Here is a 288,358-nt window from a genome sequence, read left to right as displayed (position 1 = left end):
CAACCCACCCCAAACCAAAAAACAACAACAAAAATGCCCATTTACAAAAAAAAAATAGCAATAACTAAAATTTAAAAAAAAATATTTTCATTCAGTTTGAAAGCATTTAATTCAGAATATCTGCATCTGCGTTCATCAGTGATATTGATCTACAGTGTTGTTTTGTGGTTGTACTTGTTGTGTCCTTCTCTGGTTTTGGTATCAGGATCAGGCTGGCTTCTGAGAATGCGTTTATCAGTGTCCCTTCCCTTAGTGTAGTCTGAGGAGCATTTGTGTTAATTCTTTAAAAGTCTGTGGGATTCAGCTGTCAATCTGTCTGGTCCTGGCCTCTCTCTGTTGAGAGACTATAACTGCTAATTCACTGCTCGGTATAGACCTGTTTAAACTGCTGCCCTCATCTTGGTCTAGTACCGGTGGCTAGAGATTACCTCAAAGGGTTTTTAAATGATGTCCAATGATGTGCTGGGGTTTATCTGTGTCTGTCGAAGTAGACTGCTTTCATCTCTCTCTCTCTCTCTCTCCTCCTTTTTGCTGGCTTGCCTATGTGTGATTAGTGATGTTACTCATCTTTCCAAGGAATCCACTCTCCATTTCATCGATTCATTCAAGACACTCTCTCACAGACATGGCCACACACCGGTCTGATCCGGGCAATGCCATCATTGGCTTTCCCTCTTCTGAGGTGACAGTCTCAAGCTGAACTGTTAAATAGGATGTAGCCTATAGCCAACTGCTTCTTACTGTCGTGTCTAATTCCGGCTCCGGCTACATTGCTTTTCTCTCAGTCTTCACCGTCTTCAGCAAGGGCCGGGTTACTTGCCGCCGCATGACTGTTTTTCTTCCACTCTCTCACTGAAGCCAATCTCAGCAGTGCCCGTCCTTTTGCTCCTGCCTCCTTCCCCCTTTGGCTGCCACGTTTTCTTCTTAGACAATTTCCTTAAGGAAAACAACACCCCGAATGCATTTCTATTTCTGCTTCTACTCTCAATGCAGACATCTTGCTGCTCCCTTGGACTTCTTACCATCCAACTAACCCGCCTCAAACAAGTTCACCCCAAATCTTCTTTCCTGGCCGGCTCCTGCCTGTTACATGCCTGAGAAGCTCCCGTTAACTCAAGCCTGAAGGGACATGATCGTTTTCTTTGTTCCCCAGCCTTTTTTTCCCCCATAAAACCAAACACTTCCTTTTGTCTCTCTCCAGAACATGTTTTCCATGTACCCTCCCGTCATTGTTACCCACTCTTAAAGAAACATTTATTTATACTTTTTAATGTATCTGTATGTGTACATCTGTGTGTGAATGCACAGGCACACATGGATGTGAGAGTATCCGCAGAGGCTAGAAGAGGGGGGGTCAGATCCCCCTGAAACTGGAATTACAAGTATGTGTTGGTGCTGGGAATTGAACTTGGGTCCTATGCAGGCGTGTGTCTAACACTCTTAACCATGGCACTATCTTGCTGAGCTCCCTCCCGCTACCACCGTTAAAGCTACTGCTTCTGCCATGGTTCCTGTGTGTGTGTGTGTGTGTGTGTGTGTGTGTGTGTGTGTGTGTGTGTGTCCGTGTGTGCATGTTCAGATCATAAAGTATGTGTGGAGCTCAGAAGATTACTTCTAGGAGTCAGATCTTCCCTTTACCACATATAGCCTGTCACCAATAGGCTAACTGTGAGGCACTTTCACCTACTTTATCATCTTGTTGGTCCTTGGTTCTTATCTCTACATGTTTTCATTTCTTTGCCTCACTGCCACCAGGCTAACATTGCTTGTATGTATCCAATGAAGGACTAGGCTAGTTTTAATAATGCTACCTGCCGGTTACTTTGAGATTGTCGACTATGAAATTCAGTGCTCTTTACTGAACTGAAATCCTTTGAATCTGGCTTGAGAATCGGGGCTCTCCAGCTCTTAATTCATTTCCACACCCTGGGTCTCAGTTACACACACTGCCTGCCTGGCTTTTTTTCAAGCTGTGTCCTGTAACACAATAGTGACCTTCAGGAAGTGAATGCTGTCTCTTGATAAAAATGTTCTGTGCTGATTGAATTTAACCAAAGGCAAGCAGTTTTCTTGCACAACTTCTCAAAGCCTTTACTATTCTGTGTATATATATATTGAGCCTTCAATTGAGAGGAAAATTATATGCTATTTCTCAACACTGTTTGAACATGAATCCCATTTAAGGGGCCACTACTTATCTCACAAGATGCCACTGTTCCAAGGAACACATTTCAAATGAGCAAACACAGGCACCTCTTTATTCCCCAAACACTCACATTCTCACACAGTCTTCTCAGATCAGGGCAGTGTCTCTCCATTAAGGTTGCCCCCCAGGGGACATTTAGCAACCACTCTGGCTAGTGCAGTGGGGAGCACTACCTACTGTGTGGGAGCCAGGGTTGTGGCTACACAGTCTAGGACATGCAGGCCAGGTCCCCACAGCCAAGAACTCTCTCGCTAAATACCAGCACTCTGAGGTGGAACCATGTGATGTAGGCCATGCCCCTTGCACTTCTCTTTGTCCCCAAAGCTGGATCCGTGACTTCAAGCCCAGGGCCAGCATTTCCTCAGCTGCAAAGGCGTGGCTCCTGCTACTTCCGCTGTCTCCTCTAATGTCTGAGCTAAGTGGCCTGTGCCAAATTCTTTCCCATATTACACATATTCACATACATTTATAACCTTTCATCCTGGGCTGTCACGTGACTTTGAGGGGACAACATTGTGATCTTCCTCCTGATCTTTCTAAAAAGCCATCGTAGTGCTAACAAGACCTTGCCACTGAACTCTCTTCGCCCTTGAAGCTGTGGAGCCCACATGCTCTGGTCAGTACCTCCACGAGTTCCCTGCATCTTTCCTTTTTTTTTTTTTCTTTCTGTGTCTGTAGCTTTGCCACTGTTCACTGAGTGGCTCCGGGTGGTAGCACCATCTGGAAGAAAAGAAAATGGTACCTTGCAGAGAGCTGCACCCTGACTTGCCACAGGCCTCAGTTTGACCTCTGGTGCCCCCTTCCTACTCCCCAGACAGAAGACTTCTCTTCCTGCCAACTGATGGGCTTCACAACAATGTGGAGGCCTTCCTTTGTGTTGCCTCTTGGGGTTTTGGAAGGATTAAGGTAGCTATATGAGGTGCCTGAATCATTGTGGATGCTCAGTGATCAGCTCCAGGGTGTAACTCAGCGATACAATACATGCTTAGTATACCAAGGCCCTCAGTTCAGTCTTCAGCAAGTACAAACATGCATGTACTAACCGTAATGTCTGAAGGATCTCCTCAGCCCCAGTCTTGGCTCTGTAGCCTTTTCTTTAGTCCTGCATTAATCACAAAACTCTAAACATTGGAACTAATTGCCACGAAACTCTACACACTGGAACTCATTGCCACAAGGCTCTACCCACTGGAACTCATTGCCACAAAACTCTACACACTGGAACTCATTGCCACAAGGCTCTACACACTGGAACTCATTGCCACAAAACTCTACACACTGGAACTCAACGCCACAAGGCTCTACACACTGGAACTCATTGCCACAAAACTCTACACACTGGAACTCATTGCCACAAAACTCTACACACTGGAACTCATTGCCACAAGGCTCTACACACTGGAACTCATTGCCACAAAACTCTACACACTGGCGCTCATTGCCACAAGGCTCTACACACTAGAACTCATTGCCACAAGGCTCTACACACTGGAACTCATTGCCACAAAACTCAGCACACTGGAACTCATTGCCACAAAACTCTACACACTGGCGCTCATTGCCACAAGGCTCTACCCACTGGAACTCATTGCCACAAAACTCTACACACTGGAACTCATTGCCACAAAACTCTACACACTGGCGCTCATTGCCACAGGCTCTACACACTGGAACTCATTGCACAGTGTTTATTTCCAATTTACCCAGGGACACCTACTTGTACTTCTTCCAAAACTCCCTAAGCAGGCTGAGGATCACCATCTCCATCTTCTGGTTCATAGTTTCCCTCCCTCTTAAAAAAATATCTCTTCCCTTAGCTGCAAATCCTACCTACATTCATCAGCTTCCTGTGATTATGATAAAACAAAACAAAACAAAACAAATGAGCAACACAAAAAACAAAACCAAAAAACAAACCAAAAACCCACCCAACCAACAAAACTCAAGATATCCAACTTGTCAGGAGACTGGCATAGTTGGCTTAGTTTCCCAGGTCCCATCCTGGTTGCACAGCCCTGTTGCCTTGGGCCTGTAGTAGCACAGTACATTATGGCTGGACAGAGGAACAGCAAGGGTCTGGAGCCCACTGTCTCTTTCGGTGCACACCTCCAGTGGCCAGACCTCCTTCCTCAGAGGTCCCAGTTCCCAATGGTTCTACCATGGGTGTCGACTTCTCAACACATGGGCCTCTGGGAGGCGCTCCATCTCTACCCAGGAGACCTACCCTCAGCCCTTTCCTCAATAAAGTCCCCACAGTGTGCTCTGTCCTCAGGGACCCTTCCTGTGCAAACAGGTGAGGCCTTATATCCAGTTCCACCAACTAACAGTGTTCACTGCATGGTGGCATATTTTTTTTTTATGTGCAACTATGAAAATGCACTTTCTGGGATTGTGTAACATTTTCTGGTGTTTTTGTTTTGGATGATACAGAAGCCATAGCTTATATTCTGTCAAAGCTACTTTGCACGTATTAGAAATATTCAGAAATATTTAGTCCAAATGTTATCCAATGTCACATTTCTTTTCTCGAGTCTTGGGCCCACCTTGGAGGGCTCCTCAGGGCCAGGAAGAATGCAAGCGATGCCAGAGTCCTGGCTCTCTCCTGAGTTAGCTAGGGCAGAGCGAGGAGGTGCCCACACCAGGCCCTGGGAGAACTCTTATAAACAGGAGAACAGCAATGGGACATTAACATTTTAATTAACAACTTTAATGGCTTACCCCAAATAATCCCCCTGATTTGGAAGGATTAAATTTCGTTTGACAAAACCATTGATGCATGTGGCAAGAGGGTTCATGTGCTGCGCCAGGGCTTGGAGAGGCCAGGGGGCCCTCAAGGTACACAGCTGGTGAAGACTGCTGTTCCCAGGCCAGTGAAAATGGTCTTGCACCAGAGGCCAGGTTCTTAAAAACAACAAAAATGGGGAGTCACATCAGACCCACTTAGTCCAGGGAAGGGAAAACAGTCTCTACAATTAGCTTCTGGCTCCATTTCCTCATGTGTCTTCCTGCCCATTTCTCTCTTTTCCTCTCTTGATTCCCCCCCCTACACCCCCCCCTCACACCGCACGCCATTAGAGATTTAGTATATTAAGCTGTTCCCAATTTATAATCCAAATATTGCTGAGAGGAATTAAAGGAGATACAGTAGGAAGGTTTTTCCTGTTGAAACTTTATATTGTTGAAAGGGTTACTATTATTAAAATGTCCAATACTACACAAAATAATCTAAAAGCTTAGTGTCCTTGCTGCCAAAAATCTTTACTGTCATGGCTTTAAAGTGATGTTTTTTATTTTTTTTATTTAATTTTTTTAAGAGCATTAATCCTATGTAGGTGTGTGCCTCTACATGGGGATATATGAATGTGACTACAAAGGCCAGAGGCTTTGAGTCCCCTGGAGCTGGCGTAATAGACAGTTGGAAACCACCTGATGTTGAATCAAAGAGCTAAACTTGGGTCCTCTGGATGAGCAGCAAATGCTCTTAGCCGCTGAGCCACCTCTCCAGGCTCTAGTTTTCATTACTTAAAAATCTAGCTTAATTAAGAATATTTTGGGTGTGTATGTGTTCATATGCACGTGTGAGGGGGCATCTGCTTGCTCCAGCTTGTGTAAAGGTCAGAGGGCAACTTTCAGGAGTCAGTTCTTGCCTTCTGCCTTGTTTGTGCAACTGCACTTGCTGCTTTCGGCTCGCCAGCTCACCGTAGCAGCGCTGGGATTACAGATGTGTGCTACTGAATCCAGCTTTTACCCATAGGTTCTGGGGGTACAAAGCTTTCACTCATTGAGCAGTCTTTCTGTCCCCACAGTTTTCAGCAATGATTTCCCACACACTTACTAGCTGGTGCACCCCTGTTTCTCTGTCAGTGAAACCTTTTCTTCTCTTCTGTTTGCTACACATTCTTAATTTACCTCTTTTTTTTTTTTTTTTTTTTTTTTTTTTTTTTTTGGTATGGACTCATAGAATCTTTTTTTTTTTTTAATTGTGAAACAAACATTTCTTGGAATTTTTCAAGTGCAACTAATTCATGGTAAATAAGATCCAGACAGATTTTATACTGTTTCTTGAGTTTTTCGATGACTTCAGACTCTTCAGGCTCTTCAAATTTAAAGGTACGGAACATATTCTTGTCTGCTTTGCCAACCATTTGGGTGAGGCGAACGTGATAACTGCCACACTACGGAAGCCAGCTTGCCAGCCGTTTGTTTAAGCTTCAAAAGCTCTGCTCAGCCCTTGCTTCTACTCCGGGTCCATAGCAGCAGATCCCTCAGAAGCCTGTGGCTTGATTTATACTCCCTTACTCTGTCCATGTAGAGTTTCTTTACAGGATCAAGTTCATTATTAAAAGCCACTGCAGTCACGCCAATGTTTCTCTTCACTTGCTGAGAGACCGCCCACCAAAGGACAGGGGCGAGCCCTCAGGGCCTCGGATGACGGTGCTGTCCATGTTACTTGCACCTAGTCCTGAGCTGCCACACGTGCCACCACCATAATTCTAGACTTTGTTTTTTAGTGGTTTATAATTCACTCCTCTCTCCGTTTTGGTGCTTGAGTTGTTCCAGGATTGGCTAAATGGAGCCGCCTGCTCTGTCCCCTGTCCTTGCTCCCTACCATGTTTAGAGCACTGGCTCACTTTATGGTAGAACAAAACACTTAGCAGAAAGGAAAGGAAGAAAAGAGAAAGCCATGGGGGAGGAAGAGAGCAACCAGGAGGGTCCATGTGAGGAGACTTAGCACAGGGGCAGACCTACGGGCCTCTGTGGGAAGTGGCCCATCTTCCTGGAAATAAAGACCAGAGTGCTGCATATGATCAACCAGGGGGGCTCCTTGCTCTGGGACCCTTCTTGACAGTAACAAATGATGGAGGCTCAACCCAAGGGGGGCTGGGGAGTGGAGAGGGGTCTGTTCCTCAATTTTTGGCATCTGCCCAAGTGTCCAGACACAACTTCATCTGCAATGATTCCATATTTTAATTGTATATACATGTGCGCATATACTATATACATAAAATATATGTATATATTATACATATCATATATATAGTTGCTCAGCTGTATATTTCCATTGTTTGCATACCCCCAGCTCTGCTACTCTTTATTTTTGTTTTGGTCAGTCTCTTCTCCCAAGGGGCAGGAGTACCTCCTGGGCTATTCTAGATTAACCATGCTATTTTAACAACTCCAACAAAAAGGAAACCTCTTTTCCCGTGGCTGGGACAAGAATCCTACAAGTGTCTCTGCCTGCCCTAGGCCTGAGCCTATCCCTGTGCCTGATTGGATAGCACTCTCTCACCAGCCAGGCCTGGCCTAAGAACTCTCCTGTAGAACAGGAAGTGTGAGTGAAGCATGCCAAAACACACAGGCTAGGAGCGCAGTGATGCCTCAGTCACCCAAGAGCTCTGGAGTGCACTTAGCAAAATGAGAAAGGAAAATCTGGAAAGCTGACGGGAACAGGGGCGTGATGGCTGTGAGATGGGCATGACGAACCAAGGGGCTGCCATTTTGTCAGGACAACCTTTCTTTCTTCTACACAAGCCTTCTCTCTACATGAGAGAAGGCCTGAAGCTCCCTTGGAGACTGAGGCGTCTGTCCATCTGTCCTTGGTGCTGGTCTGGGAACAGGCGACAGAGCTGCCCCGGGAGCACCGAGGACAAAAAGGCCGAGCCCTTCCTAAGGAGGCCTTCTATCAAGACAGGCTCCTGTTTCATCATCTCCCTAGGCCTGGCAGGTCCAACAGGGACATGTCTGTCATAGTGGTGTGTTACGTCATGCTAGATGGCAATCGAAGGTGCTGTTAACTTAAGCTGACAGGAGAGCTGTGGCAATCGCTTATCTGGATGCCACCCTCGCTGAGTAAAGAGCCATTATCAGAATTATTCACACAGTGTTACAGCAATTGGAAGCCTGAAGATTGCTCATTACATCACCCTCGCTTTAGTCACTCAGCACAGATGGGACCTCAAAGGAGACTACCCTCCCCCCCTCCCCCCATGAGAGGCCACCCTTCCCCTTACACTCCCAACAGGAGTGTAATGTCACGTTAGGTCAGCCTTCGGTGTGGCTTTTCTGTGCCCATAATCTGCCTTCTGTGCTCCTTCCACGGGTGTGGGCAGTCACGCATGAAATCCCTGTTGAGACGTCTCCCGGTTTAGACCCTTTCTTGGGATGGTTCTGCCGACACTGACGTCCAGTGGTCCAGAGCTATTCGACTTCTGACCTATAAACTTCAGATGTGTTTTCTACAACTGCTGCTCGTATCCCGCAAGGACTGCGAAGGAGAAAACACGGTATTCGTAGGCCAAGGTCCGCTTCAGGAGTCTGTAGACCCTCCCCAGCTTGCTCACCCGAAGCCAACCATGATCTCCACCCTGGACACACCCCTCCTACGCCTCCTCCTCCAACAAGCCTCCACCTGCAAGGCAAACAACACACTCCGAGTTCACCCGACACACACGCACATCCCCATGCAAACCCGACAAAAATGGATGGCAGAAACTGTGGGAAAGAGGGCAGGAAGAGAGACTGTGGTTAGCAAGGTGGGTTCAGAGGCGTGGGCTTCTTCATTGCTGCCGTCCAATAATAACACGAAAGAATAACACGGACTGAATTTGAAGGCAAGCAGGGCAGGAGGAAGATCAGAGATTAGGGGGGGGGAAGGTAGAAAGTCTCTTTCATCTGTTTACTGACTTAGTCTGGAGCTGTGTTTCAAAGTGTAGCTATTTCCGACATTAAACAATGCTTTAGAAACCGAGTAGCAACTCTCACTCCTCTGGGCTCAGCTACTCCAGAAAACAGTGCTGGGAAGGTGTCTTCTCAAGGCCTCTGATTTGTCCCAGACCTCCCTCGCTGGCTCAGGGAGGGACATCTTTATGTTCATGTGGAATTCTCCTGTGCGTGTCTCCGTGTCTTAACTTTCCCTTTTGGTAAAGAGACCAATCTTAGCTGATTAGGGCATACCCTAATGACCTCATTTTGACTGGATTACATCTGCAAAGATCAGATGTCCGAATAAACTCACTTTCTGAGGTCCTGAGGCACAGTAGACACCAATCCAGACAGAGGGGGTGCGGGTATGTTACCCATGATGCTCTGGTTGGCCAGCCTCTCATCCTATATGTTTCTGCTCCCAAGGCAGTGTGCTGGTACCAGCACATCATCATTTGCCCTTCAAGCCTTTTCAGTGGCTGAGTACATCTGACAGGCTCTGCCATCTACAGGTTATGGGAAGATCTTGAAATTGGAGGCATCATGAGGTGAGAGACCTGGGCCTTCTCTCCCTCAAGATCTCGATGTTATTGGTTAAAGGATGTGGGAAGGAACTCTGAGTCCCTCCAAGGTTACGGAGTATCCCTTAAGGTTGTGGAGTGCTCTAGGCTGTAGAGGGTCTTCCTCCTCCAGGTCTCCTCAGCCCAACTCTGACAGTAGCTATGACAACTGTCTCCCACAAGGATGCTTGTATCAGCAGCTTTCTGTCACTGTGACAAAATACCCCCAAATAAGCAGCTTGCAGGAGGAAGGTTTATTTGGCTTGGGGATTCAACCTACAGTCCCTTGGCACCATGTTTTTGGTCCTGTGGCCAGGCAGAATGTCATCGTGAATGGCAGCTGGTCCAGGAGGCTGTTCATGATGTGGGACTGGAAGCAGAGGGGAAAGGCAGGAAGTAGCCCCAGGGTCCTAACATCCCCCCCAAGGGTGTGTCTTTGATGACCTACCTTTCTTCTACTAGGTCCCATAGAAGAAGTTCCACTGTCTGCTGGGAGCTCCATCGGCTGGGACCAAGGCTCTAGCACATGGAACTCAGGGAACATTCCAGCTCTGAAGCACAGCACAGCTGTTAAGACTTGAAGTATCCGTGAGCATGACTCTCCTTTGGATGTTTCCTGCCTACTGTAGTTAAAAAGAGAGTAATTGCCTGCTAACTAGAGCACAGCTGACTTCCACCTTCAGAAACAGTGAGCTGCTATGCCTTTCTGTGGACTTTGTGACTGGTGTATGCGGGTGACCCTGCTTGCTTTAATTACACCCCTCAAACAAGAGAGTGGCGGAGAGTTTCTCCCCTCCCCCCCCTTTTCTAGTCCCAAACAAGGAAAACCAAGTCGATCTGTGCCTTTTCTCTGCTCCACTGCACCTTACTCCCTAACTGCCTGCCATGAGTGAACAGCTTTCGAGCTGGTTCCTGTTTCATCTTCTTCCTGTTAATTAACACCAAGTACCCCGTTGCTGAGAAGTGCCCAGGTATTTAGTTCAGAACAGACAAGTCTAAACATAGGCCTACCAACTACAGGCGAAGAAAGAAGTAGGAAAAAAAAAAGGCTCGGCTAGTGGGCAACAGGGGTTCCAACACCCGGAAGAAATGGGATGTGGGTTTATAGGGCAGAGAGCTCAGGGTCTAAGTAGCCCCTCCTTGTAGGGCAGAGAATTAGAGGCTCTCTGTGGGCTGAAGGGCTTCTAGAAGCATCACTCACTCACAGTCACTTGTCCTAGCTTTCTATTCTCTTCCTGAATCGTGTTCATGTAGGTTTTATGGACCGGTCACCCTCACAGCATTTTTTCTCCTTGTGAGCAGGACTTTCCCGAGTCAGCGTTTGCATTTCACACCTTGTAAGGACACAGGAACTGTATGGAGCTGCAAAGGAGTGGGCAGGGGGATGGGTCATGCAGCTGGGACGAAGGGACAAAGGGACTTCCAGAGGAGGACTTCACTTGCTTGGGAACTCTGCCCCCGAGGACAGCCTTGCTCTGTGGCTCCGCATCAAAAAATGTCAACTTGAGGTCGCTTTAGTCGCTGCCATCTGCCAAAGAGGACAAAGAGGCCAGTCTGTGGTCAGGGAGCCCAAGGCAAGGGGCTGGGTATAGAGAAGGCTAAGTCTGTGATGTGCTGCTCTCATTAAAAAAAAAAAAAAAAAAGAGGTCTTCAGTGAGTAAAGCGGGCCTTCCGTGGGGGAGAGGGAACCTGATGCACAGGACCTAAGTATCTTCTCTGTTTCTCTACAAGACATTGAAGGAAAGAAAAATGTGTTTAGATCAGAATTTCTCGGGTGCATTTGTCTTCTAAGAGTCCTCACAACTGGAGGGTGCCACTTGGCAATCCAAAAGAGACATTGCTTCATGCCTAGAAAGTCCCACTCAGGGGAATTGCCTCAGGGCTTCCTGGTTCAGATATGGATATAAAATTAGGGGTAGAAGGGGGTTGGGGGATTCTGTGGTAGAGACTGTAGCATACCCAAGGCCCTGGATTCAAATAAACGGCACCCCCAAAATGAAATAAATGTGTACTTTAACTCAGCTAATAGTAAGGTGCCCCCAGAAACCTGCCTGTTCTGAGGCTTGCCCAGGTTCAGGTCCCTGGTCACAACAGCCTGGTTCCTACAAATCCCACAAAGCCAGTTTGCTTTGTGCAAGAGAAGATTTATAGGAGATGGCCACCAGATGGTGCCTTGGGTCTCCTCAAGCAGATTTCTGCTTGCTTTGTTCTTTTGCAGAGAGCTGACTTTGTGACATTTCTTTGGGATGAATAGAAAATTCCGGGGGAGATGGTGGGACCCGAAGGGCCACACGTTATCATTTTATTTGATCAGTCTGACAAGACTCTAGGCTCATAAACACAGGAAAGCCACAGTCTTTGACCAGGGGTTAATGGAAGCGCAGATTTCTTCACTCCATGGGACGTATCCATTAAAGCCCTATCAGCTCCAGACACGCAGTCCTGACTCAGGGCTGATTGTGCCCCGCTGGCATGTCGATGCTGGATTCAGAGCGATTCCCAGCTCTGAGTCTGGGTAAAGCCACTGAAAGGCTCAATCTTAAATCAACCTCAATGGCTTTCCAGATATGTTTATTTTCTTTCTTCCCTTTTCCTCTAAGGCAGAGTTATACTGTGTAGTCTATGCTAGACTTGAACTCCCAGCAGTTCCCCTGCCTCAGCCTCCCAAGTATTGGGTTTATAGGCATGTGACACAATGCCCAAATTAATCATCTCGATTCTTAAAAGTCACTTTTCAACAGCTGACAGGACCTGTTTCTCTTTCAGCATAAAATGTGAATTTAAGTTGGAGAGCTGTTACAGAAAGCTTGGTGACCGGCACGGTGTACTTCTAGCTGGTGAGCAATTTACGGCTTTCCTTAAAGGCAAAAGTTAGCCCACATTCCTACTCTGTGTTTGGGTGAGGGGGAGAAGGAGGCGTCGTGTTACTGTGACCGGATCCGCTCCGGGATGCTCCCATATGAGGATGAGTTTACAGTGCAGAGGTGCCGAGGACCTCGCAGTTTCAGATTTGGTCCGCTCATGAAACAGTTCCATTTGCCTTCTGAAGTTTTTCTTTCTCTCCTTGGAAGACAGTGGAGCAGGGTGATGCGGCAGGCACATTAGTGTGACGTACATGCCTCTTATAGGTAAGACCCACTCACGGAGAACAATTCTGTGACTTCTGAAAGCCCCAGCATTTCCTGGTATGCACTTGTGAGGCCATCTGTACTCTCTGATTGGTTTTCAAAAGACTCAAAACATCTGTAGGAAGCCAGGGGTCACAATTACCTATCTGGGTAAGCCCTGCCCAGTTTATTTCCAAACACGGCCATGGGGCTGTCTCTCCTAGGCTTCCCCAGAGTCTTAGAAAATAGGTTTGAATTGCTGACAACAACTGTTTCTTTCATTCATTAGGAACACCGTGCTGGTGTGGCAAGCATCTACTTCTTAATTCTTTTGGAATTTTGCAAGGAGATGACAGGAGCCATTGAGGGGGACCCCCAGGGTATTCTGTCAATTGAGCAGCAGCTACGGCAAATAAGTACTGTGCCCTTAGGAGTTAGACCTGCTCGCTAAGCTCTCGGCTCTACCACGTGGAAGTTGTGTGGGTTTGCACCATTTACCACTGGGAACACATTTCCATTTCATTCCCACGCCAGTCAGGCAAGGCTGAGGGGAAACTGGGCTTCCCCCTGGAGCGCCTATAAGTTGATTTTACAACCGGTTGTGCGCCACCTGCTGGTAATCGGAGGTAAACCCGATTCTTCAGGAGTCGTTGGGCAGCTTTAGGGCAACACGGACTTTTCACAGATTGCATCTTGCCCTCTGGTTTTCAGTGTAGGAAATTCAGGGTTAAAGGGGATGACAGATTTGACGGAGTTCTCACAGTGGCGGAGCCTGGCGGTTAGGAGCAAGCATCCTGGCGTCTTCGAGTCTAAATCCCGCCTTGGCAGTCAAGAATGAGTGTAACCTTGGGCAAATTTCGAAACTTCTCAGTAATCAGTTTCTTATCTATCCAATGAAGAGCGTAATGCTCGCTACCTCAGACTTTTAAAGCAGATTAAATTCGGCAGTGCATGTGGAAGTGCTTAGCACTGTGTCTGACCCCCTCTCCCCCAAGTGAGGCAAATGGTCAGAGCGTTCTTTATCCTGCAGCTGTTGATTTGTAGTGACATTTTTTTCTAAGAGATGACATGTTTCAAATGAGTTGTTTAGGTCTTAGAATAAGGGAGTGAGGCATGGCAGATAGCATGGGAAAAGAAGAGCAGGGAGACAGTGTTTGGCTTTAATGAAAGGGCTTTTGAGAGCCATCATGGGCCAAATTTGTTGCCATGGACTAGAGTGAGAGAGGGTAAAGGACCTGAATATGGGGCTTGTATCCCAGAATAAAGAGGGAGGGGAGAAAAGTGTCACTTGACACCATCTGCGCGTGTCCCAAGAGACCCACTGTCACCTCCACAAGTCCAGACTCTTCCTTGGCTTCTTCTGCTTTTGAAAGACCAGTTTCTCCGTTCTAGAAAGGCCATGTTTCTTAAGGAAGCTTGGCTCTTCCCAGGCCTCTGGGATCTGGCTAGAATGTTCTATTGGCCTGAAATCTGAAAGTGGACACACTGCTTCTCCTCCCCTTCTCCAGCTCACTACCAGTTGTTCTGTGCGCCTGGCCCAAGCCAAGGAGTAAAGAGCGCAAGGCAAGCATCCATAGATGCCAGTCTCACATGACACCGAGCAGGGCAGCAATGACCTGAGGGACAAAGAGAGACAAGCGTGCGGATTGGATAGTGCCACATGTGCATGCAGGGAGGGCGGATGACTCAAACATCTGTACTCCGTTTTGAAGATGCTCTTTATAATCTCAGGCGATACTTTGATTTTACTGGTACCATTTTCTTTTTTGTTTGTTTGTTCTGTGCTTTTGAGATGGGGCTGCGTGTAGCACAAGCTGGTCTTAATTGTTACATAGCCTAGGTTAATTTTAAACTTCTGACCCCAGAGTGCTGGGGATTTATTGGTATTACCACCATACCCAATTTGGCAGTGTTTTTTTGTTTGGTTGGTTTTTGTTTTTGTTTTTGTTTTTTTTGTTTGTTTTTTGAGACAAGGTTTCTCTGTGTAGTCTTGGCTGTCCTGGACTCACTTTGTAGACCAGGTTGGCCTCCAACTCACAGCGATCCTGCAGTATTTTTTTTTTAATAGTGATTCCCCCCCCCACCCCCGCCCCAAACATCCACTTTCTTTCTTTCCTTTTTTTTTTTAATCTTTCTTTCTGCTCTTAGAGTACGTCCTCACACAGTATCCAATGTGACCAGAGTTTTAGACACTTGGGTGGAAGCGGACAGAGAAATAAACAAGTGAGCCTTTGAGAACATTCCTCCTTCTCCCACAGCACTGTGTTCTTCTTCGGCAGAAGCCCTTCCCTGCGGGAGCCTGTAGAACACTGAGGAAGAAGAGAAGAAAATGAAAGTAAAATGGGCTTTCAGAGAGGGCGAGAAGACAGCTCCATGGCCTACAGCGGCAGCGTGGGTAGTTTTCTCACTCCTTTTTTCCTAGGCCGTGGAGCTGCTCACTTAATCCATCAGTATTTGTCAAGCCCACCGTTTGTACCAGGCACCATGCCAAGTGCTGACAAATAGCTCATGGGCTTGCCTAAGATACCCCGCAGCCTGCACCATCCTGGGACTTTCTACACCAAGCAGTTCACACCCAACAGTGACACCAGCCTTCTGGCAGAGGCTCATCTGGGGCACAGAGAGAGTCCAAAGCAAGGTCCTGCGAAGTTAAGGATGCTTCTGCAGTGACTGATTCAGAAACATAGTCAGAAGACAAGATAGAGCCGAGGAGGGAGGTGAGACCCGGCCAAAGGGTATCTTGGGAAAGGCTTGAAACATAGGAGGATCCGGGCGCTGATTCTGGGAGACAAGGCATGTATAGAAGGCTGGGAGGAGCAGGCAGTACCACATCAGGAAGGATACATGGGCTGATAGCAGCTCTTTAGTTTTTTCCTAAGAGTGCAGGGCAGTGTCAAGTCTTTCCATGAAGAAATGGCCTAAAAACCAGGAAATTTTAAAAAAGATGTATTTGTTTTATTTTTATGTATATGAGAGTTTTGCCTGCATGTATATGCTCCGTGTGCACATCTGATGCCCGCCGAGTTCCAAAGAGGGTTCCAGATTCCCAGGAACTGGAGTTGTGGGTGATTGTGAGCCACCATGCGGATGCTGAGAGTCAAACCTGGGTCTTCTACAAAAGCAGCAAGTGCTGTTGACCACTGAGCCATCTCTCCATCTCCAGGCATCAGCAGTTTTGAGAGCAGTCATGGCTTGGACCAGTCATAGTGGCAGGAATATAAACTAGCTGGCGGCCGAGACAAGAAGTAGAGGCTTCTTGTGGTAAACTTCAAGAATCGGTACCAAAGGCCTAGCTTGGTGTCAGTAACAGATGAGGAAGAGGCATGCTCCAGCCTCGGAAGAGAGGCCCAGGGGAGACGGCATCCAGGAGTGTCACTCTCAGCATCTGCCCCAAGTCACCTGGCCCGAGGCTGACTCAGGCAGGGCAGGCAGGGCAAGAACGCCCTCTCCGTGGGCACTCGCTCCAGAACGTGGGGCCTTCTCTTCTTTGTGTACAAACTTATCACTGATATCAGAGAGTCCCTGTGGCTTTGGAGGCCTTGCTCTCGGCCACACTAAATACCATTGGGATGTATTGGAACAGATCGTAGCAGCAGCACCCTGGGAAGATGTGTCCCAGAACCTAAGGTGGGATCTGCAAGATGGCTCAGTAAGGTATTCCACACACCCAGGTGCCTTTTCTTTATTCATTATACTGGGGATTGAATTTAGGGCCTCCTGCATTCTGGGGTGGCGCTATAAAAAACAAAACAACAATAACAACAAAACAAAATAGAAAAATAATTTGATTTGAGACAAGCTCTTTCTGAGTTGCCCAGGCCCGCCTTGAACTTACAATCCTCCTGCCTCAGGCTCCGCAGTTGCTACTGCTGCCGGCAGCATGCACCACTGTACCAGGCTCCTGAGGCTTTTTCAGTGTGCGCGCCTATGCTGACTGTTGCCTTATTGGGGCAGAGGGGCCTGTGGCTGCATTGTTTCTCCACCTCCCACCTTTGCTTAGATGACCTCCTTTGTTACATTGTTCCTGGGAGCCGCTGTGGAACAGGGAAAAGGAAAACACGCCCCACAAACCTACTCAGCAAGCTCATCTGGTTTCCTCCCAACCTGTTGCCTGTCAAGTTGCTTAGTTGCGCTTGAGACGCAACGGTGGCAGGACCTCCTCCTCCTCCTTAGATAAATGATTGTGGTTGCTGATCATTTCCTATTGGAAATTCTCCCGTGACTTATGGGGTAGCTACAGGCTGGATTCTGGAGGGTTCCTCCAACCTGCAGCCAGAAAAGCTATGTAAAGACTGGCCAGCCTCTCAACCTGCAAATGCAGTTACCAACGGTAAGATCAAAGTATCTAGCTGAGACTCTGATGGTGTCTAGTTCTTAAAACCAGACAACAAATCAGCTTCAAATGCAATGCAAATTTCCTTGCAGGAAGTGGAAAGCTTCTAAAAGCATTGAAGGAGGAATTGGAAGACTGAACATCACAACAGTCCGTCTTTCTTAAATACTCCTAACTGTGCAAGTGGAGTGCCATTTTAGAGTGATTTAACAGCCGTTACCGGATGATCATAATGAAAGCGATTCAAGGTTAGTGCTTTGGAAGTGAGCATTTCCGGCTTTTTAAAAGAACGCCTTTGGAGCTTGTGGAACTTTATATAGGAAAGGGTCCATGGCGAAGAAGTGGGGGTCTCAGCGTGATACACTCTGCCGCCCACTGACGATTTGCAAGTCAAGACTCATTTACATTTTCTTCTCAGAATACAAGTCACAATGGATTACTTCGAGGTGAAAAATTCTAAAGGCGCTCAGAAATCTCTCTCATTTCATGGGGACAAAGAAAACAAAGCAAGGAAATAAAGTGGGACTTAAAACTAAGCCTGCCATGTGAACGTGCAGGGGATTGCCACATCCACAGGATTCTAGTGAAGGACCATCATGCCTTGCGTCCTTTGTGGCTGCTCTAGTTTGATTCAAGATGCCAGTGGCATGTTAGATGGGCTCATTTCAGACCTGGTCCCTAGGTCCTAGCTAACTCACGCAGCTGGGGATATAAGGCTGTGACACAAAGATTGGTACACACCTTCAACACTGGTGCTGGGGAGGCTGAGGCAGGAGGATTAAGCTGGAACAATCTGTGTCTCTAAAAGGAAAAGAAAAAGGACAGGCACACAAGTAAACATACAACTGTGGATGGATGATGCGGTTTTCACCTCACTGTTTTCACGACTATTGCAAATGACCCCTCCGTTACAGCTGGGTTCCAGCTAGCAGGAGATGAGGATGTGCCCGGGACACGCCCCACACTTTGACGTTGCATTTCCACTGAATCCCTTAAGCCAGAAACGCAGTGACCTGGTCTCATCTAGTTACAAGAAGTGTTAGGAAACGTGGCCTCTCTTCTGGTCAATGTGGCTTGAAAAGCTTCCACAAACACCCGAATCTCCATAAATATATACCTAAGCCCAACCATGGCCCCAAAACAGAACAAATGATGGCGTTGGCCTCCCTTGGGAATCTGCAAGCTGTTTCGACCTTTGCATTAGAAACAGCCGGCTTGAGATTTCAGGAGCTGTGATTCCCGGAAAGGCAGAACATCACTGAGGTGGTGATTCCTCTCCCAATACAGTCCCAGCTGAGGGGGACAAATGAGCCTGTGGTTGGAGAGAGTGACACAGCTCTGGCTCCTCCAAGTGGAGACAGGAGAGCATGCCAGTGTCCGCTGGGGTCTCCTGTGGGGCCTGGCTGACTTGGAGGCCGGGAGCCCCAATCCTCTTTCTCCTCACACCCACACCCATCGTCCCTTCCAGTTTCCCTCTCCCTAAATTGCCTGTTGAGTTGCACAATCTGACCTCTGTTGTTGTTGTTGTTGTTTGTTGCTGTTGTTGTTTGGTAAGGGTTTGGGTTTTTTTGTTTGTTTGTTTGGTTTTTGAGACAGGATTTCTCTGTGTAGCCCTGGCTATCCTGGAACTCACTATATGGACCAGGCTGGCCTTGAACTCACAGAGATCCACCTGTCTCTGTCTCCCAAGTGCTGGGATTAGAAGTGTGTGCCATCACTGCCTTGCAAACAAACAAACAAACATCTTGCAACGTTAAAAAAAAAAAGTATTTTTTCTTCTTGAGTCAGGGTTTTACTACGTATCTAAGACTAACCTTGAATTCCCGTGCTCACCTGATCCCCTGCCTCGGGCTTTCTAGGACCAGGGTTACCAGCATGCTACCGTACCTGATGTCTCAGTTCCGGTTTCTATCAGTGTGCTGAAATACCTTGACCAGTAGCGGCTTGGAGAGGAAAATGTTTATTTTTCCTACACTTCTACATCACAGTCCACTGAGAAAAACCAAGGCAGGAGTTCAAACAGGGCAGGAACCTGAAGGCAGGAGCTGACACAGAGGCCACGGATGGGTGGCACTTGCTGCCTTGCTCCTCTTGGCTTGTTTCGCCTGCTTTCTTATAGCACCCAGGACCGCCTGCTCAGGGGTTGGCGCCGCTCACGATGGGCTGTGCCCTCTGCTCCAGTCCTCAAGAGTGATTAGCTGGGCCTGTCCTTATCTAAGTAGGAGAGTGGTGGCTCAGGTGCCATCTGAATGCCACCTGGTCCTAACCACAAGGACCAGGCTTCTCAGAAGATTTCAGATGAATAATTCAACCTCATAAAGTGACTTCTCCACAGGGTCTCCCTGGACAGACACTTTCCCAAGGGCTGTGAGTTAAGGTAGGAAGAGGCACCCAGAACAGAAGGCTACTATAACAGACAGCGTGGGATCACCTGCCCAAATGGACAGTCCCTCTTGCTCAAATAGCCAGAGCAGGGCTGGGGTCAGAGCAGGATACTTTGAGTTCGTAGGGCATCTTCGAGTCTTTCTGGTGATGGGACCATCTTCCAGAAGATCTTGGTCTGATCACTAAGCAGGGCCCAGGTTACTTCAGGATCCCTGTGTCTGTGACAGGGGTCTCTGCATATGGCTTTCAGGCTCTCTCTCTCTCTCTCTCTCTCTCTCTCTCTCTCTCTCTCAGGTGGCCTCATGCTGCAGGTGCGAGGGTTGCCAGGCTTATTCCCCCCCCCCCCCCCCCCGCTACAACCCCACCCCCACCCCCCCCACCCCAGGCAAAGCTGTCACTCAGCCCTGTGGAGTGGAGATGCCGACTGGGTAAGGCCAGATTTTTCGAATTCTCCAGAAAAGCTGAGGATCCAGTTGACACTGTAACTCTCTAAGTTATAAACGCAGGCGACTGTTTCAAATATGGAGAGCATAGCATGAACCCTGGAAGGCAAAAGGTGAAGGAGCCAGGCCCCGCCCATCCTCTGGCTTGAGGGGGAAAAAAAAAACCAACCAAAAAAACACTGAAGCTCAAGTGGGTGGGACTGTGGGAAGACAAAGAAGGTAGGAGGGGAAGGCTTATGTCCTTGCCCTTCCCCTTTCTGTCCTCCCCTGGGCCTCCTATGAGCAGGGAGGCTGGGAAGATTAGAGTAAGGGGGGACGTGACACTCAGGCCTCTTCTCCAACAGCCCCAACTTCTAGTCTGGAAGGTCACATAGACTGACACGGGCACAGGGGGCCATCAGCCAGGCTTTGTGCCTGGCATCCTCAGCAGCCACTTCATTAGCTCAGTCTTGCTAACTAACCCTCATCTTACAGATAGTGAACTGAAGCACAGAGAGACAAATCACCTGCCCGGGTCGCAACAGCCAGTGGCAAAGCTGGGATTTATGCTCAGGAAATGTGACCCCAGATGTTACGTATGCTCCTTAGCACTAACCCTGAGGAAAACAGGACTCGCAGCTTCGAAGGTTAACTGTGGGGATCCTGGAGAAAGAGCAACCAGAAGGCGGGAGAGAGATGTAACACGTCCTGTTTTTTTAAGCAAAAAGTTTATACTAAAATATGTTAGTACAGGCCGGATGGTGGTGGCGCACGCCTTTAATCCCAGCACTCGGGAGGTGGAGACTGATGGATCACTGTGAGTTCGAGGCTAGCCTGGTCTATATAGTTATTTCCAGGACAGCCAGGGCTACACAGAGAATCCCTGTCTTGAAAAACAACAATAAAGCAAACAAAAATATATTTACATATGGCAATGCATAAATAGAGTCAATAATACAATGATTTGCTTGAGTACTCTCCACCTGACTTACTGAGGCCCGGAGTACGGCCTGTTTCCCTCTTCCTTTCCTCCTCACCTGCACAGACACATATACTCACATCCACGGCGTCCACAAGTACCATGTCATAGAGATGGGTGAGTTCTGAAACATTATACAAATGGCACTATGCTCTACGTGACCCGCAGAAACATCGACTGTTGTCTTTTGTTGTTGTTGTTGCTGTTTGTGAGTGTGTTTGTTTTGTTTTGTTTTTTGAAACAGAGTTTCCCTGTGTAGCTTCGGCTGTTCTAGAACTCTCTTTGTAGACCAGGCTGGCCTCGAACTCACAGAGATCTGCCTGCCTTTGCCTCCTGAGTGCTGGGATTAAAGGCGTGCGCTGCCGCCGCCACCACCACCCCACCACCGCGGCCCAGCTTGCTGTCGTCTTTTTAACCTTGCATCTCTGAGGCTGAGAATCTGATCTCTGCTGAAGCACATAGCTTTGTTTATCGTTCTGATTTTGTCTTTTGTTGTCGGCGAGTGCTATGTTTTTTGAGATGAGGGAGTCTCTGTGTGTTGCTCAGAATGCTCTCAAACTCCGGAGCACGAATGATCCACCGCAGCCTGGGCTTCCGGAGATCTGGCAGTGTGCACTGGCATACTCATGTCCTGCCTTCTGTTCATCATTTTATTTCCTTAGCACAAGGGCTGGAGCCCAGGGCCGTGCACAAGCATGCTTGGCAAGCATTCATCCACTGAGCTTCGTGCCCAGCCCTGCCTGTATTATTGATGCGTAATATCTAATCAAGAAGACCCCCCAAGATCTGCAAGTTACAGCTCAGGGGATTTATGGGGTGCTTACACGAGTATAACCATCTCACAGTCTAAGGACACTACCCTGGCTGGAGCTGTGGTCAGCTGCTAGGGCGCTTTCCTGGACTCCCAAAGCCCTAGGGTCAGTCCCCCAGCAGTGCACAAACTGGGAAGTCAACAGTGCGTGCCTGTAATCCCAGATCTCTGCAGGCAGAGGCAGTAGGATAGGAAGTTCAGTGTCCCCGTCCCCCCCCCCCCCCCCCAGGGACTAGGAGGTAGGTTCCCAGATAGGTAGACAGACTGGGGGAAGAGCCATGATGAGGAAGTAAAGGTGAGGGACTTCCAAGATGGCCGGCTTGTTCCTCAGCCTCCTGGCCTGAGACAAAAGCCTGACAGCTTAAAAGAGAGGACCGGGTGGGCTCTCCTCCCCAGCCTCTGCCTGTGGACAAAAGTATGTGTACCAAACGTTGGACGTATCAGCCTCCCTGTCTTTGTTTAAACTGGCCAAGACTAAGCTGGGAGAGAAAAAGCCATCAGGCCCCAGGCCCTCTAGGAGAGACCAGGCTTGGCTTCCCAGGTCCTCACTGTGTGCTACAGAAGGTCTTTCTCTGTGTGTGCCCTGCTGTGTGTGTGTGTTTTTCACCCCTGATGCAACTTTTTCTTCTCTGGCTGCCTCTGGTTGCTCTGTCTCAGATTTCCTTTACTGCTAATTTTCAGGCTGGAGGTTTTTTTTGGCTCTCCCCCCCCCCCCTTTTAATTCTTGAACTGGCAGAGAAAAGGAACCTCATCAAGGTCCATAGATGATAATAATCCTTAGCAAGTTGGAGGCCAACCTGGACTACATGAGACCCTGTCTAAAAACCAAAAACCAACCGACAAACTAACAAACAAACAACAAAGCGAAAGCCTAATAAATAAGTCTGAGCCTGATAATATTCGGAAACAACTTGTGGTTCTAATGAGATGGATGTTAGGCAGCAGACCAGCACCGGGATTTAGAAGCCCCCGGCACAGTCTACCTCATATTCACCCATTTTCATTGCAATCCCACCGCACAGGCACACTGCGATTTGTAATCACTTTACTTGCTGGTGAGCCTTTGAGCAGTTTGCACTTTCTTTACAGGGCTGCAGGGGGCGCACATCCTCTGAGGATAGGTTCGCCATCTCTAGCCCAGTGCAGCCTTACGCTGTGGCTCACCGGATCCTGGTTGTGCCTTCGTAGCAGTGAGAGTTGCTCTTCTCCACAGCCTCTTGGGCTTGGAATTGGAATGGCTCCTAATCCAAGCAGTGGGAAATAGTCTCTCCCCACCCAGGATTTAAATCTGCATGTCACTGATTACAAACGGGCTCACTATGGCTCACTATGGGCTTTTCTCAGTTCCTCTTTTCTGAATTGATTATTTGCGTCTCTGTCAGTTATTATTATTATTTTTCTATTGGGTTGTCTTCATGTCTACTGATTTTTAAAGCTTCTGTGTATACTAGATGCATTTCCCATATCAGTTTTTAAAATCAGGGCAGAGCACTTTGCTTTAATTTTCAAAAGAGGAAGGAAGATTCATGTTATGAAGGAGAGGCCACTGGCTATGACACGCATTTCTAGCGAGGTTCTGGGCCAGATCAGTAAGTGGATGTTTTGTGGCCACTGAGCGTGAAGTTTGTGGTCCTCAGGAGGAATCTGGATTAACAAAAAACAAGTCATGCCAGATCCTCCGGCTTGTCTTGGAAAGGCTTCAATTGTCAGCCACCACCACTTGGGTGACACGCATGAGTGGTGAGCTGCACAGTGCCGCACGTACAGCATTTCATGCAGCCTGGGAGACTGAGGTGGTCACCACCCTCACTGTGCTGAGCAAAAGAGTGCCCTGGGCTGCTGGCAGTGGCCGTGGAAGATCCCTGTGCTGCAGAGCAGGGTGAGCAGGGAGGGGCCTGTGGAGTTCTGTGAGGCCATAGCCCTGGCCTTGCCCTAGGGAAAAATGTTGAATTGTAGACATTAACTAAATCAGTTACTATTGTCTCCTATGAATCCCACAGGAATTTTCTGGAGATTCACACTAGGACCGCGTACCGACCCATGCCACAAGCTCACTGATTTCTCCAAAAGAAACAGAGGCAACATGCACAGCATATGTGTAAGTGCCCTCGAAGTGAATTTGGAGAATAACATTTGTAAGCTAAATTTAACCTAAACGCACATTTCTGGAGATGCATCCTAAGGGGTCCAATGCATCACCTTGTCTCCCGTTCCCCGTCACTAAAACCCCCAGTAGGGAGGAGGTGAGAGGGACAGGCAACCTTAAGAGGCTCAGGAGAGGCCGGAGCACCCTGCCAGGGTGAGATCGAACAATGGGAGGCAGAGAGTGATCAGGCCAGGTACAGGGCTCGAGGAGCATCTGTGGTCAAGGCCAACAGGTGGTGGGGAGCTGGAGGAGGGGCAAGGAGCCATTGGAAAGGGAGCTGGGCTGGTCACTGAACCCATGGAAGATGCCAAGACAGGTAATACCAAGACAGGCTTGTCCAGCAATCCCCTTATATGGGACAGAGCAGAGAACACTGACACGCCCAGGCGGGGCTAATGAACACTTCTGTAATTTTATCCCAATTCCTTCCACTACATGTCAGACAGTCAAAAGACGGGGTCGCAGAGGCACAAACTCACACAGGAGGCTGCTAAGGATGAGCACCAACAGGTGAGGCCGCAGCAAGGATCTTCCCACTTAACTCCGAGCCAAAGAAAGCCATGGAAATTTCCTAACTATTTCTCACACGGGGAGGGGGAAGGGAATGTTGGAAACGTTGTGTCGGAGCCAGTTTTTGTTCTCTTGCCTTCGAGTCACAAGAGCAAGAGCGGTGGCTGTCTGTTGTCATTTTTCCGAGTGTACGGTAAAGAAGAGAAAGAATAGAGATGCCCCATGGGTGCCCAGACGATGTGGGCGGTGCCTTGTGATCTGCTGTTTCGTGAATGCTTGTGTGATCCCTAAATCCACGCTGAACCCCAGCCACAAGGTGACAGACGCTATTGAAGTGCCCACTGGGAGCTCGGTGGGTCAGGAGGGTGGCACCCTCACATAGGGTTTGGTGCCCTGATTAAAAAAACAAGGAGTGATTTGCTTCTGCCACAGCTCACACGGGAGGAAGGTGACTGTCCAAACCGGAAAGTAGTGCTCAGGAGATACCGGATGTGGAGTCACCTTGACCTTGGACTTCTTCAGCTCCCAAAATGGCAAGCAATACATTTCAGTTGTTCAGAGGTCTCTCGGCCTGTGGTGCCTTCTTATAGTAGTTCGAGTGAGCCAAACAAACCGCTGTCTCTTGTGGAGATTCCCCCACATTCTTCAACCATATAAGGGGTAATGGCTGTGCAGCATTCCATTGCATGGCTGTTCCATAATTTATATAGCTGACCCCATATTCTTCAAAATGCATGAATATAAATCCTGAGAGATTCATCCTGGACACTATTCTAGACAAACAAGCGCCAGCACTTCAGCTCTGCCCTGAGGTACTGTGTCAGGAACCATAAAGCCAGCTGCATGCCGGAGCAGTCCCCAGGCGCTTAGAGCAGGTGTGCCAGGTGACGGCTTGCTCAGCTGTCAGAGGGAGCGGAGCGGTGCCCTGAAGCCATCGACAGTGAGGCTGTGTGCTGAGCTGCTCAACCCCTCAATTCTACTCGAATTTCCAGGCAGTTGTTCCCATCTTTAGATGGTACCTGTTCGTACCACTGCCCCAGTCCCTACAGTCCTCAGAAGAAAGCCTTGCCTCTGGTGTCTTTTCTGCATGTCACTTTCCTGTTTGTGTTAACAGACTGATGCCAGGACAGTGCTTGCCTGGGCATACTCCCCCCCCCAACTGCTGTTCCCAAATTCTTTTTTTTTTCTTCCTTTATTATTTCATTTTCTTATTTTTGGGAGCCAGGGCTGGAACCCAGGTCCCCCTACAGGCTAAACACATGCTTTACCACTTGGCTACCTCAGCCTTTCTCACCTCCCTGTCCCCCCAGGGGGGGACAAGCCTTCCATCTTTACCGACAGCTTGTCATTGTAGGGACCTTGAAGTCAGCTCCAGACACCCCAAGACCAAATTCTCAGCACCAAGGAGATACAGTTGCCCCAGAACACCAGAGGGCAGGGAATAAGAGGAAAAGACAGAAGATAGCGGATGAGTGAGAAGGGGAGGAGAGACAAAGGACCGCCTCTGGATAGAGAGGAGACAGATGTAGCCCACAGGTAAATGGCAGTTTGTAAAGGTAGGAGGGGAAACCCATGTTAGGATGTGATTTTAATTCTAATAGGACGTGTTAATTAGGTGAGCCAAAGGGGACTTTTGATTGCTGGACTTCAATACTTTGGTAGCTGGACCTTGGTAGTTAGCCTCAGCAGAAGAAAGTGGCCAAATAAGGGAATAGACCTTGGTAGCTAGCTTTAGGAATGTAATCTAACAGGTTTTTTTTTTTTTTTTTTTTTTTTTTTAGTCAAAGCAGAGGGAATGAGGAGAAAGACAAGGCCTGCTGGAGCCATGTTCACCATGCTCTGGCTAGCTAGAGTCCCATCAATCATCTCCTCCCTTATTAAAAACAAGCAAGCCTGGATCTTGCTGGTCTGGCTAACACATTTCTCATGTGAAGAGGCCAGTCCACACATAGCTTCCCTGTTCCTGCATTAGTTTCCTAGAGGCTACTATAAGAAATTCCTTCAAATTGGGCACCTTGAAAATCTGTCATGGCTGTATAGGCAGGAAGGCCAATGTCGAGACATGCGCAGTCTGGCTGGCCGCTCAGGGAGAATTCTGCATTTTGTCATAATTTAAGATTCTGATTTACAAGCTTTCCAACAGTTTCTGCTCACTGAGGAATACCTGCCTTCTCTTCGTCCTCTCGCCTTTTTATCCTGAGGGCTTTCATACACAACACGATGCTGTAATATTAACAGAAATAGAAGGAAGATGTCCTCAAGGCCAATCAAGGATACATGGTGATTCTGTGTCTCCAAATACTGAAGGTGTGCGGTGGGGACTGGGCTTGGGGTCAGATTTAGAACTGTTAGCTGGCTTTCTGTCACTGTGACATAATGCCTGAGATGGTCACCTGAAGGTGGGCGGGGCTACTGCTTTGGGCCTGTGGTGGAGGAAGCTTGTTCACATCAGGCAGCTGGGATGTGAAAGAGAGACAGTGAGAGAAAGGCATTGGGGTACCAGCATTCCCTTCCAGGGCACAACTCAGTGACCTAACTCACTTCCACCATACCCTGGGTTGATGCCACTGCCTTTGGCAAATCCATCTCCTCCTCTCTAGTCACTGCAGACTTCAGCCACTCTTTCTACCTGGTCTCTGCCTGGTGGAGAACCTTGCTTCTCGGTTCCTGAAGCCATAATCACTGATGGTCAAGCAACCACGCATACATAGTGAGACCCTGTCAAAAACCAAAACAACAACAACAAACCATTGTGTTAGAGGGACCAGAAAAAAGATGCTGTTGGCAAACTGCTTGCTTTGTAAGCATAAAGACCAATGTTCTGCCCCCAATAAAATACCTTTTTATTTGTTTGTTGTTTTTAAAGGCACCAGGGACATGGAGACAGGTAGATTCCTGCAACTTGCTGGAGCCAGGCTTGCCTAATTGGTGAATTCCAGGAGAGTGAGAGACCCTAGCTCAAGAAAACAAGGTAGGTAGAGAGACACCCAACATTGACTTCTAGCCTGTACATGTATGTGTATACATGTGTACCCTCCCTACACACACACACACACACACACACACACACACACACACACACACACAGCCATCCACACTGAAGAGTCAAAAAATGTTTTTAATGTAAAGGGCACATTTCTAATTTTCTCATAACTTAAGGCTCCAGTTTCCAAGCTCGTCAGCAGTTTCTGCTCACTGACAAAATGCCTGAGGTGAGGAACTTCAAAAGGTGCAGAGGTTGATTTTGACTTACGGCCTCCAGTTTTCAGCCCCTGGTCTCTTGGGCCACTGTTTATTGGGCCCTTGGGGGAGCAGTGATCCTGGGGAAAGTGCCTCTGGCTGCCTTGAGCGAACTGACCATGACAGGGAAAAGCCACACAGTTGGGTGAGTGGCTCCCCTTTAAGTTCATGACCACAAATCTCCAATAGATGTGACCTAGTCATGTGGGCATTTCCACTGTGAATCTCTTTTCTGGTCAGAGATTTTGTATCTTATCTTCCCATCCCCCACGATGATGACCGGCGTTCTGCTTCACACATGGCTGAGGAAATAGATGCCATGAAGGGACAGCTGTCCTCTCATCTGCACACCCACGTCTTTGCTTGTCCTGTCACACCACAGGCGTTCTGCTTCTTGAAGATGCATCCCTCAGAAGGACAGCCCAGGCGAGTGGTAACCACAACGGGGCCACTGATGCCATGGATTCATGGGCGTGAAGATGCCTGTTGAAGGGTTAGCATGAAATGTTTGCCAGGTGAACAACTTCCTCCTTCTGCTTAGGTATCTTTTTATCCCGCCATCAATGTCTTCTCCACAGGGTTATTGTTACTGAAGTATCAACACGTGGAAACTTCCATTTAAAACAGTCTGACTACGGTGCCCCAGCCCTGCACTCCTTCCCCCAAATTCCACACTGCTTCAGAGCAAAGGCCTCCAGACTAGTCCAGAGCATGCTGGCACTGCCCCTTCTGCACACATTTCATAGTCATCTGCTCTTTGTTCCACATCTGGCTTCTGGCTTCATCACTTCTCCAAAGCCCCTTTGTCATAGTTATCTGTGACCTCCGTGTTGTCAAACCTGATCTCATTCAAGGTAGCCATCTGTAAGGCGAAACACATCTGCCTGTCTTGCTGCTCCATCCATGGTCAACAAATGTCGTGGTTTCCCTCCTATCCCAGAAATCAGCCATCCTCACCTTCCCCAGATCTCCACACCAACCTATGCTCTTCCCTAGTCATTCATCCATTTGCTCATTCATTCATTCATTCATTCATTCATTCATTCATTCATTCATTCATTCATAGTCTATATTCCAAGCTTCAAAGGCCATCCATTTGCTGAAGACCCGTCAATCACTCCTTCGGTTGGATGTCTCTGACCTCCTGACTTTCAAAACATCCAAATGTGGGTTTGGTACCTTCACTGGATGTTTCAGAAGCATCTCAAACTTAACATTACTGTTACCCTTGCTCCTCACCCCTCAACTCCGCCCCCCCCCAAATAAACCTCCCTCTCTCAGGATGGTGCACCTCTCTCCAGTCGTATGTGTCTCAGGGCCACCGTGTGGCTTCATCTCATGGGAGTGTTTCTGGAGACGGTCTCCCAGAACAGGAAGCGCCTAGTCAGGGCCTTTGCTGCTTCTAAAGAGTGCAGGTGCCCTGCAGCATCTACTGAGGCTGAGTTCCAGGAACCAGTCTGACACCCAGCCCCACGGGTGTTCAGTCCTGTATATAACTGTTTTTATTTGCATAAGACCCATGCAACATTTTCACATACTTTAATCAGCTCTGAGTCATTTTCAGTGCTCGACAGCATGATAGAGGCTGTGTTGTGCTTGGGGAGTGATGTTTGCATTGTGTTGAGGAAACCATGACCGGAAAGTGTGTGTACATGTCGAATACAGGTGGGATTTCCTTTTTTTTCCAATACTTATAACCCACAGAGGTGCTGACGCTGGGGTGTAAAGGGTCACAGTCTATCAGTGTGTCTCCAGACCAAGCCGAAGGAGTCTTTGACGTTCCTGGCTTTATCAGCACCAAAGTTACAGTCAAGTTTCTTCTGAGTACGTGTTTGCCGTCACATGAACCTTTTCCTGTTCTGAGGCAGTGTGAGAGTCACCTGGGAATTCTCAAAAAGATCTGGGGCACCTGGGTGATTCAGGTACAAACACTGAAGAAAATAAGGCACCAGGAAGTTCATCCAGCTCACTGAGGCCAAAACTCAGCCCAAACCCTGCCCACTGCCTGCAACCGAGGAGTCCATCCACCCTAGACTCTTTGTAACAGGGCCACTGCCTGCCCACCGTCCTCCTTGGCCCTGGCTCTGTGTCCACTGAGCTTTAAAAACTGCTGGTCATCTTTCCGCTGCTATGGCAAAGCATCTGAGGAAGTCAGCTCAAGAGGAAGAGAGTTTTTTTTTTTTTCGTTGCACAACGTGAAAGGTTCATCGTGGTACCCTCATAATACATATTGCTATTCTCGGCCTTTATTCACCCTCTCCCTCCCCCCTCCCCCTTTCCCACCCTCCCCCCTTCCCTCCTGCAGGACCCCTTTCTCTCCCTCAAATAGTTTCCTCTTTGCTCTCGTGCCACATATATTCCAGTATACTTTCTTTTTCTTACGATTTTTTAGTTATGTGTATGTGTAGAGAGCAGCACACTCAGAATCCAGAAGAGGGTGGGGTCAGACGTCCTGTAGCCAGAGTCTCGGGAGGTTCCCAGCCGCCCACGTGGTGCTGCATGCTGCAAACCAACCACAAGAGGAACATGCCAACTTAATCTTTGACCATGTCTCCAGGCCCACCACCCTTCCTCCCTCCCTCCCTCCCTCCCTCCCTCCCTCCCTCCCTCCCTCTCCCCTCCCTCCCTCCCTCTCCCCTCCCTCCCTCCCTCCCTCCCTTCCTTGTGTTTTTTGTTTTGCGGTTGTTTGCTTTTTGAGCCAGGGTTTCTCTGTATAGCTCTGGCTGTCCTGGAACTCACTCTGTAGAGCAGGCTGACCTCGAGCTCATAGACATCCTCCTGCCTCTGCTCCCCATGTGCTGGGATTAAAGGATGCGCGCGCCATCCGCTGCCCAGCACCCCACTACTCTTTCTTTCCCCCTTCCCCATTTAGACTCCTCACCTCCCACAGTTCCTTTACTATTTTCATGTTCTATACACATATATGTACATGTATGTATATATACACATATCCACAAACATAAATAAAGCTCAATCAAGAGTCTGTATAAAGGAGAAAATGTGATATTTTTTCTTTGAATATGACTTACTTCACTTAGCATAGTGTAACTGTTACACTACGGCAAGAGAGAGAATACTTTCATTTTTTCCCCCTTTATCTTTATTTTATATGTGTTCTGGCTATTTTTATGTCAGCTATAGTCATCGGAGGGAGGGAATCTCACCTAAGAAATTGCCTACATAAGATCAGGCTGTAGCCAAGCCTATAGAGCAATTTCCTAATTAGTAACTGTTACACTACGGCAAGAGAGAGAATACTTTCATTTTTTTCCCTTTATCTTTATTTTATATGTGTTCTGGCTATTTTTATGTCAGCTATAGTCATCTGAGGGAGAGAATCTCACCTAAGAAATTGCCTACATAAGATCAGGCTGTAGCCAAGCCTATAGAGCAATTTCCTAATTAGTGATGTGAGAGGGCCCAGCCCATTGTAAGTGGTGCCACCACTGGGCTGGTGATCCTGGGTGCTATAAGAAAGCAGGCTGAGCAAGCCATGTTGTGCAAGCCACTGTGCAACGCCCCTCCATGGCCTCTGCATCATCTCCGGCTTCCAGGTCCCTGACCTGCTTGCGTTCCTGCCCTGACTTTTCTAAATGACAGACCATTACCTGGAAGTGTAGGCCAAATAAACTATTTCCTCCCCAAGTTGCTTTCAGTCATGGTGTTTCATCACAGTGACAATAACCCTGACTAAGATAACACATATGGGTGTTTTACTTACGTTTCTGTCTGCGTACCACATGAATGCAGTGCCCACAGAAGCCAGAAGAGGGCATCAGACCCTTTGGGACTGGAATTAGAGACTTTTGGGAGCCACCATGTGGGTGCTGAGAGTTGAACCCAGGTCCTGCGTCTGCAGATAAACAGCTAGGCTAGCTCCACAGCGTGGCTATTGTGAATAGAGCAGCATTAAACATGGATGCTCAGATATCTCCATGGTATATTGAGTTAGAATCACAGAGCTTATGGCAGTGGTATTTTCAGTCTTTTGGGGAACCCCAATACTGATCTCCAAAGGGGCTGTACCAATTTACAGTCCTGTATAAAGTCCAGTATATAAACGTCCCTCTATTTTCATATCATGGCCAGAATTTATTGTCATTGCTTTTTCTTCCTGATTGGCATTCTGACTGGGGTGAGGTGGAATTTTGATGCAGTTTTATTTTGACTGAGGAAGCTGAACAGTTTTCAAATACGTATTGGTCACTTGTATTTCCTTGTCAAAATGTATTTGTGTTCAGGTGCATGTCTATGTGTGGTGTATGTGCATGTGTACACATATGTGTGCAGCTGAGCACACGTGTGCGTGTGTGCTTGGGTGGAGGCCAGAAAAAAGTGTCTTTCATCATTGGCCACTGTATTCCCTTAAGGCAATCTCTCACTGGACTGATTCGTATTTCTTATTTTGAGAATCGTCCTTCGCACTCATTAGTCCATTTACTCATTGAGAAATTTATAGGTTTTTTGTTTGTTTGTTTTTGTTGTCTTGTTTGTCTGTTTGCTTGTTTGTTTAATTATTGGAGCCTCTTTTAGAATCCAGGTAGTAGCCTCTTTCTGATGTATAATTGGCAAAAAAAATTCCTGTTCTCTAAACTGTCTCTTCATCCACTGATGGTTTCCTTTGTGGTACAGATTTTTAATTTAATGTAATTCCTTTTGCCAATTGCCTCCTGTGCTGTTCAGAGGGCTTTCCAGAAAGTCATTACCCATTGATGCATGTAAAGGTGTCTTCCTTATCTCCTGTAGCAGGTCGGAGTTCAGGTCATACATGGTGTCTTTGGGTTCAGGTCTTACACCCAGGTCTTTGATCTCTTCGTTCTGCGCATGTGTAAACCAGCGTGGAGGTTCATTTTGCTGGCTCCAGAGGTTTCAATCTGTGTTGCATCCGCCCTGTTGCTTTAGCCCCGCCCCCAGTAGCGCACTTCCTCCAGCAAGGTCCCACCCTCCGGAAGGCTTCAGAACCTTCCTAAACAGCGCTAGCAGCAGGGGGCCGAGTGTTTAAATACACACGCCTGTGGAGGACAATTTGTAATCAAGTCACCACAGATATGGCACATGAGCAGACATGGAACATGACCTGAACATGGAGAAGCAGACTAAGGTTTAAGTATGTTAGTTCAGAGACTGGCGGTGAGTCTGTCCTGCTGTCTTTTTGTCTGTCCCGCTAGCAAGCTCTACGTTCTGTGTATTGATGACATCTTGACATTTGTGCTTGGGTTTTCTTTTAATGTTCTGATAATGAATTCCAGGTCAATATTTTTTGTCCTTTTTTTTTTTAGTCAGTCTTGAGAGTACACAGCAAACACCAGTAAGTGATAGGACATCACCATGCCATGCGGAAAAACAATCGGAAAGGTTCTCGGCTGGATTCTGCCCTGTTCCCTCCCTCTGCCCACCCTGGATCGGAGAGGGCCTGGCTCTTTTTCTTCACCAAGGGTTGCATTACCACTGCCACCCCTGGCCCCAACAGTGGAAACTCCCGCCGCCATCTCGACCTGCACAGGTACTCTGCTTTCAGTTTGGCAATTAGTCCGGTATTTCTTTCCACCGGCAGGTTGTGAGCCTTGTCCTGGTTTCCGTGGGCTCATGTTCGCCAGCTGAAGCCGGACCGCCTTTCCCCTGCTTTTCAGAGCAGTAGAAAGTAAGGCAGGTATTTAGTTAAAGCGGCGAGATGATGGCGCTGCTGTTCCAGGTGTTCTCTGCAGCTGCGCGTGCGCGCGCACATGGGCAGCTTCTCACGGGCACGCTAAAACAACTCCACCACCTCTCCCTCCCTTCTTCTCCGCCCACTGAATCAGCATCTCTAGCAGAAGAAGCAAGGAAAGAGCATTTCCACGAAGTCCCCGGGTGACACTGAGCCAGGCCCACTGTAGCCAGGGAACAAGGGCAGTAGTGAGAGTCCATGGTGCAGTTCTCGGTCTACACCCCTGCAGGGCAAGTGGCAAGGAACAGATGCAGTGGGCAGGGGCGTGCACCGAGGTGGCTGGGTTCCCGTCCTTTCCACAAGAGGTTGATGACTGCTATGTGCAAAATCCATGCCAGAAAACAGTTATGAAATTCTCAACCTAAACAGGTGCAAGGAATGAGAGACGGAGAGGGAAGGGAATATGGGAGGCAGGGAGGGGAAAGGGGGGAAGGGAGGGGAAGGGAGGGGAAGGGAGGGAGGAGGGAAGAATATATTAGCCCTACCATTATTTTTCTGTCTTCTAAAATAAGGACCATAAACAGATGAAAAGTTGAGCAATTTTTTTTCAGTTCCAATTTTCTGTAATTATGGGATGGTTTGATTCCCCCATTACTATTTTGCAGACTTTTTCAGACCCCCCCCCACACACACACATACACACTACTCCATCACTTGCCTTTTAGGATATTTTTCATAGTGTTTTCAAATATGTCTATGTGAACATATGCATACCTGCAGTCATTTTTATCTGCTGTATAGTATTCCAATATGTAAGCATTACCATAGTTACCTCACCTACTTACCGACTGACTGATCGACACTTTCCATTTCAGCTGATGTTATTTAGAAAATAATGAAGAGACTTTTACTTTTATTTAACTTTTAAAATGTGTATATATGTATGCCTGTATGTCGGTATGTGTATATGAGCTTAGTCCGTGGCCACAAAGGCTAGACAAAGGCATCAGATCCCCTGGAGCTGTAAATGTCTGTGAGCCACTTGATATGTATGTTGGGAAATGAACTCAGGCCCTCTGCAAGAACCACGTTTGTAATAATTTTAATTTGTTGGCTACTAATGATTTAGAATACAGTTCCATTAAAACTATTGCATTCTTATGTATAGATATATTTTTATTTATTTTGTGTGTGTAAGAGAGAGAGAAAGAGGTCTTTCTATGTAGCCCAAGTGGTGAGGACATGTGTGTACCACCACACCTAGTTCATGTTTTCATTTTTTAAAAGCCATACATCTTTCCACTTCTGGGGACTGTTAATTCCATTTTCTTTGCTTTCAGTGAGAAATCTATTCCTGGTATGTATTTTCTTGCTTCATCGGCTTTCCTCAAAACTTTTGGTGGCAACTTCTGTAATCCCGTAACTCTTGAGTTGTTCATTTCTGAAAAACCAGTACCACGTGGATGATGCCAAGTTCTGTTATCATCTCATGTAGTAGTCAGGCCTCTTGGACCGCAGCAGCCTCTGAGTGCCTGGGAAATGCAAATCAAACCAACGGAACAACACATCCTCTGGACAGCCCCTTTCCAGCAGGATACCTTACCCACACTCCTCCTCTTCAGGGTTAAGTCCTGGAGCCTTGGATGGGAGACACCTCACCACTCCCTGAGTGCCCTGAAGGCACTTTCCTACCACCCCAGTGCAAACTCCACTGGCTCTTTTTCATGTCACCAATCTCTTTAACAACTCCTGTTACTTTGTCTGCATCCACTCACTCAGTGCTTTAATGTGTCTGCTCTTCCTTTCCTGACCTTGTTGTAGGTCCTTTCCGGACCTCTCAACTCCTGTTCTGCTTGTTCGCTTCTAATTCTCACTGTAAACCTGGTTAAAAGCAGCCGTTGGTCACCATGCTACAACCCAAAGGCTAAGTTGCCTTCAAAGTCCCTCCACCAAATCCATTGCTTTTGAACCACAGGCTTCCAGCGACGTTTAGGGACGTGTGCAGAGCATACACGAACCCTTTGCCAGAGCGCAATACGGCTTCTATTCCCAGTTCTAACAGAGTCGCTGTTGCCATCACCGGTCTCATTAGCACAGTCCTTGCTGTCTACAAGTCTGCTGGCATTATGGTGTTCTGAAGTCTCACCAGAATGTCCCATTAAGTCATTAGTGATGGGGGCTGAAGAGATGGCTCAGTGGTTAAGAGCACTGACTGCTCTTCCAGAGGAGCCAGGTTCGATTCCTAGAACCCACACAGCTGACATCCTCACACAGACATACACGCAGGCAAAACACCAATGCACATGAAAAAGCAATAAGTAAATTATATAGAGAGAAAGACATTAATGACATCCCCAGGCTTCTCTAACATGCATCTGCAAACTCCTCCACATTCCTCCCACAGACCAGTACCAAACCCAAAGGACCAGGTAGTCTGATCTCGTCAAATCCCGCGTCTCTTATCACCAGTTCTGTGTGCTATTACCTCACTGTTGCACTGAGCACAATCCTGACCGATACAGTGTAGGGGAAGACAGTTTTATCTGGGCTGCTTTAGGGTGTCGTTGCTGTGAAGGGACACCATGACCTTGGCAACTCTTACAAAGAAAAACATTTCATTGGAACTGGCTTACAGTCCAGAGGTTTAGTCTACTATTGTCATGGCAGGAGCACGCTGCCCTGCAGGCAGACATGGTGCTGGAGAGGCAGCGGAGACGCCTACATCCAGATGGACAGACAGCAGGAAGAGAGAGTGACTGTGGGCCTGGCTTGAGCATCTGAAGCTTCAAAGCCCACGCCAGTGACGCACTTCCTACACCAAGGCCACGCCCACTCCCACAAGGCCACACCTCCCAGTAGGGCCACTCCCGATGAGCCTATGGGGGCCGTTTTCACTCAGATCCTCATATGAGCTTATGATTTCAGAGGGCTTCAGTCCATTGTAGGAAAGGCTTGGCCGAGAGGCTCGGTCCACAGTAACGAAATGTGTGACAGAGGACATGGAGCCTGTGCTGGCTAATTTTATGTCAGCTAACACAAGGTGGAGTAATTCTGGACGCAAGAATCTCAACTGGGAAAGTGCCCCTACCAGACTGGCCTGTGGGCAAGCCTGTAGTCCATTTTCTTGATTGTTGATTGGTGTGGGAGAGCCCAGTTCACAACGGAGGGCGCCACCCCTGGGCTGGGTGGTCCTGGGTGCCATAAGAAAGCAGTCTGAGCAAGCCAGGAGGAGCAAGCCAGTAAGCAGCATCCCTTCATTGCCTCCGCCTTCAGTTCCTGCCTCCAGGTTTCTGCCTTGAGTGTCTCTTCTGGCTTCCTGGATGAGAGACCACTAGCAGTACGATGAAATGAGCTCTTTCCTCCCCAAGTCACTTTCTGTCATGGTGTTTAATGACAGCCACAGAGGCCCAAAACAATGTACAACTAGAGACAGTTATAATCCTAAAAGGCCTGCCCTTAGTGGCCATTTCTGTGAGGTAGGTCCAATTCGGCAGCTGCCCAAAACAGCCCACCAGTTGGGGAGCAAGCATTCTTATCATGAATGCTGGGGTACACTTCAGAGTTAAACAGTAACATAGGTTATTGAACCAAACCTCTGTCTGACATCTTGTTTCTTTCCTTTGGCATGCATGCTGAACTTAACCATGTAACCCGTGTGTTTTCCAGAGCCACAGACAGGAGAGAACCCAGCCTGGAGATAGGGGTTTCTTATTCAGACCCTTGGAGTATGTATCCCCATGCCACCCCAGAAACAAAACCAGCACCAAGAACCTCTGACTTCCAACAGCCTTTGGCAACATCAGGAAAGGGGCTATCACAGTGTCTCAGTGGATTAACTTAGGCATAGAAAAAAAAATTGGTGAGTTTAGACCTTCCTTGGCAATCTATTGGATTTTATTTATTTATTTTTAAATCATTCTGGCCACATTTTAGTTTGTAATCTAAAAGTCAACAGTAGGCTAATTTTATGATAATTACAGAGGAATCCACTTTGCATTTCCCCCTGGCTTTCTGGGTTCAACTAGGAATTATTGACCAGAGAAAGTGGGCAGAGGGAGGGTTGTTGTTGTTTTTTTGCCACTGTGTTTATTTTTTTCTAATTTGTTGCCTGAAATGGGCCACTCTCACATGTCACTCTCCTAGAAAAGAAATGGCCCCAAATTCGAAGTGGCCTAGAACTTCACAATGCTAGAAAGCTTTAACTCATCAGATTTAAAGGTGAGGTCCTGGAAAGGCATGGTGGTTTTGACCCAGGAGTCTCTTTTATAGCAAAACAGAGATTGGAAGCTGCCATTGCGTCTCTCCAAGAAGCTATGAGTGAGACCTGGAGCCTGTAGGCTGTGAATTCCTTGAGTGCTTGGAACACACCCCAGCACATAGTCAGCACCCAATAAATGCTTCTAGAATGAAGGGACGGGAATAGACAAGCCCGGAGCACCAGCCAGGAGCCTTCCACCCAAGATCCCTCATGTGAACCCCCATTCTTGAGGAAGTGACTCAGAGTTGCTATCTGAGGGTGGATGAGAAAATATGTGTGTTCTATCAGCATGGTGCCTGGGTGAGTGGAGCTCATCGCTGGGAAACGGTGTGTGTGTCTTAATGAGGACAGAGTTGACTAGAGACACACTAGTCATTTGTCATCTTGGATGACGCTGGGCTGTCTTGGCATCTTGGCACCCAGGCCTTCCTTGAATTTCTCTGCTCAACCATGTGGAAACATGCAAGAAAAATCCAAGCTATGAACTTCATCTAGGAACAAAGCAATTTTTTGAGTGCCTACTGTGTGTACTAGGTGTGAAGAAAAATGAGGTGCTGGATTATGGGAATGGAAGACAGATTGAGAGGCAACACTTAGTGGTAACTGAGAACCCTGGGTTCTGGGACAAGCCACGTGTGCCAGGTACACAAAGTAGGTACATAGAACTCAAAGAAGAGACCAGGGAGAGCCTTCTAGAAGAGATGAAAAGCGAATTAGAGATTAGGAGGTTCAGATTTGCTAAGTTGTATGTTTGAAAACCTCTCCTCCTTCTCATGGCCCCACAGTCTTTGCTGGGCACAGGCATTGCAGGGTGTGGCAGTTGGCTCTGTGTGTCATCTTGGCTACACTGTGGTACACAGGGTGCCCAGTCCCTTGGTCAAATGCCAGGCCAGCCATTGCCCTGGAGGCAATGTTCAGATAGGATCCTCTTTTCTTTTCTTCTCTTTTGCTCCCGGTGCTGGGGACTGAATCCAGGCCATCATTCACACTAAGTATGTGCCCTGCCTCTGAGCTTTACTCCCACCCCCTAATTAACATTAAACCAGGAGGACCATGAGTAGAGGAGATTACACCATGAGATGGTGGCCCTCATCTAGTATGAGGAAGCCTGAAGAGAAAAAAAAATTGATGTACACCCAAGGTTGAGGGTGTGAATACGCTCCATCTCCCCTCTCCCAGATGACAGTGTCCAGCCAGGTCTGAGTGTCCAGCCACCCCTACACACTTCAGGCTTGCTAGCTCTACCCTGCAGTAGCATGGACCACCCGTCCCTGCCTCACAGGCACTCTACACATCTGTTGGCTATTGCTCTGTAGGCTCCTAATACAAAGGGCTTTTTATTTAACCAGGAGGCTTAGTGGGCCTCAATGCTAGCTGTGTGCCTTCAGAAAAGGACACGGACCTAGGCATGGTGGCACATGCCTTTAATTCCAGCACTCTGGAGGCAAGAGACAGACAGAGCTCTGTGAGGGCAGCCTGATTTACATATCAAGTTCCAGGCCAGTGCGCTCTCTCTCTCTCTCTCTCTCTCTCTCTCTCTCTCTCTCTCTCTCTCTCTCTCTCTCTCTCTCTCTCTCCTTGCTGTGCTGAGGCCCAGGACTTGTGCACACTAGAGCACGCTATCCACACTGAATTCCACACTGCCCTGCCTATGTCTTAATCCCAGCTTTCTTCATCTGTGCCTTTGTCCCTATTGGTCCATAAACTGTGGGGCATCGTCAGGGCCCAGGCTGTCCTGGCAGGTTTTGGAATATTCACTCCTCAGGTAACCTCCTCCTACCCCAACACCCAGGATTCTCACCCCCAGATCTTCTGAACCTCCAATCCAAGCAGTGATAACTCCTGCCAGTGCCGCCTCGTGGGTTGCCTGAGTCAGCAACACCTGCCTGAACACACTGAATCCCCTTGGTGGCCCCGTGCTCACTTGCCAGATGTGCCCAGAGTGCATGCAGTATTTTAATGGGATGGATTTGCATTTTCAGCCTCTAAAATTTTGGGACTAAGTGTTAGCACCCTCCAATTATCAAGAGCATTGGACTGATCACCAGCAAGATTTTTGGGTGTTCTTGTCCCCCACCCCCACCCCGCATCTTATGTGTGTGCCTGAGGAAACTAGAAGAGGGAGTCAGATCCCCCACACTAGATCTCCTGGTGGTTTTAATTCATCGTGCGAGTGCGGGCAACTGAACCAAGGTCCTCTGTAAGAGCAATGGGTGTTCTTCACTGCTGAGCTATCCATCCGCTCTCCAGCAAGCTTCTCATCACATATGTGTCTGATTTCAACCGTGCCTTCCCATCCCTGCTCCTGGCTGGAGGTTTTGAATCGCTATGTCCTTGGCACCTGGTGTGATGCGCTGACCACAGGAGTGGGTTAGCGACTGTGTGCAAGCCGGCCAGCGGCAAATCAGGGTGAGGGCACTGAGGATGGAAGCTTGGTCCGTCCTAGGCCTTGCTTTAGGCCATGGACCTTAGACAGCTCTCACACACACCCTCCTGTGCTCACCGCCATCTTGAGTGGCATGCCCACTGTTGCTCCTACTTTACAACAAAGGTCATTTTTACAGTCGTGCCCAGTGAGAACAAAGCCACTTTACACCTGTGCTCCCAAGCTCACCCCACCCCCCACCCCCACCCCACCCCCGCGAGCTGCTCAACAAATCCATGATGGATGGCAAAGGTCAGGTGGCTTCTTCTCAGTTTTCCCAGTGTTTCCAAGGTTGGAAGGGGAGACGAGATGGCTTCCTCATCTTCCGTATTCTGGAAAGAGCTCCAACTGAGTGTAGAGCCTCGGGGTTGGGCCCGGGACCTGCCCTGGGTGACTCTGAGTTTCACTTTTCTTATTTATAAAATAAAAGAGTTAAACTAAGTGACCAGTGACATCTCTCTGCCTGGCAGCTAAATGTCATGGGAGGTTCTGGGTGGTTCTTTTTGACCATTCTGTTTCTGCTCTTGAGTTTATTTTTGCAACCCCTCTGCCATGGTACCCACAATCCACTAGTTACTTCCGATCCTTCTGAGACACCAAAGGGAGTTAAGGGTTTCAGGAGTCAAAATGCTACACACACACACACCGAGACAGAGTTTCTCTGTGCAGCCTTAGCTGTCCTGGACTTGCTTTGTAGACCAGGCTGGTCTCCAACTCACAGAGATCCACCTGCCTCTGCCGCCCCAAGTGCTGGGATAACAGGCATGCTCCACCGCTCCCTGCTCCAAAATGCACCTTTTATCACTGCTTCTTTACATGACCTCAGTACCTCAGGTCCTACAGCCTGCCCATCTTATAAGGGCCCAGGATGAAAACTCATGAGCTACATTGTAACAAGAAGCAACTGAAGCAGTTGAACAGCGAGGCTCTGCCCTGTCCAGGTGTACTGGGGTCTGTGAGCCTCAGCCTAGACTCCTGGAGGAAACCAAGACAGCCCTGCTCCTCCAGGTAGCAAGTGTGAGAAGTGATACACATCACTGTGTCTCCCTCCTAATTTTTCTTGGGGTGGGGAACTCTTCTGGGAGAGGGGAGGCAGGAAGGAACACCCTTGCCTGAGCTACCTCTCCAGGGAAGGTGCTTGAAGCTGGTACCCAGATGCAGGTAGCCTTTTCCCAACGCCCTGGTGCCTTAAAGTGAATTTCACTTCATTCAATACTTTAGGTTCCTTAGGCCAAGAGATACCCGTGTAGATAAAACTCCAGGAACTCAAAAGCTCTTAAGGTAATTGCATCTAAAAATATCTCCTGGACAGGTGTGCTGAATTAGATGTAACACTATGAAAGCAACCCTAAGAAGGAAAACCCAGCAGCAAAGCCTCGGCAAACAAGGTGATGTGGTTGTTTTTCTCTGGTTCCGTGTCTTTGCTGTCCTCTGTAATGCATCACTGCAGCTTAGCAAAGGCACCGTCTTTTGCTTTGGTACACGGGGAGGGGGCCACTTAGCCCCACCTAAACTGCCTCTGGGGTGACGGAAGTGCTGCTGTTTGCTGCAAGAAAGAATGAACTAAGCCACTGTTGCTAGCAGAATCTTCAAACCCCGTAAGTAAACACAAGGCTTGAGTTCCCTGGCCTGAACGTGTTCCGGTTGGGAGATCTTGCTGTCATTGCGTTATTGGATGTTTGCTGTTTCTTAAAGATGGAGCGTGAAAGCCACCTGATTAGGTTGGGTAGGATTACTTGAGTGCATGAGGTGTGTCTTCCTTGGTAAACAAGAATAAACTGAAAAAGAGAAAGCTGGGCACTGCTGGGGAAAGCAAGGATGCTTTCTCCACCAAGCAGGATTTGTGTCAGGCTCTAGCTGGCTTTCTTCGAGTCATTCAGGGAAGAAATTCGTGCAAATCTTCAGGTGACGTCAGAGTGGAAGCATCACACAAGCCCAACAGTATCTTTGAAACAAGCAACCATATACTTTCAAGATTTTATTTCGTTTTATAGTTAACTTAGTTGCACATCGGCACGCGCGCTCGGGGATCGAATGATCTTTACTGCGCCATATTTAGCATGTCTGTGGCAAGTTGCAGCGGAGTCATTAAGGAGTAACAGGAGGCAGCCCCGAACATTGGGTTTCCTTTCCATAGGGACCACTGGGCTTTTGTTCTTGGTGGCTAAGCTGTGGCTCAGATGCTCCTCAGAGCACCCTGGAGAAGGAGTGCCCCCTTGTGGACAATGCACTAATTGCAGATTCAGGAAGTGGTCAGATTTCCTAAAAGGCCTTATATTCGAACGTTCTTGGAAGAGAATACAAAAGAAAACGCAGAGAACATACTTTATTGTTAAAAGAACGACTTGCTTTGGAACTTTGAAAGTGATTCTATGGGGCCAGGGAGTCAATTACTTAATGGTGTTTCCTAAGAAACTATTGCTTTTCTTTTTAACCCAAACTTCATTTTTAAAAGCTAATGATTGCCGAGGGTGAGGGTGAGGGTAATGGGGTGGTTTGGTGGTAAAACCCTTCTCTGGCATACAAGAAGCCCTGGAAGTTATTGCTGGCACACTTGCCCACTCGCCACACACACTGCACACATCACAACTTAAATAGCCTTGCCCTTTCCTGTTTACTTTAGAATTCTTTTCTTTTATGAAGTAGAAAGCCCGACAACAGTGGCACACATCTTTAATTCCAGGACTCAGGAGGAAGAGACAGGTAGAGAAACTTAGAGAAGTTTGAGGCCAGACTAGTTTACAGAGAGAATTCTGAGACAGCCAGAGAGCTACACAGAGAAACCCTGTCTCAAAAAACAATCAAAAACAAAAACAAAAAACAACCCCCCCCAAAAAAAAACAGAAAGAAAGAGATAGAGAGGAAGAGATGTCCATAAGATCTCTCATATCTCTTTAGAATCAGTTAGTGCTTATAAAAGCCAAGTCATATTACTGTTTTGTGCATTTGTGCTATGTCACAAAGTATCCAAGGCACTGTCCTTTACAGCCCTAATGGCTAATGGTCAACAATGAGGTCTGTCTCTCATAGTCTTTCCAGAATGTTCCATGTTAACTCTTTGACAGCTAGCAGGATGGCAGTAGGCTTTCTCTTTGCAATAGGCGAACCTTCTCAGCTTGTAGGTCATGAGCAAATATCAGTCCCACCAGTCACCAAGCTAAACCCTTGGCTAGATTCTAGAAGTGAGTAAGAGTGGTGGGAACCAACTGAGGTCACCTGAGTCTGATGCTGGGTACCATGTCTTACACTAAGTGATCAGTATGGGCTGGAGAGATGGCTCAGTGGTTAAGAACACTGTCTGCTCTCCCAGAGGTCCTGAGTTCAATTCCCAGCAATCACATGGTGGCTCACAACCATCTACACTGGGATCTGATGCCCTCTTCTGGCCTGCAGGTGCACATGCAGATAGAACACTCAAATACATAAAACACAGTCTTTTTTTTTTTTTTAAGAGTATTCAGTATCGCCCACCACCACCATGTGAATCTCTGCTCTCTGTGTTCCTTGTCTTTTTTGTTTTCACTGTAAGATACAACCTGGAACTCTCCCACTGTAGAATGCAGTGAGTAATTGCACACTGGATGCCGGTGTAACAAAGAGTAGCCATCGTTGATAAAGAGCTGGCAACCTCTCTACTGCGGTGGCCGACTTCACCCCGCCCCCGCCCCCTGACAGAGGTCTCCCCTGACCCTGGACTGCAGTCACTTCCTTGTTTCTCTATCATCTTGTCACCCACATAGGCAAGCTCTATAGTTTGGCTTGTGTTTGTTCATTTTCAGCCTCACCCTCCCACCTTTTTTTTTTTGTACTATGATTTGAACCCAGGGCTGCACACATGTTTGTCAAGTGCTCTACCACTGAGTCGTATCCTCAAGCTCCCTTTCAATTTGTATTTTGTAACAGGGTCTCTCCAAGTCTCCCAAGCAGGTCTTAGAAAGATTTCTTGCTTCAGCCTTCCCAAGTGCTAAGATCACAGGAATGTGTCACCATTTTATCTCTTGAGGAGCCCAGAGAACATCTCAGTGCCTGTGGGTCACTGGCCAGCTTCTGGTGGAATGGCCTTCGTGGGTACTTGGTCATTTCCTGCCCTCCGGGGGCTTGAAAGTACAGACTGAACCAGATACATGTTTTATCCCTATGTGAGCCACTAGATGGCGCTGTGTCCTTTTACTCCCAACACATTGTAGTGGTTGTCGCTGAAGTCATCAACCTTGATGCTCAAACGTTAGATTCCCTGAGGTCTTCAGAATGGTGATAATCTGAATTTTGCCATTGGAGGCTGAGGATATAGCTTGGTAGCGTATCGTTTATCTAGCATGTGTGAGGCCCTGGGGTTAAACCCCAGCACTAGAGGAAAAAATAAATAAATAAATAAATAAATAAATAAATAAATACTGACTTTACCATTTTAAAAAAATCCATTAGGTTAAAATTTTCAGTTGATATTGTAAAAACATTAAAATTGCACACCTCAGGATTCTGTGAGCTCCCACTCTTTATTTTTCATTACATTTTACAAAGAGTCACCCCTCGCATAGGATATGGTTTCATGGTGGTGTGGGTCTCTGAGAAAGCTTAGTCTTCAAGAAAATGGATTGATTCCTGTGGTGGTTTGGGGGCACCACCCACTGAATCTGTCTGCACATGACTGCTTCAAACAGCAGAGCACAGACAGATGATGGTGGGTGAAGTCCCATGCCTGTGTCCTGAGGAGACAGATTCTGCCTTGTGTCCCTAGAGGCAGAGCCAGGCGGCTACATGTGAGAAATTCTGTAACCTCGCTAGTTGCCACCTTAGAAAGCCCACACACGGGCAAGATGGTCACCAGTCCCAGGCGTGTGGGCTTGTGTCCCCCACAGTAGTCCAGATGTATTGTGGGGCAGCTGGGCACCGAGTCCAGTCCCGTCACAGGCACTGTGGTTATTCCCTGCGTGAAGCTCTGAAGTGTAGAATTCATAACCATTGCCATTGAATACAAAGTCTTGGGGGGAAACTGCTACAGACAACAGTTGGTTAGATATGTTCATGTCACCTGTAGAAAATGACCCATGAGGTTACTATGCCCTGAAGAACTCACATATTTCAGAACACTCTGTGAACTCGGTTGCTGGCAGTCACTCTGTTCGGCTAATGGAATCTCTGGAGGTCAGTTTCTGGGCCCTTTGATGTAACTTTGGTAGTCTTTTATAGCTCATGTGTATTTGGTGTGACAGGATGGTCCAGCAGCATCTTACATTGGGGGTTAGCCATTGGTCCAAGGATCTTTAGCGTCTTTTATGGAGAATGATGCTGCCTCTGCCTCTGCGATTGCTTCTAGCCTTCTCCATAGACTGACCATAGAGATAAACACCTTGTGAATTCACATTGAGAATTCCAGTTCAACCCAGACCTCACATTTGATTTAACCTTGTCTGTCTGTCTATCTGTCTGTCTGTTGTCTGTCTTTCTGTCTGCATTTCCCTGAACCCCGGCAATGGTTAACATTTCATTTCTCTGGTGTCCTTATAATCTCTATTGCATTACTTTTCTGTATTTATTTTTTCTCTCTTAAGAACTTTTCATGGAGTTTGACCCCTTACTATCCAATGATCCTCTGTTATGCAAAATTAGTTTCTTGTATCTTTTAGGAGTCACAGTCACTTTCTATCTTCTCAAAGCTCCCTGTGTCTCACCTCTCTCTCCCACCCCCATTTCCCGTCTCTCTGCCTGGTACCCCAACCCCTTGTTGAGCTTTGATTACTGCCTAATCCCTCTCTTGGCAGCTCTGCAACTGCAGCTGGGTCACTCTGACTTCTCCCTCCCCCCTCCTCCCCCCTCCTCCTCTCCACCCCCCTCCCCCCCTTGTTCTCTGGCTGAGCTGCTCTGGTTGCTTCTGAGCTCGTGGTGAACCTCCAGCCTGCGCCCATCACTGGACGCTCAGCCCCTCTGGGCTGCTCCCTCCACTTGCCAGGGAGCCCCTGATAGTTACTCTGAGATCTGCTCACACTGTGCTGAGAGACTTTGCTCTTGCTCACTTTTTAGCACAAGTGGCTTAACTTCCAAGCTTGTTGTAAAGGTACCCAAAAGGTTTTTGGTCTGCTTAGTTTCATTTGTTTGTTTGTTTTAATGTTGGGGGTGGAATCAAGGCTTCACACAAACAGAACAAATAGGTGCTTGACCACTGAGTTACATCTCAGGCCCGTTGTTTGTTTGTTTGTTTGTTTGTTTGTTGTTGTTTTTTCTGTTTCCGTGAGAGAATGGATTGATGAGAAGACTAAGCAGTCAGCAGGGCCGTCTGTGCAGAATCCTCCTCAGACCACTGACAGCACAACTCAGCTCACATCATCTGCTACCTGCCTTGACCGTTGTTGGCAAAGTGAAGCTTTGGCTTCAGATGCTTCCCTGGTCGCTCTTCCTGTCTCCCTGGGGCCTCCTCCCACTAGGTGACGGCTGTCCTCAAAGCTGAAGACCCCACAGGTCAAGGCTCTGACCTCAAGCTGAACCACATTACGTCACACATGGCCCCCTTTTCCAATGCGTTCTCACCTCTACAATACAAATGCTGACGGAATACATGTTCTGAGGACTTCAGGCACGCTTTTCAGATCCCAAGCTCTCCCTTGAAGTCCCCTGGGGATAGGATGCCATAGATTCTAAACCCTGCAAAAGTTCACTCTCCACAGAACAGGAGAAACCCCAGTAGGGGCCAATCTGCTCTGAGTACACCAAGTTATAGTAACTTATTCAGTGAGCATTTATCATGTACCACTGTATACCTGACACTGCTCTGGGTGCTAGAAAAGACTAAATATGACCTTCTCTCTCCCCTCTGGGTATAAGGGACATTGGCATTTAAATATTAATTGTGTTGCAGGGAAATCATCTTGAAAACTGAAACATGGATTATATGTTATTTGTGGGTGGGGCAAAGAAAGAGGCAACTGCCAACAGCAGGGGATCCTGTCATCTGAACATCAGACTGCATTCATTGCATGCGCTGCGACAGATGGGACAGGCCATCACTACACTAGTTTTTGAAATAGTGAACAAACAAATAGATGGTTTTTCCTCCGTTAAGATTTGTTTTATTGTAGTTAATGATAACTAACTTAATAATGGTATTATTCTCAGTATATATACACATGTGCATACATATATACATAGACACAAAAATATCCTTAGCATTCATATATATTTTTGTTTTTTGTTTATTTTTATTTTTTTAAATTTTATTGATTTATTCATGTTACATCTCAATTGTTATCCCATCCCTTGTATCCTCCCATTCCTCCCTCCCTCCCATTTTCCCTTTACTCCCCTCCCCTATGACTGTGACTGAGGGGGACTTCTTCCCCCTGTATATGCTCATAGGGTATCAAGTCTCTTCTTGGTAGCCTGCTATCCTTCCTCTGAGTGCCACCAGGTCTCCCCATCCAGGAGATGTGGTCAAATATGGGGCACCAGAGTTCCTGTGAAAGTGAGACCCCACTCTCCACTCAACTGTGGAAAATGTCCTGTCCATTGGCTAGATCTGGGTAGGGGTTGGAAGTTTACTGCACTTATTGTCCTTGGCTGGTGCCATAGTTTGAGCAGGACTCCTAGGTGCAGATCTGCCCATCATAATATTCTTCTTGTAGGTTTCTAGGACCCTCTGAATCCTTCTATTTTGCCATTCTCCCATGCTTCTTTCACCTAGAGTCCCAATAGGATGTCTTCCCCTCTATCCCAGTTTCCTGGTAAGTGAAGACTTTCATGGGACATGCCCCTTGGGCTAGTGTGCAGATATAAGTGAGTATATACCATTTGACTCTTTCTGCTTTTGGGTTAACTCACTCATTATGATCATTTCTAGTTCAGGAGAAATAACAACAGACACTGAAGAAATACAAAGAATCATAAGATCCTACTTCGAAGGCATATATGCCACAAAAATTGAAAATCTAAGGGAAATGGACGATTTTCTTGATCAATTTCACTTGCCAAAATTGAGTGAAGAACAGATAAACAAGCTAAATAGTCCCATTTCCCCTATAGAAATAGAAGCAATCATTGCTAGTCTCCCAACTAAAAATGGCCAGGGCTAGATAGTTTTAGTGCAGAATTCTACCAGACCTTCAAGGCTGCGCTAATACTGATACTCTTCAAACTACTCCAAAAGATAGAAATGAGTGGAACATTACCAAATTCATTCTATGAGGCCATAGTCACATCGATACCTAAACCTCACAAAGACCCAACAAAGAAAGAGAATTTCAGACCAATTTCTCTTATGAACATTGATGCGAAAATACTCAATAAAATACTTGCAAAACGAATACAAGAACACATCAAAGATATCATTCATTATGGCCAGGCAGGCTTCATTCCAGGCATGCAGGGATGGCTTAATAATATATAGCAATCCATCAATGTAATCCACCATATAAACAAACTGAGAATAAAAAAAACCACATGATCATCTCCTTAGATGCAGAGAAAGCATTTGATAAAATCCATATATATATATATTTGAAACAGGGTTTTCATCTGCGCCAAGGCTATCCTCAAACTGACAATCCTCCTGCCTCAGCAGCCTGTATGCTGAGGTTACATGTGTGCACCCAACCCCCCCCCCCCAAACACACCAAGCCTTAGATTTCTTGATATTTCTCCCTTTTGTTGAGTCCCAGGGATGAGTCCTGGGCTTGGTACATGTGCCCTCTTTTCACACTGAAACACAGTCCAGCTCCTCTCGCTGGACTTCCACAGGTGTCCTTAAGGCTCTGGCCCTGATGGGGCACTGACCTCTTCCCCTTAGCATATGTATTCTTTGGGAATTAGTGCAGGATTTCAAATGTGTGGAGGTCCTAGAACAACCTTGGGTGTCTGTCCTCAGCTTCCACCTCGCTTGAAATATTATTACAATTATTATTATTATCAGTATCATTATTGTCATTATTACTGTTAATTAGGATGTCCCTATGCAGCTTTGGCTAGCTTGGGACTCAATATGTGGGCCAGGCTGGAGCATAGGATCCACCTATGTCTGTCTCCTGAGTGCTGGGATTTAAAGGTGTACATCACCACACCACACCTGGCCCTCATCTGAAATTTTTAAAAGCGAAAAAACAAACAAACAAATAAACAAAGTAAGAAACACAGACCAGGATGAAGGAGAGATAAACCTGTTTTTTAGGATCCCAAGTGTGGGATCAGAGCGGCCTTGTGACAGAACAGGTGAGGTTAATCCACTAGAAGACCAACCACCTTATGTGAGAGCTTGATTGTTGCCAGCTGAAAAGATCCTGTGAACAGACTCTGGGAGGAGATATATAAAGGAGCCCAGAACTGGAGGCCAGGTTTTTTGGAGACTTGGGATAGTTTTGGCTGTTCATCACTCCACTTCAAGAAGCTCCTAGAAAGAACCACACTCAAGGGAAGGCTTCGGGGCTCTGGCTCCTGCTGAGGTTCCAGGTTCTGGTTACTCCGGGTTCCAGCAGAGGAAATCCTGCTGATTGTGCCAGGAGAATCGTTCATCAGAACTGATGTCCTTATGGTTTTGTTATTGTGTTCCTTAATCCTCCTTTCCTATTGGTTTGGTTAGTCGGGTTATAAGTAACTTACGTTTGGTGAATAAGTTGTTAATAAAATATATTGGTTAAGAAAATTGAGCCTCTGGGCCCTGGGGTCCTGCTCAAACTGTGGCACCAGCCAAGGACTATACGTGCAGTAAACTTCCAACCCCTACCCAGATCTAGCCAATGGACAGAACATTCTCCACAGTTGAGTGAAGAGTGGGGTCTGACTTTCACACGAACTCTGGTGCCCCATATTTGACCACGTCCTCTGGATGGGGAGGCCTGGTGGCACTCAGAAGAAGGATAGCAGGCTACCAAGAAGAGACTTGATACCCTATGAGGAGGTCCCCCTCAGTCACAGTCATAGGGGAGGGGAATAAGGGGAAAATGGAGGGAGGGAGGAATGGGAGGATACAAGGGATGGGATAACAATTGAGATGTAATATGAATAAATTAATAAAATATATTTTAAAAAAAGAAAAAGAAATTGAGCCTACACTAGGAAGGCTATCACAGTAAAAACACCAGACAGATGGTTTTAAATGAGAGCCTACAGAAGAGATACACCAAGCAGGTATTTCCAGAATCCTAGTGAGGTTTTGGGCATGCGCAGAAATGTCCTTACTGCCGGTGATGTACGTGGAAAGTGCAGCAGCTGAAGCCCTTTGCATCAGGGACTTAGTATAGAATTACCACAGAAGCCCACTGAGCCCCCACAGAGCCGCAGAGGGAAGGGCATTGGGTCTTTGCACAGATAGGGCTGTGTTTTGCAATAGCTAGCCCTGGTGTATTCTGGGAGTAGGCAGGAGAGCTGGAACTGCATAACAGAGCGACAGACATTCACCTTGAATCCTGATTAGCTAGGACATCAGAGGACCTGCTTCCTATGGTCAGCGTAGCGTCCAGGAGTTTCCATGAGCCAGCCCTTTCCACATCCAAATGCCTGGACCAGCTGTGTTGGGACTGGTGCTCCTCAACAGGGCGGGGCTACAAGTCACTCCCCTCCTTATGCAGCTGCGCCAGGTCTCAGTCTTAAATGGGGCTGGGGGGCGGGGGGGGGGAGGCGGTGGTTTAGTGGATAAAGCACTTGTCGTGCAAACACAAGGTCCTGAATTCATACCCCTAGAACCCACACAAAGCCACATGCAGAAGAACATGTCTGCAGTCCCAGCACAAAGCATAACACAGAGGCAAGATCCCCAGAAGCTCGTGGGCAAGCTAGCCTCATGGACACACAGATGAACAAAACATCCCCCTCTTAAACATGGCTGAAGAGGAGGAAAGACATGAGGTCACCACACACATGCCCACACTCACACACGTGAACATGCCTACATAGACATAAAGGTACACATGTCATATAGGTGCACACACACACACACACACACAGATTAAAAACATTAAACAGGCATGGTAGCATGTGCCTATAGTATCACTTTCCTGAGCTGCGGAGGCAGGAGGATTATCCAGGAGTTTGAGGGCAGCCTAGAAAACATATTGAGATCCTGACTCTTAATAAATGGAGAGAGAGAGAGAGAGAGAAAGAGAGAGAGAGAGAGAGAGAGAGAGAGAGAGAGAGAGAGAGAGAGAGAGAAAGAGAGAGAGGGGGGGGAGGAAGGAGGAAGGTTGGTCTGGACATCTTTGAGGTCTAGCCTTTTACAAATTCTGTTTCTCCCAGCTCCTGTTCCTTCCCCAAGGCCTAAATGCTAAGAAATTGTAGTACTGCCTGCTCTTCCAGAGGTCCTGAGTTCAATTCTCAGCACCACATGGTGGGTCACAACCTTCTGTAATGAGATTTGGTGCCCTCTTCTGGTATGCAGGTGTACATGCAGATAGAGCATTCATATACTTTAAAAAAATAAATAAATCTTTAAAAGAAAGAAAGAGAAAAGAAAAAAAGAAAGAAAGAAAGAAATTGCAGGTGACTCAAGATGTTAAGAACATGGCTAAATAAAGTGTTGTGTTAACGAGCCAAACTTGCCAAGTGACAGATTAAAACAAAGAAACAAACAAAAGTGCGGAGGGTCTGGTAATTAGAATCTTTCTAAATTGAATTCTGTGTAATATGTCCAAAGGGAGCTGTATAGCTTTGTACTCTTTCAACACAGGAGCGAGAGGAGAAGTCTCCGAGGGGAACGCGTCCCCTCCCTGCCTACCCCCTCGCTGCTATTGAGTTTTGGAGGAAGTGCTTTCTCCAAGATGGATTCAGTAGCACGGGAGAAAGTGACGTCAGAGATTTGGCTATCTGAGCCAGATGTGGTGCCAGCGCTAGGGGGGATGGGAAGGAGAAGTCGTGGGCTCGGATCCGGCGGGCTACAGAGTGAGTTCGAGGTTTGTGTGGGATACATAATGAGAGGCTGTTTCAAAAACAGTCACGGCTGTTTAAAAAAAAAAAAAAAAGAGGGGGTGGGGGGAGGGGGGAGGAAGAGGAAGGATGGAAGGAAGGGAGGGAGAGAGGGAGAAGGAGAGAAGAGGGGGACAAGGACAGGGAGAGGTTCTTTAGCTGGAGGTACTGGAGCAGATGTTGGGTGGGAAGATACGAATGACACTAAGAGCTCGAATGAGCAGGCCCGCTGGGCTGTTCTCTCTCGCTGAAGCCCCTGGAAAGTTCCCGAGGGAAGATTTTTCCAGATCAGCCATCATCAGTTCTAGCCCAGACTTTCTGGCTGTAAGCCTCTCCAGGTCCAGTGGGGACTGAAAGGGAGGAAGAGCCCACAGCTCCTTAGGTTGCCGTCCTTCTCTGTGCCCTAAGAATGGCTCCGGGTTGATGCTGTCCCTGCTCTGGGCATGCGCAGTCTTCACCTGCACCCTGGTCCTTGGTGGTTGATTGTCTAAAGTGGCAGCCGCTCAACGCCTCAAGGACTTTAAGGAAAAGCTGCTGGTGGTAGAAACGATTCTTTCTCTCTTATTTCCTGCAGGGCAAGAAGCATAGTGCGTATCTCTTTCACGAGCTAATATACCGTAGTGGGTCCTAGTTTGAGCAAGAAGTATGAAATTTGCTACCAAGGGTCTCGGGTGGGCTCCAAAAGCTCCATACTCCAAGTTGGAAAGCACAAATCTGAGCATTCAGAACGGAAGGGCGGTGGCACAATTGTTTTGGGTACCAGAGTCCTCTCTTCTGCTGCAAAGGGCTCATCAGAAACCTCATTTACACCTTTATGATCAAAGCAACCCCTTGGGAGCTCAGACAGGAGGCCACCCAAGCTCAGGCTTGCTTGGCATGTAAGACAAGCCACGGAATTGCTTTGTGCCACAGCGTTATGAAGACAGGCTTCTAAGATCAGGGAAACAAATAGTCCCTTGGGTGACACAGACAAGTGCTCAGTGAATGCCAGTCCAGCACTACCCAGCGTGCCTCCTGGAATCTGGTTGTCTTGACGTCCCAGTTCTCCACAAATGTGCACAAATGTGCATACGGGGCATTTTTCTCTGTTCTCACATTTGCCGGGTAAACATGGCTTCTGCCTACACCACTACGGTAACACCTAATGTTGTGCCCATTTGGAGTCAGTACCTGAACTCATCCAGTACGTGGTGAATACAAATGCAAGCATTTGAGTACAGATGTTTCTTGCGCTCTCTGGAGTGAAGGAAGAAAGTTGTGGCCATGAGCCACCTGAAGGGGGGGAGGGGTCAGTGTCTCCACTCCAGGAGCTCTGTTTCACGACAGCCCTTCCTCACACATCCACAGAAGACATAGGTTCTACCCACGTTCTATCTGCAAAGTGGCTGTACGCTGGAGACGGCGGTACCGCTGAGCGCTGCATCCTCATAGCCCAGTGATGCTCACTAGACTTTCACTTATACATTGAATAAAACCGCAAATGCAGCGTGAGCACCACCACACGGACTGGAGCCACAACTCGGTCCCATGACACATGTGCCTCCCCTTTCCCCACCTTCTGACCTACAGAGACAAAAGACCAAAACCAACAGCTGAACGGGCACACCTCAACATCACTAGCGTGATGATAACTTGGAGCCTGGTCCCAGCGACATAAGTCTTATGCGACCACTGGGAGCCTAGCTCCTAACAACCCATGCCATCCTACTCAAATGGCCAGGCGTAAGAAAGTCAGCTTAGGTCATAAAATTTACTACCAGGCAAGATTATGAGCCGCCTTCCTTCCTATTCAGATAAGGACCCCACACAAGGACGAATGAGATAAGCCCCATCAAGCAACTTCCGGTTGAATGTTAGAAAGGGACTCCCACTCCTTTCCAGTGGCGTAGTCTCCTCCCAAGGGACCCACCTACTGCCTCTCTTGCATTGCACTTCAATAAATTCTCTTTCATGTTCTTGGTAAACTCTTTGCACCCACCTGTGTCGCTGGCGTTTGTTCACGATCGCTCCTCCCACAAGCCCCCACCTCTAGAAGGTTCTGCCCCCTTCCCAGTAGCTGTATCAGGTTGGGAACAAGCCTAGAAAAAGCACCGGAGCCTTCTGGGGACAATCGAGAGCCAGGCCATCCATACCTGCGCACATGTGTGCTGGTAGCAGCTCTCAGGCAAACCGTCCAGAGGAGGAGGAGGAGGAAGAGGAAGAACTTTGGTTTCTTCAGAAGGATCTGGGCCCAGGTTTCAGACTAGGAATGCATGGGTTTGCGTGGGTTTTAACTGACGGGAGAGCGTGGTGTGGATGTGTTTCTGCTTTCTTCCCCCACTCAGACCCGTAGACGAGGAAAGGACCCTCGAGATAGGCAGACAGCAGGTCAGTTACTGAGGGAACTTTCTATGATCTCTGGTTGGATGGGGGGTGGGGGGTGGGGGCGAAGGTAAATGGGTGGATTCCTCTCCAGCTGTGTCACACTCCGGCTGCGTGACCTCTTTGCCTCTCAGAACTCCAGGCTCCTAGCCTATCCAATGGAATTGCGAGGTCCCGTGCTTCCTGAAAATGGGAGTGAGGCAAAGTTTGCCATAGTGCCCGACACAGAAGAGTAAATGCTCGTAGCCCACAGGGCACGTTCACTATGGTCATCTGAGACATGTGACATGCCACAGGGGAGGGCAGGGAAGGAGCTCTATTCCACTCATGGATGATGCTGGGTTTGCTGAACCACTACCTCATAAAAAGGGTCAAGGGATGAGCAGCACATCCCAGGCTGAGGACTTATCCTAGTTAGGCGTGAATGTGAGTGTCCCCACCACAGGCTTGTTCACTTGAACACTCTGTCCTTAGCTGGTGCCGCTGTCTCAGGAATTTGTGGCAACTTTAGGACATGGAGTCTAGCTGGCAGACACAGGACCTCGAGGCAGGGCTTAGGGCTGTACAGCTTAACCCTGGCTTCTGGTCAGCATCTCTCCTCCTCCCTCTGCCTTATATAGAAGAGGAAAAAATGCTTGCCCTCCCTCTCTCGTGTGTGTGTGTGTGTGTGTGTGTGTGTGTGTGTGTGTGTGTGTTGTGTGTGTGTGTGTGTGTGTTTCTGCTGAGAGATCATAATAAGCAGGAAGGATCTGGGCACTTGCTCCTGACCTGGAAGGGAAGAAAGTGTGGTGTTTGTAGATAAATAACTGAAGACCAAGTTCAAATAAACAATGAGCCTAATTGGTTCTTTGGGAGAGAAATGTCCAATGCCTTCTGACCTCATTCCTCTCTGAAGGTCCACAGCCTGCCTCCTGGGCGTTTTTTGTCTTCTCTTAACATCCATCCTGATCTCAAAGGGTTCTGTCCTTGATACACACTCTTAAAATGGTTGATTGAATCATGTGTGCTTTAAAAGGACTACCTGGACTCTCAGCCTTGAATGAAACAGCATCCTGAGTCTCCAGGGTCAGAGAAGACCGGAAGCAGAAGGAAATGAACCAGCCAGCAAAGCAGCTCAGAGACACATGCCCCTCCCCCAAGCTTCTCTGTGTCCACCCCCCAACACACATGGTGGCCCCCTGAGTCTGTACTGCACATCCAGCCCAGAGAAGAGCAGTTGGGACAAACAGTTCCTGTATTTTAATGGAGCAAAAATGGTTCCTAACCATCCAACTTTCAATCCTGGCTTAGAAAAGATTCTGATCATGGAATCAAAGATGAGCTGGAAAAAAAGACACATGGTCAGATTTTTCCAGGGTTCCTTATTGCTTTGGGGCAGAGTTTGTTTATTTAGCAAACATTTATCAGGGCTGAATATGTGCCCAGCCTTGGAATACAGTGATGACCACAAGCATGCACGGTACATCCATGATGTGCCTTGAGAGAGCTCTAGAACAGAGGGTCTAGGCAGCGACCAAATGGCTGTGCAACACCCATAACCATGCAGGCAGGGCCTGGGGGTGCAGCCTAGCACAGGGTGCTCGGCTAGCATATGCTGGGACCTAGCTTCCATCTACTAGCAGAAAGAAAGAATTAGAGTGGGTGGGGCATGGGGTGGGGGGGGGGAGGGAGAAAGAGACATATAGACAAATGTAGACACTGTTAGGAAATTTTTAGCTGGAGCTACAGCCAGAGCTCAGTGGTAGGGTGCCTGCCCACCATACCTAGATTCTATATTTAGCTTGGAGGTATGGAGGAGAAAGAAAAGGAAAGAAAGGTGGTGGAGGGCCGGATGTGGTGGCGCACGCCTGTAATCCCAGCACTCGGGAGGCAGAGGCAGGCAGATCACTGTGAGTTCGAGGCCAGCCTGGTCTGCAAAGTGACTCCAGGACAGCCAAGGCTAACACAGAGAGACCTTGTTTCAAAACACCAAAAAAAAAAAAAAAAAAAAAAAAAAAAAAAAAGGCGGTGGATTTAATTTTGTGGATTGTATGTGCAGAGAAACTCCTGCTATATGAATATGACAAATTAAATTGATGTATAGAATATATAAGAAAAAATTTTAGTCTGTTTTGTTAAGGTATGCTATAGACCAAAGATCCCCACTGCCTCAACTTGCTTTGATAAAATACCACAACCAAAGCAACTTGTAGAAGAAAGGATGTATTGGGGACACACAGTTTCAGAGGTTAGAATCCATGACCATCAGGGCAGGAAGCATGACAGCAGGTAGGAAGGCATGGCACTGGACCTGTAGGTGGGAGCTCACATCTGGATCCACAAACAGGAGGCAGAAAGATAACTGGGATTGGCATGGGCATTTGAAAGCTCAAAGCTCCCCCCCTCCCCCTCCCACCCCCACCCCCCACCCCCACCCCCCGACCCCTCGCACAAGGCCACACCCCTTAATCCTTCCCAAACAGTTCCACCAACTGGTGACCAAGTGTTCAAATATATGAGCCTCTGGGGGCTCATTCAAACCACCACTCCCTCCAAAACAGCTGTTGAAATTCATGGTAAGAGGCAGAGCCTTTAATGGGCGGTGAGGTTATGCCAGGGGGCCTTTAATTCATGGGTTAATTGGTTAATATGGAAATGGTGTCTCAAGAATGGGTCAGTCACAAAGCCAATTTGGTTCCGTCTCTCAGTGTGTCCCTTTTACAGTCTAATATCCTCTGTCCCCCTCCAAATCTGCAGAATCTATGCCACTAAGAAAAACCTCATCCAGTGCAGCCCTTGAGTGTTGGTCTTCTCAGCCTTTGGAACCCTAAGTTAAATAAACCTGCATTCTTTATAGATTACCCTGTCTCTAGTATTTGGCCATAGCAACAGAAAATGGTGTAAGACTCGAGGCTACAGTGAAATTGGCTGACTTTGGCTGTGCAATTCACTGACCGTCTGCAATGTTCAGAGTCATGTAACCAGCAGCACAGTCAGCACATAGCTTGGAACACCATGCTGTGCTGCACAGAATTTCCTCCTCCAGGCCCCAGCACCATCTGCTCTGCTTCCTGGCACTACAGTCTTGCCCTTTCCAGAGTTTCTTAGACTTTAATGCAGGCATCCCCTATGTAGCCTTCTGTGTCAGGGTCCAGTCACTAGGCCCAACGCCTAGCATCTCTCCATGTTTTGTGTATGTTGGCCAATGCCCCTCTCTGTTGCTGAGTGTACATGAACTGATGAAGGCACCACAGTGTGTTCTGTTGATCCATCACCAATGAGCATTTGAGCTCCTATTGGCTTTTAGTGACCATGAACAAAGTTGATATAAGTAACTGCCTACACATCTTTGAGTTGACATGTATGTATCATTTCATTTACTCAGGATAGTATGTAGGGAAAGAATGGCTGGGGTCATATGGTGTGATAAGCAGAGTTCTAAGAATGACTCTTAAAGACCCCAGCCTTTGGATAACTCTTGCCTTTAGAGTGAGGACAAACATGAGAGGACACACCCCTTCCACAGTCACAGTATCTCACAAGGCCAACGGGAGATGGTCTAAGGGGACCCAAGCTTGTGGTGCCTTAAAGACAAAAAGGAAGCCATATACAAACGAAGCACAGGTGTGTTGACCTGTTTTCTGTTGCTGTACCAATATACTTGAGGCTGAGTGCTTATAAAGCAAAGAAGTTTTCTTGGCTTAATAAATGCAATTAGCTTCACATGGCATGACAATCCAGCCTTCCAGTGTATGGACAGACATTGTTGGACTGCCTAGCCCATGTTACATAAGAAAATCCAATAAACCACCTCTGGAATATAGACACTCGTTCTGTCACTTCTATCTTTAGAGAATCCTGACTCATACAATGGTGATTTTCTGTCAGTACTGTGCAAATATCCCTCTGGTTTCTGCATCACTGTTGCATAGATTAGACATTTGAAAAATGTCAGCTGTCACCTCATTTTTGCATTTTTCTAAGTGTCTAATCTGTGGGCTTTGAATGTTTTGTTCCACATTATTTTTTTCCCCTTTATTCCATTGTCTTACTTGAAGCAGAACGTTGCAAACTCTCACTTGCTCTTCTGTACAGGTCATTCCGGCATTCCTAGCCAGCCTTTCAAGCCCAGGAAGTTGCTTTTCAGCTCATTCATTTTCATGGTGCCCTATTTCCTTAACAGAAGTGCCTGTCTGCGGCTTGATAAGTTTGAACTCCTTACTCAAATCTCAAGATGGTGCATGCACATTCAGGTTTTTCATAAATACGGTTAGGTTTCTTAGGCTTTCTCAAACAATGAATGAAGTTTGGGAGCCGTGTGTTCATCACAGCTGGAGTTCTCGAATGTCCGCACATGACGTCATCCGTGGTTAACCATTATCCTCAGGAGGGCTTCACTCTGTTTCCAACATACCTGTGGGAGCCAGTTCATGCTGAAAAAAATCCCTTTTAAACATCTTAAGCAGAACGAAAGAGACAGACTAAAAGAACTATGGAGTTTGTTTTACAGCCAAGTCCAAACTCACTTGGTGCAGAGGGGGTGGGGCGACACAGTGTCCCCAGACAGTGATGCCCACCGACCCTACCCAAGCTCCCTAGGCTCAGTCTGCATGCCCTAATATGGCTATTTTCTTATCCCCGCCCTACCAACCAGTCCCCCATAGAGCCTTGAATCCGTATTTACAGCAGCATCCATTGACATTTTTTCCTGGTACGCCCAGCGCTGGGTCGCTGTTGTCAGGGCAACAGCGTGTCTGCCGGGAGCACCAGCTCTCCAGGGTTTCCAAGGCAACCACTCAGTAGAGTGGAAGCAGGTGCAGCGCCTTGAGAAGAGGCCTGGGGAGGAGCCAGTTAGGGTGAGGACCCTTGGGGGACAGAGAGGCGTGGCCGCTAGGCTGCAGTGTGGTGTGCTCAGAAGATCGGCCTTTGTACTTGCTCTAAAACATTACTTTCGGTGGAATATTCGGCTTTGATGGTGAACTTGCAACACTGAACCCCGGATTCCTCCGAGCTTGGTGTATCCAGTTTGTCTCCGGGAACCACTTGCGCTTTGGAAATGGTCCAAGCGGATAAACTGCAGCGGAACGTCCCCACACAGTAAGGTCCCGGTGAAATGAGCCCTAGGAACAGACGAGGGAGTTGATGTGCGCCACTAAAACGTGAGGCTCAGTTGCATGGCCTTGTTGCGCATCGCGTGGTGCCCAGGACATCCCACCAAGGCCCAGGAGTCAAGTAGGAACCGGGCTGGAGGAGGCTGCATAAGGTCCTTTCCGTTTGAGATGCAGGTTAGCTCACCTGCACTGTACTCGTCCCGGGTTCGGTTCATTCGTCTTTGTTTTCTGAAAGAAATGCTGCTGGGAACCGATCAGATAGATTTATATTCCAAGTGAATAGGAAAGAAGCGAGGTTTCTGGAGGACTTTTTGGCTTATGAATCTTGGCGTAGTGGGTCCCTGTGCAATCTTTCCTGCGGCCGAGCCTGGGAGACTGCGGTGAAAGGCGCTGACTGAGTCCCCCGCCTGTCATCTGCGGCTCCTCGGAGGGAGGGGGGTTGGGGGGGGAGGGGGAAGGGCAGGCTGTCTGACACAGTTATTAAACCTGGCAGCTGCGTTGGCGGCACCGAGAAGCATTTTGGGGGAGCTCGCGGAAAATAAGGGGCTGCCAGATGGCCGTCTGCTAGTCCTTTCTTGCTGCCTGCAAAGCGGCCCTGCAGAGCTTCCTTGTAGTTCTGGTTGGTGACCAGAGTTCGGGCACTTTGGCAAACATTTGAAACGTGAGTATATGCCACCGCGGTAGGGGCAGGCGCCTGGCGACAGGATCGGAACACTTACGGCTTCGGTGACGGAAGCCTTAGACGGCGCCGGCGAGGGGACCAGCTGCTAAGGGTACCCGCATGCACATCTCCACGTCTGGTCGTCTGGAGGTGGCGCGAGCTGGCCGCACCCCTGGCGGCCTGGGGAGGGGCTTAGGCGTAGGTTGGTAGCGAGTAGTGTGAGGACGGACTCAACACAAAAGAACCCAGGGTCTAAGCAGCACAGTCCTGTCCAGCCACTAGGGAAAGGCGAGAAGTCACATTTTAGCGTTGACTCACAGCAGTGAGACATATCTTCTGTTTCCTCGTCCAGTGCATGATCTTTGTGCACTGATCAGGGACTAACTCAGTCCTCCTTGAAGCCACCTAGCTGGGCCACAGGCTCACTGCCCCTGGGTCTGGATGGCGGTAGGATTTCAGAATACTGAGTCTTCACGTCTCTCTGTAAGGCTTCAAGTTGGCTTCTTCCTTTTTCTCCACATGGTATTTGTTCTTACAGGGCAGGGTTTTCTTTCTTTCTTTCTTTCTTTCTTTCTTTCTTTCTTTCTTCCTTCCTTCCTTCCTTCCTTCCTTCCTTTCTTCTTCTCCTTCTTCACCTTCTTTCTCCTCCTCCTCCTCCTCCTCTTTCTTCAGACTAGAGACAAAAGAAAAGACTTCAGTTCCTTCCTTTCTTGCCAAATGAATGTTGTGAAAGGGTGTGATGGGTTTTGTTTGATGCCGACATTGCTTGCTACAGGAAACCTTGGCGTTAGATTTAGTTATATATATATAATTTTGGGCAAGACGTTCAACTTTACAAATGTGGCAACGTCAAGGCCTCTCTAGAGTCTGTATCTCTCTGGAGGAATCTGGTCAACACAGTCCAGTGGCTCCTGAACACCATGTTCAGAGACTGGGTTATCTTTTGATGTCCATCTGGCTCAGAAGTCTACTCTCTTGTCCCGGCCTTCTCCTCTACTCTCTGGGCAAGGCTTGCTTCCCTGTGATTTCTTTCTTTCTTTTTCTTTTTTTTTTTTTTTTGGTTTTTCGAGACAGGGTTTCTCTGTAGTAGCCTTGGCTGTCCTGGACTCACTTTGTAGACCAGGCTGGCCTCGAACTCACAGTATCCGCCTGCCTCTGCCTCCCGAGTGCTGGGATTAAAGGCGTGCGCCACCACTGCCCGGCTTTCCCTGTGATTTCTTGAGTCCTGCTTGCAGCATCTTGGCTGTGGGCCATGGAAGACGTGGCCTTCCCTAGAAAGTACTACACATCCAGGACTAGTGCAGGTTGGGAATGCTGGCCATAAACAAGTGCTAGAACTTTCTGGGTCTCTATCTCCTCAGGCATAACCAGGGCACAGCAAGCTATCTCCAGATCTGCTTAGGAGACATGCTAAGGTGTGGGCCAATCTTCCAATTCTATGTCTTGCCTGAGCATCTTTTACCAGCCTGACCTTTAAGGGTTGGTTTAATAAGAGCAAGCAGGATTTGAGGGGAAAGCACACAGAATGCTTTAATATTCAGAAAAGCCCCAACCAAATGCAGCTTAGAAACTCACGGATTATAAAGTAGTCTATAGGGAAGAAACTAAAGCTTAAATTTTACATAAATGATTATGGTCATGTCTCCAAAATGAGACTTGATATTTGGTACTCGAATTTGCACCACATATTGGTTTTCACACCACTGTGTAGTTTCTCAGTTCCTTGTTAATCGGAATCAGATTGCGACTACATTTAAGGTCTGTGAAGAGCAACCGATGTGGTTCTGAGATATTTATTAGGTATGACATAGAAACCAGAAACTACTGACTAAAATAAAGGGGTGCTGTTCCCAGGATCCCCTGATCTTGGAAGAAACTGTGGAAAAATTAGTTGAGTATGGAGAATGGGACGGCCAAAACAGTGACGGCAAAAACCAAGGCTGTTTTAGGAAGAAAAAGAGAAGTAACTTTGTTACTGCCAAGGAAATTTGTTAGATTGAATCTAACAGAAAGGTTCTAAAATGGTGTTGACCACCAAGGAACATCTAGAAGAAAGTAAGTTGCTGCCTACTTTTCCTGCCTTAGCCACTCTTAACCCTTTCAGGCCTGGCCACTCTTAGGCCTGGCTTCACACCTTGGACCTGTAAGACTCGAACACCCAGGTTATTTCCCAGGCTGGGATTTGAACTCATTTGGCCTGATCCCAGGGATGGATCTATTCTTACAGCTCTCAATGTACTAAAAAAAAATAATAAAAAAGATTGAGAGACACCTGTTCATGCCTCAGTTGGCCAGGTCTCTTGCTGCAGGGACAGGCAGGAAGGAGACGTGCTGAGAAGCCGTGTCCCTGATGGGGTTGACTGAGGAGGACAGCAAGCCGCCTACACCAAGGCTAGCCAGCTCTGCCAGAGGGAGCCAGGAGCCTAGCTTTCAATCTGTTAATGTGGAACCACCAGATCTTTAAAGGCTGGCAACTAATTAAAACATCTGAAAGTGCACTGTGCTTGCCAAACAAAACGCCCCTGCCAGAATGGTCTTACAGTCCAGATTGGGCAACCTCACCAGACCTTGCCTTCTCAGAAAAGGTCAGTGCAGGGTCACAGGGGGTGAAATCAAGTGGGCTATCTGCTGTCCTAGGACCTCTAGCTTTGGTCCTTGGGGTTTATTCTTTCTTTTTTTGAAACAAGAAATAAACTTTTTTTTTTTTTCCCACATTTTCTTCCTGGTGCTGCTGGTAGGACGCAGGGTTTGGCACAGGCTGACCTTAAGGCTTCCTTGGGAAGGCTCATTGTTTTCTGGCATGACATCTCTGGATTAATGAAATAAAGAAGCATTCTATAGCTTTCTAGGGGCTTCTCTGGCTGTGAATCAAAGGAAGGTGGTCTGCATAAACTGACAACATTTGTCTCCTCCCTGAATTGAACCCCACAGAGTTCCCTGGCAGCTCCTCCCCCCACCCCCGTGGAGGTGGGAATGAACATTGGGGCCTTGGAAATGAAGGAACAGTCTCAATGCTGTCTGTCTCCTGGGCTGGAAAGTGGGCTTATGGGCAGGGGGTAAGAAAACACGGGGTGCCTTTCATATATAAGTAGTACGGATGGTGACATAAGATCTATTCTCAGTTCACTATATCTTGAGTTTTCCTTTAAGCCACAGAAGCAATCGAAAGTGTTGTGTCTCCATTAGCCAGGAGGAAGCGTTTAATGCTACTCTGCACAGCTTGAAGTGTCCTTGTTGGGTGCAGAAATAATTCAAGAGACTGGAGTAGACTGTCTTGGCTGTATTCTCCATGCCTGGCCCTTGGGCCAAGGCTCTTGTATTTTGACTGGGTCCTGTGTTGGTTTTGTTTAGTTTGATTTGACATCTATTAACCATACATATTTATGGGGTACACTTTAATGTTTTATACATATTTATCTTGTGTAACAATCAAGCTGGGGTAATTAGCATATTATAATTTCAAGCTTTAGTAATTTCTCTGTGACAAGATCATTCGAAACCCTCCCTTCTGGTTATTTTAAAATGCAATACATCTTGTTAACCGAAGTCACCCTGCTGTGTGAACAGCAGGATTTATTTCTCCCATCTACATATTTTATGCCAGTAACAAAGCTCATCCTGCTGTCTCCCCTCCTCCCTCAGCCCCCAGGACCAAAGTCTGCTCTCTACTTCTGTGACGTCAGATCTTAGGTTCCTCATGAGTAAGGTCATCCAGTGCTCAGTATATTTCCTGAATGTGATGTCATCCAGGCCCAACACGCTACCAGTGACAGCATTCTGTTTTTTTGAGGAGTGTTGTACTGTTTTCCACCATAGTTACACTTACTTACATTCCCACCGATCACATACAGCAGTTCTGGTCTCTCCACAGCCTCACTGGCACGATGGCTTCTTGACTTTTGATTACAGACACTTGAGCCAGGCTGAGCTGATATATTCTTGCGGGTTTGATTTGTAGTCTCTGATAATCAGTGCAACTGATTTGGTTTTTTGTTTGTTTGCCTGTTTGTTTTTGTTTTTTCAATCATGCCTTGTATGTCACTGTGACCCGGCTTTACCTAGCCAGCCATCTTGGTAACTACCATTTTGCTTGCCAGGTAACCCTGGCACACATTCTAAACCCTGTAAGAACAACAAAGTCATTACAACAGTCAACTAAATGTTTTAGGCAGTGCCTAGACTGTTTGTTTTTATTTAACCAGTGTGGGTCATGTTGACAGGTGTTGAAGAAAGTCAGATTTATCCAGCTACTCTGTCTAGCTTAAGATCCCTCCTCCCTCAGGATCCCAGGACCCTCTGCTCTTGCTGATGCCTTAGCTTGTCTTCTTCTTAGGTCTCTGGTAAATTTTACCTTGTACAACTCTGGACACCCTCCACCCTTTTCCCCACTCCTTGACATCATTTTTTTTGCAACTAGTTCTTAGACATCTGGTCTCCTGAAATGTGCATCTTCTTCTGGGAAATGATTTTGGTCTATTTTAAGATGAGATTCTTTGTTTCTTGATATTGAGATGTTAGTTTCTTTGTGTGTTCTGGATGTTAACTCTGGCTCAGACGGGCAATCTGTATAGTGTCTCCTCCTCCGCAGTTGGTTCTCACGACACTGTGATGTCTATTGATGGTACAGAGTCTTTTAGATTGATGCAAACCCATCTACTTTGTTTTTACTTTTGCTTCTGTTTTAATAAGACTTCTGAAGTCTTATGAAAGAAAGAAAGAAAGAAAGAGAGAGAGAGAGAGAGAGAGAGAGAGAGAGAAAGAAATCCTCACCCAGGCAATCACTTGAAGTTCATCCCCTGTGTGGTTCTAGTCCTTTCGTAGTTTTGTGCCAAACTGTTAAGTCTAAAAAGACTAATGGACTTGTTTGGTTGGTTGCTTGGCTTTTGTTGCTGCTGTTGTTGCTGTTCAGTGTTCGGGGTCAAATCCAGGGCCCTGCACACAATAGGCAAGTGTTTACCATTAAGTCGTATTTCCATCCCCTTTAAGTCACTTAAGTTGAGTTTTGTAACTTGAAGGATGTGGGGGAGAGGTCAAGCTTCTCTCGCTCTTCTATACAAAGACATCAAGTTCCTCAGCATCATTGTCTTACTGTTCTGGTGCTGTGAACAGACATCATGATCATGGCAACTCTTAGAAAAGAAAACATTTACTTGGGGGCTTTTAGTCCATTAGCATTGTGGTGGGGAAGCATAGTGGCAGGCAGGTATGTTGCTGAAAAAGGAGTGAGAGGGAGAGAGGGAATGGGAGAAGAGAAAGACAGAGAGACAGAGACAGAGACAGAGACACACAGAGAGAGATACAGAGAGAGAGAGAGAGAGAGAGAGAGAGAGAGAGAGAGAGCGAGCTTGGTGTGGGCTTTTGAAACTTCCAAGCCCATATCCAATGACTCACCTCCTCCATCGGGCCACACCTCCTAGTTCATCTCAAACAGTTCCATTTGTTGCTGAGTAAGCGTTCAAATATATGAGTCTGTGGGGCCATTCTCACTCAAAGCACCATAACCGTGTATGAAAGAGATAGACCTTTCTCTGGTATGCTGGCACCTTTGATGAAAAGGCTGTTGAATTTTATTTGGATGTTTGCGGGCAGATACTAAGAGTATGGGCTGGGGGCATGGCTTTGTTGATGGAGAGCCGAACACCTGTTTCTTTCCAGTTATTTTCCCCACTGTGATGCCAAGACAGGGTGGTACACTACTCCCTCCCCAGCAATGACACCTTGAGAGCCATCTATGGTGACACTGAATGTCTGAGGAAAATGACAGAGCCTCTGTGCAGATGGCCTGAGCTCATACCCTAGTGCTGGCACTCAGAAGGCAGCTCTGTGTATCAACAGAGTCAGCAGTTTCTAGCACTTTCCGTTTCCACATTCTGTGGGCTCTGCTGTAAGCAGAGCCATAGAGATGAGAGACATAGGGGCCATGTTTCCTTCATTGGTGGAGAAAACTCCTCAAGTGTCTCAGTCCCATCCTGTCCCCCACCTCAGAACTCACGAAAGTCAAAAATTCACGAGTCACCACCCATCTGTTTGGCTGTTGTTGAAACAGGAGGGCATTCTGAAGCAAAAAGCAAGACGCTGAAAACTGGAAGCCTCCCATGGTGGAGGGAAGGAAGTGGACCCAAGTGTTTGGTTGGGTTCTTTGTGAGGAAACCCAGAAGTCTCTGTCTTAGAAGGACAGAGTCCACAGCATCCCTGACACTGAGGTGCCAAAGTCTCAGGCATGGCCAGGATGCCTTGGCCTTGCGTACCATCCTCTCTTGGTGACTGCATAAAAAAGAAAGAAAGAAAGCCTCCCCCTTTTCCTGGAGTTGTAGATTATTACATTCCACCCTGGCAGCCTCTGCTGCCAACTTGGACCAGTTCCCAAGGATGAGGAGAGATTTGCTGGAGTGCTGACTCTTGTTTGATGCCCTGCCAGTGCCCACTTGTAACCACTGAGCAGCCTCAGGCTCTACCCAGCGTTCCTTATCAAACATGAGGCCATCCTGCGGAGTGCATGTCAGTGTTGGCCCTTGCTGACACTCGCTGTTCTTCCTGCTTCGTCCCTAGCTACCTGCTAAGCATCACTAGCTGTCCCATTCCAGGGCCCAGGACATCAACTTCTGTCCTCTGGCTTGACAGAGTTGATATTATATTTATATAATCATGGTGTGACGTTCCTAAAGGTAATTTATCCAGTGGCCTTTCTATTTTAGGACATTCCTGTTGGCTCTTATTCTTTTAACAAATTTGATACTGTACAAAATGTTTATGTGAGTGTGGGGGGGCAAGGAAATAGGGAGAAAGAAGAGGAGATATTAATCTATTCTCCTGAAGTTACTCATGACAGCAGCAGAAAAATCATTAAAGGAAAATGTGACACATGATATGCAGCTGTGCACCCATGAGTAATACGGGTGAGGCCAATATTATGAACCATAATTGGTTTTTAAAACAATGACCCCATCAGAATGTTATTTTATGAATTATTATCATTAATAATTACATTATTTTTTTATTTGCCACTCTGGAGATAAAGCCCAGGGCCTGGCACATGCTATGCAAGTTATCTCCCACTAAACTATATTCCACCACTTTTTTTTATTTTTGAGACAGGGTTTGACTGTGTAACTTGGCTGGCCTGAAGTTCACTATGTAGACTGGCCTGGCCTTAAACTCACAGAGATCCATTGCCTCAGCCTCCCAAGTGCTGGAATTACAGACGTGTGCCACTATGGCCAGTCCCATTTTATTTTAAAGCAGATTATTCTCATTATTGTATAGTGACAAGCTAGAAATGAAATTACCTTGCTAACACGTAGTTATATATAACAGGCAACAGAAATACAAAACAATTTAAATAATGAAGTAATCCCTGTTTCCCCCAGAAGGACTTTTGTTTTTAAATGGGGACATTTTGCAATTTTTAAAAATTAGCTCTTATCACTGTGTTTAGAAGAAAGAGTCACACATGACAGCCAGACACAGAATGAAACAAAGACTTGCTGTGAGTGCTGGTAGACTGCTAACCAGGAGCTGGCCAGGTGTCAGCCCATCCACGCCAAGACTGAGAGCCGCGGCTGTCAGGTTGTTGGCTCCGGGGACTTGTCTATCTAGAGAGGAAAGCAGAGACAGTACACGGCGGCAGAGGGCCAGGGGGCTGAAGAAGTTGGAGTTTGGCCACTTGTTTCTGATAGAAATAGGGAATTACATAGGTCGGGTGTCTGAGGTGGGGTGGAGGGTGGGGAGGGGGTGGGGGACCAGGGACTCACTCACTGTAGGTTGTTTTAAAGACTATGGCAATTGCTGCAAAGGGTCCAGCTTGGCTCACAGGGCACAGATGAGTAAGCCACGATGAGTATTGTCATCAGAACAAAGACAAAATGAGACTCTGCCTGATTTCTCTACAGAGAAGGAGGACTTGGGACTAATTTATCACAATGATGGTGCTCCAAGGGCTGGCCACCTGCGCTGAGGAGGAAGCAGGAATTTCTTCCGGCCAAAGCTCTCTGATTCTGACAAATCTGTCTGCCTGGGTTCATTTCCTTTCGCTTGTCTCTAGAATTCAAATTTTAAAACTTCAGAAAGTTCATTGAAAATTTAAAACGTTACTTTAAAAAAAAATCCTTTTATAGTGTGTTAAGTAAATGATAAATGCTTGAGGAAATTAAGTGTGTTTAATTTGATGTAAGCACCACACACAGTATATACACATCTCGCAGACTCGTGTGGTACCCCGTTAAATGTGCTCAAGTGTGTGTTTCTATGCACCAATTAGAAAATAACTTTGATTTGATTTTAAAAAGAAATTAAGGCTCCTTCCTTCTAGGCATCTGTCACAACTGTCTGTCTGCGGGTATCCTGTAGCCCACCTTCTGATCTCCACATTTAAAGGGACTTCACATCTGTCCATAGCCCACCTTTTTGTTTTTGTTTTGTTTTGTTTTTTGCTAGTTTAGTGGCATATATTTTTGAGAATTCCATCACTATTATTTAAATATAATCTGGGGAGACAGGGAAGGTAAGTTTAAGTTTTGAGTCTACACTGCAGACCTAGAACCTGCCAATGTGCTCTTGCTTGCTTGTTATTATTTGTGTGTGTGTGTGTGTGTGTGTGTGTGTGTGTGTGTGTGTGTGTGTGATGTCATAAGGCAGTGCTTCTCAACCTTCCTAATGCTGTGGTCCTTTAATATAGTTTGTCATGTTGTGGTCACCCCCCTCCCAAGCATAAAATTATTTTTATTGCTACTTCATAAGTATAATTTTGCTACTGTTATAAATTATAATGTAAAGATCTGTGTTTTCCAGTGGTTTTAGGTGACCCCTGTGAAAGGGCCATTCAACCCCCTAAAGGGGGTTGTCATAAGGGCCCCAAGAGAATTGTACATGCCAGAACACAACTTACCACTGACACACACCACAGCTGCGCTCTTTGAAATATCACAAATATTTGGGCCTGGGGAATGGCTCCTCAGTAAAGTCCTTGGCTTGCAAATTTGAGGACCTAAATCCAATCCCTAGAATTCAAATGGAAAAGCCAAGTATGGTGACACTTGTTGGTAATGGGAGTCCATAAGAGTCACTGGCCAACCAGCCTGGCCTACTTGACAAACTCTAAGCCAGTGAGAGGCCTAGTCTCCAAATAAAGGTGGACAATGTTCCTAGGATGACACCTAAGGCTGTGCTGTTTTCTGGCCTCCAAACACACACACACACACACACACACACACACACACACACACACACACCTGCACATGTATGTGTATCTGCACACACATATAACAAATATGCAAAGTGTTTCCCGTCCCTAAAAATCAGACACCATCTGAGGTAGGAGGTTAGTTTGAAAACATTTCTTTAAATCCGTGTGACTGGCTCCCGAGTTGGCTTGTGTGAACACGGGTGGTCTGTAGTGCACATCCTATTAGCCTCTGATCTTTCTGGAAGCCTGATGGCACTGTAAATAAAAGACCATCCTATGCTGTGCACAGAGGGTTACATCTTCCATATTTTTTTGTGAAAATTCATTGAATCCACAGGAGCATTTGTTTCCATCACTTTATTACTCCTGCGTGTGTTCATATATTCCACTATTTTTATTTATTTGGAGTAATAAATACAATTTCACTATACCTTTGTTAGAAGTTGTTTCCATCTGTACTCCTGTATTCACAACTTTGCAGCACTGCCTCCGCTGCATCGCAGAATGTGAGTTGGTCACAATTATTGCACTGTGCTTTTGAGGTGCCTCTTTTGGGGACTCTTTTACATATTTTTCGGAACAATTTCTCCCAGCTCTTCCCCCCCCACCCCCTATTTCCTTTGAGTTTGTCTTGACTGACACAAAAGGAGTCAGCTGCCTTTGTGTTATAGTATTTCTCGGGGATTCACCACAGTTTCAGTGTTATTTATTAACCATTTTGACCACTTGGCTATTTTCAATATACAGGTTCACATTTTTCTGAACGTTTGTGGGGGAAATACCCAGCTTTTCCTCCCTGCATTTCCTCTTCCTCTCTACTGGAACTCCAGTCTGTTCAAAAACAAAAAACAAAAACCCACACATGTTCTCTCCCTGTCAGTTGCTTCTGTGCTATGCCACAAGATCCTTTGTTTTTCAGGGTTTTGTTTCTAAGGTACTTTTCCTGACTTGGGATATGCGGGCCTTTGCTTCAGGGATGTGATAGCTTTATGCTGCTAAGACAGTAGAGTGCTTCAGAGTGCCTCTTTTTTTTTTTTTTTTTTTTTTTCAAGAAAGAGTTTCTCTGTGTAGCCTTGAATGTCCTGGACTCACTTTTGTAGACCCCAAATTCACAGCAATCAGCCTGCCTCTGCCTCCCAAGTGCTGGGATTAAAGGCGTGCATCACCACCGCCAACCCAGAGTCCCTTTTTTTGCCCTCCCAACTTTGCCCAAACACATTTTTTGTCTGTGTCTCTGAGTTTTCTCTGTGTTCTGTTTTGTTTTGACTCAATCCTTTTCTTTTCTGGGTGCTTGGAGATCTATACTGGCAGACTTTGTAGGGTGACCTGGCAGTTAGCCAGGTTTTCTTTGAGTGACCCCCCCCCCCCATCCCCAGAAGGCAGTGTGGGAAGGATTTTTCATTCCTGGGAACATTTGGTTTCTTGGTGCTGGGGTGTGACTCAGTGGCAGAGGCTGGTGCAGCATGCTGGAGGCCCTGGTTTTCCCCTCATTGTCACTTCAGGGCAGGGGAAGGTGATGCTCATGAGGAAGAGCCTTCTAGCTTGGGTAGATGAAACTGATTTAGACCTTTGTTTGTTTGTTTGTGTTTTGAGTCAGGGTTTCTCTGTGTAGCCCTGGCTATCCTGGAACTTACTCGGTAGACGAGGCTAGCCTCAAACTCAGAGATCCTCCTGCCTCTGCCTCCTGAGAGAGCTAAGGGTGTGTGCCACCATGCCTGGCTTGATTTCAGTCATTTTAAGAGCACGCAAGGGAACAGATCCAGGCACACATGCAGTGTGACCTTAATTTTAACCCCAGGCTTCCAGGCCAAAACTCTGGTGAGAATCTACAGATAAAGTATCTTCTCTAAAGTGAAAACTATCCAATTTTCAAATTTGTCTTTTTTCTGTTTGTGCATGTCTGCATTTGTGTAGGCACATGTACGTATGTGCACATCTCCATTTGTGCGGGCACATGTGTGTATATGTGTGTGCATGTCTGCACTTATGTAGGCACATGTGTGTGTGCACATCTTCATTTGTGTGAGCACACTTATGTGTGCATGTGTATGCAGGTGAATGCACATAAAGCCTGACTCTTCTGTTCCATCTTATTCATAGAGTCAAGGTCTCTCAGGGAAATCCAGAGCTCACCAGTATGGCCTGTCTGTCTGTCTGTCTGTCTGTCTGTCTGTCTGTCTTGCTCTGGAGATCCCTTGTCTCCACTTTTTGAGGCTGGAGTTACAGGTGGCCACTAGTCACATGCCCACATTTACATGTGTTCCGAGGATCTGAACTCCAGTTTTGACACTTGCGTGGTGGCTTGTGCTTTAACCACTGAGCAATCTCTCCAGCCTCAATTTTCGTTATATACATACAAGTGCACACACACACACACACACACACACACACACACACACACACACTCACATACACCCCTTTACTCTCGGGCCTGCTGAGTGTATGTGGTGAAGTTAGCTTATAGTGATATCAGGAATAGAAATGCGGCAGCATTAGTTTTGGGCTCTACTCATTAGTACCCATAAGACCTCGGTCAGTTCCCTTTAAATCCCTGTTTTGGTGACTCAAGGACACACAGAGTCTAGGAAGATGAAGAGCATAGCTGGATTCTCTTGCTTTTTATTCCTCACGGTCAATTCTGTGTTTTAAGAATATGGTCCTTTATCACATACAACCAAGCCAATGAAAGCACAAAGGAATACACTCACTCGTGGCCCTGCCGTACAAATGTGGCCTGCTGAAGAAACTCATTGTTTTCAGACTTGGCAATCAGAGAGAAAAGGGCTCTCAACAGGCAACTCATTGAGGACTCTGCTGGGACTTGAGCATGGTGCAATGGCAAACTGTGACGTGGAAAAAGTTCTGAATAAAGGTTTTTCTGTCACAAAAGGATCAAAAGCTATCTGCCCGGCTAGCAAAGAAACAATGTTTGTTGAAAGTCTTGCTTGTTTCCATGGCTGACACTGCAGTGGGGTCTTTCCCAAGGGATGTGTTTTCAGTTCAGCTTTAATACTGAGAGTATCTGGGACCCTCCCAACACTTCTTCCCTCTGGGGTGAGAAGACTGTGGGGGATGGATGCCATAGGCTGCCTCCCATGGACACTAGGAGTGAAAGTAGGAGGGCTCTCAGCAAAGACAAAGAGTGAGGAAAATGCAACAGCGAGAGAGTTCAGGCTTTGGACCAATCTACAGCAACAATGCTTCAGACAGTAAGACAGAGTCACCTGCGGGTTCCTCCCGTCAAAGAAGCCAGCCTTGCGGAGACTGAGCTACATCTTCTACTGTCTCTGTTGCTTGGTTTCTTGAGACAGGTTCTCACTGTATCACTTTAATGCACACCTCATATACGTCCTGCTTGTTTCTCTAACGAGCCCTGGGGAGTCAGTTTATCATGGGTTGTCAAGCTCTCCAATGACAGCTGTACATTAGGCTCTGCTGGCCAAAAGTGTGTGTGTGTGTGTGTGTGTGTGTGTGTGTGTGTGTGTGTGTGTGTGTGTGTTGCTAGGAGTAGACCCAGGACTTCATCAATCCTGAGCAAGCATTCTTCCACTAAATTCTACACCACAGCTCTGTACAAGGATTTTTTGCTAGCATTTATTTTTGTTATTGATTTACCTACATTAGGGAACTAGTCAAATGAATTATGCTACATTCACAAAAAAAGTAAGCCATGCAAACACACAAACACCACACACACACACACACACACACACCAAACACCACACACACACACACACACACACACACACACACACACACACACACAGGAAAAATAAATATCAAATCTTTCCATATATGTGATAGTTATCTGTGATACGCTATTCATAAGGGTATGTTACTTTATTTTCACCGAGACTGTTTTCACAATGTATTTGTCAAGAAAACAGCTGGTGTGGTAGTAATTTGCTGTCATTTCTATGTGATGACACAACAGGTGATAATTAATTGTCACCTATTAAATTAAAGAACAGTCCTTTCTTTTGAACTAAAAATGCATAAATGGGGCTGGAGAGATGGCTCAGAGGTTAAGAGCACTGGCTGCTCTTCCAAAGGTCCTGAGTTCAATTCCCAGGAAGCACATGGTGGCTCAAAACCACCTATAATGAGATCTGGTTTCTTCTTCTGACCTGCAGGCTCACATGCAGGCAGAATGCTATATAAGTAATAAATAAACAAGTCTTTTAAAATGCACAAATGGCTATACATTAGTCCCAATAATATACACATTAGGCAGTGGTGATGCTCATCCGCCTGCTTGCTTGTGACAGGGTTTTATTGTGCAGCCCAGGCTGCCCTTCAACTCCAGATGCTCCTTTTTTCAGCCTTCCCAGAGCTGAGATCACAGACACATGCCAACATGTCCATCCTAATATTCATAACTTATTAAGACTATACTGTAGACTTTGAAATAAGTGAGTGTTAATCCTTCCATTTTTTCCCCCACAGTCAGTTAAATGCCCTGAAAGGTGCAAAAGGTGTCCCTTGGAATGTATACATATGATACATAGTGGCTGATTTAACTGTGTGGTTAAAATGTGTTTCAGGGCTTGGGAGGTGGAGAGCTGGCTCAGCAGCTAAAAGCCCCTGTTGTACGATCATGAGAAGTGGAGTTTGCAACCCAGCACCCACATGACAAGCTGGGCGTTCCATGTGTGTCTGGTACCCCAGCTCCAAGGCAGGAAAACCAGAAGGATTGCATGGGCTTGCTGGCTTCCCGCCTAGCTGGTGAAGCAGGCTCAGGAAGAGAGAACCCTGCCTCAGAGGAATAGGGGAGAGAGATAGAAGAGGACATTTAATGCCCTCTTCTGGCATCCACATGCATGTACAGATATGCACTCTCTGTCACACACACACATGCATTGCATGCACACACACACTTTTTAAATTTTATTTTATAAAGTACTGCTTTGTTTCCTGGCTCTAATCTAGAACTAATTAAAAATACCTGAAGAGATTTTCACTGACACAAACGCTGCAGGAGTGGAGGCTTCTCGTTCTCTTTATGAAGTAAATGTCTCTTGAAAAGAGGTTGTTATTCGGACACAGCTCACACTGATAGGACCACATGGCTTCTCGTGAGAAATCCATCCCAGGGGCCCGCCGGCTTCAGAAGGTGGGCGCCCGTGCAGCACACTTTAATGCACACCTCACATAAGTCCTGCTTGCTTCTCTAACGAGCCCTGGGAAGCCAGTTTAGCATGGATTGGCAGGCTCTCCAATGACAACTGTACATTAGGCTCTGCTGACCAAGATGGAGCTGACAAGCCCAGTTTGATTTCATCCCAGCTGTCTGTGGGTGATCGTTCGCCGCTGCTCTTCTTGTCTCCTGCCTCCACTTCCCAGTGGGAGCAATTTTTCAACCTGTGATTTTCCTTGTGTGGTTTAAGCTTCAAAAAGCATATGGCTTTATTTCTCTGTGTGCATAATGCATGTGTGAACATATGCAAGGTTTTGTGTGGTATCTAGACCGTAACACTTGTGAAGATTTTTTTTTTAATTTATGCACTTGCACCTGTGTGTGTGCATGTGTGTACGTGCATACGTAAGTATGCACAAGTGGTTGTAGGTGCCCAAGAAGGCCAGAGAATGCATCAGATGCCTGGAGCTAAAGTTACAGGCAAGCTGGGAGCCCCCTGATGTGGGGGCTGGGTACCGTACTCAGGTAATCTGGAAAAACATCAAACACTCTTATCCACTGAGGAGTCATCGATCCAGCTCCTGTTGGTAAAGATTTTAAGGAGGGGGAAATCCCCTGTGACCCTCCATTGTCACTCTGTCCAGAAAGCCAACTCTGTGAAGTATTTCTCCAGCTCCCAGCTAGCCTATAAGTGCTCCTTGATTAGCATTTTCAGTGATGCTTGGATGTCTATACCTGACATCCGTCCATGCCTAGCTACAGCACATGAGAACCTTGCATATGTCTCACCGTTGTACTTGCTGTGTACCAACTCCGCATCGAGGGAACCCTGACTTCATCTCCATCTGCAGATCACAAGTGTGCCGTGGGGCTCTCCGTGGGGGGGACCGACAGTGACTGCAGCTGGCAGGGGGGTGGGTAGGGGGGATGGCACATTTCCAGCCCCTGGGCAACAAAATGAATGGCTCAATTGTTGGGGATAACAACGTTAGGTTTTTAACTGAAGACTCAGAATGAGAAAGGGAGGAGGCAGATTGAGGAAGGGGAGGAAGACAAAGTAGGACCAGACTTATCCCAGTGAGAAAGTGAACAATTGAAAATATCCCAATGTTAGTCACCATGCCTCTTCTCATTTTTTATGGGGAAATAAAAATACATGAAAAAAATTCAGTAGGACAATCTGGCAGTCTCTGAGCCCCGTGCTGGATAGGTTTATGTCACCTTGACACAAGCTAAAGTCATCTGAGAGGAGGGAACCTCAATTAAGAAAATGCCTCCTGGAGCTAAACATAGTGACTCATGCCTTTAATCCTTCCACTCAGGAGGCAGAGGCAGGGGGATCTTTGGTCTACAGAGTGAGTTCCAGGACAGCAAGGGCTATGCAGAGAAACCCTGTCATGAAAAGCCAAAACCAACCAACCAACCAACCAGTCTCCAGAAAATCAGACAGTAGGCAAGCCTGTAAGGCATTTCTTAATTAATGATTGATAGGGGAGGCCTCAGCCCATTTTGGGTGGTGCCATCCCTGGGCAGGTGGTCCTGGATTCTATAAGGAAGCAGGCTGAGCAAGCTGTGGGACTCAAGCCAGTAAGCAGCATCCCTCCATGGCCTCTGCATCAGCTCCTGCTTCCAGGTTCCTGCCTTGCTTGAGTTCCTGTCCTGACTTCCTTTAATGATGAAAAGTGATGTGGAGGCATAAAGTTTCCCTCCCCAACTTGCTTTTGGTCATGCTATTTCATCACAGCAATAGAAGCCCTAACTAAGACAAGCACTAAATGAGACAAATAAACAGGCCCTTCCTGGTGAGTCCCAGGATGATGAAGGGGCCACATGGGTCCTGGACTGTGTGTGTTTGTGTGTGTGTGTGTGTGTGTGTGTGTGTGTGTGTGTGTGTGTGTGTGTGCGCGCGCGCAACATTGGTGCTGGTGTTTTCACACCACAGTCCTGACACAGCTGTCCCAAACCCAGGCTAGCATGCACCAAGCAACTGCCTTTTGGCTACTGAGTGCATCCATCTACGGAGTAAACTGTCAATAAACTGTGGAGGGTTTACCTGACTTAGGATCTGCACATGGCTACACATAGCAGGCCATACCGCGGTACCTATCCTAGGCTGCAGGGGCAGGTGTCCCCTGTTTCTGTTCAGAGCGATGAATCAAGGACTTTCTCTCTCTCTCTCTCTCTCTCTCTCTCTCTCTCTCTCTCTCTCTCTATTTTTTATTTTTTTTATTTTTTGGTTTTTCAAGACAGGGTTTCTCTGTGTAGCCTTTCTCAGCAGGGGTAGTTTTCTTATGGTGTCTGGGCTTGAACCCAGAGCTCTGTGCATGCTTGGCACAGATGTGTATGGAAACCGCAGCCTGTGTTGGGGGACACAAGTGAATGTCAGAGTCTGGTCATCGAGGGAGTGATGCTTAGCCTTAAAATAGTGAGGGGGACTAGATGGATGGTGTTGGGGGATGGTCTGATGTATCTTGAGGCTAATTACTGCTTGCTGTGTCTGTGACCCACCTTTTGATTAATAAAAGGGCATCCCACCCAGGCAGGGCAGAGGAGATAGAGGTGTGGCTAAGATTCCCCGGGGTTAGAGAGAGAGAAAGGAATTCTGGGGAAAGGAAGAAAGACCGCCATGAGGAGGAATGAGAGAGACCTGAAGGGAAGAGAGGAAAGCCGCCATGGGTTAGATGGAGGAGAAGCACGTGACGGGCGTGCATGGAGAATCTGGCCCAGATGAAGAACATTAGCAAGTATTTGGGATTATGCACGGGAGGTAGCTTGATAGAAGTTATTGGAAACAGATGGCATGGGATTGAGACAGGGATCCCATACCTGCCCCACTATGGGAATGGGAGGTAATTTAGAGGATTAATGTCTGCCCTGCCCGAGGTTAACTAAGGATATTTTAAAATATGACAAGTGTCCGTGTCATAATTGATTGCTAGCCGGGCCTGCAGATAATATAGATAATTTAAAAACAATAGGATGGTGCTCTTCAGATGGAGTAATGGGAAGTAAGGAGGTGACATCCCAGATCTGGATACTGACCATCAGGAGAGAAGAGAGCCAGGGCGAGGGACAGTGAAGGCAAAGAGTAGAGACAGGGCATGAGGGGGACTTTGAGCCAGAGGCTGACCAAGGAGGGGGTCAGAGAGCCTGTGGGTGTGACATCCTGTGATAACGGAGTGGGTAGAAAGTAGATTTTAATCTGGGCACAATGCACAGTGATTTCTGTCATGCTATGACCCGGTTGCACCCTGTGCTTAAAAGCTCCCTTCTGAGTTGGGCCCCTCCCCTCCCTCCCTCGGCCCCTCCCCTCCCTCCCTGAGCCCCTCTCCTCCCCTCCCTCCCTGCACTGTGCTGGCAGATGAGCAGGCCTTGGAGGTGCTGGGGTGCTAGAAGGTGAGGCACAGAGGTTTCTAATTCTCAATTCAAACCCGTTGGAATGAAGCGCAGAGGACACCTTAAGGTGGCCACGGGAGTAATGGAAGCCGAAGGCTGAGGGTTGGCACACCACCACCTGGACTGGAAGCTGGCTCCCATTCTGGGAGTCCCAGCGGTCCCAGGTGCCTAAGGCTCCCCAGCTCCACCTGTACCTGCACTGCCTGTACCTCTCCAGCCTCTCTGACTAGGAGTCTCAGAGAAAACTGGGAGCTGCCAGGTGGTTCCCTTCTCTTCTCCCGCTGTTGGTAACTGGTCCTAGCACTGCAGTGTGAAGATGCAACACTTCACGTGGAGGAAGGGTGGCCAGTGAATTTTGCTTCCTGGGAATGTGGACCTCCCGCCCTCTCCCTGGCACTGATACCTTGGAGTCGGTCTTTGAGTCAAGGTGAACAGAGAGAAAGGCACCTCCCAGACAGATGGGGGCAAGGCACGGGTATCGTGTGTGTGTGTGTGTGTGTGTGTGTGTGTGTGTGTGTGTGTGTGTGTGTGTTTTGAAGGAACAGGGCCTCATTAGCTGCAACCCAGGCAGTCGGCTCCATCCAGCTCTGGTGCTGCCATCAGCCTGCCAACCCCAGGATTCCTCCAGATCTGCTTACAACAGATGGCAGTTATCTTAGCAACAGATTCATCTATGCCTCCCAATTTCATTAATTTCAAAAGCCCCGAGTCTTTGTAGTACAGGATGTGAGGAATTGCCTCTGCCTAAGGAGTGAGCTCAGTGAGGCTGCAGGGCCTAAGGATTAAGGTCAGCAAGGTACCATCAGGAGGCCAACTCCTGTGTGACCACAGATAAGAGTCCTCAAGGGCAAATAGATCTTGTGTCCTAAATCACCTTTATCAAACGTATAGCAAGGTATCGACTGCACTGTATCAGAATAAAGCACAGACAACCGCTTAATAGCTATTTGTGTTTAAGAGGCTTGCATGGTGCAAGCTTCCAGCTCTCAAATCAATGGCTAGTACAACCCCCCCTCCAATCCCAGCCCCATTATATTAAGGAATTCATTGTAAGTGGCAGGGCCAGCTGCAGGAGTGTCCCCCAGAGGGCTGAATAGGTGAGAATCTCCAACGCTGTAGTGACAGGGGCCTTCCTGGTGCCTGGAACCTGGAACGAGGTAGATGCTTGGAAGCAGATGGCCCATGGGAGTCACAGAAGAAGGGCATTGCATGGCAGACAGAGGGAATTGAACCAAAGAAGCAGCTGTGGTCAGGGTCCTGGTGTTGTCTTGGCAGCAGGAGAAAGATGGGCTTGGGAAGGAAGGAAGCAAGCAATATATTCTAAACCATAAAAAAAGCTTAAGGTGATAAACCTGCTAATTAATGACCTGTGTCGATCATGCCCAATGTAGGCATGAATCAAAACATCAAACCTCGTTAACCAGAAAGAAACATATGTCATTGAAAAGACCTAATAATGAAGAGTCATGGAGCTAGGGAGTGACAAAGGCTACATGGGCAGATGTGGTCATGTCTTTCAAAGTTTGGTTTCTTTCTTTCTCATTGGAGGTAAGAGTATAACTCAAGTGAAAGAGCACGTGCCTAGCACGCATGAGGCCCTAGGTTCCAACCAACCATACCTCCCCGCCCCCCTCAAATGATCCTTGAAACATGACAAATACCTATATGATCTTGATTTGGTCCTGAATTGGCAAGGATGTTATTGGGACAATTGGACTATGAACTATAGATAAGGTGACAGATTGTACATAAAATTTCAGGGCTCAAAAAACTACAGTGTGAGAACTCTCGTCCTTAGTCTTAGCCCTGTAAAATGCAGAGGGGAGAGGAGGGGAGTGGAGGGGAGAGGAGGGAGGGAGACAGACAGGGAGGGGGGAGAGGGAGGGGGGAGAGGGAGAAGGAGAGGGAGAGGGAGAGGGAGAGGGAGAGGGAGAGGGAGAGAGGGAGAGAGAGAGAGAGAGAGAGAGAGAGAGAGAGAGAGAGAGAGAGAGAGAGAGAGAGAAACTCTGGTGATGGAGTGTTAAAGCTGCTACACCTGACTAAAGACAACACAGTATTCTCTGGGTTTTTGTTGTTGTTTTGCTTTTGGTTTTTGGTGTTTTGTTGTTGTTGTTGCTGTCATTTTGTTCTCATTTTAAATTTACTTATGCTTTCAATTATATTAGTCAAGACTCAGTGTACTTGGAACAGAAAGTTCCCAACGGTTGCTTAGGCAGGAGTGAAGTTTGTTTCCCCCTCAGACAAGAGGAATCCAGAGGTGAACAGGGCCTCTGTTCCATCTCCCTCACTGGCTAAGACATCTTCAGGTGCTGGCTTCCATGCCACAGTCTAATGTGCTGTTTAGTACAGACCGACAGGAAAGGAAGGCCTGCAGAAAAGGACCAGTGGGAGCAAAATGGCTCCTGATGTTCGAAGACCAATTTTCTCAAAATTGTTACTCTACATTTTCACTTAGAGCTCTTGGGGCTCAAATATCCTCGGAGCCATGGGTAGGTGGGGAAAAAAAAATTGGTCCAGGATAATGTCTCCGTTCTGGATAGTCCTGGTGGGCATAGTTAAATCTCAGCAGTTCCACAGTGCTAAGTGTGAAAACAGACCCTGGCTTCAAGCCCCAATAAGGCAAGAAAAGGGGAGAGGTTCTGGAAGAAGGGCACTGGTGGGTGATTATCAGTCTACCCAGCCCCCAAAGAAGACAGCTCTCCCCGGCAGCCTCCATGAGGCTTGTGACCTCAGAGCTCTGCCGGGTGTCAGACTGACCCAGCCTCATTGCTGCTACTTGGTTACTGCCATGAGTGATGGGTACCCACAGGGTGTGTTCACAGACCTGCCATTTCAGACAGACTACACTCCCATGCCACTGACCAGGCCAAACTCCATGGACCAGCCACTTCACTTGTTAAGGATTAACCCGTTGCCTGGCATTTACCCAAAAGGAGAATCTATTTTTAAAACCAGAGGTGAATATCTGGACTAAGAAAAAAAGGCTCCAGAGCCTTCTGGCAGCTTTCAGGCTACGGGAAGAGGAGAAATAGTCTTTGTAGAGTTGATAGCAGGCACAGAGGCCTATTCTGTAGAAAAATAGATATGCCCCTTGAGATGCTGACTTCCAGGCAAGCAGTAATCTTTTTTATTGAAAAAGTATCATTTCTGGAAGAAAGAGAGAGAGAGAGACAGACAGACAGACAGACAGACAGAGTCAGACAGACAGAGAGAGGAGAAAAGAAAAGAGAGCCAGGCGTGGTGGTGTACACCTTTAATCCCAGCACTTGGGGAGGCAGAAGCAGGTAGATTGCTGTGAGTTCAAGGCCAGCCTGGTCTACAGAGCAAGTCCAGGACAGCCAAGGCTACACAGAGAAACTGTGTCTCGGGGGGAAAAGAAAGAAAGAAAGAAAGAAAGAAAGAAAGAAAGAAAGAAAGAAAGAGAAAAAAAGAAAAAAAAAGAAAAAAGAGATTCTTGGTCAAAGATTTGAGAATCTTGCACAGTCTACATCCCTTTCTTGGCAGTTCCTGATACAAAGACATGTTGACGGCCCTGTAAAGAATTCTTAGGGGGGCTGGAGAGATGGCTCAGTGGTTAAGAGCACTGACTACTCCTCCAGAGGACTTGGGTTCAATTCCTGGCACCCACATGGTGGCTCACAACTGTTTTTTAACTCCTGTTCCAAGGGATCTAAGACACTCACATAGACATATATGCAGTCAAAACGCCAGTGTACATGGAATAAAGATAAAGAAAGAAAGAAAGAAAGAAAGAAAGAAAGAATGAATTCTTAGTTTCCCAGACTTACTTCCACAGCCCTTTCTTCTATATCATCTGTTTGCTTCTGATGAAAAAGCTTACCTTAGGAAATACTGCATCTCAGAGCCCACATGGTGCTGCCTTCACTTGCATTCTTAAGCAGTGATTCTGGCCTCTTTTCTTTTGGAATTTTATAGAAAACGGAGCTTATGTCTCTTTTAGCACAGTAACAAGGTTTCTTTTCTTTTCTTTCTTTCTTTTTTTTTTTTTTTTTTTTTGAATTTTTGTTTTGTTTTTCAAGACAGGGTTTCTCTGTGTAACCTTGGCTTTTCTGGACTTGTTTTGTAGAACAGGCTGGCCTTGAACTGACAGAGATCCTCCTGCCTCTGCCTCTCGAGTACTGGGATTAAAGGTGTGTACCACTATGCCCGGCTGACAAGGGTTTTGGACATGAAGATTGTAGTCTCATTAAGGAAGGGTTTGACACCTGGGAAGTGAGCTGTTTTGTTTATTTGTTTTGCGTTTAGATTAATTTTATGTATGTGAATCTTTTGCCTCCATGTATGTAAGTACTCGGAGGGCAGAAGAGGGCGTTGGATCCCCTGGATTTGGAGTTATAAGTATTTGTGAGGCACCATGTGTGGGAACTGGGAACTGAACTTGGGTCCTCTTAGAAGAGCAACAAGTGCTCTAACCACTGAACCATCTCTCCAACTTCCACCTGAAAGGTTTTAAAGGCATACTTATTTGTTGCAAGACTTGGCAGCCGTCTCTTGCCTGTGACTCTCAGGTCATCATAGCTGCCTGCAGCACTCAGACTAGGGGCCTGAACGCAGCCATCCAGCCACGCTGGGCCAAGGATTTAATCTTCAAAACAATCTACTTCCAAGGTTCTTGTTGCTGGTTCCATGTGGTTAACTGGGGAGGACCACAGCCTGGAGTGCTCTCCAACCCCTGAGCAATTCTAAGAACACTCCCCAGTTGCATGGATGTGGGCCAGGAGATGACCGCTATACCCAGTTTCTACCTCAACCCCTCGGTGAGTAAGAGGGAGCTTCTCTGTCTTCAGAGAGCCAAAAGAGAACTGGGCAACCTTGCCTCTGTGAGCTGCTTAAACAACCAGAATGATTTGTCCCCAAGAAATTAACAGCTTCGTTAACTCCACCCACTTGGGGCACATCGTAAATAATTTTGCTTTAGTGTAATATAGCGTTTTCTTTTGCGCACCGTGCAGCACGGTTTGCGCGCGCACTGCCTCATTAATTTCTACCTTCCTTAGGATGAAGGCTGTTGTTACTTCTGTCACATCCTGAGGCTCTAGGCAGCCTGGGGCTCTGCAGCTAATTGGTCCATGGCCAGGAGCGCAGCCCCAGCTCCCTGGTGCTGTGTCTTTACTGTCAAAAGGCTCACCCAGAGATATTATAGAAGTGCCCCTTGGGAACTCCCACCCCCACTCCCCACGAGCAAGGGCTTAACCACTGAGCCATCTCACCAGCCCCTGGGTATTTGCACCTATGAAAGCGCTGTCATGCTGTCCGTGTTCACTGGAGTATCTCTGTATGACCTTGTATATTAAGTCTACTTCTCTAAGCATTGTCCTGAACAGAAGGGAAGCCTCTGTGGATTCTAGCCACAGTTCTCCGGTAGGAGGACGGTTCTAGAGAGTAAGGAATAAGTGGCCACGTGGTTGCCAGTGTCGGGATCATGTGACAATTGATCTGGACTGTGAGAGGCCTGTGACCCTATGCTACCACCTCCCCACTTTGGGATGGCTCTGGCTTTCTGCTTTGTTTTCGTTACTTTTGAGTCACTGATTTCCAGATCCAAACGCCAGATAGAAACAAGGAAGGAGGGGCTTACTTTGGCTCCTGGTTTCAGGGGCTTTCAGTCCATTTTGATGGGAAGGTTATGATGAGGTGGAAGAGGAAGTGCAGTTCCCATGCGTAGGAGCTCAAAATGACGGTGGCATCTTCATCTGTAAGTGGTGTACATCCCATATGGTTGTAATCAGGATTAGTGAGTTGATTTTTGTGAAAGAACAACACCAGGGCTGGGAGTACAATTCTGTGGCCAGGAACTTGCCAGGCCTCATTGTCAGTACCACAGAAAGGCAGAAAGACCTGTTTGCAGTAGGCATTCACCAGCCTTAGCATCTTGTAGAAAGAGTTCGTTTTCAGTATTTAGGATACCAATGTGGAAAGCTCATTTTATGACCTTCTGTATGTCTCCTCAAATCTAGTAGATGTCTCAGAATAGTTTGATTCTTCGGCTTTATTAAAAAAAAAAACACACAAACTTGTCACTCGCATCCTGCGCAGGCGCACTTGTCTCCTTGACATCTTGCGCAGGCGCACTTGTCTCCTTGTCTCCTTGTCTCTACAGTTCTCCAGTGCAGCCAGCCTCACAGAGTGCTCTGTTCCGAGCAGGCTGTGGTCTTAATTATTTAGGGTCTTATTTCACAGGGAGCTTGCTGCTTGGGAATCTTCTGTGTCTGGCACAATGTGGGATCAGGTTTTGGAGGAGAGCTGCTCCTGAGAGTCAAGCAGGTAGCACCCCAACGCCTCCATTCTGGGATGTGCAGAGGCTGGGTGAGGACCCGAGACACCAGATCAAAGCAACTGAGTTTGTACCAGGAATTCATCTGAGAGGCAGGACACGGGGTACAGGTTCACCTGCAGGTGAGGAAGAGCCGAGGGTAGCCAGTGATGGTCCGAAAGCAGGGACAAGTGAGAGCCCACGGAGGCTCGAAGACACCCTGCAGTCCTGTCTTCTGGTTCCATCCCCAACACCCAGGCTCCCTTAAATTGAGCAAGTGTCTTCACCTGTTTGCCCTTCCGGGCGGTGAAATGAAAACAACAGCCTTGCCTGCCTCCTAAAGATAACAGGAGAGGGGCTGGAGAGGTAGTTCAGTGGTTAAGAGCACTTGCTCTTGCAGAGGACCCAGGTTCTGTTCCCAGAATCTATATAGTGGCTCACAAACACTTGTAATTCCAGTCTCCTTGGATCTGATGTCCTCTCCTGACCTCCATGGGTCCCAAGCATGTGGGTGGTACACACACACACACACACACACACACACACACACACACACACACACAGAGAGAGAGAGAGAGCCCTCCCACTCATATACAAAATATAAATTTAAAAATTTAAATGTGTATGGGTGTTTTGCCTGCATGTATGTCTGTGTACCACATTCATGCCTGGTCCCAAAAGAATTACAGGCAATTATGAGTTGCCATGTGGGTGCTGGGAATTGAACTTGGGCCCTCTGGAAGAGCAGCCAGTGCTTTTAACCACTGAGCCATCTCTCTATCCCCATAAAGAAACCTTTAAGAGGCTGTGGGAAGTTATAGAAGAGTCAGAGTGTATACACCACCAGGCAAGAATGGGATGCCTATAGGGACAAGAAGGGAGCCAAACTACATTGGAGAGGCATGCGAGCCAGGGACCTTCACCTCAGGAGGGATTCCAGTCCAGGCGAGAGAGGCATAGCTAGGTCAACTGGAGCTGCCTTGACCAAGCACCACTGACAAGGTGACTTAACAACGGAGGTGTTCTGCATGCTGAAGTCTGAGGTCGGTGCTCCTGTATGCTTCCTGGAGAGGATGCTCTTTCTGGCTCACAGTGGCCACATTCTACCTTCCCACAGTGTGTTCACGGGGCCTTTCCTTGGCTGTTCCCTGCTCATGAGGGAGAGAGGGAAGGAGGGAAGGAAGGGGACCCAGAAGGCAGAGACCAAAGGAAAAGGGACAGGCTCTCTGATGTCCCTTCTTAGAAGGACACTAATCCCACTTGATTGGAGTCTCACCCTAAAGACCTCATTTAACCTACCGACGTCTGGTTTCTAAACGCAACCTCACCAGGGATTAGGGCTTCAATGTGCATGTGTTGATAGGAACAAAAATTGTTCAGGCCTTAGCAAAGAGGATGATGAGGAGTATGAAGGCCCACAGACACTGACTTGGTAATCTCACATGTTCTTGTTTGCTGCAGTGGCCTTTGGCTCTGTTCCCTCATTTTTAAGCTAACTTAAATAAAACAAAATACCATTGACGTTAGAGCCTTTAAAACCTCCGAGACCTGACTGTATTTTGTATACCTTCCTCCGTACAACCTGGTGGGTTCAGCCTCAGAAAGGACAGTCAGGGGTGAGGGTGGGGGTGGGGCGTGTTTCCCAGAACCAGAACCTTCCCTTCTGTCTGCAGTAATGCTTGTACCTGTGGTCTACACAGCTATGTCTTCCAATTTGAAAAAAGCCAGGCTAAGGCTAGAGACATAGCTCAGCGGTAGAGCAACTAACTGCCCTGCTCACAGGAAGCAACACACACGCATGCATGCACACATGCACAGTCACACATGCCCACGCATACATGCATGCATGCACAGGCACACAGGAACCTCATAAGGAGAACTGCTGAACCACAAAGTGATTTCATGGGTCCTAGGAGCCAGTTAACCACAGCCATGCTTAGTCCCACTCTGAAGGAGAGATAAACCTGTTTTTTAGGATCCCAAGTGTGGGATCAGAATGGTCTTGTGGGAGAACAGGTGAGGTTAATCCACTAGAAGACCAACCACCTCGTGTGGGAGCTTGATTGTTGCCAGTTGAAAAGATCCCGTGAACAGACTCTGGGAGGAGATCTATAAGTGAGCCCAGAACTGGAGGCGGGGCCTTTGGGAGACTTTGGATAGTTTTGGTTGTTCATCGCTCCACTTCAAGACGCTCCTAGAGTGAAGCGCTCGAGGGAAGGCTTTGGGGCTCCAGTTCCTGCTGAGGTTCCGGGTTCTGGTTACTCCAGATTCCAGCAGAAGAAATCCTGCTGATTACGCCAGGAGAATAGTTCCTCGGAACTGATATCCTTACGGTTTTGTTATTTTGTCCTTTAATCCTCTTTTACTATTGTTTTGGTTAGTTGGGTTATAAGTGACATACACTCGGTTAATAAGTTGTAATAAAATATATTGGTTAAGAAAATTGAGCCTACACCACTCAGGACAAGTTTGATGACAAACACTGGGGCCTGGGAGATGTGGCTGTGCACAGGTAGTGGGTATTGAACTTGACCTTTCCTGTGGGCAGAGGTACAGGGGACTGCCAGAGTAGTGTGGTTCTGTGTGATCAGACATCTGGCAACATCTGGAGATATTTGGGGTTATGAAGAATGAAGTACCAAACAGAAGCCAAGGATGCTGCTTAACCTTCTGCAGTGCACACAGCAGCCTCGAACAAAGGATTATTCACCCCAGAATATCAATAGTGCTGAGGTGAGAAACTCATTCTCTGCCTGGGAGTACGTCTGGAGCACAGTAGAGTGTGGGAACTGGGTCTTTTCACATCCTCGGGTCTCAGCTTATCGACCTGTGATGCAATAATCTCTTAGGTTACATTGGCCTTAACATTATATGATTGAGTAACTAGAGGAAGAAAAACAAGGTGTGAATGTCTCTAGACAGCTTTTAAAAAGTTGCAGGGGGTCGGGGGGTGGGGGGGGAGACATTTCAAGGGCTTTCAAGACAGTTCTTAAATGTTGGGCAAATCTGTGGAACTGAACTATTTCACCCTCTGGACAGAGATGGAAGGGCCTAGTCCTCGGGTGCTGCCATGCAGGGAGAATTCTTACTGCCGCTCCAGAGACAGACTCTCCTAAGGTTACCCAAGACCTCAGACGCCAGCCGGCGTGCCTGGGCACCTCTTGCCAAGTATTGTCTGGGCTGCCAAGTCCTAAAAGAAGTACAGCTTTCCCAAGCCTGAGTTGAGCCGTTAGTTCACATCCTCAAGCCATACTGTCTCCCGTGTCTACCTAGCCAGAGGACTGCTCTTCCACATGATAAGAGGTGGCCAGACAGGAGAGGACAGGCTTAAGCGAGCTTTGTCTGTACAGGGAAGATGGGCTAAAGAAAACGTAAACCTCCACCGTTGTAGAGGCAGAAGGATGACGTCACACAGACTCCCCGGGAGCTGGAGTTATCAGCCATTGAGAGCCGCTTGACGTGGGTGCTGGGAACCGAAGCCAGGGCCCCTGCAAGAGCAGTCAATGCTGTAAACTGCTGAATCACCTCTCTGAATCATATTCTGTGGATCTCTGGTGAACTCCGTCTTCTTGTTCTACAGCTGCGCTTATATGGCAGACATGACAGCTTCTGGACCAGCCTTCTCCCTTCCCTCATCTCCCTTTTTTGCTTCCTCTCTCCTCAGCCATATGTTCTGCCAACCTCCAGAGTGAGGATCAAGTTCTTTCAGTGGTCTTCTTAATTTCTTCCTTGTCACGTGGCAGACAGAAAGCACCCTCTGTCTGAGTTAAGATAGACACATACAGATGCCCTGTCCAACGATACAAAGCTCCAGGAGGTCCATGCCCTTTGGCCTCCGAGGGCAATCACACTCATGTATGTAACACATCCCACACACACACACACCTAAAAAGTAATTTAAAAATTTCAAACTAATGACAAGATCCTTTGTGATTTTGGTAGAGTTTGAGAAAGTCCTGTAACTGGTGAGATACGGTTAGTTTCTCAGAGTTTTTCACTAGTAATTCAAGAATAAATGATGTGCCGGGTGTAACGGAACATGCCTTCAATCCCAGCACTGGGGAACTGAGCAGAGGTGGATCTTTTTAAGTCTGAGGCCAGCCTGGTCTACACAGCAAGTCCCAGAATAGCCAGGGCCATAAAGGGAGACCTTGTCTAAAAAGAAGTGGAGGAGGAAGAGGAAAAGGAAGAGAAGGAGGAGGAGGAAGAGGAGGAGGAAGGGGAAGAGAAGGAGGAGGAGGAGAAGAAGAATTCTACAGAGAAAGGTCAGGAGGAGGAGGAAGAGGACAAGGAGAACCTATCTACCTTGCACAACGTCCTGATAAAAGCAAAGAGATAGCAGGTGGTATAAAGTTGACTTGATGTTCACTGTGATGCATGGTAACAGTAGCTGCATTTGCTGAACACCTGCTCTGTGCTCAGCACCGTGCTAAGTACATCCTATAACTTACCCCGCATTCCGCACAAGAATGTCCATGGGTACATGTTGATATTATCACCAGATTACATATGAAAAAAATGGAGGCATAAAGAAATTTTTTTATTGGGAGTTGGCTCAATGCGTAAGAATGCTTGCTGAACAAGCATGAGTACCTTAGTTCAAATCCCCAACACTCTTGTCAAAAGGCAGGTGTGGCCATAGACATGCCTGTAATCCCAGCTCTTTGAGGGGCAGAGGCGGAGCTTCTCCAGGCTCAATGAGAGACTGTGTCTCAAGGGAATATAGAGGAGGGTGATAGAGCAGAACACCAGACATCCTCCTCTGGCCTCCAATCACCCCTGCTAGACTTAGAGAAAAAGCCTTAGTTCGGATAGACCATGAGCAGGTCTACACAGCATGAACATGGATCCCGGGTGGAAGGATCTTCCCAGACAAGAAGAAAATGCTAAATTCAACAGCCACCGCCCACTCGAGTGCTTAGGAACACACCAGAGATGCGAGAGGTCATAGGATTAATCTTGGCACCAGTGAACAGCAGCAAAGCAAAGCTCACAATCTGCGCACCGAGGAGGCATGGAGCGTTTTAAACGGAAACCATGTCAATGGGCAATGCATGGCCGCACAGCGAGGCTCCTGGGGCCTGGGAGGGAATCAAACGAGCTCTGTTCTCAGGGAATGCCCACAGACGCTTCTGTGTGCTCGAGCTGTAGGGAGAGCTCGCTGGCTGACTTCCTTGGTCTTCTCTTCTTTCCCATTCTCTCTGCCCCTTCCACTCCCTTCCTGTTCCTTCCTCTTTCCTTTCTTGTAACTTTTTTTGGGGGGAGTGGTGATGGTTAATGTTTTTTTTTTCCATCATCATGGCATAGGCAGGCAGACAGACAGAGGGTTATTTTATTCATATGGCTTCTTTGTTTCATTGTTTCTGCAACCTGGAGTCCCATAGTCTGTCGTGTAGAGCGTAGCAAGCCTTCCCAGGTGGAAGATTTCTCTCACTAACAATACCTGATGTTATCATGCTGCGAGTCGAGCCTATTTTCTTTCAGTTTGTCCTACAAGGAAATTGGAAGAGCACAGAACACTCCTCCCCTTTATTGAGTTCATCATTACTTTATATTTTAAATATAAATGTTGAATTTTCAAAATTTTTGATTTTTTTTTTTCTTTTTGGGTTTTTTTGAGACAGGGTTTCTCTGTGTAGCCCTGGCTGTCCTGGACTTGCTTTGTAGACCAGGCTGGCCTCGAACTCACAGAGATTCCCCTGCCTCTGCCTCCTCTAGTCCTTGGATTAAAAAGGTGTGAGCCACCACGCCTGGCTTAATTTTGATTCTTATTCATCTCTTTCCACTACTGCCTTTTGCCACCCCCTCTTGCTGGTCCCCTGCTCCCCAAATCCTGTTTTCCTCTCACATGGATTGCTTTAGCTCCCTTCCCCAACCCCTTCTCCACTCCCTTAAGCTCTCTTTCTCCCCTCTCCTGCTTCCCCTTCTATTTTTATTACACACACACACACACACACACACACCACACACACACACACACACACACCACACACACACACACACACACCACACACACACACACACACTCCACAGAGAAACAGAGAACGAGACAGAGACAGAGAGACACGTACCCAGAGGATTCATGTCCAGAGAGAAAAATACATACTATCCCTCTTTCTTAGTATCCAACCCCCACCCTACACAGAGCTCAGGCTGAAGGCAAAGCCCGCTGACCGATTAACCTTTGGCCATTTCAGCTCTAGAGGTCCTGCCCACAAGCTCTTCTTGCCTCTGGAGAGGCCTTTTCTGGGAAACGTAAGGAGATGCCAAAGGTTATGATGCAGGCCTGGCCTTTGACCGCCCTCCCTTAGGAGGCCTGCTGATGATACCTCACACCGGTCTACTTTGCTGTGATAAACACCGTGGGCAGAATTAGCTTGTGGGAGGAAAGGGTGTATTTTATATTACACTTTCCAGGTCACAATCTGTCACGGAGGGAAGTCAGAGCAGGAACTCCGCGCAGTCATGGAAGGGCGTTGATTCCATTGAGTCAAGCTCAGCCAGCCTTCTTACACAGCGCAGGCCCCAGGGGTGGCACTGCCACAGTGGGCTAAACCCTCCCACATCTATTAGCAATTAAGACAATTCCATATGGACAAGGCTGCCAGCCCGTCTGGCCTGGACAATTGAAACTCACTGTTCCCACGTGTTTTTTGGTTGTGTGCGGCAGCAACGAAAGCTGCCCAGGGTGCAGAGCTGCACGGGGTCTGTGGTTTTAGTGTGAGGCACCTATCACAGGCTCATGTGTTGTCTGCTTGTCCCCTAGCTGGTTGGCACTATTTTGGGAGAATGGGCCCAGCTAGGGTCAAACTTGGAAGGTTATAGCCAGTGTCCAGTCCCTTCCTTTCTTTGTGCCTCCTGTCGCTTTGATGTTCCTCCCTAGTGCGTGGGGCCAAGGGACCGTGGGCTGACTCCTTTAAAACCACGAGGCAAAATAAACACTTCCTTAAGTCATTTATGTCCAGTACTTTGTCGAAGCAAGGAGAAAGCTAATACAACGGGCCTGATGGGGTGGAGTCCTCGCCCAGAGGGCTTGTTCAGAGAGTCCTGGACTTAATGATTTACCAGAACCCCTGCTCCCTGAGTCTAGAACCAGGGGCTTCCTTGATCACCAAAGCCCGGGAGCAAGGGCCAAACAACAGAGGACTGCACCAGGATGGGGGCCAAGCATTGCCTGAAGGTTCTGGTTAAGCTCTGTGTCAATGAAAGAATCCTGTGCTACCTCACCTGCCCTTGTCATAGGGTCGAGCAGAGGAGCGGTAGGTACACCTGTGCTAGAGGTCACCCGAGATGTTCAGCATCATCCATCCGAACACTGGGAAGGAAGGGTCCAGAACAAGGTGAATTTGCACTGTACTTTGAAGGAGTGGTCCATACTGATGAAGCTTGTTCCTAGACTGGACAAGGGAAGTCACCTCCACAAACCCTTCTCTCTCTCTCTCTCTCTCTCTCTCTCTCTCTCTCTCTCTCTCTCTCTCTCTCTCTCCCTCCTATGCATGTGTCTGCTGGCATTTCCTGAGAGAAATAGGCTCCTCCAGGAACCCCCTGTGAGACCTTAACAACCTGCCCACACAGGATCTGACATGAAATAAAGTGGCCTTCCCCATGGCCAAGTGCAAGGCAGCCAAAGATGGGGCCAATTTAAGTCCCGAACTCCTCTGAGTTCTGCCAGGAAAGAAGTGTCTAAGGCCCTCCATCCCCTGACCTCAGGGGACTGTGAGGTTAGAGGCTCCCAGCACAATGAGCAGCCATCACATCACTGTGCATAGGCTTCGGCCTCTGTGGGAAGAGGGGACACACACGAGAACATTCTGCAACGCACACTGAGGCTCCGTGTCATCCAGAGCTTGATCCTGTCCCTGTGGAAACTTAGGACTTCCAAGGTGTCCTCCACCAGGTCCAGCCTCCTGCTGAGCTGATAAAGTGCTGAGGGATAAGGGAGGAGACCTTGTTCAGCCCCCATCCCCCACCTTAGCTATAGCAGCCTTGCCTTGCCAGACAGTGTGGATGTTTTGGACTGCACTGTGTGCCTAGCTAGTGCTTTGTAGCTAAAGCTTTCTTCTGGGCACTTGGAAACTGAGACCCAGAACACCAGTGCATCCTGAAGCGGACACAGGAGCTATCATTGTGGGCATTAAGGACAGGAAAAGTGGAAGGCAAAACAGGGAGTGGGTGGCTTGGAGGGAGAGGCATTGACTTGAGGGGAGCCCGGGGGTGGGGGGTAGGGGGTGGGGGTGTCCCTCTGCAATATGCGTTCTGAAGTTGGGCACGGCAGTCTGGGTTTCCAGAGGAGGATTCAAACTCCTGCCATACTTGAAGGGCTTAGGAATTAGGAAGACAGTTGATAAAGAAAAGGTCAGAGCAAAGAGAACCTCAATTAAAAAAAAGAAAAAAGCATGGCCCTTCCTGTTCAGTGTTCCTTACTCCCTGTGTCCCCTGCTTCAGGGTGAAACACGATATCTTAAGCAAACAGAGCTCAGAGAAGCTGGTCATTGGCTCCCATTGTCCCCAGATACCACAGCCCCTCCCTCCCCTCGGCTTGTGCTGACAAGCTGTTTATATATATATATATATATATATATATATATATATATATATATTTTTTTTGTAAAGGCCACCCTTTAACTCAGAGGCTGATGATTATAATGGGCTCATTTGTCTGAGGGCTAAAGGGAGCTGAGTTTCCAGTGCCTAGGAGACTGGGCCGGTCCCGGCTGCCTGGGAATGGCTGTCATGGAACTCAGGTAAGAACCCCTCTGTGTGTGATGCATCTTTCTCGGGGGCTGGCTGTTTAATATTGGGCGCTGAGGGAAGCAAGCTGTGATTGAGTTGCTGGCTTTTTCTCTCGGCTTCCCAGTTCCTGTCTGCAAAGACAGAAGGGCAAGGGACAGTTATCTGAGACTTGCCCAGGAAGCTTATATGAGCCTGGTCCACCCAGGTGAGGAAGGAGAGAAAAAGCACAGGAGTGGGAGAGAGAGAAAAGGCAGATCTGACACCGGAGGCAGCAGCGTTGGGCTGAGCTGGAGGCTTTTCTGCCACCTTCTCCCCTTCCCCACCTCAACCCCGCGTACTGCGGGACTCAGCCCTTCACTTGCCCAATGCAGCTGTTCACAGCTTATGTCTGCCGCAGTGGGGTTTCTGTAGCTGGTGCACCCCAGTCGACTCCTTTTGAAAGATCTAATATATTTTAGTATTTGCGTAGTGAAGTTGTCATACACAGATCCATTCAGAAAATGTGGGAATGGTTGGGAGTCGGCGAGCTGCTGTAAAGTTTAACAGCCCCATAAAAGTGCTCAAAGGGTTCTTGGAATAAGGAACAGCCCCAGGCAAATAGAGAGTTTGTCCTTGATTACTGAAGTGAAAAGGCTGGGGGGGGGGAGGGGCCTGTTGCTTCACCCACACTCACCCCCTATAATGGGCAGTTACATTGTTATCTAGGCTTTCTGGTTCCTGGGTCTGGTTTCCAGGGGTGGGGGCGGCGGTTGGTCTGGCTTCCTCATCTTAAGCCATTTGGCAGTAGACACCTGTACCAACACAGAGTGATGACTGCATGAAAGTGATGGGTTGCAGAGCACCCTAGGTGGCTCCACCCCAACCCCTTTAGAAAATCCCGCCTCCTGCTGCGCAAAAGATCCATCTGCGGCAGCTTTGATCAGACACTTGTGCCTTTCTGAGGAGCCTGGTGGTATGAAGCCAGTGAACTTACCGTATTTGATAAGGATAGCAGTTCTGATAAACTGGAGAAGTGGGGCTTGCCCCGTGAGTGAGTCTCGCTTCACAGGCATTGTTGCTATGCTTTCTAAATCTCTGGCTTATCCCGATGCCCAGGATGTGTATGTTACCTGGACACAGTACCTCCGAAAGCGTCATGCCTTCGGGCACCTGATGGAATAGATCAGAGTGCAAAAGTTGCTTTTGAAGTCAATTTGGACCCGAAGCAGCCTAGCGTTTAGCTCATTCTGTGAAAACAGAAAGCAGTTTGCAGGTGAGACCTGGGCTCCCCAGTGAGTGCGTGGTCTGAGAGCACAGGAGAGGGAGGGCTTAGTTCCTCCTTGCAGTAGGTTTATAAAGGAAAGAATTGACTCCTCCGAAAATGAACTTCAGACTGCCCAGGGTGGCATGAGGCCAGTGCAGAAGGGAGGGGTGTGCATCACCTACCTTTCAGCCCCACCCCGCAAACCCTGTCGGGGGGGCATTGCATCCCCACACTCCGACCTGGTTTTCAGAAATCTTTAAAATGCAGTCCTCAAGATCTCCTCATCCCAGAGCCTAACTGCAGTCTCCGAGCTGTCTCTTGACCATCAGCTGTAAATCAGGGGCCCCAGTAGCCTGGAAAGGTTTGAGGACCAGCCGTGTATCCGCGTCTGATGTTGTGCTGTGACTCTTACCCCCAAGTCAAGGGAGTTGTTAAAGAACGCTTGCAGAACCCACGGAAACACTTTTTATGTCTCCTGGCGTATCAGAAAGGATATAATGGCGAATATCAACAGTCAGTTAGAGAAAGAGATGCGTGTGGTATAACTGGGGTAGGGGAGGTGTCCTCGCAGCACCTCCATCTGCTCAGCCGATGTGCTATGGCTTTTGTTGTTATTGGTGGTTTGGTTTTGTTCTATGGAGACTTCGTTGCATAGATCGTGTGGGTTGGATGATTGCCATTGAGGACTGAGTCGATCTCTAGCAACTTCCTGCCTCCTGGAGGTTGGCACTGGTGCCGCAGCAAGAGAGTGGCTCAGTCCCCTGGCAATCAGACCCCTTCCCGGAGGCTCCTGGGAGGCCCTCAGCTTTGTATATCCCATGAGTGCATGGAGGTTACTTTTCATTTTGAATATCCTAATGGCTTCAAAAACTGTTTGCCAAGAAACAGGGACAAGACCATGTGTGTGTGTGTGTGTATGTGTGTGTGTGTACACACACATATATTTCTTATTCTAAACCTCAGTATCACACCTTTCTGAGGACTTACACTTTCAGAGCCTCTCTTATGTAAGTTGCATCCTCAGATCTACAGCATGTTCTTAGTCCTAAGGAGGACCAGCTGAGGGGAGATTCTTGGGACTCAGTCCTGCCACATGGGTTGAGGGTCACCCCGGAAGGACAAGGCAGAGGCAGAAGCTTCAGAGCTGTTTTAGTCTTGTAATGTTGGGCAAGTCATCTGCTTTTCTAAAGCTTCTGATAGGACCATTATGAGGCTTAAATGTGTCTGGGAGTAAAGAATTTGTTGTGTCATGTTCTGCGCACTGAAAACCTGTGATAAATCCACTTATTTCCCCGATGCTGGCATTCAGGGATAGGTCTAACCACAGACGTAGTGTGCTGAGTGTATCCCAGGCTGATTTAAAAATTCTGAAGAGAGGAACTAGTGAGTCAACCGTGCAAGGTCACGTTCTAGTTTCTACAGCATGCTGGCTGGCAGGTGACTCTGGATGAAGTGTGTCCCCTGAGATATTGTCATCTGATCCGTCAATGAGACGGTGTCTTCCAAGTCACTCTAACTCTTGGTCCATGGGGAAACAGAATTGAACTTAATCTGATGTCTCCAGTTTCCGCTGGTGGTGAGGTGTCCTGGGAGAGTCCCTTACTCACTACAGTTGCCTCACTTTCTTCACAATCACAGACTTCCCTCGTGGGAACATTTGAGGATTGGAAAGACAGGAAACACAGGTGCCTTCAGAATGCTCGGCTTGGGGTCATTCCTGCACCTTCCTCCATGAAGCATGCCCCCATCGTGATGGAACTTTCTAGATATTGTTCCAGAGGTTTCCCACAAAGAACAGGCTGAAATCGTCGCTGAGTACAGACGCCTGATCCTGCAAAGCCAGGTTGGGAGCTCAGAGGCAATCTAGGGCAGAGGATGAGAAGCAAGGCCACACCCACCCCACAGAGAAGCTGCCCTTTTGAAAACCCACCCTTAACTCCTGCCTAAGATTGACAAGAGCTGTCATTTCTTCGCTCTTTTCTGCAGAAACCCCTAAGAAAATGGAGGGTCTCAAGCTGAGGGTCTAGTGCAGTAGGGTCAAGAAAAATGGTGGACAGTCTCTGGTAGACTTTTAAATTCATTCTTTCACTCAACATCCTGATCGTAGCCCCCTCCCTCTGTCCCACCCTCTCTCCCTCTTTTCCCTACTCCTCTTTCTTTTCTTTTCTTTTTTTTTTTTTTAAGATTTATTTATTTATTATTTATACAGTGTTCTGCCCACATATGTGCCTGCACACCAGAAGAGGGCACTATAGATGGTTGTGAGCCACCATGTGGTTGCTGGGAGTTGAACTCTGGACCTTTGGAAGAGCAGCCAGTGCTCTTAACCTCTGACCCCAGCCCCCACCCCCTACTCCTCTTACTCCTCAGGAAAGGGGAGCCCCTACCACCAACCCACCCCAGTATATCAATTTGCTTCAGAACTGAGCGCATCCTCTTTCCCTGTGGCCTGTTAAGGCAGCCCAGCCAGGGCAAAGTGATGAAAAAGCAAGCGACAGAGTCCATAACAGAGACAGTCCCCCTTCCCTTACTAGGGGACCCACATATAGCCTAAGCTGCCCGTTGGCTACATCTGTGTAGGAGGCTTAGGTCCAGTCTGTACAGTCCTTGGTTGGTGCTTCTATCTCAGCAAGCCCCTCTGGGCCCTGGTTAGTTGGCTCTGTTGGTCTTTCTTGTGGAGCTCCTGTCCCCTCTGGGTCCTTTCATCCTTCCCCTGACTCTTCCACAAGACTCCAGAGACTCAGAGTCAAACCCTGGTAGACTTTTACCTGAAGAACAGGCACCCTGGTGACCTTGGTGCTCCTGGGGCCTCCATACTGGAGCACTGGGAGGAGTGACAATTTGGTTTGTAGCCATAGTCCCTGTATTCAGGGTTTACCCGAAATTTAACTTTCAAACTAGTATATATACTGCTTCACCTGCACTTGGGAAACACCCTGTTTGTTTGTTTGTTTGTTTGTTTGTTTTCACACAGGTGCATTAAAGGCACTCACCAAACAAATAAACAAAACTTTCCCTGAGGAGGACCCCGGTACTCTCTCATCTCAAGCCACCCTCTGGGAACACACCTCTTACCTCACCTCCAGCTCTTTCAAGGGCTCTGAGGCTAGAAGGGCTTTCCCACTCTCTGCTGCAATTTCCAGCACTGACAGGCTGAGATGAGGGAACAGCAGCCCACAGCCTGCAGCCAAATTCCTCCTACTGTTGACTCTAGAAACCACAGGGAATCAAAAGGCCATAGCTGACCACACACAGACACACACACACACACACACACACACACACACACAGACACACACACACATACACAGCCTCTGACACTGGCATAGGAGCCATCTTCAAGAATGGTATTTATTTTTTGCAAGTGTGTGGAACACCTTGGAGTCTGTGGCCCCACAAAGCCTATCTGTAATGCTGTCACTCCCACGGGGCAGTTGCCTGTGTGTGTGACCAGTCGCCAGTGTGAAAAAACAGGTATAACAGATATCCTGCCAAGGCATCTCCAGGGACAGATTCGTATGGGAAGTCTTCCCTCCTCATGCTCCTTCCTTCCAAAAAGAGTGAAATAGAGTGCTCTGTTTTGTTTGCTTGGCTTGTGCTGGGGGCATCACACAGGATGCCCTGCATGCTAGGCCACCTGTTCCACTAAGCCACATTCATCTCCCTACACCTAGAACTACACTGAACTTTGAAGCTGATTTTTAGCTCAGAACTGTGTGTCATAAAGGCTACTCTTGAGCTTCCCTGAAATACTATGATTTGCATAGTTTTCCCAGCTACTCTGGTTGTAACATCCATCTAGCGCTGATTTAATTTTAAATACCGACGTCCTGCTTGAGAGTGTCCCAAGACTGCTCCCACAACTCTCTCTCTCTCTCTCTCTCTCTCTCTCTCTCTCTCTCTCTCTGTCTCCTGGTTGGGGACAGCACTGATGCTGCAGGGGGAGATGAGGGGAAGGGAGACAGCACTGATGCTGCAGGGGGGAAGGGGGAAGGGGGGACAGCACTGATGCTGCAGGGGGGAGGGGGCAGGGCAGCACTGATGCTGCAGAGGGGAAGTAGCATAAACTGACTTTCTATGCACGTCCATAGCTACCATTTTTTCATTCGTAATGAGGCAGAGCAAGCAATGAACAATAATTAATCCCAAGGATCACTTACAGGAGAGAACAGTAATGATGGCTATTTCGCTTAGAGGCTGCTCAGTTCTAGAATTTTCCACTTCATGTCAATAGATCACAAGACAGTCTGAAACTGTGGGTATGGTGACCCCTGTACAGGGGCTTCGAGGCAAATATAGATGCTCCTAAAATCCAGTGAGATTTGCAACATCCTGTCTCCTGTGGTCCCCGGGTGCTTTCCAGACAGCTGGGCACTCACTGAAATTCCAGGGTGCCTAGCACAGTCCAGTCCCTTTGATGCATCACTTACCCTCCGGTTTTTCCTCTGAAACCAAGGGAACAGAATGAGGCTGTGAGCTTTACGATCCTCCCCGAGCCTTAGAACAGAGGCCCTTTCCTGGGCACAACTCCTTTCTTGTGAATGGTTTTTGAATAAGAAATAGCAGCGACTGGTATTTTCTTAGGAACGATAGTTCTTTCAATCTACCCTCAGCTTGGGTAGCCGTTGTCGTTCTGGATGCTCTCGGCCTTCTGGACACAATGGGGACATAACATAAATATTAATTACTGCTGGTACATTACCAGTAGAAAATGGAAAGGCCCCTATAAGGCAGCAGTGACCCTAGAAGTCCCAGGAGCTGTGTTGGATGTGTGACAAGGACAGATAGTGACAAGACATTAAAAAGCAGTTTTCTTCCCACACTCAGCCCTTGCAATAAAGCAAGAGTGCCATTGTCTGAGCTGTCACTGGTGCTGGGAAAAAGCTGGGGAGTTGAGTAAGGGCAGGCATCTCTGCCTTCCACACACTGGCATTCTGAGAATACTGGTCTCTCATGGCAGCCTCCTTTCCTACTTACTGGCTTCCCCAGCCATGGTCTCTGAGCTGCACACACAGATCTAGTGCTGTCCCAAGTTTCTGGGTGTGGCTTTTGAGGGTGGGGTCCTTGAGGAAGAGCGACTGCTAGTGAAAGGACCTTAAGTCAGCAGCACAGGGTAAGCAAGAGGGCTTGGTGACCAGCAACCCTCAGCCTCTAGGAATCAAGGCTGCTTGCAAACCTGTTTCTATAGCAACCATGTCCCGCTGTGTCCCCAGCCCACCTAGTGCATCAGGGGTAAGAGGAAATGCAGAAGGCCATTGGTTCTTTCTTTGAAAGTTGTCACTGCTCATCTATCTCCCTATATGGATGTCAATTTATCTCCCCTGTTCCCTTCCTTTTAATGTATTAAAAAGAATCCATGGTGAGCAGGGGAAGGAGGGGACTGGCAAGGAGTGGAGGTGGCAGCAGAAGATTAACACCATTGTAGCTCCTTTCTTATTTGTTGTTGCATTGGGTGTTTCCCCCCCGCCCCGCCCCCCCCCCCCCCGGGGAGGGAGGCTCTGTTCCCTCCACTTTCATTTTTAATTAATTAATTTTTTTTTTCAAAATTTTTGGTTTTTTCAAAACAGGGTTTCTCTATGTAGCCTTAATTGTCTCTTTGTAGACCAGGCTGGCCTCGAACTCACAGAGACCCACCTGCCTCTGCTGGGATTAAAAATGTGAGCCACCACACCCCAGCTCTCCCCACTTTCTTTTAAGCAAGGCTATTTGCTCTGGTGCTGCCTATGGAGCACCTCTGTGGTCCTCCCCCTCACATGGCGATTGTAGTTTCCAGGCCCAGGCTGGTAACTATTGTGCCTTCTGTTAACTAAAAGGGAACTTGGGTTTTGTCCTTCTTGTTTTCTTGTTCCAAGGAATGTACTTTCTCAGCCCTTGGCTGTGATGGCTGGTGCGTGGGATCCAGGACCAGGCAGTGTGGCTGCAGATGGTGCCACTGACACTGCTTAAGCTGAGACTGCTTAAGCTGTGTTTGCCACTTTCCCATCACTGTCTAAAATAGCCACTTTAAATAGACTTTTAAGTAAGAAAGGCTTATTTTGGCTCACAGTTTCAGATGTTATGGCTCATGGTTCGCTGGCACTGTTGCTTTGGGCCTAAGGCAAGCATGACTGAAGAAGACACCTGAGATTGACCTGTGGTTTTTATTCACACTAGAGCATATATGTGCACACACTTGTGTGTGTGCATGGCTACATACACAAGGCATGGAGAGACCTCAAAAGGAGCACAGAAAGAATGAAGGAAATGAGTTGTGTGTACAGATAATGAGGGTGGAAGAATCAGGATGTGCTCTGTGTGTGTGTGTGTGTGTGTGTGTGTGTGACTTTCCAAGAGGTTGTTGTCATCCATGGCCAATCAAATTTTATAATCAGGATTTTGGATTAAGGATAAGATTTAGACTGGGGAAATAGAATAAAGGCCACAGCAGACACAGGAGGAACCTGTAGTGAGAATTCTGGAATTTTGGCTTCTTTGAAAAACACAGAACTATTATATAAATATCTTTTCCTTTTAATCCCAGGTGTGGGGATATGGGGCTGCTTTCGACTGTCTGCTGCAGCTGACTATGATTTGCCTCGTGCTCTAGCAGAGGCGTGGTTTCTGCGATTGTGTCACATTTGGAATTCTCTAGGGCCCTGAGAGGCAGGGTAGGTGGTGGTTGGTCCTTCAGGGGGGTTGGCTGCAGTTTGTTAGTAGTTTTTCTCAAAGATGAAACAAGAAGAGAGAAATTTGATTCAAAGATATCTCTCTCTGTGTCTCTCTCTGTCTTTCTCTTTCTCTCTGTCTCTGTCTCTGTCTCTGTCTCTCTCTCTCTGTCTCTCTCTCTCTCTGTCTCTCTCTCTCTGTCTCTCTCTCTCCCTCTCTCCTCTATCCTGTTTCTCTCCTATCTAGTGATAGGGGGTGAAACCAGGAGGATAAAGGGTAGGAAAAAGAAGAACCCACAAAGTAGCAAAGAAGTAAAAAGTCAAACTACAGGAACCAATATCACAAAAGGTGCAAGAGCTAAAACCAAAGGAGGTAGATGAAAATATATAGTTTACCCATGAAGCATAGGAGGAAGGTCAGGGTCAAAAGCCAGTGCTTAAAGACAATCTGAGCAATATATGATGTCACTAATTCTTATGTCATCTGGCTTTTCCTCTAATCATCTTACAGATGACATCTTTGAGTGCTAGAACTTTCCCTCTCTTCATCAAAGTGCGTGCGTACGTGCGCACGCACACCCCCACCCCCACCCCCACCCCCACCCCCACCCCTTTGTATGTACACTTCCCTTGAGTCCTCAGAACAATTCCAGTGCCTCTTTTATGGAAAGGCTTGTAGTTACCTGTGCACTTTGACCCTCGCCCCCACTAGCCAACTAATATAGGAAACAGCGTTGTCCCCTTCTATGCCAAGGTGTTGTACATAAACTGTGTGCTCAGCAAACACTGCTCAGCTACCTCTGCAGCAGAGGGAATGGGCTCTTTCCTGCTGTTTCCAGTGGGAGTCTTTCTGTTAACTGACATTTTAGATACTGGGCAGAGGTTAGCAGCTGAAATTAAAGAGGTCTATGAGGCAGGCCCCAGTCACTGAGCAGTGGTGTTAGGAAGCTGGTCCTCTAAAGAACTCCAACAGGAAATGGTTTCACCTTGAACTTGTCATACCCTTGTAAAGATAGATCATCTCAGGGTCCTCAGCAGTTCCCCTCACCACTTCACAAACTTTCTCACTGATTCCTAAAAGAGTTCCACCCTTCTGGTCATAAACTGAATGCAAGAGAGTCCCCTTGAAGGCCTATTTAAGCCACTAATCCTCCAAAGGTGGCCATCAAAAGATGGATTGACGATCAAGGACTACACAAGTATTGTTTTGGAGTAAGAAATAAGAGTGAAGAGCTGGGGCTGGAGAGATGGCTCAGTGGTTAAGAACACTGGCTCCTCTTCCAATGGTCCTGGGTTCAATTACCAGTAACCACATGGTGGCTCACAACCATCTATAATGAGATCTCATGCCCTCTTCTGGCCTGCAGGCATATGTGCAGGCAGAGCACTGTATACATAATAAATAAATAAATACATCTTAAAAACAAAACCAGGATAGAAATAAAATGCTATCGTTAGATCTTAGACATCTCAAAAGGTTTGTGTGGTGTTGAAGGTTTGTCTCTCAACCCCACCCCAGCCTGTGGTGCTACTGGCAAGTACAGGAACTGTTGGAATTTGGGCCAAATAGGAGGGAATAAGTCGTGGAGCCTGCCCTTGAAGGGGATTTTGGAAGCTCAGTCTAAGTATCTCTGTCCTAGTTTCCTGGCCACTGTGGGTAAATGGGTAAATGGGCCTCCTTTGTTTGTCATGTGTCATGTCTCACTCCGGCTTCAATGAATTGACCCCTGTGAAACAGAGTCAAAATTAACCTTCCTTTATATAAGTTGATTATTTTAGGCATTTTGATATCATGATAGAAAGCTGACTGATACATGAGGACAAATGTATTAGTTAAAAAACGTTAGTTGAAGGGTAAGGTGGGCTCCTAGCCTAATATTACTGGTGTCTTACAAAAAAGGGTGGGGACATCTGGTCACACAGACAGACAAGGAGAGAGCTGGGGAGGGAGGGGAGGAAATCAGCCATACCATGGCACAAGCCGAGGAGCCAAATGGAGCTGGCAAGCACCTGCAGCAGGCCCTTCCTGGCACTTGCAGGAGTAAGGACTACCTCCCCTCCCCTCCCCCTTCCCACCCCCAACCCCACCCCCTACCCCGTCCTGTTGGCCACAGGCTTCCAGGCTCCACTTTTCTGTTGTTTAATGCCCTCAGTTCCAGGCACTTTGTTTCGGCAGCAGCAATGAACCAACGCAGGGCATTTTCCTCTCCTCTGTATTTACCTTTGACTTCTATGCATACACCTACCTGCCTGATCTGTCTTGCTTTGCCAGAAGGTTCCAAACACTTTAGAAATCTATGTGGTTGGTTTGCGTTTAGTAACCACACTCAGTCTCTGTGACCTCATTCTGTGAACCCAGCTCCCTGGCTTCCCTGGGTCCCTTCATTTTCTTCTACTTACCCTGCTACCTAAGTGGCAGTCTATAACTTGGTTATAGTACACTCCCTCCCCGTACTGAACATCAAATCCTACTTTCTCCCTTCCTCTCTTTGGACTCTTTTTCTCCTCCATTTCAAACTCCCCTCCACTCTCTTCCTAGGTTAGACTCGCCTTGTGAAGTTATCTCTCCGGTAGTGGAAACCTTATTACATCACTTGGCCAGCTTGAAATCCCTCAGAGCGGCCCCCTTAGCTTCCAACCAAATGTCAGGGTGTAGTGACAAGGACAAGAACAGTGACCTAACTTCCTTGCCATCCACCACATGGCATCTGCCCTCACTGCTCCAGCTCTTGTCCCTACAGCCACACTCAGGATCAGCTGGTCCCCAGCCTCTTTGTCCCAGAACTCCAAATTTCGAAAGGCGTGTCCTGGAGGTGTCAGCTGGGCTGCAGGGTGTGTGTGTGTGTGTGTGTGTGTGTGTGTGTGTGTGTGTGTGTGTGTGTGTGTGTGTGTGTCAGCGGGCAATGGATGGGGTTTAGGGGGAGTGGTCGGTGGTCTTTAGATTCCAGAGAAATTGAAAATCCCTATCTGTGCTCTTCCTTTCATCCCTCCCTGCGTTTTTGTTTTGTTTTGTTTTAACAGTAATTTTTACAGGGTTGGGAAATGGCAGGTCTTCCTGGCATAACCCGCACTAGACTGGAGAGCATTGGAGAGTAAGACTTCACAATTTCGGCGGAAGAACTCCGAAGTGAGGAAGGGACTGAGGGAAACAGGCAGCTAGTTTGCCCAGCTGTTTTAGAGAGTGAAAAGTCAGCCCACAGAGGCAGCACTTCCTCATCGGCTTTTTTTTTTTTTTAAGCGCTGGCTGTATCATAATTGACTCATGAATTGGAATTAAAGCAAACGCCGAGCGCTTCCCTCTCTGTCACGTTCAGCAGTGTTTGCTTTCAATACCGAATGCCCGGTGGTAGAGGCCGGCTGCGTTGAGCTCACTCAGCAGGTCCCGTGCAGCTGAAGTCACTTCCCCTGCAGGGGACGGAGTGCTTTAGTGGGGTGGGCGGGGGGTGGGGGTGGGCGGGGGGTGGGCGGGAGTAGAGGGGGGGCGGTGAGTTTTCCGCAGTAGACCTGAAAACCCCAGGCAGCCGCGGATTGGCGCATCCTGACTGCGGCCGCCTTAGTCATCCGAGTCGTTCTGGAACTAGGCACCAACTTGCGTGTTGGTCTGCGGTTCTTTGTGCGTGCATCAGCTGCGGTGTGGGCTCTGGCATCTAATCCAGGATTTGCCTCTGCGCGAGGCTTATGGAAAACAGATGTCTGGCGGCCCTGGGACTGAGCACAGAATGGAAGTGACCCAGAGGGGAGCTGTCTGGCACCGACGACACGGAGGGAAGGCCCCGGCGCGGCCCGCGAGGCCAGCCCCACTCCTCGCGTCCGTTCTTTCTGCTGAGTCTGTGGCGCAGACGGCGTCCCGCGAGCTAGCCGTGTGACCTTGAGACCGCGTGGGGCGGGAGCACGGACACCAGGGTCTGCTGGCCGCCAGAGGTGGAGTGCGAGCAGCAGCCGCGAGGGGCGCGGTAAGTTTCCCTGAGGGTGGCAGTGTGCGGGCAGTAGGCATCCCCGCTGGGGCTGCGGTTTTGCGGCGTTGTCAGGCAGCCAGCACTGTTTCCCGCATCCCGCGTGCCCCCTGCGGTCCCTGCGGACCCATTGCATAGTCTTTTAGCCCAGGAGAAGAACGCTACTCTGTAATCTTAAAGCATGAAAATGTCAGGCTCCGCCCCCTCTCCATTTCTTTTCCTTAAAAAAAAAAAAACCTTCTGACTAGTTTCCACGCTTACACTTCTGGCTTATTAAAGGGGGGAGATGTTGCCTTTTGAGGCCTTTTGATTGATGTACGTTTAAAACTGCATGCTGCTGTCTAGAGGTGAAGGCTTGGGGGGTAGGGAGCAAGCCTGTCCTAAGAAATGCTCCTCAGATGCAAAGCATTCCAAGAACCCTAAATCCTTTCCTACCTGTAATCCAATCAATTCCAGGGAGCAACTGACTTGCTTTCTGCACCTCTTTCCTCTGTTTAGGGCACAGGCAGCTTTGGATTCAAATGCTTTTTAGATTTTTTTTTTTTGCCGGGGGGGGGGGGGAGCGGTGTATTTGTTTATTTTGAGGCTCCAGGGATCAAATGCCTGGCTGAACTAATGAGCTACTCCAGCTCGAAAATGCGTTTTAAGTAGTTCATTTCAGAGCATTTGGAGTTCTGCGAGTCTAAAGATTAGACTAGACCCTAGGCTATACAAGAGGGGCTGTTCTTGGTACAGCACACACATCTATGCCTCGCCCCAAGACCGGTTTCTGCCCCCCCCCATATGGAGCCTAACTTTCACATCTGTATTCTTAAATATATAGCTGTAATCTCAGGACAGCATAACTAGAATTTCCAGATTCCTTTATGGGGGCGGGGGTTATTGTGCTGGACTGTACATGACCTCTAGTCTCAGATTTCCACTTGATTTCACCCTTGGCAGAGCTAGCACCTGCCCTTCAACTCCAAGAAACAAAAGAGCAGGAATGATTCAGAGTGCTTGGCCCACCACGGCCTTGACCGAAGACAGAACATATTTTTATATAGACTTTTTATGACACACGTTAACATTTCCATCCTGCTCAAACATAGGCTCATAAAATGATTAAATATCAATTATAAAAGGACAGACTCCACCTCCTTCTCCCTTGGGTAAATACGGATTTTGAAGAGAATGGGCGGGGCCTTCTACATTCAGGACTGTGTACGGAAGGTTCATAACCATAACTCACGCCCTTCATTTTAGCATTTTCTTCTTCTAGCAGCCTCCCTCCCCCAGCCCTGCCCCTCACTTGTAGAATTCTGTTTTACTCAGTTACCTTGACCTCATTCTGGGCTGTGGCCTGTATGATGCTATCATCGTTTGCTATTATCGGTATTTTCTGAGAACATTTACCCAAACCCTGCTCTTATTTGACTAGAATACTCTCTATATAATAAAGCTCACTGTTTCTGTCAAAAGCAAATGTGGCATCCATATCTTTAATTATACTTGTATCTTGTTACTGTTGGCTTACATGGATTATTATTTGGTGAGATTGTAGTTCTTATTTTATGATGAAGTACAAGTAGAAGGAACTTCTCAGAGGACACTAAATGTAAATGGGTTAGAAAGTATGATCACTAACATCTCATGCTCTGACTTTTGCTCTGGCTTGCCCATGGGTTGGATTCTACCCATTGACTCTTCAGAAGGAGCTGATAGTTACCAAGCAGGTCCAGTGGTCGGTTTCTGTGATGTTCAAGCTGCAGTAATAATGTGCTACTCTCCAAATTCTGTATCATGAAAATCTGGCTCATCCAATGGAGATAACCCAACTGGCTAATTAATATTAGCAAGGAAGCTTTGAAAATGAAATTTCAGAATCCCGGGAGGAAGATATTGGGATATCCTCCTTTACTCACCACTGCTTAAAATAAGGTTGCTTTGTTTATCCCATATCTAGCTGGGTAATAAATATGTAATGGGAGCAGCGCTAGCTTATTTATTTTACACATTGAAAGTTTATTCTGGCAGGTTCTTCAGAAACACTTTTTTTTTTTACTGCAACTTTTGAGACGAATAGAAAATTAAGGAAAATAAATGTGGCAAGCACCAAGTCAGTGTTTATTCCTCACATGGATTTTATGTCATTTGTGGGTTTTGGTAGAAGTTGACCATCAGAATCAGTGCTTATGTTGGCACATACTAAATTTTCTTCACAATGGTTATTTCCTACATTATGATTTTTTTTTTGTACATCCTGCCATTGATTCTCAGCTTTATGATAGAACAGAAATACTCCCTCTCTAGGATTTTCCCTGTTTCCATGTATCCTAACACATTTCACGTCTATGTAAAATTTATTTGTCCAGAATGGCTGGACCTGAGAGATCTGAACGTCCTTGGGTCTGTGGGTGTGGAAGGTGTAGGTTGCCTCCTGGCATGCATGAGGCCCTGAGGTTTATTCCTAGCACCATATGGGAAAAAAAAAAATGTCTTTCTTGTGTCCTTGAATCAAACAAAATCAGTGTATCTGTCTGCATTGCTATCAGCCTATGGTGGATTAGAAATGTGCAAATGGATGCTCGCTGCTGAAGGCTTCCTTCTGCTTAACTGCTGCAAAAGAATCCACCCAAGACATCCCAACTTCCGGACCCAGCTTCTAGAAGCAGTTTGCAGAGGATGCTAGAGACGGCTGGAGCAGGAAGTAATTAGCTTTTACTATCCTCAGTGTGTAAATGTCGTTCTAGTTTCAGAATCTCAGCTCTCTTAGGATTGCCCTCTTACCCCCTAGACGCACCCGACAATTTAAACTAATGTATCAAGAGGCACATAAAATCGCTCTTACCTTTTGTTCTCTCCCTTTTGGACCTCTGGGCTGTTTTTCAGGAATGGTGATTTTTTTTTTTTGTTAGATCCAAAAATGTGGCAAGTTTCAGATTTAGCCTTCCATTGAGCCGTCTGATGTGAGACCAAAAAGTGGTGGAAAAGTGAGAAGAAAAAAAATTGTTTTGCTTCTTTGTTTGTGGTTAGGGGCCTCCCATATGCTAACAATGAACACTTCTTCAAGCCCCTGCAAGGGGTCTTTTAGATTATTCTGCCCCTGTCTGGTAGGAGGAAGGAGGAAGGAAAGGCACCTTTCAAGCCCCTATTCTAGTCTGTCAGCCACAGAGATTTATGGAGGAAAATATCACATTTCAAGGCCCTGCATTATGAGCTGGAAATACAACCATGATTATACAGGTGCAACAGTGTAGGAAGGAGAGCCTAAGCCTGAAAGGTGTTTTCCAAACATTGGTGATGTCTTCTCAGTAGCTCCTTCTTTCACCTGTTGACGAATTTCCTCCAAAGCCTTCCCTCCAGTTGGGCATGGTGGTACACCTCTGTGTTGTGTGACACTATTCCTGTGGAGGTGTGAACAAATGTCTACTCCACCCCCTCAACCCCCACCCCCACCCCGCACCCCACCTGCTAGGGAATCAACTACAAATCAAAGTGAGGATGCCACCAAAGTCCAACTTGGTGTACTAATGGGTTTTATTGGGGTTACTTACAAGAGCAGAGATGACTCAAACATAGTTGTAACTCCAGCCCCCAGCCCCAGCCCCAGCATGGAAGACAGCTCACCAAAGCTAAAAACCTGGAGCATACTGCCTGGCTCACAGGTAGTCCAACAGGTTGGAGAATGTCTCTTTGAGGCACAGGTGGTCTGAGCATCTTACAGGTAACTATGCAGATCTCTGCTTCTCCCAGGTGGCTTGGCTAGTCCTTAACTTCTTTCATCCAGCTTGGTTGGTCTCTGTTTTTTCCCAGGTGGGTCTGATCTGAGCCTCTTTGAAACAGCTCAGCTTGTCTGAGAGTCTTCTAGACAGGTCAGCTGGTGACTGTCTCTTTTGGGGGCCTTGTCTCATCGGAGAGTGTTTCTCGGCAATCCTTACTGCTTATATATGCTTAGGGAGAGAAGGGCCTAGTGTATTTGGTCAGTTTCAGGGACTTCCTGAGGTATACGTTGTTTATTTCCCGAGTTTAAAGAGTTTCCCTGCAGGTTGAAATGTGTGACTTCTCTTTAGAGTATCCTATGTCTTAACAAACATCCCTCTAAACTGGAGGTTTATGGGAGGAAACACCACAACACCCTGTCACCCCACCCAGCACAGCAGTCAGCTCTTAGGTGGCTGAGGCAGAAGTACCAAACTTTTGAGGCCAGCCTAGAGCTATGTGATGAGGCTGTCTTCATTCCAGAACTAGGAGATCTTTTCAGAGGTTCAAATACAAACACTGCCTGGGAGAATATAGAGGCCTCTGGCACTGAGACACACTTCCTTTGGTGGTAAAAGGTATCTTCTTGGACCATTAAACATAATCAGAGTACTCTGGCACAGGTCGCTTATGCTCAAGACTCTTTAGTAGGTAACAGCCTTGCTCCCAGGGGGTTACCTTCTCAGCTCCCAGCCAGTGTTGCCGTAGCTATGAATGGGGTGGGTGGTTGCAAAACAGCCCATAATAGGAGCGTTGCTGGAGAGTAAATGATAGACACTTCCGAGCTTTGCAATAATTGAGAAGATGATATCAGGCCCCTGTAATCATGAAAATAGCCTCTCAGACTAAACAAAGACAAAGCCGTCTCATTCTCTTTGACTACATGCAATTTATTTAAATTAGCGTTGCATATTCTACAATGGTCTCAAGCCATAGTATGAAGGCAGCACATTGAATAAGTTTTCCGGGCCTTTGCTTAGGGATGAAAATGGTTTTTAGGCACATTTGAACGGGATTTGCATCTTGTTAGCTTCCCTCTGTGTCTCTGGCCACTGAGCACAATAGAGAGTGGAAGTCTATCTTTTCAGTCAGACAGTCTGCCTTGCTTTATGATTCTGCCGGGAACTGAAGTGGTGAGCTAGGGGCCTGGGTGAGATGAGGGGGCAGCAGGAACTTGCAGAACACTCAGAAGAAGAAAAGCTTGGGGTCAGGCCCCACCCCTGTCTTTCTTACAGTTTGAGACTGGCAGTGCAGCTTGCCTTGGCTGCGGCAGAGGCTCACTAGACACATAGTGATCTCTTTGGTGTTACCAGTGTGAATTATTTCCTTCTAGATCTGAGTCATTGACTGCGCAAAGTCGTCTTTGGTGTGTGGTATACGTCGAGGATGCTTCTTTTCATCAGGTGCACTGGATTCTGCTTCAGGAAGGCAAAATAAGAACCATGTTAGTGCTGGGCAGTGGTGGTGCATGCCTTTAATCCCAGCACTCAAGAGGCAGAGGCAGGTGGATCTCTGTGGTTTCGAGGCCAGCCTGGTCTACAAAATGAGTCTAGGACAGCCAAGGCTACACAGAGAAACCCTGTCTCGAAAAACAAAACAAAACAAAATAAATAAACAAAAAAAGAACCATGTTAGTCAAAGAAAGACGCTGTAGACTCAAACCTTGCATACTTTGAGCCCTTCTTGAACTAATATTTTACATGGGCAAGGAACAGTCTTCCAAAGAGAGTAGACTAAAGGCTCCTCAACAGGGGCTGAAAGCTTTGGGACTAGCTACTTGTTACCCATAAACACCTATGTGAATCACAGACGTTCCATCTGATGCCTCCCCTTCCCCTCCTTGCAAGTTCAAGGCATTCTTTTTTTTCTTTTTTTTTTCTTTTTTGGTTTTTCGAGACAGGGTCTCTCTGTGTGGCCTTGGCTGTCCTGGACTCATTTTGTAGACCAGGCTGGCCTCGAACTCACAGCGATCCACCAGCCTCTGCCTCTGCCTCCCGAGTGCTGAGATTAAAGGCGTGTGCTACCATGCCCGGCCGTTCAAAGCATTCTTACTACCCCATTTGCTTACTCACATCCTAGGCATATAGTTAGTACCTCCTGGCTCTCTAGAGCAGAGGGCCCCAGCCACTGTGCTCTGTAGAGGCTTGTAATGGCTGAGACAAGCAGTGCTGGGTAGCTTTAGGACAGTTTTAAGTACAGGGCAAAGTAAGCACCCATGAGAAAGACCAAGCTCAGCGGACTACAAGTTCGCACTCAGTTTACACAGTTCCGGTAGAGGGCAATAGGGACATTAGCGTTGTGACTGCCATGGAGGACAGATGGCAAGGATATACTGGACATCTTTATCACCTGACTCTTTTGCCAATAATGGACCAAGTGATCAAAACCAAATTTAATGAAATCAAGTTTGCAGAGTGTGGTCTCCAGCTCCTCGCCATGAAAAGTCTCCAGTGCAAAGCTGTTTCCCTTTCAGGAGAACAATACGCTAGCCATCTGTGTAGCGCACATGCTGCAGCCCAACGGGCCGAGCTGATAAAAGGGTCCCTTTCACTCCAGTCATGCGGGTGGCACCCACTCTGGGTACAAATGAAGTGACAGGGAGCCATTTGCCCAAGGGAGAGAGATGAATGGAGGCCAATGCAATCCTTTTCTGGTTTTCCTTATTATGTGCTATAAAGTAGCAATTACCCTTGGAGTTTTCTTCATCCCCAACCCTCTGCCCCCTCCAATTCTCTATCCAGAACCCTGAAGTACAAAGAAATGCATGCCTGAAGGCTAAAGCCCACGCTAAGCTGTCAAACTGGCCACCCAAACAACATAGAAAACTCTAGTAGGGGCCACAGGTGTGGCTCAGTGGTTACAGCACAAGCTTAACCTGTGCCTGGCCCTGGGTTTATCCATGCATGAAAGAAAACACTACCGGTTACAACCCCAATCTCATCTCACTTGTAAGTACAGCCTCATTAAACAATAAAATGCTAGGTTTCTCAGCTATTTCCTTTATACATATTTTGCTTGTAAGTTACATAAAGTGTTTTGCTTAAACAAAGATTCTGAACTGTAATAAACACTGATTACAGGTCAAATCCATACAAATTCATATTCCCTTCTCCCTCGCTTTCTTTTTCCCTCTGTCCCTCCCTCTCCCTCCCTCTCCCTCCCTCTCCCTCCCTCCTTTCTTCCTTCCTTTGACAGGATCTCACTATGTAGCCCTGGCTGACGTGAAATGCTCTTTGTGGGCCAGGTTGGCTTTGAACTCTTTAGAGGTCTGCCTGCCTCTCCTGTGTGCTGGGAGTCAAGGCATGTGCTACCACAACCCACTTTTCCTTAATTTCTCTCTTTCTTTCTCTCTCTCTACTGGCATTGAACCCAGAACCTTGTCATGCTAGTGTGATCTATACTACTGAGCTACACCCCAGCTCCAGCCCCCTGCCCTCCACTCCCCGCTCCCCCAGGTCAGGTTATTTCCTAAGAAGCCTATAAACAACCAGAATAGGAAATTTGTAAAAGAATTTGCTTTCAATAGTTAGAGCAGTTTTTGTTTCTGTTATGGAGGAAGGCAGATTTACGGGGCTATAAAAATTGAGAATTCCATCTGCCTAGGAACTGGTTTGCATTTATAATCCAGAACAAGATATTCTTGGCAGGTTTGAGGCTTATCGCAAACAGGATGTTCCATGCTAAACCTCAGTCAAGACAGAACTAGGCAAAGTGATTTTCCTAGATGTCTTCTAAGCCACTTGCTCTCTCTCAAGTCTCTTGGATAAATGCACACACCGGAGTGATGTTAAATCTATGAAGAACCAGTCAGGTTTCAAACATCCTTCTCCAGGCGTGCTGCTGGTACCTCTTGATGGCTGGTCAGGAGGGCCAGGAAGGTACCAAACACCCCAGACCTTCTGCTAGGACCCCTTGAGACCACCCAGGGCTCAGCCTGTGGCTACTCACAATGACTGCTGCAGCACTTAAGAGTTTACAGCCACAACTTCAGAATCACGCTTCTTAGTTTGTTCACGATCTTTGGCGAGGGGGTATACATTTCAAAACAAATATCAAAGGTGATGCAGGAGGGGAAAGCTCAGCGGAGAGGGAAAGGTGGGAGAGGGAAAGGTGGGAGACGTTAAAGGGCAAGGCCAGCCTGACCTGCCTCGAGAGTTTGAGGGCTAACCTGAGCTAAGGGAGCACTTGCTTCAAAATATGCCCTCTCTGGCAAAATGTCCATTTATTCCCTTTAAAACAGAAACGGTTAATTTAAAATTAAAGTCATATGGGGGCTTTCAAGAAGAAAGTCTGGTGGCTTGAGGCTGTGAACAGCAAGCATGTGGGCTGTGGGGTCCTACCGCTGTTTGTCTTATTTGGAACAGGCAGCGAGGCCCACGGTTCGTCCTTGAGCTGCAGAGTTCATGGGATAAGCTACGCTGAGATGCCTATGGATTTCCATTCTGCTTTCCCAGCGCAGTTAGCACACCGTGGTTAGCTTTCAGTCTCCAGTCAGTAGAATGCAATTAAGGAAGAATCAAGGCTGTAAAAGGAAGTCCTGTTTGCTCGCTTCAATGGTTATCTCAGAGGTTTACTGCCTCTGTACAATCTAACCCAGGCCTAGAATGTTTTCAGCCTCTGAGACTTACTGCTTAATAAGCTCACCCTTTCCTGTTTTCTGAGCTCTGGGCTGGCTGGGTCAACTCAGCTGTTCTGGCTCAAAGTCCTCTCCCAGCTGACTTATTCAATCCGGCTTCTCTCTCAGCCAGAAGTGTTCTGCTTGGCCTCAAACTAACTCCAGCAGTCTGCTCTAATCTTCTGGCTTCTCGTTCGCTGGCTCATTCTATCTTCACCTGAGTTTTGTCTCTGCAATCTCTATTACTGTCCCAGTAAAACTGCCTCTCTCCCTCCTCCTACCCGCCTCTCTCTCTCTCTCTCTCTCTCTCTCTCTCTCTCTCTCTCTCTCTCTCTCTCTTTGTCTGCATTACCCCTTAAGTAGCTTCCTTTCCTCTTTCTTCTCCTGAGAGTTGGGCGTACCCTATTTTGTCAAATCTTCTCTGATTCATCACTTTTCCTGCCACTCAATTAGACATCACTTTCCAACATGGGTGTTTGCGTCTACAAATTAACTTTACCTTCAATCGTTTGGGATTAAAGGCATGCACCACCGTGCCTGGACCTAAGCTTTTTTTTTAAAACCTGATCCTTGCTCTATACCAGGCTGGCCTTGAACTCAGATGTTGCCTCTGTCTCTTGGATTACAGGCGTGTTTGTATTCCAGCTGAATCACACAGACCTAGAAGGTCTTTGGATGTGATCTCTTGCCAGAGCAGTCATGTTTTGAATTAAAATTCCTCTACAGAAAACCCACAAACAAGCAAACATTAAACTGTTGGCTTAGGATAATACATTATACTGTGTGTGTGTGTGTGTGTGTGTGTGTGTGTGTGTGTGTGTGTGTGTACACCAGAGCTGCCTGTTGGAGGCTGTGGCTGGTTTCTCCTTGGAGCCTGGGGTACTGACGCTGCCAGAAAGATTGAAGAGACAGTCTACCATCTTGTTCTTATTTATGAAGTTTGTCCTGTTGACCCACTGGGATGTGCTTGGCCATTTCCTTCACTCTTCCTACCACTCTTTATTAGTCATGAAATTTATTGGCCCCGGTGGCCTGAATGTGGAAGAACCTGCTCGCTCAGCTCAAGCCCATAATTCCTTCAGTGTGGCAGTTAACTAGCTAAGCTCCCTGAGATCCTAACAGTGATTTACTCTCAGAGTGGAGAAAGACTTTTTTACCTTTTAACAAATTCCCTTCAGGCCTTGGGGGTGGGGCTCAGGGGAGGAATGCTCGCTTACCTGTGTGTGTCAGGCCCTAGCTTCCATCCCCCAGCACCTCAAGCAATGGATAAGACACAAATAAACCGTTATCTCTATGACACTTTTGTGACCCAACATGTTAGAACTAAATCTCCATGAATTTGAGTGACAAAAGCAGCATCAGTACTCTCACCTGGGACATCCTTCTCACTAGACAGGATGCTCAGTAATTCCTGCTTGAGTGATGTGTGATAAAGTAGCACTAGTAGCCAAGATGGTGGGTTATGGTAGAGCACTTGCTTAGTGTGCACAAGGTCCTAAGTTCTGTCTGTTGTGATGCTGCTGCTGCGATGATGATGATGATGATGATGATGATGATGATGATGATGATGGTGATGATGGTGATGGTGATGATAGAACTGTGGAAGACTCTAAATGAAAGTGTCTCAGTTAGGGTTTCTATTGCTGCAGTGAAACACTGTGACCAAAAAAAAGCAAGCCAGAGAGGAAAGGGTTTATTTGGCTTCCACTTCCACATTTGCTGCAGGAAGTCAGGACAGGAACTCACACAGGGCAAGATCCCAGAGGTGGGAGCTGATGCAGAGGCCATGGAGGGGTGCTGCTCACGGGCTTGCTCCTCATGACGTGCTCAGCCTGCTTTCTTATAGAACCCAGGACCACCATCCCAGAGATGGCACCGCCTACAATAGGCTGGGATCAAAGCAAGGAGGCTCTTCAGTGTATCCTCGTGGCCAGGCACACAGATTGCATGGGTCGTCTTGGCTTCAGAGCTATGACAGGGACTGTTCTATGCCGCCTCTCACCTAGCTACAGGTAGCCTGTGGCATTCCTTGGCTTCTAGATGGCATTCCTCCTATTATATCGTCTTCTCTCCCTAGATCTGTACCCATCTTTCCCCTGTTTATAAGAACACCAGTCAGACTAGAGCCCACCCTGATGCCCTCATTTAAACTTGGCTACCTCTGCAAAGACCTTCACAGCCTTCCTGACTTGTGATGCTTGATTTACGACTTACACCTTTACCATGATATGAAAATGAAATATGTCCAATAGATACTGTACTTCGAATTCAGAGTTTTGAATATTTATTTTTATTTTATGTGTATGAGTGTTGGCTTGCACATATGTCTGTGTATCTCACGTGTGTGGGATGCTGAAGGATACCAGAAGATGGAATCGGATCTCTTGGAACTGGCGTTATAAATGGTTGTTAGACACCATGTAGGTGCTGGGGCTTAAAAACATCCAGTGCTCTTAACTGCTCAACCATCTCTCCAGCCCTGAATTCTTAACTTTGAACATTTTCTGAGGTAGCAATATGAAGTTTGATCATCTTGAATGACACCGGACCATGTCATCAAACCACAGCACCCAAGTCCACCCTCTTTAGCTTGTGAGCATGACAGGGAAGAGTTAACACTCTAGGTGGTTCTGAGATGCAGGTCTCAAACACACTGTTAGCTATTGAACATTCTCAAATAAATTTGGCTTTCGATGGTATTGCCCAGCTGTGGGCAGGGGTGACTGTCCTGCACAGGTTAAGATGTTGATTATGAAGAGGTATTAAATGTCACTCTCTATTCACAACACTTCCAACCTCAGGAAGGTTTATGAGGATGTAACCCCAACGTGAGCACCTGTACCCTGATAAGGTCACCTTGTGAGAAGATGTCAACACAGCAGGTGGGGACTCAGGCCATAGCAGGGACTTTCGCAGTGCTAAACAGAAGAGGGAGCTTCTAAAGCAGAAAGTTCTAGCAAAGGTAGACTGAACACAGAAGGGTGACTGCACCAGAGGGAGGAAAGATCTGTCAGCTGGTGGTGGGGGTGGGGCAGGGGGTGGATGAGAAGAAATACATACAATCAAAGAGACGAATTCAGAAGTCTTAAGCAATAGCAGTGATCGTGTGTGTCCTGGGTATGGCACATGATGCCTGGGAACACGCCCACTTCTGCTGCTTCCTCTGATCTTAAGGACCGGGAGGCCAATGTCCCTGTTTTCACAGTTTGTGGCTGAGGAGGATTCAGGGAGAGGCTACCCTCTCCAGTCTGTGGCTGCCAGAGGCAGGAGTGTGAGAGTCAGCCCTCACGTGTTAGATCTGAGGTGGCAGTGACATAGGCATTTGGAGATGGCTGCTGGGCCAGCTGTCCTCCCTTCGGACGTGGGTCTGGGATTTAGATGCATGGCGGCATTCCTTTAGTGCCCAGGGTAGGTGGGCTCTCTGAAGAAGCTAAGCCTGGGGATTGCTATCTTAGGAGCTTTCCGGACTTGGGTGATTGCCAAGAACCAACTCATGAAGTGTTTCCAGGGAGGGGTCAGAGAGAGCAGGGAAGCTCCCCAGGGGAAGTTTTTACTGCAAGGATGAAGGGGGAAGGCAGAGACTGGCCTGTGTTGGGAAGACTTTGATTTGTGAGGACCACAGTGAGGACAGTGGGGAAAGGAAGAAAGACGGTGATCATGGGATGGAGGGATTAGGAAAAGGGACGGGAGGCTTTTCCTCAAAAGCTGTGAGTTTTCAGTGGATTGACTCAAGATATCAGAGGCCGCACTGGCCCGAAACGACTGTGTGCAGGCTGGAGAGCCTAGGAAACCCCTAAGAGCCAAGGTGCTGGAAGTCTTAGAATAAGAGGGACCAATGAGGCCTCAGTCTGAGACTGAGGGCCTGGGGGTTCCATGTGGAGCTGTTAGCATGAGTCTGTGTTCGGAGACTTGGGGAGTCTGAGGTCCATGGGCCATAGATGGAGCAAAACACTGATAACACACAAGCACACACGTCTCTTTCCTCCACGGTTGACCCCAGCCTAGTGAATGATTTGGTCCTGATTCCGAGGCAGGTCTTCTCCCCTTGATTTACTCACCACAGATACAACCAGCAGCAGTGAGCTTTACTAATTTCCTGGGAGCCTGCCCACTCAACCAAAGCAACACTAGCTATCAGAGACTGTGGGGGGTGATAGGGTGATGGGGGGGACGTTCAAAAGGTGTCATTTGGTGAAAAGGAGCATGCCATTTCCTACTGAACAAGATGTTACCACCACGTTCCGTAGCTTCTGCCTCAGGGTTTGTTGCCATCTACAGGAACCGTGTTAAAGAGAGTATTAACTTGGGGCTGGTTTGCTTTGGGCTGCACGCCCAAATCCTTCTGCTATGTAACACGATGGCAATTTTAGAGCAAATAACTTTGAAAGTGTCTCCAAAGTTCTATGCATCTGCCTCCCTTCCTGTACCATGGGTGGGTGGGTGGGGGGAGAGGACTTGGCAGCAGAAATGGCTTTAATCCCCCACAAGGACTCGTGACAGCCGCAAATGACTCTTGTGTGTTTAAGAACCAGCTTCTACAGACACGCCCTCCAGGTGTGGCTTGGCAGAAGGGATCCAATGCTCATCGGGTTGTGCCGAAGACTGAAAAGCAAACAGAAGCCCGGTTTTCTCTTCAGCACGTCGGCGTCTCTGATGTCAGTTACAGCTCCCCTTCATTTCTGCACACCTGCTGCAAGCACCCAGACACCGAGAAGGGAGGCAGCAGGGGTGTTAGACAGCAATTCTCAAGCTGTGCCTTTCAGGCGTGGGTTGTAAGTCAAGATCGCGCAGTGCAGCCGGTCTATTTTAGAAGTGGAAGACGTGCCAGGCGTGGTAGCACATGCTTATAATGCCAGCATTCTGGAGGCTGAGGCAGGAGACTCATCAGAGCCAAGCCAGCCTGTGATACATAGCAAGACCTTGTCATGAATACATAAATAAAAATTGAAGATTAAATAGAAAATAGCAGGAGGGTGTAGGGCTGAGGATGATTTCATACAGTCTTTGTTTCGGAGAGATATATGTTTATATTGCATCTAAATAAAATACAGGATTACAGTCACTAAAGGGTGGGGAACTCAGGCACAGCTGGGCAAGGAGACTCCCTGATCCTAGGCAGGTTACTGAGTGACATACAAAGTCTGTCCTATAAAGACCATGGTGGTTGTTGACTTTATTTGGCTATTGAAGGAATGAAATAAATGCAGGCAGTGTGTCCTTTGCCAGATTAATAGTGCTAATAATCACGGTTTGTTCTGCCTAGATTTCTTTTCCCCTCTCTAAGCCTTGTTTCATACCCAGGTTTTTCTCCTGGGCTTAGAGCTGTGAGTTCAACGGCTGCTGATGTTTCCATGGTGTTCACAGACCCTTGGAGCTCAATGTGTCTGCTGCAGTCGGTTTTCTGTCGCTATGACTAAATACCAGGAAACAGATAACGTATAAAGAATAAATGTTCACTCAGACAGTGGTTCTGGAAGCTGGAATGTTTGAGGTAGAGAAAGGCTGCATCTGAGGAGGGTCTTTGGACAGATGGGGACAGCCTGAAGCATCCTGAGGTGGCAGAGGGCATCCCTTGGTGACAGGGGCACAGAAAAGAAACAAAATTAAACTAGCTTCTACAGCAGACCCATCCTCAAGGTAACACTTTAACACATGGGCCAGCCAATGACTCTGCCCTGGTGGCCCAGTGACTCTGCCCTGGTGGCCCAGTCACCCACATGATAAGGTCCCATCTGGTTCCATCTCTTAATACCTCATAATAGAGACTGAATTTCAACATGAGTGCCAATGGGGATATTCAAGACAAGCAATGTCCAAACTTGAACTCAGGTCATTGTCACCTTCTTTCTCTAGTTGTCACCTACCTGTCTTATATCTGAGCACACAGACCCCTCCACCACCCCTTACCCAGGCTGTATGAATGGCATCTTATTGATTCTTTAGGATCAGAAACCTAGCCTGGTCACCATCCCTGCTCACTGGATTATTGAGTCTGTCTTGCCCCGGTTGCTCCTCAGGTAGGGTGTCTGGTGTCTGTCCCTTTCATCTTCGTCTGTTTCTGAGTCTTCAGAGTGTCCGTGGCTTTCAGGTTCAAGTCCCCAGCCCTCTTATGCCCCAGCCTTGGACTCCATTCACCAGGAATCCTCATCTGCCCCGTCTTCTTCACCACCGTAGCACCCTTTCCTGCTTCTGCTTTGTGTTAGCCGGTAACTCCTTTCTCCCGGGGATTAGCAAAATTTGGGTTTTTGAGTCTCAGAAACATTGAGGTTTGAGGTCCCTGAACACTGGTCAGTTGCTCTGTGATTCCGAAGGAGGGAAATTTCGTGATAATAAGTCACTGTGTGTAAACATGCTCTGGGCTGGGGGTGTGGCTCAGCACGCAGATGACTTGGCTAGCATTCACAAAGGTCTGTGTTCCATCCCCATCATCACATGAGCCAGGTGTGGGAGTACATGTCTGTTATCCCGGTACCTGGGAGGAGAAGCAGGAAGACCACATGTTCAGGCTCATCCTTGACGACTTAGCAAGCTGAAGCCCAGCCTGAGATACTTAAGACTCTGCCTCCGACAAAGGAACAAACAAATTAATTAATAGAACAGTGTCTGGGCTGGAGGCTACAATCCAGGGCACAACTTGTGTCTAGCATGTGCACAGCATTAAATTCATTTTCCAGCACTGCAAGCAAACAAATATGTAAGCAAAAACAATCAGTGCCTGGAACATACCACACACTTGCTAAATGGCTGTGATCATCATTCGATGTATAATGATAGATGATAGTTATTTTTAATTTTTAAAAAAGCTCAATTTCCCTGAGCCAGAGCTGGTGTGTGTGTGTGTGTGTGTGTGTGTGTGTGTGTGTGTGTGTGCGCGCGCGCGCGCTAAAGATCCCTGTACTAGTTCTTCTATGCTCCCTGATCTTTTTCCTTTCACTAATCCCTGCTCATCCCTCAAGACTCGATCCTTGGCTCTTGTCTTGGGATTGCCCTGGGTACCCTGTGCTCACCTCCATCAGAGCTCTTGCCTACAAGAATTATGACGCTTCTTTCCTCCTGGACTCTGTGTCTCCTGAGAGCTCTATGTGCTACTCACCACAGCCACGAGAGCTCCCTCAAATATGCAGGTACCCGGCACATAGAATGCATACAAGATGCTGACCTGAGGATGCGTATCTTGGTCTGTTTACTGTTGATGTAAGACAATTCCACAGACTGGAGAATAAGAAAAGAAATGTATTTTGTATAGTTAGGGAAGCTGGGAAGTCCAAGGTCAAAGGACCCAGACTACTGAGCACATTGACACTGGTTAGGACTCTGCTGAGTCCCAAGACAGTGCTAGGTGTCACATAGTAAAACAAAAAAGAAGCTAGAAAGCTCACTTTATAGCAAAGCCACTCGTGATATAACCCAGTAGTCCCCTAACCCATCAATCTAGGGTGGATTACTCACCTCTTACAGAGCCTGCCTGTACCTCACAATGGGAATTAAATTTCAACAGGAGTATTAGTGGAGACTGTCAAGCCACAGTGCTGCATGCATGAAAGAGCTGACTGGTGTAATAGCTTCCTGGTTGGTGTCTGTGCCTGCCTCCTTCAGGAAATTCATCCCATTGATGGCTGGCCATTTAGTGTTCTGGCCCTTTGTTCTACTTGTCGCCATTGTGTGCCTAATATCATAGACGAATAGACTGTTGACCCTGACAGTGTCCCTCCTTCATTCTCTGGTGCTCAGCGATGCTGGGTCTGACTGTTTGGAAACACCCAGCACCTTTAACTGTTGACTTTTCACCCTGTGGTTTCTGCTTGTCTCCCAACCCTTGGAAGGCCTCTCAGATGTCACCGCCTACGAATTCCAGACCTCCTTCTCACCAATTGTGTAACCAACAGAAACAGGTACCTTTAGTTTTCCTTTGCAACCTGCTCCTGGCTTCTCTCTTACAGAAGAGTTCCAGCAATGCCTTCATGTGTTTGTTTTCCTTGGCAGGTACTTAGAGGCCAAAGATTATGTCTTAAACATCCCAGTAAACCCAAAACTGCTAGGACATTAGTTGTTTGTCGCTTCTCATAAGTGCTGGAGGAGTCAACCTGGGTCTCTCATTTCCACTGATTGATTTAACTTAGGAGGCTTAGAGTATGAGAGAATGGAGTTTAAATTGCCCTTTGCCTCTTAAAGACTCCTCACCCAGCTCTTCAGTGGTATCATGTTATAACCAGATGATGCTAAGGCCTTTGGTAAATAGCTTGGATTAATTGATTGATTTGTTTCTTTCTGAAGTAATAAGTATGCCTTAAGCCTGATTCTTGCTACTTTGGGGTATACACACTGATAAAACAAAATTAAGAATCAAAGTATACGAAATGTCAAAGTGTCAATATTCAGACACATTGATGAGCTGCTGTATACATACGTATGTTGCCGTGCCATACCAGCATGGCGTCCTGACAATTTATTGGAACCTAGCATTACCTCCTCTGCAACAAGCAACTTTTCCAATGACCCGAAGGCTTCTCTCCATCCAGAGTACATGTTGGATGACCTGTCACAGTGAGGAGAGTGACAGTGGCCAGTGCTGGTTCCAGAGGGAGCAAAGCTCAGTTCCTTTAAGTCTCACAAAATGGAGTCAGTTTCCTTTAAGAAACAGGGGCCCCAGAATTTGAACTTTCTTATTTATTTCTTCTGTCCATTGACTCCTTGAGGAAAGATGAGCCTAGAATAGAGGTTCTCAACCTTTCTGATGCTGAGACCCTTAATACAGTTCCTCATGTGTGTGACCCCAAACCATAAAATTATTTTTGTTGCTAATTCATAACTGTAATTTTGCTACTGTTTTGAATCGTAATGTAGTATCTCAGGTGACCCCTCTAAAAGGGCTGTTCCACCCCAAAAGGGGTCATGACCCACAAGTTGAGAACCACTCACCTAGAGGAGCTGGTAGACGTACCATTTGTGAAAGTGTCTATGCCAAGCAGCACTCAGAACCAAGTTGGCAAGCTACTCAGTTATCACAGGTTGGCAGACGGTTTGCCAGTTCCCAGCCACTCACATGTTCCCATGGCTGTTCCATGGCCTACAGAGCATATTTCCCAACATGGACTCAAACAGAGTCCAACAAAGAGAAAGGTAATGAATTGTGAAAGATCACATATGCCCTTACTGGTGTCAGCAAGGACATGCCGAATGCATTGGTGGTGACCAAAGGCCATATGCTAGTATCTTTTGTGGGTGATCTCAACTCAGAACAGTAGGAGACTGCATATGTGGCCAATGGAATCATTTTTAAAGAAAAATTTCTCACAACTAAAAAAAATTATCATGCCACAACACAGATGGAGAATATTTGCAAGAAGGAACCATATGAGAAGCGATGTTCCAGCCACCATCTGTAAAGGACCCATCAGTAGAGCCCCTACATCACAAGCCACTGACTACAGACAGGGTGGACCAATGGGCAACGGCCCAGCAGTAAGAGCTACTAAAAACAGAGTGGAGGTGTTGGTAGAGCCCCCCCCCATCACAAACAACTGAATCCAAATGGGTAAAGTGCACCACATAGGCCATGCTGCTAATAACACTGAGGTGGTCTTGCTGCTGAAAGCACGTTTGAGGACTTTCATATGTTTTGGTATCTACAAACTGTGCTAAGTGGCTCAATTTCAGCCATATATACACTCATATATAACTTTAGAGTTAACTTAAACCCTGAAAGTACCATTCATCCAAAATAGACCTGGCATGTCACTCAACAGTTTGGGACTATTCTCTTACTTCTGATAAAGTGGTTCTTCAGTCTCAATTTTTATTCATATGTACACAGTCATGTGCCATGTAGTGAAATTTTGGTCAGCACTGAGTCACCCGTGCAGTGGTGTCTCATAGGATTGTGATGGAGCCGAGCCTAGTGGTGCTGAAGTCATCATGATGTGCAATGCACAGTTCCTACGTGTGCCGAGATGCTGTGTACACAAAGCCACTGCCCTGTCAATTTCATGAGCTTACAGCACACAGCTACGCACAACACAGAGGACTTGACAGGACGAGAGCTTTATGTTTTTACTATACTATACTCTTATTGTTATTTTAAAATAACCCTCTACTTATTTACTTGATGCACGTGTATGTGTACATGCATGTGTGGGTACATGTACATGCAGAGGCCTGAGGACAACATCAGGCATCTTCCTCGGTAGAGGCAAAATCTCACATTGAACCAGGAGCTCCCCCACCCACCCACCCATTTACTAGCACAATAGACTTTTTACTGACTGAGGCGTCTCCCCAGCCTCCATTCCCCCTACTTAGAAAAAAGAAAGATTACTACAAAACAACATGTGAGCGGGGCCCTTTTCATTCCATCATTTCTCTCATGCCTGGTTTAGTCTAATGTGGTTTTATTTATTATGACCCTAGGGACAATAAGCAATGCCATATATATATTTCTGTCCCGCAGAGGCAAGGTGCATAGTCACATATACTCTTGGGGTGTCTGCAGGTTTATTCTGCGGTAGTGCAGCCATGAAATCAACTGGGGATTCATCTTTCTGAACTATCTTCATCATTTAGTGATGCATAACAACATGGTGGCACATGCCTTTAATTCCAGCTCTTAAAGGCAGAGACAAGCGGGTCTCTGTGAGTTCAAGGCCAGCCTGGTCTATGTATGGAATTCCAGGCCAGCCAGGGCTATATAATGATATCCTGAGAGCAAGGGTGAGAGTAAGAGCAAGAGTGAGAGTGCACACGAGAGAGAGAGGGTTTATTCCGATCTTACAAAGTTGCCTTGAGAATAAAATAAGGATATTTAGCATAGAAGTTGGTATATCTAGTAGTCACTCAACAATCCCATTTCCCTTTCTCTCTACATGGCGTCGTAGGACAAATAATTGATGCTTATTGAGCGCTTACTACCTGAATTAGTATATCTGGAACTAGGAGTTCACTCTCTACTAGATACCTGAAAAAAAATTACTGAAGAGTGCGGTAGCGGCTATAACAGTATGTGCCAGCGTTTCTGCTAATTGAAAGGGAAGCATGCAGATCTTCCTTCTGTCAGGGGAGTTTTTGGAATGGTAATGACACCGAGTGAAATTTTTGGAAGAACAGGAGAGGAGGGCTGTGTTCTGCACAGAGGGGAAATAATGTAAAAGACATAAAGCTTCACGGCGAGAAAGATGGCTCTGTGGTTAAGAGTGTTTACTGTTCTAGCAGAGGACCACAGTTTGGTTCTCATCACCCACGACGGTGGCTCATAATGACGTGTAGCTCCAGTTCTCCTGAATTCTGCAGAAGCCTGCATGCACATGGCACTCACACTCACACAGGCGCGCGCGCGCGCGCACACACACACACACACACACACACACACACACACATACATACATGTAGAGAAATGAAACATGTTTTGCTGGTTTTTGAGACAGGGCTTCTCAGTGTAACCTTGGCTGTCCCAGAACTTGCTCTGTAGACCAGGCTGGCCTCGAACTCAGAGCTCTGCCTGCCTCTGCCTCCCGAGTGCTGGGGTTAAAGGCGTGCGCCACCACCGCCCAGCAGTAAAAATCGTTTTCTTAAATGACGTTAAAGTTTCAAAAGAGAAGAGAGGTGAAATAGCTCAGGACTCTGGGGGCCTAGAGTGAGTCCTTTTGGATCCTAAAGCCGTGGTGGGAAAGCCTACAGCCAGCAAATGCAGTGACTCTGGATCCAGTCACATGTGGTGGCACTTCTGAGCCTACATACCCTGAGCGTGGGTCACGGGGGTCTCAGTGGCCATGGTCTGGAGCGGTTGGGGTGCCTTAGTCACCGTGAGGATTCGAGGTCCCAGTGGCAGAAGCAATAGTCTCTCTCTCTCTCTCTCTCTCTCTCTCTCTCTCTCTCTCTCTCTCTCTCTCTCTCAATATTTTATTTAATTGGTGCATTGATGTGAGGGTGTCAGATCTTGGCATTCCAGACAGTTGTGAGCTGCCATGTGGGTGCTGGGAATTGACCCCGGGTCCTTTGGAAAAGCAGGCAGTGCTCTTAACCACTGAGCCATCTCTCCAGCCCCAGCAATAGTCCCTCTTGTACCAAAACATAAAGGATCGTTATGGACTAAACCGTGCTTTCCCCAAACCCATCTGTTGAAGCTCCCTCCCCGCTACTGCCATGGCATTTGGAGATGGAGCCCGTGGGGGGGCGGGAACTAGGGTTGGATGAGTTGGTGCTCATTTCCTCCGGATAGAAAATAATTGACTTTGATGAAATTGCTTCAGACTTATGCCCGGCAGTACTCTCACTTTCTGTGTCCTGTACATCAGGTCCCTAAATGAAAGCTGACTATCACACCTATGATGTCTTGTTGGGTTATATACAAAAGGTCGCTGCTGCTGAGTTGTGTGTAAAAACAGCTGGGCTAATTTTGAAAGTATTTTCCCTTTGGTATTACCAGAAATATTTAAGGGCTGGCACTAAAAATAACAAGATGCATCTTATTTGGTCATATTTTGTTTTCTATATCGATTTTGGGCCCAGGTTTGATTTTTTTTTTAACAGAGTAGTGTGAACTATCCTCTGAAAGGATTTTGCAGGAGAGTAAAATCTACATCGTTGTATAGATAGTAGTCATCTTCTCCTTCAAAGATAAGTCTCCAGTAATGTTTAGTGGATTGACTGTTACTGTGGTGTGGGGGATGGCGCTTACTTTGAGCCTTTCTCATATGAGGCAATCATTCTACACTGAGCTATCCCATGGCCCTTAGTGTGCCTGTGTGAACCAGAGCACTGTGAGCGGCCTCTAGGAGGACACGGTGAACTTCTGCCGCCTCCCCTATCGTCAGCCAGTTTCTGCCTATTCTCCTAGGACCCTACAGTTTCCTAGAGCTCACTAGGTCAGACCATGTAAAAAGCAGGAATAATGAAAGGCAAGACTCGGGATGCAGCCGAGGCAGAGCCCTGGCCTGAGCTGTATCCCCGGGTTCTCTCTCCAGCAATTGGAAAAATGGCCAAGTGGTGCTGATTTTTCATTACTTCCTGTGTTTACTTGTACCCAAAAATCACACTATTTTCCTTGTTGCTATGACAAAAAAATTTGACCCAAGCAACCTAAGGAGCAAAGGGTTTACTTTTGGCTCACAGCGGAAAGGCCCAGTGGCAGGAGAAGAGCTTGCTGGTTGCATTACATCTGCAGTCAGGAAGCAGAGAGAGAGGAGTTCTGGTGCTCAACTCTCTCTCTCTGTCCTTTTTACTCAGACCAGGGCCCAACCCGTGGTTTAGACTCTTCTGGAAACACTCCAACAGACCCATCCAAAGATGTTTCCATGGTGATCCTAACTCCAGCCAAGTTGAAACTGAGCATCAACTGTCACATAGATGAAAAAAAAAATTTTTTTTGTAAGCAGTGTGGAGACTGTCCCCCATGGAGTATGTGTCCCTCTTAAGGAAGTTGGGCTGTCCTCATGGCTTGCTGATGCTATATTCCCAACAGACAACTCAAAGGGATCTTTAGCAGACAGGCAACTGGATCATCTGGCTTTTTCTTTTTCTTCTTTTTTTCTTTCTTTCTTTCTTTCTTTTTCTTTTTTCTTTTTTTGTTTGTTTTTCAAGACAGGGTTTCTCTGTGTAGCCTTGGCTGTCCTAGAGTCACTTTGTAGACCAAGCTGGCCTCGAATTCACAGCGATCCGATCTGACTGCCTCTGCCTCCTGAGTGCTGAGATTAAAGGCATGTGCCACCATGCCCAGAAGTGCCTCATGTAGGAATCTGGTCCACGGGGCTATGTTCTTCTGGGCAGTGTATCATCCATGGAGAGTGATCCTGCAGCCATGGAGTTACAGGTTGGTAAGGGCGATTGCTCCTACCAAGCAAATTGGTCATTACAATCTATGACAACTGTCACGAAGGATTCAAATGGTATGGTGTGGCCTACATAGGTCTCACTTAGGGTAAGATGGTCAGCATGGCTTCAGGAAGGAGGCGTCCATGCAAGGATGGGAACCTCACACCAGGAGCTGCTCAGTCCCCCATAGAGACCCCTCAGTTTTGCTGTGACCCAAAGAATGGCAGCATCCTGTTTTAGACTTAAGAGCTCAGAGGTTGGTCTCAAGGTCATGGGTCTGTTTGCTCCTAAAAAGCCCGACAGAGGTGAGAGTGTGTAAACGGTCTTAGAGTCTCGGGGCCTCAGGCAGGCTGGCTGGAGACTCTAGACTGGTACTGGAGAAATGCTGGCCCTGAAATAGCAACTAAAACTAGACTCTCCTTTTATAATTAGTAAGTTTTATGGGAAAGTTGAGATGAAGGCCAGGTTCTCCTATTTTTACATGCAAATAAACATATATTAATAGTTTTTAAAGAAAGAATGAAGTGGGGCTTAGAAAATAACTTTGTCATGTGCTTGCCAAGCCAGCCAATAACCTATGCTCTGATCCCCAGCACCCACTTAAAAAGCCAGGTGTGCTGTTGTGGACATGTATTCTAGTTCTGTAAAAATGGGGACAGGAGGACCCCTGGGGGTCACTGGCCAACCATTTGAACTAACAAAGTGACACTAGGTTCAGGGGAACCCTGTCTCAAAAACTAAGGTAGAAACCAGGCACGGAGGAGGCACATGCCTTTAATCCCAGCACTTGAGGCAGAGGCACATGGATCTCTATAACTTGAAAAACAAATCTAGTCTATACAGTAAGTTCCAGGCCAGCCAGAGTTATTTAGTGAAGCCGTGTCTCCAAAGGACTGGAGAGATGGCTCCGCAGTTAAGAGCACTTGCCGCTCTCGTCGGGGACCTGGATTTGTTTCCCAGCATCCACACTGTGGCTCACAACCATTTATAGCTCCAGGTCCAGGGAAAAGGGAGCCAATGCCTTCTTCTGACCTCTGCAGGCACTAGGCATGCACATGTGGTACAAATAAACTCATTCAGGCGGAATTGTCTCTCTCCCTCCCTCCCTCTCTCTCTCTCTCTCTCTCTCTCTCTCTCTCTCACACACACACACACACACACACACTCACATATGTGAACATGCACACACCATATACACAAAAATTTAAAAAGAGTATTTAAAAACAAACAAGTAGAATGGACGGCTGAGCTGTAGCTTAGTGGTAAAGCTCAAACCAAGGTCTTGACTTCAATTGCTCCCACCCTACCCTCCCACCTCCCACCCCTTACCCCTCTAACCCCCCACCCTGACCCCAAAGGGGATAACACTAAAGCCCAATCAGAACCAGATGGCTGATAAAATGATGCCAACCATCACTCTGTGTTTATCACTTTAACCTGTTCATCCTGCATTAAAAGCTTCAGCAGTAAGAAGGCCTGCTGACATAAGCCCCCCTACTCAAACGCACGCACGCACTCACACATGCACACACACGTGCCCATGTTTGTGTTAGTGCTGGCTTGTGCTTCTTTGCTATTCCCGGGAGTTTGCCTTCTCTGTGAATCCCCTTCTAACAGGATGTCGTGGTTTATTTTTTTCCCTGCCCTTTGCCCCCGAAAGGCTGGCCGAATCTTTGACCTTTGAGTACCACAATCCTTTGTGCAGTGAGTGTTCCGGTTTCTCTGCTATCTTGGGAACCCCTGCTGTTTGACCGGGGTGTATATATTCACAAACCGTGAGCCGTTAATTCCTCTGGAGGCCAGCTGTGGGGTGAGAGCCGTTTTTCTGTTCTTCAACATAGTTTCCTAGTCTCACTTAGCAAGACGCCTGGCTTCTCATATTGCTAAATCTCTGTTGTGGAACATTCTCTATGGAGCGAGTTTTATGAGAGCTGAGCAAGCCTGCAAAGGCCTCCAAGGCCCTAGTCTTGGTGGGACAAGTTGACGCATGAACGGCAGGCTGGTATGTGTTAGTTCTCTGAAGGCCTTTGCTACTTAGTTGTATAGCATGAGAGAGTCACAATGTCCCCTCAGACCTGTACAGTGAAGCTTAAACTGGCTTTATGCCCAGATATCCTGCCATTCTAAAGAGATGTGGGGGTGCTGGGCAGGAGGGTGGGGGTGAGGAGTGATGGGTAAGTGGTGTTTTGGAGCACCTTTTTTTTTTTCCCCTGCCCCTATCTCTTTCTGTGCTGGGATGGAACCAGACTCTCACATGTTACTTAGGTATTGCGCTGTTGTTGGGAGAAGGTTCTTTGTGACGCTCAAATGATTAGACGACACCATCTCTAAGGTCCTTTCTGCTCTGATTCTATGAAACTTGAGTTTTACACTTGCTTTGTTCCCATTGTTGGAAAGGAGGCCTTGCCTGCTAAGGAAGGAAGGGGACTCGGAACCAGGCCTGGGACTGGAGTGGAGCCCCTGAGCTCCCTCTCAGCATAACCACATCGGACTTGAAACCGATGGGGCGGGGGAGGGGCTGCTCCAGACAGGGTGGCTGTACATCACATCGGGAAGTGCATGGTAGCACAGAGGAAGAGAATAGACTTGGGGCCCCACAGTTTCTTTGGACAGCACATCCCCTGTGACCAGAAGACCTCCGAGTAGACCACGCCTCTTAAAGGCTCTCCAGCTCCCAGTAGTGCTGCAGACTGGGGACCAAGGCTTAAACCACTAGGTCCACACAGAAGCCGATGGAGTTTATGCCCTTGATCCAGGCTGTTTGGTCCAAGCCTTAAAATCTGTGTCAGGGAAGTCGACCTCCTCCCTTTAAAAGGTGTGAATGCCACTTTTTGTAGGAAGGCAAAGAGAAAAGAAACTGTCAGGTTTTGTGACCTCAGACTTGTGCTTTTAAATGTTTGCTTGCTTGCTTGCTTGCTTGCTCGCTGTCCTGGAAAGACCAGTCAGCCACTGAGAGTACTTGCTGCTCTTCCAGAGGGTAGGTATTTGGTTCCCAGGTCCACAAGGTAGTTAACTTCCTGTAATTCCAGTTCTGAAGGATCTGACACCCCTCCACTGTGGCCTCCATGGTCACTGCATGCATGTGGTTTCAAGATACACATATAGGCAAAGCGCTATAAATAAAATCGTTAAAAATATAGTATACACAATATTTTCTGTTGATTTTTTCCATCCTCTCTTCTTCCTCCTGACCACCACACCACCTTTCGTATGTCCATGCCCACGTATTTCTCAATGGGCAGAGAAGGAGCTTTGAGTGCTCTGGGGTATACCCTGACCTACCTGGCTCCATTCCTTTCTCCTCTCTCAAGGAGCCCACTAGAAATCACGTCGCAAATGAGTTCGCTGTGACCATTCAGGTACCTACCCAAGCAATGGACATCCCTTCTTGCCCTGTCTTTTCCCTGTCTCCCTTAAATGCCTGTGGATAGAAATAGAACACTTTGCTTTCCTTTCTTCTGAACTCTAAGAAGATTTTCAGTTTGAAGTTTATATCAAGTTTCTTTACAGGCTGTAAATTCCTTCTCCAGGAACAAAATGACTAACCTAATCCAGCAACTTTGCCATTAATTAATTAATGATGATGATGATGATGATGATGATGATGATGATAATAATAATAATAATAATAATAAGTTGCTTTCCATGAGCCGGAGGAACTGAGAAAGCCTTTTTCATAAAGCCCATCCATGAATCCAATCCGCTCTGGCACATAGAGTTGTCTGCTTCCAGCTTTTGTCCTTAGATAGAGAGGAGCCTATCCAGGCAAACAGAGCCCTCAAACAGCCCTCTGTGCTGGATGTCATTCTCAGACCTACGGATTTAGTGCAGCCCCTCCTCCAGGAAAACCACAGTTGTCTCTGTGAAACACCAGTTTTGACATCACAAGGTAAACCGAGGTGGGATGTGGGGTCAGTGACTGATCACCCTACTTTACATTTGTGATGTGATTTCCACATTGATAGGCTTGCCTCTTTCTAGTAGGTTCTTCCTACCCTCCTTTGCACTCCCCGGGTCTCTTCACTAAACATGCATTCTGCCTTCTTCTGCCCTTGCTTATCAAATCTAGCAAGCCTGTGACCCTCAGTCCAGCAGCTCACAGCACCAAGAAACAAGAGTGTGCCCATAAGCAGATCCCTGCCTCTGTTAAGGGCAGCATGCCGACATCTGCAAAGCCCAGGATGCCTTTTCCATGTCTTATCTTGCTGACTGGTGAATGGAAAGTATTGTTGTCTTGGCTTGTGCACGAGTCAAGTGTAGGCTTTACTTTTATGTGTGAGGTTTGTGCAGCCGTTGGCTTGGGTTATAACTCTTAGTCAGCCTGGCTTGCATCTTAGCATCTAGACACTGGCTCAGGCATACTGAAGACCCCCCACCCCCAGTTGGATTTTCCTGTGAAGCAAAATCCACAAAAGTGTGTGTCCACTATTTCACCAGGCTCAAGCAGAGGTAGGCAAATTAGCCAGTGGGCCAACGCCTGGCTCCTGGCCTACTTCTACACAGTCTGTGCACTTGGGGATGGCTTTTATGTTGACTGTCAAATGATTTTGGAAAAAAAAAATCCAAGATATAAAACATTTTGTGATGCGATAGTTGGATGAATTTTCAGCTTTCTGTGTTCAGAAAATGAGTTTTGTTGGCGCATAGCTATGCTAACTTGCTTGCCCGTTTCTATGGCTGTCTCTCAGCTGAGGCCAGTGGGCAACTGCTCGGAGGCTGTGGTGGTCCACAAAGTCTGAAGTGTTTACTATCTGGCTCTGTTGAGGAAATGTGTGCCTGATTCCTAGGCTTCAGAAGGTGAAGCAGCAGTAAATGTGATATTTTTGAGCCTTGTCAGGTACTAGGCACTGGGCTAACCATTACTTAGGCATTATTTTACTTAATTCTCACTGTATGCAATCTCTCTGTGTCTCTGCAGTTCTCTGGCACTCCCCCTGCCAGGGAAGGACTCTGTCGACCCCAGCCTTAAAGTACATCTCCTTTGACTTATCATTTTAGAGACAAAGGCCAGAGAGATTAAATCATTTGGCCCACACACTGCTTGTCAGTGTCGGAGTTGAGGTTTGCACATCTGTCTGAGTCTAGAACCCAAATTCTTAGCCAGCACAGAAACTGTCCCCGCCAGCTAGGGCAGCATGCATTTATTCTTACAGGTCTGAGGTAGAGAATGCAGATAAATATTGTTTGAGATTTGACTTATCTTTATTATTTTTATTATTTACTGAGGACTTTATACTGATCTCTCATGAAAGTACTAAAATCCTCTGTGATAAGTGACCATTGTGTGGCCGCCAGGCCCTGCACATTACGGACACTAAATAAGGTTTGTTGAATGAAGTTGGTAAAGTTGGTAAAGAGTAGGGAAGAGGACAGGGTGTGTGTCACACACACACACACACACACACACACACACACACACACACACACACAAAACCCAGGAGAACAAACAGCAACTAAAAGGTAGAAAGACATTAAGGAAGGGTTGGGGTACCTCTGCACTGGCCATGAGGTCTCAGTAGCATGGCCCCAGGACTCAAGAGCCCAGCAAGACACCTACTGGCTGGTCCAAGCAAAGTGTTATACTCATTCCTTCTGCTGTGACCCAGCTGTTCCATTCTCCAGCCCCTGTGCCCTCCCCTCCAGTGGTACTGTAGCCTCCTGGCACCAGGCCCAGACACACTTCTAATCTTTCAGGGCACTAGGTAGGTCAGCCTTTGCTGCAGTGTGTCCATTCATAAAAAGATAAAGAAACCAATCCGGAGGGCTCCATGTCCGAAACCTATGGCTGACATCAAAAGGCGTAGCTTTAACTCTGGAAAGAGACCAAAAGGCAACCTGTCTCTTCCAGTCTTTCCAGGAAGTCTGCTGGCTGGAAGGGAGAGATGCTGGGGCCAGGCTTTCTCTAAAAATTGAAACAGTGGCTGTGAATAGAAACGCTCTCCCTGGTACTGAGAGTCTATATGAGGGGCCTTCGAGATCCACAGAGAAGCCAGGTGGAGAGAGCAAAGTGTGAAGGAAGAAGGAGTGGATGGTGAGGCCAGCCTGGACCCGCAAAGTGTGCCTAGAGGTCCCTTCTGCACGAGTCTGTCCACTCTCAATCGATGCATTTTAATGAAGTTCAAATGTAACTGGGGAGTTATGTATTAGTCTTTGCTGCTGTGGCTTATCTTATTGTTTGATGAGGCCTCCCTACATATCCCAGGCTGGTCTGGAAATCATGTTCACTGGTACTCTCATCCCCCTGCCTCAGCCTTCTGAGAGCTGGGATTATGAGTTATGCCGAATACTCTGCTTTAATTTATTATTACATCCAATAACCAAAAGTTTATTGAGTCTTACGTACAACCAGCTCCTGAAGTACATGTTCCTGAATGAATTCATAAATCTGCTAGGGGCTTCAATAATGATACTAGCTTATGTGCATATGGGCTTAGTGCCGGCTTGCTGGTTTGCTCCCTCTAGCTTGCTGGGCTATCTTTCCTATATAGCTTAGACTCATTGGGATGCCACTGTCCACAGTCGACTGGGCTCTCCTACATCAATTAGCAATCAAGAACCACCCCCCAACAGATATGTTCCCAGGCCAATCTGATGGAGACAATTTCTTAGTTGCCGTTTCTTCCTCCCAGGCATTTCAAGTTGTCAACCAAGATTAGTCCTCATGCTCTTATATTGCTTAGAAAATGGAGGAACGGAGGCGTGAGATTGTATGACACTCTGACAGGCATGATGACCCACTCAGAATGAGCCCACTGTTTAGCATAGTCATGTTGTATAGGCCACCCACCTGTTGGCTGACAGCCCCTTGGTTAGTCCATCCAGTGGTGTTTGTGATGAAGTATATTTTATTTAGCTTAATAAAGTCCCCAAGTGAAGAAGCTCTGCTGATGTTATTTTAGATGTACCAGAGAAGCTAAAGTGCATCCTTTAAGTAAAAGGTAAAAAGTTATCTTAAGAGACAACACATCCACATAACTTGATTATAGTCTATTGTTTACTGTTTTCTATTTTAATTGTCAACTTCTTGCTGCTCTCAATTTCTAATTAAAATATACATCCAAAGTAAAAGTTATTACACATATACGCATGTACTTGTGGGGAAATGTAACACATCTAGGGTTCAGTGCAAACCAGTTTCAGACATCCACATAGATCTTGGAATTCATCCCCCAAATTAGGGGACCTGTTGTAAAGCAAACCTGAGCCATACCTTAATCAGAGCCACACGCTGCTGACACTCACACTAAGATTCACAGGGACGAATGGGACTGAGAGGCTTGAAGCCCCATAGACTGCTTAGAAAGATGCTGTCCTCTGACCACACGCAGGAAGAGGCAGCCCTCAGACAAGGCGCCTACTTCAGTAAGCTCAAGCCTGTCCCCTGCAGAAAGGAACCATAAGTCCACAAGATTGGGAGCATCCACAAAGATTCTGGAACCCTGATGGGCCTGCAGCAGCTGAGACTTTAGTCCCAGAAGACTGGGAAAGGGCGTCAGCTGAGAGTACACGCTTTGTGGGTTGTCTGTCCAGTCAGGGCGAACCCAGTAACACATAGTTTAGAATGTGTCACCGCCGCGGGTAACGCCCAACACCGCCACTTCCATCAGTTCTAAAAAAAAAAAAAAAAAGCTTTTAGTTCCCTGTGAGGAATAAGGTTTGCAACCCACCGAGGGAAAGGAAGAAAATCTACAGGCAAAGCCTTTACTATTTAAGCGCCTGGCTGCCTGCTTTAGCTGAAACAGGGCTGGCTTCCTGGGGGAGGGACCTTTTGCCATAGAAACGGGGGGCGTGACTACGCAGAACCAGGAAGTTCCTGGACCTGCAAACTGAGAGTGATTTTTTTTTTTAAATGGTAGCGCCCTGGAGGTGGGATTAGTTGCCTAGTACAGAGGAACGTGCGCCAGGTTCTCTCTGATCCCCTCTAGGGACCCCCTCTAGGGATCAGATCTCTACGCTGCTATAAATGTACTTTATTGTGTGGACCGCATGAAACAAATATCCTTAAGAGAAAGGAGGGAGCCCAGCCAGGCAGGAGTAGCAGCGCACCTAGTCAACCACCTACTGCTTTTTGCCGGCAGTCTAGCTGTGCCTCTGGGCGAGGTCAGCCGCGCCCACGTGGTTGCTAGGTAGGATCACGAGGTCAGTGGTAGAGTCCTTCCTTACCAGATAGAAACGCCCTAGGCTCCAGCACTGAACTAACTAACAGTCAGGGACTTGCCTACCTTGAATTTACCAATTAAAATAAGAAGCATGATGTACATGCGGCTAGCAAAACAAGTGCCTTTCTTGGTGCATGTTAATACTGCTATGGATAAACTCTGTGTACATGTTTCCTAATGCACATGTGCTGATACACGTGGAAGCCAGAAAACAAGCTCAGCTGTCCTTCAGATGCCACCACCTTTTTTTTTTTTTTTTTTTGAGACAGACCCTCTTGTTGGCCCGGAACTTGGCCAAGTAGGCTAGGCTGCCTGCTTTTGCCTTTGGTATCATCGGTGTCGTACAAAGGAATCAGGCAGGTTAGGCACGCCGCGAGGGCAGTTGTGTCTTCACTTACTCTGCCGTATACAGAGAGGAGAGCCAAGGTGGGTAAGAGTCGCCTTGGTGCCCAGAGCTCACAGCCGCCTTTCCCCACCAATTGTCTGTTTTCTTAGCTGTGTTGCAAACTCACAAGTCCACCACTGTTCAACACAAACAAGGCAAACAACGCTTCCCGTTGAACGTAAACTCTAGAATTGTAACAGGAGAATGTGGGGGGAACCCAGGTGACTCACAGGCAAGCCTGTATCAGTGCATCAGCCTTTGCTTCATGTTACCCCCTTTACCCAATGTCGATATGACGGGCTGAATCGTGGCCCCTCCCAGGCAAAACTCAGTGAGGCCCTAACCCTTGATACCTAGTTTGGAAATAGAATCTTTACGTGTGTAGTCAAGTTATGGTGAGACCATAGAATGGGCCCTGACCCAGTGTGACTGGTTTCTCCTCTTTTCTTCTCTGAGAAAAGAGACAAGGAGAGGAAAATGCCATTTGAGGACAGAGACACACAGACAGTCCTGTTAGAGCATGTAACAAGACCGGAATAGTGCGTCTGTAAGCCAGAGGACACTAGTGGGTACCAGGACTAGAAGAATGCTCCCCTGAAGGCTTCCTTGGGAACCTGGCCTTGTCAACACCTTGGTTTTCGACATCTGGCCTCTGGAGCTATGAATGAATAAATTTCTCTTGTTTTAGGCTGTTCCGGTCTCTGGGGCCTTGGCGCTGCAGTCTCAGGGGAATGGATGTTATAGGTAAACATAGTACATGGGGAAACACTTGATCTAAACGAACCTGTGTCCTAGCTTCCACAAATTACATCCCAGGTTCCGGAGATGACATATAGTCAAGCCTGCCAAGCCACAGACCCCAAGTTAGGGAAAGGGAAAGATTCATAAACATCCAGATAGGAAAATACACTTTTCAGTTAAGAAAATAAGATGATGAAGTCCACAAATTATAGAGGAACTGGATATCAGCATAATGCTAGGTGATTACAGAGGGGCAGCTCGAAAGTGCCCATTAGAGAAAACAGCTCGGTTCCCTCAACCAGACCAACAGAAATTCCGTCCTGTGTAGGATTACTGGGTTCGATTTTTGTTGTCTGTTCACTATGAGTCATCATGGGAAAGGTATCATGAACTCAGAGGACACTGACAGAAAGACAGGGTTTGGAGGAAAGAAAACAATGATTTTGTTGTGCTCTGTGCTGGGCAGACTCCAGCCAAACATGTCTTCAATTGGGGTGCTCTGTCCGGGTCCCCGTTACTGCCACTGTTGTGCTGGCTGGAAAGAGCTGTCCTTCTCCTTGGATCCAACCCCCATGACTATGAGCTAGAGTCAGGGAGCCCTGCCCCTCAGGGCTGAGTTCTAGAAGTTCTATCCCTATCATTTATTTTCCTTTGCCTAACACAGCAGCTGGCACACGGTCATTTGTGAACTGGGCGCATATCTAGTGGTAATACCAACACCAGCTTCGTTCTGATGTCAGTTCTTGGGTTAAAACAGTTGTTCCTTACCCTCATCTTTCGTAAGAGTTGGGCGATGACTTTGCACAAGAGTTCTTTGAAAGCAAAGATGAGAAAAGTGAAGTAATGACTACTGTGAGCAGTTGCTAAGCCCTCCGGTTTCAGGTTGCCCACTTTTCATTGGTTATCTCTATTGTGTCGCTGACACACTTACCCCCTAACCAGCTGGCTCTGTTCTACTCTGGCATTGCCTGCCTGCTCGCCCTGCTCCTGCTTATCCACTAGGGGCGCCATGGCACACACAGTTCACTCTACCAAATAGGAGCTACTCCTTCCGCCTGGCACTTAACTTTCCTAAACTTTAGTCTCTACTAGAATAATAGTAATAGTAATTTTAACCCTTTTGGAGGTTTACGTTGGAGTTCAAGGAGAAAATCTATGATGAAAGCCCGTTCCAAAGTGCTAGTCACTCATCCGAGGTAAAGAATTGCCTTGCCCTAATGGCCTCTGGTCCAGCTATTTTCCAGTTGGGAGATGAATGTTCACTTTGCATCACACTCTGCCACTTGTTGCTTTGTAGGAAAATTTCACCATTCTCTGTCCAGTTACTGAGTATTTGTTATGGGACAAGCCTTGCACTGGGGCCTGGGAAGTGAGGAGTACAGGATAGACCATCTCATGACTTTTAGCCAGGAATGTTTCAGAGCAAGAGTGGATCCCCACCAACTTGCGTCTAGTAGCTGGAGGAGGAGCCAGGGTATCTTCCCTAATGTGAGTGGTGACTTTGAAGGGGTGAGTCGGAGTTAAGTAGGGGAAGGAGGCAGGAGAAGATGTGTATTCTTGCCAGAGCAAGTGGTGTGTGAGCCTAGGGAAGACTATTTCCCAAAGGGGATGCTGTTGACAACTTGGATGATAAATGTACTTGTGTGAGGCTCTGCCATACATTGAACGGTGTTTGGTACCCCTATGCCTAGCACCAAATGTCAGTACTACACCGACTCCCCTCCAACAGCCAGATGCACCCTTCACAGATGCATATCCCAGCAGCCCATAAGGCTTGGTTCTAGTTCCGGGTCAAAGGTCACTTCTTTAAAAATAAACAAAAAGCTTAACATGGTGGAATATTTTTGGGAATTGTGACTATAGTTGAAGAAGAGAGAAGGTGCAGAAAGATGAGGACAGCAGTGGCCAGATCATAAACAGCCTTTCCTATTATCCCAAGTAGTTAACTTTCTAGGAGAAACTGCCTTGCTTAAGGATAGGTAGACTGCATTTCAAGTGCCTTGAATTGCACGAATCTTCATATCCTATAACATCAATGCATTTTGGGCCATGGGATTCCACAATCCCACCGACCTTATTGGGTGTCAGATGTCTTGGTCTTATGATTATTATTCACTGTCTGTATATTTACAGAGTGCGTACCGTTGTCAAACTGGCTCATGGCAATGAACTCTGATTCAGTTGAATAGAAGCAAGGGGGAGGGACAGGATGCTGGGAGGAATTAGTAAAGGCCTGGCATGCCTTAATTGTTTGTTGTGGAGATCAAACACACCACCTTGTGCAGGCCAGTCACTTACACTACCACTTACCTGCAAACCTAGTCCCCGTTCTCTGCTCTAAGTCCCACATCTGGCCATAGGAGAGAAGAGACACAGCAACAACCACTACCACCACCCTGCACCTGTTGCCTGGGAGTGTCAAGAGGGAGATGCCGTCGCCTGCTGAAACATTCTCCAACGATCCAAGCCCCAGCTTCCAACCAGCTGTGCTCAATGTTAAGACCTAAAAACAAGGCTGCGTTTTCCCAGTGGCAACCTTAGATACACTTACCAGGTTGCAGCTGAGCTCCTAACACCTACCCCATCCAGACAGTAGCAAAGCCATAGTGACAAGGATATTTAGAGTAGGGCTATCATATGGAATGCTATATCTACAGAGTAAGTGTTCCTGTCCAAGTAAAAGACTGGACATAAAATATGAGCCTTATATTAGTCAGTCTGTTGTAGCTGACAAATATCTGGGAAACAGTTTCAGTGTGGGAAGGTTTGTTTTAGAGGTTCGAAACCACAGTTGTTTGACCTCAACACTGTGGGTGAGACAAAGTACCTTGGGTAAGGACATAGCAGAGCAGAGTTTCTCGCCTCAGGTCAGGCAGAATGTGGGAGCACAGGACAGAGGGACAAGATTCATCTTTTCAGACGTGCCCAGCACTTCCTCTCCCTGGGGAGGCCCACCTTCAATTCCCACCACCTCTTTCTCAGTAATGCCATCAAGTTATGAAGCCATCAAGGGGTTAACCCTTCGATAAAAGTCAAAGCACTCACAAGTCAGTCACTTCCTCAAGGCCATAGGGTATTGGGAACCAAGTCTTTAACACGCGAGCATTTTGGGGACACATCGCATACAAAAACTCCAGTTTGTCCTGCTCTCCCGCTGTCCCCACAGCCTTTGCTTGTTCTGCGTCATGCCACTCCTCTTGCTGTCCGGTGTTTACTTTTTCTTTTTAACTCTATAACTGCCTGCATGCTAAACTCCATCGTCTGTATTTGATTGTGGTGTAAGGGCTAAAAGTCTGTTACACTCCCCTCTCTGTCTTTGGTGCCTAACCAGTGAAACACCCTAGTCAGCGAGTGCTCATTGAAATGAATGGTTGAGTTTGCACACCTTCTTAAACTATAAACCTAGAAATAAGACCAAGAATTCCCCGCTACAAGTAGGAGTCCACACAAGCAGAAAGTAGATTAGAAACTGTCTAGGATTATAGGGGATGGAAAGGTAGGTGACGTCAGCCCAAAACTGCAGGGTATGGTTTGGTTTTGAGGCTGGAAAAAAAAAAGCCCTTCTGTGTGGTTGATTGTGGTAATCATTGACCACGTCTGTGAACATGCTGGCGGGCTTTAAAATATGTATTTCCCCTTATTTGTCAGCAGTAGTAACGCTTTGGCTGTTTTGAGAAAGGTTTCCCTCTGCATCCTTGGTTAACCTGGAACTCACTATGAAAATCAAATTCAGGGCAATCCTCCTGCCTCAGCCCTCTGCATAGTGGGATTCTAGGTGAGAGTCACCATGCCTGATTGAAGTACACTTTAAGTGAGATAATTGTATACAATATGGATTACAGTTCAATGAAGCTATTATAAAAAAAAAAAACGGGGGGGGGGGGAGGTGGACCTCAGCTGGATGTGGTAGTGCACACCTTTAACCCCAGCACTCAGGAGGCAGAGGCAGGTGGACCTGCAGAGTGAGACCCTGACTTTAAAACAAAGCCAAACAAATAAAACCCTACAGTGTTAATTCTGGTTTCTGAGAACTAATGCTTCTAAAAATGTCATGCCCAAAGTCCCACGTCCCTACATTTCCAAGAGCAGTTGACATCACCCCACTCTCAACTCCCGATCCCACTGCTCCCCCCAGATAACCTTCACTGACCCCAGGAGTCATGGCTCCTTTAAGGGCCCATCGCAGGATTTAAGTACATGGCGAGAAAGAGAGCCATCCATCGAACACGCAGTCTCATTAGTGGAAGGAAGAATTGTTAGTGCTCACTCCTAAACCAACAGTTAAAGACCAGCCTGCCCGCATTGCTGTAGGAGAGAGTACAGTTCTGGAATTCCATTCTAATGTGCATGGCTTTTATTCTGAAGTCGAGGCCTAAGCACTGTTAGATAGGCACAGTGTGTTGACCACTCAGTGCTCTTAACATTTTAAGTACGTTCGGTGACTTGGTAGGAAATCAAGTTATGGGCAAAGGCAAAGTTTGTCAGGTTTCTCAGCCCTTAGCTGAGAAGTTCACCACCAGAAACAGAACAGAGTCTGGTCCCCGGCTCCCCGCCCCCCTCCCCCATCGCAGTATGTTCCATCTACTTTTTTCCCCCCTCCCTAAGTGATTAGAACTATAAAAACCAGAGAAGTGTCCTTTGTATTATTTGACTTCAGTGGAATTGTGTTGCTCAGACCTTTTCTTGGGAGAGATACATCGGGCGGGGTGGGTAGAAGAGGCTGTGGAGTGAAACTGATTTTGCGTTTTAAATAATCTGCCCTCTTTCAAGCCGCCGGCGACATCCAAAGAAAGAGATTTTAGTTCAATTGACTGTTGAAAATGCATGCTGTCACACCCACCCACAGCGTGCCTCTAAATGTGAAGTTTCCATCGATACCCGAATCTATTCTTCCTGCCTCAACGCTGGTTTATCTGACCAGCATAGCTTTTTTCTGATTCGTAACATCCTTGGGTGGGTACCAGTCTTGTGTGCGCCGCCAGAGATGCTCGCTTCTCACGCCTCCTGGCGTTAATCCTGCAGTAGGGATTTAGGGTTGGAGCCTGACGGCCTTGCACCGGGAGCACGCGAGCAGCTGACTGCTGACTCAGAGGGGAAAGCCAGCCACCCGCGAATCTCTTTGCAGCTCGCTGCTGCATCCCTATCCCACAATCCCCTGCTGCAGTGTGGCTTGCTGCAGTCTTTTCAACAGACGCTGAGAAAAAGATGTCCTGTAAGATAAAGATTGATTGGTCTGGATACGGAAGGGGGTCTCCTACTTGTCAATGACCCAGAAACATTCCTGCCGACTTTCCTGAGCCTTCTATCATTTCCTCCATTTTTTTTTTCTCTTCCTCTGTCCTGTTCATGAGCTGGCACATGACTACTTAGAGCAGAAGATATGCTGGGCTTCTGATGATGGCTGCATTGCATGGTAGGGAATTTTAACCAGTCTCTTTGCATGGTGCTTCCAAACTTGAGAAGAAATGTGCATTTGTTCTTTTGGGTGGCCGCGGAGCTGCAAGCGATAGCCTCGAGGGGGTGGTGTCTTTCTTTACCTCTCTGACTAGTCGTTGATCTGGAGAAATGGGTAGGTACTCGGTGTTACCTTTGCTTGACATTATAGCTGGTGGATAACTGCTCCTGCTTTCGCTTCCCTTTCACGGAGACGCTGCTTGCTCTTTAATTACCAGACAGGGGAGGACCCACTCTTTGCCTAAACAAAAGCATCAAATTAACAGGTATGGGGAGAGGGCTGTTGTGAGCGGCTGAGGTTTTTATCCTTATCAGTCGTTATTTTAATGTTGTCTTGGCTTGTTTCAAGTAAAATTACTTTTCCTGCATCTTACTATAGGGGTGAAGTATTGAATTTGCAGGGTCTCCTCCTGGCGGAGGATGTGCGATTCTGCCCTTCCCCCACCCGGCTCTTAGCCCTGGGTTGAGCTCCCTGCCTCTCAGTTACTCCTGGAAACCCATTCATTCATAATGCATGACTCGACCCCTCCCCCCCTGGATTCTAGATGCCATTGAGGGCTGCAAACACACATGCATCAAATATTTCTTTCGACAATTTTTCCTGCCATGGGAGTACAATCAAATCTGGGTGGAGCTCAGTGGAAGAACTACAGAGATTCCTTGGGTTGGCCCTTAGTTTTGCTTCCTCGAATCATGGGTAATTTTTGTGTCAGAGTTTTTTTTTTTTTCCTCTCTCTCTGTCTCTGCAAGAATGCCCCACCCTGACATTAATCCTCATTGTACAGCAGTAAGAAAGCCAGTAGCAAGGCCATTTATTTCCAACTAAAAATTGAATGCTGGATAAATGAATTCTAGAGCCAAAAGAAAGTATTTGTGTCTGAAGAAAAGATGCGTTCTGTGTCATAGCATCCAATGAGGCATTAAAAAAAAAAAAAGAAAAGAAAAGAAAAAAAAAGCTATCAGTTCTTCAGCTTATATTACAGCAGCTTTATTCTCCATGAGTATAAATTGTTAGAGGTTTCGGTTCTGTTTTTTGTTTTAACACTGCAATCTATAAAGAGGACCATTTGTTTGCTCAGTTCCCTAGGCTGGATTCTGTTTTGCATAGTGTGAATTGATTTTTCAGAGCACTTCCCTTATTTTTAGGCAGGTGCTTTCTCCGCACTGTTCTGACCCAGTGTAGTGTTAAATAATGCAGGCTACTGGCGGGCCGGTCGGCAGGCACACAATGAGAAGTTTCCTGGGTGCAGTGGCTTGGGGAATCCTTCTGGTGCCCATCTCTCCAGCCATCCTTAGCAGCCTTTCCTGCGCCTCCAAAGAGTTCTCCTCAAACGACAAGCGATTTGCATTGCAAAGACTGCAAGACAATGTAAAAAATTCTCTGACAGAGTGTGCTGTTTGAAGATTGATGAAGACACCATATTTAACCCACACATTAAAAAAAAAAAAAAAGACAGGCAAGTCTGTCCAAGTTTTCACCTCCGTGAATGTCACACTCCCAAGATAATTTAATTTTTTTAATGATTGGGACAACAAAAGATTAATGGGTGCTGAGTTGTGAAACAAAATAAAAACACGTATTCTTTGTCTCAAACAATGAAAATAGCTATCATTTGGATAACCTCTGACATTGATTTCTCCAAATTTAACTTTCTTGTCTGCCTACTATACATAGAAACCCTAAATGTGAAGGCATTTTTAAAAATTGCCAAAGCTTAAAATGTAAGGACCAAACCTCTTTTCATTATTTCTCTGATAAGACTAATGCTCTAACCAAATGTTTTTATACACTAAAACATATAGAAGAGAAAGAAATACTTTAGGTTTTTAAAAAGACTGCAAATTATCTGTGTATCTGTGTGTGTGTGTGTGTGAGAGAGAGAGAGAGAGAGAGAGAGACAGAGAGACAGAGAGACAGAGACAGAGACAGAAAAAGATGAATGTGTGTGCCCTGTTGAGGATCCAACACAGGGTCATGTGCTTGCCAGACAAACACTCTTAGAGCAACGTGGTTTATTTTTTCAAAGTTTTGAGTATATTATGTCTAAGTTGTAGCAGAGTGATAACTTGAGCACATCTGCAGTGGCTCTAAAAGAAAACCCTTCCCTGCCATCTGTTCCTGAAGTACCACAGGAAGGCTTCAGGTCAGAGCGCAGAGCTTCACAGATGGGGCTAATAGGGTTTTCGGAGTGTTTCTATTGTGCAGGTTTGAATTCAGTGGATCAGGTTTCCGCCTGAAACTCGGAGCCTTAGACTAGCACAGAGAGTGAGGGAAGTGGGGAGCCAAGTATCCAAGGAGCATCGCTGGAAGGAGCCACATGTTGCTGCTTTTTGTATGCCAATCTTTCTAGCCATTTCTCTACCTCGTTTGGCCTTTAATTTTGATATCCTCCATTTCTCTGTGAATCACTCTTTATTCTTTTTTTTTCCTTGAAACTTACCGTTGAAGGAAGCAGAGGCAAGGGCAGAGGGAGTTGTTGTCACACAGGCTTGTGTCTTTGGGAGTTCTGAGGTGAAATACTTTTCTCCCTTTTTGTCAGCCCTCCTCTGTTCCCAGGAGGGCTCCCTACCCCTTAGCAACATGGCTGCTCCCTGCCTTCCTTGTGGCTGCGGACTACCCAGCTGCTTTGTGCAGTCCCCAGCGGGAGCCTGGGGAAGCCATGGCACAGTGATGGATGTAGGGAGAAGAGACCCCCACCCCCACCCCCGACTCATCTTGTTTGTCCCAGGGCATCACAAGGTAAAAATGTCAATTAGCTGAGCCACTCAGCATGCCTCACACAGACTCAGCCCTTTGGAACCATGAAAGCCCCAAGCAAAATTTAAGAGAGTGAGGACTCAAGGAGTTCTGCTTAGAAATCAACTCTATAGGGAAAAGCCAGCACACCAAGGGTCACTGTCACACATCCATCCCTGGCAATAGAAGCAGAGCTTTGGGGGAGTTCAGGCACGCCTTTGCCTGGAGACCAACTGAAGTTAAAGAGTCATCCTACACACACACACACATACACACATACACACACACACACACACACACACACACACACACACACAGAGGAAAGAAAGGGATCTTGGATTCTAATTTAAAAAGTGGCTCCCCTGGGATCAGACTTGATTTAACTGAAAGTGGGTCACCCTGTTTTCACTTCGTTGAAGACACTGCCCTCTTTCTTCTAGCTGAGTCATCAGTAACAGTGCAAATTCAAGTGCAGATGAATGACAACAGGCTCACAACCCCAGACACTTGCTGGGGGGATACAGTGTGCATGCACTTGTGTACTTGTGTGCCCATGTGTGTGTGTAGAGGCCAAAGGCCACTGTCTTCTTTGGTTCTTATCCACCTTAAATTTTTGAAACAGGGTCCCCACCTTGGCAACCCTGGCCTGTCAATGAGTCCGGTCTCTGCCCACTAGAACTGGGATGACAGACGTTGCTGCCATGCCTGCCTTTTTCTAAGCATTGGAACTCAGGTCTTCATGGTTGCCTGGCAAACACCATGCTGACTGAGCCATCTCCCTAGCCTCCAAAACACCTGTTCCCTACACTGTGCTGCACTCGTGCCGTGAGCTCCAGGTGTCACCTGTCCTGGCGTAGCATATTATGATTTATGAGTTCATAACTTCGTTTCTGCAAATGTATCAGAAGATTTTGATCTATTAGAGAAACGGATTTTATTTGTTTTGTTATGGCTTGTCTTTACCATTATCATTGGCTAAATAACTTTTAAAAATGTAAGCACGTTATTAAATAAACTCACCAGAGGATGCTCAAAAACCCAGGAGAGCCACAAAGCTAGCGTGCAGCGCAGGAAGTGACGCCAGGCTCTAACGCCTGCCCGCCCACTTGTAGCATCAGCACTGTGGAGGCTGAGTCAGGAAGGTAATGAGTTTGAGGCTAACCTGGGCTACAAAGTGAGACTCTGTCTAAAAACAAAAAGGGAAAAAAAATGGACTTTTGTACCTTCCGGGTGGTGTTTAATAAAGTATACCACAACTTACAAATCCCATGCTTCAGGTTTTTTCAGCCATCTTTCTAGGACCCAGCCTAGCGGGTCTAGGCTCCGCCCCTCCCCGCCCCCTCCCCTTCTAGCTTTTTTTTTTTCCCTCCCACTCTCCCTTTCGGCTCTTCCTCATGCTGGCGTCAGCGACAAAGCTGGATCCTTTCCCCATCAGAATGGTATAATTTGGGGCGAAGAAGTATGGTCCGAATGTTGGAATTGCAGACAAGGCATTCCCCCCTCATCTCGGCTCCTATCAGTTTCCACTTATTTGGTGGTAATTGCCATCACGTTTGGGAAAGACTGGAACAAGTGAGCCGGGGAAAACATGAGAATTGATGCAAGGGGGTGGGGGGAGCGGAATGCCGGGGCAGAATTTCTCTGTGCAAGGACTGTGTTTCCTATTTGCCGAGTTGCTTTTCCCACAACATACCCATGTTTAGCTGGCAAAGCTGCCCTTAATGAGGGCCTCCCGTGCCAGCTCTTAACGCTGTTTACTGCCGTGCATATGTGTCCTCAGTCGTTTTCCAGCTCTTCTTCTGAATTTGTGAACATGTTAAAATATGTTGCTAATAACTTACCTTCTGGATGACGATGTGTGCTGGTGAGCTTAGGCTGTCACACGGGGAAGGCAGGCAACACTGACGATGCCAACGACCGCACTCACAACAAGCGTGCTTTGTCGCAGAACCCAACAGCTCTTCTCTACTGTCGTGCTTTGGTCTGCCCATAGTGTACTCTGTTTATTCAGAAATTAGTGGCAATGAAGTACCAGGCACACACAGTTCCAGCTTCTGGGATGACTGCAGACACACATCCCTGACACCACAAACCTTACACTGCAGAAAGAGGTAGCAGTGCAGGGTGGGAAGGTAGTAGGCGATGTAAATAAATTGTATATTGTATCAATAAGGCTTTAATCAGTCCTTTACTGTAACAACACTACCAGTAGACTAGGTGCCTTTCAACAATTGTTTCTTCCGGTTCTGGATGCTGGGAGTCCAAGATCAGGGTACCGAGACAGTGGGTTTCTGGCAAGTGCTGTCCTCCGGCTTTGCAACCAGATGGCCTTCCCTTTATTGTATCCTCACACGGAGAGAGAGGGGTGGGGGGAGAGAGCAGCATGCTTCACTCGTGCCAGTAAGCACAGTGGGAAGCATGCCATCAGCCTGAATCGGGTGGAGGAATACACAGAGAACTGGCAGCCATTAACCAAAGTTGCTGGGAGCTGGGGTTGGGGGTGGGGGGGACGACTCCCGTTCCTGGTCTCCTTAATGAGAAAAGCAACGTGCACTTGGATTCTTGGTTGGCCTCCTTTTCCATCTGGGTCTCTAAGGGGTTGAGACCCTTCCTACCCACAGAAGCAGCAGAAATCAGTTCTGGGGGGTGAAGGGGATAGAAAATTACAACACCCTGTCACTGGGGCTCTATCCTCGTGGGCTAATGCTCTCCCACAAATGGTCACAGTTTCCAAATATAGGAATACACAGAGAACTGTATTCAACATAAATGGCACAGGGCATGCTGCACAAACATGGGGTCCATTAGAGAAAATATGTGTTTATGTAGCTAAACACAGATAAGGGGTAACCTGCGCCAGAAATATGGGGACAGCGTGGGGTTTTAAACTGTGTGATCAGATTGAGTAGGAGACCCCCAAGATAGCAGTAAAGTGGGGGTCAGGGGTAGGTGTGGGACCAGGGCAGGGGAGAGAGGGTCTCTGGAACACTACAGGAAACTTCTGCTTATTTTCATATATTGATGAATGTCAGTATCTGTCTAATGTAGACAGTGTGTCATATAAAAATGGCTTTTGACCAGGTATGGTGGCTGGTGTCCTGTCACCCCAGCACCTGAAAGGTTGAAGTAGAAGGAATTTCTACGCCAATTTCAAGAAAGGCTCTTCTGCCTTCACCTCCATTGGCCTTTTGCCAGTGGGTGTGCAGTCAACTCTTCTGGGCTCCAAGGGAGGTTTCTGCCACTTCGTTCTGCTGATTCCCAGCAGAGAGAAATTCTGGTCCTGATCCTCACTCTCCTGCACTGAGTTCTCCCGCGTCTAGGGTAGGAAGAGTCTCTTGACAGGAGACTGTAGCTAGGTATTCATCGCTAATAGTGCTCAAGCCCTGTGATTAAGATTGCTGTCCAGGCAGCGGTGGTGGCTGCAGCAGCCCGCAGTATAGGCGGTGGCGCACGCCTTTAATCCTGGCACTCGGAGGCAGAGGCAAGTGGATCTCTTGAGTCTAAGGCCAGCCTGGTCTACAGAGGGAATTCTAGGACAGCCAGGCTACATAGAGAAACCCTGTCTAGAAAAACTGCCCAGGAGCGTCCCAGGGTACCAGCTGCCTGAGTTCTTCCGAGTACATTGTCCCTTTAGGAGCAGAGAGACGCTGTCCAGGGGTGGCGCGCATCCAGCAATATTCCTGGAAGCGTTCTTAACCTGCTAAAGCTGGGGGTCTGCAGGGCTTGGAAAACTTTTGTGTTGATTGTGGGAGTTTTAAAGATCAAGGTGCCTTCAACAAGTCGCTTGTGAGAGAGCTGTAACTATGTCGTGATTTTAAATTAATGTTAATGAGTAGACATAATTAATTTCCCGAGTAAACGAACAATACTAACAAAGACTATATTACTCACCACAATAATTACCGTAGAATTAGAATCAAACGTTTTTTTTTTAAAGCTTTAGAGCATACAAATGTTGACTTAAGAAATGTCATGCAGTTGATATGTATCATTTCATTAAAACAAGGCTTTAAAAAAAAAAACCTTAAATCTAATGTGTTCTTTCCCACTCCGTCCTTTATTTTGTTGTTGTTACCCAACATTGCTGAGCACATAATGGTCGCATGAAAAACATCAAATATGTTCAAGGACAGGTGAGGCGGCTCAGCAGGTAAATGTGCTACTGCTCAGCCTTAGACCTCTCGGTCCAATCCCTGGGACCCACTTAATGGAAGGAAAGGAGCCCCTCCCAGATATTAGCCTCTGGCCCTCCATATGCTTGCTGGGGCACAGTCTCTCCCCCGGCATCACCCAAGACAAATGGAGAAATAAATAGCTACTCAAAGTAAAATTGAGTTGGCTTTTCAAAAAGACTTAATTCCTTATTCCTTAATTCCTTAATTCCTTTATTTTGTTTTTGTTTTTGGGGTTTTTTTTTTTTTTTTAGACAAGGTTTCTCTGTGTAGTCATGGCTGTCCTGGAACTCACTATATGTATGCCTTGGGCGCCAGACCCCCTGGCAGTGAAGCTACTGTTGTGACCCATTCTGTGGGCCCTGGGAACGGAATCCAGGTCCTGCCAGGCCAGCAAGGGCTCGTAAGTACTGAGCCATCTCTCCAGATCCTATTTCAGTTGGTTTTAATAACCTTAACAGAATGTGTGGGAGTAAAGGGGCCCAAACCTTGCACTGAATGCTTAATATGTGCTCTGTTGATGAACCACATCTCCAGCCATCACTGTATAATAATAATAATAATAATAATAATAATAATAATAATAATAATAATAATTAGTGATTTTTTTTTGGTTCAGGATTTGGGTGGATTTCTCAGTCCATACAAATTTTACTGTCACTGAAGAGAGCATGCTGTCATTTTTACCAGGCACACACAAGTGTTACCCTTGTTTAAGATCAGCTATCAGGGACCTAACAGATAAGGCAGGAAACCTGAAATCTGAGCCTTCTGTTCCATTGGTTTTCCTGGATGACCTTGGGCAGGTCATTTAACCCCTCAGCTTTGGTTCCCTTATCTCTAAGACAGACAGTGCTCTCCTTCACTAGTCTGATGTCATAGGATGTGGTCGGGCCCCTGAGAGACAAGCCGCCCTTCATCCGATCAATGACCATCTTTCTCTAACTCTTTAGGGAGCTCTCTATGGAAAGTCTACCTGACAGTGCAGGCCGATTAGATAATTCCTACCTACACTACCTCACCATGCAGGGCGCTCTGACGGAAGGTAATGCGCCTGCCTGACAGATACTTCACAAGGCGCCATGTATCAATCATCTTCCTTCATAAAACTTTCATGTGTGTAACTCGGCTAACATGGATCTTGACAGGGCTTGGCTTTTTAAAAAGTTATTTTAAATTAAAACATAGTTATACCATTTCTTCCACTCCTTCCTGTGACCCTCCTCTCAAACGTGTGATATATTTTTCTATTATTATTATTATTATTATTATTATAGGTACATAAACTATGCCTGAAAGTGGAAGTGTTAAATCCCAGTGTAGAGCTTCACAATTTCAGAATGCCTATTCTAATTATGCGGAAGTTCATTGAGACTTTGGATCTGGTTAATTTTGGTGTGTGGTTTCTGTTTCATTTGCACATTTTAATAAGTTTATACAATTAAAATAAATATAAATTATTGCCACATATGCAGATAGGCATAGAAAAATGAATATGTATATAATTAACTGCTGAGCCCATTAGTGTTACCTGTATGTATATGTTTTTAATGCTGACCTCTTAGATTGTAAAAGCAGGGATTTTCTTAATAAAAGTTAAAATATTTGAGGCTGGGGAGATGGCTCAGCAGTTAAGAGCAGTGGCTTCCTTTCAGAGGACTGGGATTTGGTTTCCAGCACCTACATGATTGTTCACAACCATCTGTAACTCCAGTTCCAGGGGATGTGACACCCTCTTCTGGCTTCTTCAGATGCCAGACACACTTGCAGTGCACACACACACACACACACACACACACACACACACACACACACACACACACATACACACACACACACACACACACACACACACGTATGCAGGCAAAACATTCACATACACAGAATAAAAATAAGTAAGTCAAGCAGGTGGTGGTGGCGCATGCCTTTAATCCCAGCACTTGGGAGGCAAAGGCAGGCAGATCTCTGTGAATCCAAAGTCAGCCTGGTCTACAAAGTGAGTTCAGGACAGCCAGAGGTGTTACACAGAGAAACTTTGTCTTGAGAAACCAAAAAAAAAAAAAAAAAAAAAAAAAAAAAAAAAAAAAAAAAAAGCAAGTCTTTTGGTCTTTTCTTTCTTTCTTTCTTTCTTTCTTTCTTTTTTTGACACAGTGTTTCTCAAAAGGCTGTCCTGGACTTGCTTTGTAGACCAGGCTAGCCTCGAACTCATAGAAATCCACCTGCCTCTGCCTCCTGAGTGCTGGGATTGAAGGCGTGCTCTACCACGCCTGGCAAAAAAAAAGTAAGTCTTTTAAACAAAGAGCTGAAGTACACCTAAAGACATTGGCTATTCAGGGAGGCGTAAGAACTCTCATTCATGTCTGAAAAAGAGTGGTCCCCACAGAGAGCACAGGGTTGTTGATAAGGCTGCATTTCCCAGCTTCAGACACAGATCATGGGCCAAGTCCTAGTGCCAGTGTACACCATGCAGCCAGAGGACAGCCTTATCAAAGCACAAGGTCAGAGTGACGTGGCAGCTTAGGAGGTAAGAAGAGATTCATATACTACTTACCCTGTAAGGATAAGGATAAGTGTGTGTGTGTGTGTGTGTGTGTGTGTGTGTGTGTGTGTGTGTGTTAAATGAGAATAAAATATTCATTTCTACTATGTTGAAGATTAACTAGGCTTTTACCCTTCCTTCCTTCCTTTTCCAATAGAACAAGAGGCCTATGGGCACCTTACCACAGGGCTTAGAAAATTGATAAATGAACCCATGCTGACTTCTTGAGATAGGAACCAGACACTTTAAGGTGGTTGGCCGGAGCTGTGCCTGTTGTAACTTCCTGCCCAGTGGACTATGCCTTCTTCGCTGTGGTCTTTTTCATATGCACAGCCCCATTACAGTGTGAAGCTTCCTCTGAATTCACGTCTCCTTTTCCCCCTCCAGTGTACAGAAGTGAGGGCATATTTCTTTAAGATTACAGGGACTGCTCTGCTTTATCTCTACTCTGTTACTAGGTAATAGAATTTGATAACCCCCTGGCCTTTGTGAAGAACTGATCAAGGGAAAAGGGTTGGGCTCTGGGGCAGCACTGTGAGAGGGTGAGGAGGAAGGCTGGGCTATAGCTTTATCAAACATGGCTTGCTAAGAAGACCCAAGTCCTTGTGGTCACAGTGACTGGGAGCCTTCCCCACACTTCAGAGTTCGGAGGGAGAAATAGCCTTTTACAAAAGGAAAATTTACGTCCATTTCAGACAAAGGGAGAGTTAGCTCCTTCGTGTTTGCTGTTGTTAAAATGCCCCTGTCTCATCGCCTCCTTGGCTTTGCACCACCTCTTTTCTACGATGCTTCCAAACACGTATCATTAGGAATACTAACATCAGGACCAGAGAGGTGGCTCCGTGGATAAAGGAGCTTGAGGTCCATCCTGAGGACCCGGGTTCAGTCCCTGAATCCGTGTGGTGGAAGGAGAACCAGCTCACACAACTTGCTTCCTGACCTCCACATGTGCAGCGGCATGCCCACATGCGTGCACACAAACAAAGCAAATACGTAAATGTTAAAAAGTTAATATAACACTGTAATCTGTATAAACTTTTTCCCCCTAGCAATGTCTTTCATCCATTTAATTTACAGAACCTAGGTAACATAGTATAAGAGGAGATAAGGTTTTATTTTTTTTCCAATGACTACACATTATTTCTCAACAGCTTCCAAAGTATAGTGATTGAAAACACATACTGAATGCCATACGCACATAAAAGGGAAGTGTTTATCCTGATACAGTCATGGGTAAAGGCATGCGTGCCTAGCTGTGTAACTATTTGCTCCCTTGGCTACCATTCACTTTTTAACCCAGCAAATGTCTTGGTAGAACACACCCTTTCCTTACCTGTTGTCTGGGTGGGGAAGATATCATTGTTTTATTGTTACCTGTATTTATACAAGCTTGCTAACCCTTCCACTGAAAGCTGGCTCTGGTTGTTTTGAGGTCGCCGACATTGACTTCTCCGTGTATTTAGAATGGAGGAGCCAGCATTGTTTTACATGCACAGGGCGATCACTTGTTTTCTATCTTTGCTTTTCTCTCCGACTGCAGCAGCGTGCAGGGTCGAGGACAGCCGGCCCCCCATGTCAGTGGTCTAGGATGGCCAGTGAGGGTGCCAGCATCCCAAGTCCTGTGGTGCGCCAGATTGACAAGCAGTTTCTGATCTGCAGTATATGCCTGGAACGGTACAAGAACCCCAAGGTCCTGCCCTGTCTGCACACTTTCTGCGAGAGGTAAGCGTCTCTTGTGCCGCCACACTCAATCTTCTGCCACCTGCACAGGCCCTTTCCCAGGAATCTGCTGCTACCCAAGGGGACAATGCCCGGCTTGTACTTCTAACAGACATCTAGGAACCCAATCAAGAGTTAGCAGAGAGTTACTTCATTTCAAACAATTACAAGTCTGAGAAAGCATACAGGAACCGACTGGCTCACTTCTAAAAGAGACAGAGCTAAAGAAAACACCCTTCTTACTTGTCTTTTTTGAAACAGTACATTCAATATTATTTCATTTTATTTTAAGAGTCTGTCTATCTATCTATCTATCTATCTATCTATCTATCTATCTATCTAATTTTGAGGCAGGGTCTGTGTAGACCAGGCTGACCTTGAGTTCACAGAGAACTGCCTGCTTCTGATTTAAGGCGTGCACCACTATGCCCGGCTAGCATCTTATTTTCATTTGCGTGTATGTCTGCGTCTGTGGGCAGAGGCCAGAAAAGGGCATCAGATACCCTGGAGCTGGGGTTACAGGTGTTTGGGCACCACTGGCTGGATGTGGGTGCTGAGAACCAAGCTCTAGCCCTCCGTAAGAGCTTCGAGTGCTCTGAAACACAGACCCACTTCTCCGGTCCTTCAAAATACACCTTCATACTCCATGGCTTGATTTATTATGAAAAAAGCAGTTTGTTACCTGACCTGCTTGTTGACACAAGCCTGTAATTACAGCACTTGAGAAGCTGAGGCAGTAGAATTTTGAGTTTGAAAATAGTCTGGGCTATACATTGAGATCTTAAAAAAACAAAAAAACAAACAAACAAAACTAACATGATATAGGCCAAGGCATAGTGGTACATGCATTTAATCCCAGCACTCCAGAGGCAGAGGAAGGTGGATCTTGGTAGCCTTGTTTACATGGTGAATTCCAGGACAAGGCTATATAGAAAGATCTTGTCTCAAACAAACAAACAAATAACAACAACAACAAAAAACAAAAACGGAAAGAGAAGTTGTTAGCATGTAGTTTATCTGTGGCTCAACTTAAGTGTATCCTCAGCAAGTCTGTATGAATATTTTTATTTAAAATGAGTAAACACTGTAGTTATGTTTGAACACCTGTTAAGTACATTTTCTATTACTTAATAGATGTAATTAAAATAACATAGTTCTTATCTATAGACCATGAAATCAGTGCTTCCAACGGTTTCAAATATATGCTGGTTTTATTGACCCTCCAGTTCAAAGTACATTTGTTATTTGACTGGGGATTAAATTAAAAAAAAAAATAGCTAAATTACGGAGGGTCCTGGCTGCAACAGTGTAACCACATCCTTGGTGGTGATGACGGGTAGGAGAGGCATACAGCTTGAACTAGCTAGGAGTTATGGGGTTTTTCTTTGCATTTATAATTATGTAGGGGTTTGCTTTGCTTTAGTGATGCTTTTCATTGTATTCATTTTATAGGCATTATTTATGCAAGTGCCTTGAAGTTTATATTCTACAATAATTAGATAGTGACCATCCCCTCCCCCACCACAACACTGACTCGGTATGGCTAAACACCAGAGAATTGCTACTGCATCCCTGGGTATAGGTGGTGACACCATTACTTTATTTGCAGTCACCATAGCCTGACACCCATATGGTACACACCAGCTGAGAGTCACTGGGCTGGGTGAAAGAAATGAAGGACAAGACGGGAGATCCCACTGGACGAATGGCTCTTAGTCTCTGTTTTGCATAGGTGGATGGATGGATGGAGGAGCCATTCATCAAGACAGGAAGAGCACAAGGTTTGAGGAAGAACATTGCTTTGGTTTGTTGCCTGATGGGTTTTATGACCCTTGAGACATCTAAGAAGGCATCGGGCTCAGAGAGTGTATCTATAGGAAGAAACATAATGTCTGTTTTACTTGTAGTGCTATAAGATCCCAGAGGAAGAAGAGCTCTTAATATGGAGCCGTCATGAGTAACACCAGGCTTTATTAAGTCAGAAAAGATAGAGCAGGCAGGGGGACCAGATGCCGTAAAGACAAAGGAAGATGATCCAGCAAAAAAAAAAAAAAAAAAAAAAAAAAAAAAAAAAAAAAGGGAGTGGAGGCAAGGTTAAGGTCAAGCTTGATGAATGGCTGAATGGCGGTTGTCCAGTAAAATAAGATGAAAATGCCTCTTGGGCTTGTGAATCACTTATGATTTTAGCAGCTCTGTTTCATTTCTGGTAGGGATTTAGCTCTGGTTACACCCAAGACAATCATCAGCCAGCCGTCCTTGGTGTCCCTTTCTTCATCTGCAAAAGTACAAGGCCACATCTGTGGTTCTCAAACTCTGGCTAGACAACTGGAAAACAGTATACACAGTATAATTTTGGGTTTGTTTCTACAGTGTTTGAATGAGAGCCATGCATGCTGGGTAAGCACTTACCCACTGAGTTGCAACGCCAACTCCAGTTATTTAGAGATTAGATTATGACGTCAGACTGCCCGGGTTTGGATTCCCACTTTTACCCTGGCCCACTAAAAAACTCTAGGCAAGGTACTCAGCCCTCACTATACCCACATTTCCTCATCATCCGAAGGGATCATAGTGGTGCCTTCTTTATGGATGAATGTAGTTTATAGTAAATGTGGTGGTCGTTACTGTTAATACATTTCTTTCTTTAACTAACTGGGTTCAATCGATGCTTCTTGAGGAGAAACAAGAGATGATATGATTGAGTCTGGGTGTTTTAAAATCTATTTGACTATGGTTTTGTATATCAAATGAATTTCTTTTTTTTAAGATTTATTTATTTATTATATATACAGTGTTCTGTCTGCATGTACAGAGGGCACTAGATCTTATTACAGATGTTTGTGAGCCACCATGTGGTTGCTGGGAATTGAACTCAGGACCTTTGGAAGAGCAGCCAGTGCTCTTAACCTTTGAGCCATCTCTCCAGCCCCTATCAAATGAATTTCAACGTTAACAAACACATCTGACTCCCCGCCCCCCCCCATTCCTCAAGTCCAAACACTGATGAGTTCAATGATTACACACCAAGGCTTTCCAACCTTTTGTGTGTGTGTGTGTGTGTGTGTGTGTGTGTGTGTGTGTGTGTGTGTCACATGGGCACTTGGTTCTGGTAGGCCTATCAAGTTCCTTGGAAGGTCAAGGTTGCTTGCCTTGTCCTTGAACCAACCAAAGTGTGATGTCAAGACTCCGGACACTACAGAAGTCTATGATGTTTTCTTTCTTTCTTTTTTTTTTTTTTAAATTTTTTTTATTATTAATTTATTCTTGTTACATCTCAATGGTTATCCCCTCCCTTGTATCCTCCCATTCTTCCCTCCCTCCCATTTTCCCCTTACTCCCCTCCCCTATGACTGTTCCTGAGGGGGATTACCTCCCCCTCTATATGTTCATAGGGTATCAAGTCTCCTCTTGGTAACCTGCTGTCCTTCCTCTGAGTGCCATCAAGTCTCCCCTTCCAGGGGACATGGTCAAAGGTGAGGCACTAGAGTATGTGAGAAAGTAATATCCCACTCTCCACTCTACTGTGGAGAGTGTTCCGTCCATTGGCTAGATCTGGGTAGGGGTTTAAGGTTTACCGCCTGTATTGTCCTTGGCTGGTGCCTTAGTTTGAGCGGGACCCCTGTGCCCAAATCTGCCTATCATAATGTTCTACTTGTAGGCTTCTAGGACCCTCTGGGTCCTTCTACTTTGCCTTTCTCCCATGATTCTCTCATCTAGAATCCCACTAGAATGTCCTCTCCTCTGTCTCAGTTTCCTGGTAAGTGAAGGCTTTCGTGGGACATGCCCCTTGGGCTAATATGCAGATCTTTTCCTTGAGCACAGTCATTTGTCTGGTCAGTGGATAGAGCCGATGCGAGGAGACAGATTAGCTCTTGCTCTCTGAAGCATCATTTCTCTGGTACAGGATACCACAAAGTGAGTTTCCGCAAAGTGGCCCACTGTCAGCACATTGTTGGTGAGAACAGGGATGGCATCTGGGGGAAGCAGTGCTCTATGCTGACTGTGCCCACTGTGTATGTGCTCCCCCACGCAACAGGTGCCTGCAGAACTACATTCCCGCCCACAGCTTAACCCTCTCCTGCCCGGTGTGTCGCCAGACCTCCATCCTGCCTGAGAAAGGGGTGGCTGCGCTCCAGAACAACTTCTTCATCACGAACCTCATGGATGTGCTGCAGCGAACACCCGGCAGCAACGGCGAGGACTCGTCCATCCTGGAGACGGTCACAGCTGTGGCTGCAGGAAAGCCTCTCTCATGCCCAAACCATGATGGGAACGTAAGTAAAGCAGGCTGTCTGTCTGGGGGAACGTGATGGTTGTGACCCTGGGTGGGCTTTGGATACCTCAGAGATTCTTCACCATGGCAACCCTCCTCCTGAGAAATGACTCAATCAGTACAAACTTTTAACAACTCTCAGACTATTTTTGCCTGCTCACTTTCTGTAACCAGTTACTTAAATTGTAAAATCCATCTTCGTCCTCTATACTTAGAGTATATTATTGCTACCTTCAGGTGAGAGAGTCGGTAGCTGCTGGTGAGCAAGTCAAACCCAACATAACATATGAGTCAAAAATTCATGGGTAAACATTTAATAGCAGATAAGCTCTGCAAGTTGAACTGACTACTGAAATGCTAATTAATAAGAGTTTATTTTTCTTGGAGAAGAGGTTTTTTTTTTTTCACATTTTAGATCCTCCTCCTTAGGAATGAGGGACGGAAGAATCGGGCCAGGCATGGTGGCACATGCCTTTAACCCCAGCACTTGGGAGGCAGAGGCAGGTGGATTGATGTGAGTTCGAGGCCAGCCTGGTCTACGAAGCGAGACTGGAACTGCCAAAATCTTTAAAAAAAAAAAAAAGTGTTGAAGAATCTCTGCAGATTATGAACTACAAATATACTTCCTGCTCCTAGCAAACTCAATAACTGTTATGAATGCAAATGGACCTATAAGACTCATCAAATAAGTGACTCACAATAGCTCTGTGCCTGGAAGGGATAGGATAATGTCATGGCCAGAAGCACTGGCTTGTGAGTCAGCCTGGCTGATTCAAGCCCGGCTTGTAGACGTATTCTCTGCCCCAGCTTGAAGAACTTTACTGAACTCTCACTTCCTTTCCTGTGTAAAGGAAGTCATAACACTATTTGCCAAACAGGATTATTTGAAATTGGGAAACCGAAATGTTTAAATGATATAAAAGCACACAGGAAGCTCTCAGGAAAGATTAGCTATTAAAATCATTTATTGGTCTAGGCGTGGTGTGTATGCCTATAATCCTAGCACCCAGGAAGCAGGGAGAGAAGGATGATGCGTTTGAGGCCAGTTCTGTACAGGAGACTCTCTAAAAAATACATACACGTTTCTTAGAGGTCGGGAGTGTTGCTCAGTGGTAGAACGCATGCCTAGTGTCTTAGTTAATTTTCTACTGCTGTGATATAACGCCATGACCAAGGCAACTCACAAAAGAAAGCATTTCTCTTCAGGCTTAGGTTTCAGAGTGTTAGGGCCCACGAGCATCATATCCAGGAGCATGTCATCAGGCAGGTATGGTCCTGGAGCAGTAGCCGAGCACTCACATCTTGAGACATAACCATGAGGCAGAGTGAGATTGGGCATCATGTGAGTCTTTTGAAATCTCAAAGCCCACTGGCTGTGACACACTTCCTCCAACAAGGCCACACCTCCTGACCCTTCCCAAACAGTTCCACCAACTAGAGACCAAGCACTCAAATACATGAGCCTGTGAGGGTCATTCCAAGTTACCACACCTAGCATATGAAAGTCTCTGGATTTAATTCCTGGCATTGCCTCCTGAATTGGAAGATGATGATGATGACAATGACGACGACGATGATGATGATGATGATGGTGATGATGATGATGATGATGAAAACGTTGATGACTGTGATGATTTGCTCTTCAAAATCACCCAAGGCCTTATGAATGCTCATGCCCTGTCACTGAGCTATACCTCCAGCCCTAATACTGTATTAATTCTAACCAATGACTTTATTCACTTTTTTCTTATATTGGCCACATAAAAAGTCATTGAAACTACTTGTAATATAAGCCCCACATATTATAAGCCACGAGAGAAAGCAAGTGGTTGTTGGAGCCGAGCAATCTTGATTATGCTTTGACTGCGTCTCTGCTGCACTTTGCCCGCCCCCTTGCAGCCCGCCTGGCCTCCCAACTCTTCAGCCTGCCTTTAGGATGGCTGTCCCATCCCTTTCTCCTGGAGTGCCCCATGCCTCCTCTTATGTGGCTGCTTTGTCCTTATCATTCATTTCCATTTCCTTCCCAGAACAGTTGTCCCTAACTATGCTCTCTGAGGTAAGACAAGTCACCTCTTTTTTTTTTTTTTTTTTGAGACAGGGTCTCAGGCTGGCCTTGTGCCCATGGAGATATATATGCTTGCCTCTGCCTCTAGAATTAAGGTCATATGCCATTATGTCCAACCAGGCATTTTACCTCCATCATGTCACTTCCTATCCTGCCCTATGACATTTATAATGTCATCTGTGGGCTGATCGCTTATTGGTCTTTTAGCTTTCCCTTTAGAATGAGCACCAAATAGTGCTTCTTCATCAGATTATAGACCAGATTTGCCCGGCACCACACTCGGCTTCTCAATACAGTCTGCAAAGCTGGTGTAAGTCACCTTTATCCATAGATGGAGATTCTCAGGCTTGGACAGGCTAAGCATCAGTTTGACTGATGCATGGAAGCTAGTCCTGAAAGAAGTAGCATCCTGAGCTTTATGACAGCTTTGAACACAAGAAGACACCATGCCATGCACATCCGTAACTATTTCATTGGAAGTATACCAAGCTAGTAATAGCAACAAGGTATAACATATACACTATAGTCCCAGGGAGGCTATAGTGTAGACTTTACAAAAACAAGCTTAAAATGTTCCTCCTAAAGCAGGTTGAAGGTTTTATTTTTCTGACCCTTTTTCTTTTGGCTCAGGGTGAATATTGAGGTTCTTTGCCTGCACTCCCATCCTAAGTGCTATGTCTAGGAAAGCATTTCTATCAGGTGCAAGTCCCCTTAAAATGTATTCAGTCACGGGGCTCCCTGTGGACCCCGCTTGATAGGGAAGGAAGTCTTAGGAAGAAACTCTAGGAGTTTCACTGTAGGCACCAGCCTGCATTTGAACAGGTGGTTGTGTAGCGTGTGAACTAAATGGCAGTTGGGGAGATAATATCATAATCAATGTCAGGGTGTGGTGGTGCTCAGGAACGGTAGGTAGCTGGGGCACCTAGAACATGAAGTCTGGAGGTGGGGCCAGAGCACAGGTGGGCAGGAGACTTGCAGGGAGGGACCAGAAAGTAGGTTGGGAGAGATTGTGACACACGTTGGTATCACCAAGAAAGTGCCTGACCTAGATTCCAAAAGCGATGTGAAGCGTTAAACCTTCAAAATAAGAGGTCAGTGTTGGAATGGTGCATAGAGTGGTGAGCCCGAGGCTGGGCAACCGGGTTTGCATTTACTGAGATGTTCGGCTGAAGTCCACAAGAGACTGGCCTGGAGAGGGTCGCTGGCCCAGAGCAGGAGATGGACTTCAGAGAAAAAGGTGTTCATGTGAGAATCTGCCTCCCACACATAAATGCCCACGTATTTTAAGAAGACAATCTGTTAAACTAAGCTAAGATTGGGAGAACTTGAGCCACCGAAACTGACCACATAATTAGGTCACACACACACACACACACACACACACACACACACACACACACAAAGCCAGTACATTTAGTTCCGGCATAATGTACTAAAATTAAATTGGCAATTGTTCATGGAAAAACACAAAATGTCTTTTTGAAACTCACAACCACTTAATACATAAAGAAAGGGCAGAACAAGACTACATAAAACATAGAAATGAATATTCTATTGTCTAATGGGTGGGGTAAATAACCCCATATTATTTAAGAGGAGAATTTTATAGGTTAAATAAAATCTTTTTCTTTATTTGAAAAGAAATAAAGGGAAATACTTTCAAGAAGTTAGGAGCCAGTCTGGGATACATAATGAGACCACACCACAAAAACAAACAAACCCACACAAAAACTCAAGAAGCTAAGAAAGGAACAACAAAACAATTGTGAATTGTGAAAGAAAATAGTGTATGTGATTGCTAGTATACTCCTGAACAGTGAAAAATAGCAAGCTAGGCAGGCCTGTGGTGGTGCATGCTTTTAATCCCAGTGCTTGGGAGGCAGAGGCAGGTGCATCTCTGAGTTCTAAGGCAGCCTGATCTATATAGCCAGGGATACACCGAGAAAACCAAATTTAAAAAGAAGAAGAAGAAAAAAAAAAAAAAAGAAAAAGAAAGAGGGGTTGGGGGGGGAGAGTGAGCAAGTTAATTTATTGCACACTTACATTTTCTGATACCAAAATCTAGGGAAGACAGAAAAAGAAAGCTATTAATAATTTGACTTATGATACCAACCATCAAATTCTTATTTTAAAATGCCTTAGAGAACACTGACAAGGAAAATATGATTATCTCAAAAGACTGAGCAAAGAACTTAGAAAATCCACAGGGAAGGTGGCCAAAAATGACACCACAGAGGTTAGCCTTCACAAATAATTATCTCGATATCATTTTTTTTAAAGGCAGTAACCAGGGACTGTTGAGATGGTTCATCAAGCAAAGGCACTTGCACACAGGCCTGTGACCTGAGTTCAGACCCATGTAGGCAGAAGGAGAGAGCAACTCCACAGTCACCATCGTCCTGAGGTCTTGTCTGAGGTCTCATGGGAAGAGAGTAAATTGCTCTTCAGAAAAGTGATGTCAGTTGGGCCAAAATATAAGAAGTGTTTTAGATAGGCTCTCACATTGTAATTTAGTAATTCCACTGACAGAATTATTTGTAAGGAAATCACTAGGTAAGATGGTGAGTGTTATCATTTCTATATTATTGTGAAAATTACAAATAATATAAATTTACAGTATTAGATACTTGCTGAGCTTATTATAAGCCTATATAACTGATTGCTGGGTTGCTATTATGAAACTGATTGATTGATTGTCTGATTGATACTAAGAATTTTCACCCAAGCTGAGCATATGCTTTACCACTGAGCCTTACTCACAGCCCCAAGTCGATGTATTTGAAACAAGTGACATGAGTGTTAGTATGTGTTCTATATGTTAGCATGGAATATATTCATGATTAGAGTTCTGTGTTTTCTCCATAAGACCATAATGTATATACTACAGAGTATACAGTATAGACAGTATAGAGTATGTCATATACACTGTATACAACATATAAAAATCATGTACATCAAATATACTGTATAGTGCATATCATATATACAATATACAATATATACAGTATAGTATAGGCCTATACAGTGTATATAGCATAGTGTATACCATATGCACTATATGCAATATATACAATATAGTGTATGTCACATACACTGTATACAGTATATTGTAGGCTATGTATGGTATGTACAGCATATACATTATAGTATGTGTCATATACATTGTATGCAGTGAATACAATATGGCATTAGCCATATACAGTATATATAGTATACTGTAGGCATGTACAGTATATATAGTATAGTGCACATCGTACACAGTTTACAGTATAATGTAGGCCATGTATGGTGTATACAGTATATAGTATATTATACATCATATACACTATATACAGTATAGTGCAGGCCATGTACAGTACATATAGTATATACAGTATAACACAAACCATACACAGTGTATATAATATAGCATAGGCCATGCACAGTATATACAGTCTATACAGTGTGGTACATGTCATGTACACTGTATATGGTATATACAGCATAGTGTAGGCCATGTACAGTATATACAGTATAGTGTATTCCTAAGCACTGTTTACAGTATATACAATATACTGTGGGCCACATACAGTGTATACAGAATAGAAAGAAGAATGGCATTTTGTTCAGAAGGGAGAGAGTCTGGAATGGAAACCTCTAAGAGGCTGCTGTGCTCTGTTGTGCTGTCAGCCCAGTGTCCTCAGGAGCCCAGAAATGATGTTGGGCCAGAGAGGCTAAAGGTCAGGACTCAGAGGAAGGACACTGGCTACAGTTATTGGAAACTTGAGCCTGGCCTCACTCTGAGGCTCTGTTGAAGACCAGGCGCACTGGCACACCTGTGTAAGATTTGCACTGAACTTGTCTCCAACTTGCTGGCCATGTGAGAGAGTCGGTTCAAAGCAGAGGAGACTGAGATAGAAGGGCGTTGTGTGAGCCTGCTGGAGTAGCCCATGAGTGGCTCTGATCCACATCAGCAGGAAATGAGGTCTGAGAACTGCATCAAAGGAGTTGACTGGCCCCAGGCTGAGGTGACGCCAGGCCTAACTTCAGTGCCAAGGATGCACTGGCGCCTCCACTGAGGTGGTTAACTCTACAATTACTACGCACCAGGCATGGTGGTGTTGTCTATAATTCTAGCACTTGGGAGGTTCAGGTAGGAGGATCACAAGTCCACAAGTTCAAAGCTAATCTGGGCTATGAATTAAGATCCCATCTTAAAATAAGAGGGGTAGAGCTCGAACTCAGAGAGCCTTGAATTCAAACCACACCATGGGTGTGTGTGTGAATAAAATTAAAACTACGGGAGTTAGAATGTGGCTTGGGATACAGCATTTGCAAGGCCTCAGGTTCCCTCGGGGGGGGGGGGGGGCGGAGTGGGGAACCTAACAATAGATAAATAAAAGGTGAAACAACTGAATTTCTATTAAATGACACTACCTTTCCCAGGAAAAGTAAGGAAGGTGGGGTCTCTGGCTACTACCTGGAAGACAAGTTAGAAAAGAATTCCTATGTTGATGACACTTATTTTCAGTAGCAGCACTAGGGAAGGTCTCTTGAGTTTGAGTTCAAATCCAGCTTGGTCTACCTAGTGATACCCTGACTCCCAAAAGAAAGGCAATGCCTTCCGAAAGAAGCCTATCTGAGTGCACTTCAGCACCAGAGGCCCTTGGAGTCAGATGCCCTGGCTAATTCCATCCTTCAGGTTGAAGTCGCTCCGCCCCTCCTTTCTACCAAACACGGCTCATCCAGTCCCATTAAATACTCAACCCATCCGAAGGCCCCGACCCTCCTCGAGGTGAACAAAGCAGTTTAAAGTTTGTGCTGAGCACTTCTACATGCAGAATCACTATGGTTCTCTGGGATCATGACGTTTATAAAGCAGCGAAAGGCCCCGGGGAATGGGCAAGCATGTGTCTTAAAGCAGTCCCGTTGTCTGCTCAGATTGTAGGAGTTCCACGGCAATGCCGCTTTGAAGTGGGGATGCTCATTGCCTATGCAATCCTAGATAAACTGCCACAGTGAACTGCCGTGGGTAAATCTTTAAAAGCAAGCCAAGCGTATGAAGGTTAATAAAATCAGGTGATTAACGGCAACGCGGGGTGCTGCCACGCTGATTAGCACCAGCGGATGAAAGCCTGTCACGTGCTGAAAAGCTGTGCTTGCGCTATGCTCATTAAACTGCCGGGACTAACACTGCCGCCGAGTGCTCACGAATGACAGCCAGTGCTCTAAGCGGCTCTTTGCTCTTAAAGGCAACACTTGAGTTCATGCCTTGTGATCCTAGGTAGACAAATGACTGGGGAACCCTGTCAGTGCTCAGTGAGGCTCCACTAGCAAGGATGTTGACAGGAACGGGATGTTGAGGGCTGGCGAGACTGCCCTGCCACTAACAAGTTCCCCTCCCCCCATGAACTGCCAGGATCCCCACAAAGGCCTCCAGATTGGCCACAGGCCTGGAGCATCCTTTTCCCCCTAGGAATGCATGTGGTCCTGCCAGCTCCTCTACTGATGGCCACAGACGGCGACCACCTGTCAACAGCAATAAGCTCACCCTGGCCTCTGGCTGCCCTCCCACCCCTGGGGGCAATGGCATCATCTCTGTAGAGATGGATGAGCTCAGCTGAGGGGCACACTGTCACCCAACAATTAGTGCTGAACGCCACAAGCCTCAGCTGTGCAGCCTAGAATGAGCATTTAAGAGCCTCCAGCTTTCGGCATTCAAAATAATTCCAGAACTCCTTCTCCCAGGATGCACTTGGGATGTTGAACCACTGACAGCAAACACTTCCTGCTGTCAACTCAAAGGTGCTTCAGGGTTCGTCTTTCTTTCTTTTTTTAAAGATTTTTTAAAATTTATTTTTATTTTTAAATCTTATATGCATTGGCATTTTGCCTATATGTGTGTATATATGTGTGTGTGTGTGTGTGTGTGTGTGTGAGAGAGTGTCAGATCTTGGAGTTACAGGCAGTTGTGAACTGCCATGTGGGTGCTGGAATTGGACCCAGGTCCTCTGGAAGAGCAGTTAATACTATTAACCTCTGAGCCATCTCTCCAGCCCCTCCCTCCCCCTTTTTAAAGGTAAAAATCACATTAAAACATCAATTTCAGTATTTCAAACACTTCAAAGTGTACAGTTAGTGTAAAGTTATGCAAATTTCACAACTACCTGGTTCCAGAATGTTTTCCTCACCCCGCAAAGGTAGCTTCACACCTATAGACAGCCGTTTCCTTCTGGTGATGTGACATGCTTGGGTTGTGGTTTTCATATGTGACTCCCCCTGCAATCCTGGGGTCCTTCTGATATGTGGCTGGGTCAATTTTGTTAGTTTATTGTACAGGATTTTTCACCAAAATTTACAAGGGACATCAGCCTGTCATCATCTTGTAATACCCTTGGCGCCGTGAATTAGGAAATGCTTCTCTCTCTCTCTCTCTCTCTCTCTCTCTCTCTCTCTCTCTCTCTCTCTCTCTCTCACAAACGGTTCCTCTTATAATTTTGGGGGAAGGACTGGAGTAATTTCTTATCTAACATGCTAGGTAGGTCCTACCATTGATGTTTTTGGTCTGATGCTTTTCCTTGCTGGCAGTTTTCTGACTATGTGTCCTTTCAGACTTGCGTTTCTTCCTTACATCTGTTTTTGGTTGTGTGCGCGCGTGCATGCGTGTGCTTGCATGCATGTGTCAGAGGATGACATTGCAGAGCTGGCTCTCTGCTTCTGCGCTGTAAGCTCTAGCCATGAAACTCGGGCCCTGAGGCTTGGCTACAAGTGCAACCACCGGGCAATCTTGCTGGTGCTGAACTATTTATTTGGTACTAGTTTGTGTTACCTTTTCTTTGTGCCCCTCAAGCGGAAACGACCCTGACTTCACCGTTGCTAAGTTTTCCTCGTCTGCCTGCTGCTCATTTTGTCTGTGAAACTCCACTACTGGGTTTTTGCGTTTTAATTGTTATACTTTCCAATACTGGAATATTTCTATTTTCTTCCTTCTTAAAATATCTGTCTCTTTAATATCATCTGCTTGATGGGGCATCATCATCTTCTGGTTTCCTCTAGCACTTTTTTTTGTTTGTTTTTTTAAAGTATGTATATGGTTTCTTTTTGTTCTGGGGGCACTTGTAAGAGTTTATTTAAGGTCTACTAAGTCCAATCTGGATTAAGTCCAATAAGAGACAGTTATTATTAATTTATTTTGTTGTGTGCCATCTTCTCTTTAAAAAAATGGAATTTTACTATTTTTCTTTGATGCGTGTGGGTGTTTTGCCTCTGGTGTTATGTATGATGTATCGTCATGTGCGTGCAGAGGCCACAGACACTGGAAGAGGTTTGCGGATCCCGTGAGACATGAGTTACAGATTGTCTTAGTGAGGGTTTTTATTGCTGTGAAGAGACAACCATGACTACAGCAGGTCCTATAAAGGGAAACATTTAATTGGGGCTACCTTACAGTTTCAGAGGTTTAGTCCATTTCATCACGGTGGGAAGCATGGCAGCATGCAAACAGGCATGGTGCTCGAGAAGGAGCTGAGAGTTCTACATCTTCATCTGCAGGCAGCAGAAGGAGACTGTGTGCCACACTGGGTGTAGCTTGAGCATGTATGACCTCAAAGCCCGCCTCCACAGTGACATACTTCCTCTAACAAGGCCACACCTACAATAGTGCCACTCCCTCTGACCAAGCATTCAAACACATGAGTCTATGGGGCCATTCTGACTTAAGCCACCACATAGATGGTTGTGAGCTGCCATGTGAATGCTGAGAATCCAACCTGGGCCCTCTGGAAGAGCAGACAGTTCTAGTAACCTTCTGAGCAATCTCCAGCCCCATCTTCTTTTTTTTTTTTTTTCCGTGTCTGTGTGACTTATCATTTTTCATTGGACATGGAAGCATTTGAAATGCTGTGCTGAAGGTTAGACATGATGCCGTATACCTTCAGTTACAGCTACTTGCAAGGCTAAAGCAGTGAGATAGTGAGTCTGAGGATGGATAGCCTGTGCTACATAGTGAAATTCTATATTTAAGAAAAGAGAAGTAAGCCGGGTGGCCTGGTGGCGCACGCCTTTAATCCCAGCACTTGGGAGGCAGAGGCAGGCGGATCTCTGTGAGTTCAAGGCCAGCCTGGTCTACAAAGCAAGCCCAGGATAGTCAAGGGTACACAGACAGACCCTGTCTTGAAAAACAAACAAACAAAACAAACAAACAAACAAACAAAAAACAAAAAGAAAGAAAGAAAGAAAGAAAAGAAAAGTAAAAGAAAGAAGAAATTTTGTGGCAACTCTGGACATCAATTTTTCTTTCTTTTCCTTCCTTTCTTCTTTCTTTTTTTCTTTATTTTTTGCTTAGTGACTTTTTTGTAAAGGCTGTAATTTTTGTCGTGTGTGTGACCACTGTAATTATGTTCCATTAGCTTAGCTTAGCCATCAGCTAGTGATATGACAACAATTTCCTTACTTACTAAGTCCATTTTCCTTCTACCAACTACTGAGAATATAAATTAAGAAGAGAAGCAGGAGAGGTGGTTCAGTGGTTAGAGCACTGGCTGTTCTTGCTGAGGATCTGAGTTCAATTCCAGGCACCCATACAGCAGCTTAGAATCATCTGCCATTGCAGAGGCTGTGGCATCCTCTTCTCTAAGCACCTGACAAAATACTCACACACATAAAGCAAAATAAATAGATTATAATCGCAGGATGATGGATGGGTTCTGCTCTTGATGGCATTTTAGATTTTTGGTGTCCATGCATTACTTCATGCCTTTTTTCTTCTTATAATTCTACCCCACCTACCCACCCCCAACCATCATCTCACTCCTCAGACTGTGGAGAACAATTGAATTCAGACCAGAAAGTGCAAGTAATGCGGCATAGTGTTTGAGGTTTCTAACTAAAGCAGAGACACTGATTTCTAAGTCACCGTTGCTATTGTCTAACTCCATCCTATACTTGATGCAATCCTCTCTTCTCTCACAAGCAGCATGTGGCAATTCAGGGACAGCCTCAATTAACATGACAAAGGTGCCAGTAGGTCAGATGAACACTGTTAATGTGTCACACTCCCCAGCCCAGACACTTTTGTTAATCCCAACACCCTGCAGACCCTGAGGGAAGGGGCCTTCACATCCCATTCCTGACTCTACCAGACAGTGATTTGCTGCACTGCTAGGATTTCATGAGTATTTACCATGGAGGTGGAGTATACGTCATATGTGATCCAGAAATAAAATGTTCTGACATTATGAACCACCTTCTGCTGAAGTGAAAGGAGCTTCAACCACAACCCACAGATCCTGGGAGGACATTTTTAGAAAAAGGTGTAAGGATTTATTGGAAAAGTTTGAATAATTCTTTCACCAGCCCTTTGAAAGACAAGATGCTTTTTAAATTAATTATTTTTTATAAATAAAACACTTGTGATAAACGGCTCATATTTTGTTACTAAATGTTTGCATTTCCAAAAGTAATTTCTAGAAGCCTTACAGTGAGAAATTGAGCACGACATTGCATTGATTTTAGGTCCTTCTGTTTCCTGTATAGTGAAAGCAAGGACTATGTTAAAGTGACAAAAACAATCCAAAGTGCAGCTCCAACTAGAGAAAGTAAAATGGATTAAGAGGACCCCTTAGCTCAAACCTTACCTGGCTGTTTCTGTGTGGTATGCGTTGAGCTGGACTGAGTCACATGTATTGTTGTTGTTGTTGTTTGTTTCTTTCTTTCTCTTTTTTATTTATATTCTTTACATATACATCTATATTATTATACTTACATAAAACAAACTACATACAGCAAAAGAACCATAGAACATTCAGGAATTACATTCATGTTACATTCATAGTGTTTTGGCTGTTTGCACTTGGCAACCTAACATTTTCCTGTCTCGGTAACTCTAAAATTATGACTGTAACTCAATATCTATTGTATCTCATCTCTATCAACTTAAAACATCGATCTAGACCTAAAGACATCGCAATCCCCAAACAACTAGGCTCAACTGTGACACTCAACTATTTGGTCTTCAACCCCGTCAGAGACTTGAGAAACAGGAAGTGTTGGTTAGCAGTTTCCTAATTTAATAATAAGAGAAAAAAGTGACAGAGACAGTTTGGTGCCTGAGCAGTTACCCATAGCTCTTTAAAATGTTAGAGCATCATCTTCAGCCTTCTGGCCCAGTATATCTGACAGACATATTTGTGAGGCAGGAACCATTGAGGACTTGCTTACCCTGTCTTGGCAGAGTTTGGCCATCAACTCTGTCTGTATCCAAGCTTGCCTTTTTTAAGGCAGCATTCTGCCTGTGGTAAAAACAAGGACATTTTGCCCAGTGCCTTGTTTGCCACATTTGAAGCCATCTCCATTAGGAGATTCTTTGATGTTCATCATCCTCTTTGAGGTAGGCTGGGTGTTGCCAGGAGTTAACCTGTCTTGTTGTCAAAGAATCATTAAAACAATATAAATACCTTTAAATGGCATATTCTGTTGGACTCTGAGGTTTTTGAAGACCTTAACTATTTTACCTTATCTGTCTATAGAATCATATCTATCTGCTACATCTAGGATGTATATTCTTGTGGTATAGATTAGATATTGAAATGAGCACGATTTGATCAATTGACAATTAACTTGTCTGACTTACTTGAATCATGTGGATTTTAAAGTAAAAAGCACGTGTTCCTTCTTCCATTGAGAGAGGTGAATTTCCATTTGCATTTGTTATTAGTGTACAATCCAGTACAGCATGAGGGGATATTTTGAATGGGAGAAGGACAGAGAAAACTTCGGGCTACAATGAAACTCAGTGGCGTAGCACCTGTGGACCACACGCAAGGCCCTGGGTCTGAGCCCCAGCTCCATAAAAGGGGAAAAGAAAAGATATTTCCAATCATGGTCCAAACCTAACGGATATCTCCCCATGTAAAAAAAATTTTTTTAAAAATAAGTTGACCCCTGTCTCAACAAAACAAAACAAAACAAAACAAAACAAAACAGAAGTGGGGCTTCTAATTTATGGCTCAAGCATAGTCCTAAAGGTTATTTTAGATGAAAAAAATTAAGATGAAATACACATTCCTCTAACTTTCTATGTATCTGCTTCAACACGCGAAGCTGCACGAAATCTAACTTTGCAGAGATGTCTTGGAGGATGTCACTCTGAATTTGGTTTGCTCAGAAAGATCGCTTCCAAAGTGCAATCAGCTCCAGAAACTACTGTCAAATAGCGAGACTAAATAAGAAAGGAGTCGTGTGGGTTGCCATGGCGCATACCCCTGGAACCAGGGGTGAGGGCATCCTATGGTTCCATGATCCCCACACCCAGGAGTGTTGTGTTGAGTGGCACTCTAGTAAGGTATCACCTGGGCTCTGCAGCGGAAATGTCCCTGGGATCAGGATCTTGCTGGTTTTCAGTTGTGCTGTGAGAATCCATCATTCATCACACTGGGCCAGGATTTATGCCCTTTTTGCTGTGTGCACTCCTAAAAATGCCACATGACACTGTCCTTCGAAAGCGCTATGGAAATTCAAAATTGGAAGATGTTCCCAGTTCAGAAAATAGGGGAGTAGGTAGCTCCCAGGCTTCTGTGTCGCATTGTTACTAAGTGTCCATCCTAATCAGGATAAGTGGCTTAACTTCAGGTTAAGGACAACCAGATGGTGTCATTGTCACCACAGCAGTTACTACCTGGGAACTATTCTGAGCTGGTGCCGGGCATCCATCAAGTTCTTGTGTGTATATGCCTCCTGAGTGCTGGGACAAAAGACTTCCACCACCATGCCTACCTCAAAAGCTCTTTTGAAGTCCTTGGTATTTTTTAAAGAGCTTAGAGAGAGAAGGGGGTTTTAAAACCAAAGGGTTTGAGAGTCACGTCTGTAACTTTGGCACCGGATGCCACTCTGTTCGAGGCCTGTCATGTCAAAGCTTGGGCACAGCGATGCCATCAGCTTTAGTTGACTGAGAGTGATGAGAGAGTGTGTTATGTGCTTCCTGAAGAGTAAGCGCTCTGTCTTACCCACAGGTGATGGAATTTTACTGCCAGTCCTGTGAGACTGCCATGTGTCGGGAGTGCACAGAGGGGGAGCACGCAGAGCACCCCACGGTCCCACTGAAGGATGTGGTGGAGCAACACAAGGCCTCACTTCAGGTCCAGCTGGACGCTGTCAACAAAAGGTACCATTCCCCTCCAGGCTCCCCACCCCATGTGAGGCCTGGCCTCGCCATCCGGTGTCTCTGAGATGGTAGGGTCATGCTAGCCTATATACATAGCTCTGTGTGTCCTGTGTGCTCCTTCATCATGAGAGCTCAGAAATTCCTGCCTGAAACCAGAGCTCAGAGTTCCCTAGGTGCTGCTGCCATAACTTCCCCAGCCTGTGGTGCTGGCTGAGATGGCTCCTCTCTGCCTGCGCCTTGCACAGTGGTGCTAAGCAGTGATTGCTGAACTTTCCTCATGGGTTTGCTTTTTTTTAAGGGTTTTTTCCTCCTTTAACATGGACACAAATGAAAACAGTAGCCATGTCCTGTATAGGAAAGACCAAAAAAAGGATGTTAAGAACCAGCCGAAAAACAGACAAAATGGTCTGTAATCCAACTGATTGTCAGTAGTCCTTGTGAGAAAAGTGTGGTTTTTCAATGTTACTTAAAGGAACTTGGAAACTTTTTTTTAAAGGCTCTCCAGATACTCTGAGTTCTGCTAAATGTATGTGGCTGGATGGGGGGGGGGGGGGGGAGATAAAGCTAGACATTTAGAATGTTCTCTACCATGGGCAGTTCTATTCCCCACATTCCCCCTCCCCCAAGAACATTTGGGGGATACCTAGAGCCATGTTGGCTGTCTTAGTGGTGGAGTGGACACATGCTTGTCAGTGTGAAGTAGAGAGACCACTATTAAGCATTATATATATATATATATATATATATATATATATATATATATATATCATATATAACAACCGTTTCTCAGAGAACTTCACACAAATGGTTGAAGGTAAACTGACTTAGACGAGAGCCTGAAAGTCTCGTTCCTCCCATCCTGGTGCTCTTTTAAAAGATTATTTGAACGGCACAGGAAAGGCTTTTCGCTTTGAGAGAAACGGAAAGGGTGTAGATAGGCTTCTGGATAATTCTAGATAGCTGTGATGCCCAGCTGACCTGACACCTGCCCCCCCCCCCCACTCCCAGACTCCCGGAAATAGACTCTGCCCTTCAGTTCATCTCCGAGATCATCCACCAGTTAGCCAACCAAAAGGCGAGCATCGTGGATGACATCCACTCCACCTTCGATGAGCTGCAGAAGACGTTAAATGTCCGCAAGAGCGTGCTGCTTATGGAGCTGGAGGTCAACTACGGTGTCAAACACAAAGTAAGCCTCTCCCGCGCCCCACAGGGTTCTTGGAAGAGATGCGACACCAGGGCCCGCTCCAGTCCCAGCACCTGCTTACAGTGTTCTCACAGTAACAGCGGCGGCAGGGACCTACTTAGGTCCTTAAATGTCACCACTGAACAGTGAACTGCTGTTTTCATCTAGCAGGAAATCCTCCCTCTAATCTTTTTTTTTTTTCTTTTCTTTTCGGTTCCGTGACTCTTCTGTAGCAATTTATCGGTTGACGTAAAGGAGAGGTCGCAGCTCATATAATGTTTTCAGGCTGTAGGGCTGCCTGGAATGTTCTCCTTCCTTAATTATAATGTGGGAGAGTCTCTTAACTGCTCTCTCTCGCCCACACTAACCTGTTTGTCAGCTTCAAAGTGAACCTGACTGCGGGCTTTGTTCGGCTCTGCAAGTCTGTTCGCCAAGCCAGGGAGGAGAGCGTTTCTGGTATTCAGGTGTGGAGACTTCTCAAGTGGTTGGGTTTTGGTTCCCCCACCCCCACACCCCCTGAAGTGGTGACCAGGCAGCTCTGAACGTTTAGGGAAAGCTCCTGCGACTGGCTCATTCGCAGGCAAGCAATTTGTTTGCTGTGGGTAGCGTCCTTTCTGTTTGCCCCATGTAAACAGATGACGACGCCAGCAGAGATGCACGTGTGGGTCGTGAGACCGGGCGAGGCGGGAGGGAAACCGACAGAAGGTACAGGAAATGCAACTTCGAATTTTGCAGGAGTTCACTGGGTTAAACGGAATGCAGATGGTTCTGAGCCACCTGAGTGGGCGGTGTCGAAGCTGGTTCTTTTGGGCGGGAGGGCTCTGCTCTGCGAGCGCCCTGTGAGAAAAGCTCATAACTTCTGTGTCCCTGGCAGGTGCTGCAGTCACAGCTGGATACCCTGCTCCAAGGCCAGGAGAGCATTAAGAGCTGCAGCAACTTCACCGCCCAGGCCCTGAACCACGGCACGGAGACGGAGGTGCTGCTGGTGAAGAAGCAGATGAGCGACAAGCTGAACGAACTGGCCGACCAAGACTTCCCGCTGCACCCGCGCGAGAACGATCAACTGGATTTTATCGTGGAAACCGAGGGACTGAAGAAGTCTATCCACAACCTGGGCACCATCCTCACCACCAACGCGGTCGCCTCAGAGACGGTGGCCACGGGCGAGGGGCTTCGGCAGACCATCATCGGGCAGCCCATGTCCGTTACTATAACCACCAAGGACAAAGACGGGGAGCTGTGCAAGACAGGCAACGCGTACCTCACGGCGGAGCTCAGCACCCCAGACGGCAGCGTAGCCGACGGTGAGATCTTGGACAACAAGAACGGTACCTACGAGTTCCTCTACACTGTGCAGAAGGAGGGGGACTTCACTCTGTCCCTCAGGCTCTACGACCAGCACATCCGAGGCAGCCCGTTTAAACTCAAGGTCATCCGCTCTGCCGACGTGTCCCCCACCACGGAGGGTGTGAAGCGACGAGTCAAGTCCCCCGGGAGCGGGCACGTCAAGCAGAAGGCTGTAAAAAGACCCGCCAGCATGTACAGCACCGGCAAGCGAAAAGAAAACCCCGTTGAGGACGACCTGATCTGCCGAGTGGGTAAGGAGTAGGCTCTGTGCCTGGCACCGAGTGGGTAAGGAGTGGGCTCTGTGCTTGCACAGAGTGGCTAAAAGGCCGCCTGGCAAGCGGTCCAGCCTTTTGAAATCTTGCATTTCTGACCAGGTGGTGAGCTCCTGGTTGTTTTGTTAGGGTAATTTATCTAGCCTCTTTCCAAATGTTTTTTTCTTCTTCTTCTTCTGCTTCTTCCTCCCCCTCCCCCTTTTTTCCCTCTTCTTTAAGAGGTAAATGCTGTCTGTGAGAAACTGAAAATAAGAAAGAAAGAAAAAAAAGAACAAGGAAGAAAGAAATAGAAAATAGAAACTCCTCAGTATTTATTCATAACCTGGAAACCTTAAAGAGAATTCAAAACCTTTCTCACTTTAGTGGAAATGTCTTTGGGAAGTCCTCTGTCTAACCCAAAGTCAGATAAGGCCTTGCTTTAGGGCAAATTCTTTAACTTCTGTGAAATCTGTGGGCTTGGGCAGAGGCAGTCCCACAGAGATCAAACACCTCTGTGCCTCCGCTTCTGCCCCTGGGGGCCGGTTGTGCATGGCGGCCTGTGTGGCCAGTTGTGCCGAGGTGGAGAACAGCTCCGAAGACCTCAGGGTGGAGAAGAAAACGGGTTTAGGGCAGGGCTGGGGGGTGAAGTCAGAAGGTGTACCCTGAGCTCAGGATGAGAGTGCAGAGCTGCCCCTCCCTCCCTCTGATTTATTGCCAGTCGCTTTTTACTTATGTTTGTTTTAACTGCCTATTTTCTCAAGAGAAAGCAACCTAAATGTAAACCAGAAAAAAAAAAAAAAAAGGCGGCTCAGCCATTCTTAAGGAAAAGCAAAGCTTGCATTTTGTTTCAGAAAGTACTGGCAGCCTACAGATGCGTACATGGGCTCTAGGAGGGAAGGGCAACAGGCCAACTTTTTTCTCACCATCTGTTTTCCCATGGGGCATCTTGGGAAACTATGGCTCCTTGGAGCCTTGTGGGCTGAGCTGCCCTGTTACTACTCAAGGCTCAATCCTGGTAAAGACTGTGCAACGGCATGCAGCTTGCGCATTCAGAGGGCGCAGTTCTCAGCCACCTGTGTAGAATGGCTACTGGGCGACAAGCTAGGACAGACATGGGACTGGGTCCTGCCACTCCAGTTCTTCCACTTAGGCATTGGATATATCTTTCCGCTTCCCTCAACTTTAAGCTTCCATGTTCATAAAATGCAAATCTGTCCTCTAGATCCTTCCATGTTGTCACAATGATGGGGGGAGGGATGTGAGTAGTAATCTCTTTGAGGTACCAGTTTCATTTCTTTTTGGGAAATCCTTGTGGCAGTCCTGGACTATATGTCAGTACCATCTTTGATTATACGAGGAACCTCCGCACTGTTTGCATAATGACTACAAGTGTACATTCTCCTCAGCAGCAATAAAGCTTTCCTTTTTCCATATCCTCATCGGTATTTATCTTGTCATTTTGATACTAGTGGTTAGTTTTTGTTTTGTTTTGTTTTGTTTTCCCCAAGATAGGGTTACTCTGTGTAGCCCTGGCTGTCCTGTAACTGGCTCTGAGGACCAGTCTGGCCCTGAACTCACAGAGATCCTCCTGCCTCAGCATGCATGTGGAGATCAAAAGACAACTCTATGGTTGCTTCTGTCCTTTTTCTATAAGAGTTGCAACCTTAGGTCTGTCTGGGAATTCTTTACCGGCTGTGCCATCTCACTGGCCCCAGGCTGTCTTCCCAGCATTGAGTTCTTTGGAGCCAGATGCACTCACTGGTGTGCCACCATAACTCCCCAGCTTGAGAGTCTGAGGCCAGCCTAGGTTACAGAAGCAATGCTTTTCTTAATTTCTTTTTATATGAGCCTAACAACATTGGCAACAAAAAGCAAAAACACTAAACGAAAAAGGTTCTGTTTAACAAACAAAACGATCACTTGAGCGAAGAGACAAATAAAAAACAAGAGAGAAAGATTATGAAATTATTTTGGCTCCTTATATACTTGGATACCAGTGCTTCAGCAGATGTATGGTGGCATGGATTTTCTTGCCTTCTGTTTGGCTTTGTTGCTGGGGCTGTTGGGCTCCTACCTAGAAACACCATCGCTCAATCCGAGCCATGGGCTTCCCACCTGTGCTTCCACCCACCTCTTTAACCCAGTCTTGGATGCTCTTTGTATTTGGGATGAGATCAGCATTAATAATCTGCGTGTCAATATCTGGCTTTCTCAGGACCATTTATTGAAGAGATTCTCCTGTCCCCGTTGTCTGTTCTTTGTCACAAATCAATTAACCACAAATGTATGGTTTTGTATCTGAGCACTCTGTTCCTTTTTGGTCTGTTGAGTTTTGTCTGTTTCTGAGACATGGTCTCACTATAAAGCCCAGGCTTCCCTTGGACTCTAGCTAGATTCTCCTGCCTTGGGCTTCCAAGTACTGGGATTACAGGTGTATGCCACTATGGCTTCTGGGCCTTGTACTCCAGTAATGGGTGTGTGTGTGTGTGTGTGTGTACATGTGTCCCGTTTGTGCTAATATTATCCTGTTTTTGTCAGGATGGCTTTGAAGTAGATGTTGAAATTGGATAATGTAATGCCTCTGGCTTTGCTCTTTTTCCTCAAACTTCCTTCAGCTTTTTGGGGGTTTTCGTGGTTATGTATGAATTTCAGCATTGCTTTTTCTACTTCTGTGAAAAAATCATTAGACTTTTGATAAGAACTGCATTTAATTTGTAGATTTCTTTGGGCAGCACAGACTTTCTACCAATTTGTATTTTTCCAGCCCATGAACACAGAATATCTTTCCACTTATTAATGGTTTCTTCAGTTTCTTGGTGTACAATGTTCAGTGTAAAAGTACAGTGTTGGTTAAAAATATCCATAGAGCTTTTGTTGTTGTTTTCATTATTTAACTCCGTGTCCTAATCCAGACTCTAGTAAAAGTCAGCACTCAAAACGATGCAGTTAACGGAGCTCAAAAAAGGCTTTTAGGGTACCTGACTCCTGACAGGTGTATGCTAGGTAATGGATACATTAGAAAGATGATAGAAATGGGATCTCCTTCCTGGAGGATCTTACAACATTGTGTGATGGATATACAATCAACGTGGTCAGCTACTATGGGTGAGTAATGGAAAGCTACAATAGTAAAACTTTAAGCCAGAAGTTGATAAGACTTGCCCAGGTCAACAGGTGGAATTAGCAGGCTGATGGACCAGTGCAAAAAGCAAAGGAAAGGTGAGGGAGAGAGAACATGGTGGATGGACTCATATGATGCACAGCTTGTGCTGAATGAGTAAAGGTCAGAAGAAGAGTAAGTGATGTGACTAGGCACATCTATGTGGGAGCCCACTGCTCCTCAAACACCCTCTGTGTCCTCACCTGGTCACTCCCAAGCCTGAATTCTACCACTTTCTCTTTTAGACTCCACAGTAATTACTATTATTATTTATTCCTTGGTCACACTACTCATTAAGACTGTAAATTACTTGAGGTCAAAGGCGATGCCACTATATCATTTGTCATCCCCAGCAATACTCGGAAGTCCATTGGAGTAGCATCAAGGCATGACTTACGTGATTTAAGTACTTCTCATTGGCCAGTGAGATGGCCCCGTGGGTGAAAGTGCCTTTTCCCCATCCTGATGGCCTGAATTTGATCCCTGGAACTTTACTTCAATCTTGAGCCTCAAGGAAATGTTAATGATACAAGTTAAAGGAACTCAAGCTGGGCGTGGTAGTGCATCCCTTAAAGCCTAGCACTCCTGAGGCAGAGGCAGGCAGATCTCTGAGTTCAGGGACAGCCTGGTCTATACAGTGACTTTCAAGACAGCCAGGGCTACATGGTGAGAACCTGTCTTGACACACCCCCTCTGGAAAGCAAACAAACAAACACTGCATGCGCGTGCACACACACACACACACACACACACACACACACACACACACACACACACACACCACACTTTAAAGGAACTCTAGATGGTGATTTGAAGCCAGAGAAGGAAACAGGTATTTTCTGAGTCAGGCACCATGTTGTGTGTCATCTTAACTGAAGATCTGTAGTAGATATAGTACTCTTTCAGTTCTACTAACTCTGAAGTATAATATATATATATATTATATATTATATATCCATACACACACACACACATACATGCATGCTGGAGGCAGCTACTGCTAGCTTATTCAATGGCTCCATGATATTAATTTGAAATCACCAAGGACTATTTAAACTTTGGAAATAAGCAAAGGCCACAGATCAGAGCCCCCTCCCCCAGCTCCTCAGCCTTACTCCTCTAAAGCCATATTATCAGGGCATCATATAATTATCCTTACCACGGAAGGAACAGAGACTTAAAGAAGTGAGGGCTACACCTTTTAAACATCCCTTAACTTCTGTGTTTTCCCAAAGTGGAGTTGTGTGTTACTTCTCATGAATGACAACTTAACTGAGTGCCCACTGCAGGTGAATTAGAATGTCTCTCAAATATTGTATTGGAAAATAATTCTGAATGAGTTGAGAGAAGTAATTCAGAGCTCCTGTTGGCGACACTTCCTGGCAAGGCAGAAGTTACTTTCTGGCTTTGCTGACTAGGAGTTATGAGCTGGTTTAGTCAGCTGTACAGAGCACCATTGAACAAAGGGGAAGTGGAAGACATGGGAGGGAGGGAGAGAGTCACAGTTGAATTGTTTCAAAATCTGTAATTCATACCCCATACCTTAACGAGTTGGGAGGAAACTGAATGAAGCACTCCTTTGTGCTCTAGAGCATGCCGTTTAAATAGATGGGTAGGGCTGGAGGGTGGTGTAGCTCAGAGTGTTCTTCAGACTCTGGGATTGATCCACCAGCATGTGGAATAGAAAATGTGGATAGGATAGGATAGGGTAGGATAGGATAGGACAGAACAGAACAGAACAGAACAGAACAGAACAGAATCAAATTTATGTAGCGTGTGCTCAAAAGTTCACAGAAATACACCACATTATTTCATGTCCCGTTCCTTGCCTCAGCTCTATAAACCACTCTCTTCCTTAAAGTCTTCAATGAGGGTCATGCTAATGAGCTCATTCTAAGAGAACTCTCTTGCCATTTCAGGCGGAAGCAGATACAGTTTATAGTTAGTGTATTTATTAGGTACCAGACACTGTGCTGCGTGTGTTAAGCAGGTTTCCACCCCTATAACAACCTCCCTGAGGAGAAAGGGTTTACTGTTTTGAGCTTACAGTTTTGGAGGTTCCAGTAAATACTGGGTGGGTTCCATTGCTTTGGGGCCTGTGGTGAGGCAGCACCTGGTGCTGTGGAGGACGTGATGAAAGGAAGTTCTTACATCATAGCGACTGGGACACAAAGTCCAGAAGAGTGGAAGCTGAAGTCCCCATATCTTCCTCAAGGCATGCCACTAATGCACTGACTTCCTTCCATGAATTCCCACATCTTAAATGTCCAATCGCCTCCCAGGGATGCTGTAGGCTGAGGACCAAGCCTTTGGGTGACATTCTGCCTCCCAACCTGAGCACTGTGTCATTAAGTGCATCAAGGGAACAGGACAGATGGTACTTCTTCCCTTGGGCAGCTCATGGGGTGGGGAGGGTACAGTTAAGCCATTATGTACAGTGTGATGAGAGGTTGAGTTCTCAAAAGGATTTTAAGAGAAAACATGATCCATGTGGGCCCAAAGAAAATTGTCATGTTAAAGTCTAAAAAGATGAAACTTGGGGCTGGAAGGATGGCTGCTGTACAGAGAACTGGAGTTCAGTTCCCGGTACCCAGATAGGATGGCTTAGAACCATCCGAAACTCTAGTTTCCGGGACTACTTCTCCTTCTCCTTCTCCTTCTCCTTCTCCTCCTCCTCCTCCTCCTCCTCCTCCTCCTCCTCCTCCTCCTCCTCCTTCTTCTTCTTCTTCCTTTGGTTTTTCGAGACAGGGTTTCTCTGTGTAGCCTTGGCTGTCCTAGACTCACTTTGTAGACCGGGCTGGCCTCGAACTCACAGTGATCTGTCTGTCTCTGCCTCCCAAGTGCGGGGATTAAAGGCCTGTGCCACCACACCCAGCAACTTCTTTTGGCCTCTAAGAGCACCTGCACACATGTGCACATACGTATATACAGTCAGACATGCCCACATACATATACATTGTGATGACTACTACTACTATGATTTTTTTAGACAGGGCCTCACTATGTAGCCCTGGCTGTCCTTGAACTCGCTATGTAGAGGATACTGGCCATGGAACTCACTATGTAGACCAAGCTAGCCTGAAACTCACAGAGGCAACAGATGTGTTGCCTCTGCCCCCTGGATGCTGGGATTAAAGAGTGCACCACCAGAACTGCCCCTCCCCCAAAAAAGATGTGATGTGGTGTGTGTGTGTGTGTGTGTGTGTGTGTGTGTGTGTGTGTGTGTGTTGGGAGAATGCAGTTTTGTTCTTTCTTCTGTCTCTGATGTGTCTAGCCTCAGCCTCCTCATCGGCACAGTGGAAATGATGATATTTGTCCTGATGACTCATGGACGAAGAGAGTTTAAAAGAAAGTGCATATTGCTGAGCATTTCATTTCCCATGATATGACACACGCTATAGTTTACTGCCAGTCACTGACAACTCATTTGTGCATTCACTCGCTTAGCGAGCACGCGCAAAGCACCTGCCTAGCTGATTGTCCTGCACTCGATATTATACCTGCCTCAGTGGCATCTCGGTAGGTAGGTCCTTTTGTTCAAAGCATCATTTGTACTAAGTTGGGGAGGGTAGTGAGAGGAGACATACATTGCTGGTCCTCTGGATTAATTTAGGGGCTCGCCTCCTAGGCACTTGGAAATGGTCCAGGGAAACAAGGTTCAGAATCTGTGGAGTTAAAAAAGATGCTCCTGTGATTCATAGGCTAGCTAAGCATCCGGGGGGGGGGGGGGAAGCTTAATTATCTTTCTTATTTTTATTTATTGATTTACTTATTTATTTTTGAGATAGGATTTTACTGTGAAGCCCGGGCTATCTGTGAACTCACTCTGAGGACCAGGATAACTTCAAACTCAGAGATCCTCTTGTCTCTGCCTCCTGAGTGCTGGGATAAAAGGTGTGCAGCACCATCACCTTGCTAGTTTAATTATCTTAAGAAATTACTGCTGGGCTGGAGAGATGGCTCAGAGGTTAAGAGCACTGGCTGCTCTTCCGTAGTAACCACATGGTGGCTCGCAACCACCTATAATGAGATCTGGTGCCCTCTTCTAGCATGCAGGTGTACATGCAGGCAAAACATTGTGTACATAATAAATAAATAAATACATCTTTTTTAAAAAAGAAAGAAATTATTGCCATATTATTTATAGCTTCCTTAAAACCTGTTGATTTGTGTAGCCAACACAAATAATTGTGAAATGAATCTTTTACATAAAAATAGAAAATGATTTGAAAAGTTCTGCCAATATATGTATTGTTTTACATATCAGTGTTATAAAAGAATTTGTTTTCATTACATATTTTCAATGTTCTGTGTACATGTATATATATTCACATGGGTACATGTGTGCCTGTGTGTGTGCATGTGTGTGTGTGTATGTACAAGCACATGTGGCCAAAGATTGAACCCAAGGACTTGTATAAGCTAGGAAAATGCTCTATGACTGAAACACATCACCAGCCTTTTCCACTCATTTTGAATACTATAGAGAGAGAAAGGAGAAGCTTGTTTGTAGACCAAATAGAATTTACTAAGGAGCTGGAAATGGAAAGATTGATACAAAATAATTTCCAACTTCTTTAACTTTTACTTCCTTCATTTTCATAATAAGCTATTTTCCAAACTGGAAATGTTGTTTTTATTTCCTCAAATGAGGAGATGAGATAAAGTCATTCCCAATCCTTTCTAGCTCTTTCTGAACTCTTACTGGCTGCTTCAACTCAGCTGTTCTGGCCTAAACTCCTCTCCAACCTGTCTGATTCAAACTGGCTTCTCTTGACTTCTAACTGAATTGTTCTGCCTGGCTTCAAACTAATTCTGGCAGTATATTTTAATCTTCTGGATTCTTGTCATTCTCTAGATCATTCTGTCTTTACCTGTGTCCAGCTTGTTCTTTCTGCAACTTGTTTCTGTAAAACTGTTCTGGTAAGAAACTGTTAGTAAAATCTCTTCTTTCTTTCTCGCTGTGTTGCGCTTAAGTAGCCTTGCTTTCCTGTCCTCTTCCCATGAGAGTTGCATGTATCCTGTCTCTGACTTATTCAATCAAGTCTTTCTCTGATTCGTCATTTTGTCTACCCCTCAATTAGACGTCACTTTAAAACATGGCTACTTCCTTCTATAAGCTGAATTTAACTTCCTTGTTTGAGATTAAGGGTGTGTCTGTATTCCAGCCAGATCGCATGGACCTAGAAGGTCTTTGGATGTGATCCCTTGCCAGAGCAGCCATGTTACTGGATTAAAATTCCTCTACACCAAATGCTTGAACATTCTGTCCTCATGATACCCACATTGCTCAGCATCTACTTCAATTGGCAGTAAAAAGTAATCAGCATCAATTGTCTTTCAAGACTATGCTGATCCCATCCTCTAAGCTTCGGGAAAAACACGCATCCTGCCATGCTTTCAGAAGATGCTGGGGATCTCTGACAAGACAAAAGGCGCTCGTAAGAATGAGGGCCAGATACAGCACAGGCAGGCACAAGGCTGGGGTTGTCTTTAGCACCTGGAAAGAGAAAGGGTGGGAGGAGGAGGAATGGGGAGATACAGAGGGTTTACTATTATGACATTTAAATGTAGTTTGTTATTGTTGTTGTTGATATGTGTCTCTGTATGTGCACACCTGTGTGTGTGATGTGTGTCTGTGTGATGTATGCCTCTCTGTGTGTGTCTGTGTATCTCTGTGTGTGTCTATGTGTCTCTCTCTATGTGTGTCTCTGTATGTGTGTATATATGTCTGTGTTTGCGTGTGCCTGTGTGTGTGTGATGTGTGTATCTCTGTGTGTGTCTCTCTGTTTGTCTGTGTGTTTGATATATGTCTCTGTGTCTCTGTCTCTGTGTCTCTGTCTCTGTCTCTGTGTCTGTCTGTCTGTCTGTCTGTCTGTCTGTCTGTCTCTCTCTCTCTCTCTGTGTGTGTGTGTGTGTGTGTGTGTGTGTGTGTGTGTATGTGTGCAGGTGTGCATGTAAATATCAGAGGACATCTTTTGGGAGACAGTTCTCTCTCCTCAATGTGGGATTCAAGATAGGAACTCAAGCTTGCAAGTGATAAGCATTGCTAGCAGTGAAAAGAGCTAATTCAAGACAAGTTAAAGTACATAAATGCAGGTTTATTGGCATAGAGGGTGGGGTATGCCAGCCATGCCCTGTAACAGGTAGGGATTGTCGGATGCTGAGAGAACCTGGAGGTCAGGTCCTCTGTGGTTGAAAAGGCACCGCAGCTACCTGTCCCAGGTCTGAATCCCAGCAGCCAGTACCTAAGTGGTAAAGGCTTTTACCTGCTGAGTGGCTTCGCTGAGCCATGCTTGTTTTTTAAAATGTGCAAGCAGTGTCCTCCAAGCCTGTGGTTTTATGTACAAACGGAGCAGCAGATTTAGGCTGACAGAGCCTGACAGCCAGGCTGCCTGTCCCAGAGTCTCAGCGGAGGCTGCAGAACCTCTTTTCAGCTGCGTGCTTTGTTCCACTGCTCTGGTGACCCAGTGTTGACAACTCCCAGGCCTCTCTCATTCCTTGCAAAAGGACAGAATCGTCCTGCCCTAGATTCTGACTGGATTCGCACGGAGTTTGACTAAATGTCATCTCGCCCCCAAATGCAGTTATTTTCCATTTCTACTGATGCTCAGAAACATGACCTTCTTTCCGAACAGCACAAAAAGCGTTGGTGTTCTGGGAGCCTATGTTTTCCTTATTCCAGCATCACCTGTATATTATAGAGAGCACATGGAATCTTTTTTTTAACAGGACAGTGTTGGCTTTCACTAACACTGTTTTCTCCACTTCCTGCCCCCGCCTCCCGTCCCCACTAAGTCCTCTAGAAACACAATGGCCTTTATCCTTAGCAGAACGGAGGACAGGCTAAAAGAAGGCGCTCCACAGGTGGTGTCTGTCCTGAAGGACAGCAAATCAATGTCCATCTACTCTGCTCAGTTGTCTCTTAGCCACACCTCCCTTGGTATTTGTCATCACCCACCTGATGGCTATGGGGACATTGGGGACATTGCCAGTTTCACATAGGCAAGGGTCTGCGGCACTGGGGTTTCTTTAAGGTCTCTTTTTTGTTTGTTTGTTTTTGTTCCAATCCCCAGTTATACTGCATTTTAAAAAAGAATATTTATTATTAGGGCAGGGGAGGGGGCGCAGGTAGTGACACACGCCGCTGTGTGTGTGAAGGTCAGAGGAAAACTGTGTCTTCTCTCTTCCACCTTTCCATGGATGGGGGTTGAATCCTGGGTGCTAGGCTTGTGGAACTGACCTGCTGAGATGCCTCAGCCATGGGCCCCAAGATTCTTGCTGTCAAACTGGTCCTGATGCTGCCTTCTGATAATGTCATACTTTTGTTTATTAATTTTTAAACTTATTTATTTTGGGATAGGGACTATCTGTCCCAAGCCTTTCCTCTTCTTAACCTCACTTTGATGTGCTGGATTTATATGTGTATTTTTTAAAAAGTCAGGAGTTTGGGATTGTTTTGTTTTGTTGTTTTTTTGTTTTGTTTTGTTTTTAAGACTGCCTTTAAAAAAATGTTTGTAAAATGAACATCATAGAATTCTTTCTTTTCTTCATCCTCAGTTTTGCTCTGTGTCCAGTTATTCAGACACCAGCAGGAAAGGCCCCAAACAAACCTTGTCAGTGCATACCTCCTTAAAGAGCCAGCTGCACCTTTCTCATCTGTATGACCAGATACCAACTCATCTGACTTTATCTTTTTACTTATTTTTATTTGTCTGTTTATCTGTTGTGAGCCTGGCTCTCACAGTTGTTGTCCAGGCTGGCTTTGAACCCATGGGTTCAAGCAGTCCCATGCTGGGGATCCATTTGGGTACCACAATTGCCCTGTGCTCACACACCGTTTTAAAAACATGTTCACCCATTCTGCATTCATGCTTCTTGCAAAGGACCTTGTGGACCTAGTGATACATCTAATGGAATAGTAGTTTCCTTCATGATGCAGGACTTTAGCTTTGGGGAGCTGAGGTTTTTGTTTGGTTTGTTTGTTTTTATGTTTTTTTGTTGTTGTTGCTTTCATATTGTTTGTTTTTTTCTCTCTCATACTTGGAGGCTTTAGAACACACAAGTAAACTTGAGCCAGCCCCTGACTTTGGTACCATGGTGGTCACTGGGATCTAGTGAAAACCAGCTGATCCAAAATTGTCCTGCCCAGACCCAGCAATTCTATTGTTGACTTGTTCGCTTTAGCCTACTGACCATTGTCTCCATGTTTGGGAAGGGCCTGTCTTAGGGTCGGGGTGGGTGCTAAGAGGGCTGTGGTCAGCTCCCAAAGGCTGGGGTGGGGTGGGGTGGGGATGGGGTCAGGTGGGGTGGGGTGCTGATAGCCTCCTGTGGGGCTAGGTAACTGATTCTGGCCTCTGCAGCCCTCAGTGTGAGTCCTTGGCTCTTTCCTCAAGCACTGACTGTATTGATGGCTTAAAAAGATATTAAATTGTTCTTTTAATACAAATTAAATTCTAATTTTTTTCTCCCTAGGAATGAAAATTTGAGCTTCTTTCTAAGTCATATTAGACAGTTTATCTGTTCCATCCATTAATACTCAGAGTTCTATTGAAATATGTTATTCAATTTTTTTGAAATAAAAAGAGATAACAGTCAAGATGTAATTGAAACACTTTCTTTTCTTCCCTCTTTCTCATTTTTCCCTTGCAATCAAAGAGTGTAGTGACCAAGTTTGACAGGTTTGATCTTAAACCCAGCACTAGGGAAGACCAAGGCAAGGTGCAAACTCAAGGCCAGTCTGAGGCACATAAAGAAGATGATGTGAAAAAACAAAAATAAAAAACAGAAATCAAGTAAGGGTGAGGTGCCAGGAGTATACACAGCTAATGATGTCCAGAGCCTTAGAGCATAAGTGACCCAGAGAGTGAAAACCCTGTGGCCTCTGTGGCCTTTGGCAGCATTGTATGCTCTGAAAGTCAGATGTCCAGGAGTCCCCCGAGAGCCACTGAGGAAGAGCAAGATTTTGACGAAACTCTACACACATCTGTCTTGTTGTAGCTCAATGGTTGGAGTATTTTTATTATTTCTTTGTGAATGCTGAATGTATTTTAAACGCAGTAATATTCATCTACAGATTACTGAGAGAAAATTAGCATTTGCCTAAAAATGATTTTGCAAAGACTTTAATTGGTCTGAAAAAAAAAAAAAGGCTGGTAGTCTATGGATTAAGTCATAGGGGAAGCCCCTCCTATAGAGGAATGTTAATTCAGAACATGGCTGTGTGGCAAGAGATCACAGCCAAAGACCTTCTAGGTCTGAGTGATCCAGCTGGATTACAAACAGGCCTTTAATCCTAGAGACAGAAGCAAGCAGATCTGAGTTCAAGGGCAACCTGGTATAGAGCAAGTTTCAGGTAAAGAAAAGCTTAGGTCCAGGCGTGGTGGCGCATGCCTTTAGTCCCAAACAATGAAGGTAAAGTTAGTTTATAGAAGGGAGCACCCATGTTGGAAAGCGATGTCTAATTGAGTGGCAGGAAAAGTGGTGAATCAGAGAAGATTTGACAGAATAAATAGGATACACCCAACTCTCACGAGAAGAGAGAGGAAAGAGAATCTACTTAAGGAGTAAGAGAAAGGGGGGGAGGAGAGAGAGAGAGAACGGTAATAGACAGCTTGCAGAGAGAGAACTCAGGTGAAGACCAAACAAGCCAGTGAACGAGAAGAAGCCAGAAGATTAGAGCAGACTGCTGGAGTTAGTTTGAGGCCAAGCAGAGCACTTCTGGCCGAGAGAGAAGCCAGATTGAATAAATCAGCTGGGAGGAGTTTGAGCCAGAACAGCTGAGTTCAACCAGCCAGCCCAGAGCTCAGTAAGAACAAGTAAGGGTGAGCTTACTAAGCAGTCTCAGAGGCTGAAAACATTCTAGGTCTGGGTTAGATCGGATGGAGGCTAGAAGCTTCCAGAACTAGGCCTAGGTTAGCAGACAGAGGCAGTAAACCTCCAAGACAACAAATAGATCAGGTGAATAAAGGTTCCACTTACACCCTCCCACCTCCCTGAATTCATACAGCCAAGGCGATGCTGAGGCTGTGGCTGTAGCTTGGTCAACACATGCTCAGCATATACAAGGCTAAGGGTTCCATACCTACCATGGAAAAGATGGAAGACAACGTATCCTCAGGCTACTTACGGAAGCTTGCATTATTTATTCTCTTGCTAATCTAATTCTCTAAAATTTACTTTCTACGCTTTTCTCATCTATTCTTAGGTACCAAAGGAAGAAATAAGGGGGAATTTACAAACCTGCAGGGTGTAGCTGCATCTACGACTGGAAAGATTTTAATTGCAGATAGTAACAACCAGTGCGTGCAGGTACAACCCTCTCTGTTCCTTTGCCTGTGTTGACTAGAGGTGGGTGTGCATTTCTGTAGTTTAGGGTCAAGATAAATGCTATGGGAGAGAAATAAGATGGATACGTAGACTTCTGTTGTAATTTTGTGTTCGTGTGTGTGTGTGTGTGTGTGTGTGTGTGTTAGGGGGGGCTTTCTTAGGCAGCGTTGGCTTGTTCTGATCCACAGTGCATTTAAAAAAATGCCTTTTCCTGCCCCAGTGGTTTTTTTTCTGTGCTCGCTTGGATTCTAATGGATGTGAATTCATTGTACAGATATTTTCCAATGATGGACAGTTCAAAAGTCGTTTCGGCATCCGCGGACGATCCCCTGGACAGCTGCAGCGGCCCACGGGGGTAGCCGTGCACCCCAGTGGGGACATCATCATTGCAGACTATGACAACAAGTGGGTTAGCATTTTCTCCAGTGACGGGAAGTTTAAGGTAAGCGCGGCCACTATTTGGCCACTAAATAGTAAAAAGAGCAAGAAGCATAACACTAAATTATGTTTTTTGTTGGTTCAAATCCAAGCCAGTATTTAATAATTCATCAACCTCAGTTTTATTAAATGAAATTAACTGTGATAATTTAATAAACTTGCTTTCTCTCTCTCTCTCCCCATACATGCACACATTCAAATATATATATATATACACATACATGTGTATACATACATATATATATGCATATAGATGCTCATATACACATACATGCATATACACATCCATATATATTCTAAATGTGATTTATCTTATAAAGCAATAGTTGCTTGCTTAGTTTTTTTAAAAAATCATGCTTATTGGAAAACTATATTGTTACCTCAATTTGAGGGGGAAAAAAAAAAGAGCCAGTTTATGGGCTGGAGAGATGGCTCAGTGGTTAAGAGAACTGCCTGCTCTTCCAGAGGTCCTGAGTTCAATTCCTAGCAACTACATGCTGTATCACACCCACCCTTAATGTGAGCTGATGCCCTCTTCTGGCATGAAGGTGTACAAGCAGGCAGAACATATAAATAAATAAATAAATATTTTATTAAAAAAAAAAAAAGAGCCAGTTTGTGATTCCCAAATTAATTTCTAGGTGCCTTCTACTTTCTCAGCCTGTGGTAGAAAACATAGGAGAAACAACGTTATAATGCTCATGTTCTACCTTTGAACCCTACACAGGTACACTGAGGGGGCGGGGACCCTAATACACAAGAGATGTCAGTTGTAAATTATTTGCTATAATTGTAAGCACAGCATTAAAGGCTGTCACCTAGAACTAGGAAGGAAAAGAAAAACGGAGGCCGAATCGATAGGAACGAAGGTCTTGTCAGGTGAGCCTTTCTAGCCTCTTTTTGCAAAAATGTAAAACTTGCTTCTCTGTTATTGCTGAGCCCTGTGTTGCTGAGGCACGATGCCTAGGAAAACCATCTTAGAAAGGACTTAGTTTGGCCCACAGTTTTGAAGGCTTTAGTCCATGGTCCCTCAGCTCTCGTGCTCTGGTCCTGTGGCGAACTGAGCTCAGCCCATGCTGGTGGGAATTGCTGACCTTGAGGCAGCAGGAAAGCAGAGTAAAGAGGAAGTGAACAGAGGTCCACAACCTCCATCAAGGATGTGCCCCAGTGACCTCCCTGCTCTCCACTGGGCCCTACCATCTCTCAGCGCCAGAGGGGACTAGGCCTTCCGCATCAAGATCCAACCACGAGCCTCTGCTTCTTCACAAGGCACAAGTCACCAAGGAGCCCAGTGGGGATAATAGGATTCTCCTCCCAGACATTACCAAGGAATTTTGCTATCACTCAGGCCATTTCATACGTTTAGTCACAAAGGTCAAAGGTCAAAGGCCTTCCGGAAGGCCGTGTGCACTATGCTTTATGCAGTCTCATATCCAACCATCCAAAGGCTTCTAATTTATTAGACAGCATGAACTTTAACTCAGATCAAGCCCTGGAATGCCACTTCTGTGCCTTATTAACTTTCAAATTTTTTATGTCTTTATTTGTTCACTTTACATCCTGATTGGAGGGCCGTGCCTCCCCTGCTTTATGAACTTTTGGCCTTTGGGAAACTTTATCATTTCTCTGAGTATTTAAACTTCAGAGTTTAAATGCATCTATCTCACAGAACTTGAGTACAAGTTAAATGAGATTTATTTCTGGATTTTTCTATGTGTCTCCTCTAACAAGCGTTCTTTCTCCATGACTCTTATAGTCGTTTCCAAAACATAAAGTTTGTGTGACCAGCTGTGGCTTCATGGCCTCATGAAGGTGTTTGGTTACACACACACACACACACACACACACACACACACACACACACACAATCCCCCCACCCCCATCCCTATACCCTCTACACCCCCAGCCCCCCACCCCTCCACCCCCCACCTCTCCAGCCCCCCAACCCTCCTACCCCCACACCCCCACACCACTGCCTTCTCTGCAGGTGTGGAGTGTGCTTTCCTAATCCACTGTGGAATCTTAAAAGCTAGTCTCAAGTCTCTGATGGCAGGCATTTGAAGTCTTAGGGCTGTCATGGCTACCTCATGATATTTACAAGATGGTGTTTGTGATCTGAGTTACTTTTTTTTTTTTAACTCTCAGATTAGAGCCCTTGTTTTACGTTAGGACAAAATGATTATCAATCTGTAGGTTGGGGAGCAAATACTACAACAGCTTTTGCATTTTGAGAAAGAGTTGGCTAGCTAGGAGGACATTTTATGCCTATGACTTGATAGCTCAATACCTTAGAATAAACACTCGGAAGAACTGAAGTCCTAAAATTGGGCGCGGTTGGTAATTGGTGTAGAAAACACTGTGAAGTGCTCCTGCCCCCTAGTGGACAGAAGGACATTGCCTGTTGCAGCAAGAACTTCTTTAGGACAGATGTTGGTTTGTTAGAACCTATTAAAGTAAAAAGGATACCACATGAAAAGCTCTCCCAGGTGTGCAGTCTACAACTTAGTATCAAGAGAGTATTGTTTTTGCTTCTTTAATGGGACAGTGAGTGAACTCAACAGTGCAACTGGCTTTCCTTTCACAGCACAGTCTTTGTGTTGGTTCCTAATTTCTCAGATGTGTAACATCTTACTTCCGCTTTTATAGACATCTGTTCTGTAGTGAAGTATTTATCCTTCTCTGCCTCTTTTTATGTCTTCCCTTTCATCTTCTCTCATGGCTTATATCTTTCAGCCCAGCTGGGAGCCTTTTGTGCTCAGTACACACACACACACACACACACACACACACACACACACACACACACACACACACAAGATATATGGTGACCTTTATGGCCACTGTATTCTAAACTGTGTCAACTTTTCCCTCTTGAACTTGCAAGCTTTTTGCTGAGTTAAGTGCTCTCATTTAACCGTCCAATGCCAAGATGTGAATGTGTTTCTTACTATTCTAAGCCATGAGGCATGGCTTCTTATTTCACTTTGTAGAATTCTCTGCAGCCGAACAATAGTGGGAAATGGAGGGAAAGGGACACTGGTTTCAGCTTTAAGTTGTGCTTGTGGATTCTGCCTAGTTGGCCTGCCATACTAAAACAAAGATAAAATCCTTTGGTTTCTGTTTTCACTCTAGGTAATTATCCACTTGGTCTTATATGGTTGAGTCATTCTAAGTTACTACTGCTGTTTTTAGCAGTAAGTAGTAGTCATGTTAGGCAGTAACGAGCAGAGAGGCAGCTTTTGATCCCGTGTGATACCTTCCTTTCAGGCTTGAAAGCACGTGAGCGCTTTCCTCACATGCCGGTATGTTAGAGCTTCTTTGATCCTTGGGCTTCTTTGCAGCATGAGAATCAAACTTACACAAAGCGATTCCCTGGCCTAAGACAAGATGTCTCCTTTCAAAGTAATTGCGTCTCTCTGCTCTAAGGTGGCCACATCTGAATTCTCATTGTGTTTAAACTTAGAAGAGTAAAGAGTCCCATGAGAAGTCAGTCCTACGCAGGGAAAGCTCCATCCCTGCGTCGGGAAATGAAGATGCATATGCAGGAGGCTGGAGAGATGGCTAGGAGGAGGAAGCATTTGCTGTAGAGAGCCCTGCACCCAGCACATGGTGGCTCCTGGCTGTCTGTAACTCCAGTTCCAGGGGGCTCCGACGCCTTCTTCCGAGCTCTGAAGTCACCAAGCACACACAGACATGCATATAGGCAAGACACTCATACGCATAAAGTAAAATAAATAGATGTTAAAAAAAGTTAAAGTGTGCATCTGTTGCTCACAGATTTTTATCAGGCAATGCTAGCCTGGGGAGAGAGGGTTCTGTGGCAGAAACTATGAAATGCAATTGGTGGAGGTTGGTTTTTTAATGTAAAAGATAGCACGAATAGGCTTTTAAAATACGTGTACAATAAAATAAAAAGTAAGATTTCCCTTTTGCCACCACTGACCTCCATTTCCTAGGCTACAGACTCTGAGGTCTGACTTTGCCTCCTGGAAGTCCAGTCTCCATATGGGGTCAGTTCTGGGACCCCTCTGGACACCAAGATCAAAGTGGTTCAGGTTTTTCGTACAAAATGATACTGTTTGTATATAAGCTGTAAACGCCTTCCTATTTTGAATCATCTCTAGATTCCTTGTGCCGAATACAACGCAGATGACTTGTAAGCATTTGCTGTGCTGTGTGCTGCCTAGGGAATAGTGAAAAGAAAAAGGTCTGCACGTGTTCAGGAGAGATTTTTGATATGAGGTTGAGGTATACATGCAGAACTCAAATATATGGAAACCTAGGGTTAATAAAAATCGAGTGCTTTGCTCTCCCTGTGAAAAATGAGAGGATTTAGTCATGATTTGGAGCTGGAGAGATAGCTCAGTCTCTAAGGGGCTTTCTGTATAAGCACCGGTACCCGAGTTTGGTCCCCTGTAACGTATGTTTAAAGAGTCAGCGTTGATAATGCGTGCTGGAGATGGATGCTGCCAAGAATGGCAGATCCCAGGGACCCCTGATGCTGGGCCAATCTGCCTGGTTAGCTAGCTCAAAGCCAATGAGAGGATCTGTCCCAAAGCACAAGGTGTTAGTCCCTCAGTGAACAACACCCAAAATTGAATCCTGGCCTCTACACACTTACCATACATAGACATTTACCTCCCTGCATACATACATGCATACATACATACATACATACATACACACAAATAATAACCATGCTTATAAATAATTCTAGACTTTTGTTTTTAATGTAGTAAACAAGTGCTTTTTGAGTACCATGGTTGCATCGGTGAGTGTGGTTGGCCTTGAGTACGCCCTAAGGGATGGAACAGATGTGACTTCTAACCACATGGAACTTAATTCTAATAAAGTTTAATGGCGAATGCCTGAGATTTCAGTGCTAAGTGTGAGGCATAGCAGCAGCAGTGATGGCTTCTGTTCAGGAAAAGAACAAGGAATCTTAAGGTTAGAGGAAGTGAGTGAACCTGTCTGTGCGAACTCCAGATGTGCTCAAAGCAAGTGATTTTTCACCAAGTGTCCATGCAGAAGGCCACTGTGGCCCACATTTGATGGCACATGTCTTAAAGATACAGCTTTTGTGTTTTTTTGTTTTGTTTTGTTTTGTTTTTTTCGAGACAGGGTCTCTCTGTGTAGCCTTGACTGTCCTAGACTCACTTCGTAGACCAGGCTGGCCTCGAACTCACATGGATCCGCCTTCCTCTGCCTCCTGAGTGCTGGGATTAAAGGCATGCGCCACCACATCCAGCAAAGATATAGCTTTTATGTGAGTGCCACTAGCAGATGTTGAATATGGCAGATCCGGGTTTTGTGGGACAGAGATAGCATCGTTCCACACGCTACTCTGAACATGCAAGCAAATGGTTTTCTAAGGCAGCTCTCTAGCCTCAGCTTGGCTTCTGTAATGCTTTGAACTTCAGTGTTTATACCCAGTTTCTCTGCTTGTTTCTAACAGACAAAAATCGGATCAGGAAAACTGATGGGGCCCAAAGGCGTTTCTGTGGACCGAAATGGGCACATCATTGTGGTGGACAACAAGGCGTGCTGCGTGTTCATCTTCCAGCCAAACGGGAAAATAGTCACCAGGTTTGGTAGCCGAGGAAACGGGGACAGGCAGTTTGCAGGTACACTTGACGGTAATGTGTAAGCCCCCTTTCCAAAGCTTCTTCTGCTCACATTTGCATGATGCTTGGGCATGTTGAAGCGCCACCCCCACCCCCGTGCCCACCCCTCACCCCCCACCCCTACCCCAACCCTCTACCCCCCCACCCTCTACCCACCCCCACTCTTAGCCCCCCCAACCCCCCATGTGTGTGCTGGCTTTGGGGGAAGTGCTGGGGGCGGAACCAAAGTAGACGCTCTCAGTTGTCCTGAGAAGGCTCCATTCAACAGGTAGCCTTTAAATGGTTTCTACTGACTGTTCACACAGAAGATACTGAATTTTCAAATATTTGTATTAAGTAAAATAATACATTTTAAAATAAAATATTAAAACACACACACACACACACACACACACACAGGTGTTTGAAGAACAATGAACTACAGTTTCCCATGGCTGCAGTTTTCTTTAACGAGCCTCTGGATCGGATTTATTTCACCTTTGTAGGTAACTGCAAGAGAGCAGGAATGTAGAGCCTTTGCATAGAGCAACAGAGGCAGTCCTTTTTACTTTGTGCTCTGCAATTTTGCAGTCACAGGCTTACTTGGATGTGCACATCCGCAAGTAAAGCTTGCGCACAGCCCATCGATTTCCTTTTCAGATGATGCTTGGCTAGATTTAGCGCTGGTTGGCATCATTTTTCTTTGGGCTCATTTTCTCCTTCTTTGTCCTGGCCAGACTTGAATAGTCACTCAATATTATAAAATGTGGATTTTCTGCCCAGTTTTTTATTTTTTCAGAAGAAAAAGTGTATTTTGGAGCCTCTTTCCCAGGGCTGAGAATGACCGTGGTTTTCTTTGTGGGATTCCCTCACCTCCTATACTTGGCAAAAAGCATCTCCTGGTCAGAGGTGGTGGGTGTGGCGTACAGAGTTCTGTACATCTGCTCATCCTGCTTTCTTAGGACTGCCACTCTTAGGCGCTTGGTGGGGAGAGGCCAGGGCAGACAGTCACAAGTTGAGAAACATACAAGACCTAGCTTGGAGCTGGGAGTCTGGCTGAGTGATTGTCCATGGATTGGGGCTTTGTCCTTTGCCCTTTTGTTAATGAAGTCAACGTGCTAACCTTGTCCAGTGTGGCAACGACTGCTATCTTGTCCTTGTCTTTGCTGTCGGAGCCCTCATGTGTTTCCCCCCGCATCTTATTGCAGGTCCCCATTTCGCAGCTGTAAACAGCAACAACGAGATCATCATTACGGATTTCCATAATCATTCTGTCAAGGTAATGTTAGCACCTCCAACTGTTGCTAACTCCGAACTGCTTTTACAGAGAAACTGGTCTGGTTGGGGGTAACGTACAGCACTGGACAGACACTCAGAATCCCGGAGTAAGCCTATGGGGCTCTGACTTCAGCTTCAACACGAAGGTTTTAGCTGGATAAGATATGTTGGCCGTCATTTTCTTAGTTGGAAGCTGGGATGAATGAACATGATTTAAAATTTTTGTAAAACAGTTGTTTGGACGTAGAGACAGAACTTTCTGGAGCTTACTTGCTACTTGACTAGCAACAAACTAAAAATTCACTGTCTGGATCTTCCGCAGCATAAGGCCTTCAAACATGAGATGTTGGAACTCTGCTATGGCAACAGACTTGGGGCAGGTCAGCAATCAGTCAATGGCTGTCCCCACAGTGTATCACGTATTTATTTCTTCTTGCACTTGGTGCACCGTAGAAAATAACAAGTTTGCCGACGCGGTGGCACGCACCTTTAATCCCAGCACTCAGGAGGCAGAGGCAGGCAGATCTGGGTTGGAGGCCAGCCTGGTCTACAGTGAGTTCCAGGACATCCAGGGCTATACAGAGGAACCCTGTCTCAAACAAACAGATAAATAAATACATTAAATTAAATTTAAAAAGAGCAGCCTCCTCTGACAATATGAGGCATCTATATTACTATAAGACCTCTGCTTTGAGGTCTTTTACACAGTGATTCAATATATTCAGTAGCTGCGGGTACAGTTTCTCCAGGAGTGACACATGCTCCATTGAAGGTGTGCAGGTGGTCACACCAGCTCCATTGAAGGTGTGCAGGTGGTCACACCAGTAGGCTGGCAAGCATGTCTTCTCAGGGTTGCCTTTGTTTCTAGGGTTAGTCATTTGGGCTGAAGGTCCAGCCCTGACATATTCAAGGCGCTGGGTTCAATTCCCAATGTTGGTGGAGTCCAGGAGTCTATAGATACTGTATTGGTTTTTCTTCCCGCTGTGCCTACAGACTCAGGATTCAGTTTACTTCCTGAATATGATACAGAAAGCACTTGGGTCAGCTTTCTGTTGCTGTGATAAAATACCAGAGAACAAACAACTTCAAGGAGCAAAGGTTTATTTTGGTTCATGGTCTCCTGGTCTCAGACATACTCCTCAGAAAAAGAGAAGCAGAGTCAGAGCCCAGGGCTACTGTATACCCCCCTCAAGAGCACGCGCACAGGTGGCCTACTTCCTCCAGCCTGGCTAGACTGCCTCCCCCTGGTTTCTGCTGCCCCCTACAGGTCTATTCAGTGATGACACTGTCGGTGAGTCAGTCCATTGATGAGGTCAGAGCATCAACTTCCCTCTAGGAAGTCCACCTCGGAACATCCTTGAATTTGGAGACACATGAACCTATGAAGACACATTTCAGATCCAAGCCATAGCAGCCAAGAACATGGACAACTAATTAGAAAATAGAACAATTATAACGGAATCCTGCTGTAGATGTTGTATATTGAGACTCCGTCTTCAGTGAACATCAAAGGGGAAAACAAAAGTCAAACAACAAATATAAAGCAAAGTCTGCGTTCTTTATTTCAATATGAAGTAGATGCACTAATGTCAAGAAAAATATACTGGGTCTAAAAACTAAGTAAAGACCCCCAAAAGGAACATGGGTAGGAATTAATAAAGAAAGGAGCATAGAATAACAGTGCCCTCACCAACTCCAACATATTGACCTTTAAAGCTACAGTGTTGTGTATATATGTGACTATGAATTAAGGAAACTTTTTCAATGCTCCCTCTTTTTCCTACCCTCTCTCCCTTTCTCTTTTTTCTTCCTTCCCTTATTGCTGAAGATAAAATTCAGGTTTTCATGCATGCTAGGCACATGCTGCACCACTTCCCTGCGCCTGTGGCATACCCAGTTTGCACTGGGGCATTTATAATTTATCCCATTAGCAAGAGCTACCTGTGCTTGTTTCTAAGAAGCTAACAGGGACTTGAAGGTCCTGAAGTCATCCTCAGATCAGATCTGTGCTCCAAGCTGTGGACCCTCCAAGGTCCACATGTGAACAGCCTTCACTCTAAAGTTGATTTGCTAGTTAACACTTCCATACATGTAAGCATCCTCATAATGGATATTTAAAATAACATCCTAGGGATACTTCGGAGTCGTTAAGTGTCACCTGAAACATCAAGATAAAACTGGTCACTATAGTGTTGCCATTAGATACATTAAATGTTGTCATTAAAAGTCTCATTTCATAACCTGTAACCCGAGGCTGGAGAGATGGTTCCGTGGTTAAGAGCACTGGTTGCTCTTCCAAAGGACCCCGGGTTCAATTTCCAGTACCCACATAACAGCTGACAACTGTCTGTAACTCCAGTTTTGGGGAATCTGGCACCTTCACAAACACACACACACAAGCAAGCAGAACACCAATGTACATAAAACATAAACAAACAAACCCTGTCACCTCTATTTGATGTGTATAGTGTATCACTCTTAATAAGAATAATCAGCAAACCGGAGTGAGTGTTCCATCACTCACACCAGGCAAGGGAGAGCATTGCCTAGGAGCTCTGTTTACCCCTCACTTGGAACAGCCTCTGTTGGTCCTAATTGTGAAAGCCTTAGGATTTAGAAACTCTCAGCAGACGCAGCAGACCATGTTTGCTCTTCTTCACCCATGGCTACTGTCTGTTCATGCACACGTTGACACACATAAATGCCTATATCCTCCCTAAGTATGACGCCCAGCCCTCTTGTTCTTATTATGTTGATATAGTAAAATTGATAATAAACCCTGAATATTTGGTCTAACACAACCCTGATCCAAACCGAATGACAATCCATCCTATCGAGACAGAGTGCCCGTTCTTGAATTTTTATTTATTTAGTAAACTAAGCTACTTGTTTGAAGATAGAATAATACTTAGTATTGTTTAAAAATATTTTTTTGAGTTCTATTCATAACATTTTATATTTTTATATTATTTTATTATTTATAAAAATAATATAAGTATTTAGCACCCAGTTGTTAATGACAGGATAAAGAAGAAGTTGATAAATAATAAATGATATTGCATATGATATGGGACCCACAGGTACCAGGAGCCTAGTCTATAGACCACTTTTCTCACACGTTTCTCAAGTCACAGGTCTTGCTCAGACAGTAATTTCTTTTTTTTTTTTTTAAAGCAATCTGGTCGGGTCAGCTATTTTTAAGTAAAGGAGTTTTTCAATATCTCATACAGGTATTTAATCAGGAAGGAGAATTCATGTTGAAGTTCGGCTCCAATGGGGAAGGAAACGGACAGTTTAATGCGCCAACAGGTGTGGCGGTGGATTCGAACGGAAACATCATTGTGGCTGACTGGGGAAACAGCAGGATCCAGGTACGCTGGCCGCTAATAGGTGCAGCGATGTGGGTGAGAGAGCTGTCTCAAGTGAAAAGTAGCCCAGCCTAGAACCCAAAGGCCTAACACCACACACACTCAAATGGGAAAGGGAGACCAAATCCTCTAATTCAAAGTTTTTATTTAACCTTTTTTTTTTTTTTTTTTTTTTTTTTTGGTTTGAATGTTTATCTCCTTGGACCCATAATGTGCTCATAGCTGAGAGTCAAGAGAACCATTGAACAAAAAGCACTAGTTGGATGTTTTACTGGCCTCCAAGACTCATTCTCTTATTTATGAACACAGACAATAATCAGTAATTTTAATAAAACCTATGATTGTCACTAAGAAAAAAAAAACCACACACACACACACACACACACACACACACACACACGTTCATGTCTCTTTACAGTTGTTCCAGACACTCCACACTATTGTTTATGTTTATTGCTATTATCATTTCTTTTCAGTCAATGTGCCAGTTAGGAAGCAAGCAGCTAAAGCCGAATGTGTCGATACTTGACCATAACCCCAACACATGGAGAAGTAGAAGAAAAAAGATAAGCAGTTGAGGTCGCCTTCATCTAGAGAGTTCAAGCCCAGCTTGACTGACTTCAAACCATATACATATATACATAAATGCATATATACATACATATATATGGTCATACTACACATATAATTATTATATTATAATTTTGTATTTTTTTCTAGTCCAAGCTGACTATAATAAACTCCCTGTATAATCAATGTTTATCTAGTATGTGCAAGACCCTGCGATCAATCCCCAAAACTGAATAAACTAGGCATGGTGACACAGACATATAACCCTAGCACTTGGGAGGTGGAGATGGAGAGGTCATCCTTGGCTACATTGAGTTTGGGGCTAGCCTGGACTATGTGAGACCCTATCTCAAAAGAGAGAACGCCTCCTGAGATCTCTGCCAGGAGAGTCTGATACTTTAGAAGCCGGGATCCAGGCAAGTTACCAAAGCCCACAGGTGTCGTTTACATTCTGTGGCCTCATGGCATCTACCCACTTACGTTGTTTCTTAAAACTCCACGTGCGCCAAACAAAACAGTCCAAAGGAGCGAGCCTAGGAACTTGTAAAGGAGGAAGTCTTACAGGTCTGGATTTGTGCCTCTTATTTCATCACAGCGGCATCATGTGGGCCGTGAAAAGGCTGCTGCCGTCTGCCCAGATGGGCACGTTGCACTATACAGACGTCAACAGGGGAAAATAAAATCTCAGTTTTGCCACTGCACACGTGACAGCCATTGTAATATAAGATAAAGCGGCCAGGCCCCTTCTTTTTCCTCTTCTGGGGATGGTGCTTAAAAGCACTCAAAATGGTCCAGTATTTGATATACTACCATAGTCTCTCCTACAATACAGCCTCTATCAAAACTAGGCTGTCTGAACCCCTGGCAACAGGATTGTTTACCTGTACACCAAGAAGGTTGAGAAAGCACCTAAATCTGCATGCGGTGTGTGCCCAGGCCGACTGCGCGGGGTTCGTGCTGTGAGGCCTAAAGTCCTGATGAGGCTGTCCAAAACAAAGAAGCACGTCAGCAGGGCCTACGGTGGCTCCATGTGTGCCAAGTGTGTCTGAGACAGGATCAAGCGGGCTTTCCTTATTGAGGAGCAGAAAATCATTGTGAAAGTGTTGAAGGCACAAGCACAGAGTCAGAAAGCAAAAGAAATATGTTGCTTTTTTAAGTAGTAAAAGTAAAGGCTCGGTTAAAAAAAAGAAGAAAAAAAAAAAAAGATAAAGCGGCCAACAAGTTCCATGGCAGTGACTCATGAGTCCAGCCATGGTCATCTGTATGCTGGAGAAGTCGAGAATCTAGTAGCCTCTCGGTCCACCAGGCTGCTGCCTCAGCAGTCCCAACCTTGAAGTTAAGGCCTAGACCATAGGCCCTGAGCAGTGGTTCTCAACCTTCCTAACGCTGCGACCCTTTAATAAAGTAGTTACTCACGTGGGGGTGACCCCTAGCCATAATATTATTTTTTTGTTGTTGCTACTTCACAACTGTAATTTTGCTTCTATTATGAATTGTGGTGTAAATATTCTTCAAGATAGAGATTTGCCAAAGGGGTCATGACCCACAGGTTGAGAACCATTGCCCTACCTCGGGTCTTCTTCAGCCTGTGTTGGAAGGCTAAAGACGCTGGGTTCCGATGTCAGCAAAGGATGGTAGCAGTGGTGGCCGCGGCAACAACCAGGTAGATGCACTCACCAGCGGGCACAGAAGACAGTGGGGCCCAAAAACAGCAACTTCTTTCTCAGACCTCCTTATGCCTGGGCCATAATAAAGAGGTGCTGCCACACTGAGAGAGACCCTCCCTCTACCCCGCCCCCCAGGTAATCTTTTCAGGAAATATACTTATGAACGTTCCCAGAAGCTGTCTTATAGTTGCTCCCAGATCCAACCAAATCCACAACCAAGATTAACCATCAAATACTGCGTGTGTACAAGCACCCCGAACAAAACCTGAGCGTCCCTTCCATGCTGCTTTTAGATACGTGTTTTTCAGCACATGTACCTTCCCTGATGCTCATATCTTATGTCCGCGCAGGTTTTTGATGGCAGTGGATCCTTCTTGTCCTATATCAACACATCTGCTGACCCACTCTATGGCCCCCAAGGCCTGGCCCTGACGTCAGACGGCCACGTTGTGGTTGCCGACTCCGGAAACCACTGTTTCAAGGTCTATCGGTACTTGCAGTAACAGCTGACACCCCTGTGCTGAGCCCTTGCACTAGAAACTGGAATGGAGTTCCCAGAGTGGGACCTGGATCACAACAGGACTTTTCATACTAGGAAGAATCTTTGGTGAACTTTCCAAGGGTTTTTTTTTTTTCTGAATGTAACCATTTCCTGAAAAAACAACAACAACAAAAAACCTGCTTATCCAATTTCCGTAATTCACTTTTAGGATTTATAAAGAAGCTTCTTCTACTGGATCTATACAAACTGCGAAGTTTTACACCTGCGAACTCTGGCTCATAGGACGGGGATTTATGTAGTTAAGCTAATTTTTGCAAACCAGACCTTAAGGAGAATTAGCAAATCCGTTGACCAGTGAATGAATGGTAAGTCTTTGCATAGCGCTTCCGGAAACAAAACTTGGAGTTACCTATTTTATCTAACGTCAATCACAAGACCCTAGGGACCTTCCAACCTCACTTTTACAGTAGGCGTTATTACTCTGGTGACATGTTTTTGGTTACCAACAACCACGTATAAATTACTTTTGAAAAATCCAAGGCATCCTGCAAGGCCTTCCCAAGCTCTAACTTGGGGGCCTCTTGAGTTGAGCCTATCAGAATCAATGCAAATTCCGCAGCCTTTCTGGGTTTACTCAAAGATCTTTCCGGTGTGTTCTCTTCGCCTCTCTCAGTTTCTGCTCACCTTGCATCAGAAAAAATGAAATATGTTATTTCGGGAAAACCTGAACTTCCCGATGCTTTGGAAGGCATACAGCAAAAGGAAGGGTACCCCTACCACCACCACCTCCGGTGGTTCGTTTCAGATCAACATGCCAGAAGGTAATCAAGAGAAGTCATGTTCACGTGCCATGTGTTCAATATGTCATTCCTCCTCCACATCATGAAAGCGAAAGCTTTACCTCCTGGAAAAAAAAAAATGTCAGCACATGTAGTCGGACGCCAGTGTCCTGGGACAGAGAGCCATAAGCATCCCTCTGGAGGATGGATGGTGTCAACCAAAGGCATGTGATTGATGAATGATTTTCCCCTTAGAGAGCAAGTGTTACCAAAGTTCTGTGCGCACTACAGGTAAGGGCATGCTATGGGTATTTATCATTGTCTATTGACTAGTAGAGGCATTAAGGGACAAGTGTACATGGTTAGGGTAAGATAAAATGTATTATACATATATATTATATATACAGCTGAATCCTTGGTGTGTGGAACTAGGCAGCACTCTGAAAGACGGAAGCATTCTCCAGACACCCTTCAGCACATCCCTTTGCTGCTGCTGCAGTCTGAACCGTCCGTCTGTCCATCCATCCATGTGGAATGAGAGTGTTGCCGTTTCCCGGCATGGTGGTGAAACCTGACTTCTGGTCAGCAAATGGTCTTCTTTGCTTTCAAGAGAAAAGAAAGAAGGAAAGAAGGAAAAAGAAAAAGACATTTTAAAAAACCGAGTTTGAATTACCTTCCACTTAAGTATAAATGCATTTTGAGGACCATTACCTGTCACGGATACTGTAGAGTAAGATGTGGTCTCTTGCCACCGGTTGATGGTCTACTCAGTTCTACTCAACAGGGAAGCTGTGTTCGACATGTTTGATGACTTCGGGATCTCGTTCATTGCAAGCACCTTAGATGGATACTGTAAACACACTCCCCTTAGGTACACATGACAATGTTTATGGCTTAGTACCTTAAAATTCAAATGTTCTCGATACAGGACTTTAAAAAAAAAATTTTTTTTTTTAGAAAGGAAATCTGGCCACTCCCAATGATCTATTTAATTTATTATGCCCAAATCAACATCTTGGTGGGGAAAATTTTTATTTTCAAGAGATTTACACTAGGGTTTGGCTTATTATTATTTTAGTTCTGTCAAGTTTTAAAATATTCAATCCTGTCTGTGACAGACATAAACTTCAATGCCAGTTTTAGAGTGATGAAGTAAGATTGATTCTGAATTACCGTGAAATAAGTCTTTGACTTCATATTTTGATTTTTAATTTTTTTTTTCATGGTGCTGGGGATGGAACCCATGGCCTCATACATGCTCAGCAAGAGCCCTAGAGTTGAGCTGTGCCTGAGGCCCAAGCCTTCAGGATGAACTTCCGTGTTCATATCTGCAGGCTTCCTAACAGGGGCCAGGGACGCATCTAGACACTGGGACCAGAGCAGTGCATAAAAGAAAAAGGCATCTCTGTCCTCCTACAGCTTATATTCTGGCAAGGGGATTTGGTTGTGTTATTAATAGTCTGCCTGAAGGACTGTTTCTGGGCTATTGAAAAGAAAGCTTTTTTAAATGAGTAAATTAATTTTGGTTAATTTTCACAAGCAAAAAACAAGCTTTTGAGTGTGTATGTGTGTGTGTGTGTGTGTGTGTATACATACATACATATATATACATACACACACACATATATATATTCTTTTAGGTTTTGGTTTGTTTGTTTGGTTTTGTTGTTGTTGTTGTTTGTTTGTTTTGAGGGTCTTTTTCGAGACAGAGTTTCTCTAGATTAACAGTCCTGGGTATCCTGGAACTTGCTGTGTAGACCAGGCTGGTCTCCAATTCAGAGATCCACCTGCCTCCGCCTGCCAAGTGCTGGGATGAAAAGCGTTCACCACTATGTCCAGCTGTTGTTTTGTTCTTGTGGTGCTGGGGATGGAGTCCAGGCCCATATATATATATGATTGAGATATTTGTGAACTGAGAAATTAATTCATAAACTAATCAGCCTCATATATAAAAGGTTGGCCTTGATATCTCGATAGGAAATAATACAAATTCAGTTCTTTTTTTTTTTTAATACACACATATTTGTACAAACTGGAATGAAAAAATAATTTAATTTAGGCCTGTCCCACCATCGCTACTGAAGTACCTGCCATAGGCGCTCCAGGAAACACTACAGTCTACACTTGGATACGTGTGTGCACTTCCTATATTTCTTTGTGGTAAATGTGGGGTTTTTTTTGTTTTGTTTTGTTTTTTGTTTTTTGGAAAGTGCTGCTGCTAAGGTACAGATAGACAAGATCGAAATGAACTCTTGTCTCATTTGAGTGGAATGGTTCCTGGTAAACTAAGAAGGATTAAAACAAGTGGCATTTTTTCTTCTAGGCTACTGTTACTGTTTACTTTATCTTTGTCACGTGTATAGAACATGTCACGCTCTCGCGATAAGTCGCACTGAGAAAGTAAGCATTCAGATTTCCCTTGGGCACTAAGGACAAAGCAGGTTTTATAGGTTAATGGCAGTGTGTCTTCTCCCAGCCTACACCTCCCCTGCTGGACACGGGGTGGTAGGGAGTCACTTGACTATCCAGAAACACACGACTAGGAAGCCTCAATGACTGCCACTTTGTAAAGGATGTGTAAGATTTCTGATGAGACTTTAGTCTTGGCAACCGAGCAAGCCCCCGCCTTTCCTACCCTTGACAATTGAGGCAATAAGTATCCCGGGTTCCATGCAGCTCTTGCACACCTGTTCCCCATGACATGTACAGGGTATGTCTGTCCTCACGGGCAATGGACTGGAAGTGGTACATTACCAGGTATGTGGAGCCTCGTGCTAAAGGGTGAATGCTTTGGTAGTGCCTACGGAGGAAACTGGAGAGAGCATGTCAACACGGGCCATCTGTAGATCACTCCAAATGGGAAAAGAAATCTCTGTATGCACTTGGATTCCAGAGCACCCGCTCTACTCACCAGCTTCACAACAGGGAAGAGGGAGATTTTCATGTGTGTATGTGTGTGTGTGTGTGAATGCTTTTAAAATAAGACCTTTGCAAGTAGGATCACATTAAGGCTGCCTGATGTAAACCTTATCTAATTTTCCTTCAAATCAAAAGTCCTAATACTGTTAATTTATGTAAATGTTGCAAGGTTTTAAAATTTACAATTATTTTAATATTTTTGATAACTAGGAATCTAATATTGCCATAAAGGTAACTAAGTGCCCATTAAAAATTTGTTTGGTATAAGTAAATGCTTTTTTTTTTTTTTTTTTTTTGGTCTTGTTTTAAATGACACCAAGCTACAAATCACGATGCTAATCTTCAAAAACACTTTCTAATGACAGACCGTGTGGTAGTGATTGTGTGGTCTGTTTGTGGAGAATGTATGGATGCTGTTCATTAATATTCTAGAAGAGACTAATAATCAGCTATGTTGTTCCAATGAATGTACGGCATTTCCATTAACTTTTGAAAGCAACACAGCCTTAACCTCCATGCTTTTGCTTTAATGCCATGGGATGTTATGTTACCAACAAAGTGTCCTCTGCTAACATTCTTTATCATTCCCGACTGTGCAGCCTTCTGAGCCTGCCTCTGAGTATGAGGGTTGTTTGTTCCCTTTGTGTTTGCTTTTTTTTTTTTTTTTTTTTTTTAAGATTTTGTACATTCCACCTTGACAGATCTGTTTCATACGTTTTGTGTCTAGAACGCTGGTCTTGTGCTCTCTGCCATCGGTCATGATATCGCCTCCTCATATGTTCTTTTATGAATTGAAATGCTGACTGCCTATTTAAACAGAAGAATGGACGCTGTGCATCAGTGTGTTTGTATGTCCGTAGCTACACACGTACCACAGTATTTTGGATGCTTTAGTCTATAATAAAACTTTAAATTAATTCTGTCTTGAAACACAGGAGAAACAAGATCCGTGTGTATACCGTTACCATGCACAAAAACTCAAATCATTATAATAAAGCTTGTTTTCTCCACCTGCAGACTGAACATTTATTTAGCAGATTGCTCCTTGAGTGAAGGGGAGTGGGGTTGCTCTGAAACATGTAGAAAGAAGATTGCAATATTGTGTTGAAGTTATTTGTATAAAACAATGTTTGTTTCTTTTAACTTATTTCTTAACCAGGCTATCACACGAATAATTGAGACTCTTTTACGATACAAGGCTCCACAACATAATCTGAGCAGTTTAAGTCTGCTCGTAATACTCTGTGCTATTTTGTCTTAGTCCCAGCAAGTATCCCAGTGATACTTGAGCTTTGTAGCTTTCCTCAGCTCCAGCTCCTTCCTCCTGCTCCTCTTTGGACTTCCATCCATGGCTGAATCCCCTGCTTCCTCTTCTAACTCCTCCTCCCTTGGCTGCAGGAAGTCTAGCCCTGTTCTCTCCCCTGCTCATCAACTGACTATAAGCTGCTTTATTGACATATCATGGGACAATTGGAGAGCAGAGTTTATACAACATTTAGACAGGAAACCAGAATTTAAACTACACAATAACCTTATGGACTAAACTGTTTGGACTAAAGAAGAAAAGATGAGTACCATTTTTTCTTGGTTATGTTGCTAACCACTTGGTAGCATCCAGGATGTATACGATACAGGAATTGGGGAAGAGCTTGACGCAATGGGCAGTGTGTTTACTTATAAACCTCAAAGAATTTCGAGATAAGATGGCCTTCTGTGGTCATGGTAGACACTACTGGGGGCAGAGACTCAAGTGGACCTCACTACAACTATTACTTCTCAGGTCACGAATATATCAACAGAGTTCATCATAGTAAATATTTCTGTATTATTCTGTATTATGTCAAACTACTGGATATGTGCCGCAAGCCACAGAGCCATGTAGAGACCACATCACACAGTCCTCTGGGAGATAGGGAGCTTGTATGTGACTAATCTCAGAGAATCTCATTACCCCATCCTCAAACTTAAGAAAACACTTCTCGAATAATGTCTCATGTCCAAGCTGTCATGTTTAAATGTTTTCTATTTCAGAACAGACTGGAACTCTGAAAGAGGTGGTCAAAGTTAGCCTTACAAGCAGAGATAAAAACAAACAGAAATTAGAATAAAAACCCACGTTGACATCCCTGGCTACTGACTGTGCAATAACATTTATTTTATTAATTCCCATCTTTGTTTTCATTATTATTGTCTTGGTTACTCTGAGGCAAGGTCTTGCTATGTTGCTCTGGCTGGTCTGGAACTTACCACGTAGACCAGGCTGGCCAGGAGCTTGCACCAGGCTTCCTGCCTCCTACCTGTTACTTTTCCTATTCTCCAGGCAGGCAGCATTGCCATCGTGGGGCTCTTTAGAGTCAATGAGACGTAGAGAAGAGAACCTCCCATGATCTGGTACCTCACATCTGTTCACTTGGGACGCATCTCATGTGCAGCCAGCTGCACCCCTTTCCAGAGCAGCAGGGTTCAGTTAAAGCTGCAGTTTGTCCTTGCAGAAGCGACGGAGGAGATAGGCAGGGTAGGAAGGCACATATTCAGTCTTCAACAACCCTGTCCTCCTATAGAGTAAGCATGTGTGGCATACCAGAGTTTCTGCTAAGTGGAAGGGCTGCAAAGGTGGACAATGAAACCTGTATCACCCAGGAGTTACAGTCCAATTGATGAAATAAATGTGTATGTAGCAGTGTTCCGGGTGCTGTCACACATACACAGTAGCAAGTATTTTATGACCAGCAGCATGGCCAGGTACTTGCTCTAGTTGCCAGAGGATAGCAAAAGCCCTGGCTCCACTCCAGCACTTAAAACAACAAACAACAACAATAACACCACCTTATTCCTCTATGGGCTTGAGATTAATGCAGTGTCAGCCGCATGATTCACGGGGCCTGGTGTGAAATGAAAACACCTTGTTCATGGGAAGGGGTCTGGAGAGGCAATGTCTTAATTAGAGTTTCTATTGCCGTGAAGGAGACACCATGACTGTGGCAGCTCGTTTAAAGGAAACCATTTTTATCGGGGCTGGCTCACAGTCTCATAGGTTTTAGTCCACTGCACATGGCAGTGTGCAGGCAAGACATGGTGCCGGATGGAGAAGGAGCTGAGAGTTCTACATCTTGATCCACAGCAGCAGGAAGAGACTGTGCCATATAGGGCATAGTTTAAGCATATATGAGATCTCACAGCCCATCTCCATGGTGACATACTTCCGCATCACCTCATAGTACCACTCCCTATAGGCCAAGCATCCAAACACCTGAGACTATAGGGCCATTTTCTATTCAAGCCACCACATGCAGCTTAGTAAAAGGGTTTGCTTTTCAGGTGTGAAGACCAGAGTTTCATTCCCAGAACCTGCATGAAACGCTGGGCAAGGTGGTGTGTGTTTTATAATCCCAGCAGTGGGGGAGATGGAGACAGGCCGATCCTGGGGTTCGATGCCCAGTCATCCTAGCTTCCTTGTCTGGGCTCCAGAAGCTAGAGAGATGGGACAAGCCTAGCAGACTCTAGCACCACTGGGGGCCCAGTCCCCCAAGCCACTGTGCCACAAGCATAGCAACTACGGCCATCATTGCCAGGTGACATTCAAGGGACACCAGGGTAAGTCTGTGGACATGCTACCCAGCACAGAATAACTGGGAAAAGAGATCAGATCTTCCTGTGCAGGGGTCAAGAGCATCGCTGAGGAACAAGAGGAGACATTGCTCAGTCTCAGGCCTGGTTGGGGCCTGGTTGGCTGAAACAGAATTGGAGTGCCAGATTCAAGCCTCCTAGTCAGCTCAGGAGACTCCCGTCACCTCTCATATTCTTATGCAGATGAAGCTCTCATTTTTCAAACCATTTAACGGCTCATCTTTTGCCCTTCCATGGTGGACCAGACTGAGAACTTACAGTCTGAAAGGTTGGGGGAAGGATCCTGCAGTTCATCCATAAAGGTTTGTATTTTAAGTAGTTAGAAACGGCTCAGGTTCCTTTAAAGGACAGACTTAAAGGGTCTTTGTGAAGTGATGGTAAAGCAAACTGCCTTCCACAGACGAGGATCCCCTGCTAGCCTTCCCTGTTGAGCACCACAGCACTCAGATTGTTTTGGATCTTTCCAGAAGCCCGCACAGCTCTAGGGACTATAACACAGCTCGTTTTACTCCTCAGCTGGTCTGTTCACCATACAGCATGAGTTCTAATTAGTTGACTTTCTGCTCAGGTATTTGAGTGACTCTGTGCTTTGACATCAGCCTTTAAAATATCTATCGATGGGCAGCCGACCAAACCCCACAAACACCCAGAAAACTTTCATTAAAGACTACACACAGATTCCAGTTCTGCCGTAAGGTGATGAAAAGAAAAATGACTAAAACTGCTTGCATCTTTGTATGGCTGTTACTTTATCTAATAAAGGGTATTTTCACAATAATAATAATAATAATAATAATAATAATAATAATAATAATAATAATAGCAGCATAGGGTATGAGAGAGCACTTGCTGTCCTGAACTCCAGGGCTGAATAGAAAACTCAACAGAATAATTGCAATACAGAACAAATTAAGAGCTTTAGAAAGGTTAATAAAATCTATGTGATGGGAGCACCAAGCCACATAACTGACAGGGACACCTCTGACACATATGCCTGCTGTCAGGGTGTGAGTACGGCAAGCAGGTTTGGACGATACATACTATATGCCACCCTCCCCCCATTATTGCTATCCTTTGTAGACGCTTTAGATATTTTTGTTAATCATCTTTATCCCATCTTATGAAATAAATTAGGTTTTGATGAAACTTTGATGATTCACCAGTAGTTGTAAGAAATAATTTGGAAAGCTCCCACTCTTTACTGCGTTCTTACAATCAGTAGACCCAAAATATTTATGATTTCACTCACAACACAGAACACCTGTACTACCCGGTACACTGGCACCGGACTGTATAGAGTGCCTTTTAAGGCTAGGCTGGTGGTGTATGCCTTTAATCCCAACACTTAGGAGGCAGAGGCTGAGGAGGTTTAGGAGGGTCGCTGAGTTCCCAGGCCACCCTGGTCTACAAACCAAGTTCCAGGGCAGCCAGGGTTACCCAGAGAAACCTTGTCTGGAGGTGTGGGTAGGAGAATACCTTTATAAACATATTCATTTCCTGCAGCCAAATCCCCATTTTTTTAAGCTCCCCTACAAAAAACAAAACACCCACGTAAAAGCCAAGAGTCAAAGTTGCCTTTTAAGAAGAAAAGCAAAAGCCATTTAGAACACATAAGCAGCGAGCAACTCTGCAAGCCCAGAGGGAAGGGAAGGGTACAGCAGCCTGACCTGCTACAGCTGCCAATCCTGGTCCCACCTTTTCCATTCCGCTCCCTTACTCCAACTGGTCCTTCTGGTCTCAGTCCCGTCCCGTCCCGCCCATCTCTGGCTCCTCCCCCAATGACCCTGCCCATCATCTCTGTCCCCGCCCCCACCGCGCTCCCTGTCATCTCAGGCCCCGCCCCGCCCCGCCCCGCCTCACCCCGGCTCCTTCCTCGGTCTCGCATCCCTCGGAAGGCCGCCAGGGGTCGTTGCGACCTCCTCCTGCACTTCCTCCCGCCCGCCCCACCCCACGCGGCTGTTGGCGCCAGACTCAAACAGGGAGGCCGCTGCGCGCACCATGGTAAGAGCGAGGCCGCCGGGACTCGCGCGCCCCTGCCCAGGCCCCGCGCCTCCTTCTGCGTCCGGGCCCTTCTGGCGGCCCGCGCCGGGCTGGGTCGCAACCGGAGCGTTCTGGAACCGAATCCAGAAGCCTGGCAAGTGGGGCCGCCCGGTTCGCGGCTCCCGACCCAGAGTCCCCATGGCGCACGCGTGGCGGAGTCGCAGCCGAAGCTTTCGGTGTCCTTCGGATCGGCTGGGATTAGAACCTGGGGCCTCGTACGGGCCTAGCACGGTGCTCCCCTCCACCCCAGCCACTCCCCTCCGCACTGTATTTCCTAGCTAACTGGAGCAGCCTAGCAGCAGGTCGGCACTCCGCCTTTAGATCCTGGCAGTGACACCCCCACCTCCCAGCCCCGCCTTTAAGTCAAGGGCACCCCGCTTTGCCTTGGTATGGGGCCCTTGTGTGCTGGCCAACCCTGGCTTACTACCCTCCCCCCTCCCGTCCCTCTTCACCACCACCCCCCCCCCCCCCCGGTTATCTTTGCGAACTTAATGACTTTATGCCCATTAGATAATTTTCATGCTGCCATTCTTTCACTTTTGGCGACCAAGCGTCAACGTTTCGTTAGAGTGACCCGAGATTTTAATATCTTAATTTAGTTAAGTGGCCGTTAACAGAGGGTGGACAGGGATCAGGTTGAAGGGCATTTATTTGAAGAAACTTGCCCAGCTGTAATTACAGCTGATAATGGCTTCTTTGTGGTTAAACTAACAACCGGGCCACCTGGGCATAAAATGGCCCAAGGAGCCCCAGACCAGACTCAAAACAACAGTGTTACCCATGCTTCCTCGCGTTATCATGTTTCTCTTTGTAGAATGAAAGTACCCGACTACAAAGAGCGATGTATTATTGATGTGCCGGCCCTATCCTCTTACCTAACCCTTTTTATAGGGCAATTGCCTACTGCTAAGGGATTTAATGGCTGCTAACTCTTCACATAGGTACTCGCTATTAGCTTTATATATGGTCAAGAAAAAAAGTTTAATGGTATTCTGGTTAAGGCTTTGACCTCTTTCCTGACCGGGAATTAATAATTATTTTTGACTTGACTGGGGTCTTACTAGGTAAACAATTATAAGCTACAGTTTGAAACTGGAGAAAGTCAGCTTTGAGGATGACAGAACCTGGCTTTGATTTTTTTTTTTTTCAAAGCGTTATTACAGATGGTCCACAGGGCTGATAGTAGGAATTTTGTATCGATGTATCGGAGAAGACTCTTTAGGTGCAGGACTCTAAGAAGTAGTTTAAAGTTCTTCACTTGAATAGGAAGCGTCAAAGTCCTCAGGTGGCTTTGGGTCCCCTTCATAATCTGAAAGTATCCCTGTTTTACCATCAATACACGCCCCTCCCTGGTTTTGAGCACCGAGTCTTTGTTTTTCTTTCTTGTCTCTAGTGTCATTATGATGCTCTTTTTACATTAGGCATTTTAAATCTGACCTTGGTAGTTTCCAACTGTGATTAGCAGTAAGCTATAAAAGACACAGGGATAAGTCACCCTGAAATTAATATAAATGTATGGCACCATTCAGCTGAATTCCTGGCATCCCTTTTATATTTGTTGAATATTAAGAGCTTCCCTAAACTGTACTTCCCCGGGACACGAGGCTCTCCTTATTGCTTGCCTCTGGGGGATTGTGGAAAACTTCCCAGGAACTGTTTATTAATACCAAGATAATTAGGAGGTTTGCCTCCAAATTTGGGCTCGACTTAGCCACGTGATAAAGCCCTGATGTCTGGAGCTGAGCAGGCCTTGAGTGGCTGGAGTCCTGAGTGAGTGTGCGCTGTTGCCATGCGTGGCCTCACCAGAGACTCCACAGCCTCAGGCTTAGAGGGATACCTGTAATCCCAGCACTCTGGGAGGCAGAGGCAGGTGGAGCTCTGTGAGTTCAAGGCCAGCCTGGTCTACAAAGCAAGTCCAGGACAGCTAAGGCTACACACAGAAACCCTGTCTCCAAAAAACAAAAGAACAAGAAGGAAGGAAGGAAGGAAGAACATGTCAACTGTAGCCTTACTCCCTTCTAGGTGTTTATGTCTGAAGACTGCTCCCCTACAGAGACTGCTCCTACTCCTTGGTTACCAAGATAAGTTAACCCTGCATACCTCTTCAGATGTGCATAATGTCCCTGCCTTCTTGTTAATCTGTTTGTAATAACCCCACTGGAGGCCGTAACCTTCCTCTCTGTTCAACTCTATCATGAACACACAGAGCCGAGGTGCTATAGTTTCTCCATCCGAGAGCCCAGACGACCCAATCCCAGCTTTCTGTTCTGTCTTGTCTTCATTCCCTCCCTGCCCCAGTCAGGCCCAGGTCCCTGCAGTGTACAGAGACACTATAGGTTGCCTCTCTTCCCACAGAGTCCCTGGCGTCCTTCGGAATCTAGTGAGAAAAGCAAGTTAAAGCAACAGAGAATGGTTCTTAAATGCATAAGGCCAGGCCCGTCATCAGCACTGCAGTTCAGTTCTGGGCACTGGCTTTTCTAAAGTCCTAAGGATGACAGACAGACAGACAGGCAGACAGACAGAGAATGAGAAGGGTAGTTTGATACCCACTCGCAGGGGAAGCTTAGCTGAGGAGCCTTTTGCTGTTCATGAACTTCATAATTGGTCAGATATTGTAAGAGATCAGTGTGGGGGGGGCAGTCATAGGACACTCGTGGAGTCTAGCTCTGCACCAGAGGGTTAGGTGACAGTTCTCCGTAGCTTCCTGGAGCCTGTGTCCCCTCCTGGAGGGTGCTCTGCAAGCGAGCTGATGACTGCAAGCTTTCCTGCCACTCAGTTCACCCTGTCTTGTTTATTTAGGGGTGTTGTAGGCTTCAAAGCTTGAGCAGCTCAGAGTTTTAGAGTTGGCAGTCTCCCTGGTCGGTCGTGTTCCTCAAGTTCAGAGCTGGCCTCTGTGTTTGCTCTGTCTAACTCACCCGGCTTGCTAATCCCTGCGAGGGCAAAGGACAGTGGAGATCCTGAATTTTCTCAGTCTGCTGAGAGAAATAAACTTCGCTCTTGAGTGTGGTAAATGTGGTGTGAGCATGTCCTGGGAACACACGCTCAGCCCGTGAACTCAGCCGAGGGAGCCTTTGTGGAGAGAATGGCCAAGTCAGGCTTTGGAGTATTGAGTGTGCAAAGAAGAGGTATTTTAGGTGGAGGGGCATTTTTTACAAGGCACAGAAATGATAGAGTGCTTCCTTTGGAGAATTCTGGAAATAATTTATGGTGACTGTGATTACTACAACTTAAATTGCATAGTTTTTCATCCTGTTATGGTAAATTTGGGGGTGGCGTGAGGAGCTACTCTAAATCATAAGTTGGGGGTCAGGTGATGGCCTTCTATATCCTATTAGGGTGCTTGATACTTCGGAGGGTTGGGACCATCAACAGTTTTAAGCAAAAGTATTACGGCCATAAAAATACAGACACTGAGACCTTTTACTATCTCAAAGCTTAGGCCTTAGCTGGGCACACTCTCAACTATCTCATCTGAGTTAATCCGACCACCTAGCCCCATCCTGACATGTGGATAGCTATACCTTCCAGGCCCATAATCACAACTGTCTACTGGCTGAAAGCTTTTTTCTTCTTCCCATAGCTCCTTTCTCCCTCCTAGGAAGTCCTGCTTTCCCTTCTCTCTGGGCCCAACTATAGGCTGTCAGCAACTTTTATTATCCAATCAGGAATAATTTGGGAGGCAAGGTTTACACAATGTCATTTTTGGATACCTGAGAATTTGCTCCTGGGACAATAAGGATCTTGGGGGTAGGGGGGTGGGGGTGGGGCAAGCGATTAACATATGAATAAAAAATAGCTCCAGATCTACCCCAGCACAAGGGAGCTGATAGTCAGGCCTGTTTCTTCTGTGATATGAAAGCTGAATTTAGAGGTTGAGACAAAACTGTTTAGGCAGCAGAACACAGATGGCAGAAGATAGCCAATGAAGGCCTGAATCCAAGGCAGAGGTAACAGGGTGGACCAGGCAGGATATAACTAGAGAAAGAACTAAGAACCAGTGCTGACAGAACTTGGTAATTGGTAAAGAGATGAAGGCACCTAGGATGACCGCCAGGCCTTTGGCATAGGTACAAAGTGCGTCTGAGACGTCGAATAGCAGGTCTGGAGTGTGTAGGAGAGGAAGGGTTCAGTTGAGCCACTTGAGTTTGAAGTCTGTCCAGCAGGCAGGTAGATACACGAGACGGAAGTCGAGCAGCATATTCAGGGCCAGATAGAAAGATCTGTGGGCTCATTACAAGTGTTAATTAAAATTAAAGAAGACGAGATCAGAGAAGCGATTTGAGGTAAGGGAGGGCTCAGTAGTGGATCCCTGGGGGACTGTTTTGTTCAGGAGCCACAGTAAGGAATAAGAAGAGGAACATACGAACTTGGAGGCTGCCTTATACACATGCGCATCAAGAAATATCACATGATCTTGCTGCTGTGGAAATGAGTTAGCTAATAGTGTTGCCGGAAGAAATGCAAAGTGCCATTCCGAGACCCTTTTCTTAAGCGTTGGAGACTGATGTTTTCCTATGGCGTTTTTGGTTGGACAGAATCAGTTTTTATCTTATTTCATCTTAATGAGCAGTTTAGTTTTCTGTGATCAGTTGTGTAGCAATTTCCTCAAGGTTAAAACTTCCCATCTTGGAGAAACTCTTTAAATATGGAATGTGGCCCTACTCTGATCTACCCAATGGACAGACCTTCTCCACAGTTATGTGGAGAGCAGGGACTGACTTTGACATGAACTCTGGTGCCCTGTATTTGAGGTGTCCCCTTGGTGGGGAGGCCTGGTGGCACTCAGAGAAAGACTAAGCAGGCTACCAAGATGAGACTTGATAGCCTATGACCATATAGTGGGGGAGGAGGTCCCCCTTGGTCTTAGACCTAGGGGAAGGGAATAGGGTAAAAGCGGGAGGGAGGGAAGAATGGGAGGATACAAGTAATGGGATAACAATTGAGTTGTAATCTGAATAACTTAATAAAATTTTTAAAAAGATATGGAATATGGAAAGGGAAATGACATAGGAGAATTTAGGACACAATATTTTCCACAGAGGTGCAGCAACAGGTTGGTCTAAGACAGTGGTCTTCAGCCCTCCTAATGCTGCAATCCTTTAACACAGTTCCTCATGCTGTGGTGACCCCCAACCATAAAATAATTTCATTGCTATTTCATAAGTGTGATTTTGTTATTGTTGTGAATCATAACCTAAGTACCTGTGTTTTCTGATGGTCTTAGGCGGCCCCGTGAAAGGGTTGTTTGACCTGTAAAGGGGTCGCAGCCTACAGTTAGAGAACTGCTAATTTAAGGGGATGTGAAACTCAATTCTGTAGGAAAGCTCATTAAATTAAGACAGGAAATAAACAACTCAAAAAAGCTTCAGGAAGTCCCTGAAACTGATCCAGGCCATGCACTACCGTAGTATACATAAACAGGAAAGATTGCTGAGAGTCAGTCTCAGACAGGTCCTGTGTAGGAGCCGGGAAGGAGAAACGGTTAGCAGACCTGTCTGGAAAGAGGCTTACACTGACTGAGCTGCTGGGAAGCGACACTGGGCAGCTTGGTGAGGTGCTGCAGGGTGTGCATCGTGCTGCAGGGTGTGCATCGTGCCGCAGGGTTGCCGCTTCTGAGCGGCCACACATGCTGGGGTGGGCTTCAGTGATGCAACTGCCTTTGCGTCGTTTCTGCTTCTGTTAAATCCTTTCCCACAGGCCAGTAAGGAACCCTGACGAAACTCATGCGTTCATCAAGTTGGCCTTTGATCAGTCGTCAGTTCTCTATTTGCTGTGACTAAGTAAACACTTGTTTCTGTTTGCCAAGGAATAGTGTCACACAACACGTCTGTGTATAGTTTTTAGAAGGATCCAGAATACTTAAATTTTAGGACTGGTGAGATGGCTCAATGGGTAACAATGCTTACTGCTAAGCCTCACTACCTGAGTTTAGTCCGTGGAACACAGAGAAAGGAGAAATCCAACTTCGAAAGGCTTTCCTCTGGCCTCTTTATATGTTCCATAGCGCACCCCGCCACCCCTGCTCCCGATGAGTAAATAATAAATATATGTTAGCGTAGAATCCCAAATCCCAGACAGGTGATCTCTCTCACATTGTTTTTATTTTTCTTGCAATTTTGCATTGAGGAAATCTGGCTTCTCTTTTTGTTTAATTTGAATGTAACACACTCTTCCTCCTCTTCTCTTCTTTTCTCCTCCTCCTCCCCCCCTCCTCCTCCTCCCCCCCCTCCTCTTCTTTGGCTTTCCAGAGACAAAGTTTCTCTGGGATTTGCTCTGTAGACCAGGCCAGAGCCTACACACTCCTTCCACAATTCATTTTCTTTTAATTAAAATATTGTTTAAATTTTATGTACGTGGATGTTTTGCCTACATGTATGGTTGCACATCATGCGTATGCCAAGTTCCCAGAGAGGCCGGAAGTGGAGGACAGATGTCCTGAGACGGGAATTACAGACAGAGCCACTATGTGAGCGCTGGGAATAGCACCCTGTCCTCTGGAAGTGCACTCAGTGGTCTCTAACCACTGGGCCATCTCTCCAGCCCTGCTACTCCAATTCTTACACTCAAATTTAACTCTAAGCTTGCCACTCCTCAGCTTTAGAAGCTCCTCAGCCCACCGTCGTTGTCTTGCTCTTCCTAGTTAGCTTCTGGTACCCTGATGACTTTGAAGTGTATTAGCTGTTTGTTCCCTCTGCACAGCCCATACAGTAACTGTTTCGGTGCTTGTCTTGTGCATCTGTCCACACACTAATCCTGTGTGTGGGATCTGCCCAAGGCACTCCTCCACATTTCCCAGCTTGACCAAACCCTTTTCATCTCGAACCTTCTAGAGTAACACTGCCTTCCCAGGTGGGATTAATTAATTCTGTCCTGGGTATTTATGCAAGAATTTGTGCTTGTAGCTGTTACTTATAAGTGGCTGTTTTCTTTCAAAAGGCAAGCTCTTTGAAAGTTAATGCAGTGGCAGCTTGTCATTGGTCCTTTTATAAATACTAAATTTCTACAAAAGGTGTGGTGGCAAACACCTTTAATCCCAGTGCTGGGAGACAGAAGGCAGGTGGCTCTTGAGTTCAAGGCCAGCCTGGTCTACCGAGGAGTTGCAAGACAGCCAGGGCTACACAGAGAAACCCTGACTTGAACAACCAAAAAATAAAATAAAATAAAAATAAGTGTCTACAAAATGTTATCTCAGTCCCTAATTGTGTAGGAAATTGTCAGTCACTACTTCAAGGGTTGGCGGATAGTCGCTAAAGTGTTCATTCAGCCAGGCTCTGAGAGCGACAAACCAGTGATATTAGACAAAATCACGTAAGTCTTTAAGATAATGTTTAACGCCAAATTGCTGTGAAATGCTGTTTTTAAAACAGCTTCTTTTTGTTGTTTTTTATTTTATGCTGTAGTCAAAGAAAAAAGGACTGAGTGCAGAAGAAAAGAGAACCCGTATGATGGAAATATTTTTTGAGACAGTAAGTAACAATATTTTCCCTAATATTAGTATTTTGTATAATTTTTATACTAGATGCATTTTCACAGTATGCTGTGTTTTTTTATTCCTGTTATGTAATTCTGTGTTAATGGCCTCTTTTTGTTACAGACCCATACTGCCTTGGTTCCTAAGGAAGAGCTAACATTGAGCAAATGTTTTTGGCTCTTCTGAACTGTGGATAGGAAAGAGCCGTAGCTCTTGTTCTTTTATTCAGACTGCCCTATAAACTGATAGCGGACTTCTCTCTCTGAGTCATATATTTGACAGTGACCTCTTTCAGTCTGATATAATTGTAATAGTTCATTGAGTGCTGCCTGGGTGGTGACCGTGCTCGGGCATGTAGTGTACAGTCCCGTGAGGTCACTCCTGTCCTGAGACAGAGTGTCTTGAAAGCCTACCCAGAATCTCAGAAGGCAGGAGTGGACATTAGCAGAGTTTGACTTAAACAAAGTAGGCCTCCCTGGTTTTATAGGGAGCATACGAATCCTGCTTCTTGGTGTTTACCAGTCTGTCTACAGCATAACGTTTATGATGATCCCCAGGCCTCCTTAATTTATTCCAGATGTCTGTGTCAGCCACTAAGAAAAAATAAAGTTTCAGCTTCACTAAGTGGCAGAGTCAGAGTTCAAACCCAGGCTGTAGACACTACTTTCTTTACTCTGTTCCTGTGCATGGGCCTTTCTTCTGTAAAGAAGCCAGTCCAAGCAGGCCTTTACCCTCATGCCACCCATGTGGCTCAGGAGGACCTTTAACCCACTGGCTATTTTCATCCTGTGAAGATGGGGGAATGCCCGTTGCCAAAATTCCTTTCCATGTGATAATGGAGATTCTCAACAAAGCGGCTCAGAGGCTCTGAGGACTTTAGAAAGCCTGGGTCTAACCTCCACGCTTTAGGGCCAGTGAAGATCCCTGATCAGAAGATGAAGTTCTTGTTCCAGTTATTCAGCTGGGCCGAAGTTTTTTTTTTTTTTTTCCTGTGACCTTAGATCAAGAACAATTTTAATTCTTTCCAGGCAGTAGAAACCCAAGGAAAATGGTCAATGAAGTGACTTTGTTCTTTGTAGTATTAATTTTCTCAGATACCACAGTTGGCCAGTTCTGGTTTTAAGACGTTTACCCTCATCCCTCAGTGGCATTTTGACGCTGCAGACTAGTGGCTGACAGGCGCTCAGTACTAAGTTTCCCTGCAGAGCTGTCCGTTAGTCGTGTAGGCTGGCGTCACTCAGTTCGTGTGTTGCTGTTCCATCCTCACGCTGTGATACAGCACACTGCTGCGTTCTCCCTCGGTCTGTCAGTTTGGGGATGGAGTAGAAAAGAGTGACAGGGAACTTGGAAACAACGGGAAACGCTGTGTCTGTTTCTCCTGAATGAGACAGTGTATGTGGGACCCAGACTGATGGTGATTTATTAGACATCAGCCCTCAGCAATTCAGAACAAATCAGCATATTGGTCCGAGGGGAAAAGCATTGATTCTGGAATCCAGTTTCTGAAATTTGAATTCTGATTCCATTGTTGATAAGTAAAATTTCAACAAACTCAAACATGGCTACTATACTGTCCATTACAGCATTTGGCATTAGATTTGGCCCTTCTCAAAGACAGTGTCATGACTAAATGCTCACTCGGTGGCATTAAGTAGAAAATGCAGACTCTGAAAGAATATTGCAGTATGATTATACATGTTAGCGTTAGGGTATTTTATAGTCATGCTGGTGAAAGTGTAACACCTTCTGAATTAATTAGAAAATTTACTAGCTAAGCACTGTGTACCATGTTGCTGTGAATCACAGGTGCTGGCTAAGGACTGTGTACCATGCTGCCTCTAAAGATGCTGGCTAAGGACTGTGTACCATGCTGCCTCTAAAGATGCTGGCTAAGGACTGTGTACCATGCTGCCTCTAAAGATGCTGGCTAAGGACTGTGTACCGTGCTGCCTCTAAAGATGCTGGCTAAGGACTGTGTACCATGCTGCCTCTAAAGATGCTGGCTAAGGACTGTGTACCATGCTGCCTCTAATGATGCTGGCTAAGCACTGTGTACCATGCTACCTCTAAAGATGCTGGCTAAGGACTGTGTACCATGCTACCTCTAACAATGCTGGCTAAGCACCATGTACCAAGCTGCCTCTAACAATGCTGGCTAAGTACTGTGTACGAAGCTGCCTCTAATGATGTTGGCTAAGTACCATGAACCAAGCTGCCTCTAACGATGCTGGCTAAGTACTGTGTACGAAGCTACCTCTAATGATGTTGGCTAAGCACTGTGTACCATGCTGCCTCTAACGATGCTGGCTAAGCATCATGTATCATGCTGCATCTAATGATGATAGCTAAGCACTGTGTACCACGCGGCCGCTAATCACAGGTCCTGGCTAAGCTCCGTGTACCGTGCTGCATCTAATCAAGAGTGGTTCACCGACAATGTTTTAGAAGTCTTTTCAAAAACATTTGTATAAGCACAGCTCATGATGAGCCCACAGTTGGCACTCATCAACTCACTCCTATATCCACTTTCAATTATTTTTGTTTTGGACACATTTCTAGGCTTCAGGCCTCTTTGTCAAGGAAGTATTTTTGTAAATATTTTCTTTTAGGCGGTATCTTTCTTCTCAGTTTCTTAACGTGTCCATTTGGATGAACAGAGGTTCTGAACTTTGTCAAGGCTTAGTTTCCATCCAGCTGAACTTGCTTTTTCAGGTTATTTAGAAAGCAGTGGATCACCATCCCATCAGAGTCACAGCGCGTCTTTCTGATTATTAAATGTGTTTGCCTTTTCAAACTATCCCACTCTCCCTGACCAAGGGCTGTCACCACTTAAGAAGGAAGGAGCAGCCAGCAAGAGTCATACTCTCTATATTTTCCATTTTGTTTTTGCTTTGTATGTTTTAATTATATGTATGTGTGGATGAGTGACTGGGACATAGCATGAGCTGGACAGTTTTCTGTCGTGTGGAGTTAACTGCTTCACAAAGCGTGAAATGAAAACCAACTTTGACAGTTGTCCAAATCTGTGGAGCATGAGAAAGTGAAGCACTTCTCCCTCTTTCTTTTTCATTGGTTCTCTTTCCCTCCCTCCCTCCCTCCCTCCCTCCCTCCCTCCCTCCCTCTGGCCCTCCCTCTCTCCCTCCTTTTAAAGATATGACCTTATTATATTTCCCAGGCTGGCCCTAAAATTCTGGGCCCAGGCAATCATCCCATCACTCACTGAGCCTGGGAGTTTTTGTTTTGTTTTGTTTGTTTGTTTGTTGTTTTAAGATTGTTTAAAAACTTTTTATGTGCATGGCGTTGGCCGGAATGTGTGTATGTGTAGCATGTGTGTGCTTGGTGTCCACAGATGCCAGAATGGGCACGCCAAATGCCCTGAGCCACCATGTGGGTGCTGGAAGCCAAAGCAGGGTCCTCCGCAAGAGCAGTGAGTGCTTTCTCCACAGAGCCGTCTCCCCAGGGCCCCATGTTTTGGTTTTCTTAACATCAGCATTTCAGAGCAGCTTATTATGTGATGGCGCAGATTACCTGCCAGAGCTGGTTCCCTGCTTCGATGAGAAGGTGGGTTTTGCTGGTGTCCAGTCATGCATTAGACTACTCTGCTCATGTAGAAGTGTGTCCATCTTAAGTTCTACGGATGGCATTGAATGAGATTCAGCGTTTCTTCTAATTCCAAAATGCATAATTCTAGTGAATTATTCATTTGTAGACATAACTTTTTGATGCTATGTTTTACGAACATGACTACGGTAAATATAAATAAACAGTAGATAGTAATTGTATATTTTTCATCTTTTTAAATCCTTTTAACTAGAAAGATGTATTCCAACTAAAAGACCTGGAGAAGCTTGCTCCCAAAGAGAAAGGCATCAGTGAGTATGAAATAGACAGTGGATTTGGGGCCCCGGGACTCGGTCTTTCCTGCAGTGTTCTTTCCTTTTATGGACAATGCGAGCATCTAGAAATGACTATATTTGTGAAAACCCCATGGGACACTCCTTAGCCATCAGTGCAGAGCCTGTGTCTGGAACCTCTGCCCTAGAATAATTAAAAGGTAATACATATGTGTACTTGGCACATATACCTTTACGCATATGCAGTCTTATTTTATAGTTTATTTCAAAGAAGTAAAGATTGTTTCATTTATTTTTTTAGCATTTTTCAAATGTATCTTTATTATACATGTATATTAGTTTCCCAAGGGTGTATTAACAATTTACTATGAATTGATAGTTTAAGAAAACGACTTTCTTTTCTCTCCGCTCTCGAGGCAGAAGGCTGACATGAAGGTGGAGGCAGGGTTGGTTTCCCTGGAGACTGAAGAAGAGCCCCTTTCCTGCTCCTCTTGGGTCCACGGGCTGCTGGCAGCAGTGTGTGCCTGATCCGTATCTATGGTACCATCTGCCAATGTCCTTCCTGTCTTGATGATTTCTCCCTTGCCTCTGTGACAGTCATTGACCTGAGGGCTGCTTTTCCACCCAGGGTGATTTTATCCCGAGATCCTTATTTTTAAACTACATTTGTTTGCTAGTCAGACTTTCCTTCTGACAGGACACCTGACAGAACAGCTTCAAAGAAGGATTTATTTTTGCTCCCAGTTTCAGAGGTTTTCATTCATGAAAGACAGAACAGAACAGAGCGCTCTCATCGCTGAGCTAAGGAGGGGAAAATTTTCTCTTCTAACGTCACCACTGAAAACATTCTGAAGTTTTGTTTCTCAGTACATATATGTAAAGCTCTGTCATTTCGAGAGGGATCTTTGTGCATGTGTCCTGAGGAAAGGCCACTCATAATGAGAACACAGGCTGTCTGCAGAACAGGCAGAGTGTCCCCACCAGTACCTGGGTTGGCTGCGGTCTTGTCCAGGATGCTGGAACAGTGGGAGTGGGAACTGACACAGGGCCTCAGCCCTCTTAAGCCAGTGCTGTCTGCCTGTATCTCATCTGCTATGTAAGTGCCTGGGCTGTGGGGTTTGGTTATGGAACCCGAGAAAACTAAAACTCTGCCCATAAGTGCTCCTCCATCTCTCATGGTACTCGTTAGATTATATTGCAGAAGTAAAATAGAAAATAAAGGTTTATATACCTCTCAGAGTTTGAATATGTATTCTTAAATTATCTTTAGGAAAGGATTGACCAATTTCCATCCACACTAACCTTGCTTTTCTTGTTCAGTATTGGGGGTTGGACCCAGGGCCCTGGGTGCTAGGCACTCTGTCACAGAGCCTCGCAATTAACTCTTTGATTTTTAGAATTCTTTGACTTTCATTTTAGTTTGTACTGCATGAGTAGGATTGAGTATTTTGCACATTTGGTATTAATTTTATGTATTAGATCTTTAATTTTAAAATAAGTTTTACAGTTAGAGATCTGCTTTAGGAAAAAATTACATGGATATTAATATAGCGATATAGTTGTTTGTACGTTGAAAAGTAAGTGTGACTAATAGATTCTGATTTTAAATCTTAATCCTAAATATTGGAACTAGTTTGCTTCTTTATCGCTTAATATTTCACAACTTTTAGTTTTCTTAGCTGAAGGTAATACATGCTTATTTTGCGGAAAAAATAAAGAAGAAAGTAAAAATCGCATTGTACATGCCATCCAAACTCCTGTCACATTAATGTGAATTGCTTTTTCACTCTTCTATATTATACATTCTATACAGTGCAGTGTGTGTTTATCCACAGCATTAACATTGCTTTATAGCATTGCACTGTGCTTTTAAAAATCCAATTATTGGCCTAGTTTCCAATTTCTTTTGCTGCTGATAAAAATGCATTGACAAACATGTATGCCCATCTTTATGCTCTATGGCTGAGTTTATACAAGTGAAATGTCTTCAAAAAGGAAAGGCATCTATGTGAAGTTTTAGATACACAGTGCCATGTTTTCCACCCATGTTGAGAACACTGGTTTCCTTGGATCCTTCCATCGTTGGATGTTTTAATTTGTGGTCCAGGAGCCGTGCTTTTTGTTTCAGTTTGTCTTCAAAGGCTGGGGGTGGAACTCAGCAACAGAGCACTTAGGTAACATGTTCAAAGCCTGGTGTCAAACCCTAGTGTTACAGAAATAAATAGGTAAAGTGTAGTTTTAGTTGAAATATATTGACCATCAATATTTATAGAACATTTTTATTTATTTCTAAATTATCATACATGGTAACAGGTTTCCTTACGGTACTGTGCTATGTACTCCTTTGGTCAGTCCTCCTTTTCCTCCCCCATCTCACTGCTGCCCTCAAAGTACTAGGAATGTTCATCCCAGTGTTCACCTGTCCACCTTCATGTCACCTGTGCCCTAGTACCCTTTGCACCTCCTTTCTTCTTTTCTTTTCTTTCTTTTCTCTCTCTCTCTCTCTCTCTCTCTCTCTCTCTCTTCTTCTTCTTCTTCTTCTTCTTTTTTGTTGTTTGAAACAACAGGATTTCTCTGTGTAGCCTTGACTGTTCTGACACTCACTCTGTAGACCAAGCTGACCTTGAACTGACAGAGATCAGCGTGCTTCTGCATTTTGTGGGCTGGGCTTAAAGGTGTGCACCACCGTCGCTCAACTGCACATCTTTTCCTAAAGTCTCCATTTCTTCTCTCTGTGTCCCCTTTCTACTTTCATGGCCTCTACTCATGTTCACATCACAGAAGCACATAAGATCTGTGTGTGAGAAAGGATGTCACATAAGATCTGTGGTAAGAAAGGACATGTGATGTTTCCTTTATGAGCCTCTGTTACCTCACATGCTATGCCCATGTAGATGCCTGTTGATGCACTCGCTGGGTTTTGTTTGTTTTATTCTGTTTTGTTTTAGCATTTAATTGTAATGTGCTCTGCAAGTGTTGCTCTTGTTACTTGCTTTTGAATTTCACTTAGGATGCTACTTAACATGTAACCGTTTCCCCAGCTGCTATGTCCGTAAAAGAAGTCCTTCAGAGCTTGGTGGACGATGGGATGGTTGACTGCGAGAGGATTGGGACTTCCAATTACTACTGGGCCTTCCCGAGCAAAGCTCTTCATGCCAGGAAGCGCAAGTTGGAGGTGCTGAACTCTCAGGTAAGTCCCCGCAGTTAGGACGAAATGAGCTTGTGACACAGATGCGATTTTCTTAGTACTTCCTTCATTTCAGGGTTCCCCTAAAGCCGTGCACATGCAGTAGTAGTTGGGCTCAAAGCCTAAAGCAAATGAACACCTCATAAGCAGCATGTCTAGGGTGTGGCTCAGTGGTGGAGTGCTTCCCCAGCTAGCACAAGACTCTGGATGTCGCTCCCAAACACCTCAGACAGAACAACATAGAACTATAAAATAACCTTAGGCAACGTCACCTTTAATTTTCTTATGTTATATTACTTTCTAGTATTTTAGTTCTTTTTAAAAAAAATCATTAGACTCTGAGAGGGACAGTTTGGATCTGGTTTACAAGAAGCTTGATGAGAAAGTAGAGGGAACTTCTACTCTGTCCCCTTTCCGCCTCAGCTCCCAGGGCCCGTGTTGTTTGTGTTGCGTATTGTTAATGTGTGTTCGCGTTACAGTTGGTAAGCTAGTTTTGACAGTGTATTAGCTAGATTCTCTTAGGTCCAGGGCTCACTGTTAGGTGTTTTTTTTTTTCTTTTATGTGTGGATGGGAAAGGTGTAAGGTATGTGTGTGCAAGTTCTATGTGTATGGATGCATGCATGCCTGTGAGAGAGATAGTGTGTATGTGTGTGCGCACATGTGTGTGATTGTGTAGACACTGGAGGACAACCTTTGGTGTCCTCAGGAATGCTGGCACTTCTTATTGAGACAGGGTTTTATTGACTAGAATGCAATAGTTAGGCTAGCCTGGCTGGCCACAGAGTCCCAGGCATCTTCCTGTTTGCACCTCCTCCACAGTGCTAGGTTTACAAGCATGCACCACTGTGTTTGGCATTATTTTTACATGGATTGAAGGCAGTCCTTGTGCTTTGCTTTATTGTGAGCTTTTGTTGTGTTGTTCATATATATATGCATTTGTTCATTTATTTGAAACAAGTTCTCATGCGGCTTAGGCCAGCCATAAACTTGCTTTGCACTTGAAGATGACTTTGACTCATGATTTTTTTGCCTTCACCTCCCAAGTGTTGGGATTATAAGTGTGTGCTACCAAGCTACAGATTTTGACAAATGCATAGTGACACGTGTCCACAACTACAGTGTCTTACAAAGTAGTTTCACTGTGTAAGACTCTTCTTACCCTGCTTATTTGTCCTTCCAGTCTGCCAGCTCCCAGGAACCCCTGCTCTTTCTCTTTTTAAGACAGGATCTTTATGTAACCCAGGCTGCCCTCACATTTCAATCTTGCCTCAGTCTGCTGACCTTTTATGTCTTTATAGTTTTACTGTTTCAAACTTGCACATGACTGAAATCATATATGGGCAGCCTTCACCGATTGGCTTCTTACACTTAACAAGATGAATTTAAGGTTTCACTGAGTCTTTTGGGGGCTTGATTGCTTCTTTTTTTTCTTATTGATGAATACATTTTGCCACATTAAATGTATCTTAATATATCCATTGAGATATTGGACATCTTGGCTGCTTCTAGGTTTTGTAGTTATGAAGAAATCGGCTATTAAACCTTGGAGTGCATATTTTTGTGTAGTGTATGCTTCCAGTTTATTTGGGTATTTCCAAGGATTATCACCTCTGGACTTTATGAATAGTGTGTTTTGTTTCTAAGAAATCATAAAGTGCCTTTCAAAGTAGATGTACTATTTTGCATTTCCATCATTGGAGGCAGAATGCTTCTGTCATTGTACAATGGCATCGCCATTGGATGATGCTGTGAGTGCTTGTCTTAGCAAGTTAATGAACACGTGGTGGTGTTTCATTGTTTCTGTTTGCAGCTCCCTGATGACATGGTGTGGTGCTGCTTCTTACACTTGCATGCCACCTGCATGGGAGGATGTGTAATCTATTTTAGTCTTTTGCTCACGTTTCATTGCTTCCTTCAGTGCTGCCTTGCAAAACTCTTGTATTTGCATGCTTTTATTTCTTTTGCTTAAAATCCTGTCTCTGCTTCAGTCCAATGATTGAGGTGTTGTATATTTGAAGATGCCGAGGTGGCTTTGCTATTTCTTGTTGTATTTGTACTTTCTATCTGAATTTTTTTTCTTTTTTTTGCATATCTCCTTATACTGTGTCATTTGATTAGGAAGTCCTGTGTGGCAGAATATTATTTTTGTTTCCATGGTACAGTCTATGCCTGTGAATTATAGCCGTTATAGCATTATTGAGACCTGTTCTTTGAAGCTGATTCCTTATGCCTCAGGCATATGATTAGGATGCTGGCTGTGGGGTGATTATGATTAAAACACATGTGAAGTTCTCAAAGATACAATAAAATATCTTAAACGGTATTAACTATTAATAAACATAAACTAGGTTTAACAGGTTTTTTATTTATTGAGATGGCAAAGATTCGATGACATACATAGAATTACAATGTCAATGTAAAATGAAATCATAAAGAGGAAGCCCTGCATTGGCGTGGGCCTCACTCCAACACTTCTACTCTTGACTGGGTGCAGCTAATTCCAGTCCGCCCCCTCCTTTCTACTGCCAAACGTAAATGTGTGTGAAGATAAATACTCAACTCTATCAGAGACATCCATCATTTTAAAAACTTATTTGAAAATTAAAAAAAAAAAATCCTGACGTGTGCGCATGTGCATATGTAGGTCTGTGTGCAGAGGCCAGAGGGGGATGTTGGGTGTCCTACTCTGCCTCTTTCTACTTTGGTCCCTTGAGACCAGAGTCTCTCACTGAACCAGAGGCTTGTTGGGTTTTGGCTGAGCTGGCAGCCAGCAAGCCGCAGTGTTCTTCCTGTCTGTTCCCTTCTCTAGGTTATAGGTGTGTGTGTGGCCATGCGGGTGTGCTTGGCTTTTCTGTGGCACCAGGGACTCTGAGTCCAGGCCCTTGTTCTTCCTAGCAAATGCTCTGAGCACGCGTCATCTCCTCAGCCCACGTGTGTAATGCTTCCTTAGTTTTGGTCAGGGACGGCAGGTGCTGCAGTGCCCTCATGCTGTGGTGCCTGCTTTTTGGTACCTTCTTGACTCCTGTGGTCCTTTCGGATGTGCTGCTTTTTCCTGATGAAAAGATTCAGCAGTGCCTTATCTAGGCATCTGAGGCGGCTAATTTTGAAGGTAGTTTTCTGTCTCCTTTGTTCGTTTAATTATTCAAAGACCTTGAAGTCAGTTGTGGGAGGGTTGTAGAAGATGAGGCTGGGGAAACATTGGTCAATGGGTAAGTAGAGTCTAGGTTTTTTTTTTTTTTAATTTGTTTTGTTTTTGTTTTGTGGGGAAGGGAGTTGTTTTGTTTTTTGAAACAGGGTTTCTCCATGTAGCCTTGGCTGTCCTGGAACTCACCCTATAGACCAGACTGGCCTCAAACTCATAGAGATCTATGGGGCTAGGGGTGCCGGTCTGAAGTAACAGTGAGGGTGAGGTGTGTCCAAACCCTGAAAATCTCATCCTGGCAGGAGCAGGATTCCTTCCCTGCCCTGGGCCTGCACATCCTGGCTCACTTAGCCTTTCGGCCCCTTGGTGTAGTAGTCATGTAGTTTGGTAGCCAGGTTACAGGTTTAACTTCCCTTATCCTTAGCACCTAGAATTCCTCTTCATGCAAATAAGGCATTCCCAGCACCTTAGCCCCTACCAATGATGTACACTCATCACAAAAGTCCCCACTCACTTCCCAAAGGTTTAAATAAGTCTTTGCTCCTCCCAATTAAACGAGCTGCTCATTGAAGCCTGCCTCGGAGGCTTCTGTTTCTCCTCTGCTCCAGTGCCTAAGGTCTCCATCACCCCTGCCATTCCTCCCTACCACTCCCTCTCAGGCCACCAGTCATGATCACCCAGGTGATCACATTATTCAGAAATGGAATGCTGGGATTAAGGGCGGTCAGGTCCACCACCCAGCTTAGGCCAAGGCTACATTTAAGATACATTTGTTGTATGTTTAGACATACTTACCAGAGATGGAAGCGAAGGCTTTTAGCTGTGAATATATGATCACAGGTACCTTTCTGACGACAGAGAACAGAACGGACCAACAGAAGAGGCCTAGAATCAACACAGGCAACTAGGGGGTTAGGAAGTAGGGCCTACCGTGAGAAGCTACCTGGCAGTCACTGGGTTAGCTAACAAGAAAACAACAAGGGAAATGGTGTCTGCCTGCCTTCCCAGCGTATGGGGGAGCGAGGCAAGAGTGTAACTGTTGCTCTGGCTCTCGTCTTTTACATACATGTGTGAGCACCATGGGTCGGAGTGTGCAGTAGTGGTTATTATTTGGACTTGAAATGTCCCCAGCAGGCTCATGTGTTAAACATTCGTTCCTTAGCTGGTAGAGTCCTTGGGAAGCTTTGGAACCCTCCGGAGGAAGAGCCTACCTGGCAGAAGTAGACCAGCAGGGGCCAGCCTCTGAAGGCTGATTGAGTTCCTGGTTCTAGCCTTGGTCTCTTTGTTTCCTTTTATGCTATGGTGTTACAAGCCTCCTGCCACTACAGAGTGAGCGACTGTACCATGCCTCCCTACCTCGATGGGCTGATACCCACAAAACTGTGGGCCGTATGAATCTTCCCTCCTCAAGTTGAGTTTGTCGGGTTTTGTCGTTTCACACGAGAAAGACAACTCATCCAGTCCTACAGCCACTGTTGAAACCATATTTTAGTTCCTTGAACATTTACAGCAAATGAGTATATGATTCAGTAAGTGCATCTCTTGGTTGTATCCAAAGATTTGAAAACACAATATTGAAGGGGTTTTGTAATCCGTGGTCAGAGGAGAATAGTTATTTTTCTATAGTAAAGGTGGTAGCTGCCCAAATGTCAGAGAAGGGAATGAATTCTGCTACACAGTACAATGAGGACGAGCCCTGAAGATAAGCTAAGTGAAATAAGCCAGCTGTAAACAACAGACAGTATGTGATCCCACATGTCTCATGGCAAAAATATCATGCCTCAGGGAGCAAACAGGAAGAGAAAGGGCCTGGGCCCACAATGCTTTTGGAGGGCACACCCCCGGCGACCTCATTTCCTTCCATTAGGCCCCACCTATTAAGGGTCTACCACCTTCCTGTAGTCCCACCTTGAATCCAAACCGTTAACACATGGCAAGGTCTAAACTACAGCACATGGTTATTTTTTTAAACCTTACTGAATTTTCCTGTCTTGATTTTGTTCTTGCTTTTATCACTTTTGCGAATTCACTTTTCCTTCACCTGTTCTAAGCCAGATTCTCACACCTCTGAGAAACCTTCTCAAACTCCCTAGCTCCCAGGCGCTTGCCCTTTAAGCTTGTACTAAGGTCTCACCACAAATGCAGTGTGTGGTTTGATGTGCACTGCTGCTGTCCTGAGGAACATGGTCGGCTTCATCTGTACTAATGTGGCATGTGCTCTGTTGAGGGGACAGTGTGCCGAAAACGGGCACGTTTCCCTAGATAATGTAAGCAGAAGAGTAGCTTCAAACTTCCGGGACAACTTTAAATTTTCTTTATAAAGGCTGTCTGTCTCTGTCTCTCTGTTTTTCTGTCTCTCTGTCTCCCCTCCACACCTGTGTGTGTGTGTGTGTTTCTCTCTCTCTCTCTGAAAATGACCATAAAGTGATGCTAAATTAGAAGCATGAGGCTAGATATCAAGAAAAGCCAAAAGATTACATTGTAAGCAAAACTGAGGCCATGTTTTAAAGACTTGTGTTACAGGCAAAACATCAGTTTGTGAGACATGAGTCTGAAGTTGCCAACAGTTTGGTTCTTGGACAGTCTCTGAATTGTTTCAATTTCTTGGATGTGCAGGATCTTGTCATGAGACAGGTGGAAGGAAAAAAAAACAGTCATGATACTTTCTATAGCAACAAGTGTGATGTGGCAATCAGGAGACAGTGAAATATACAAAATGGGCCATGTCAGTGAAAAGACAACATGGCACAGAATATCAGTCATTTTTCAACCAGAGATGTGTCATATCAAAAGGAGGCTCGTATATGTGTGGAAGGGAAAGTTGACTGTGGTGACCACATGGATGCAGACAGTGTGGGGTGGCAAGCAGCAACAGTCACAGCTGATAACATTATATTTCTGAGTGACCAGATGAGAGAAAGGAATGGCATAGAATGCATGATTCATCCTTGGTCATGTATAGTTTATAGTTTAAGGATAAATGTGTATATATAAATATATGAATAAAAATTACATATATGAAAAAACACAAGGCTAAAGACTTTCTCCAAACAATAGCAGAGCCTAAGTGAAGATCTTGGGTCTTCGAAGGCATTTTGAGATGCTGTATGAGCCTTGGACCACTTTACCTTTGGACTCCATATTACTTGAGGAAAGTAAGCCTTTATGTAACTCTGCTTTTGTTAATTACTCTGTTACTTGTTTTTGAGCATATTCTAAATAAGTAAGTTGCCTTGCAGTCTTTTTATAAATCTGGGTTAGATCTTCTGTTAGCTGTCTTTTACTGAGTAGAAACACAGTGTAGCCATAGACAGTGTAACTTCGAGGAGCAAACACTGACACCCCCATTTCTGTAGATCTGAAAACTAGGCCTGGTTTGAGTAAGGACCTCTATCTTAAGATCTCGATTGTGGCTGTAGTCCCACTGGCGCAGCCAGGGCTGCAGTCTGTCTGGATGTAGCTTCCAAGCACAGTCCTTCGGTTACTGGACCCAGGCTCTGAGGGCTCCTGGGCTAAGGACCTCAAATCTGTAACTTGTAGCCAGAGGTTTGCATACCTGTGGGTCTTTCCAGAATGCAGCTTACCACAGTCATGTCTAGACGATTACTTAATAAATGAAAATCCTATATACTATGTTCATAGATAATGACAAAAATTTAAAGTCTGAGCTAGATGTGGTAGCACACACCTTTAATCCCAGCACTCGGGAGGCAGAGGCAGGCGAATCACTGTGAGTTCGAGGCCAGCCTGGTCTACAAAGCAAATCCAGGACAGCCAAGGCTACACAGAGAAACTTTGTCTCAAACAACAACAACAACAACAACAAATTTGAAGTCTGTATACTCCCAGTACAGATGCATTTTCCCCCCAAATATTTTTAATCCTTAGTTGATCGAACCAGTGTATGTAAAACCCATGGGCACAAGGGCCAATTACAAAGGAACTCCTTCTTTTGGTTAAGATTTACTCAGTGTATTCCACATTACGTTTATTTTTGTGTTTTCTATTCGCAGTGTGTTTCTTGTAAGAATTTATAATTGGGTTTTGCATTTTATGTAAGCTGGCAATTTCTGTCTTTTAAGTTAGTGTGTTAGACCATTTATATTTCATGGTAGGAGCAGTGAGATTAAATTTGCTGTCATAATTGATTTTTGTTACTTGAGAATAAAGATTATATTTTCTTCATTCAACAAATAACTTACTGAGCATTTGAGCCTTGTGGGTGGTCAGTTCTGTCTAACTTGGGGACACTGGTGTTTATTACATATTTCTTGGCCAATAGGATAAGGCAGAAATGCCTTACCTAAATGAAAATAGCCAAATGTAGTATGTTTTAATTCTAAACTTACCATAACTCATAGTAATAAATATGAATACTTGAGTAATTTTTAAAATATATTTTATTAATTTATTCATATTTGGATAATCTTAATATAAGCAAGCAAGAATATCTTGCTACTATGAATCCAACTATTTCAAAATTTAGGGTAATTGGTGTTTATGTTGAATGATTGACGAACAGGGTGTTCTCATTCCCTACTGGTCTGGTTTTCTTGGACCACAGTGTGAGGAAGAGATTAACAATATAAGCAACATTTACCAAATCATCAAACAAATTATCTGCTGTCAATATGCTGCTGTCCTGCTGGTCCGAGAGTTGACATGCAGTGTAGTTTGGGGTCCACCCCTCTCTTAGTTTCTTTTAGAAGCCAGAGGTGGAAGCTGGACCTGACGTGCCTGTGTAAGTAGAGCCCAGACATGCTGACTGTGGGCATGGCTCCTGCTCCTGCTCTGAGCACTGTTCTGGCCCACATCAAGGGGGTTGTTCCTTTTTTTCTCAAGCAGCTGGAGAAGGCTGCAAGCTTTTCTTCAGGTTTTCGGAGACTTGCTTTCTCCCCATTGTGAGAGAGGCCTCTCTGCTTTCCTCGGTTGTAGTGAGGGTGAAGCGTGCGTACGGTTCCTGCTACTTCGGGGTTTTTGCATTCGGTGGCCATACATTCAGATGAGTTATGGCTCACGCAGGAGTGTGGACTGTCAACTTATTTGTTAAATCAGAGCAAATAACTGCAGGCTTGCATTTTTCTGAAGGTCATTCACAAGGAAGAAGTCACTGTTCATGCCTTGTAAGAAAAGTACTGTGACCTGTGCTAAAGTATGATGTCTGCACAGAAAGTGAGTGAAAAGCAGTGCATGGTAAACAGCATGAAGGGGTGCTGCTCCTGATATGTGAGATTTACATCAGCACAGGCCTCGGTTCCTGCGGATTGGCCACGTCCACGGTTGCAGTGAAGGATCGGCTCTTCTGCAGATTGCCAACGTCTAATGTTAACTTCCTTTGAGTCTCTTGTTAATTATTTCCAGATTGGCGTGGGGGTGGGGTGGGGTGGGGGTGGGGTGGCTCTTCATTTCCTTCCTTTTAATGTCATTCCTGTTCTGCCAGTGACTCCAGTTACGTGCAGGAATGTGCTTGTCTCTTGAGGATAGACAGTCTTGTAGTAAATTTGAAAATTAAATCAGGAAGTGTATTTTTTCTCCTTTGCCTTTCGATCCGTATATGTGGATTACTATTGAAGACAATCTGACGGACTCACAATTATAATTTGTTTTAATTTCAACATTTCCTAAGATAACAAACTGTCAGCTGTGTGAGGCATGTGTTAACTCCACGGAGCTCTGCTGTGCGCTGCTGCAGCCATGTGTTGTTGTAAGTTCTCTGAATATATAGGAAAGATGCTCTGTGCCTGGAGAATTTGCCATTTCCTTGATAAGGCATGGTTATGTAGCCTCCTAGCAGATAATTAACAAGAAACTATGAAAAATTACCTGTATGATGGTACTAGCAAATGCTAAGTTTTGCTGTGCATTCTCTTAAATTTTTCTCCTAAAATTTTAATGGCATTTGTTTGTTTGTTCATTCATTTGGGTGTGTAGGGGTGTACGTATGTGCCACAGCACATGTGCGGAAATCAAAAAACAACCCACAGGAATCAATTCTTTGCTTTCACACATGTGGAAGGTGGTCAGGCTTGGTAGCAAGTGACTTTACCCAAGCCAGTAATCTGACATCCAAAGACAAGGCTTTCATGAATATGTATAACAAAGAATTCTTAGAAACTGTTGCTTTGAGCTAGAAAATGGGGTAGGTGTAGATCAGTGGTTTTCAATCTTCCTAATACTGTGACTCTTTAATACAATTTCTCAACCATAAAATTATATTGTTGCTACTTCATAAGTGTGATTTTGCTACTGTTACAAACAGTAATGTAGACATCTGACATGCTCTCTCCAGAGGGGTCATGACCCACAGGGTGAGAACTGCTGGTTTAAATGCAAGGTGGAGGCACGTGCAGAGCTGAGGGCCGTTGCTGACTGCTTAGGGAGGGTTAGTTAAGAGCTTGTCTGTGCTGTGTGTCCTATGAGTCTCATACTTGTCTGAGGCATCAGTATCGTTATTAGCTATGCTTTCCATATCAGAAAACTGAGGGAGGGTCTCATAGGCCAAATCACTTGCCCAGGGTATTAGGAGATGGCAAAGGAAGATTGAATCTGTGCATTTGACTCTGTGACCCATGCTGCTAAAAGAAAACTGAAACAACTACACTCAGTGCATAGTTGACAGTTAGCTCAGGAAGAATATGCAGAGACTTTTTTGTTACATGGTCGTGGGAACATAAAGTTGGAAGTCAGATTGAGATCATACGATTATGGGATGTCTCAGTGGTTGGTTTTGTCATGTGCACTAAGCAGAGGAAACAAAATTTCCCAACAGAATAATTTTACTTTTTTTTTTCTAACTTGGTTAGTTACAACAGTTAGATTTTAAGCTTAGAAGACAGTGTTGTTACTTTCCCTCCCCCTACTTAATATAGTTTAAATATTACTAATTTTGCCAAGAAGAATTTGAGGTATGGTAATTTTTTTTTCTACAAAGCTAAAATAAATATCTGCATTGGACTGGAGGAATGTTTTTTAAGCTAGCCCCTTTCAAGTAGTTGTGATGCAGTTGCAGTCCCATCAGTTAAAGTGTTTAGTAGGCAAGAAAACCTTCCTATAGAGATGCCAAGAATAGCAAGGCACATTTCTATCTCACTTCTTTTGAAATACATGTTTTGGTACTTGATCACAGAAGCAGCTATTTTAGCTCAAGTGAAGGTAGAAATGACTAGATCCCCCTCTCAGGTTATCGTTGTGACGACTCTGTATGTAGCCTAAAAGGACTCCTCGCTGAAGTGACACTTCTCTGTGTCCTAAAAGATGGAGAGAGAGAGCGCAGCAGTTAGAATTTATTCTGATCTTACAAAAATATTCGTTATGTTCTAGCACCTGTACCTGGTGGCTTCCAACCTCCTGTAAGTCCAGCTCCAAGGAGCTGCAGCATCTCTGACCTCCAAGGGCACCTAGGTTCGTGTGCAGATAGCCTCCCTTAATATAATAAAAGACAAAATAAAATAATTGTTAAAAGTCAAGAGTGGCCTTGAAATTAATCCTTAAAATTATCATCCCTGCCTTCAGCCTTATACAGGAAGGCGATTCTGACACATGGCATGACATGGAGGAAACTTGAGTCAGGCACAGAAGGCCGTCAGGCAGGTTTTCACCATGTCTCCATCCTCCCTACCTGGTCTCTAAGAGAGTCTGTGCCCAAGTGAGGAGTGTGGCAGTGTCGGGGGTGCCCTGTGGTGGCTGCCCTTGCATTGGACGTGAAGTGTGGCCAGACTCAAACAGGAAGCGCAGCTGAGTGTGCTCAGGTCTGGAGGAGTGGGAGGTCATGTTGGACAGGTGTAGGCTTCAGTTTGCGGATGAGCGATTCTGGAGATTGTGACTGCACTGAGAAGTGCAGAGTTGTACACTTTGAAGTGTGACTTCTTAAAATAAAAATTAGTAAGAAGCTGGGCATGGTGGCACATGCCTGTAATCCTAGGACTCAGGAGGCAGAGACAGGCAGATCTCTGTGAGTTCAAGGTCCGCCTGGTCTACAAAGTGAGTCCAGGACAGCGAGGGCTATGAAGAGAGAACCCCTATCTCAAAAAACAAAAAAAGAATTAGTATGGCAGCAGCTATACAGCAGATTTTAACGGAATTTTTAAACTAACAAGTGTTAATTATTTGTATATGTGTGTGGTTGTATCAGATCTCCTGGAGCTGGAGTTATAGGCAGTTATGAGTTGCCTGCTGTGGGTCCTCGGAACCAAACATAAGTCTTGTAGAAGAGCAGTGAACCCTTCCAACATCGGAGCTGTGTGTCTCTTCTGCCCTATTGTTGATGTTCTTATGTGTATGTGACCAGGAGAAAAGGATTCAAATGGTTTACATAGTAGGAACTCATTATCTGAAGTAAGAAGTTAGAGGTAGCCTTCTCAAGGTTGGCTGCGTGCACCACACATTGTCTGGAGTCTAGACTGCGTGTGACATTGGCTTTTCCTTTTTGGTTGTAAGCATTTACTCAGACTCCCAAGCCCTCTCTCAGCAGTGTCCCGAGAATAGACTGTTAGCCCCCTGCACCCCCCTATGTGTGTCTCTGTGTCTCTGTGTCTCTGTCTCTCTCCCTTCCTCCTCCCTTTCCCCCTCCTTTTATACAAGAGGAAAATGTCAGCATGCCGAAGCCTTTCCCAGGCAGGCTCTGTTTAGGTCTTGCTGGCTGTCTGTGTTGACAGACTGATACTGAAGGGATGGATGTTCAGGAGAGCACCCTGTTCTCAGAGCACATTACCACTCTAGTCTGAACAGAAACTGGAATGAAAGAAAGGCTTTGAAGACACAGCTAAGAGGTTCTGCCAAATAACCTCCATGTACTTGAAAATAAAGCCTTTTAAGCTGGGCATCCCAGCTGCTTGGAAGGCCAAGGAAGGAGAGTCTATAGAAGCCACCCTGGACAACACAGCAAGCCTCTGCGCTCCACCTCAGGTGAAGCCATGCTTTTAAGTTCGATGTTTTTATTATTACTTGTCTGTCATCCCAGATAACTAAGAAGTTAATACTGTTTACAGGAGTAGGGTGACTCGGATATGGGAGATGGAAGAAGGAAGTATGCAAATATTTTATCGATAAACAATTTGAAATAGTTTAAAAGTAGTCAGTGATTAGAACTGTTGAAATGTATGAATTTGGTACCACTTTTAAGGTATCAGAGATTTTAAAAAATGTTTATTCTTTGCTTTGCTCTTGTGTTAGGTAGCTTCAGGCCAGGCTTCCAGACTTCCCTGGAAATTGCTCTTCTTTGCCGTAGGAGCTTCATGGTGTGGCACGCAGGCGCTCCAGCGTCTCCTTTGTGTCGTCTTTGTTTTTAGATGGTCTGTCTTTTCCTTGGTTTCTAAGCTGTGGTGTTTTTGTTTTTATTTGTTTTTTTAATTAGGTCTGCTTGAACTCTTACAATGTATATTGAATAAATACGTGTTGATCGTTTTTATAAAAGAAAGAAAGAAAAGCCTGATCTGCCCAGCTCAGTGGTGCCCACCTGTAATCTCAAAACATGGGGAGGCAGAGGCAGGTGGATCTCTGCGAGTTTGATGCCAGCCTGGTCTACAGAGCTACAGGACAGCCGAGGCTACACAGAGAATCGAAAAACAAAACAAAGCAAACAGAAAGGAAGAAAGAAAGAAAGGTGATCCTGGACTAGCTATTCAAGTCCATAGCCCATCCCCCACTGTTCTGTGTTTCCTAGGAAATGCAGGATTGTGAGAATCATTCTGCAAACCTGAATTCCCTTGTAAATCAACCAGTATGGAAAAGGCCCACTCCAGAAGAGCCAGACTGTGGATGCCGTGCCACCAGGTGGTGGCAAAGTGTCAAAATCATGCATGCCATTAATAACCCTCAGTCCCATCTGTTTGGTCTATTTTGCCCCCAAAAGGTTATTGGTGTTTTATGAATATCAATATTTCTTTCCTGATAGCATCTCTGCCTGCTCTGTATTTTGTAGACATTTCATAAATGTTAACCCTGTTAGTTAAGTTTGTGTTTATTTTTTTGTTTTTGTTTGGTTTGGTTTGGTTTTTCCAGACAGGGTTTCTCTGTATAGCTGTGGCTGTTCTGGAACTCACTCTATAGTCCGGGCTGGCCTCGAACTCACAGAGATCCATCTGCCTCTGCCTCCCAAGTGTTGGGATTAAAGGTATGCGGCCACTCAACATGCTGCAATGCCACAGTTTAAGGAGTGCTGGCTCACGTGACCCATATACAGTGGCTGAACATCTCTGCTCATTCCCCTCAAAGCCCTGTTTTGATTTAATTTTATATATATATATGTGTGTGTGTGTGTGTGTGTGTGTATATATATATGCATGTTTTACATAATTATTAACTTTAAGACTAATGTGTCTGATTATTTTATAAGTAATTTCCATGTTTTTAAACATGTATATGTATTATTTTAATTGGAGCAGTCCTCTGTTCCTGAAGTGATATATACGTTTAAAATTACTTCAGTAAAATCCTTCAAGGTGTAGAATATTAATTTTTTTAACATGGAGGTTTTTAAAAGAATAAATTGGAATTTTCCTTGAAAGACTGGATCTTGTTGCTAAATTTAAAGCCTTGAAGCTTGTTTTGACTCAGAAACTTGCCCCCGCATGTGCTTTGTTCTAACTGGAGCAGACAGTGTCTCTAGGAGAGGCACAGCTGTTCAGGTGACGGCGTCTGCTTGGCCTGTGCACTGGCTTGTGCGCTTGCAGAGCCAGAGCCAGGAGAAGTATAGGAGGAGCTTAGTGCCACTTCCTGCTTGCATATTGAAAAGTAGAGATGTCCCGGTATCTAAAGATACTGCTTTTGAATTTTAAGCAAGACCAGTATCTAAATATTAATCTTCTTCCATATAGCTAGACTTTTTACTGTGAAACATCAGTTGCTTCTCAGCTAATAAGTTAAATTAAGCAGTCCTCAATCGCTTTCTAAGTGGTAATGACTCCAGAGTGACAGAGGCTTGGAAGGTACATTAAGAACGTTTATCTCCAAGCAACAAGTCTGAGATGCCTTAACTTATAGTAAAAGATGTGGTAGAAACTGGGTGCTGGGGATTTTCTATGGTTATTTATTTACTCACAGACTCAGATGAGTGATAATTTTGAGGGGTCAGGAGTACCCTGAAATTTGTCAGTCTTTTCTAGTGGTATGCTTGTAGATGTTCCAAACTCACTGCCTTCCACGTGGAATTTTTCTGCTTTTAAGCTAAATAAGATGAACACATTAGTTAATTACCTAATTAGACATGTGTAGAGTTGGCAGCGGGTAACAGCTTTCTTTCTCCTCTGAGAGTTTAAGGTGTGAAGTGTGCAGGCCCTCCTAGATACTTTATTGTGAACAAGTGGGATGGTAACTGGTTTTTTTGAAATGGCACAGTACAAGTCTACATAAAATGAAATGAAAATTAAGTATAGATTTTTTAAGGAGATATTTTTGAATTTTCAAATCCAATTTCTAACTAAAGTAATTTGGGGTAGAGGTTATTTGGGGGTAGAGCTGGGAAAGCAGCTAAAGATTGTATAAAAGTGTGGAAGACATGTTACTCGGGGCCAGGTGTGGTGCCACAGGTCTTTACTCCCAGCACCTGGGAGGCAGAGGCAGGTTATTTTCTCAGTGTTCCAGGCTAATGGGGCCAACGTAATGAGACCTTGTCTCAGAGCAACAAAAATGTTTTAAAAATTAAAAATATTATTTATTTCTTTTGGATAAAATAAGAAAACATTTCCTTTTTGTGCAGACTAATTTTATGTCAACTTGACAACAAGCCTCTGAGAAGAGGGAACTGCCAATTGAGAAAATGCCTCCATAGCCTGGGCTGTGGGCAAGCTGCTAGAGCAGTGGTCCTCAAGCTGCCGGTTTTGGCCCTTTGTGGCTCAAATGACCCTTTCCCAGGGCTCACCTAAGACCATTGAAAGACACAGATATTTACATTATGATTTATAACAGTAGCAAAATTATAGCTATGAACTAGCAATGAGCATAACTTTATGGTTGGGGTCACCACAACATGAGGAGCGGTATTCAGGGGTCGCAGCATCAGGAAGGTACTGCTGTAGAGTGTTTCCTCAATTGGTGATAGGTGGGGAGGGCGTTGCCATTCCTGGGCTGTCAGTCTTGGGTTCTCTAAGAAAGCAGGCTGAGCAAGCCACGAGGACCCCGGCATGGCCTCTGCATCAGCTCCTGCCGCCAGGTTCCTGCCCTGCTTGAGTTCCCACCCTGACTTTCTTCAGCATGGACTGTGATGTGGAAGCATAAGCCGAATACACCCTCTCCTCCCCAGGCTTTTTGGTCACGGGGTTCATCACAGCCATAGTGGCCCTAACTAACTGGGACACTTTTCCTTAGTTCTGCTCTAATGATTCATATTTTTTCAAATTAGAAAAACGAGTTTTGAGTGTACCCTTTAACATTTTTTCTGACATAGAGCTAGCTGACAATCTATTTAATTCTGTCTTCTAAAGGCGTCTGCTAGGCAGCTTCTTAGCAACCATGTCATCTGTCTGATTCTTTCTCTAGCTGGCGGAGGGAACCCAGAAGCAGGCAAACTTACAGAAGAACATCGAGAAAGCCAGAGTTGGCCGTCAGGAAACAGTAAGTTCCTGTTCTATACATTATTTGATAATATAAAATAAATGTGCATATATGTATGTATCACAATAGACTAGAAGCATAAGCCCTGGAGCCAGGCTGCCTGTGTTTGAAAATCTCCTAAATTCTCTCTTCTTAATTTTCTCAGTTATAACATGAGGAATAATAAAAAATGTTTCATTAGACTATTGTGTGGATTAAGCTAGTTAATATTTGCAAAGGTTAAAGGAATATCTGGTACATAGAAATCCCTATCAAATACTTATGCACATTTTTAATGAGTTATTCCATTGATAGATAGCCATTTCTGACTAGTTGGACCATAGCGTATAAGCCCCTCCAGTAAATCCACCCCCTCTCTCCATATATATATGTATATATACATACATACACACACACATATATTCATCATATATATACACACACATATATATTCATCCTATTAGTTATTTCTCTAGAGAACCCTGACTAATATAGATTTTGCTATCAGAAATGATAGAGTAAGAAGAGTAAGGATGAATTTTTAAGATATCTAGATTTTCTTTTTTCTTTGTGAGATCAATTCATTTGAAATACAAATCCACAGCATTGCAGGCAGGGGCAAGCAGAGGGCTCTGAGGGAGAGTTTGAGCTGTTTAAAAAGAGAAATCAGTAGAATATGAAGGCGTACCTGTGACCCTAGCAAGTAGGAAGCCAAGGCATGAAAATGGTACTTAAGGTTTTGGGCTAGCCTGGGCTATATAGCAATACAGCAAGGAGACACTGTCTCAAAAAAAGAAAAAAAAAAAAGAAAGAAAGAAAGAAAGAGGAAGGAAGGAAGGAAGAAAAGGCAAAAGGTTTAATGTAGCTTGGTGCTATTGGCATTTCCAAGACCCTGATCCTTAGGCATTTGTGAGACCTGTCTTAACGAAGCCTTGCTTCAGATCAAAGATATCTTTCTCTAACTCCTTCCAAGGCCATCCGTAAGCAAGCTCCTGTCTTCTGTGGGTCAGTGTCAGTGGTCTACGGTCTAATTTAGCCATGGAACCCAGAGCCCTGTGCACACTGGGTCAGCGCACTTGCTTCCCCTGCGCTAGATCCCTCGCCCTTGTTCTGAGACATGACGGTGGTGTAGGCTGGCCTAGAGCACTTATTTCAGCTTCCCAAGAGCAGAGAGTACAGGGAAGACCACCAGTCTGGATTCTGTTGTTAAATGAAGCACCACTCCCCTCCGTAGCCCTTCCTGCAGGGGCCTCTTCTCTTCCCCACCCCCACAGCCATCTTCGGCTCTGGCTTAATGATAATGACCCAGGGAAGCCGCCTTAGCCCTAGAAACAAGTGGAAAGGACTAGCCTTCTCAAGAGTGGGGTCAACGTGGAGCCCCAGGCTAGGGCAGGAGCTCCCAAGGGTTGGAGTCTCTCCTAGAAGGCGAAGACACACCTGTGCGAGCACCAAGAGGCAAAGTCCCTTGGAAAGCTCCCCACATACCTAACCCAGCTCCCTCGAACCAGCCAGGCTGATCTGAAGCTGGATCTGACCTGGTCCCAAGTTAGACAGGGCATTGGGTCATGGAAAATCTCACACGGCTGGCGACATCCCTTGGGCGTCGTATAAATCTGAGGGTTTTGTCTCTAGTTCCAGGAGGAGTCCTTATGGACTTGCTTGACCTGGACGGGGCTGGACCCTCTCCACTCAGCGCCTATAGGTGCCTCTCCTTTTCACATGCTTTTAATGCTTTTCGGACAGCGAGAGCTTGTTGCAGCGGCTGGAGCCTGGCTGTGCTGGAGGCTGACAGCACCCTAGCCTGCCTATAACTCCTTCCTCCAGGAAATGCTTGAAAGGGGCCACACCCACCTCGAGGCCCCATCTTGTGTGGTAGAATGTTATATGGCCCTGCTCCTCCTCCCTGCAACATCACCCTCAAGCCCAGGAGAAGGAGTTCTTGCAGGTCCCTAGGAGCTGATGACATGGCCAAACCAGGTTTCGTGCTTCCAGCCTGGTGCCAGGTGGGTGATGACCACCTCTGTAGCCTGCAGTTTCTCATTCTTGGGTAGGATAGAGCACATCTTAGAGGTGACCTCATCACCTTCCAGTGGAACATACTCCCCTTCCATATCGGAGATGTGCAGGAAGATGTCAGGGCCCCCATCAGCCGGGGTGATGAAGCCGTGGCCTTTGGACAGGCAGAAGCATCCTTTACAGACTCCTTTGTAGACAGGGCCCTGTGATGGTCGCACAGTTGCTGAGAAGGTCCTTGTCCGGCTAGTGGGCAGAGGGCTGTGGACCACATTGTCCCACAGTGGGGATGGAGAGCAATCCCAGGGCTGAGGGATGTCCAATAGCCTGTCAGAAGTCGGATGCGTGGGTGGATGGGGGGTGGTGGGGGGAAAGGGCAGGGCAGGGGAGGCTCTGATGACATGGTTGACCTAGGGACATGATCGCCTCCTCCAGCTGCTACATTCAGTCTGCCTGGTATCTAGGTTTTCAAATTGTTGACACCTACAGCTACCGAAGCCTCTTTAGAGACTTGGACAGTGTTGAAAGCCCATGGAATGAACCATTTTACAAAATTAAGGAGACAAATGTATTTGATTGTCCCGATTCACCAATTGTGAGAGGCCAACAGATTTGGTGACTCTGTATATAAAATTTTTGACAGTTTGTAGAAAAATAAGGAAAATGGTGATGGTGGTTGGTTGTTCAGAGCATCTCTGGATAAATTGACAAAGGAAAAGAATGAATCTGAGATAAAATTAACCAGCTGTAGCATCTGAGAACACAGTGAGGGACAGCAGTGCACCAGTGAGAACACTGGCTGGCTCCAGATGCGCATAAGCAATCTAAAGGACTTCAGTGGCCTCGGAAGAGAGTCTTCTCTCCAGCAGCCACGAGCTCAAGTTGAGGAAAATCAAACTGAAGCTTTTATAAGACTGTTTGAATTATACAGAAAACTTCAGTCCCAGCCTCTGAGGGTGTTAAAGGACGTTAATTGGTAAGGAAAGGGATCCTGTAACTTGGGATGGAGATGTGTGGGGAGGCTCTATTGAAACCGAGAACTTTGAACCCTCAGATTCTCAAGAGTTTATCTCACCTGAGGAAGTAGTCTCTCCACCCTTAGCAGAAGATGGACTCTCACCCACACCCCTGAAATATCGCATTTCCCACCTGTGACGGAGGAAATGAATCTTTCATAAGCCTACAGTGGTTTTCCTTGAAGGAGGTGCTAGGCAAGATAACACTGATGTCCCTTAGGAGCCACCAATAGTTGTCTCTAGACCTGCTAAAGGCTATGCAGGCTCCTATAGGGGAGGTAGAAAGTATAGTCCATGGGAGATGTGACACACTACTAAAGAGCTTAATGAATTTGCTAATTCATTCAAGCAGAAGTCTGGAGAGTATGTGTGGGAATGGATTTTGAGGGTGAGGGATTGTAATGGTAGAAGGAACATAAACATGAACCAGGCTGAGTTTATTGATATAGGCCCTTAGACCTAGACTCTCCACTCAGGTTTAATATGGGAGCTTACTTAGTTAAAAAAAAAAAGTATCAAAAGTTTGTTTGAATGGCTGAAGCATTTGTCAAAAGATGGCTCACTGGAAAGACATTAGAGATGCCTCATATGCCCTGGCTTAGTGTTGGGGAAGGGATTTTAAGGCTTAGGGAAATTGCAATGTTAGGGTTAGGTGCTGTGTAAAATGTCCTCCTCTGTTATGGGAAGGCCCAGAACACATGCCCTTCACTAATCCTCTAAGACACAATGGTGAGATGGCACCAGCACACTTGAAGAGCTTTGTCATCGCCCTTTTCCATGTGCCAAACCTTAGGGTTAGAGATGCTGCTGCTGTGTTGGAGACATTAAGTGGGGTGGATTTAATTGGGCCTGAAGTTCCTGGGGTCAGGTGGCAGCACCGAATCACCAAAGGCAAGGCGATCAATCATAGTCATAATGCTGGTTTGACCTAGTGAGCAGGAGGCAGTGACTATTTGGACCCATTGGTAACACACATGCACATCAGAGGACGGGAAGTAAACCAAACCAAAAGTCAAGGGCCTTCTACCTACGTGAAACTGTAGGAGTGGTGGGGGCACAGTGATAGCCCATCACAGTGTTTACTGGGCCTACCTGGACTCTGGAGACAGCACATTCTTCGCTTGGGTGCAATACTCAGGCCCATATGCCGAGTGACTCTGAAAGCTGCAAGCTTTGAATGGGGCCTGGAATATGAAAAGGTTCTTCAGCAGGTCTAGGCTGCTCTACCACTTGCGCCATCTGATCCAGCAGAGCCAGTGGTACTTGAGGTATGAGTGGCTGAGAGGGGTGTTGCTTGGAGGCCTTCGTAGGCCTTTATAGGTGAGACACAGAGGCCTTTGGGATTTTGGAGCAAGATTCATCACCTATAAACTATTCTCCCTTTGAGAGACAGCTCTTGGCCTGCTATTAGGCCTAGTGGAAACTGAATGTTTGACAATGGGCCACAAAGTTACCATGAGACCTGAGTTTCTCATCATGAGCTGGGTGTTACGTGACCCACCCTACCATAAAGTAGGATGTGCACAGTAGCAATTTAATACCAAATAGAAATGGTGTGTATGTGATCAGACACAAGCAAGGTACATGAAGACTTTGCCTAATGCTGCTAAGCATGCACCTACAGCCTTATGGGATGTGCCCTAGAACTGCGGAAGAGAAGACTAGCCTGCTTCTTACATTATGCAGGTGTCACCCAGAAACAAACAGCTGCTGCATTACAACCCTTTATGAGACAGCCCTGAAAGACGTTTGTGAAGGGAAGTCTTCATAATGGGCAGAACTTCTGGCAGTATACATGGTCACATTTTTTTTTTAAGATTTATTTATTATTTATACAGTATTCTGCCCCACGTGTGCCTGCCCACCACAAGAAGGCACCAGATCTCATTACAGGTGGTTGTAAGCCACCATGTGGTTGCTGGGAATTGAACTTGGGACCTTCGGAAGAACAGATGGTGCTCTTAACCTCTGAGCCATCTCTCTAGCGCATACACATTTGTGACTGTTCCCGATTCATGGGCTGTGGCCAATGGATTGGCTAGATGGTCAGGAGCTTGGAAAGAGCATGATAGGAAAATTGGTTAGAAAGACGTCTGGAAAGAAGTACATGGGTGGATTTCTCCTAACAGGCAAAAGATGTGAAGATACTGTATCCTTTGTAAATGCTCATCAAAAGCTGACTTCTGCAGAGGCGGAGTTCAATCATCAAGAATATAGCATGACCTGTTCTGTGGACAGTCAGCTTCTGTCATTTCTCAATGGGACCGTGAACAAAGTGACCATGGTGGCAGGGGTGGGGGTTATGCATGGGCTCAACAACATGGACTTCCCTGACCCAGGCTGACTTGGCTATGGCTGCTGCTGAGTGCCAGATCTGCCAACAGCAGAGACGAACACCGAGCCCCAGATACGACACAATTCCCCAGGGTGGCCAGCCAGTGGCCTGGTGGCGGGTTGATTACACTGGACCACTTTCTCTGGGAAAGAACAATGATTTGTCCTTACTGGAGTAGATACTTATTATAGTTATGGATTTGCCTTTCTTGTAATGCTTCTGCCAAAGCCTCTATCCGTGGACTTAGAGAACGCCTATCCACAATCATGGTGTTCCACACCGTTTGCCTTCTGACAAGAAACTCACTTCATAGCCAGAGGAGTGACACCGTGGCCCCAGGATCATGGGATCCACTCATCTCACCATGCTCCCCAGCATCCTGACGCAGCTGGCCTGACAGAGGTTGGAATGGCCTTTTGAAGGCACAGTGACAGCACCGATTAGGTGGCGGCAGCCTGCAGGGGGGTGGGGCACGGCTCTCCAGAAGATGTTTCTCCCATATCCAGGGTCCTGGGCTTTAGAAATCAAGGGTTAGAAAAGGGAATACTTCATCCACTACCACCCCAGTGACCCTCTAGGAAAATTTTTACTTCCTGTTCCCATGACCTTAAGTTCTGGTGGCCTAAAAGTTTTGGTTCTAGGGTGAGGCGTACTTCTGAAAGGAGCCACAGTAAACATTCCACTGAACTTGGAGCTCAGACTTCCTCCTGGCCACTTTGGGCTTCTGATGCTCTTAGGCCAACAGGCTAAGAAAGGACTAACAGTGTTAGGAGGGTGACTGATCAAAATTGCCAGGGGAAATTGGATTGCTTCTCCACAATTGAAGTAATAAAGATTGTGTCTGGAGTGTAGGAGATCCTGTAGAGTGTTTCTAGGTATTACTGTGTCTCGTGATAAAAGTCATAGGAAACTAAGCAACCTAATCCAAGCAGGATGACAAAAGGCACAGACCCTTCAGGAACGGTATAGGTCACTCCTCCAGGAAAAGCGCTAAGCCCCGCTGAGGGTGGAGGAAGCACAGAGTGGGTAGTAGGAGATGGTAGTTAGAAATACCAGCTAAGGCCACGTGACCAGTTGCAGAAACAAGCCTTATAATTGACATGAATATTTCTCTCATATTTTGCTAAGAATGTATGTAGATATTTGTGTTTTCTTTCCTTGATTTCTTTATCATGTAATGTAACATCAGTTAAGAGAATATCATTGGTTATCATATTTAAGTCTGAGATATTGAAAGAATGTCCTTCAAGGGACATTGCCACTTATTCTAAATTTATAATGTATTTGCAATTGTATAACGTATAGTTATATCATGTTAAGCATAATTATGACCTGATTAAATATATAACATATTTGCAATTATACATGAGATAGTTTTAGGATGTGAGATGTAATTATGACCTGGTTATTGTTTTTATTTGGAAGTTAAGCATGATTTAAGGAGCTATGATTGTGTGACTTAAGCATGATTTAAGGAGCTATGATTGTGTGACTTAAGCATGATTTAAGGAGCTATGATTGTGTGACAAAGGGTGGACTTGTCATAGCTGTTCTTGGTTTAAACTTGGCTATATCTGGAATTAACTAAAATCCAAGGGACAGTCTACATTATCACTGCATGAGGGTCAATGTGTGATTTCAGCACTAATAATGTTTCCTTTATGAACGTGCTTCCACATTTACTTCAGATTTATTCTTTTATGTTAATTTTCAGCACAGCCACAGATAGGAATTAGAGGACGCTAGCATCTATAATTGTTTAAGGGAGAGTGGGCTCTGGACGTCTCTGAGGCCTGTTCTGTTTTGGTAGTTGATAGTAGTTGCTGCTTCTTTGTTAGATTTCTTTTTTCTCTAACATTGGCAGTGATTGATAGAAGCACCTTCAATGAATAGTGGTATAAGATGTCTAGAAATTGTATGAATCAACCCTCTTAGCGGTATAGCTGGGGTGTGGAGGAGCCTACTGCCAAGCCACAATGGAAGTTTCGGCCAACAGAAGGATATAGTAATTCAGAAAGGCTCCTAAGAAAGTCTTACCAGTGGGAGATTTCAGAAGTACTCACCCCTGTCTGTCAGGAATCAGTCGTGGTTATGGTGCTAAGAAGTAGCTCCCCCTGGGTAGGTACTATCTCCAGTTTTGTACTTGAGGAACGAGAGGCAGGAAGACATTAAACACCTTGGCAGAGGTTTCTGTGCTGGTGCTGTCTAAGCCGTTTTCACAGCCAACTGCCTGGAGAGTTACGACTGCACTCACACGCTGTTCACCCTTCCCTTCTCTAACGCACCAGCCTTTTCTTCTCCTCTTTGTTTTGTCGAAGCATGCACAGCCTGGGCTCAGATAGCAAGTCATGGCCATTCGGTTGCATCCTAGTATTTATATTTAAGTCCTATCTAGTTCAGTTATTCAGTCACAGCTACCTGACTGGAGCGTGCAGAGCTAGGATGTTCCCGGTGTGCCGTGCTCTGTGTGCTCGGCTGCTCTAGCATGCGATTCTTTCTGGCTGGCAAGAGCAGCAGCTCAGCCAAAACCAGAGTGCAGACAGGAAAGTGCAGGATGCCAGGGAGCTGGAGGCCAGCCCACTCAGGCTGCGTGGACTTGAATTTTTGCTTTGGATTTATCTGAGAATCTTTACTAGCATTTGATTTTGTGTGAAATTATTTTCCAGGTTTCACAAATGTTAGTCACACAACTGTAGCACTGTGACATCTCTATTGATGAGGACTCTGCTCAAAATGTCCAAGGAGGGCTGGAGAGATAGCTCAGTGGTTGAAAGCACTCACTGCTCTCTTGAAGATCCTGAGTTCAATTCCCAGCACCCATATGGCAGCTTGCAACTGTCTGATGCCGTCTTCTGGTGTGCAGATGTACATGTGGACAAAGTACCCATATACATAAAATCTTGGGGTTTTTTTGAGACAGGATTTCTTTGTATTACAGCATTGAGTGTCTTGAACTTACTTTGTAGACCAGGGTTTCTGTTGGCTCATGCTATTTAAAAGCCTTATTTAGTTCATCTTGAAAGAAAAATGGCAGGGGGCCATTTCTGATCCCTTTAAACATTTATAAAGGTTAATCATTTAAAGTTGAAAACAATCTAGAAAGTTTTCCAAACACCATTTAAAGGATAATAGTTTAATGATTGCTGTTGCTAGAAACTATGGCTTTCGTGCATAAGCACAAGCCATGAAACTACCCAAAGAGTAGTGCAAGCTTTCCCCTGATGTGTGGTGACATCATCACCATCTCCTGAGCTCAGTGATGTGTAACCGTTGGTTCTCACCGCTTACGGTCACTGCATTCTACATATTGATTTGTATTTAGTTATTCAGTAGATATGAAAGGCACTCAAGATTTCAGAGGATGAGAATTAGGCTGATTTTACCATACATATGTGTGAGCACAGATACATATTAGTTTCCACACAGTGCTTGGCTCCAAGACTTTGTGGGATACTAAAATCTGGATGCACAAGTCCCTTTTTAAAAATAAGCTGAGCCAGTGAGTGCTCACCAGGTAGAGGCGCTTGCTGCCAAGCCTGACAGCCTAATTGATTCCCTAGGACCCTCAGGACGGAATGAAAGAACTGGCTCGTGCATTGTTCTCTGACCTCCATATAATGCATGCATTAAAATGTCAATTATATATGTCTATATATAATACATATATAAAATATATTTACATATAAATGTAATACATTTATATATTAATGGCATAGTAGTTGCATATATGCATACAGCTTGTATAATTATATTTTAAATAATCTCTAGATTACCTCTAATTCCTACTATAACAGAAATGCTCTGTAAACATTTGCTATGCTGAATCATTCAGAGGGCAGACTCTGTACATGTTTAGTACATTGAGGGAAACTTCTGTCATGTTTATTTAGTACAGGTGTATGCTTTTTTTTTTAAGTTGGTTTTTGTTGTTGTTTCCCTTTTTTTTTTTTTTTTTTTAATAAATGTTAACATTTAATTAACCTCCCCAGGTGGCTTTAAGCCACCAGGGCACAGACACCTCCAACACCCTTAGTCTTCTTTTCAGCTTTTCTGCTAAGGAATTTGGCCTTCACAATGACTGGCTGCTTAGGGAGCTTGCCCTTCCCCAGAACTTTGTAGTAACCTTACCGCACACCATCAGTGATGGGAGCAGCTCCAGTCTTGGTTTTTGCAGCATTGACTTGCGTCTGCTCACTGGCCAGTGTCCACAGCTTATCCAGTTGACAGCTGGGCAGAAGCTCTGGTTCCTCTTTAAGTGGTAACACCTTACACCAGCTTCCTCAAAGTCACATGGATGATACTTGTTGAAGTTGATCCTGTGGTGATGTGTGCTCCAGCATTCCCGTGGCCTCCAGGGTGCTTGTAGTCCTTACTGATGTGGCCATGACTGTGGCTTACGGGAGCCCCAGAGTTTCCTGGTCTTGCTCAGTCTGGATGGCATGGCAGCAGCAGAAGGGAAAGAGGGCTTTTTAAGTCTCTTTGATCTATGGATGATTGAATCTGCAGATGTGGAACCCATGGGTACCAAGACCTGACTATATACATATACCACGTCAAAGACATAAGTGTTTATGAAATGTATTACTTCATTATAAATGATATTTTATTTGGCCTGACTGTACATAAAATCTTTTACATCCAGGAAGAACGAGCCATGCTTGCAAAAGAACTTTCTTCATTTCGGGACCAAAGGGAACAACTTAAGGCAGAAGTGGAAAAATACAGAGACTGTGACCCACAAGTTGTGGAAGAGATACGTAAGTTTATATCACAACTTGAACATCTTCAATTTGGTAACAGACTCTGCATATCTAGTTGCCTAGAAACCCTCCTTCCCGCCTGTGAGAAGAGGGCCCCCTTTAAGCCTGCAGCGGTGCTGCATGCTCAGCGCTGCCTGGTCTAACAGAGAGGCACTGCCTCACAATTTCTACTGAGGAGACTCAGTCCAGCCTTGAGTGGTCACAGCTCTGACACTGAAAGCATTCAGAAGGAGGGAAGGTAAACTGGTAGGACAGACAGGTCAAGTGTGAGACAGTCAGGCAACTGAGAGGCCAGAGAAGGGGCAGTTTGCTCTAGGACACCTCCAGTCTACTGAAGAAATCTACCATTACTTCTGAGGGATGTATAAATACAAGTGCTTGCCTTAGGAGTATGCCAGCGATTTTCTTCCTAATTAGTGTGTGGAGGTCAGAGGGCAGCTTATAGCGGTTGGTTCTCCTCTTTCACCGCATGGACTCCGGGATTCTGACTCAGGTCGTCAAGCTTCTGGCAAGAACCTTTATCCACTGCGTCATCTTGCCTGCCCTTCTTCAATCTTAAAATAGGATCTTCAAAGCTTGCTATTATTCATGTATTTATAGAAACATACAATTAGAATGCTTACAGAACTTTTAAAATGCGTGTTATGAAGATAAAGCATTTAACTGTTTAGGAAAATATGTACCGTATAACTAATTCCATATTTTTCTGTTGTAGCTTACTTTTTTTCTTTTTAAAATAACATTTAATTATGCATAGATATTTTTCATACAGTGTATACTGAGTAATGTTTCTTTTCTCAAAACTTTTTCCAGATCCTCCACACATCCATACCACCCCAAACCAGGCTTTTCTTTATTGTATTATTAGAAAATAAATAGTTATCTACAAAAAAAGAAAAAGAAAGAAAGAAAGAAAAAGAAAATGAGATCAAACAAGCAATAATGAGACAAAAACAAAGAGAAGACAAGCAGTTGAAGCAGAGGAAGCTCATCCAGACACAGCCCACATTCACATCTGAGGAAGGCCCACCAATACACAAAGTGCAAAACCACAACACATGAGAAAAGACCTGCTGTGGTTTGTTTTTTTTTTAATGAACAGAGAAAATACTATGATATAAAATAAACCTCAATAATTATGATTGAGTTCGTTTGTGATAGTCAGCTACTGGTCGGAATGGAGCCTGCTCTTTAGAGTAGTTTGTGTAGGCTGTGAGTATAAATATATATGTAAAAAAAATTAATAAAAAGAAAAAAAAACATACTCTGATGCAACAGTGGTGCCAACATGTAGGTGTAACTAACAACTATTTGATTGCATTTAAGGCCCACTGGATTATATGGAACCTATGCCTACCACTGCTGTTAGCTAAGCACTTGAAACTAGGTATGACATGGGACCTCAGGGAAAACCAAATGCTTTAGGAGAATAGCAACAAAATATTTCCTAATGACATTCTGCTATGGAGTCTTGCTTAACTATCATCAGAGAAATTTCTTAAGATTTTATTTATTTATTATGTATACAGTGCTCTGCCTGCATGTTCACTTACATAGAAGAGGGCACCAGATCTCATTATAGATGGTTGTGAGCCACCATGTGCTTGCTGGGAATTGAACTCAGGACCTCTGGAAGAGCAGTCAGTGAGTGTTCTTAACCTCTGAGCCATCTCTCCAGCCCAGAAATTTCTTTTTTTTTCTTTTCTTTCTTTTTTTAGAAATTTCTTACTATAGTATGTGGGAACAGAAATTTAGACCCACAGCTGCATCCATTGCAGAGAAGGAGAGGCCTTGGTACGCTCAGTTCTAAATGAAATGTCTCAATCAAATTCCTTTCCCATGGATCAGAAGAGGCTCAAACATGGCGAGAGCCAATGGAGATGAGTCAAACAAGGCCTGCTAGATACTACAGGACTGACGCCCATATGAACTCACAGTGGCTGTTACAGCATGCACATGGCCCGCACAGGCCTAAGCCAGATGGAGTGCTGAGAGGGAAGTGAACACATTCAGCAATCCCTGACCTTGAAGATATCTCCAACTGATCACCATTCCAAAATGGAGAATTTTCCCTAGAGTCTCATAGCTTACTTTTGTCTAAGGCAAACTTTATCAAGTGTGTCTTTTTTAAGATCTGACATTGTACATGACTGAGGCTTTGAGAAAACTGGTCCTTTAGAAGTAGCCTGAGTAGAGTTGGATTGCAATTAAAGTGGCCTAGCATGCGTGAGTGAGTGCGTGCGTGCGTGCGTGCGTGCGTGCATGAGTGTGTGTACTGTCATTTGAGAACATGGTCTCTCTAGCCCAGATAGCTTCAAGCTAGCAATCCCCTTGCCTCAGCCTCCAGCATGCAAGAATTACTTCAGCACGGCCAGGCTCACCTGCCCAATGAACCATCTGTGACCGTACAGTGGAGACCACAAAGCGGGAGATGTCACTGACTGGCTAAGAAGTATAGCTCGTAAAACAAAAGGAAATGAGCCAGCCAACAATCAAGTGCTGCCCTAAGGCAACAGTTGTGAAGGATCCCATGAGACTGCAGTCAGGAAGGAGCAGACCAAGTTAGAGCGTGTGAGGATCAGATTTGCATCCTGGAAAAACAGAAGCTCTTCAGGAACTGCTGGAAGGTGCAGCCTTGCTGGAGTTACCTGAGGGTGTGAGCCTGGGCAGGAAGTATACCTGGGAAGCTCTTTAGGCGCACCACACAGCTGGTGTTGAGCAGACGACCTTTCCCTTTCTAGAGAGGATGGCTAGCAGGCCTAGCTTCCTGCAGTAACCTCCTCCCTCGGCTCCTGCTGTGAGCATCTGTGTTCACTGGAGTTCCACTGGTGCTACAACCTCAGTTGAAGTAGCTAATTTTGTAGTGCTAGATTTAGCTAAGCACTTTGTCCTTCAGGATGGCGATGAAGAGCCTGTGGCACACATGGCTCCAAACACCGAATTTGTAGAGAATGGCTGTCTCAAAGAGCTCTACTGTCACCTCTTAGTGAAAATCTTTGTCTCTTGGGAGGCAGAGGCAGGCGGATCTCAGTGAGTTCAAGGCTAACTTGGTCTACAGAGATAGTGCCAGGACAGCCAGGGCTGCACAAAGAAACCCGATCTCGAAAAACCAAATATAAAATAAAATAAACTTAAAGAACAGCACCCAGGCCACACCTTTAATCCCAGCACTCAGGAGGCAGAGGCAGGTGGAGCGCTGTGAGTTCGAGGCCAGCCTGGTCTACAAAGTGAGTATTGGACAGCCAGTGCTACACAGAGAAACCCTGTCTTGGGGGAGGAAAAAAAAAAGTAAGAGCAGCACCCAGCAGCTGGTGTGCAGTAGTTCTGCCATTCTTCTCTGGAGAAGCATCACTTCTTTTCTTTGTATCCCATTCCTTTCTCTATTCAGGACCTGTAAGTCTTAGTATTAGCCCTCCTCAGTGAGGATTTAAGACTTACCGCTTTGTGGCAGCAGGCGTTTCCTTGGGCAGGTGACCCTGGCTGTCATCTAAACATCACTTGCACACCATGAGACTCAAGATTGAAAACAGCAAACTATTGCCAAGTAACTTAGCATGTCCCCAAACAAGCTCAGGAATACTTACAAAAATCCAAAATCACCTAGCAAAAAAAATGTATGTTTGGAGTGCAGGCTAATATTGCTAGTTGTGCAGAGACTAGGAAAATGTCCTACAGAGTTAACAGAATAGCGTGCTGGTCAGTGCTGAGGCAGAGGCCAGAGGCGGCAGGGCAGGAGATGATAATGGCTCCAGTGTCTGTAAGTTGGAGCTAAAGAGGCAATATGGAAGATATGAAAGGACGTAAGTCAAATTTCTTGACTGTATCTGATGTGGTAATTGCACTGGGTTGGGTTAATAGCGGATTACTTTTTGCCAAAGAACAGATTAGTATATTTGAAGACATAGCAAAGAGAAAAGTTAAATATTAAACTGGCGTACATGAGCTGAGGGCAACTTAGCCTAATGTGTGTAATTGGACTCAGAAAGGAGGAGAGTCCACCAGGAAAATATCTGTAAAAATAAACACTGTTTTTAAATTCTTTGCAAGCAGATTGTACTCTGGTTCGTGCCCCGCCTCCTATCCACATGTACTAGATGCAGTTAATCTTCATGACATTTTTTTTTTAATGAAAACTACAAATTCCACAGATCTAAGAAACTTAAAATTGTTAGTAGCAGATATCAGAAATGTCCTCACCAATAAATTTAAATAATTTTACTAGGTTCTAACCTCTAACCACAAATGTTAATGTGCTTTTTTATAATAGAAGATTTTCATAGGATTTCAGCTATCAAGTTAGTCAGAAAGAATTGGATTAAAGGATTACATGGTTTATAAATTGATTTTAATAGGATTTAGGTCTTAACAGCATAGCTCACACACCCACCTTAAAACACTCAGGCTTATCCAAGCTGTCCTCGATTTGTGTGGGACACAAGTTTCTGTTAATAGTTCATATAGATATGCCTAATATTAATTTATTTTTAAATAGTGCCTGCAGGAAATATTTGTACTCATTCTTCCAGTAGGATAATTGATATCATTAACAAATTTAATTGTAAACAACTAGGAAAGTGAGAAGTCAAAGCAATAGTTTTTTTAAAAAAAATAATACTATTTTAGCCACTTTAACCATTATTTGAACAAGACTAGGTAAAACTAATGGTAGCAACTAAATGTCCACAAAAATACTTGCGAGTAAGCCAGGTGTGCTGGCACATGCCTATAGTCCCGGCTGTCTGGGAGGCTGAGGCACAAAGACTGAAAGTTCAAGGCCAGCCTAGGCAACTGAAACCCTGCTTTTTGTTTCCCAAGTGCTGGGCCTGTGCCACTACCACCTGGATGCCACATTATATTTTAAAGGCCCAGTTTTGCATTAAAAAATTATAAGACATGCAAAAAAACGAAGAGAGTGTACCTCACAAGCTACAGTTGAAGTATTCAATAGAAACTGTCCTGAGGAAGCACTGTCAGGCTTCGTAGACACAAAGTTTAGTGAGCTGTTCTAAACATGTTCGTAAAGGAGACCTGTCTAAAAAAAACAGAGGAAGGCCTAAGGATAGCTCACAAAGGCGATAATATTATTGAAGAGACAGAAGTCATAACACAAGCCCAAGTAGAGACTCTGCAGTTTAAAACTGCAGCAACTGAAATGAATCAGTCAGAGTGGTTACAGGAAGGTGTGAGCTAACTGAAGAAAGTCGACAGAGTGGAAGGTAGTTCAGTAGAAATCTTCTGTTCTTAGGGAGGGGAAGAACCAACAACGAGGAAACATTTCCAGATTCCAAGACCTGTAGGCCATTATCATCAAATTGCCCTAATTAAGGGCAATTTTGAAAGTAGCAAGAAAGAAACAAGTCATCACAATCAGCAATCTCCACCAAAACTGGCCACTAATTTCTATTTAGAAAATAGAAAGGCTGGAAGCATTGGAGGAAGAGGTATTCAAAATACTGAAGGAAAGCTGTCAATCAGGATATACTGAGGGAAAGCTGTCAATCAGGATATACTGAGGGAAAGCTGTCAATCAGGATATACTGAGGGAAAGCTGCCAATCAGGATACACTGAGGGAAAGCTGTCAATCAGGATACACTGAGGGAAAGCTGTCAATCAGGATATACTGAGGGAAAGCTGTCAATCAGGATATACTGAGGGAAAGCTGTCAATCAGGATATTCTGAGGGAAAGCTGTCAATCAGGATATACTGAGGGAAAGCTGCCAATCAGGATATACTGAGGGAAAGCTGTCAATCAGGATATACTGAGGGAAAGCTGCCAATCAGGATACACTGAGGGAAAGCTGTCAATCAGGATTTCTATATCTAGGCACAGTTCCTTCAGCTACAACAGGCAAAGTAAGACATTTGAAGTGAACAACCATTCGCTTGTAACTAATAGACATACTTAGTACTTAGGGGGTTCTTCAGACTGAGGTAAAAATAACCTTGGGACCTCATTTGGTCCATGTGAAGAAATACATCTTAACTAACAGGGAAGGCTGCTAGTTAAGAAAACAGACAATATACATATATTTTCTATATTAGCCTTTCTATCTGATTTACGAGACAGCCATGTAAAGTAGCAATGTCTGTAAATAACCACATAATTGCTGTGGAAGTAGTAGCAGAACTGATGAAAACGGTGTTTTATAGCAGGAAAGATTTTGTATGGAGATAAAGTTGATACTTATCTGAACTAGATTGTTACAAACTACAAAGACATTAGTGGAAATTCTTAGGATAGTCTCCAAAAGATAGCAAAACCACCCTAAGTACAGGTACAAGAAGCAGCAGGGGCGGGTGGGGTTAAATTTCTTTTGTAGAGTATTTTGCTAGCATGTGAAAACTCCAGCTTCCTCCCTCTCTCCCTCCCTTCCTCCCTCCCTCCCTCCCTTCCTTTTTCAAGACAGGGTTTGTCTTTGTATCCCTGGTAGTTCTGGAACTCTCTCTGTAGACCAGGCTGGCCTTGAACTCACAGAGATCCCCCTGCTTCTGATGAGATTGAAGGTATTTGCCACCACTGTTTGGCTACCCTGAATTTTATTCTCAGCTTTTTTTTTTCTAAAATAGTTAATTTTTCTTCTGATTCTATTTTTTAATTTTAATTTTATTAATTTATTCAGATTACAACTAAATTGTTATCCCATCACTTGTATCCTCCGATTCCTCCTTCCCTCATGCTTTCACCCTATTCCCCTCCCCTAGGTCTGTGACCGAGGGGGACATCCTCCCTCACTATATGGTCATAGGCTATCAAGTCTCATCTTGGTAGCCTGCTTATTTTTTCTCTGAGTGGCACCAGGCCTCCCCACCAAGGGGAGGTGGTCAAATATGGGGCACCAGAGTTCATGTCAGAGTCAGTCCCCGCTCTCCACAGAGCTGTGGAGTCAGCTTTTCTTACTACTTTAGAGTGCAGAAATTTGAGAAATGGAGGGAGAGAGATAGGAAAACTGTGTTTTCCACAGTGTCAGTACAGATCAAATGACCTATGAACAAAGCTATTAGAAGGGTAAGATGGGTCCTGAAAACTATAAAACATTGTTGAAACAAAATAAAGAATTCAATAAATGGAAAGACATCCAGGTTTGTGGGGTAAAAGCCTTAACATTGTTAAAGTGAAAACACTCCAGACATTGATCTGCATAATCAGCGAAGAATCCAGCAAAGTTCTACCTGCTTATTTTTCAGAACAGACTGATAAGATTAGTCTTTAAGGGGCCTGGAGAGATGGCTCAGCGGTTAAGAGCACTGACTGCTCTTCCAGAGGTCCTGAGTTCAATTCCCAGCAACCACATGGTGGCTCCCAACCATCTATAATGTGATCTGATGCATACTGTATACATAATAAAATAAATCTTTAAAAAAAAAAAAAAAGATTAGTCTTTAAGATCATACAGAACTGGAAGAGACCCAAAATAAACAATATATTAGTTAAATATTGAAGGCTAGGGGCTAGAGAGGTGGCGCCGAGGTTAAGAGCATTGGCTGTTCTTCCAGAGGTCCTGAGTTCAATTCCCAGCAACCACGTGGTGGCTCACAACCATCTGTAATGTGGTCTGATGCCCTTTTCTTGCCTGCAGGTGTACATGAAGGCAGAGCAATGTACACATAATAAGTAAATAAATCTTAAATATTGAAGACTAGTTTTCTTTGGGTTTTTTTGTTTTTTTTTTTTGGTTTTTCGAGACAGGGTTTCTCTATGTAGCCTTGAATGTCCTGGACTTGCTTTTTAGACCAGGCTGGTCTCGAACTCACAGCAATCCACTTGCCCCTGCCTCCTGAGTGCTGGGATTAAAGGCGTGTGCCGCCGCCGCCGCCGCCACCACCACCTCGCCCAAGACTAATTTTCTTAATTCCAAAATTTAGTACAAATATCTAGCAGTCGCGGTGGTGTGCTGTTGGGTCAGGAGAGACATAGGTTAATGAAATGGAACTAGGAGTCCAGAAGTTCACGGTTGGTTGTAGTCAGGATTAAGAAAGAAATCTTGTAATGCTTTTGGGCACACATGGATCTGCACATGCAATAAATTCAGCTGGACCCCACTGCATACTGTAGCAACAATCGAATGGTTCAGAGACCTAAGTGTAAGGGCTCAGGCTTTAATCCTCTCAAAAGGAAGCATGGGCATGTATTTTTCTTTTTTTGGATTAGCGATCAAGTATGACAGTATGACAAAAAAAAATACTGGAATTTTATCAAAACTGAAAACTTTTTTCAAATATCAAGATTGTAGAAAGATACATCATGAGAAAAATGTTTGCAAACCTTCTACTTGACAAATAGGCAGTATCTAAAACATATAAAGAACTTTTTAAAAAAGTTTTTTCAAGATAGGGTTTCTCTGTGTAGCCTTGGCTGTCCTAGATTCCCTTTGTAGCCCAAGCTGGCCTTGAACTCACAGAGATCCTCCTGCCTCTGTCTCCAGAGTGCTGGGATTAAAGGCGTGCGACACCACGCCTGGCCCCTATTTTTAATTTTATGTTTATGGGTGCTCTGCCTGTGCACCATGTAACTGTGGTGACCATGGAAGCCAGAAGATGGCATCGCATTCCCTGGGACTAGAGTTATAATTGGTTGTGAGCTGACAAGCAAGCGTCCACATCTTCTGAGAGAGCAGTCGCTGCTCTTAACCACTGAGACATCCCTTCAGCCCCAGATGACTACATTTTTTTTTTTTTAAGATAACAAGTGTTGGTGAGGTTGTGGAGAAGTTGGAATCCTTGTGTAGCTGGTAGAGTTACAAAGTGGTACAGCTACATTAAAAAGTAGAGGCCAGGGATGGTGGCGAACACTTAGGATTCTATCATTTGGGAGGCAGGTTTGAGATCAGCCTGACCTGTATAGTTACTTCCAGGTGAGCGAGGAACTTAGGGTAAGACCCTGTCTCAAAGAAATAACCCCACCCTCACCCCCCCAAATTAACCATTCTTCACAATAGGAAGTACAAGTCAGCAATTATGTCTCTTAAACCCAAGAGAATTGTTTAAGAATCAGATTTATTGAGCATAATAATATGTACAATAAAATTCTTACCACTAAACTCTTTGATCATTTTGATATGGTACATTGTTTGAGAAACATCTCATTTAAACCTGTACTTTAGACACTGGCAAGGTGTCTTAGAGGATACAAACGCTTGCCACCAGCTCTGACAACCTGGTGGAAGGAGCCAGCTGCTTCCTGCAAGGTGTCCTCTGCCCTCACACCTGTGCTGTGGCACCCCCCCCACACACACACAAACAAATAAATGTATAAAATACGCCTGTGCTTTAAAGAAGTGAGCACAACGGCGATGGACATTCAGAGAAGGGAAGTTGTTCCTGTTGTCTTTCTATTCTTTACCTAATGTAACTGCAAATAACCAAAATTTTCTTGAGCATTTGAGCAGGTTTTTAAGATACAGTGTTATACTGAGATTTTTCATGCTACTTTCTAATATATGTGTAATTTGTGATACATTGGTTCATACCTGTAGAGGTTTGGACTTACTGTTTTTAAATTATCTGTATTATTAGTAGGCCCTGCTAGCAATCAATTAAGACACAGACACTTGTTATATTTTAAAATAGCCTTAGTTAACCTGGGGCAGGGCAGACATTAATCCTCTAAACTACTTCTCGGAGTGGGGCAGGTATGGGATACCAGCCCCAGTTCCATGCCATCTGTTTCTAGTAACTTCTATCCAGCTACCTCCCACCCATAATCCCAAATACTTGCTAATGTTCTTCATCTGGGCCAAATCTTTCATCCATGCCAGCCACGTGCTTCTCCTCCATCTAACCCATGGCGGCCTTCCTCTCCTCCTCAGGTCTTTCTCCTTCCTCCTCATGGCAGTCTTTCTTCCTCTCCTCAGAATTCCTCTCTCTCTAAGCCCAGGGAATCTTAGCCATACCTCTATCTCCTCTGCCTTGGCCAGGTGGGATGCCTTTTTATTAATCAAAAGGTGGGTCACAGACACAGCAAGCAGTAATTAACATCAAAATACATCAGACCATCCTCCAACATCTCTCCTTTTCTGTCTAAATAAAGGCCATTTTGTGTGTGTGTGTGTGTGTGTGTGTGTGTGTGACACACACACACAGTAAGTACAATTATGAAAAACTATAAAAGCTAATAGGTAAGACTTACCTACATAATATTAAATCAAAAGGTATTTGGCAACCTTGCAGAAAATATTATCTATTCTATCTTGGTGAGTCTAAAGTTTTGAATTGAATCAATATCTATTAAGGCGTATATCTGTCAACCTGAAAGTATTTATCTAGACATAAAGGTGTCTTCTTAACTCCTAAACAACTAAGCTTAATTTTAAAACTAACTGGTCTTTAACCCCATCAGAGACTTGATAATGAATAAATTTAATTACCTGAGTAAACAGGAAGTGCAGGTTAGTAGCTTCCAAAATGAAAACATGACAGGGACAGTTTACTGCCTGAATAGACACCCAAAACTCTATAACGGTGGAGCACCATCTTTAGCCTTCTGGCCCAGTATATCTGACAGACCTATTTGTGAAGCAGGAACCATTGAGGACTTGCTTACTGTCTTGGCAGATGTTGGTCGTCAGCTCTGCCTGCATCCAATCTTGTCCGTTTCATCCCCCAACAGTTGGAGGTAGTTTTATATGTATAAATAACACTATAACATTTTATCTTTTTTTTTTTTCAGGTCAAGCAAATAAAGTAGCCAGAGAAGCGGCCAACCGATGGACGGGTAGGTACTGCAGTGGCACTAGTGGGCTATAGCAAGGGCTCCACAGTGGCGTACAGTTCAGTGGCTTCACACAGTTATGAAGCATCTTTATAAAAGCGTATTTCTGTGACACCAATAGTAGCTCCAAGCTTTTCCTAAGCTGAGCTACTGATCACTGAAGTTGCATATTAATGAAGGGCGTAGCTGAAGTTCCATGTTGGTTTGCTTTTCTTTGGCCCTGAGGCAAGTGTATCTGAAGCCTGCAGTTTCGTGTGTTTGAACTTATCCTCCTGTTGGAGTTTCCCGGAGCCCTGAAGGTTTGTCTTCTTGGTAGTAAATATAGCTAATATGTTTTGAGGGCTCTTTGCTGCTTTACCGTAACGAGTGTCTGGTGTTTCCTCACCTTATCTCTGTGATAATCCTCTGGGTAGATGTCATTACTGTCCCTCGGTTTGAAGAAGCAGCCAAGGCCCTAAGGAGTGCAGGGCCACACATGTATTGTGCAACAGGAATTAGGCCCCACTTTCTCACTCTCCTTTTTGAGCCTGCTTCCTTTTTCTGATCTACACCAAAGATATTCTACGAAGTAGGAGTCAGTGGGCCACTGTGGCCCCAGGTGTGGTGGCGTCTGGCCAACAAGTGTGCACGTGGGAGGCTGAGGCAGGAAGACCATGGTCAGCCTGGGCTGCACAGTGAGTGTCAAGGCTCACTCTCCCACAAATGCATTATGTATATCTTAAGTTTAGGAGAAAGTAATGATGGTTGTGATTTACGTACAAGGATGATTAATAATATTAAACCTGCCAGAAAGTGACACTGATGTTTCCCAGTATTTAATAATAAAATGGTGGTGACTGTGCTTCTCTAACTAATGATAGCCTACTTCTGCCCCCTCCACCCTCCTCCCCACTTCCCCACCACCCCTCCCATCCCCCGACCCCCCACCCCCATGTTCTAGTCAGTGTCTTTGTGCTCCCTGGAGGATATGCAGAGAGGGGAGAACTGTCAGGGCTGTCTCAGATTGGCCTCTGGGAGAGCAGGCATGTGTGCCAGGTTTTCTGCTGTTGGTCCAGGCCTGCATTTCACAGAAAAGTTAAATCTCATTTTCCTTTAACCTATTTTACATAAAACAAACAGGAAATATTAATGAAATTTTCTTTGGGTTTCTATAAAACCATTATCTGTCTGTCTGTCTATCTATGTCACACATCTATCTATCCTCTATCTATCTATCTATTTATCTATCTATCTATCTATTTATCTATCTATCTATCTATCATCACTGAGGTTTCCTAAACAAAATACTGCTTTAATAAAAAAACTGAAGAGAAAAAGAGCAGACATTGAGTCAGGTGAACTATAAGGTAAGTGAGAAATGCATTGTGAGGTATGGTGACACATGTCTGTAACCCCAGCATTCACTAGTTGGAGGCAAGGAGTTCAGGAGTTCAAGGCCAGTCTTGCCTATATAGTAAGTTCAAGTAGCCTAGGTCACTCACTAGTCTGCATAGGACCTTCTCTCCCAAAAATGCTAACAATAGTAACAATGATAACACATGAGACACATAGGCTTGAGAAATATAAAATGTTGAGTGTGAAAATGAAGCAAGTGGCCTTATGGATTCAAGATGAGATGGGTCAGGGGAGTAATGCCACCAAACTGAGGACTAACTCTGACCTCCACACATACACCATGACACCTTACCTTCTCCATAACATGCAACATTGTGTGTGTGAGTGTGTGTGTGTGTGTGTGTGTGTGTGTGTGTGTGTGTGTGTGTGTGTATGAATTTTCCTCCAGTAGTTTTCGAGGAAGCAGCACAGCAGACAGTAGGAAGAGCAGCTTTTGCGTGTGGCAGAGAGAAGCCACTCAGCGTCTCGTCTCATTTGCTCAGAGACCCTTTGAGCTTGTCTGAGCTTGTTCTTCATCTGGTCTGGGGATAATGCCTGCCTCTCATTTTGAGGGGATATGTACGCTCTTCAGCATGGTGTTTTACACATGTACTCCTCTTTCTCTTGTTCCTCAATTTACTGTAAATTCTAGTTGTTAAGTAAGATACTATACATTGCTTTCTAATTCATTATAAACTTCCAAACTATCATTTGAAAACTGTTAGAACTATTTTCCTTTTGTGGTTAGATGCAAAAACAAAACAAAACAAAACAAGCAATCCTGAGAGTTTGAAAATTTGTAGACTGTTTTGTTGTTGTTGGAGTTTTTCTGTTTTGGTTTGTTTTGATTTTGTTTTTATGAGAGGATTTCTTTGTGTAGCTCCAGCTGTCTTGGAACTCACTTAGTAAACCAGGCTGACTTCCAGCTCGGAGCTCTGCCTGCCTCTGCCTCCTGGGGGCTGGAAGGGCTGTTTTGTTGATAATAGAATTAACTATTCAGAGCTGTATTTCCCAGGCTCTGGCTGTGGCCCAGCTAGCATACTGCTCAGGATATATAGAGTAGAGTTGGTTCTCAGTACCAAATAAAACTCTTGCGTGGTAGAGAACACCTCCAAGCCCAGCCCTCTGGAGGTAAAGATAGGAAGGTTAGAGGTTCAAGGTCATCTTACACTATACACTCCATCCCATGTCAGCCTGGGCTAATGACCCTGTTTCAGAAATATTCCCACTGAAGGCTGCAGCTTACTCTTTTATATAAATGTGTTAGGAAAAGATGAAGATAAGAGATAAAGTGAATTATACTTGAGAAAACTCCCTGATTTCAAAATGTTATTTATAGGAAAATATTATCATATTTTTAAGTATCAATTAAAGTCTGGTTTCTTTTTATCCAACAGTGTCCTTGACATGGATCTAGAACTAAGACTCTCCCGACTAGCAAGATGGCTCAGTAGTTAAGAGCCCTTACTGCTCTTACAGAGGACTCAGTTTTAGTTCCCAGCACTTACACAGACATTCATAAACCCCTACAGCACAATTCCAAAGTATCCAACCCCCTGTCCTGGCCTCCAGCAGCTCCTGCTTGCTTCTGGTATAAATATATGCATGCAAGCGCAGACACATATACATAATACATACATTTTGTTTTATTTTGTTTTTTGCCACAGAGTTTCTTGGTGTAGCACTGGCTGTCCTTGAACTCACTCTGTAGACCAGGCTGGCCTTGAACTTAGAAATCTGCCTGCCTCTGCCTTCCCAGTACTGGAATTAAGGGTATGTGCCACCACTGCCCAGCTAAAAACAGAGTTTTTAAATCTTATTTTATTTTATTTTTTAAGATTTTTATTGGGAGTGCTGTGTGTGGATTCTGAAATAAAAGTCACATAGTTGGCTAAATACAGAGTGACCTGCAGCTCAAAGAGCCATCTACCCTGCACTGGGACAGGTCTATCTTCTGGCAGTGGGGAAAAAACCTTGGTAAATGCTGAAAACATATTTTTTAAAAATATAATGTATTCTGATTATGGTCTGCTCCCCCAACTCCACCCAGATCGTCCCTACTTCCTCACCCACCCAAATCCATATTCTTTCTTTTCTCTCTCATTAGGATGCATAGAAACACCCTAAAAAACAAAATAAAATAAAATGACATAAAATAAAAACAAACCAGAATAGGACAAAACAAACAAACAGAAGAAAAAGAGCCAAAGACATGCCTGTAACCCCAGCACTCAGGGAGGCAGAGGCAGAGGATCTTTGTGAGTTTGAGGCCAGCCTGTTCTACAGAGTGAGTCCAGGACAGTCAAGACTACACAAAAAAAACCCCGTCTTCGGGCAGGGGAAGGGGGGTGAGGGGAAGGAAGAGCCAAAGAAAAAAATTCAAACACATAGGCATAGAAATGCATTCACACAGACGTCCAATAGAAACAAAACCAGAAACCAAAATCTGTAATAATTTTAAAAATAATACCTATTGCCTAACAATTGCTTACTCTTTTGTTTAAGTAATTTATTCAGATTATATCCCAATTGTTATCCCCTCACTTGTATCTTCCCATTCTCCCCCAACCCCCACTTTCACCCTATTCCCCTCCCCTAGGTCTGTGACAGAAGGGGACCTCCTCCCCCACCATATGATCATAGCCTATCAGGTCTCATCCTGGTAGCCTGCTTCCCTTTCCTCTGAGTGCCACTAGGCCTCCCCACCAAGGGGAAGTGGTCAAATAGGGGGCACCACAGTTCACGTCAGAGTCAGTCCCCGTTCTCTACACAACTGTGGAGAATGCGCTGTCCACTGGTAGCTCTGAATAGGGGGTCTAGGTCTACTGCATGCATTGTTCTTGGTTGGCACAGTAGTTTGTGTAGGCCCCCTGCATCTAGATCCACCAGCCTTGATGATCTTCCTGTAGGGTTCCAGGACCCTCTGGGGCCTTCTATTTCCCCATTCTTCCATATATCTCTCACTTAGAGTCCCAATAGCAAGTCTCAGTATCTGTCCCTAATCCCCCACTGAGTGAAGACTCTCAGAGGACATCCATGGTGGGCTAGCGTCCAGTTATAAGTGAGTATACACCATGTGTGTCTTTCTGGGTCTGGGTTAACTTGCCCAGGATGATCATTTCTACTTCCATCCATTTGCCTGAAAATTTCAAGATATCCTTGTTTTTAGTAGCTGAGTAGTATTCCATAGTGTAAATGTACCACAGTTTCTTTACCCATTCTTTGACTGTGGGCCCTGTTGTTTCCGGGATCTGGCTATTACGAATAAGGCTGCTATGTACATAGTTGAGCATTGCCTAATAATTTAACATTTCAATTTATAGAATGAGAGATTGCCCAAGGTTTTAAATATGGACCAACTGTCTCTTATTAATCTTTTGTGACACTTTACATCTTATTTAACAAATTACATCATAATAAATTCAAGTAGTAGAGATATAGTTTTCTGTGCTAGGAGTCAAAAGTCATTTTAGTGACAAAATTTTGCCCATCTTATTCCTATGTTGACAGTGAGTGTGAAACCGTATGAATTGACAGGAATTCTGTAAGTCTTATGATTGTTTCTTTTAAAAGAATAGTCTCTGTCCATTTATAAAGTTATGCACAATAGGAAAATTACATGAGGGGGAATGCATTGTCAGGATTATATATGGCACTGTCTTAAGAAGGCCGAAGGAAGGCTGGACCATAGGCATTGCAGTGTGGCTTTGTTGGTGCTTTTGTCTTTGGATGTTTTCTTGTCCTTAATGTGAACCAGGAGCTCTTTCTTCAGAGCTGCTGAATAACTTGCTTAGGTGCCCATTGTTTCCTTCCCTGACCCAGAGTCACAGCCTTGTCCCACAAGCCACCTCTAGTGTGTGTATGTCCGTGTTTCCTGGAAGTCCTTCCACATCCGTGGGGCCTGTCCTGGAAGGCATGTGATACTGAGTCTTTTTTCTCTGATAAACACACACTTTAGAATTGTTTGGAACTGTTATGATGTTTCTTCTGTGCCATCTTAAGCACACATTCTCCACATTCGGTAGTATCTGTGTACACTGACGTGTGTCGTCTGCCTCACCTCTGTACGTGCTCAGCCATAACTGGCCAGGCTTCGCTGGCTGCATACACAGATAAACCAAACACAACCCAGCATGTCCTGGAGGGCCTCATGTTGTGTCTTAGTATTCCCACATTATGAAAATATGTATTCACATTAGGTTGCTATGAGAATAGAGTTATTTAAATATTTGTTGGCTTTCTATAACACGTTCATATAAAAAAGTGTTATTTTGTTAGCATTATTGATTTTTTAAAAAAGCTTCATTTTATATATATATATTTTTTAAAATATTTTATTAGTTTATTCTTATTACATCTCAATTGTTATCCCTTGTATCCCATTCCTCCCTCCCTCCTGCTTTCCCCCTACTCCCCTCCCCTGTGACTGTGACTGAGGGGGACCTCTTCCCCCTGTATATTCTCATAGGATATCAAGTCTCTTCTTGGTAGCCTGCTATCCTTCCTCTGAGTGCCACCAGGCCTCCCCATCCAGGAGACATGGTCAAATATGGGGCACCAGAATCATTATGTATTTTTTTAAAATTTAACCAGACAAAGACTGCACTGCTCAGGGCTCTTCTCTCCAGCTACAGCACGGTTTGTTCCACTTGAGTTCCAAGTTTATATTCATTTAATTCTTGGAATTGCACTTCCATGGCCGTAGCCTGTGGAAGAAAGCTCCAGCCTCAGGTGTTGATTTGCAGGACGGCAGACAATATACTACACAGTAGTTTCAACAGCTAAAATGACCATTCTCACTAATCTGAAGGCCTAGGTCCTGTTTCCTCTGAGGCCACTCCGCCTTGCACATGGCTGCCTCGTGCTAAGTCCTCCCATCTTCTTCCTCTGCCATCTCCGGTCTCTCATTGTCTCTAAGTCATAAAGACGCCAATCAGATTTGGTTAGAGTCTACCTTAATGGCCTACTTTTAACTCAGTCATCTTTTTAACGGTTCTGTCTCCAGAGCATTCCCAGGTAGTGGGTTAGTGGCTAGGAGGAGTAACACATGATGTAGCCCCAGCACTCAGGAACAGCTTGTTTTAATCTTTTACTCATTGTTTTTGCTACTAATGCAGTGTACTCTGACAGACTTGGAAAATGTGTGCCATTGTTCTTGTGTTTGTGGAAAGCATTTAATTATAAATATATACTACATGAGAAATACGTAGAATTGAGGTTGGGGAAGGCCATCATCCTGCACAGGGTCATCCTGCATCCCTTGCTGCCAAGCACTGATGCTGAGGAACACGACTTGATCTCCCTTTTGTTCCTGCCCTGGGATCCATCACTGGAAATCTTTTTATACAACTTGAGGTCCCCCCTTTGGGATAAATTCCTTTAAGTAGGTGCAACCCTTTTTTCAGTGCTACAATGCAAATTCCCTGTAGGGATGTCAAGGACACATCTGTTTCTGTGTTATTTTAAGAGCAGAGCCCTTTCTACCCCTCTCACCCAGTTCCTCAGGCTGACCTGAGTGTCTGGAAGCCATTACTCTGAGGGGAGGAAGGACAGAGGCCTGGGAGAAAGTGCTTCCTCTGAGAGCAAGAGCAGCTGGAATGCTGAGGGGTGAAGCCTGGCCCTTGGTGGAAATGTCTGTGCTGTTCCTCTTCGGCGCAGCGTTCTTAAGTAGCAGAGCACCTCTACTGGAAGCACAGCGAGAGGAAGGTGATAGAGTGTTTTATGATTGTCTTCTTGATTCTCAAAAACATTTTTATTTTTTTTTTATAGATAACATATTTGCAATAAAATCCTGGGCCAAAAGAAAATTTGGGTTTGAAGAAAGTAAGATTGATAAAAACTTTGGAATTCCAGAAGACTTTGACTACATAGACTAAAATGTTTGGTGGTGATAAAGGAGCTGTGAGCTTATGACTATGCCAAGTTTTAACCATCTAACTGATGGTACCAAATTACTATCTATCTGTTCACTGTTCACCATTCTACAATTTTAAATAAAGTGTAAAATAAAGATATTCTTTGCCCTTTTTTGGTAACTGTATTCCACAGTGCTCACTAAAAGCAGAGCAAGCAAAGCCACCCATCCCATTCAAGTCAGGTTACACAGGATTCTTCAAGAGCAAAGTCACAATATGATAGAATTGCTAAGTTCCATTCAAACACTACATACTGAATGTATTTGAATGCCCTGTCACAAAGACAGATTAAAACGTGTGAGTGCATGCTTGCGTGCGTGCGTGCGTGCGTGGTGGGGTGGGGGTGTGGGTGTTGGCGCTAGCTTTAAAACTAAAGGGTTGTTCCACTTAGTGGAAATATGTGTGATTGACATTCAGTCTGCTGCATCACCTTTGTAAATTGCAAACAAGAAAGTACAGCAACTTAGCCAGACTTTGTGGGACACGCCTTTAATCCCAGCACTTGGCAAGCAGAGGCAGGCAGATCGCTGTGAGTTCGAGGCCAGCCTGGTCTACAAAGTGAGTTCAGGACAGCCAGGACTATACAAAGAAACCCTGTCTTGAAAAACCAAAAAAAGAAAGAAAGAAAGAACAGCAACTTGTTGTTCCTTCAATTTAGAATTATGTTACAGTTCCTCAGACATGGAGACTGCTTTGTTCTAATGTTTGTACCTTTCTCCTGGAAAGAACAAGCCCATGGCCCACTGTCTTGACTCCTTCACAAGATGTGAGCGCTCCCTTCAGACCTATTAAAAAAAAAAAAAGAAAAGAAAAAGTTTAGTCATTTGTAGTATTTGCAGACACTACAAAATGAAAGATAAAAACCAGTATGGCAAGGCCCACTACACATGCCTTAATATCGCTACACTATCCAACTTTGGTATTCTTTTAAGTTACTTGAGTAAAGTACTCCGTATGTCTGAAATGACCCAAGTGACATGCAGGCCATGTGCTAGTGAATCAAGCCTTTGTATTTTCAGGAGTTGCTCTGGGCCTATTTAATCCCTTCCTGGCTGTGGGCAGTGCAAATTGGTCCATCTTTGTTTGTTCTTGGGACCAGTTTATGTTGCTGTGGCAACAGATCTTCTCACTGGATGAAGAACTTGATGTATGAAATAGAAACACAGAACTTAGCATAGTCCCTCGTGCTTTCAGTCATAGCACGTGGGATACTGAGGCAGGATTTCTGGGTACAAAATACCTACAACACTAACCGTGGAATTCTTAAGAGTTTCCAGAACCAACTTACCATTTATTGCTTCCTTGTTTAAATTGTATATATGGGTTTTTTTAAAGCCCTTTTCTCATAATCACTGAGACTGAAAGTAGTTAAATTGTGAATGAGTGATTATGGCACTCCCCTCAGCCAATAATGTGCTGGCAAATGTTTAGTGGCTCTGGAAGGAGCATGCCACTGACACAGTGTTGGTGGGCTGTAAATACATGGTTAGGCGGTTCGTACTGCGGATGTGATGCTAGTAGAAAAATCCCTACCCAAGAGTAGTATGTTCTCAGGTGGTTTCCAGAAGTTTAAAAAACATTTTATTCATATTTGACCACCTCCCCTTGGTGGGGAGGCCTGGTGGCACTCAAAGAAAGAGTAAGCAGGCTGCTAAGATGAGACTTGATAGCCTATGACCATATAGTGGGGGAGGAGGTCCCCCTCGGTCATAGACCTAGGGGAGGGGAATAGGGTGAAAGCAGGAGGGAGGGAGGAACAGGAGGATACAAATGATGGGATAACAATTGAGATGCAATCTGAATAAATTAATTAAATTTTAAAAATTTTATTTATGGGAGCGGGCAGTGCATGACTCAGCCTTACATGTAGAGATCAAGGACAACTGTGAAGAATTGATTCCCACCTTTTGTCTGCCTTGTTGAGTCAATCTCTCTGGCTGCTTCTGTCCCTCTGTGTATTTCAGGCTGTATCTGTCCCCCACCTTGCCAAAGACTGCTGGGTTGCAGCCACATGCCACCATAGCCAGCATTTTTTGGTTTGCTTTTTAAATGAGCTCTGGGGATTGAACTCGGGCTTGTGTAGCAAGTGCTTCTATAGGCTAAGTGATCTCACCAGCTGTTTTCGAGGGTGTAAGACAGGTTCTTACATAGCCCATCTGTTCTCAATTGACATAGCCTAGGATACCTCAAACTCCTAGTCCTCAGCCTCATGAGTGTTGAGATTACGGGCATGTATTCTGCCTCATGTGATATTTCCACCCTTCAGGTGCAGTAGACACAAATAACCCAAAGAACAGAAGTACTAATAAAATGTAGGAAAATAATTCGGAAATGGTCAATTCTTAGTTTTGATTACCCTTTCCTAAATACAATAAAGTCTGTTCTAGGCGTTATGCCTGATCTTCATGATGGCTGTTTGAAAGCCAGAACTATAGAACAGCCAACTCCTCTGCTGCGACACATCACTACTGTTAATTCTGTAGGACACTTGTGCTTTCACTGTTGTGTAGAACTGGAAATGCTGATAAGATCAGACCCGTGGGTCCAGGCCCCCTCTAGGTAATTTGATAGTCTTAGGCTGCTTTTCTTGTCTGAACTGAAGATGTATGAGCTACATCTTGAGTTGACCTGCAGTCCTATGACGTGTGATCTAGAGCCTAGCCCAACTGCGTACATCACGCCACAGTTGGGGATCTGAGAGCTACCTGACCAACCTCTTTGTTATCTTGTCTGTCTTTCAAATAATATCTCTTCGAATTCTAAGAGATTCTAAAAGGAATCTCTTGACGAGTCTCATCACTGTCCCAGGTCAGGTCACTTCACTGAAATGATCTTCGGAAGTTGGACAGGGGGCCAAGGCACTCTGCTAACTGAAGTGTGTATGAGTTTCCTTGTTTGTCATGTCACTGTCTGGTGGAATATAAGTTCGTGGTCTGCCACAGGTAGATACTGTCACCCCTAACTCTAATCACATTAAGAAAGTGAAAAATTGGTACAACTGGTAGACCCAGCAGCGGTGCTCAGCACCATGTGGGGAGCCGTGACTGAGCCAAGTGTCCAGTGTGAGCTGAAGCTGTCAAAGATCGACAGATGGCTGAGCCTTGTTCAGAGTGATGCATGTACTCCCTCCACAGACCAGCATCCTCAACATTTCTGTGCCAGGAGGAAATGGCCCACTTAGTGGATGGAGGCGTAATATGCTTACCCAGGATTGGCTTCCGAACAAATGACAAGGATATGACCTAGGTCAGGGAAGGTGCTATGTTCTTCTCGGGTACTAAGGTTGAATTTCAGGGTTGACTTGAGTTGGTAAACAATCACTCTGAAAGGTAAATTCAAAGTACACAGACACCTTCTTTAACTGTCTTTTGAATTTTCTTAGTTATGAATATGAATGGGAAATAAAGATTATGAGTATCTTATAAAGCCAAAAATATTTGCTATTTGGCCCCTTAGAAAAAGCTTGCTTGTTTCCAAAAAAGTCAACCCCTGGCAGCACGTGTAGATTAAATGTGATCTACAAAATGGATTTAGTTTACCCAGCTATACTCTGTGTATGTGTGTAACCTAGTATCTTTCTCTATCTTTGTTTCCCTATTTACCTTGTTTTTTTTGAGACAGAGTCTCTTCACTGACCATGGCTGGCCAGTGACACCCCATTCCCGTACCCACTTGTCTCTGCCTCACAGTGCTGAGGTTACAGATGGGTGTTGGGGACCTGAACTCAGGTCCACATGCATGCAGACTAAGTACTCTATAACCACTGGCGCATGTCTTTAGCCCCTATTTTAAATTTAAATTAGCCACTAACTATATAGTGTCTCATTAAAATTGAGATTTTTTTTCAAATTGAATGATTTAATAATCCTACTGATATCAAACCAGAAGAGGATAATGAAACTGACTCCAAGATGCTGAGGTAGTGAGTTCATTCTCCTGAGGAGCCACATGCAGCACCCCTCCCCCACAGTTTATTCTTCTGAACTTGACAAACTGACTTGCAATTGGATGTTAATTTCATGTCCAGAAAGAAGTCTTGTTGACATTTTCATTAAGTTTGTAAATCAGAAAGAGAACCAAGTCTCTAAGGAAAAAAGGAGGCGGGGCTATTTTTGTGTTTCTTCAAGCTTTCTTCTGTCTTCTTCCAGTAATTTTGTCATTTTTTTTTCCTTCACATGTTTTTATGTTCCTTAAGGGATTTGGGACATTTAATTGTTTGTTTCCACCGACAGGAAGCTTTCTCTTGTATTTTATCTTTTAGCTGGCATTCTTTATATACCTTAAGGTGATTGTTTTTACATATTAATCTAATTTTATTAATTTCTTGGTGGTAAGTATGGAACTTGGGAGTGTTAGGCAAGTGATAAGCTGCACCTCAAGGCCCTGTGTGTAAGTTCATGCTTGCTGCCCTAGTCTTTATCTAGCACTATACCTAAATATAGCACTCAGGGCAATTTATAAAGAAGAGTGTTTTATTTCGCTCATGGTTGTAGAGACTGGGAAGAGGCACAGTGCCAGCATTGGCTTGGTATCTGAGAAGGCCTTCCCCACCCCCCTTTGGGGTTTTGTTTTGTTTTGTTCTTTGTTTTCTTTTTTCAGAAACAAGAGTCTCACTATAGACCTTTGGCTATCTTGGAACTTACTATATAGACCAGGTTGGCCTCAAACTCACAGAGATCTGCCTGCCTATACCTCCTAAGTGCTGGGATTAAAGGCGTGCAGCATGCCCAACTCCGAGGTGAGGCCTTCTTGCTGCATATAGAGGTATGAGTTCAGATGACAGTTTGATGCTGTACCCACTGAGCAAAATGTGATGTGCTCCCAACCACAGGTTCGTGGCTAGTTTTATAGTACTGGGTATTTCTTCCTGTGGAATGGGCCTTAAATCCAAACATAAAGTGGTTGGTTACTCCTATACCATCTGTGCTGTTATTGCACCTATGGGCATATTTTGCCATATTGGTTAATTCACAGGGCTCACAGCTGGATAAGAATGCTAATGCCCTCCCCCCCACACACACCATCCCTCTACCCTGGCCAGCTAAGCAGCCTGCATAGCACCTTCTAGTACTGTGAAAGCTAGCTAGCAGGAAGGACACTTCCTGGTCAGTACCAATCTGATATCTTCATGTCCTATAACCATAGAAGAACATTTCTGAAGTATTTTGTTTATTTATGTTTTGAGTATTTTTTTAGACAGAATGCCTGTTGAGTTTATCTGTCTGGAAAATGTTATGTTCTTCTTAAATCTACAGAGGTAAAATGATAGTAATATGGTTCTTACCGTGCAACCATCCGTGCTTCCCTGGCATAAAATTTTCTTGGCTGCAGAGAATTGTTTTCTTAATAGGGTGTTGAGTATATTTACAATGTTCTTGTGAAATATCTTTTTATAAATTTAGTACCATGTGATATTTGCTTCCTAAAAGATATTTGGATGTTTTATCATTTCATGTGTTCCAGAACATTTTTTTTTTTTGCAACATCAGGAACATTTTGTCTCTGAAATATTCAACTATAATTCTAAAACAACAAAAACAAAAGTTATGTCACTCCATGTGTATTGCTCATGCTGTTTGTTGTCCATTTAACACATGGTAGGCATCTCCACATGTGAGCCCACAGTTGCATTCTAGTGTGTCTTATGAAGATGTAATGTAAACTTGTTGAACCAAGATTGGTGGACATTTGGTTTTCGTGTTATTTCAGACTACATTAAAAGAACAGTTCTAAACATATCTCTTGACACATTTGTGGGAACTCTGAGGATGAATTCCTTGACCAAAAAAAAAAAGTTTCTATTCACAAAGAATTAATTTTCTAAAAAGAGCATGAGAAAGACAAGGCAGAGATGAATATTATAGAAAAGGCGAAGTAAGGACTGTGACTTTGAGGCCTTGAACATCTCCACAGAAAAACCATCTCCAAGTAGTTTATTTCTAAGTAATTGATTTTGTTTAAAATATTTGTTTAAAATTATCTGTGAACAATATAGCATTTTATTTACTTTTGTTTAGTGAAAAAGTAAATTTATAATTTTCCTTGGTCATTAGGCTGAAGATTGGCACTCAAAAGTCAAAGCCTAAGTGTTTTCTGAAAACACACTAAAGTGCACCTCTTCCCACCATGGAGACTGCATTTGATGCAGAAAGGCTGAATTATTTTGCAAGTCTGAACTTGGAAGGCATCGTGTTTCTCATAACATTTTGAAAAGTAACTATGGGAGCTTTTAAGTCATTTAAGTTGAACAGATGTACGTTTTTTGGTCCAGTTGTGGTTGTTAGCATGTTTAAGTAACCTGTCCTTTGCTGGTGTTGTTTCCAGTTCTGGTGAACTCTGGACACCCACATCTGACTGGCTTGACCTTGCTCACTGAGTTTCCATTACAACTATTTGCTTTCATTTTTAGGTCTACTAGAGCAAATATTTTCCCTCTACAAATACTCCAGTAAAGTCGCTTTGCATCTACAGGGATTGAAATAGCCTGTGTTAGTTTGTTTTTGTTTTTTTAACAGACCAAAAAAAAAAAAAAAAGCATATTATATGGCAGTGTTTTCCTTAATGGATCCAGAAAAGTCGTCTTCTTTTTGGAACTGTGTCAACATTTCATGTAGTATGGCTTCAGAGAACACAGTGTCTAGATGCCACAGTTATTTTGCTTAACCATAATCAAGTGTTCAAAGAGGTGCTCCAACTTCTCCGGCAGATGGGCGTCAGGGCTGGAGTGCAGTGTTAGCTGTACTATAAGATTGTTCTAGGAATGAGCCTGGAACGTTGGCACTGAATGTAATCTCAAGAGATAGATGGCTCTCTCAGCATTCAACAGAAGCTCCCTGAGGGCATGTTGAGTTTTCATCCCTTTCATCCAGGTAGGCCCAGAGCGCCTCCCCCAGTATTTGACATGAAAGAGTCACATGATAGTTTCCAGCCTCAAATGGCCTCTCACAGTTGCTTATCAGTGATTTTACTGTTAAGTTATAGTTGGCCTGGAACCAGGAGACTATAAGGCAGCTGTTATTTTTCAGGCAGCTTTTCCTCAGTCAAATGTTTGCCAGTTGGGCCTCTTCCTGCCTCAACCAATACTTTGCTGGATTTGCTCTCTTAGAATTTGTTGTTGTTGCTTTAATTTGAGCACTTCCTGCATAATTGGACTTCCTAATCTTCTTAGCACAGTTAGTTTTACTCTACTTTCCTATTTATACTAAACTCCTCCGTTGCTGATGGTCTGCCTGCTGGGTGCTGGGGATGACACTTCAGTGTCTCTCCTCTCCCCAGTGCCTGGCTCCTGGGAATTGCCTGAGTTTTCTCACCACCTCTCCCCAGTGTTGCATTAATCTCCATTTTTCCAGATGGGAAAAATGCCATGCCTCCTTTACGTCCTGTTGCCTTAAGGACCAATGAAGTTGTTTCAGGTCGTTCCCTGTGCACGTTATCCACATGGTTTTTATGCTTCTTTTTTTCTCCACTATTCAAAGTGTTTGGTATTCATTTAATGGCTTATCTTTGTCGAACATTGCATTGGATGCTGGTGACACAAGGGTAAATGAGCAGGCACAAAAGCAGCATGATGTATAAAGGGGGCTGCTGAGCTTGCTCAGGGGAAAGGCACCTCCCACCAAGCCTGCTTAGCTGAGTTTGGTCCCTGGAACCCACATGATGGAAAGAGAGGACCAAGTCCTGAAAGTTGTCCTCTGACCTCCGTGTGTGTACTGTAGCCTGTTGTGCCCACACATGGATGTACACAATAAATAGGTGTTTTTTTAAAGTTTAAAGTATGAAGGAAGCCGAGGAGAGCTTGGTAATGGTGTTATTGAGTGGGTGCAAAACTCACAACACTAGAGGCGCTTAAGGGTCTGACTTGCTAGACACAGCACTACCTCCGAGCAAGAACTCCGTTGGAAGTTAGTCCCTATTCTGGGTCCCAGTACTTATACTTATTTAGAGAAACTATAACTTTTATTTTTATTAGATTTATTTTTAAATTTCATATGTAAACTGCATATCATTTCCCCTTGTCTTCACCAATTCCTGTGTCCCTCTCCTTCCTCTTAAAGCTATGGCCTATCGAGAAATGGGGCATGGAACTAAACAGAGAATTCTCAACAGAGGAATATCAAATGGCTGAGAAACACTTAAAGAAATGCTCAACCTCCTTAATCATCAGGGAAATGCAAATCAAAACAATGCTGAGATTCCATCTTACACCCATCAGGATGGCTAAGATCAAAAATTCAAGCGACACCACATGCTGGCGAGGATGTGGGGAGAGAGGAACACTCCTTCATTGCTGGTGGGATTGCAAACTAGTACAACCACTTTGGAAATCTATCTGGTGCTATCTCAGAAAAATGGGAATAGGGCTTCCTCAAGACCCAGCTATTCCACTCCTTGGAATATACCCAGAAGATGCTCCAGCACACAGCAAGAAAATTTGCTCAACCATGTTCATAGCAGCCTTATTCATAATAGCCAGAACATGGAAACAGCCTAAGTGTCCCTCAATAGAAGAATGGATAAAGAAACTGTGGTACATATACACTATGGAATACTATTCAGCTATAAAAAACAAGGAATTCCCGAAATTTGTGGATAAATGGATTGAGCTAGAAATGATCATAATGAGTGAGTTAAGCCAGAAGCAGAAAGACTCAAATGGTATATACTCACTTATATCTGCATATTAGCCCAATGGGCATGTCCCACGAAAGCCTTCACTTACCAGGAAACTGTGACAGAGGAGAGGACATTCTAGTGGGACTCTAGATGAGAGAATCATGGGAGAAAGGCAAAGTAGAAGGACCCAGAGGGTCCTAGAAGCCTACAAGTAGAACATTATGATAGGCAGATTTGGGCACAGGGGTCCCGCTCAAACTAAGGCACCAGCCAAGGACAATACAGGCGGTAAACCTTAAACCCCTACCCAGATCTAGCCAATGGACAGAACACTCTCCACAGTAGAGTGGAGAGTGGGATATGACTTTCTCACATACTCTGGTGCCTCACCTTTGACCATGTCCCCTGGAGGGGGAGACCCGGTGGCACTCAGAGGAAGGACAGCAGGTTACCAAGAAGAGACTTGATACCCTATGAGCATATAGAGGGGGAGGTAATCCCCCTCAGGAACAGTCATAGGGGAGGGGAATAAGGGGAAATTGGGAGGGAGGGAAGAATAGGAGGATACAAGGGATGGGATAACCATTGAGATGTAACAAGAATAAATTAATAAAGGAGGAAAAAAAATAAAAATAAAGCTATGGCCTATATTTAAAAATTGTTATGGTGTATGTCCACACAAGTCATATTATGTATAATATATAAAATACACATATGTTATATATGTGTTATAATGGGTTTTATATATATTATAGTGTATATAATACATTCATAGTTATAAAATATATTTATAATATGTAATTTATATTACAATATAATTAATAGAATACAAATATAGTTATTAATATAAATGTATAATTATAAATATAGTAATGAGTGATGAATCTATAACATATTAATTATATAATTAGTATAATATACTATTAAATATATGTTATATATACACATACACTTAAATATGTATTTTATGTAACTTTAGGCAAATATAAAACATGATTATATTTGTCATGTTTTGTCAAACATCTTTAGTGTTATCCTTCTTCCTTCCCTCTTCCTCTGTGTTGTCCTAACCCCCCTCCCAATAAAGCCCCCTCCACTTCTCCACCGTCATGTCACCTGCTTTTCCCTTCCCAAGCCCGCCATGCCCACAGTTCCTTTAGTATTTCTTGGTTTCTGTGGTTGCCCCATATTTACACTCACATCTGAGGAGTGATAGGAGCCCCAGACGAGGAAGCGTGCGCACATTTGTCTCTCTGGCTCCGGGTTTCCTCATCCAGTGTGATATTTCCTGGACCCATCCATTCACCTCAAATTTTTATGATTTCCTTTTTCTTTACCACTGAATAGTATTCCGGAGTGTGTGTGTGCCACATTTCATTACCAGTTGAGGGACATTTAGCCTGTTTGTATTTCCTGGCTTGTGAGTGGAGCAGCAGTGACACAGCTGAGCAAGTATCTGTGGAGTTAGATGGTGAGTCCTTTGGGCATATGCCAAGGAGTATTATTATAGCTGGGTCATATGGTAGGCTTGCTTTTCGTTTTTTGAGAATTCTCCACACTGATTTCTGAAGTTTCTGTTCCACCAAAATGAATGAGGCCCCTTTTCCCCACATCCTCTCCAGAAGTCATTGTGGAAGCCACACCTTTTAAATAAGCATAAGAATTTTAAATAACAAAATAGATTTACTTAAAGTAAGTTATTATTGCTCAAGATCTCCACAGGCCAAATGCTATGTTTTAATAAAGGAACATCACATACGTGCACATATAGTTACTAGCTTATGGACAGGAAAAACTAGAAGGTTGCCGAAAATTACTGGTAGGGTTTGTGACAGGGAGCGATTTTCCCCTTTGGACATTGTTTGTCTGGAAGCAGAGTTACAGTGCAGAGAGTCTAGAGATGCTTGCCCTTCCGACCCCAGCTTTCCCATGCCCCCCTTCTCTGCAGTGCTAAGCAGTTAAGCTAGTTCCTTCTCTTCCTAAGGAGTCGTTAGTACGCTGGTGTTGTTTTCTGTGCAGGCAGACCTTCTGTTGACAGCCACCCTTAAAGGCACACTCTAGTCCGGTGTCCTCTGCAGTAGTGCCCAATCCCCTGACCTGCCTGAGGCTGTCATCTGGGAGGAGCCATCCTTAACTTGCTTTGCATATTGCAGTTGGGGATATCTTGTACCCATTAGATTTCTAGAACCTTCATCCTCAGGTTGTCTGCATAGAAGGCCCTCATGGTCTTGAGTCTGGGATGGGGTGAGGGCTGTCGGATGGAGAACCACACGGTGAGCTCCCCTGCTCCCTGGGCCGTGTTCCTCAAGGCTGGGAAGGAAGTGGAGTTGGAGTAAAACTCCAGTTGGGCTAAGTCCTGGCTCCCAAGTATGAGTTTAGGTAAGTTACTTAACACCCCCAAGCCTTCATGTTCCCCCTTTTAAATGTTCTTCAAAATGGTTTCGGAGACAGTGGGAGTGTTTGGAGAGTTAGACAGAATAATGTGAACCCAACAACTGACACTGTTCCCTAGCCCAGGTGGCGTGCTCAGCAGAAAGCACCCCTGTTCTGAACAGAGCAAGTTTTTGCCGGAAGAAAAGAAATCCCCATCACTGGAGAATACCGTGGCAGAGGTTACCGTCAAGGAAGTGCCACCCCTGGGGCTGAACTGTCCCTCCTCTACACTCCTGCCAACCTCAGCCCTCCTCCTGGAATCAGCGCAAGGGAAGAAGGGCCCAGAAAGTGGACCGTGGAAGCTGGAAACCCGTTTTCTTACAGAAAAGCATTGTTCTGCTTGCTGGCTTACCTTCATAAAATCACTTACAGGCTCTTTTGGCCATATCTGGAGATCAAAACCACCACGTCTAAAATTGTCTCTATGGGAAACTATGTTCCCAGCTCCTAACAACAGACTTAGAAATGAACTATTGGAATGCATCTTGTTTGGGGACAGTCTGTGGGTCAGCATTTGTGACTCATTGTCAGTGAAAGAAAAGTGGCATTTATTGCACTGTCTCAGAAACCTATAGCACACACATTTCTCTGAGGTTATCGAGGGTCTAAAGTTATTTAAAATAGCAGCCATGTATACCTAACACATTATTCTGATGTCCAGAATCTTATATTTCAGCTATTAATCCAACAACTAAGATGCACTTACGAGTGCTCTTTAGACGTCTTCAGAATTTACTATTTTTAAGGAAGGCAGAGCTCTGTGCTTTTGCATGTTCCTCTCTTGGTTATGTAATTGCAGGCTGAAACCCTGTCCCCCACCCCTTCCCTGCTCCAAGGCTTCTCTGCCCATGTTTGGTAACTGTTTCACAGCAGATTCTGATACGGAAGCAAGCCAGCAGAACCCTTATTCGGACGGGCTGAAAGCTGAGCAGCTCAAGACATAAGAGTTAAGACTCTCCTGTGTGCGCGCAGGGGATGTAGCTGGGCAGTGTGATGCTTGGCCGGCATGGGCGAGGTCCTGGGCTCCATCCCCAGCCCGGCAAGAAGAGATAATGTCTCCTGTACAGTGCGTCTGCGGATGCTACCTAGATCCACACAAGTGGGTCTGGATCAGAATTGTTGCGGTTGTTCTAGATGAGGTTGAAGAGCCACCAAAACCCCTCATCCGTTGCCTCGTTTGAAATTGCTGTAGGTCCCAAGAAAACATTTTTCTAAATACCTTCTTTTCGTTTTGTGTGATGATCATGAAAAGCATTGGGCATACCTTTTCTTCTTTCCTCATTCTTCCCTTTCTTAAATCCTTGTAATTATGACCAGAGCAACTTCCAGGTCCTCTTGGCAGTCTTAGCCTAGGCTTACATTCAGCTGAGCTATGCTTTAAATTAGTCTCCCTGCGATGGAGAAAATAAACTGCAGACGTAGGTAGCAGGCATGAATGCCCTTTCCGCTGCCGTGGCTGGGGCCACGCCCATTCTGGGCATTATTTAAGAGCTCACAGTAAAGCATGGGAAGATCTTTCCTACCAGAATTTGCACACATAAGCCCTGGGCTCAGTCCTATCTCCCAAAAGAGCTGGGCATGATGGTACATGCCTGTAATGCCAGCACCGGGGACAGGGACACAGGAGAACCAAACATTCAAGGTCATCTTCAGCTGCATAGCGACACTGGGGAGATCTGCCTGTCCTACATGAAACCTGTCCCGGGGGAGGAGAGAGAGGAGGGGAGCAGCAGAGACAGATACACACACAGAGCTGGTAGTTAAGTAAAATAATTAAGATTTTCAGACTTCCTGTGGGATGGAGCTCAGACAGGTGATAAGGTAACTGACAGTTACAGATCATGCGGTTCTGGCTTGGAGTAAGTTCAGCAATGCTATTAAATTTTTAAATGTCACTCTGTCCGTAGAATGGTTGTCAGTAAACTTTGTAAACCATGCACCTTATTAAAGTGTTTTATGGGAAGGGGAGTAGCTCAGTGTTTGCCTATGGTCCACAGTGCTCTGGATTTGCTCTCAAGTACCCATAGACTGGGTGTGGTACGCCACACCTGTAATCCCAGGATTTAGGAAGATGAGACAGGAGGATCAGAAGCTCGGGGTCATCCCCAGCTGTTAGTTCAGTGCAGCTCGCAGTGTCTGAGGCTGAAGTCTGTGATTGCTTCACCCTACGGACTTTGTTCCCGTGTGAGAGCAGCGCATCACAGTAGGAGCACACTGCAGAGCACTTAGCCCATTACCAGGATCAAATGAAAGGACGAGGGTGAGCCCAAAGTCCCACAGCCCCCTTTAAGAGGACACTTTTGATGATCCTAAAGCTCCTACGGGGTCTTACCCCTTCAAGGTTGCCCCACTTACCAATAATATCTGCCTCGGTACCAGCCCATTAACATCCGGACCTTTGAGGGGCACTTAAGATAAAAGCCATGAGAGGGTTCTGGTATGGAGTTGGTGGGGCCAAGATTGGAAAAGGGTATTAGTTAAGTTTATTGTAATCATCTGGGTGAGAGGTGATGGGAGCTTAGAGCAGGCTAAGGAGGAGGTGCACAAAGACCAACATTTCCACGTACAACGGCGAAGACTTCCTGTGGGGTGGAGGCCGGGTAGGTGATGAGCTAGCTGACAGTTACAGACCATGCAGTTCTGGATTGGAGTAAGTTCAGTGATGCTGTTAACTTTTAACTTTTAGTACAGTTGAATGAAAGTGCCATTTAAAATTCGGAAGAAAAATAATAGGAACAATTCTAAAAGCCCTTTTTATGAGTGTTTTGTGAGACGATATCTTTAATGCTGAAGGCTTTTGTTTTGTTCATTCGTTTGTTTGTTCATTTGTTTGTCCCTGGTGGGGCTGGAGAGCGACTCCAGGGCCCTGTACCTGTGAGGAGAGCATTCCACTACTGATGACATCCCAAACCATTTTCATTTTTCCTCTCTTCCCTGAGAATTTCTGCTGAAAGCCAACATCTCCAAGACCCCACTTTCCCTCCTCAAGACAGAGCAGCCTCAGAGGGACCTGCACAAGTTACTGGACATTTTTTTTTAATCACCTTCAATTTCATCGTGATACATGTACCATACTCAGAGTCTTCCATTTTCCCACTGACCCATTTGATGAGCCTTTCTTTGCTTGGTTGGTATAACTATGTCTGTTCTCAGCAGGCAGCAGAAGAAGTTATGTTAGGTACTGATGTACACACACACACACACACACACACACACACACACACACACACACACACACCCTGCCTATCGCAGGTATCTCTCCATTTCCAGAGAACTACCAGGGCATTCCCATGAAGTAAGTCCTTGGCATAGTGCTTATCGCTAGGGAAATGTCAGCTGTTGCTACTATTTTTAAAATCCTTTATATTAAAAAAGAAAGAAAGAAAGAAAGAAAGAAAAAAGGCTGCCAATTTTGGTTCTATGATGGATCCAAACAGCTAGTGGATGCAAAGCTTCTGTGAACTAAGTTCATGTCTGAATATACATTCGTATCTTCAAAGCAGATTCCTTTTCAGAGTATCACCTGGAGTGGCAGGTTGTAAGAGAACTGGGAATCCACCAGTGACTGGGACTCTAAGGGCTGTCACAGCCGTAGTCCTGTGTGCCACCATTAGAAAGTTGGCTAGAGAGACAGAGTCTGGAATAATAGCTAGAATGCAAGCAGGTGATTGTAGGTCCATTCAGGAACCAAACCAAACTAAACCAAACCAAACCAAACCAAACCAAACCAAACCAAACCAAAACACAGTTTTGTGTCTTCTGTTAATGGTGGTAATTTCTTCTGCTTCACTTTCTTGGTCATAAAAATTGGAAAGTAAGACCCAGACTAGAACCTGGCTGGTGATCCAAGACCACATGAGGATTTTTTTCTTTTTCTTTCCTTTTCTTCCATCCTTTCATCTCATCTTTTTTCTTTTTCCTTTTCTCTTTCTTTTTTTTTTTTTTTTTTTACACAGGGTCACTATTTGACCAGGCTGGCTTTGAAGTCAGAAATCTACCTGCCTCCGCCACCATGCCCAGTTGGGGGACTCTAATCTGGTAAGGTAAATGCTATTCTTTTTCTAGAAAATAGTTTGTTTGTTTGTTTGTTTGTTTGTTTTTACTCTTGAGCTAGTTCTAGAGAAATAAAGCTTTCTATAAAGACTTGGTAATTACTTTGGGAAGAAAAAGGTTTTTCCATAGTCAAATACCTAAAGAGCCTTTGTAACATCATATTGCCTGTTGTGCTCAGAAACTGACTGTGTGGCCTGCCGTTGGGATCCTCTGTCTTCCTGTCAGAGTACTTACAACTCTGCACTCAGGGATGGAGGAGGCAGAGATGCCTGGGCTTGTTCTCAGGTCTGAGCTCTAGAGAGAGAGGGCAGTCAGTGCTCATCAGCCAGCTAAGGTGCTCATTTAAATACGGGAGGGGAGAAGAACAGACTTGGTGGGTGTGAGCACTTGCTGCTCTTTTAGAGGACCCTGGTTTGGTTCCCAGTGCCTACATGACAGCTCACACCCTCTTTAACTCCTGTTCCAGAGGATCTAGCACTCTCTTCTGACCTCCATGGACCCTACATGCTTGTGGTGCGCATGTAGATATGCAGGCTGACACCTGTATACGTGAAATTTTTTAAAAATTTTATTAATTTATTCTTGTTACATCTCAATGGTTATTCCATCCCTTGTCTTCTCCCATTCTTCCCTCCCTCCCATTTTCCCCTTACTCCCCTCCCCTATGACTGTTCCTGAGAGGAATTACCTCCCCCTGTATATGCTCATAGGGTATCAAATCTCTTCTTGGTAGCCTGCTATCCTTCCTCTGAGTGCCACCAGGTCTCCCCCTCCAGGGGACATGGTCAAATATGAGGCACCAGAGTACGTGTGAAAGTCAGACCCCACTCTCCACTCAACTGTGGAGAATGTCCTGTCCATTGGCTAGATCTGGGTAGGGGTTTAAAGTTTACCGCCTGTATTGTCCTTGGCTGGTGCCTTAGTTTGAGTGGGACCCCTGGGCCCAAATCTGCCTATCTTAATGTTCTACTTGTAGGTTTCTAGGACCCTCTGGATCCTTCTACTTTGCTATTCTCCCATGCTTCTCTCATCTAGAGTCCCAATAGGATGTCCTCCCCTCTGTCCCAGTTTCCTGGTAAGCAAAGGCTTTCGTGGGATGAAATTTTTAAAAAAAAATTTTAAAAAGACAAGGGGTAGGTTCGATCGACATAGTTTTCTTGTGATAAATGCCATGACTTAAAAAAAAAATTACAGTCTATCAAGGAAGTCAAGGCAGGCCTTAAGAGAGAAACCACAGAAAGAGGAAGACTGCTTAATGGTGTGCTCCCCCTGTTCCTGCTCAGCCAGCTTTCTTATACAACCCAGGACCAACTGCCTAGGGATCATACTGCCCATAGTGGGCTGGGCCCTACTGCCGATAGTGGGCTGGGACCTCCCTCATCAATCATAAATCAAGACAGTGCCCCACAGGCATACCCATAGGCCAGTGTGGCGGAGACAGTTCTCCAATTGTCCCTTCTCCGTGGGTGGGTCAAGTTGACAACCAAGGTCATATTAGTGAAAACACTAGTCCCTGACCAGAAGGGACAAATCCATCCCTTGCTGTTTGAACCCTTGAGGCTAGATGAGGAAAGAGGGAAATTAGGGTGCTAAGAGTTTAAGGTAAGCTGCTGTGCACTGCTTGTCAGAAGGCCAGTCTGTATCCCACCCCCCCACACACACACACACATACACATACAAGTGGCTACAAGGCCGGAGTGCCAGGACAGGGCACTGTAGAGTGCGTTGATGGCAAAGATCCCACGTCCCAGTATTGACCGTAAAGCAGGCAAGACCTACTAGATCTGAGTGGACATCTTCATAACAGGTGACTCTGTGAGCAGAGAGAAGATTATCCACAAAGTTTCTTGATGCTTTGTAAGTTCCCAGAACCGGAGCATATCATAGGAAAAGGGGGGGAGAGAGAGAGAGAGACCCTCAAAAATAGCTGAAAAAAATAAATAAATAAATAAAAGCTGCCGATTAGGTCTCCTGACCAGGACTTAAAATAGAAAATAAGCTGATGTTGAAAATGAGGTTATGTTCTTTGACAAAAGTAACTTTAAAAATTAAAAAAAATATTATTATTATGTATATAGTGCTCTGCCTGCAGGTGTACATGCAGATCACACTATAAATGGTTGTGAGCTACCATGTGATTGCTGGGAATTGAACTCCGGACTCTAGAGGAACAGCAGCCAGTGCCCTTAACCTCTGAGCCACCTCTCCAGGCCTACAAAGGTAACTTTTTAGGCTGAATATTACAAGCATATTTTTTAAATGAAATTTGGGAATACATTTCAGTGTTCCATGACTAGGCCGTTGTATACACTTCAGGATGTGGATGTGTGTGACGCGGGTTTGTCATGCCAGAGCTCCAGAATGAAAAGCTGAAGAAATGAGCCTAAGTACCAAGGCCGGAGTCACCCGAACAGTCACCTGAGGTGGCATTTGAAGCTGGCAGAAGATGGGATTTTCTTTTTATTTATTAATTTTGTGTTTTTATAATTGTTTTGTTTCTGGTGCTAGACATGGAGCCTAGGGCTTAGTTCGTGTTAGGCAAGCCCTCTACCCCTGGTCTATTGGCTGGATTTGTTGATGATAGTGGGCTTATTTTTTTTTTAATGATTTTATTTCTTTTTAAATCTGTGTATGGTGTGGGGTGTGGGAACACGAGGAGTCCTGGGATGCTGGAAGAAGGCATTAGCTATCCTGGTGCTGGGAACCAAACTCTAGTCCTTGGCAAGAGCAGGGGCCCTCTGAAAGGATGAGCCATTCTCCAGCGTGTATGTTCGGTGTGGGGAGATGGGGTCTTGTTACGGATCTCGGGCTGGATACTTGCTCAGTAGCCCAAGCTGGCCTGGAACGTACAGCAACTCTGCTTCCTTCCAGCTCTGCGGCACGGAGATTACAAGTCTGCCCTACCACCGTGCCCTACATGCTTGCAGTGGTGAAGGCCATGCTGAAATTTTAGCCCTGTAGAGGCAGCTTACCCAATCCATGGGCTGTGGCTCAGAACATCAGTAGGAGCTAAAGCTGTCTCTATAAACTTTTCATTGAGAAGCCAGAGGAGGCAGTGAACAGGTCACACCGGCCAGTGGATAGACCTGACGCCCCCTTGCTCAAGGTCTCCATGGTGCAGTTGTACCAGGGTTAGCCACCCAGGGCTGGGAGAACAAAGCTCAACACTGAGAGTAGAAGTTAAGAGTTGTTTGGTACAGAAACGGCTTGCCAGCACCCCACGGGAAACGGGACCCACAGAGAAACCAGCATGAGCAGGAGACGGGGAAGAACCCGGAAGTGTTGGGGGAAAATAAACGGGGGCGGGGAGAGGAAGAGGAGAAAGCCTTGGCAGCCCTTGGGGATTTCTAATGCCAGCGGAAGTAAAAGCCGCAGAAGCAGAAAGAGGAACAGGGCCTCAGAAGGTTGTATTTCCCAGTGTCCACTCCAATCCCCTCCCCCCAAGGAGCAACCACATTAGGAGGACGAATGAAAGGAAACGTCCAGTTTGTACTTGAGACCTGACTTTGAGGCAGGATGCAACGTTCTGTTTTAATGGAGTGTTGTCTGGGTTAGAATGGCTGGAGAAATTCCTAATCCAGACTGTGGGCCTTCAGAATTCAGGGGGGACCTGGACCTTCTATCCAACTTTAAAGCTAATACTTGGCGGAAAAAAAAGTGTGGGGAGTTGAAAACCTTTCATGTTTGTGAGGAAGGGGAGGAGAGCAGAAGAGGAGGAAAGCAACATGAGAACTGAGTCTTCTAGCTGGGCGTGGTGGTGCACGCCCTCGGGAGGCAGAGGCAGACAGATCGCTGCAAGTTCGAGGCCAGCCTGGTCTACAAAGGGAGTCCAGGACAGCCAAGGCTACACAGAGAGACCCTGTCTTGAAAAACAAAAACAACAACACAACAACAACAAAACCCAAACAAGCAAACAAAACAAAAACTGAGTCTTCGAGGAAGTTATTTTATCAAGAACTTAATTCATGCTCAAGGCGAGTCATAAAAACAAATGGTGCGCCTCTACCTGCAGCTGGCAGCTTGCAGACCGAGGCTGAAGTATGAGAAAAAGACACTGTCAAGTTCCCAGCTGCTAGTTAAAAGATACGCACTAAATAAAAGCTCATGTAAATGAGCCGTGCCCCATTTGGGGAAACAAGCATAGATTGAGACTGTCATCAGCCAAGAGTCGACACTTTGTAAAATGTCTTAAATTGTGGTGAAATACGCAGAACATAAAATGTATCCCCTTGACTATTCTACAGGGTACAACTCAGTGGCAGCAGTTATAGTCACGTTGTTGTGCAGCCACTGCCACCATCCAATCTTCAGAAACATTTGCATTTTCTTAACATTCTTAACTCTTGTACCATGGGATCCAGTGACCTCTTCTGACCTTTGGTAGGTCATGCTCTGGAGGATGGTGCCATCCCTTAAGAGCACGTGGGCAGCTCAAGCTGGAGTTGAAACGTCTAACAAAGAAAAACGAGGAAGACACAGAGTTGGGTGGGTAGGTCTGGGGTTGATCTGGAAGGAGTTGGGTAAGCGAGTGAATATGATGTAAATACACTGTATGAAAATTTCAAAGAATTAATTAAAAATGTGTGACTTTGTATGCTGCTTCATGCATTATCCAAGTGCAGGCGATTGCTGTGAATTCAAGGCCAGCATGACCAATGGTGTGAAATTCTGTCTCAAAAAATGTTTTTAAACTCAAAGCATATGTGTCCATGCCATGTTTTAATTATCAGAGCCGTGAGCTGCTGTGGTGGGGTTCACTAAGTTGCAAAGAAGGCTGGAGGCCGACTTCAGTGTATCATGGTTCACAGCCCTCTTTGCTTTCTCGATTGGGTCGTTTTTACTGGTTTTCCGTTTCATTTTTTGTTTTATTTTTTGAGGTGAAGCTTCCCAGTGTTGTCCAAGCTGGTTTTGAGCATCCTGGGCTCAAGCTGTCTGCCTAGGTCAGTCTTCTGTGTATCTGGAACTACAGGCATGTGGGACTAGACTTGGCTAGGGAGGGTTTTTTAGTCTCAGTGACAAGACACAAAATCCAGACACTTTCTTTGCTGGTAAATGAGACGGAACAC

General features: G+C 45.4%; 2 protein-coding genes and 3 pseudogenes across 12 annotated transcripts; 3 read left to right on the top strand and 2 right to left on the bottom strand.

The window, feature by feature from the left end:
* Window positions 1-58,758: 58,758 nt before the first annotated feature.
* On the top strand, window positions 58,759-205,230 carry TRIM2 (tripartite motif containing 2). Of its 5 annotated transcripts, none has more exons than XM_084768914.1 (12): window positions 58,759-59,045; window positions 152,168-152,349; window positions 156,383-156,620; window positions 170,672-170,823; window positions 171,832-172,012; window positions 172,884-173,607; window positions 186,975-187,078; window positions 187,371-187,538; window positions 192,990-193,158; window positions 194,346-194,416; window positions 197,646-197,786; window positions 200,371-205,230. In XM_084768914.1, exons 2-12 carry the CDS (start codon window positions 152,216-152,218, stop codon window positions 200,521-200,523), a joined length of 2,235 nt encoding a protein of 744 aa, XP_084625040.1. In that variant the 5' UTR covers window positions 58,759-59,045; window positions 152,168-152,215; the 3' UTR covers window positions 200,524-205,230. The 5 variants fall into 5 exon arrangements, 4 of the variants coding, with proteins under 4 accessions (XP_084625040.1, XP_084625039.1, XP_084625038.1 ...); XM_084768913.1 differs by lacking the exon at window positions 58,759-59,045 and adding an exon at window positions 103,813-104,281; XM_084768912.1 differs by lacking the exon at window positions 58,759-59,045 and adding an exon at window positions 140,886-141,138.
* Window positions 199,125-199,755, top strand: LOC311590089 (large ribosomal subunit protein eL34-like; annotated as a pseudogene). The gene has a single exon. The product of its transcript is annotated as a large ribosomal subunit protein eL34-like (transcript).
* A 4,466-nt stretch (window positions 205,231-209,696) lies between the features above and the next one.
* Window positions 209,697-268,292, top strand: MND1 (meiotic nuclear divisions 1). 4 transcript variants are annotated; one of them, XM_084769859.1, is made up of 8 exons: window positions 209,697-209,848; window positions 217,288-217,353; window positions 221,173-221,230; window positions 224,254-224,402; window positions 240,017-240,091; window positions 250,077-250,191; window positions 260,863-260,907; window positions 268,048-268,292. In XM_084769859.1, the coding sequence occupies exons 1-8, from the start codon at window positions 209,846-209,848 to the stop codon at window positions 268,152-268,154; spliced, it is 618 nt and encodes a 205-aa protein (XP_084625985.1). In that variant the 5' UTR covers window positions 209,697-209,845; the 3' UTR covers window positions 268,155-268,292. The 4 variants fall into 4 exon arrangements, with proteins under 4 accessions (XP_084625985.1, XP_084625988.1, XP_084625987.1 ...); XM_084769860.1 differs by lacking the exon at window positions 209,697-209,848 and adding an exon at window positions 210,024-210,189; XM_084769862.1 differs by lacking the exon at window positions 250,077-250,191.
* On the bottom strand, window positions 242,016-242,486 carry LOC311590674 (calcium-regulated heat stable protein 1-like; annotated as a pseudogene). The gene has a single exon. The product of its transcript is annotated as a calcium-regulated heat stable protein 1-like (transcript).
* Window positions 249,410-249,875, bottom strand: LOC311590675 (large ribosomal subunit protein uL15-like; annotated as a pseudogene). The gene has a single exon. The product of its transcript is annotated as a large ribosomal subunit protein uL15-like (transcript).
* Window positions 268,293-288,358: the final 20,066 nt, after the last annotated feature.

The sequence above is a fragment of the Acomys minous genome (assembly GCF_964271855.1).
Source record: "Acomys minous genome assembly, chromosome: 19".
Taxonomy (NCBI): Eukaryota; Metazoa; Chordata; class Mammalia; order Rodentia; family Muridae; genus Acomys; species Acomys minous.
This window is presented reverse-complemented; position numbering and strand designations above follow the sequence as displayed.

What these genes read in the sequence shown, in the direction of transcription:
- TRIM2 (XM_084768912.1), top strand. An exon ending in CTGGACGCTGTCAACAAAAG is followed by an intron (nt 170,824 to 171,831) that starts GTACCATTCCCC and finishes CCCCACTCCCAG; the next exon opens with ACTCCCGGAAATAGACTCTG. An exon ending in CGACCTGATCTGCCGAGTGG is followed by an intron (nt 173,608 to 186,974) that starts GTAAGGAGTAGG and finishes ATCTATTCTTAG; the next exon opens with GTACCAAAGGAAGAAATAAG.
- MND1 (XM_084769859.1), top strand. An exon ending in ACAAGTTGTGGAAGAGATAC is followed by an intron (nt 250,192 to 260,862) that starts GTAAGTTTATAT and finishes TTTTTTTTTCAG; the next exon opens with GTCAAGCAAATAAAGTAGCC. An exon ending in AGCGGCCAACCGATGGACGG is followed by an intron (nt 260,908 to 268,047) that starts GTAGGTACTGCA and finishes TTTTTTTTATAG; the next exon opens with ATAACATATTTGCAATAAAA.